This window comes from Pinus tabuliformis, chromosome 6 (genome assembly GCF_031772625.1).
Source record: "Pinus tabuliformis cultivar Carrire ecotype Pingquan chromosome 6, CPIR1, whole genome shotgun sequence".
Taxonomy (NCBI): Eukaryota; Viridiplantae; Streptophyta; class Pinopsida; order Pinales; family Pinaceae; genus Pinus; species Pinus tabuliformis.
In genome coordinates this window covers 670979350-671267707 of record NC_142292.1, presented here as the reverse complement: position 1 = coordinate 671267707, position 288358 = coordinate 670979350, and positions in this window count along the sequence as shown.

The window sequence follows — 288358 nt, the reverse complement described above, 5'->3', positions numbered from 1 at the left end:
CCTTCAGCACAACTTATCATCCACAGACAGATGGACAGACAGAGAGGGTCAATAGGATATTAGAGGACATGTTGAGGATGTATGTGATGCATCAACAATGGAACTGGGAAGAGTATCTCCCTTTGGTAGAGTTCGCATACAACAACTTTTATCAGGAATCATTGAGGATGAGTCCTTTTAAGGCACTGTATGGGTGGAGTTGTAAAACTCCCATCAGTTGGAGTGATCGGGTTAGCAGAGTATTGATTGGACCAAATATGTTGGCAGACATGGAATAGGAAATGCAGGTAATCAAGAAGAATCTAAAGGCAACAAAGGATAGGCATAAGAGTTATGTGGTTGATCAAGGAGTTCCAAGTTGGGGAACAGGTGTACTTGCGCATCAAACTGAAGAAGAGCTCCTTGCAGGTTGGATCATGTGCCAAGCTAGCACCACGGTTTTGTGGACCCTTCAACATTATTAATAGGATTGGGCTAGTAGCCCATTGACTTGCATTGCCTTCGACGGTGAAAGTCCATGATGTTTTCCATGTATCTTTGCTTAAGAAGTATGTTAAAGATGTTGATTATGTGATTGACTGGTCTATATTGCCAGTGGAACTAGATGGAGAATTCCAGCTAGAGCCTCAGTGTATATTGCAGAAAAAGGTGCTCATGCTTCGGAACCAAGCAATCGAGCAAGTTAAAGTGCAATGTAAGCACTTTGGGCCTGATGAAGCTACATGGGAGATGGAGGATCATATACGACTATGTATCCTTCCTTGTTAGCCAGTTGAGGCAAAGCAACTTTATATGGTGGTTTAGTATTTGCTTATGGTGGTTTGGTATTTGCTTATGGTGGTTTGAGATTTTCTTCATTATGGTTTGTATTTCCTTTATCGTGGTTGATATATGCTTTATGATGGTTCGATATATGCTATATGATGTTTTGATATATGCTTAGACATGGTGTTTAGTCTATGCTTTGATATATGCTTTGGTATATGATTTATGATGTTTTGATATATGCTTTGGTATACGATTTATGATGTTATGATATATGCTATATGATGTTTTGATATATGCTTAGACATGGTGTTTAGTATATGCTTTGATGAGGTTGCTATAAGTACACCTATATATGGATGTAAATAATCTAACGAGCTATGTTATAATGCTCCACTATGTGGTATGGGTGTCATGTTATTATGTTATAATGTGGTTATATTATCATGATGTTATGATGTCATGTGGATTGGCACTGAGCAAGATGGTCATTATAAATACCATAATGAGCTATGATATAAAGCTCCACTATGCGGTATGTTTTCATGATGTTTTTCTCCTAAGCAGATCTTTCATTGTAAATATTACATCGAGCTGTGTTATAAAGCTCTATGAGCAATATGTCTTCTTTCAGCAAGTTGTTGAGGTATATGTGTGATTGAACACCAAGGACGGTGTCCCCAAAGGGGGAGGGTTCTATAACATCCCTCGTGAAAATTCCATGTAATAAAAGTTAAAAAAATAACCACGGTCAATGCGAAACTTATTCCAAGACGAATGTTGGGCAAGGCAATGGCTAAGGCCTTGGAAAGGAAAAATAACAATTTTGGCACATTTATTTATGAAAGTAATGGAAATTAGGAGAAAATGGAGGTGAAAGGTCACAGGTTGCATGTGAGGAGGAAAATGAAGGAAAATAATGGAAAATGAAGAAAATAGAGGCCTCATTCATAAAAAGGCTTATGAGGATCAATTGGAAACCTTTTGTCAGTTCAATTTTGGAGCTCTCTAATTATTATCTCTCTCTCTCTCATACTCTTAGAGACTTAGAGTTTTTCTTGGAGCACTCTTGGAGGGTGTGGCATATTTGGTTTCTCTGGAGCAAGAAGGAAAAGAAAGAGTAGGGAAGCACAAGAAGGAATCAGGATCAACAACGACATCAGATTAGTTTGCAGGTACCGAGTTGCATGTATGTTTCCTTCACTAGTTTTGGCATGCATGGCATATGCATGTAGTTTATTGTTTGTGATATGTCATTAACATGGAGGATAACAAAGAATGATAGTGGATTGCCTAGCCTTGCCATTTCTTGGATAGCCATGGTGATTGTGGGTTTATTTCCTTGTTGTGTTTTTGGTTGGTTATCATGTTTCCTTAGCTTGGGTTGAGTTGTTAGTCCTGTACCCTTGGTTGGACAAACGATCTGGAGCCCTGGAACAACTTGGGTTGAGTTACTAGTCCCGTAGCCTGGGTTAGAAAAACACTCTGGAGCCCTTGGTGGATTGAGTTACTAGTCCCATAGCCTTGGTTGGACAAATGCTCTGGAGCCTAGTAAAAGCTGTGGGTTGAGTTACTAGTCCCGTAGCTGGGTTGGACAAATGCTTTGGAGCCCTGGATGGCTAGGATAGGGACTGATCTAATGATGGTTTTATGATGTTCGACTGCGAGGTGGAATCATTGTTTGATGGGTTGAGGTGGATAGCCTCTGAAATCCCTTGATGGTTTTTGATTGATGTGTTCTATGAGATCCCACATTCATGCTTGGAATATGGAACGAGTGTGAATGGCTAGAGAGAGATTTGGCTCAACCATTCTACGGTCGAGTGGAACGTGGAAGTCCCATCTCAGGTTTGGATTTTGTATCACTAATGAAAGGTTATTTCTCCTTGTATTTCTATGAGCATTTTGATGGATTCTACATGGACTATATGGTTTTAATTTCATGAGTATTTTTGTCCCTATTATGCTGGTTATGTATGTGTTTTATGATAGCATCCATGTATGGATTTCCTCACGTTTTTACTTGTAATTGAATGATCAATGTATCTATGACCTAATGGATGGAATGACAGTTGATGTGTTGAGGCATCAATGGTTCTGAGTGATTCTCAGCTAAGTATGAGACCCCTATGCTCAGAACTGTTAATTACACTTATAGATTACACATTTGCAATATGTTTGATGAAATGCCTATTGTGGCTAGTAGGGGTCCAATCAAGGTATTGAACAAGTATTTTTTTTAGAACTATCATTTCCATGTTAATTTGTTGATCTGAAGAGATGGTTCAATTCTAGGCAGTGACCTGGGCTCCGAGCCTGAAAAAGTGGCTCAAGTCTCGGAGTCGTTGGCATAGCACTTCCTGTTTTGGTCTCTGGTCACTGGCAGGCAAGTCTGTGAGAACGACTTTGAGTAGTTGGTCGCACTCATGCCTATAGCATGGGATCGACTGAGCCTCAAATTCTCCAAAAGCTCAGTGGGACCCCAAGGCAAGCTATCTAAAGTATTGGATTGGTTCCTGAGAGTCCTGTAGCTGATAATTAATGTTTGTATGGTGTGTTTCCGTCAATTCCACTTCCTTAATGTGACTTGGGAGGTCGAATCATATCATAGTGGCCTCTCATCGCATGTTTACCCCGACTGGCTGGTTGCTTGGGTAGATGTGGGAGGAGGGTGTTACATTACAGTTGAAGGAAATGTTGGACAAGGGACATATTAGGCCAAGTTTATCACCTTGGGGCATAACAGTCTTGTTTGTGAAGAATAAAGATGGAACTCTTAGATTATGCATTGACTACAGGTAATTGAACAAAGTGACTATCAAGAACAAGGACCCTTTATCAAGGTTTGATGACTTGTTCGACCAGTTGAAGGGAGCAACAGTGTTCTCAAATATCGACCTGAGATCCGGATACCATCAGGTACACATAAAAGAGGAGGAAATTTACAAGACAGATTTCTAGATTAGGTATGGGCATTATGAGTTTGTTGTAGTTCCATTTGGCTTAACTCATGCTCGAGCTACATTTAAGTGGTTGATTAATAATGTGTTGTGTCCATATTTGGATAAGTTTGTTATTGTGTTCATTGATGATATATTGGTATATTCTAAAAATAAGGAAGAACATGTTGAGCATTTAGCAGCAATGTTGAGGTTGTTGGGAGAGCATCAGTTGTATGTGAAGCTCAAAAAGTGTAGTTTCTTCCAGAGTGAGGTACATTACTTGGGGAATGTTGTCTCCAAGGAGGGCGTTGCAGTAGATCCTGAGAAGATAAGAGTAATCATGGAGTGGGTAGCTCTTAAGAGTGTGGATGAGGTGAGATCTTTCATGGGGTTGGCAGGCTATTATAGGAGGTTCATCAGGAACTTCTTGCAGATTGATTATCCTATTACATCATTACAGATGAAAGGTAAGAAGTTCGAATGGACATAGGAGTGTGAGGCTAGCTTTGAGCAGCTTAAGCAGTGGTTGGCACATGAACCAGTGCTACATATTGTGGATCCAGAAAAAGAGTTTGTAGTATGCACAAATGCTTGCAAGAGAGGACTTGGTGGAGTCATTATGCAGGATGGAGAGGTGATATGCTACGAGTCGTAGTAACTGAATGAGCACGAACTAAACTACCCACACATGATCTTGAGTTAGCAACAGTCTTACATACATTGAAGATGTGGAGACACTACCTTCTTGGTAGGAGGTTTGTACCTATGAGTGATCATATTGGGTTGAGGTATTTGTTTGACCACCTAAATTTGAACGCCAGGCAGGCTAGATGGTTGGCCACGATCAGTAAGTTTGATTTTGAGATCAGGTACATCAAAGGTAAAGAGAATAGGGTGGCAGATGCTCTCAACAGGCGGGTACAGGTAAATCACGTGGCAACTATGAGCTCCTATGGGACAAAATTACAGGATAGGATCTTGCAGGCAGGTCAGCAGGATGTCAGGCATATGGAGATTGTGCATAGGTTGTAGCAGGGTAGTGGTACAGATACAAGTGTTATTACATGTAAAGGTACATGTGCAGGTATAGGTAGTGGTATAGGTATATGTGGTAGTACAGGTACAGGTGCACAGGTTATGGATTTTTGTCTTACGACAGATGGATTGGTCAGATTCAGAGATAGGATATATGTGCCAAATATAAACAAGCTCAAGAAGGTGATCTTGAGAGATTTTAATGCGAGACCCGTAGAAATTCCCACTGTAGATGAATAGATTATGCAATATACTAAAGCAAAATACAAGATCTACTTCTACAACAAACTTTGCGGAAGCTTAATCAATTTGAGCACAATCAATTGGGAACACATATAACTGAGAATGAGAAATCAATCACACATAACACAGAAGAAATAGCCTGGGGAAAGCCTCAGCCTAAAACCCCTATCTCTGTATTATCATACAAGTGCAAATATGTTCATGTTACAAAAAGAATCAGCTCACAAGCTATCCTGCTCTCTCTGTAATCAAACAATGCTGCTCATAAACACTCAAAGGCTTCTCCAAGCCTTCTCCTCTGCCCTCCAAGCTTCCTATTTCCTTGCGCAATTTCCTTGGGGTCCAGTGCTGCCACTTGTGTGAATTGGCCTCCTCACACACTCACTAACCTCTGATCTAACTGCGCAATCCTGAAGGAGATGATTCCTTCTGCATGGATGAGTTTCCTATATAGGAAAAATCCTCCAACTGACAGTACACTGTCCCTTCGTATGATCTCAACTGGGTCTCTGACTGAACTGACATGCATGAATTATTTATGAGAGAATATTGAGTTATCTGAAGTGCAACAGTTACATGCATGCATGCATTAACTAACTGAACTCACAATTAATTCCACAAACTGTTGGAACTAATCCAACTGGACTTAACTCAGTTAACTGAGCTAACTAATTACAACTCAATATTACAACTCATCCTTATCTCTTTACCTGAGGGATAAATTCCTCAATCAATGGAGAAACTGTTGCATGTCCCCACATAGACTTCATGTTTGATTTTCTACAACTAATTAACTCAAGATGAATTAATTCATTATTTTACAAACAACTGCTAAGATCAAATTCGAATTTTAATTCTCAATTTTAGTTCAGGGACTAACTAAAATTGGAATCTATCCCGAAATGCTATTTATAACAATGCTATTTTTAGCACTTCCATTTTTCATTCCTTGTTGCTATGTCTAACACTGGTACCCGAACTGCTATTTATAACAGTGCTATTTTTAGCATTTCTTGTTGCTATTTTAAACACTCCCTCCCAACAAGAAATGCATTCAACTCGAACCCGATCCTGAACCTTTGGAATGTTCTGCATGCAACACTTCTCCCAAGTGTTGTTGCTCCAACAACTCTAGAAATAAAAAATCTCCCAACTGACCTCCCTGTTGGACTAGAAAACATCCTCTGATGCTGAAGCTCCATCTGCCACTGGCAAGTGCTCCCTCTCTGACCTCTGAGCTACTACAACACTCCATGCATCTCACACCGTTGCACACCTCTCTGTGCAATCCTGCACTGGTGCAACACTCTTGTGCCTCTCGCATTGTTACAGTCTGCTAGCTCTGCACTGTCTTGGGATTCCTGCACTATAGCTCTCTCTGCCGCTCCATCCGCATCTGCCTCTACCCACTCAGCCAGTCCTGTTACTCCTCATCGGGGCTCCTGTAGCAAGGTCTAATCAAAGAGGTTGGGTACCTCAATGATCCTGCCCCTATTCCAGCCTTCTTGGGACTGTCACTCCACATCGCCCCACCTTCGACCTGGAGGTATGGATGCATGTGATCCCTCTGCCCACTTGGCTCGAAATTTCCCCCTACTGGAGGTCTCTGCATGAGTAGATGTCTCTACTCGATCTCCTCTCGGCTTCTCTAGTTGTGGCTGCTCCACAACCTCCTGAAGCTGCTTCACCAATTGTGGCTCCTCCACAATTGTCTGAAACTTCTTCTGGCACTGCATGTTGAGAGGTAATATACTCTCCCTCTCAACCACCAAGTCTCCATCAGTTTCCTTGCTCCTCAAGGTTTTACATGCATCTTAAACCTCAAGAGCATACAGGTTCTTGACTCATGAACCAATCTGCTTCACCTGTCTCGTGGTGATGTGTCGAAGGAAAACCTTTCCCTTACTGAAGACTACATCATAGCCTTTGTCTTCTAGCATTGTGATCGACATCAAATTTTTCCTCAGTCTTGGTACATACTTGACATTGGTCAAGGTAATGCGAGCTCCATGCTCCGTCTGAAAAACAACCGTGCCTTGTTATGAAACCAACTCAAGAAAAGATAGAAAATATAGATCAACGCCTTAAAATTCAGCCTCTTCGAGGGGGCAACCTCCTTTACATTACATAAATGAACAATTCTTGGATGATACAAATGACAAAACCTCCTTTCTATATATAGGAGTCTAAGGAGTCACAATATAATCCAACCGACCTAACAATAATAATATAAAGCCACAAAAATAACAATAGAGGGATTCTATGGGCACAGAAATAACAATATGGGGGTAATAGGGGCACAACAATATAAATAAGGGGTATAACTACAATAGTAATGGGGTAATCACTAGTATTATAGGGACCCAACATGCCCCTCTCCTTCAAAAAAGTGTTGTCCTCAACGCTTGAGTAGTTCTGGATACTTCTGCATAAAATTCTCATCCTCCCATGTGGAATCTTCAGCGGATAAGTTCTTCCACTTGATAAGATACTCTGAAATTGATCGATTTCGTAGCTGTCGAGTTCTTGTTTCTGTGACTGCTTCCGGTTCCAATATAATTTTTCCTTCCTCGTCAAGTTTTGGCAATATTGTTTGAATTGGGAGCTTGTCACCTATAACCTTCTTTAAACATGAAACATGGAGAACTGGGTGCAATCGAGAAGCTGCAGGAAGCTCCAATTTGTATGCCATAGTACCAATCTTTTGCAACACCTTGTACGGACCATAATACTTTGGTGATAATTTATTATCCTTCTTAGCTTGCTTTAGGGACATTTGCTTATATGGTTGTAGCCGTAGGAATACCCAATCACCTACATCAAAACTTCTTTCACTGCGATGTTGATCTGCCTGTTGTTTCATTCTATTTTGTGCCAACACGAGGTTATCCTTTAAGAGTTGGAGGACTTGTTGTTGATGTTTGATGTGATGTTCCACTGCCTGAACCTTAGAATTTTCTCTTAAATATGATGTGATGGATGGTGGTTGATACCCATAAAGTGCCATAAATGGGGTCATTTTTGTTGATGTATGGAAGGAAGTGTTATACCACCATTCAGCCAGAGGCAACCATTTGACCCATTGTGTCTGTTTATCAGATACAAAGCAACGAAGATATCCTTCCAAACATTTGTTTACTATCTCAGTTTGCCCATCAGATTGAGGATGATAAGATGAGCTATGAGCTAACTGAGTACCAAGACAAGAAAATAATTCTGTCCAAAAATTTCCAGTGAAAATGGGATCTCTGTCACTTACAATAATCTTTGGGTTTCCATGTAGCTTTTGAACTGTTTCCATAAATGCAGTAGAAACTGTACTGGCTTTAAATGGATGTGATAATGCACAAAAGTGTGCATACTTGGTAAGTCTGTCAACTACCACCATGATGACACTCTTTCCCTCAGACTTGGGTAAACCTGTGATAAAATCCATTGAAACCTCCTCCCAACATTGGCTTGGAATGGATAAAGGTTGTAATAGACCCGGTGTCTTAATTGTTTCAACTTTATTTTGCTGGCAAACCAAACATTCCGCCACAAACTTTTGAATATCTGATTTAAGGCCATCCCAAAAAAATTCCTTCTTAACCCTGTGGTAAGTTTTTAAAAATCCTGAGTGCCCTCCTAAGGGAGAAGTGTGCAATTCCATAAGAATCTTTTGTTTTAGCTGGGAATTCTTACAGAGGTATAAGCGATCTTTGTACCATAATGAATCATTTTGCCAGCTAAATGTATCAGAAGTACTGGAATCTTGTTGTAGCTTTCGAATAAGTGCCCACACTTCTTCGTCATTCTTCCATTCCTCCCTTGCTTCGTTTATCCAATCTGGTTGGATAATAGAAATGGCACACAACAATGCTTCCACATCCTCATCCTTTCTTGAGAGTGCATCTGCCACCACATTTTGCTTCCCTTTTTTGTAGATGATTTCAAAGTCATAACCCAACATCTTTGTGACCCACTTTTGTTGCTCTTCAGAGGATAATCTTTGTTCTAAAAAGTATTTAAGGCTATCATGATCCGTTTTTACCTTGAAGTGTCTTCCCATTAGGTAGGGTCGCCATTTCTTAAGTGCATGGAGTATTGCCAACATTTCCTTCTCATAAATAGCTTTGCTTAAAAACTTTCCCTTGATTGGACGACTTTCAAAAGCAATGGGTCTTTCATCTTGCATTAGAACAACACCAATTCCATTTCCTGAAGCATCACATTCCACAATAAAGGTTTTTGTGAAGTCCGGTGTAGCTAAGACCGGTGCTTGGCACATTGCCTCTTTAAGATGTTCAAAGGCCTTTGTTGCTTCCGGAGTCCATGAAAATGAATCTTTCTTCAATAATGTTGTTAGAGGTGCTGCTATTCTCCCATAATTCTTAACAAACTTGCGATAATACCCTGTCAACCCAAGAATCCTCGCAGATGCTTTATGGATGTGGGGATTTTCCATTCCTTAATGGCTTTAATTTTGCTAGGGTCTACCTTAACTCCTTCATGAGATACAATATGACCCAAATATTCCACCTCCTGGACTCCAAAGAAACATTTGGATCTTTTTGCATATAATTGTTTCTCCTCCAATAGTTGTAGCACCCTGTCAACATGTTCAACATGATCCTTCCAAGACTTGCTGTAGATTAGTATATCATCAAAAATACTAACACAAATTTTCTAAGGAATGGTTTGAAAATTGAATTCATCAAACCTTGAAATGTTGAAGGTGCATTGGTAAGGCCAAAAGGCATGACCAAAAATTCATAATGACCCTCATGAGTTCTAAATGCCGTTTTCGGAATGTCTTCAATCTTCATTCTGATTTGATGATATCCCTAACGAAGATCCAACTTGGTGAAGTAAATTGATCCATGCAATTCATCCAGTAATTCATCAATAACAGGAATGGGGAACTTATCTTTAATAGTGAGCTTGTTGAGCTCCCTATAATCCGGACACATGCGCCATGATCCATCCTTCTTGTGCACCAATACTACTGGAGCTGAGAAAGAACTTTGACTTGGTTGAATTATACCAGCCTCTAGCATTTCTGCAACCATACGTTCAATTTCATTTTTTTGGACATAGGGATATCTGTACGGCCTGATGTTTGGAGGAACACTTCCTGGAATCAGATGAATAGCATGATCATGATCACGCATAGGTGGGAGACCCTTGGGAGTCTCAAATACCTTGGAATGATTGTCCAGGACTTTTTGGAGATCTGGAGAAATAGATGATTCCAATGTGGAAACATCTAGCGAGCATAATTGTGCAATTACACCTCTTTGCTCCTTTTTTAGAAGCTTTGTCATACCATGAGAGCTGATTATCTTTCCTGGTTTCCCTGCAATACCCCTTAATTCAACTTCCTTTCCTTCCGTAGAAAATTTGATGAAAAGTTCTTGAAAATTAAAAGCTATTGTACCCAAGGATTGTAGCCATTGGACTCCTAGTACAACATCAGCACCTCCCATTGGAATGGAAAGCATTGGGCTAGTCAATACATATTCTCCCATGGATAGCTTGATATTATGGCACTTTCCAGAGCAATTTATTGTTCCTCCATTTGCAATCATCACTTGACACTCTGGTGCTGGATATAGGAAGCAATTCAATTCTTTTGCTACCCTACAATGAATAAAATTGTGGGTGCTTCCTGAATCAATCAACACTATTACCTTTTTCTTCTTGATTTGTCCTTCTATCTTGATGGTTTGAGGAGTGGTAATTCCCGCCAATGCATTACAAGATATGGTTAGATTTATTTGTTCTTCATCTAGGCTTTGTTCCTGGAGTATATCTTCTTCTTTTGACCTTTCTTGCTCCTTTTCTTCTTCCTCTTCACAATCTATGTAGAATAATTTCTTCTCAGCACACTTATGACCTTTAGTGTATTTTCTATCACAACTGTAACAAAGCCCTTTTGCTCTTTTTTCTTCCAATTGTTGTGGTGTCAACCTTATAGGTTGTGGAAGACTAGGGGCAACAACACTTCCGTCTTTATAGTTGTGAGTGGTATGCTTCCTGGTTGCCATAATTTTGCTTTCCATTTTTCTTGCTAACCTGAATGCCTTCTCTAATGAATCAGGTTCCCAAAGGCGAACATCATGTTGGATATTATCCTTTAAAGACCCTATGAACACATCAATCCTATGCTCCTCTGGAATATCTTTTACCCTTATGTTCAATTTTTGGAACTCCTCAATGTGCTCCATTACTGAACCCTTTTGTTTGAGACTTATCAATTGGCTAAAAAAAGTGTTGCTTTTTGTATCTTCATAATGTGCTATCAATTCTTCCGTAAAAATTGCCCAAGTGATAAATTGTTTACGAGACCAAAGCCATTGATACCATACAAACTGATTTGGTTCCAAATATACAGTTGCCATACGTACCTTTTGTGCGTTTTGCACATTATTGAGATCGAAGAATTGCTCCATCTGTAATATCCATGTGGCAGGATCCTTGCCATCAAACTTCCTCATATCGATTTTTGGAATATGGTGATTCTTCGATCCAACATTAGCGTCTATGGAATCATGATTAACATTTCTTTTGTTCTCATCATGAGTTTCCTTTACTACCTTTTCACCATTAGTGACCCTTTCTTGTAGCAACTTCTTCAATTCTTCCATGTCTGTCTTCAAATCTATCTTCAAATCTGCCATGTCTCTCTTCAAATCCGTCTTCGAATCATCCATCTTAGCTTCCATGCCCTTTATCTTAGATTCCACGCCACTTATCTTAGTTTCTGTTAGCTTTTGTGAGCGTGACATTTGTTGCATTTGTTCTTGTAATTTTGATATATCATGTAGCATTTCTTCCTCTTCTTCATGAGTCATGCTAGAGCTTTCAGGTTCCTTACTAGGTGTTTGCATTTTCTTTCCTCGGGGCATCAGTTACCAATAATAATGCTTTACTATGCCCTTTGAATTTCGTTAAACCAAGCTTACACAAAAATTTAAAAAAAAAACTACACACCTTTTTTCACTTTATAGAAGCCTGATATTGAATCTGATGTATCTCTGTAATTTGGGATCATCCAGTTCTGAAATTGCTACCTGTAGTAGCCTTATGCGTCTTCTTTCCAATGCCACAAGTCTGAGCCAAATTGGATTCTCCAAGGAAGAGTTATGTGAAATCTCCCACAGTGACTTGCTTTTAGACTGGTTCAGTAGAGCGAACTTGTACGACGTGCCACGAGTCACTGATTCAACCTTTGAATCTAAAACACACACAAAAGAAACTACAGTCCGTCCTCTTTCTTTACCTTCTTATGAAATTTCAATCCGATCCCCAGAGAGAAAGTTATGATGATTTTCCCCAGGTCACCTGTTTTGAATGTAATTCAAGAGTCTGCAAAAAGACCAACTTCCTCAGATCATATCTCCGCAAATATCGCGTGAAAAGCTCTGAAATTTGGACCCAAGGTTCAGCACAATTTCTTCTCAAATGGGTTTTTTTTGCGACTTCTGAAACATTACAGAAAAAAAGTTATAGCGAAAATTCCACGATGACCTGTTTGGAGTAGCGAAAGCCTAGAATCCAAAGCTCTGATACCAAATGTTATGAAACCAGCTCAAGAAAAGATAGAAAAGATAGATCAACGCCTTAAAATTCAGCCTCTTCGAGGGGGCAACCTCCTTTACATTACATAAATGAACAATTCTTGGATGATACAAATGACAAAACCTCCTTTCTATATATAGGAGTCTAAGGAGTCACAATATAATCCAGCCGACCTAACAATAATAATATAAAGCCACAAAAATAACAATAGAGGGATTCTATGGGGCACAGAAATAACAATATGGGGGTAATAGGGGCACAACAATATAAATAAGGGGTATAACTACAATAGTAATGGGGTAATCACTAGTATTATAGGGACCCAACATGCCTACACTTGAGACACTATACTTTTCATCATTACCCATCACTATGAGTATTTGGAGATCTTTCTCGTCCAAGGTACTGAACAAACTCTTGTCACCGGTCATGTGGAAAGAAGCTCCATTTTCAAGAAACCAACCACTTCCCACCATGGATGAAACCATGCATGCGAAGAGGGTGCAATCCAACTCAAACTATGAGGCCAATGCCTCACCTTCAGATCCTTCCTTGGATCCCATCTTGGATTTCTTCAGTGGACAATTTGTAGCAAAATGGCCCACCTTATGACAATGAAAGCATCACACTTTCGATTTGTCAAACTTCTTCCCACCATAGGAAGAACTGGATTTGGGATGGGATGCCTTCCCTTTCCCTTTCCTCGCCTTACTCACTAAGGCTATATTTTCCTCATCGTCTTGCTTCGATGAGGTTCCATCTCTGGTGCTTCTTCTTATTTCCTCTTGCATCAGATCCGACCAAAGTCGTTCCCAATTTGGTAGTTTTTCTCTTCCATTAACCGAGTCTTGGTAGCTATGCCAGCTCTTAGGAAGATCGAGGAGTGCAAGACTTACCATGTCATCATTAGCGGTCGTGACCCCTACACTTCCAAGCTCATCCCTGCAGGTGGTGAGCTTGTTTAGATATGCAGAGATCGTGTCGCCCTTTTCACACTTGATTTTCCGAAGCTTGTCTTTTAACGCCAGCTTCCTCTGATCGCTGCTGCTCTGATATAGATCTTTCAATGATTTCCACATCAAAAATGGTGTCTCCTTCCCATGGAGACTCGAGACTATGTGGTCTTGAACTCCCTCCAAAAGGATTCTCCTTGCTCTAGCCACACATTTCTTCCATTTCGCCAATTCTCTAGCATCAATTGGCTTGGGGACTTCTTGATCAATGAAGTCCTTTAGATCGTTATCCTCTAATACTGCTTCCATGCGATCCTTCCAGGCTATATAATTCGAGCTGCCATCAAGGGCATACTCGAGTCTTAAACCGTTGAACGCCATTGGTGAAATTGAGATGTGATAAGAACTCGATTTCTATATTCAGGAACGTCAAAATTCGAACTTCTCCCTTCTCGTATACTGTTCTTCGCTTTGATCACCTTTGCTCTGATACCATGTAGAAATTCCCACTGTAGATCAACAAATTATGCAATATACTAAAGCAAAATACAAGATTTACTTCTACAACAAACTTTTCAGAAGCTTAATCAATTTGAGCACGATCAATTGAGAACACATATAACTAAGAATGAGGAATCAATCACACATAACGCAGAAGAAATAACCCAGTGAAAGCCTCAGCCTAACACCCCAATCTCTGTATTATCATACAAGTGGAAATATGTTCGAGTTACAAAAAGAATCAGCTCACAAGCTATCCCGCTCTCTCTGCAATCAAACAATGCTGCTCATAGACAGACAAAGGCTTCTCCAAGCCTTCTCCTCTGCCCTCCAAGCCTCCTATTTCCTTGTGTGGTTTTCCTTGGGGTCTAGTGCTGCCACCTGTGTGAATTGGCCTCTTCACACACTCACTAACCTTTGATCTAACTGCGCAATCCTGAAGGAGATTATTCCTTCTGCATGGATGAGTTTCCTATATAGGAAAAATCCTCCAAATGATAGTATATTGTCCCTTCCTCTGATCTCAACTGGGTCTATAACTGAACTGACATGCATGAGTTATTTAAGAGGGAATATTCAATTATCTGAAGTGCAACAGTTACATGCATGCATGCATTAACTAATTGAACTCACAATTAATTCCACAAACTGTTGAAACTTATCTAACTAGACTTAACTCAGTTAACTGAGCTAACTAATTACAACTCAATATTACAACTCATCCTTGTCTCTTTAACTAAGGGATAAATTCCTCAATCAATGGAGAAACTGTTGCATGTCCCCACATAGACTTCATGTTTGATTTTCTACAACTAATTAACTCAAGATGAATTAATTAATTATTTTACAAATAGTTGCTAAGATCAAATTCGAATTTAATTCTCAATTTTAGTTCAGGGACTAACTAAAATTGGAATCTATCCTGAAATGCTATTTATAGCAATGCTATTTTTAGCACTTCTATTTTTCATTCCTTGTTGCTATGTCCAACACTAGTACCCGAATTGTTATTTATAGCAGTGCTATTTTTAGCATTTCTCGCTGCTATTTTAAACAAGACCTTATTCAAGTCACCTGGGTTACTAGAACACATTGACTGTAGTGAATAAATTTTATTATTGATCGAATTTGAAGGGGGATTTAGCAGAGTTTGTGGCTAGGTGTTTTGGTTGTTAGTGAGTGAAGGCAGAGTGCAAACATCCAGTGGACTGCTACATTTGATCGCGATTCCAGAGTGGAAATGGGAGGTCATTTCGAGGGACTTCATCACAGGGTTGCTGAAGATAGTGAGACAACATGATTCCATCATGGTTGTTATGGACATGTTGACAAAGGTTGCACATTTCATTCCGGTGAAGTCTACATTCTCAACCAACGATGTAGCACAGGTATTCATCAGAGATGTGGTCAGGTTGCATGGTGTTCCAAAAAATATTATGTCAGACATTGATGCAAAGTTCACTTTCAAGTTTTGAAAGGAGTTATTTGCAGGTTTGGGCACAAGGTTGGCCTTTAGTACAACGTATCATCCGTAGACAAATGGACATACAGAGAGGGTCAACAGGATATTGGAGGACATGTTGAGGATGTATGTGATGCATCAGCAACCGAAGTGGGAAGAGTATCTCCCCTTGGTAGGGTTCACATGCAACAACAATTATCAGGAGTCATTGAGGATGAGTCCTTTTGGGGCATTGTATGGGTGGGGTTGCAATACTCCCATCAATTGGAGTGATCCGGTTAACAGGGTGTTGTTTGGACCAAAGATGTTGGCAGACATGGAACAAGAAATGCAGGTTATGAAGAATAATATAAAGGCAACATAGGATAGGAAGAAAAGCTATGCAGATCGGAACAGGTTGTTTAAGGAGTTCCAGGTTGGGAAACAAGTGTACTTGTGCATCAAGCCAAAGAAGAGCTCCTGGTGGATTGGATCATGTGCCAAGTTGGCACCATGGTTTTGTGGACCCTTCAGTATCATTGGGAGGATTGGGGTAGCAGCCTATCGACTTGCACTACCTCTGACAATGAAAGTCGATGATGTTTTCCATGTATCATTGCTTAAGAAGTATGTTAAGTATTCTGATAATGTGATTGATTGGTCTGTATAGCAGGTGGAACCAGATGGAGAATTTCAGCCAGAGCCTCAGTGTATATTGTGAAAAAAGGTGCTCATGCTCTGGAACCAAGTAATCAAGAAATTTAAAGTGTAGTGGAAGCACTTTGGGCCCGATGAAGCTACAAGGGAGATGGTAGATCAGATGCGGGCTATGTTTCCTTCCTTATTCTCCAGTTGAGGCAAAGCAGTTTTAAATTGGTGTTTTGGTGTGGTTTTCGTATATGTCTTGGTATATGTTTGATGATGTTGCTATGTGTACATATGTGTATGGATGTAAATACCGCCATGAGCTAAGCTATAAATCTCCAATAAGTGGTATGGGTGTCATGTCATTACTTTGTCATGTTGTTATGTTGTCATGATGGTTTGTTTTTGGCAGGGTGATCATTGTAAATACTGCATCGAGCTATGTGATAAAGCTCCATGGGAAATATGTTTGATTTTCAATGGTTTTGCTAAGGTCTTGGTGTGGTATAACACCGAGGATGGTGTTCCCTAAGGGCGAGGGTTTTGTAACAACCCTGGTGAAAATTCCATGTAATAAAAGTTAGTAAAGGCAAAAATAATAACCGCGGTTGATCGGATACTTATTCCAAGCTAAATGTTGGGCAAGACAGCCTAGGGGGTGTTCATTTGGTTTATTATGGCTAAGGAAAATGGCAAAGGAAATGGCTAAGGCTTTGGAAAGGAAAAATGGCATTTTTGGCACATTTATTTATAATAAAAAAATGGAAATTAGGAGAAAAGAGAGGTGAAAGGTCACAGTTTGCATGTGAGGAGGAAATTGAAGGAAAATAATGGAAAATCAAGAAAATAGATGCCTCATCCATAAAAAGGCTTATGAGCATCAGTTGGTAACATTTTGTTAGTTGAGTTTTGGAGTTATCTCATTATTCTCTTTCTCTCTCTCTCACTTTTGGACACTTAGAGTTTTCTTGGAGCATTTTGGCATTGTAGCAAGAAAGGCAAGGAAGGCAAGAGGAAGCAAAGTTCAAGCAGGGAAAGGCAGGATCAAGCAACTACAACATGATTCATTGTAGGTATCGATTTGCATGTGTATTTTCCTTGCTAGATTTGGCATGCATGATATTGCATGTGGTTCTTTTGCTGTTGTGGCATGGGTTTTACTAGGTGTAACAATGTTGTCAGCTTAACCTTGCCATTTCCAGATAGCCATGGTGTGATGGGGTTCTCATGTTTTCATTGAGCTGGATTGCCAGATGTATTTGAAGCTGAGTGGGGTGGACCTCTGAATGATAGAGCACATGGCCTAGTGGTCCCTGAACCAGACTGTGGATCATAATAAATCCACTAGCCTAGTGACCCCTAAGACAAACTGTGGGTTGCAGTAAAGCCAGGATTGTGTTGCCTTGGTGGGCCTGGGAATCCTTGCCGGTGAATGACATGATATACGGTAAAGCCAAGAGGTGGTTTGCTCTTTGTTGGTCCTTGTAATCCCGGGTTTGGGATATGCAGTAAAGCCTCGAGAGTGGGTCTCAGTTTAGGGCCTAGTGATCCGAGTTTTGATTGTGGTAAAGCCTGAGAGACTAGGATATAGGAAAATTCCTCGCGATGTAGGTGGATAAATTTAGTGGCATTCTTACTTGTTTGGCCTAGCGATCAGGTGTAGATCACGGTAAATCCTGTTATGATGTGTTCCTTGTGTTGGCCTAGTGATCCGGGATGGATTATGGAAAAGCCTGGTTTCTATTGATGAGGGTGAGGTGGTTTAGCCTCGATAGACCTGTTTTGCTATACAACAACCCCCCCATTTCAATTTTTTCTTGATTTTGTTCTTAGATGCTAAATAGGAAATAGGGTCCCTTTAATTTATAAAAAGAAATAAAATCTTTATATATAAATCAATTTCTTTGTTTCTCGCTTTTTAAATAAAAGTGCTTCAAAAGCCCTCTAAAAACAACACACATCGCATGCACTTAAGGCATTCAATCTAAATATTAGTGTAGAAATGCGAAGTTAGCGCACAATCCTAAATGTTAGGTTTCTTAAAACAATTCATCGGTGAACATGCGATTGCGATAAAACTATCGCATATCGCCAATTCCGACAAATAAGCTGTAATGGGCCATTGAAACTTTGTGATGCGATAAGATTCTCGCATCTCGCATACCACTAAAAAACCATATGAAGCCACACTTGAAAACTTGCGATGCGATATGTATTGATCGCATATCACAATCCCAGTAGAGATAGATAAGACTCACTTTAGGGGAATGTGATGCGATGTTAAATATAAATAAAGTGATAATAAAAAGAAAACATTATGCGGGCGGGTAAATAAGGATTTCCCCAACTCTTTGTGCCAAGTCATCATACATCGCAATCGCATAAATTCTAAAGGCTTTTAGAACATGGCACTTACACCTCCCGATTTGCGATATGCGATGGCTCTCAGAATATTAAAATAATATATATTGAAATCGCTCATTGCAAAATCGGAAGATTAATGGCATGCATTCTAATTAGACCTTGGGAAGACTGTGATGCGATCTATTTATTGAAGCATTTAAGTTTGACGTCGTTCAATACGGTGAGGCATTAAGAACAGTAATGACTTTGGTCCTTCAAAGATTTCGTCTTGCGTGTTAATATCAATTCATAATACGAAATCTTTCGCACCAAATGCTCCTGCCCTGATCTTCGACTGTACTATTATCACCACTATCCGTTCAAACATTAGCCGCTCTGAAGGTTTTAAGTTTATCACTCTTTTCTGTTTCATATAATTGTAGTTTGAATCTGGAAGTATGCAGCCAACTAAAATGACAAAGAAGGCCTGAAAGACGAAAGCTTCCCCTGCAGTAGCCGAAGGAACGGAAAAGGTTGTGTTAATCTCAGATACGACATGCCAAGACTGTGGGAAGATTTCATGGGAAGGAATATATGATATGTTGGAAAAGGAAAACCCAAAGGTAACAGAAGGACAGACAACGACTGATGGACCTGCAGAGTCAGGGAATACACTAAGTGATTTGGCTGATTCTTTCCTTACCTGAATAGCGTTCCGTGCAAAGATTTTGCCATACAATGACATGGTAAAATGGGTAGTTGAAGGTATCAACATAACAGATAGAACACTCTTCACATCTGATGGGAGAATATTTGGGTCCTTCAAGCCTGAGGATTTGAAGAAAATGTATCATCTGCCAAAGCCTCAAAAGTGCTACAACAAATCATTCCTTGAAGCTTTCGCGAAGGAAAATGAAGTAGAGTCCGACCCCATCAAACAATGGAGGCATTTCCCTAACAAACACAAGTAGGATTCGTCCGGTATGTATTTTGTGGACTCTCTAGCGTCTCCATATTGTTATGCTGCCGCAATGATGTGTAGATTATTTGGAAGCCCCAATTCCGCTAAGTTTTCCATTGAAATGGTTCCCTTAATAGAAGCGGCTCTGAATTCTTATGTGATGGATTAGGCAACCATTCTATTAGATAAATTGGCTATCCAAATACTTTTTTTTTTTTCGAAGAAAGAGAATTCATAATTTCTATTAAAAGGAATTACATGTTGTTGATGCCATTGGAATATGCTGTAGTGTGGTTTTCACCACTGCTCAGAAAAACAAAATTACATCAAAAGGACCCACAGAGATACGATGGTTCTGTATCCCTCATAGAAAGTACAATATCTCAAATAAAAACCAAAATAAACAGAGCTGTAGGAGTGTATCCGCTATACAGTAGCAAAAAAGGACGATCTGTACTGTGGCTGTTATATACAATAAATATCATAGCATAGCAAAAAATTTAGATGGGGGGATTGCCCCCCTGTAGGAGGCCGTCAATATATGGTCGATGAAAAAATCTGTGCATCCCATCTGGTTTGTATTCCTCAATCAGCCAATCTCCTAGAGGTCGATCCGCCGCTTCTTTCGAGAGCCGGTCAACAGTTGAATTTCTTTCCCTGTAGATGTGAGAAACAGTGATCTGGTCAAAATGTGTTTTAAGAAAAACAATTTCTTCCAAGATATGTTTCAAAGAATATGCATGACAGATAGATTTGTTATTTGCCCAATCAATCACAATCTTTGAGTCCCCAAAAATTTGAAGTTGCCGACAGTTTTTGGATAAAGCAAAATAGAGGAGATGTCTCAGAGTAATTAGTTCAGCATGGTTGTTGGTGCCCGGACCAAGTCCCATTCTCAGGTGAAAATAGTGTGAATCTGATAGATGAAATAGAATGCCCCCCCCACATCCTTGCCTCGGTGCAGCCCCATCAAAATATGCCCACGGCATATCCTTGTTAATAATTTCAGGCATAATGTTCTTGGGTGTGTTATGTTTATTTTCAAATGGGATCTCCGTGTATGCCGCGCATATGGACGGTGGGAGTAGGTGCCAATTGACCCTGCAGTCCTCAAAGATTATGGCATTACGCCTGTTCCAGATGTACCAGGACACCAAAAGCGGTAAGTTCCTAGACTTTTCTGAAGCCACCACAGACCACCACTGTTCCCAGGCCGTAGGTATATCTGCCCCCTGCCAAGCTGTGTTTATATTGAGGGCCTGTGTGACCTGGTTCCATAAATCCTTTGTGACCTCGCAGGTAAGAAATAGGTGTAGAGATGTTTCTTCCTCTTTTCTGCATAGGACGCACCATGTTGGTCCAGCAAATGCTCGTTTCCTGAGGATGGAGCCAGTTGGTAATTTGTCTGCAAGAATATTCCACATGAGAAGACGAGCTCTTGGCTGAGCTTGTAGGTGCCAGATAGCTGACCACCAGTTTTTATGCATGTCGGGATTCTTTGCCTCGATCAACTTGTAGTAGCCTATCTTCGGTGCATAATTACCAGATTTGGCAGGCGCCCAAATTAACTCATCCTCTTCCTCATGTAGCTTGATGTGCGATTCGGTTAGTGCCTGTATGTAGCCTTTCCAATTAGAGTTCCATTCATCTGTCAGTTGCCACTGACGGTCAGTAACCCATGCCTGTGTAAAGATGGTAGAGTGTTGCTGATCTCCAATCTGTGCAAGATATTTTATGCCCCTATTGTTAAGATAACGAACCAAACCCTCCGGCAATAGGTGCGCATTCCCAGAGCCAGGCCAAGGATCTAAGCCTATGCGGACTTGTGTACCATTACCAATTCGCCATAGCAGATTGTCTCTAATGAGAGGCATAGCATTTAGAGTGGCCTTCCAGATCGCAGATATGCCTTGTCGGTTCCAATGGGGTCTGCGAATCCAGTCAATGATGTTAGAGGGCCAAATATACTTTTGGTGTATAACTTCCGCCCATAAACTGTTCGGTTTGAGAAGTGACCAGCCCTGCTTAGCTGTCAACGCTTGTGCAAATTCCGAGAGAGATTTTAGTCCCCACCCTCCCCATCTCTTTGGTGTAGTGACCAATGACCATCTTGTCCAGGCAAAGATCTTCCCCTTTTTATTGCCATTCCACAGGAATCTGTTGCAAATTTGTTGAATTTTTTGAAGAATGCTCTTTGGTATCCATGTAAGGGACATCCAGTAAACTGGGGTAGCCTCAAGAACAGATTTGATCAGCAGTAGTCTACCTGCTTTAGACAGAAGACGATGATGCCAGCAATTTATCCTTTTTTCAATTTTGTTGATAAGCCAAGACCAGTGCTCAAATTTGTACCCATTCGGCCTTAGTCTGAAGCCAAGATATTTGATGCCATCCAACAAATTATTTTCCAAGAAGGGGAAATGCTGGGTCGCCAGCTGAGATTCCTGATATGTGCACCCCATCGTGGACCTGGTAGATTTCTCCCTGTTGATCACCATGCCCGTGGCTTTACAGAAGAGTTGAAGAATATCATTTAGTGCAATGGAATCCCGGACACTTCCATTCAAGAAGATTAAGATGTCGTCAACAAACAGTAGATGGGTAAGATAGTACTGTTCAGTAATTTTGAGTCCGCTGAAGTCTCCATTCCTTTTTGCTGTAGCTATGAGCCTACTAAGCCCTTCCATGACAATAAGGAAGAGTAGTGGGGAAAGAGGGCAGCCTTGCCTGATACCTCTGTTGATGTTGAAGCGAGCAGAGGCCGAACCATTAATAAGGATAGCAAAGGAGACAGTAGATATACAGCCCATTATCCAGTTTATGAGCATGTGGGGGAAGCCCAAATGGGTGAGAATCATCTTCAAATAGAGCCAGTTTACCTTGTCAAAAGCCTTTGCAAGGTCGATCTTTAGAGATATGCCTTTGAGGTTCTTCAGCTTTATGGAATGTAAGGCTTCCTGGGCAGTGCCAATAGCCTCTTGGATGTGGCGATTTTGGAGGAAGGCAAACTGTTCTGCAGATATATGTGAGGACAGAATGGGTTTAATGCGGTTGGCAATGATTTTGGCAATAATTTTGTAGAGGCAATTACATAATGATATAGGACGAAAATCATTGAAGGATGTGGGGTCATCTGTTTTGGGTATCAAGGCAATGAAAGTCTGGTTCATAGGTGGATGTATGTGCCCAGTGATCCGGCTCTCCTCAATGACTTCCAATAAGTCCTCGCCCAGCATATCATAGAAAGCAAGATAGAACTCCACTGGCCAGCCATCCGGCCCCAGACTTTTGTCTTTTTTAAACCATTTGAGAGTGCTTTCCAGCTCCTGAATTGTAACCGGTTGAATGATATCTTCAATGTCCTCCTGTCCCACAAAACGAGGAAAATGACCTGCAAGATTGATGATGTCTGGTAGGTTGATGACATTCGGTGCAGTGAATTGGTGCTTAAAGTGTAAAACCCCCAATTTGGCTAGTTGCTGATGCGTGGTAGCCCAACCATCTGGTTCACTTGGCAGCTTCCAAATGGTGTTTGATGCCTTTCTGCCATTAGCGAGATTATGGAAGTATTTAGTATTACTGTCTCCAGCTTTAAGCCAAATGGCTCTGCTTTTAAGCCTCCACAGCTCCTCCTTTTCTTGTAGTATCCTTGTTTTTTGCCCAAGCAACTGGTTCAGTAATGATTTCGAGTCATCAGTGAGGTAGCCAGCACCCTTCTCATCTGTCAATAGAGCTATCTGTTCTTCAGTGTCCTTCAGCAACTGTTCATCACTGTTCCGCTTTTTTCTCGCCCAGGTCTCAGTCATTTCCTTGAGCTTCTTTAGTCTATCACAGAAATCCATCGCTTTCCTCTGCTCCCTCAGGGGAGGTTGTGATGCCCAGAAATCCGAGACCATCTTGATGAAATCCGGCTCTTTGAGGAATCCAGCAAAGAATTTAAAAGGGGAGCGTGGCTTTAATTTTTTATCGCTGACCTGAAGTAGAATCGGATGATGATCTGATAGACCCCCAGTGCTGACCCATTGTCTATACAGGGGAAACAATTGAATCAGCTCCTCATGCATCATAAATCTGTCTAAACGCCGCCCCAGAGCTGCCTCACCAGTACGCTGATTGTGCCAAGTTGGGAGCTTCTTGTTCATAGGTATATCCACTAGTCTATGTGCATCAAATAACATATTCATTTGATCCGCAATAGGATCACTCTGAGCATGATGTCCCCAGGATTCTCCAACCCCTAAGGAGAAATTGAAGTCACCCCCCAGCACTGTATTCTGAGTGATATGATTGCCATTCAGAAAGTTTTGCCAGAAAGAAAGCCTATTCTGGTTGGGGCCATATATGTTAATAATCCTGATAGGGATGCCCAAATCGCCCATGAATATGTCCATGCCGAGGAAGCCTCTGCCCCCCCATATGGAGAGAGGCCTGCTTTTTCTGGGATTAATACCAATGAGTAGACCACCAGATCGGCCGCACGCATCCAATCCATGTAATATCCAGCCAGGGAGAAAAGCTTGTAGGCTTCGCACCGCCACCTCAGATGTGCATAAGGTTTCCTGAAGGAATATTATATCGCATCTTGATTCATACATAAGTCTTTTCAGAGCCAGACGTTTTTTGGGGTTGGCTAGTCCCCTGCAATTGTATGAGAGCCAGATCATGGGGAACCGCAGGTCAGGGGCTCAATAGCTCTAAGTGCCCGTTCAATGGTATACTGTCGCCCCTGGGCGACATCAGCAACAACATTTTGTATGGCCGAGTTGATTTTAGATGGTCTACCCCTCTTTGGCTTGCGGTAACGTCCAGGGGATGATCCCAGACCCAGTAATCTAGATCGAGCCCGGGGTCTAAGATGATAAGGGTGTGATCCGGATCCGACCGGAGAGGAGGAGGATTCAGGGAGACCCAGTTCCAATTTGTGAGAGGAGGGTGTGGTAGAGAAGGTGGGTGGAGGAGGAGCAATGGTGCAGGGGATGGAGGGAAGGGGTGCTTGATCTGTATGAGGGGACCGCAAAGAAGAGTGTATAACAGATTGCATAGCATCAGAAATATTGTGAGAACAGTTGGGAATAGAAACATTACCCGGATGAGCAGGAGCAGCCTCCGCAGTCTTGGAGCGGGTACGAGGCGGCCCAGGTGTAGATGAAGCCTTTCTTCTGGTGTTCTTTTTGGCGCCATCACTAGCCAGCTTAGATGGAGTCTCCTGTTGAGTCTGCTCCCCTTCCGTAGGAATATTAACTCCTATGTTTTGATCCACTGTAGGCTGCTGTCTAGGGCCTTTGGTATCCTCGGAAGTCACCCCCGAATTCAGTGGGCAATCCTTATAGAGATGACCAATTTTATGGCATCTTCGACATCGAAATGGTACACCTTCGTAGTCCAGCAGTTGCTTGCGTGAGACATGGCTGTGATGCAGGGTGATTTTCTCCTCCAGTCCCGGCCTGGTGTCAAGATGAACAAGTATACGGGCCATTGTCATGATTCCCGTTTTCTCATAGGATTTGTCATGCTCCAGGTAGGTGCCTAGAGTGTCCCCAATTCGCTTGAAAACATACGGGGTCCAAAATTGCATGGGCAGACCAGGAAGACGAACCCAGATGGGTCCAGCCCCCAATTGTTCACGTTCCGGGTCGAACAGAGGATCCCAGCGCTTGAGCATGACTGGTGCTAACTCGATATGCCAATATTGGGAGAGAATCCATTGAGTGTATTCAGGCCTATGGAAATGCAATGCGAACCAGCCCCTCGCGAGGACCTTGATATCAGGAAGTTCTTTGAGCAGAGTGCCCCATATCTCCTCCACCCAGAGCTTGAGTCTTTCCACTGAGTAGGTACGTCCCCTTACCCTACCGACCAGGACTTTACGGGCAGTTTCCATCACATCCGGCAACTGTGCTTCTTCCCCAAAGGTGATGTTGAAGTCTGAATCTATAGCTCGAAGGCACCTGCCTTTTTTCAATTTCTCTGTGCGCTTACCAAAGGGGAGGTCCTTTAGTAGTTTACGACACGGATCCGATGAACTGTGCTGTGCGGATCCCGCAGATCGAACCAGAAGCAGAGGAGTGTTAAAGCAGCCCGAGCGTATCGGGGAGCGAGGTCCAATACAGCTAGTGCCCGGGAGAAGAGAATGGGGGGGGCGAGGTGAGATCTGTTGGTTCTGCGGCATAAATGAGACGGAGGGTGAATGTGAATTCGATGGAGGCGGAGGCGGTGGGGGCTTTGGTAAGGCAGGGCGAGTGGGGTTCAGAAGCGGAGAGTCGAAAGAAGGCGAGGTTTGTAAGCAGGAGCCCAATAAATGAAGCGTAGCAGGGGAAAGGGGCGGGCATTCAAGGGCCGGAAAGTCGGCCAGGTTGAAATCTGTGGATTTCTTCTTCCCTGTGAGCGGCAGATGCGGTTGTAGAGAGGAGGCAGCTGTCTCAGAGGCCAGTTCAACACTCCGAGGTTTCATAGTAGGCCTCTTCGTATGCGCCCAGATGTCTTGGTGAGGCGTGGGGTCCGCCTCGTAGTCTACGAGGTCTTCATCGCCCATGCTGCCTGTCGATACAGAGTAGCCCCAGAGAGAACCGACCAGGGGACCGCCCAACGGAAAGGTAGGAGGGCCTGTGCGCCAAAGTGACCGGTGGGGGACCGCAGAGTAAAACAATGTGCCAAAAAACCCGTGAGCAGTTGTCGCGATGCAGCCAGTCAGAGATCCGTGAACCCAACGCTCAGGCCGATCATCGCCATGGTTAGAATCGTGCCTGCACAGAAACTAGGGTTAGGGTTCCGCCATTGTCACCGGAGCTCCATGCCAATCATCTTTTTCTCCAAATACTTGATTATAGGAAGAACAGGTTTGTTACCACCCGAGTGGTTCCCCCATTTTATATGAGCGCATATATAGTTGACACCATTTGTTTTAACTCTGATTTTCCTATCATGGGATGGAAATGGACTGTGCAAGACCCAACCCCTATCCATATTTACCATAAAGACCTGTGGCAAAAGCAATATAAGAAACATTTTTACAAAATTTTCCATGGCTTCATCCTACCCATTCATCAAGCCATCTTTAATAGACCAGCCCCTCGGCTGTCTGAGGAAGCCAACATTGATCTAACTTCAATTGGTAGTTGGTTTGGGGAAGAATTGTTTACATACGTTAGGGTTTATGGTAGTATCATTGATCCACATGTCCTGCCTCTATAAGTCCCGATAAACTACTGGCTAGGGAAATAGCCCGTCAGATGGTTGAAAAGGGCCTTATAAAAAATCTCAAAGACGCCAAGAAACAGTTATGGCCTACCTTTCTAATCCGATGTGGTATCTATTCGTTGCATGACTACAAACATGCACAAGCTGAAGTTGAGAAAATAAGGGGTCTGAACCTAGCTGTTATTCCCAGAAGACAATATGACCCAAATAAAGTGGCTTATAATTTTACTACTTAGGTAAAGGTTAAGTAATTCATCCATGAAAAAGATGAATTCGATGACTTCTTCAGATCAGCAGAGGTTTGCGCAAGTGAGCCATCTCGCAAAGATCAAGCTGGGACTGGGAAAAATGGACCAATTGATTTAGTACAGGGTACAAAGGCTTTAGTCAGTACCACTAGACTTATTGAACACTACACTGGTCATACATCAAACGGGGCAAATCATAGAGCAAATCGCAGAGCAGGACATAGAGAAAACTTCTAGGGAGGCCGAGACAAGCGAGAAAGCCATTGAACAGTTGGACAAAGATGTTCGCATTGATCTAGTGTTGATCAAAGAATGGGAACAGTTTGACCTTCAGATTAAGGGTCAAAGTGATACTCAAACTGTTATCACACTGCAATATCCCTTAAGACAACAACCCATAGTTCATGATCCTGTGGCTGAAAAGGCATCCAACAAGGATTCAACTGTGAGGGAAGTCGAGATAATCCTTGAGAATCCTTCATCAAAGATTAAATTGAGTATTAAGGAGATCTCACTGTTGGATGTGTTTTATAGCCCTAAACACAGGGCTGTAGTCAAAAGGCAGAGGAAGAAGATGAAAATAGACCAAGTATCGGAAACCGTCTCTCAAGATGAATACATGAATGTCATTTGGATGATTCAGAAGCTAATCCCTCCGAAGACTTGACTAAATTATCTCAGTTCGAAGGTGCATACAAAATTGCCACGATCAATAAAGCAACTGAAGTTATTCTATTGATCAAGGAAAAAGATCAAAAGATTAAACAACTTGAAGATCAGCTAAAGGCCGAGAAACAGAGGATTAATCAGCAGGCAATTGGAAGAAAACAAGAGCTATCCCAAGAGTTTGAACAACTAAAATTGGTGCATCATGAAGAGATTAAAGCTAAAGATGAGGAAATAAGTCAGCTACAACTCTCGATAGAGCAGTTCAAAGAAAATCCTAAAGTTGAAGAGTTTATAAAGGAAGCCCTAGCAATAAATAATTTTTTTATCTCAACAGCTAACCCAACTCTGCCAAAAGATATCCCTCATTCATCCATTTTCCATCAAAACCAACACGTTGGTAGACCAGGCGGTCAATTTCATATTGGAATTCGAGGAAGCAAATGACAAGATTACAGATTATATCTCTTGGCAAAACACAGAAAAGGGAAGGGCTACTAAATTACCAATGATTGAAGAATCTCATAAAGAGATATTGTTTTCAGAATGGGAGACATAGGTGATCAAAGCAGAAAGAGCAACTTCAAGGGCCAGGGCAGCAAGGAATAATGTCATTGAATTGATAAATGATAATTTACACAGCGCCAACTTAACTTTTAAGTGCACCCCTGAAAATCTTCCTAAGCATTGGAAAAACAATGGAATCAAGATTCGAACACCAGAGAAGAAAAACTCAAAAAATTAAAAGGCCTCAATTGGGATACACATTGGATCTATTTGGTCAAACCACATAGCCAATAAATGACAATCAAATGTCTTGCGGATGCAGTTGATCGCATGATACCCGAACTCTCAGATGTGGTGTACACAGGTCAACTGCATGCCAGGATGAGTCATCCACCGGAAGTCCAAACTATGCTCGAGATTTGTCAACTAAAGCCACAAGAGGAATGATAGATGCAATGCATCTTTTGAAGTTATTTGCAATTCTATTTTTGTCATGAAATCCCATATTTTTAGAGAGGCTATTCCAACCACTCCAAGCATCTTTTACGAACAATTTGTTTTTATTTTCACTATAAAGACCCTTTCATGTCATTTTAAAAAGGGTCCTGAATTTGTATTAAAATTGGATTGAAGAAGAGAGCACTTTTGCACTTCTTAATTTATTTTTGTAGAAAACAAGGATCAAGTTTCAAACTCTTTTTGTAAGCAGATTTCAAAAGGACTTGCATTTCTATATCTTTTTTGTAGTTTTCAGAAATAAAAAGGAACGAACCAGACTGTTACTTTAGTAGCACGTTCAAATACATATGGTACTTATATCTATGTCATTTTGTTTCATGTTAGGCAATTTAACAGTCTTTTGATTCAATATTGTTGTATATGTGACTATCCATTCAATTCCGCATTTATACCACTTTTGAGTAATTCTGGAATTGATATCTTGAACATGTATGCTGGCAATTAATGTTATTATGATATGCGATCTGTTTTATATTACTTTGTTTGAAGTAATCATCGTTCATGCTTCACTTCTGTAATTGATTGATTAATCTTTATTAGTGATTGATTACCTGAAGTCATCATAAATCACATAGATATTGAGTTACCCGGGTTATATATATATATATATATATATATATATATAGTTATATTAGTATATTTTCAGAAGTATTATCATTCAAACCATCTATCATCCTTTCACATATTTTAAACACCCACTCATCTTAAACACATCTTTATAGGGAAATTGGTCCCATATTATCCAGTCGGAGCCACCATACCAAACGGAAAAGGAACTGTATTAAGGGCCGGACCGGGTGGTTATCCCCCAATGTTGTTGCAGTGATTTTAGAGGCATCAACATTTTTGGTGCTAGAAGGAGGGCCTAACTGTGAATGGCGAGTAAATCTAAATCTACAAGCCATTCTAAGAGTAAAACTCCCTCACCATCACCTCCAACTTCTCCCTCGCATTCTAAATCTCCTATTCCAAAGCAATAAGTTGAAAAGAAAAATACAAAACCCAATGCTGAAACCCTAAACAAGCCAGATAGTCCTTCTTCTGAACCTCCTGAAGTACAATATTTGATTCACAAACTCCAGGGGATTTCAATATCCCAAGAAGAGTCTGAGTTATCCCAAGGCAGTGTTACTTCTCAATATATCCCATCGCAGCCACTAACTAGGGCGAAGAGTGAAAAGCTCGGTATCCCACCAGTTGAATTCCCTCTACCAAGTCGAAAAAGGGCTAGAAAGACACCATCAGAATCTAACAACGAGATTCTATCCTCATCATCATCCATTCCATCTATACCATTGAAAGGTCATAGATCCATTTCCCAACTTCATATCATAGTCCAAATAGGTACAAGAGCTTCAACATCCTCTACCCAATCACTTTCAACCGCTTCTTCACCCTCTTCTACTAATAGCTCAACAATGGCACATAATCAACCTCAACCGAGGCCATGGACCAACCTAGGAGTTGTCAGAATGCCTGCACCTTTGACCCAATTGCCAGCACATCCTAAAAATGGCTACCTAAATTTAATCTTGATAATGGCCTGTTAGCGGAAGAACATATAAACAATTTCATGTTATCGATTAACTTGAATGGAGTCACAGAAGAAGATGCTGTTGTAAGACTATTTCCATACACTCTACAAGGAGCAGCAGGATCATGGTACTTTTCGTTACCACCAAGTTCTATCAATGGCTGGGATGCTTTTCAAGAGAAATTTCTAACTAAGTTTGGAGATGATAGGTTTATAGAAAATTTGATTAATGACCTCTCCAACCTTAAAGCCGAATCAAAAGAACCCATTAAGGACTTTAACTCACGCTTAAATAAGTTATTGAATAAAATACTTGCGGCATCCAAGCCTAGTGAGGATGTCCGAGATGAATGGTACATTTATGCTTTGCCTTCAAACATAGCCATCTTCGTTGATAGAGCTGCCAAACCAACATTAGCAGAAAATATGAAGGAAGCAATAGCTGTTGAAAAATGTATCCTGGCTTTGGAAAAGAAAAATGCTCTAGAGGAAAGGAAATCCAAGAAAGTTACCTTTAGAGATGATTCAAAGAAGAAAGCAACCAAAGATCCATATGACATGGAAGGCCTACAAAAATTTCTTAAAACTATGTCCAATGAAATGGTAGAAATCAAAAAACAGGTGGTTGAAACTTCTACAAAAAGACCATTTAGGAATTTTAAAAGAAATCAGCCAATTGACCCTAAACCACCTAATGCCATATCTAATGCAGAATCTGATTTAGATGATGATGAAGAAGAAGATACAGTTTTATCAGCCGAAGAAATAGAGGAAGATGAAACAATTGAATGTCATGGAATGTGGGACTTTATTCTACCTAACTCCGATAATGAAAGTGAACAGGAAGCTCTACTAGTACTAGAAGTAAGAGTACCGTAGAGCCTAATCAGTCAAACGAAAAGAAGAAAAATTCAAATCCTGTTACTAAAGAGAAAGTTCTCGCAAAGAAAACTCCATCTTCATCTCCCCAAACTCAACCATCTTCATCCAATCCTCCCTCATCATCAAAAACGCTAGTAGTGTCGGATTCCATGGATTATAACATAGTTGAAGATATGAAGAAGACTCGAACAAACATTTCTTTGCATGAACTTGGCAAAATCAAGAATCAACAAAAGTTGTTGCTTAAAGAATTAAATGCAGTACCTTCTTCTCCTCTTCCAACTAGTGTTTTATCCAAGGCTGCCAGAGGATCGGGTAAACCACCATCTGATAAGGTGGATTCTACTGATGCCATTTTAATTGGGGATAGATCAAATTCTCATACTCCTCCTTTTCTCTTGACTTATGAGATCTACAATAGAAATTTTCATAACTGCTTGATTGATTCAGGGGCTTCATCAAATATAATGCCAGCATCAGTTTGCTCCAAATTAAATATTGAACCCTATAAGTCTGCAGTCCATATTGTCCAATTAGATCGAACTAAGGTTCAAGTTTTAGGAGAAATAAATTCAGTTACTATTAGACTATCTGCTGATCCAAGGGTTGTTCAAAGAATTGATATATTAATTGCTAACATCCTTGAGTTTTATGGTTTAATTCTTAGCAGAGATTGGTCTGAAAAACTTCATGGTTATATTTCAACTGATTGGTCTCACATGTGGCTTCCTTATAATGGAAAGCCAAATCAAATCAGAATTGACCGTGAAAAACACTTGACTCACATAGTAACTAAATTTGAAGAAGAAAATCAACCTGTAGCCTTCAATAATAACATTCTTGGAAACTATTCAGCTGAATCATTTTTTGGGAACTTCAATGCTCAACAATCTCCTTTTTCTGTTAATAGTGTCATATCACAAGTTGAAAATTTCTCCCGTACTGATACTTCTAAGTGTGTTAGTGTTGTAGATGAACTTGTAGATAAACCTATAAATAAGCCTTTATTTTGGTCTTTGTATTTTGATGGATCTAAATCCAATGAAGGTGCAGGAGCAGGATGTATTTTAGTCAGTCCTGAAGGAGAAAAGACGATGTTATCATGTAGATTAGAATTTGAGTGTACCAATAATACTATAGAATATGAAGCATTGATTCAAGGTCTTTATAAAGCAATAGGCCTGAATATCCAATATCTGAAAGTATTTGGTGATTCTGAAATTGTCATTAAACAAGTGAGAAATACTATCCATTGTCTTTCAGGGCATTTGAAACATTATCAATCACTTGTTCAAGATCTTATAACTCATTTTCTGGCATTTGATATTTCTCCTATTCCCAGATCACAGAATGCAACAGCAGATCTCCTGGCTAACGTTGCTTCTAAACTCCTTCCATCTGAGGATTATAGTCCAGATCAACCATCTGTCCCAGATAATGTCACCAATTCGCGTGTGTTTGATCATGATGAGGATATCCTAATTTTCTTGACATCTGAAGAATCTTATGATGATCAAATCGTTGATGAAAGCGATCATGATCTTCAATTAAAACATAAATTCAAAGAAAATCCTATTCCTAAATCTGTGGTTAAACTAGAAGATCTTTATGATATTAAGGATAGATTCAAAAAGGTCACTAATGCAAAACTTCAAAGTTCAACTTTAAGGTTTGAATTAGTAAACCTTGGTACAGATACCAAACCACAAAATGTTAATCTAGGGCTTGGACTTTCACCTGATGAAAGATTTGCTTTCATCCGATTATTGAAGAAATACAAAAATGTTTTTGCTTGGAATTATGAGGATCTGAAGACCTATGATACCTCTATTATTCAACATACAATTCCAATGATTTCTGACGAGAAACCGGTACAACAGAAATTAAGGAAAATTCACCCCAATCTTGAGAGTCAAATCAAAACAGAGTTGAATAAACTCCTTAAAGCCAAAATAATCTTTCCTATCAAACATTCGAAATGGGTCTCAAATTTGGTACCTGTCAGGAAAAAGAATGGCGATATTAGGATTTGCATATATTTTAGAAATCTCAACAAAGCATGTCAAAAAGATAATTTCCCATTACCAACAATGGAACAGATACTTTAATCAGTAGTTGGCTCCGAGTTAATGTCTTTCCTTGATGGTTTTTCAGGATATAATCAGATCCTAGTACATCCAGACGATAGATTAAAGACTACATTTAGAACCAAATGGGGAACATATGCTTATCATAAAATACCTTTTGGTTTGATAAATGCTAGAGCTACTTTCCAACGAGCCATGGATATAGCTTTCAAAGGTTTGATCAATAAAATGCTCATTGTTTACTTAGATGACATAACTGTTTACTATAAGAAAAAGAGAAACCATTTGCATGATTTAAAGCAGATCTTTGAACGTCGCAAAAAGTATGGGATTTCCTTAAATCCCAAGAAATCATTCTTTGCTCTTAAGGAAGGTAAACTTTTAGGGTTTATTGTATCCAAAAATGGCATATACATTGATCCGGACAGGATAAAAGAGATTTCTGATATCCCTTTGCCACATAATAAGAAATCTATGCAATCTTTCTTGGGACAGATAAATTTTGTGAAAAGATTCATTCCTGATTTTTCTCATATTGTTTTACCCGAAGTCGAAAAACAAGCCTTCACTGTGTTTAAGTCTGTTAAACATTTTAGACCTTTTCTCCTGAAAACACATACAAAAGTAATAGTCCCATTCTTTGCAGTAAGGCAATTGCTAAGTCAAAGAGAAGTAGGAGAGAAAAGAGCTAACTAGGTAACAACTTTACAAGAATATGATATTGAAATTAAACCAGCGAAAATTGTTAGAGGACAAGGTTTTTGCAGGTTGCTAGTAGGAGCTTCCAATATACCATATCATGAAGATTCAGGTAGTACTGCACAAGTAAATGAGATAAGTATAATTGATTCTGAATCTCAATATGCTGATCTAATTTTTTACTTAAGAAATGGATATGCTCCCCCTAAGTTCAACTACAAAAACAAACGTGCTTTAAGGTTAAAAGCCAAACACTATGAAATCGTTGATAATGTGTTATTCAAGAGAAATTATGATTTTGTTCTATTAAGATGCCTTGAAAAATCTGAAGTGCAAAAGGTTTTATAGGAATTGCATGATGGCCCAACTGGTGGACATTTTGGAGGAGACACTACAACACACAAAATACTGCATGCTGGGTATTATTGGCTGAATTTGGTCAAAGATGCCCATGACTATGGGAGGAAATGTAAAATATGCCAGACTGCTAGTGCGAGGCAAAGGAAACTAGCCTTTCCTTTACAACCAGTTAATATTGAGCAACCATTTGAGCAGTGGGGGCTTGATATAATAGGAGAAATTGTTCCTCATTCTTCCAAGCAACACAGATATATCCTTACAACCACCAAATACTTCACAAAGTGGGTAGAAGCAATTCCACTAAAGGTAGCAAATTCTGATGCGATTATTGAATTTATTGATCATTTCATCATCACCAGGTTTGGTTTACTTAATGCGCTTATTTTTGGTAATGCATCTTATTTTTCTAGAAATAGTATAGTCAAATTTGCTCTTAAGAGAGGTTTTAAGTTAAAATACTCTGCAAATTACTATCCACAAGGAAATGGCTTAGCAGAATCAACTAACAAAAATCTCGTTGAAGAGAGATTCCATACAGGTTGGAAGAGATTTTTAATTCAATGGAAAAACCTGTGAGCAATTTATGAAACCGACGTTTCGGACTAGCTAGGTGAGTCCATCATCAGGGTAATGAGATCTGTATTTTGAGAAGAGAGAGCCAAGAAAATTGTGAACCTATTAATAGAAGAATGGAGAGATAACTAAGGGGAGGTGAGGTCGGCTAGATTTCCATGAATTTATAGATAAATTAATTAAATTAATTTTAATTTTGTTTTTAAATTTACTTTAGCTAAAAACTAAAATAAAAAATAACATTAATCTGACCTAAATTAAAAATAAAACTAAAAATTAATTTTACCTAAGTTAATTTAACCGAAATTAATCTAAATTAAATTATTTATTTAACCTAAATTGATTTAATCTAAATTAATTAACCTAAATAATTGACTTTAACCTAAATTAAATTAATATACCTAAATTAAATTAAATTAATTTAATTTTTAACCTAAAAAATATAAATTAATTGAACCTAAAATACTTTACTTTAACCTAAATTACTATACCTAAATTAAATAAATTAATTCAATTTTTAACCTAAATAAAAATTAATTGAACCTAAATTAATTTTAATTAGGTTAATTTAATCTAACCTAATAAATTTTTGTTTTAATCTAAGATAAATTAGTTTACCTAAATTAAAAATAAAATTCAAATTAATTTAACCTGAATTAAATTAATTTAAACTAAATTAAATTACTTTGACCTAAGTAAGTTAAATTAATTTAACATAAGATAAAGGTAAATTAAAGTTAGAATAAATTTAAACTAAATTTAAGTTACAATTAATTTAATTAATTAATTAATTTTAAATTTTGTTTTAATTAGTTAATTAATTTATATATATATATATATAAATTAATTAACTAATTAAAACAAAATTTAAAATTAATTAATTAATTAAATTAATTTAATTGTAACTTAAATTTAGTTTAAATTTATTCTAACTTTAATTTAGCTTTATCTTATGTTAAATTAATTTAACTTACTTAGGTCAAAGTAATTTAATTTAGTTTAAATTAATTTAATTCAGGTTAAATTAATTTGAATTTTATTTTTAATTTAGGTAAACTAATTTATCTTAGATTAAAACAAAAATTTATTAGGTTAGATTAAATTAACCTAATTTAAATTAATTTAGGTTCAATTAATTTTTATTTAGGTTAAAAATTGAATTAATTTATTTAATTTAGGTATAGTAATTTAGGTTAAAGTAAAGTATTTTAGGTTCAATTAATTTTTTTTTAGGTTAAAAATTAAATTAATTTAATTTAATTTAGGTATATTAATTTAATTTAGGTTAAAGTCAATTATTTTAGGTTAATTAATTTAGATTAAATCAATTTAGGTTAAATAAATAATTTAATTTAGATTAATTTCGGTTAAATTAACTTAGGTTAAATTAATTTTTAGTTTTATTTTTAATTTAGGTCAGATTAATGTTATTTTTGATTTTAGTTTTTAGCTAAAATAAAATTTAAAAACAAAATTAAAATTAAAATTAATTTAATTAATTTATCTATAAATTCATGGAAATCTAGCCGACCTCACCTCCCCTTAGTTATCTCTCCATCCTTCTATTAATAGGTTCACAATTTTCTTGGCTCTCTCTTCTCAAAATACAGATCTCATTACCCTGATGATGGACTCACCTAGCTAGTCCGAAACGTCGGTTTCATAAATTGCTCATAGGTTTTTCCATTGAATTAAAAATCTCTTCCAACCTGTATGGAATCTCTCTTCAACAAAAATCTCATCACGATTATTAAAAGGATTGTTGATCAAAACCAAAAGAATTGGCATAAATCTTTAATATTTGCACTATGGGCAGATCATATAACCCAGAAGGCCTCAATTGGTACTTCTCATTTTAACTTAGTGTATGGGAAAGAAGCTATTATTCCACCAAATCTAGCCCTCCCATCACTGGCCCTAGTACAATTCATTGAAGAAACTCCTTCTTCCTCTATTCAATTAAGGTTTGATCAAATTCTTAAATTAGATGAGGAAAGAGAAAAAGCCAAGATTACTCATGCTAAACATCAGCAAGTCATTAAATCTTCTTTTGATGCAAGTTCAGCCGGCTCAAAAACATTACAGATTGGTGATCTCGTTTTGAAATGGGAGAAAGCACATGAAGACAAAGGTAAACATACCAAATTTCAGAAAATGTGGCTTGGGCCATTTCAGATCGTCGAAAAGGTAAGCTCATCAACGTTTTTACTGCAAAACTTATAAGGAAAGAGAGATTCTATTCCTGTGAATGGGCTTATCTTAAAGAAATTCTTTCCCTAAGGAGGTAACCCTTCTTATCTGTACATATTCTTTTTATGCAAATTTTGATTTCTTTCAATAATGTTGCAAATAGTCTACCATTGGTTTTCTACTATTGAAATATCTTTGAAAACATATTGTGAATATCCGCTTTTAGAAAGTAGAAACTTGTAAAGAAGTGATTATAGTTTTGGGAAATTAGATAAACATCATAAAACTCTGAGATGTTATTTGAAATTGTGAAATCTTTCAAACCAAGAAAGCATAGTAAATGATTGTAAGTTGTATCAGTTGAGAGAGGTTATTTTGTAAAAAGTAAAGCTTTCTATGACTAAGCATCTACATCTCTACAATTGTCATCCAATAACTCTTAAGGAGTCAAAGATTCACCCCATCCATTAGGATTATGGTTTTTTAGAGTGTAATTCTAAAATATATTTGATTTAAAAGATAAGAGGTCTCATTACGAGTCTGCTTGCCATAATCATAGGGAACTAATTAAACTGACATTACCAATACTGCATACCAAAACAGGGTAATGGCATATAATCAGAAGACGGGGGGTCTCATTACGAGCCAACTTGTTTAGTTCAATTACAACCAGGGAATGGCATTGTCATCTTCTGGCTCCCAAACCAGGACAATGGCTTTTATCCAGAAAAGAAAAAAGTAAAAAGAAAAAATGAAAATATATACAGATATATCTTTCTGAATTTATCTTTAAAAGATTACTTTCTTAGATGGATGGGATAATGAGTAATTGATGGTTAAAAGGTAACCTTGTCGAGACTATAGACGTTTGCTGGCAGCAATGGCTCTACCTATGACAAAAGAGTAATTCAAAAGCTAAGTTGCAGAAGCTCCCTACTTTATCTTTAACAACCAATCAAGGCTTGAAGAAACTATAAATGTTTTCATTAATAATAAGGGTTTGTACAAGAAAATGCAAAATTGATCAATTTTTTCTTATTCAGAGTAATTTTGTTTTTTCTAGCACATTTCAAAATAGTTTCCTTCTCCTCAATTGTTTATACTAAATAAAGTGTTAGAAATTTCATCTCTTTAATAAGAGATAACTAGTTCTTTCAGTGAATCGCCAATTATTGTGCTATACAACAACCCCCTCATTTCAAATTTTTCTCAATTTTATTCTTAGATGCTAAATAGGAAATAGGGTCCCTTTAATTTATAAAAAGCAATAAAATCTTTATATATAAATCAATTTCTTTGTTTCTCGCTTTTTAAATAAAAGTGCTTAAAAAAACTCTCTAAAAACAACACACATCGCATGCGCTTAAGGCCAAAAGCATTCAATCTAAATATTAGTGTATAAATGCAAAGTTACCGCACAATCCTAAACATTAGGTTTCTTAAAACAATTCATCGGTGAACATGCGGTTGCGATAAAACTATCACATATCGCCAATTCCGACAAAAAAACTATAATGGGCCATTGAAACTTTGCGATGCAATAATATTCTCCAATCTTACATACCACTAAAAAACCATATGAAGCCACACTTGAAAACTTGTGATGCGATTTGTATTGATCGCATATCGCAATCCCAACAAAAATAGATAAGACTCACTTTGGGGGAATGCGATGCGATGTTAAAAATAAATAAAGTGATAATAAAAAAAAACATTATGCGGGCGGGTAAATAAGGATTTCCCCAACTCTTTTGTGCCAAGTCATCATACATTGTATTCGCATAAATTACAAAGGATTTTAGAACATGGCGCTTACACCTCCCAATTTGCGATATGCGATGGCTCTCAGAATATTAAAATAAGATATATTGAAATCGCTCATGGAAAAATCAAAAGATTTTTGGCACACGTTCTAATTAGACCTTGGTAAGACTGCGATGCGATCTATTTATTGAAGCATTTAAGTTTGACGTTGTTCAATACGGTGAGGCATTAAGAACAGTAATGACTTCGGTCCTTCAAAGATTTCGTCTTGCGTGTTAATATCAATTCATAATACGAAAATCTTTCGCACCAAATGCTCCTTCCCTCATCTTCGACTATACTATTTTCACCACTATCCGTTCGAACATTCGCCGCTCTGAAGGTTTTAAGTTTATCACTCTTTTCTGTTTCATATAATTGCAGTTTGAATCTGGAAGTATGTAGCCAGACAAAATGACAAAGAAGCCCTGAAAGATGAAAGCTTCCCCTGCAGTAGCCGAAGGAACATAAAAGGTTGTGTTAATCTCAGATACGATATGCCAGGACTGTGGGAAGATTTCAGGGGAAGGAATATATGATATGTTGGAAAAGTAAAACCCAAAGGTAACAGAAGGACATGCAACGACTGATGGACCTGCAGAGTCAGAGAATACACTTAGTGATTTAGCCGATTCTTTCCTTCACTGAATAGCGGCCCGCACAAAGATTTTGCCATACAATGACATGGTAAAATGGGTAGTTGAAGGTATCAACATAATAGATAGAACACTCTTCACATCTGATGGGAGAATATTTGGGTCCTTCAAGCCTGAGAATTTGAAGAAAATGTATCATCTGCTAGAGCCCCAGAAGTGCTACAACAAATCATTCCTTGAAGCTTTCGCGAAGGAAAATGAAGTAGAGTCCAACCCCATCAAACAATGGAGGCATTTCCCTAACAAACACAAGCACGAGTCATCCGATATGTATTCTATGGACTCTCTAGCGTCTCCATATTGTTATGTTGCTGCAATGATGTGTAGATTATTTGGAAGCCCCAATTTCGCTAAGTTTTCCATTGAAATGGTTCCCTTAATAGAAGCGGCTCTGAATTCTTATGTGATGGATTGGGCAACCATTCTATCAGATAAAATGGCTATCCAAATACTTGATTATAGGAAGAACAAGTTTGTTACCACCTGAGTGGTTCCCCCATTTTATATGAGCGCATATATAGTTGACACCATTTGTTTTAACTCTGATTTTCCTATCATGGGATGGAAATGGACTGTGCAAGACCCAACCCCTATCCATATTTACCATAAATACCTGTGGCAAAAGCAATATAAGAAACATTTTTACAAAATTTTCCATGGCTTCATCCTACCCATTCATCAGGCCATCTTTAATAGACCAACCCCTCGGCTGTCTGAGGAAGCCAACATTGATCTAACTTCAATTAGCAGTTGGTTTGGGGAAGAATTGTTTACATACATTAGGGTTTATGATAGTATCACTGATCGGCATGTCCTTCCTCTATATGTCCTGGATAAAATACTGGCTAGGGAAGTAGCCTGTCAGACGGTTGAAAAGGGCCTTACAAAAACTCTCAAAGACGCCAAGAAACAGTTATGGCCTGCTTTTCCGATCTGATGTAGTATCTATTCTTTGCATGACTACAAACATGCACAAGCTGAAGTTGAGAAAATAAGGGGTCTGAACCTAGCTGTTATTCCCAGAAGACAATATGACCCAAATAAAGTGGCTTATAATTTTAGTACTCAAGTAAAGGTTAAGAAATTCATCCATGAAAAAGATGAATTCAATGACTTCTTTAGATCAGCAGAGACATTTGCGCAAGTTAGCCATCTCGCAAAGATCAAGCTGGGACCGAGAAAAGTGGACCAATTCATTTAGTATAGGGTACAAAGGCTTTAGTCATTACCACTAGACTTATTGAACACTGTGCTGGTCATACATCAAATAGGGAAAATCTCGGAGCAAATTACAGAGCAGGACATAGAGAAAACTTCTAGGGAAGCCGAGACAAGTGAAAAATCCAGTGAACAGTTGGACACAAATGTTCACATTGATTCGATGTTGATCAAAGAATGGGAACAATTTGACCTTTAGATTAAGGGTCAAAGTGATACTCAAAATGTTATCACACCGCAATCTCCCTTAAGACAACAACCCATAGTTCATGATCCTGTGGTTGAAATGGCATCCAACAAGGATTCAATTGTGAAGGAAGTCGAGATAATCCCTGAGAATCCTTCATCAGAGATTATATTGGGTATTGAGGAGATCCCACCGTTGGATGTGTTTTATAGCCCTAAACATAGGGCTGTAGTCAAAAGGCAGAGGAAGAAGAGGAAAATAGACCAAGTATTGGCAACTGTCTCTCAAGATGAATACATGAATGTCATTTGGAAAGATTCATAAGCTGATCCCTTTGAAGACTTGACTAAATTATCTCAGTTCGTAGGTGCATACACAACTGCCACGATTGGTAAAGCAACTGAAGTTAATATATTGATCAAGGAAAAAGATCAAAAGATTAAACAACTTGAAGATTAGCTAAAGGCCGAGAAACGAAGGATTAATCAACATGCAATTGAAAGACAACAACAACTATCCCAAGAGTTTGAACAACTAAAACTGGCGCATCATGAAGAGATTAAAGCTAAAGATGAGTAAATAAGGCAGCTACAACTCTCGATAGAGTAGTTCAAAAAAATCCTAAGGTTGAAGAGTTTATAAAGGAAGCCCTAGCAATAAATAATTTTTTATCTCAACAACTAACCCAACTTTGCCAAAAGATATCCCTCATTCATCCATTTTGCATCAAAACCAATACGTTGGTAGATCAAGCAATCAATTCCAGATTGGAACTCGAGGAAGCAAATGACAAGATTATAGATTATATCTCTTGGAAAAACACAGAAAAGGGAAGGGCTACTAAATTACCAGTGATTGAAGAATCTCATAAAGAGATATTGTTCTCAGAATGGGAGACACAACTGATCAAAGCAGAAAGAGCAACTTCAAGGGCTAGGGCAGCAAGGAATAATGTCATTGAATTGATAAATGATAATTTACACAACGCCAACTTAATTTTTGAGTGCACCCCTGAAAATATTCCTAAGGTAAAAGCATTGGAAAAACAATGGAAGCAAGATTCGAACACCAGAGAAGAAAAACTCAAAAAATTAAAAGGCCTCAATTGGGATACGCATTGGATCTATTTGGTCAAACCGCATAGCCAACAAATGACAGTCAAATGTCTTGCGGATGCAGTCGATCGCATGATACCCGAACTCTCAGATGCGGTGTACACAGGTCAATTGCATGCCAGGATGAGTCATCCACTGGAAGTCCAAACTATGCTCGAGATTTGTCAACTAAAGCCACAGGAGGAATGATAGATGCAATGCATCTTTTGAAGTTATTTGCAATTCTATTTTTGTCATGAAATCCCATATTTTTAGAGAGGCTGTTCCAACCACTCCAAGCATCTTTTATGAACAATTTGTTTTTATTTTCACTATAAAGACCCTTTCATGTAATTTTAGAAAGGGTCTTGAATTTGTATTAAAATTGGATTGAAGAAGAGAGCACTTTTGCACTTCTTAATTTATTTTTGTAGAAAGCAAGGATCAAGGTTCAAACTCTTTTTGTAAGCAGATTTCAAAAGGACTTGCATTTCTGTATCTTTTTTGGAGTTTTCAGAAATAAAAAGGAACGAACCAGACTGTTACTTCAGTAGCATGTTCAAATACATATGGTACTTATATCTATGTCATTTTGTTTCATGTTAGGAAATTTAATAGTCTTTTGATTCAATATTGTTGTATATGTGACTATCCATTCAATTCCGCATTTATATCACTTCTGAGTAATTCTGGAATTGATATCTTGAACATGTATGCTGGCAATTAATGTTATTATGATATGCGATCTGTTTTATATTACTTTGTTTGAAGTAATCATCGTTCATGCTTCACTTCTTGTTGATGTGGCGAATGTTTGTTATGCCAACAAGGGGAACTAACCTGATTACAGACCCCAATTAGATTTGCTTTCGTTTGGAATGGCTAGTTCTGACTGGTTTTAGAGGATCCCGTAAACTGCTATATGTGTTGAAAGATTGCTTCTTGGAGGAAGACTTCAATTAAATCAACGAATGAAACAACTAACCTATATGTATCAAATCCTATCTGCACTAATTCTAATTACTTATGCTAGTCCTAACTATTCTAATCTATCCTGCAGGAGTATAACAAAAGGAGGTTAAACATCATATATAAATTCCAAGTCCTAATGAATCAATTACTGGTTCATAGATGAACAAGGTTGTATTAAATCTTAATTGCAATCTAATTACTTATACAGGAATACACATTCATTTCCATACAAATAAAACTTGCAACTAATGTTTAAAAAGGTCTCGAATCAGAAATCACTCATGAATTAACCATGGTAACAAATCATATTTGGATAACCAAGATTAGTCACGAATGTCTGTTATCCATATGCACAAAACAAATCACATCTATATTTATGCCAGCGACAACATCCTGATTCTAAACACATGAAAGGAGAGGCAAATGAATCTGAAAAAGGTTCTTTCTCGACCCAAACAATCTTCTTTATTCACAATAAATCAAAGCTATTTTGCCCAAAAAAAAGTCCTCCTCTCCTATCCGGAGGTAATACTTATGCCACTGGAAATGATTCTCGGTCTCCCTTTCACTTTTCGCCTCCCACCTGTTCTTTTCAATATACAAATCAGAATACACAAACGTAGAACAGACAGCGTCACTGCTAACATGTAGAAGGCATATCTGCTGCGATGCTTCCTTTTTTGGGGAAATGAATGGATGTTGATTAAAAGAGAATGACTGTGTGTCATCCCTTCACACCTGTATTGAGTGGATGTTATTCCCTAACATTTCCTGAAGGAAACTGAAGACACCGCACTCATCATTCCCCATCTAGCATGATTGAAGGTTTGTTTGGAGGTAATGACATCTTGATGTATCGACGCTGTGCTTTCTCTTGACATGGAGCGTGCCTCCATTATGCACTATGGTAGTTCATATCCCTTTCTACAGAACATGCCTTTGCAATATCGACACCGGTGGTGCAGAGGTGTCATCTTGATATAATTTTCCTTTATCCGTTATCGGGTCCACTCAAACTTGCCTACAGAAATAATTCATATGAGAAATATGATAAACATGCTCACAAACAAACCTTGCATTCAGCCACAATTTCTATTTAATCTTACAACGCAGAGCAACTATGATTATCAACCCACCGAACCTGCTGTGACATGTATTTCCTTTGCCCATAATATTCATTTTACTCATGGATTACTTAATCAATGCATCAAAAGTGGACCATTCACTTTACGATATTTTCCTTTGAAAACCCGGACCACAACCTTTTATCGCAATACACAAGAAAACACGGGAAAACCCGCAGCTGAGCCATAAGGCCAGACTTCAAATAATATATACCTGGGCATATAATTATCGCCGGGTCCGCCATATCGCCCCTTCTCATATCACATGGGCTTCACTTTCGTCGATTGTCGATTGCGATTAGCGATAGGGGAAAGCGGACCCGACATATATATGTGTTGCGGTTCATAATCCCTTCGGATCCACCACATAAGATTTCCCTTTGAAAACCCCGACCACAACGTATTATCGCAATACATGGGAACACACGGGAAAACTCGCGGTCGACCATAAGGCCGAACTTGAAATATTATGCATCCAGGCCTAAAGTTATTGTCGGGTCCGCCACATCGCATCGTGCTTTATGTATATGCCATGGACTCTGCCGATTGTGATTGCGATAGGGGAAAGCAGACCTGAAATATATATATTATGCGCTTAATAATAAGCGGGTCCGCCATATCGTGGAATGCCTTGTGTATGGGCCTCGGGTTTCGCCGATTGCGACTTGCGATTGGGGAGCAAACCCGACATATATATGTGTCATGTTTAATAGTCCCGGCGGGTCCGGTATATCACAGTGTGCTTTATGTATAAGCCTTGGGCTCCGCCAATTGCGACTTGCAATGGGCTCCAGACTCGAAATAGATATGCGTTATGGTTAATGATGTCGGCGGGTCCAGTGCCTTATGGTACATGTTGTGTGTCAATGTTGATTGCGATAAGCGAAAAAAGGTATGTTATGCATGTTTTGCGAAGCATTTCCATTATAAAGAGTTATAATGGGAATAAAGGTGCAATAGAAGGTTTTGTGAGTTGAATCCAAATACAACCATAATAGAGAGTGGGGGTTGGTTATATGCATGAGCATAGAGCACCATGAAGGTTTACGGGGATTGAAAAGTCCCAATGAAGGAAATGAATGAAGGGCTGGGCTGGGTCATGAATGAACCATGCAACAGAGATTTATTCAAAGGGGGGTCTTGACCATTAAGAATTGAAGATTTGACTCAGCACAGAGTTAAAATCCCAGAGATAAAAACAGATCATTTGGAGAAGTGAAAGATCAAACTTCTAGGGGACCCATTCAAATTTTCTATCAGAGCATGTTTTAATAGGGTGGTGGTTGTGGCCACAACAAATGGCGAACCGCTGGGCGAACCAGTTATCTCTGTTTCCAAATAAACCTTGGATCAATAGAACATCAGGGTGTTAAGATAAACTTGAAATGAAAACTGTATAGATGGACAGGCATGGGTTCCACTTCAACATTAATTGCTTTAGGTGGGATAAAGACAAATAGCTTCTACTTACTGATAGGGTTTTGATAGGCATTCTCCAATGGTAGTATTATGGGATTTATTGACCCTCCTTTACCTGTTTCCTACTTTCAAAATCCTTTCGGGGCCATCACTGGTCTGCCAATACCTGTTTAGGTGTGTACCTCAGCTCTTTATCGCTCATCAAACTTGATGTAGATATGTTTATCTGCACTTTATATAAGAATTTCAGTGCTATATTTTCACATGATTGAATGGGGCGCAGTCATGGATCATGCCATATTTTTAAACTGCTTAAGCAAGGTTGGGCTTGCTGTGTCAATCGGTACTCTGAGCCCAACAACAATCCCTACTCCAACTGGCTTCCCAAACAACCTGTCCTTCCAGATTGGCACAAGGACTCGATATTTCATTTTCTTTTAAATAAGTCCTTCCAGTTTCAGGCACAAGGACTAGAGCACAATTGGATTTGCCACAGGGTATATGACAGTGAGCTTAGCCCGTGAAAGGAGGTCTACTTGTAGATGATAGGTATTGGAAAACTTAGTGTGGTGGATGGGACCAATGGAGAATAACTGCAAACCTTACGGGCAAGTATAGGCTAGGTTTGAGTGGGATTTTTTAAAAATGCAGCATTCGGCCATGCCAGTCCAGTTGTGGTTACACATTATTTTGTTTTATAAAGATGCCCTTACATGCTCCAAGTATCCAAGTTATCAACAGATCTTACCTAGTTGCCAACAGATGCTAATGAGTGGCTTTGATTTGAATTCCACAGCTGATTTTCAAGTTCTCATCGGCTCATTGAAAGTTTGTTTGATTTGCAAGGTAACGATGAATCTAGGATCCGCAGAATCATCAACAGGTTAATGAGGGAGGCAAAAGCTGAAGGTGGTGAATGAGGGCAACCTGAAGAGAGTTTATAAAAGTGAAAACGAGAGTGGAGGACCGAAATTCGCTGGCTGAAAAGCACTGAAATTCAAGATAGAGGGAAAATAAACTCTGCGGAAATAACAAGAACGAAAGGGATGAAAATATAACTAAGCTAACAGAAAAATAAAAATGAATCCTAACCTACTCAGGAGGTAACCACCATGTGGTGGTTACTGGAAGTGTCTCTTAAGATGTTGGCCATTAACAGGGAGTTTTTTAGGTTCTCCCTGTAAAGTTTTCAATCTGTAAGTTCCCTGAACATTTTTTTTCCTCAACTTGGAACGGGCCTAACCATAAGTGTTTGAATTTCGCGTGCTTACCCTTTGGGGTGACCCTATCAGCCCAAAGGGCATTTGTTAGAGCGTTGTGCCAATTCCTCGGGTTGTTGGTGGCAAATGTACGGGTTACGCGGACGAGGTTTTTATTTGAGGACTCTATAACTCCATTTCCCTGGGGGTAATGGCTTGATGCATATCTTATGCGAATTGATTTATCAATAGCAAATTCAGTCAACCTTAGTGATGAAAAATAAGAAGCGTTATCAAACATGAGAGCGTCAGGGATGCCAAACCTGTTGACAATAAATTTCTCCATGAAAGATATTACCTCGTCTTTACTCTCATTCATAAGCCTGTCATGCTCTTTTTCATCAATGAGTGCATTTTTGAATGTCTTCTCGCAATGCAGGAGCTCAAGGATCTGCTCGTCACCTTCGAATGCCTGCCAATTTGAGATGTTATCAGGTACAAATGGTCTGAAAATCAATTCAACATAATATTTATTCTTGTTTAATCTAAGATCAGGCGAAAGTTTTGCAGCCATACCAGTCATCAGATCGACATCTTGGTTTTGCCATCGAGGTATATGTATGATATTAAAAGAATCAAAACTTTCAATTAAGCTCCATACCTCATGCTGGTATCTTAGCAGGTGTGGTGAATTGCAATATATCCTTTTCCTTACCTGGTCCGCAATTATCTGTGAGTCACCAAAAGCTTTAAGATTTCTCACCCTCACATCAATGGCTTTTTTCAAACCCTGTAGCAAGCCTTTGTATTCTGTCGTGTTGTTGGTGCACGCGAAGTCCAATTGGCTAGCCATCAGATGTTGGTTCTCTTGCGGGTCAATGAGAATGCTCCTAGCACTTGCGCCTTCAAGGCAATTAAAGCCATCAAAGTAGAGTGTCCAAAATATAGAGTCTAATGTTACATTAAATGACCTGCTTCCTACGCAATTAGTTCTATCATCTACTATATTACAGGATGGTTCATTAGTTGGACTACGGGGAAGAGCTTCCAACCGTGTGTTTATTGCAGTTTCTTCAATTATCTCTACATGGACTTCCCCAAAACAAGTTCCCGTGGCACAAATATCGAAACTATAATTCCCAAGGATAGAGTTGGTAAACATTACAGGTTCATTGGGGCCATTTAGTTCTGTCACCACATACTTCATGTATCTTTCTCGGTCAACCCTCAACATATCACCTTTTCCCTTCTGAGGCAGCAAGAGATGGGACCAATCAGTTGAGAAATATCCATTCAGTTTTGCTGACCAGTCCCTACTAAGTAGCATTCCATAAGCCTCGGGTATGTCGACTACAACTATATCAATGACTTGTGTGTATTGTGGTTTAGTAGCCATCTGAATCAACACATCTTTCAATTCCCCAATTACTTTCACATTTGTCCTGTCCAATTGCATAATTCGAGTTCTAGTTTTCTCGGGTATCGCATGAAGTCTTTTAGCAATAGCGTAAGGCATCACAGTGGACGAGGCACCTGAGTCTACCAAGCAATTGTGGATGTTCATGTTGAAGATTTCAAATGTGATAAGGAAAGGGGGAGTCATGGATTTTGATTTCCTTCCTATCATGGCCGCACTGACATCTTGGGGGGTTCGATTCATTTTGGACAGAGTGGCTTCCATAGCTGATGGGGTTTGGGCTGTACTGGGGGTACTAACAGGTCTAGATGCTGACTTCTTGGTTTGGCTGCTCGGGATGGTGGGAGTTTTGCAATTCCATTCATTCATAGCTTTCAAAAGCAAGTCTCTTTGCTGCGTTAACTTTAACAAATCGAAGTATGTAATATTAGCTCGGGATTTCTTAAGATCATCCACAATATTGTAATCAATGTTATAAATAGGGTAGGGTAGAGTAAACATACCTATTTTGCCATTCTTAGATGGGAGTTTACCATTTTGAGTCGCCTTCGTTGCAGTTGGAGGTGTATTATCTTTATTTGGATAGTTTACAACTGGAGTACTCTTGGAATCACCACTAGGTCTACCCTTCTCAACAGGAACTTTGGGAGCGGATGCCTTCAAAGGGCGAACATCTTCCTTTGTCTGGTCTACAGGCTTCATCACGCCCACAAGTGGCCCCTTACCTCGTATGTGGATTTCATTAGTGTGGATTTCTTCCATACTATCTCCTTCATCATCATCGTTCTCATTTGTATAGAAATCCCACAATACATTGATTTGAGATTCTTCGTCCAAGGGCTCTTCTACTTGGTATTCTTCCTCATTTTCTTGTTCTAGATCGAGCTCCACTATAGGTTCTTTGTTGTTAAGGAGCGATCCGATAAGAGCCAACTCTTCCATATTTAAATTTCCTTCATTGGGTGGAGCAGGCAATGCAAGTGGACCATGACCACCTTCTGTCTTCTTACAATAGAAAGGTTTGAAAGGTTTTTGGTTGTTATAATCTCCTCCATTCCCACTTGTACTCTCTCCAGAATTCCTTTTCATATTGATGACTGTTTTTGTCAATTTCTTAATGATTCAATGCAAACCTTCCACATCTGTGGTGTCCCTTTCTTTACCTCAACCACTTTGTTATCACCCCCATTATTCTTCTTGGATGACTGAGAGGCTTTGTTTCCTTCGGTTGTATGATGACATGCTATGAGACTGATCATTTCATTCTCAACTTTTACTGCTTCATCGATAGCACCTTGTAAGGTTTGTGCATTACTCCTCTTGACCCACATCGCAGTAGGGATAGGGAGAGCAGTGATGTAGAATTCCATGAGCACCTCCTCAGTAGGTCTAGCATTAGCTGGGATTCTGTTGAACAAAGTGTTGAACCGGATGTTAAAATCCTTGACCTTTTCTTTGGCTTCCATTTTCAAATGGGATAGTTCTAAAACTAAGGCCGCAGGTGTTTTGTCATTGCCAAACTTGTCTAAAAAGGCCTCTTGAAAGGCGACCCATGAGGTGATCGATCCTATTCTCAAGCTAAAGTACCATGTGGAGGCCGCTCCAATCAAGGTAAAAGGGAACAAGCGACATACCACATCTTCATCGGCTACCCCCAACATGCGCATGACCAGGAAGAAAGAGTGAATATGGTTATCAGCCGTGTCTCCCCACCTAGGGTCGAATTTAGGCAATACTCTTTCTACATTCTTGGGTAAGGGATGCTGCTGCCCGGGTACCACTACGACATCCTGAGCGAGCCAGGGAGGGAGTGCTCTCGGAGGAGGTGGGAGTTGGTTCCCACCCGGTTGAAGCTGATTCCCACCTAGAAGAGGAACGTTAGCCATATTATGGATAGGGAGATTCTGGTCGAAGGTGTCTTTGAGGCGTTCTTTATTAGGATTTGCCAAATCGGGCCAGGGATTACCTTCAGAGAGTGGATCCTTTGGAATTTCTTCCCAAGGAGTGTTGATACTTTGTAAGGATTCTAGCACAATGTATTCAAGAGAAGGGGCTGCAGATGTCTCTTCATTTATGGAACAGATCCTTGGATTTCTTTTAGTTGTCGGAGGTAAAGAGTGAAAGATGGGGAGCTGAGAAAGGGAACGAGCATAAGCCCGAGTAAGTACTCTGACTAGTTGTTCCTAAGTGACAGGTGTTGGCATTATGATTCAAGTGTTGTCCTTGATGGCAACTCACTCAGAGGTTGGTACAGATGCTCAGAAGTTGGTACAGGAGATGGCAACTTAATCAGAAGACAGATCCTAGTACAGCTTGCCAAGGAAGTTCATACACGCAGGTTTGTTAAGACCAAGTCGCGTGTACACGCAGGTTGGCTTCAGAAAAAGCGCGTGTATGTGGAAAAGTACCTTTGGTCCATGGCGGTTAGTCCTTGGAAGTTGTGCCTATGGTTTCGGACCATTATGTCTCGACGGACGTGTTGATCCCTAGTTTCGAGGTTGATGGTATTGTGTTTCTATGGTTTTGGCTCTTGGTATTGAACAAGGCCTAAGGCTATATAAGGAGAAGATCACTAGGCAAAGGAGCATGGATTGTGGGTGTCTGACGCAGTGAGAAGATCTGGTATTGCTGGTTATCTGTTCGGGACGCTTGGCAAGGGTCGGATCTGACAGCAAAGGCAGAAGTAATCATTTCTAGATCTGCACGCGGGTTGCCTTTGGAGAAAGCGCGTATACACGCGGTTTTGGTACAGTGAAGTAGCGTATGCATGATAAGTGTTAATATTTCAGGTTGCTGCTGATTCTGGTGGTTGTTGCAGAGTTCTAGATTCTGGTTTGGGTTCTGTGTTCTTGATGACAGGGTTTCAGTGATTCGGTATTGGGTTGTTTAATGAATTATGATGCAAGTATAAGTTGATGATTGTATTGCGGTAATGTTTGCTTTGTACTCTTGGATCCAGTATGAAAATGTATGAAACGTGGTCCCTGAAGGTTGTAGGGTCAGCACCTACGTACTAGTAAATGGATCAGCTAGTACAAGAGCTGAGGGGGTTGTAGCTCCCTTCCAAAAGTAGTTGGAAAACGAGAGAGGGTTGTAGCCCTCTGCAGGTTGTAGCCTGCGTGCTGGTAAAGGACTGCACCAGTACATTGTAAAAGAAGTTTCTCATTAAAGAAGAAAGAGACAAATTGCAGCAGGTGGTTTTCACCCACATTGGGTTTCCACCTTATATCATGGTGTTCATGTGTGTGGCTTTTGTGTGATGATCTATTCTGTTATACTGCATCTGTTTACTGTTAATATGCTTAATAATATCCTGATGCATTTACTGAAGATAAGATTAACTGAATCATAAGATCTCTGCATATACGCTAGTTGCTTTAGACACAGTCGCGTGTACACGCGGGTTCACTTAACTGAAGTCGCGTATATGTTTCTGAGTATGAAATTGAAAAGTTTTATCTGATCTGATAATACTGATTCACCCCCCCCCCCCCCCTCTCAGTATTATTTCCAACAATTGGTATCGGAGCAGGTCCTTCAAAGAAAGCTTGATCGCTTGAAGGAAAAGATCCATCAAATGGCTAATCCAGAAAGAGAGGCACACATCAGGCCACCAGTCTTTGACGGGAACAATTTTACTCACTGGAAGATAAGAACCACTGCATATCTACAGTCGCTTGGAGCAGAAGTTTGGGGAATCGTAGAAGGAGGATACAAATTCCCATCAGCAACTCCTACAGATCCAGCAGAGAAAAAGCAATATGAGCTCAATGCCAAAGTAGTTACTGTCCTATTGAGTACTTTGACTCAATCAGAATTTATGAAGATCATGCATCTCAAATCAGCTAAGGAAATATGGGACAAAATCGTTACAAGCTATGAAGGAGATGATCAGGTAAAAATAGCAAAGCTTCAAACTCTCAGAATCCGATATGAAACTCTTAAGATGCGAAGTAATGAAAGCGTAGCTAATTATTTCCTGCGTATGGATGAGATTGTGAATTGTATGAGGGATCTGGGTGAAGAATTTGAGGAAGTTGTCTTAGTTCAAAAGGTTTTGAGATCTCTGTCTACTAAATTTGATTCTAAAGTATCTGCCATAGAAGAAAAGGAGAATGTGCGGAAAATTACCATGTCACAGCTTCACGGGATCTTAACTGCTTTTGAAATGCGACAAGAGGTACCACCAGAGGCCGCATTCGAAGTGTCAGAGGAAGAAGATGAGGTAAATTTTGTCAAGAATCTTGAACGGGGATCTGGACGGTTCAAAGATAAGCTACCTTTCAAATGTTTTCTATGTGGTAGAGTTGGTCACTATGCTGCTAGATGTCCTCATAACAAAGAAAAGATATATGAAGAAGATGGTAGAAGCTATTATACCCATATTAAAAGTTCATTAAATGATAGTGAGGATATTAGAAGTCTCATGGCACATAAGAAGAAGAATGCTTCATCCAATAATAGCGAGGATATTAAAAGTCTCATGGCACATGAAGAGACGAATGCAGAAACTGAAGAAGTTGCCAAACTAAAAGAACTATTGGAGACAGAAACCAGGGTAAGGGAGAAATTGCAGGATATAGCAAAAGATCAGAGCACAACTATTCAGAGACTTGAATCAAAGATCCTCTCTCTAAAAGAAGATCTTGAAGATCAAGAACATGAAGTGATCAAACTAAAGCGACAAGTGGAAGAAGGGAGAAAAGTTGAAGAAGACCTAAGGAAGAAGTATCTGAAAAAGGAAGAACAACATCAAGTTGAGGTAAATATCTTGAAAGGTAAACTAGAAGAAAAGGATAAGCTTTTACGATTTCAAGATAGTTCTAAAGTCTTGGATGATATTCTTAATAGTCAAAGATCTCCTGCTATCAAGACTGGTCTTGGTTTTCATGAATATGTTGAAGGTGAATCTAGTTCACAAGGTGAGACAAGAAACTCTAATGAGAAATCTGAAATGCTCAAGGAACAACCAAGGAAAGAAATTCCTCAAGGAAGATCCTTTACTCCTAACTATGGACGTGATAGACGATTATTTCCTCCGCTGAATAATGTTGAATGTTATGTATGTCATAATCTTGGACATGTTGCAGCCAGATGCAGAAGTAGAATGGTTCAAGAAAGATCATCGCATCCCAGGTACTTCAGAGGGTATTGCTTTGCCTGCAATGCATATGGACACAAAGCAATTGATTGTGATAGAAGGAACATGAAAAATATAAGGCGCTATACATGCAACAACTATGGGCATAAAGCAAGGGAATGCAGGAGCAGATTTCAAAATTCAAGACAAAAGGACCATACATCATCACAGTTGCAGGAATTGAAGAAGACAGAGACAGAAAGGTGTGGGATAACTCAGTCAGCTGACATAACAGACACAGGGGAATCTGAAAGTGAAATTCAGTATTCCATCCTGCATACGCTTATATAATGAAGACAAGTCGCGTATATACGCGAGTTACAGGCTGCAAAGTCGCGTATATGGAGAAAGGGCAGCAGAACAGACCCAGGTTCAGTCATGGTTGGCTCAGGCTCAGGGGGAGCAGAACAGACTCAGGAAATGGTTCAGACATGGTTGGCTTACACTCAGGGGGAGAATATTCTTCAAATAATGCATTGTTGGCATTATGGTTAGAAGGTGTTGATAAAGTCTATGAAGCTAAATGATACATCTTACTGTTTAGGAATGGTATTGCAGGCTGATGCTTATGGTACAGATCATGATGCTGTTGGTGGCTTTCATAAGTCTTGGTCTAGATATTTCATCACTATGTCATGTATCTCTTTTATGATGTCAAGGTCATGTAACGGCCTATGTTGGTTTCCCCACTATGCCTGGGATGAATGATGAAATGTTCATGTATTATCATGCATCTTCACATGGTTAGGTGGATGAGTCAATATTGGTATATCCCCACTAGGTTGGGTGATGAATGTATGTTGAGTCTTTTGGTGATAGGAAGGTCTTCTATGATGTATAAGTCTTTGTTCTTCTTGAAGAACATCTTTTGCAGATCTTGCCTACAGTCAAGGGGAGCATGAACAGCACAATTCAGCAAGAGCAGGATGGATAGATTGGTACACTTTGGCATACACAAAGGGGGAGCACATTTGGAGATTTCAGCATGTACTCAGGGGGAGTATGGACAGCAGTATGGACAGGAGAGGGTATACCAAAGAAGAGAATATCTTGGTCCACCCTTTGCCCTTGATGTCAAAGGGGGAGAGTGACTTGGTGTGGTGGTTGCCATCAAGTCCAAAGGGGGAGATTGTTGGCATTATGATTCAAGTGTTGTCCTTGATGGCAACTCACTCAGAGGTTGGTACAGATGCTCAGAAGTTGGTACAGGAGATGGCAACTTAATCAGAAGACAGATCCTAGTACAGCTTGCCAAGGAAGTTCATACACGCAGGTTTGTTAAGACCAAGTCGCGTGTACACGCAGGTTGGCTTCAGAAAAAGCGCGTGTATGTGGAAAAGTACCTTTGGTCCATGGCGGTTAGTCCTTGGAAGTTGTGCCTATGGTTTCGGACCATTATGTCTCGACGGACGTGTTGATCCCTAGTTTCGAGGTTGATGGTATTGTGTTTCTATGGTTTTGGCTCTTGGTATTGAACAAGGCCTAAGGCTATATAAGGAGAAGATCACTAGGCAAAGGAGCATGGATTGTGGGTGTCTGACGCAGTGAGAAGATCTGGTATTGCTGGTTATCTGTTCGGGACGCTTGGCAAGGGTCGGATCTGACAGCAAAGGCAGAAGTAATCATTTCTAGATCTGCACGCGGGTTGCCTTTGGAGAAAGCGCGTATACACGCGGTTTTGGTACAGTGAAGTAGCGTATGCATGATAAGTGTTAATATTTCAGGTTGCTGCTGATTCTGGTGGTTGTTGCAGAGTTCTAGATTCTGGTTTGGGTTCTGTGTTCTTGATGACAGGGTTTCAGTGATTCGGTATTGGGTTGTTTAATGAATTATGATGCAAGTATAAGTTGATGATTGTATTGCGGTAATGTTTGCTTTGTACTCTTGGATCCAGTATGAAAATGTATGAAACGTGGTCCCTGAAGGTTGTAGGGTCAGCACCTACGTACTAGTAAATGGATCAGCTAGTACAAGAGCTGAGGGGGTTGTAGCTCCCTTCCAAAAGTAGTTGGAAAACGAGAGAGGGTTGTAGCCCTCTGCAGGTTGTAGCCTGCGTGCTGGTAAAGGACTGCACCAGTACATTGTAAAAGAAGTTTCTCATTAAAGAAGAAAGAGACAAATTGCAGCAGGTGGTTTTCACCCACATTGGGTTTCCACCTTATATCATGGTGTTCATGTGTGTGGCTTTTGTGTGATGATCTATTCTGTTATACTGCATCTGTTTACTGTTAATATGCTTAATAATATCCTGATGCATTTACTGAAGATAAGATTAACTGAATCATAAGATCTCTGCATATACGCTAGTTGCTTTAGACACAGTCGCGTGTACACGCGGGTTCACTTAACTGAAGTCGCGTATATGTTTCTGAGTATGAAATTGAAAAGTTTTATCTGATCTGATAATACTGATTCACCCCCCCCCTCTCAGTATTATTTCCAACAACAGGATACTCCCACAATGTCTCTTCCTCGAGTGACCCAAGCATGGGACTTAGAGGGATCTCTGTTTCTTCGAAATGAGTTTTTTCCAAATGGGAGGAAGGATCTTTTTGACCTTTACGATCCATGCATTAATATTTTCAAATCCATGTGCGACATTTATAGATGAAATCATAAAAAGTTGTGGACGAAGGTTCAAGCCCTCCTTCTAGCGCCAATTTATTGATGCGGTGAATGTTCGCTATGCCAACAAGGGGAACTAACCCGATTGCCGACCCTAATTAGATCTGCTTTCGTTTGGAATGGCTAGTTCAGATGGGTTTTAGAGGATCCCGTAAACTGCTATATGTGTTGAAAGATTGCTTCTTGGAGGAAGAATTCAATTAAATCAATGAACGAAACAACTAACCTATATGTATCAAATCCTATCTGCACTAATTCTAACTACTTATGCTAGTCCTAACTATTCTAATCTATCCTGCATGAGCATAACAAAAGGAGGTTAAACATCATATATAAATTCCAAGTCCTAATGAATCAATTACTGGTTCACAGATGAACAAGGTTGTATTAAATCTTAATTGCAATCTAATTACTTATACAGGAATACACATTCCTTTCCATACAAATAAAACTTGCAACTGATGTTTAACAAGGTCTCGAATCAACAATCGCTCATGAATTAACCATGGTAACAAATCATATTTGAATAACCAAGATTAGTCACGAATGTCTACTATCCATATGCACAAAATAGATCACATTTATATTTATGCCAACAACAACATCCTGATTCTAAACACATGAAAGGAGAGGCAAATGAATCTGAAAAAGGCTCTTTCTTGACCCAAACAGTCTTCTTTATTCACAATAAATCAAATCTGTTCTGCCCAAAAAAAAGTCCTCCTCTCCTATCCGGAGGTAATACTTATGCTGTTGGAAATGACTCTCGGTCTCCCTTTCACTTTTCGCCTCCCCCTTGTTCTTTTCAATATACAAATTAGAATACACAGACATAGAAAAATCGGCGTCACATTTGACACGTAGAAGACATATCTGCTGCGATGCTTCCTTTTCTGGGGAAATGAATGGATGTTGATTAAAACAGAATGACAGCGTGTCATCCCTTTGCACCTGTATTGAGCGAACGTTATTCCCTATCATTTCCTGAAGGAAACTGAAGATACTGCACTCATCATTCCCCATCTGGCATGATTGAAGGTTTGTTTGGAGGTAATAACATCTTGATGTATCGACGTTGTGCTTCCTCTTGACATGGAGCGTGCCTCCATTATGCACTATGGTGGTTCATATCCCTTTCTGCAGAACATGCCTCTGTAATATCGACACAGGTGGTGCAGAGGGGTCATCTTGATATAATTCGTCTTTATCCGTTACCGGGTTCACTCGAACTCACCTGCAGAAATAATTCGTATGAGAAATATGATAAACATGCTCACAAACAAACCTTGCATTCAACCACAATTTCTATTTAATCTTACAACGCAAAGCAACTATGATTATCAACCCACTGAACCTGCTATGACATGTATTTCATTTGCCATAATATTCATTTTACTCATGGATTGCTTAATCAATGCATCAAAAGCGGACTATTCACTTTATGGGATTTTCCCTTGAAAACCCGGACCACAGCCTTTTATCACAATACACAGGAAAACACGGGAAAACCTGCGGCCGAGCCATAAGGCCGGACTTCAAATAATATATACCCGTGCGTATAATTATCGCCAGGTCCACCATATCGCCCCTTCGCATATCGCATGGGCTTCACTTTCACCGACTGCTGAATGCAATTAGCGATAGGGGAAAGCGAACCAGACATATATATGTGCCGCAGTTCATAATCCCTTCGGATCCTTCAAATAAGATTTCCCTTTGAAAACCTCGACCACAATGTATTATTGCAATACATGGGAATACACGGGAAAACCTGCGGCCGACCATAAGGCCGGACTTGAAATATTATGTACCCTGGCCTAAAGTTATCGTCGGGTCTGCCACATCGCATCGTGCTTTATGTATATGCCATGGACTCTGCCGATTGCGATTATGATAGGGGAAAGCGGACCCAAAATATCTATATATATATATTATGCGCTTAATAATATCAACGGGTCTGCCATATCGCGTAATGCCTTATGTATGGGCCTCAAGTTTCGCTGATTGTGACTTGCGATTGGGGAGCGGGCCTGACATTTATATGTGTCATGTTTAATAGTCCTGGCGGGTCCGATATATCGCAATGTGCTTTATGTATAAGCCTCGGGCTCCGCCAATTGCGACTTGCGATGGGCTCCGGACCGGAAATAGATATGCATTATGGTTAGTGATGCCGGGGGGTCTGGTGCTTTATGGTACGCGTTGTGTGTCAATGTTGATTGCAATAAGCGAAAAAGTGTATGTTATGCATGTTTTGCAAAGCATTTACATTATAAAGAGTTATAATGGGAATAAAGGTGCGATAGAAGGTTTTGTGAGTTGAATCCAAATACAACCATAATAGAGAGTGGGGGTTGGTTATATGTGCGAGCATAGAGCACCATGAAGGTTTACGGGGATTGAAAAGTCCCAATGAAGGAAATGAATGAAGGGTTAGGCTGGGCCATCAATGAACCATGGAACAGAGATTTATTTAAAGGGGTGTCTTGACCATTAAGAATTGAAGATTTGACTCGGCACAGAGTTAAAATCCTGGAGATAAAAACAGATCATTCAGAGAAGTGAAAGATCAAACTTCTAGGGGACCCATTCAAATTCGTTATCAGAGCATGTTTTAATAGGGTGGTGGTTGTGGCGAAAACACTTGTGTAATTGATTGATTAATCTTTATTAGTGATTGATTACCTGAAGTCATCATAAATCGCATAGATATTGAGTTACCCGGGTTAAATATATATATATATATATATATAGTTGTATTGGCATATTTTCAGAAGTATTATCATTCAAACCATCTATCATTCTTTCACATATTTTAAATACCCACTCATCTTAAACACATATTTATAAGGGAAACTGGTCCCATATTATCTAGTTGGAACCACCATACCAAACGGAAAAGGAACTGTATTAAGGGTCGGACGGGGTGGTTATTCCCCAATGTTGTTGTAGTGATTTTAAAGGCATCAACAATACCTTGGTTGGTTATTTTGGTTTGAGTCCCACATTCACGCTTGGAATATGGCACGGGGGTGAATGGATGAAGAGAGATTTGGCTCAACCATTCTATGCTCGGGTGGAACATGGTAGTCCTATCTTCGGCTGGTTTATTGCATTCATTAATGAGAAATTCATTCCCTTGATTTTCATGTGTAAATATACTAATGCATATGTGGATTTTATGGCTGATATGCTTATGATATTTTTGTCCCTATTATGTTGGTTATATGTATGTTTTATGACAATAGTTATGTATGGCTCTCAACATGCTTTTACTTGTAAATGAATGGATAATGTATCTATGGCCTAATAGATCATAATGCAACAAGTGACATGAGGGAACAATGGTTCATTGCAATTCTCAAATAGGTATGATATCCCTACACTTAATTTGGTTGTTTACACCTGTAGGTTACATGTTGATGATATGTTTGACGAAATGTCTGGCATGGCTAACAGGGGTCTGATTAAGGTCTTGTTCAACTTATTGTTTTTGCATAATTGCTTCCTTGTTCTTTTATTATTCCTGAGTTATCATTCCATTATGGGCAATGACCTGGGCTCTAGGCCTGAAAAAATGGCTAAAATCTCGGGGTCGCTTGCATAATACTGGCAAATTTAGTCTCTAGTCATTGACAGGCAAGCCCGTGAGAGCGACTTTGGGTTTTTGGACGCTCTCTTGTCTATAGCATGGGAGTGACTGAGGCCTAAGATGTCCAGAACATCAGTGGGACCCAGGGACAAGATGTCTGAGTGGCTGACATGTCTCCTGAGGGTTTTGTTGCTAATGTGGATAGGTTGGTTGATGTGTTCCATCGATTCCACTTCCTTAAGCTCACGTAGGAGGCTGAATCCAATCATAGTAGTCTGTCATCACATGTTTACCCAGTTTCCATTGTTAATTGGGTAGATGTGGGAGGAGGGTGTTACACTGTAGTAGTTGTAGCAGAGAGATAAAAAACCCTGCTGAAGAATACGACCCTCTCTAACACCCACTGAACCCCTATCCTAGAATTAGCATGCACAGACAATTTGTTAAACTAATGACAATTATGGTGAGCAAAGAAGTAAGGAACCTAGGAAAATTGGAAAATGACTTACTTGGAAGTTGGAGTCTTCTGGCCGGAAATTAGAAGCGTTGGAAAAGTCTTGCAATTGTCGGAGTTGTAGAGCTAGCCTCGAATAACCGGGGTGCAGAATAGTCCTCCGCAGTGCCAGAGCGGGAATTCAGTTACCTCAACCAACTCTCTGATTCTTTGACCATTGATCATGGTGGTGAGAGGAGAACCATCGATGGAGTTCCCAACCCTAGACCGTATCACCAAGTGGAACGTAGAAAACAGGGTTCCAAATAAATTTGGACTAATCCAAGTTAATCAGTGTCATGATATCTAATTTGTGGGTATGTACGAGTTACCAGGTGGGGTGTCATAGGTTAAGTCACCATTAAGGATTGGAACAATTAATTTACAGTTATATATGTATATTGTAATTAACTTTGATATAATATATATATATATATATATATATATATATATATATATATATATTTGTCTCCACAGAAATTAAACATAACATATTACACAGAGAGAGAGAGAGAGAGAGAGAGAGAGAGAGAGATTTAATACCCTCAGTGTAATATGTTGTGTTTAATTTATGTGGAGACATTAATTTTTATTTTTTTCATATGATTTATTTTTATTTTTTTTAATGGGAGATGTGATAGGTGGTATCAGAGCCAAGTTCCAATATTGTGACCTGTTTGGAAAAATAAGTGAATAACAGAATTTAATGTGTGAACGGAATGAAAGAAAGGAGGCACGATGAGGAGAGTTGGACATACACCAGTAAGACCACCCATAGGAGTTGGTCCAGTATCTTATACAAAAGCTTAAACTTGAGATTTGGGTATAGTTGCGCGAAGAGTCTAGAAATGCCAATGCTCCATTATTTGAGAAAGTACAGGAACTAAAGAATGAAATGGCAAGATTGAGAGCAAGCAATGAAAGGTTGGTGCAAGAATAGGAGAAAATCATGAAAATTTTGTTACATCGAAAAAATCATCGACATCTTATTCCCAGCCCAGAACAGGAGAACAAAACTGGAACTTTCAGACAAAGAGATGAGCACCTCAATTCCGAAGGATACCAATAAAATAATGAGAAAGAATTGTAGAATATTTTGAATCATAGGGGATCTAAGAGGTTGAAAGTGGAATTACATGTAGAGTTCAAAAAGATAAAACCTCTGACATTTGATGGTGAGCAAGAGGAGGTTGTTGAAGCATGGCTTATTAATATGAAAAATATTTTCAAATTGATGAAAACGATCATAATATGAAAGATTGGCTAGCGATTTATCAACTGCAAGGTAAATCCACCTTATGGAGGGAGGAAGTAAAAACAATACGGAGAATTGATGAACATGAAGTGACTTGGAAATATTTCCAGAAGCATTTTAAAGACAAATATCTAACTGAATGATTCTATGATGAAAAAAAATCCATGATTTGTGGTTAGGAAAACTTTCTATGGACAAGTTTATAACAAAATTCACATCCCTGCTATTATTGCTTCCAGAGACAACATCAAATTGCTTACAAGACCAGTGCCTGGAACATCTAGATTTTTGTGTGTCTCATAAAATTCTTAGGAGACTGGAGACATCACATATATTTTGAACACACACACACACACATATATATAAACAACATCATGGGTTGGTTCATTCATCCAAGGGCGTAATCCATGTATTTTTGGTACTCTTTCACATATACAACACACATAAATATATGTATAAACTAGTGGAGGCCGAGTAGTTCGAGGACCTACAATTTAATCAACTTTGGCAGAGTAATGAAAGAAGAGAAGGAGATAGAATAACTCATCATATAGAGCTTGAAACATAAAGAATTCTACACTTATCTGAGTTAAATATAGACAAAGAGGATGAAAGAGGATTGGGTGCGATGATTCATGGAGCACAATTTTAAAGATATAATCTCAAAGATCCATACAGGCATGTGCATTAACGAGTAAACAAAAATCAATATGTAAGAACATATGAAACATTTATAGCAACTACAATTACATGAAATCAGAGAGGAAACATGAACATAATGGAATTTGAACAGAGTGGTAACATATTGTAGTACTCAAAGGTAGGAATCACCACATTTCATTAATATTTTGAAAGATGCAAATCTTGAAGTCATACAGTCTCAAAGATAACATGTAGTTAATCTTTAGGATTCAGAACCAGTTCTAAGTGTTTCGTCCTCCCTTTTATAAGGAGAGGGAGAACATGGAAATTATTTACAAAACATCTCAGACCAGAGCTTCATGTGGTTGGCATGACTAGCTGTTTTAGCGTGTAGTCTATGTCGCCTCCAATTATTACAACAGAAAGGTACTTATATTGGAAATAAAACATAATAACAATAGCAATCAAAATCAACAAAACATAATTAACAAGTGACCTGAAATTATGCTCTTGTAAAAATATTTCCATGCCACTCTCTTTGCTGGCCTCTGTTCTAACCACGCTTCTCCTACATTATGCCTCATTCTCTCTCGTCCAGTTATCTGTCACTTTTGGTCTCAATAGTTTGACTTCTACACTTATTAGACTCCAAAAGTGGTTCTGCATAGTGGCCATGACATATCTTGAACACTGCTGCCAACTCATTTGTCCCTCTAGACTTCCTACATAACACTATTGGAGCCATACATTCATTGTGAAATAGTTATATAGTTGTATCGAAGCTCAGGTTGTTCGAGAACTTTAAACTGGGCAGGCTTTGTAAAACTGTGAATGCCGATCTATTTAAGCCCATTTTGATTTGATCCCTTTTGATATTTCTTCATCATATGACCGGAGGCTATGACCAGGTGCTTGGTCAAATATCGGAGGTCGGAAAATCAGCGGTTTCCTATCAATGTCCTTGGTGCATCCTCCTGAAACTTGCGATCGCCAATCATCCTTTGTGCTTATCCCTTGGTTCCTCGACTCTTTATGTGACCATAGGCTAACCCCTGTATCGGGGACCCTTTATTAGCAGACCGTAATCTGGGTTTAAATTTGATGTAACAACATGCCTCATCTTGCAAACGATGATCTCTGATTAGTGACGTCATCACTCCACCGCGTGTCACTTTCTCAGTAGTGACACATGTCACCCGAATATGCCCCCTTTGGACCCTTGAAAATGTCAGATCTGCATGCCACATGTCCTTTGTACTACCACATGATGATGACGTCATATGCGACATGGATTTATCGGGACCAATAGTATTCCACCACATGGCCTTCTAGAGGAGAGAGAAAAGGCCCACTTGCCCTTGGTTTTTCTCTGAAATCCTTTGTAAATCGTTTTCGGCCTTTCACGACCTTTTAATGCTAACACCGTTATTGTATATTGCACATTGCAATTCCATTAGGGTTGATAGTTTTGAAAATGTCGATCGCCGATATGCGATACGGCCTAGTCACCGAGTGCCGATTGCACTGTGTATAGGACTCTGTCGATTGTAGATTTGGGACATGCCCAATGCTGTTGCGATCGTCGATTTCATTGTACCTTTGGACCTTTGATATGTGATCGCTGATATCGGCGATCGCTGATCGCAAGTTTACTCTGACCTCGCCAATATGTGAGCCTGCCGATACAGGACCTTTGATATATCGGGCATCTGACATGCAATGGGCCGATTGAATGCTGCTATGAGTGCGATTGCCGATATACTATGTGCCATGGACCCCAATTGCCGATATGCCGATATTGCTCTAGACCTTCGATGTGTGGGACCTTCGATATGTCAGGACTTCCGGTTTGTGGGATCGTTAATATGCCAAGACCCAGGGTTTTACACTTAGGCATTTTCTCCTTGTTTTCTGATTTTCAAAGGTAACCTTCAATTTGCTCTAACTTTTGATTCTGGAGTCCATATGGGGAGTTATATATACCGTTGGAAAGTTGCTTCAGAGAAATTTCCAATGGAGAGGGTCTGATTTAGTTTTGAGTGCTTCTATGGCATTGGAGGCTAGCTCCAAACATCTTTGTTCTTTTTCCCTCTTTGTACAACTGGAACTCTTTTTGCAGAAGGTGACAACACTTGCTACGATATGTCCCCTATATGCACGAAGAAAAGGCAAAAGTTCAACGATTTATCAGTAGCCTTAAAAACTTCATGAAGGAGCGGCTGGAATTTGACAACCCCAAAACTATAGACAAGGCTATTAGGAAAGCTTGAATATGATACCAAAAAATGAAGCAGAAAGGAGATAGGAGCAAGAAGTGGACAAAAAATAAGGGGCACAAAACTTCACAAAATGTAAAAGGATCCAAAGCAATAAATTTCAAAAGTTCCTACAAAAATCAGTTCAATAGGAACTAAGGAAGAGCTCAACAAAAACCAAAATTACAGAATGAAATGAAATACTCAGTACAGACTAACAAATCTAATTTGGAATTGTCAGTGAGACATCCATTACAATGTTAGGGGTGTGGGGGACCACATTGTGTCAAAAATTGTCCTTACCAAAAAGGGGCAGAGCCATTAGCACAAATTCAAGAGGCATCTACTGTTGGGGAGGTAGCAAGGAGATTACCTCAAATTAATGTTGCACTAGAGGACCACCAGGCAGAGTATCAACCTCCTATGGTGGAGTTTGAAGGTAAAATATTCAACCAAGTTATGTCTATTTTAATCGATCCAGGGGCTAGTTTAAGTTACATAAGTCCTAAGATAGTAGAAAAGTGTCATTTGCAAGTTGATACATTTAAGAACCCATGGTTGGTACAACTAGCCATAAGGACTAAATGACGGGTAATAGCCAAGGTAGACAATTGTCTAATAGAACTGGATTACCAACCAATAATAACAAAATTAAATTTCCTTCCCCTAAGATCATATGCCATTTTAATTGATATGGACTAGTTGGAGAAGCATTGGTCTCTTATTAATTGTAAGGAGACCATTATCTATTTGAATGAGGAAGGTGTAAGATGTGAGGTGAAGGGGGGAAGGAGACCCCTAGGCCAATCACAACCTCCCATTTGGCGAAATATATGATGAAGGGATGCCAAATTTATGCAGTACAAGTAGGATATTCAAATTCTAAGGAAAAGGCTACCAATTTGAGAGACCTGCTTGTGGTATAGGATTTTGCTTATGTGTTTCCTGAAGACGTCCTCGGGCTACCACCTAAAAGGGATATATACTTTACTATTGAACTTGTTCCAGGGGTTGTTCTTGTATCGAGAACACCATATTGCATGAGTGTTCCATGACTGACATAACTCAAAATGAAACTACAAGAATTATTAGATAAGAAATGCATTCGCTCCAATGTCTCACCTTGGGGATCCCCATTGATTTTTGTTAGGAAGAAGGATGACACATTACAATTATGCATTGAATATAGGAAATTAAATAAGTTGATAATAAAAAACAAGTATCCCTTACCCCGCATTGACGATCTATTCGATCAAGTGAAGGGGGCTACAATGTTCTCTAAAATTGACCTACATTCTAGGTATAACCAAATAAGGATTAGGGAAGAGGATATACATAAAACAACTTTTAGAACTTGATATGGTCATTATGAATTTGTAGTTTTTTTCCTTTGGATTAACCAATGCTCTGACAACATTCATGTGTCTCATGAACAATATATTCCATAAATACTTGGATAAATTTGTGCTGATTTTTATTGATGATATATTAGTTTATTCCAGAAATAAGGAGGAGCATCAGAATCATCTGCAAATTGCTTTGAAAACTTTAAGGGAACACAAGTTGTATGAAAAATACAGTAAGTGCAAATTTTACAAAGAGAAAATTCAATATTTGGGACATGTTATTACTAAAGATGGAATAGCGGTTGATCCAAAAAAAATAAAAACTATAATGGATTGTCTTGTTCCTAATAACGTGGTCGATATATGATATTTCATGGGGCTGGCTAGATACTATAAGTGGTTTATTGAAGGATTTTCAAGGGTGGCTTATCCCATTACTACCTTACAAAATAAAGGAAGGACTTTCAAGTGGACAAATGAATGTAAAAACAATTTTGATCAATTGAAACACTTACTTACTACCGCCCATGTACTGAGAATTTCCAATCCAACTAAGAAGTTTATTATTTGTACAAATGCCTGTAAGGAGGGTGTAGGAGGATTATTAATGAAAGAAGGTTAGGTGGTAGCTTATGAGTCTTGGAAGTTTAAAGAACATGAAAAAAAATTACTCAGCTTACGATTCAGAATTAACTGCGGTGATCCACGCCTTGAATATGTGGCGACATTATTTGCTTGGAAAACAATTTACACTAATGACTGATCACAACAACTTAACTAATTATTTTAAATGACCTACTCTAAACACTCGTTAGGCACGTTGGACTACATTTTTGAGCGAATTTGAGTTTTAAATTAAACATTTGAAATGAAAGGAGAATCGCTTAGCAGACGCTTTGAGCAGGAAATTGGACTTTGTTTATGAAATTTCATTTAGTGAAGTGGAAATTGATTTTAGAGAACAAAATAAAGAGGCTTCTCGTAGGGATCCTGAATACCATTTTTTGTGGAAGCAAGCAAGAAACCCCAATAGTAGTGAACATCAAATTGGATATGAGATAAATAAGGAAAATATGTTGATTTATCGAAACATAATATATGTTCCTAATAAGATAAATCTTAAACAATTAATTCTCGATGAATATCATCAAATCCAATATGTTTCCCACCCCGGGTATAAAAAATTAATCACTACTCTGAAAAAGGAGTATTTCTAGTTGGGTATGAAGAAGGAGGTGGTTGCATATTTATCTAAGTGTTTGGAATGTCAACCGGTTAATATCGAACACCAACATCCAACCACACATCCAATCGTATTTCTTCACCCATTACCCATTCCCGAGTGGAAATGGGAGATTATTACGTGTTATCACTCCGTAATTTTTTAAGGATGTGAAAGAAACCTAGAGGTAACCATAGAACCGCTTTAAGCTTAGGATCTAGCCCTTATAAACTCAGAGAGGGATCTCTCTATTGGATTTAGATTTGTTGTTGTGGGATTTTAGGCTAGTTATTAGGTTCAAAGTTTGGTGTTTTGAAATGTTTGATTGAAATTGCAAGGAAAGGCCATTGGCCAATGGAGTCAAAGTCTTAGGGTGATAAGATACAAAAATATCATAATAGATTGAAATAGGGTAAGGTAGGTAGGCTATTGGATCTTTGAAGCTTTGTGGAGTGAAAGGGAGGAAAAGATTCAGATTCAATTAAACATAGAGCATTTTAACATGAATTCTATATTTAATCTCAGTTTGAAAACATATATATTGCTTATAAGCCAGGACAGAGTGTAATTAAACAAGTTCAACCCTTCATCTTCTTTTAAACAATACAAATAAGAAAGACATATGAAAAACAAAGATATAACAAGTTTACAAGAGAAAAAAACATCACCAATTTTCTTGACACATGAATCCTGGAATGATCTTCTGTATTAATGAAATGATCACTTTTAGCTCAGTGAACAACTTTACATCAAAGTATGCTTTCAGTGAACAACTTTACATCAAAGTATGCTTTCTTGATACAAGTCCCAACATTTGTACTTCGATTTATGAAGTAATTATATAAAACTTATGAAAATATATTGATTTGGAATATCAAGATTTTTTACAAAATATCTTAAAAATAACTTACAAAAATAGTACAGAAATGTAGGCAACTAAAACTGTTGTAGTCCTATAGCACTATCTTCGAGGATTGTTGGTGATGACTCGGCCTGAAAAAGTTTTGCTTTGCTGTTGAAGGTGAAAAATTATTTTAAGCAAGTAATTGGCACAATTTGTCCCATCTGTCTTCATCTAGAGTGGATAATTGAACTAGCTTCTTGTAGGTTTCATCCAGCTCGGTGTACTTTTCAAAAGTAGGTTTGACAATAAATAATTGCTTTATCTCATGTTTGATAAGCAAGTCAAAATTAAAATCTTCCATGAAGGCTTTTCCTGTGATGCTTCCTTTGATGGTGGAAAACTTTGACTTATCCATCGCTATGGTATATAACTTATGGTGATAATCTTCTATCTTGATCAAATTATCTCCAATTCCTATCAAACCTGGCAACCCGTTCTGATTCTGTACATTGAATTTCTTGTGAAACTTATGAATGTTGGCCTCCAAAATTATGTCACTTGTTCTCCAACTGTAGCATTAGGTTCCTTTTTGTAAGGACCCTCCTCACCTCTAAAATTTTCCCTGTCCTGTTTGCAATCTCAAACTTCTCCAATTGTTCTTTGGTATTCGAATTCAAAATCCTTATTAAAGTAGTGGCTTCACTTGGCTTATGTCCTAAATCTTCTTTCACCTCTTCAATGACTTCTTTACATCTCTGTACTAATTCCTCCTCTTCAAAAATAATCTCAATAGAGGGCCATATTTCAGTCATGGCCTCATTTATTTCTATCCAAATACTTTCATTTTCTTGTGCGGGTGGTTTTGCCATTGCAAACTCATTTTCCAATTATTTAATTTCCTGGATTGATCTATGAGTCTTTTTCAGCTCTGCTACGTACACATAGTCAATTTTCAACTTATGCTCCTAGAGATTATTTAGTTGAGCTTTCAGCTTCTCAATTTCCTATCCTTTGATAGAAATGTCCTCCATTGCTTTGACTAGTTCTCTTGAAGAATCTGTAGATTGTGCCTCAACTGTGATGGTTGCTGAAGTGGATGCCCCTGCTGTTGATGTAGATGCAATAGGAACTACTGTGAGTGGAATGGCTTCCAACTGTGTTGATTGTTCTCTCTCCTTCAACAATTTCTCCATCTCAATCTCCATTTCTTTGATATGTCCACTTTGTTCAATAATAATTCTGAACATGTCTTCCTTCTCTTTCTCTAACTTTCCAACTTCTTTTGTCTGTGGGTCTTCAGTGGATGGAAGCTTGAGCTACTTCTTGAGTGTTGCAATGTCAACATTCTTCCTTCTAATGATTTCTTCTGCAGCTTTCACATTGCTGGGATCATATCCCAGTTTAATTACTAGATCTTCTAAAGACTTGATTTTTGTGTCTTTAGCTAGAGAAGAGATCTTTTCTAATTTGAGTTGGGATTGAATGTTGTTGACTGAAGCTTGCAGCCTAGAAGCTGCCATTGCTGAAGTTGTCAAGGTCGAATACAACATTTCCCTTATTTGCTTATGCAAGTCTATCTGATCAATTAGATGAATTTGGTCAACATTGAAGGAAAATATGGATTTATTGTAATATTTTGGAGTTTTAGGGAAATGAACTTCAGCGTCGAGGAAGGCTATCTGAATTTTTCCTTTATTTGTGTCAAAGGCAGAGAGTAGCCTATGCTATGAGGATGTTGTTTGCTTCCAAAACTGTGTATAAGTTGTAGCTTTTAACATCTCATTTTTCTTCTTAATCTCTTTATACTTGGCAAATATATTTGGTTAAGCTTGGTCATGAACCAATTTCCCTAACTGAGAGGTATCCAGTGGCTATGGGGAGGCCAAAGAGGATGGAGATCCTATAAAGATATCTTCATTTCTACTTGAAGTATAGGGTCCTGCCAATACTATAGTGGATTGTACATTTTCCTCTTGAAAGGTTTCTTTTATTGGATTGGTTCTTTGCCTCTTCATGTAATTCTGAAACTCTTTCTCTTGGATTTCTGTGACTGCAGGGGAAACATATTCCCTTGGCCTCTTATCCTATTTCTGCTATGGTGTTGGAGTCTATGTTGTTGTTGTGGAGAGGACTTGTTCTTCTGCCTCCTGCAAAGTGTTTTCCAACCATTGATCCTAGTTCGTGTATCTTTCAATCTATAGCCTTGGAGTGTCAGTGTAGGGAGTAGTCTTCTGTTCTACTCTTAGTTTTGAAATTACTCCTAAGGGGTCATATGACCAGGTGAAGCTGAGTTTGAAGCTTATCTACTTGAGGAGGATGTCTACTTCTTTGGATGTTGTCTTGGTATTACAAATAAAAGGGCCAACCTGTGTTTTTATTTTAAATTGAGATTTCTTCTTGGCTGCCACAAAGCGCAGATCATCCATGTTAATCATCTGTCTGATATACTCTAGTGAGAAACTCTCATTGGGACAAACTTGGGCAACCTGTATGGTGGAAATTCACACCCGTACATTGATTTATGTATAATTCTAGTATAGGTACGAGTCACCTATTTTGATTTTCTCACTGAGATGAAGAAATATTGTTATCTCAGGTCCTATCCTTGGCTCAACATTACTATTCAATAGGCAAGAGACTGTATATAAGAATTGGTCAACATAGTCACTGAAGGTAAATTCATTGGAATGCTTCGTTACCGAGGAAGTTGAGTGAATTATAGGTTGGCCATTTCCTTGCTCATCCAATTTTAGCAATGGAAACTAAAACTTGTCTGCCTGATGGTAGAAAAATAAATAAACTACAGTTGAAGCATATTTAAAGGTTCCCTCTATAGAAAACTTTAGGAAGTGCTCATGGATGGCATTTGCTAGAAACTCACTATAGTTGACGATGATTCAGGGCTTCTCACATATTGAGAAGACTGACAAAAAACTTATGATGGCCTCATCAACCCACTGATCGGACTGATATCCTAGTAAACAAGAAAAAATGGATATAATCTATTTTGTCATCTCAGGGAACATGGAGGATGAATATGGGGGATTTTTCTTAGGCAATTGAGCATTCTCAAGGAGAAATGTTTCAAAGATCTTTGCTTTGTGTGGGAAAGTGAGGTTCTTGTAGAGTTCCATGAGGGAATCTACTGAAAAAGGTTTCAGAAGGGCAGAGTTTTGAATTTGGAGCATTTGGGAAATGAAATAAGAGGTAACAGTGAGAAGAATATCATTGTTTTGGGCCACAATTTCCCTCTGACTGGGAATGTATCGAAAGTGGCACCATGAAATGAATTTAGGGAAATGGTAGGTCTGAGGGAAAATGAATTGGGGTAGGGATAAGTCCCACAAACCCAATTCATCACTAAGATCAATAATTTTATGTTTTAACTAGTTGTGGAGTTCATAGAGGTTGAACTTGCAACTAGTTTCAAGGATTTTATACTCTTAGCCTACCAGGGGTTGTCGGTCCAAATCAAGTACAGGGGGAAGAAGGGAGTTTTCTTCTGTAGATTTAGGTTTTCCTTTAGGAGCCATGCTGGAAAGGAAAAAACAAGGAAATTTGGAATTACCTGGGAATTGACTGGATGAAAACTGGTGTCTAGGTACAGTGGTAATTTGCTTGCTGACTGGTCACTGTGATAGGATCTGGTTTGCTGACTCGGCGCTGTAACAGTTCTGGTCTCTTGGTGCCTTGGAACAACAAAGGAAAAGGCCAACAAAATGGTTTTTGGATTAATTTATAAGCGAACTTGCTTACTATTGTGATTAGGTTGTTTAACTGGAGCGGGTTCGTTGATCTTGGAACAGTTACATGACGGTGCAACGGAGGTACCACTTGACAGGGATGAGTTGACGTGGAGTGGGAAGGGATGTGACAATGATGGGAGAGGAGCAGATGGGGAGTGCCACATGGAATAATTATATTGGAGCGGAGTGGGGACCAGAGGCGCCAATTGGCAGAACAGGAGTGGAGCAGGAAGGGATGAGTCAACGATCATATTAAGTAGGAGGCAGAAAAGTGGCATTTGAATATTTTTTTTTAAGGAAGTGGAATTTGATTTTTCTCACTTATTGGGGGTATTTTCGTTTTTTTTTTTTTATATTTTTTATTTCTTTGATTTTTTCACATATATATTTTTTCTTTTGTATCCCCTTTGTTTCGTTTTCATTTTCTTTTTCTTTTTTATTTTTTTCTATTTTTTTTCTTGGAAATAATTTGTAGAATGAAACATTATTTACAATATCTCATATAAAAATCAACAGGTAATCATCAGTTGATCCTATAAATTATAGGACCCTAACAATGGCTCCAATGGGGATGGCATCCTCCTTGTGAGGTGTCAAGAACGTTGTAGATCAGTAGCCTTTATCCATTGGGCAAGTTATCCTTATTCTTGACTTGAACTGATTTAACTGCTGTTATTCTTAAATATGGGCAACAAATCACCAGAAACTTAGGGCATTCTCTTCGGACTTCAATTCTTGATGTTAGCCACCCTATCTCTTGTAGTAGAATAATAAAATGATATTTAGAATGATTCTAAATGAAAACTGATATATATTCCTGAGGAAAGTAGTGTTTGAGAAGTCTTCCATTGATAGGTCCACCTGGTAGTGCTTCTCCAGCCAAGTCTTCCAGTAAGAATGCATTGTTACCTCTGAAAGTCTCAATTTTGTAGGGCTCTTTCCATAGACTGTCAAATTTACCATGCTTACCTTTGTCTTCATTCCTCGAGTCCCATTTTAACACAAGATCATCTTGTTGGCATTATGATACATGTGTTGTACTTGATGGAAAATCACTTGTAGCAGAACAACTCACTTGTATATGGTAACTAGATGAATCTACAAGAGGGACATCAGATGTGACATAATGCATGGCAGTTGTGAGACAAAATGCAGGGCGGTTCAAAGGAATCAGTTCAAAAGTAATATACAATGGAAAATCACATTATAACAGGTCTATTCAGAGGGAACAAAGTAACGGTACAAAAGAATAGGATGAAGGAACAAAGGACTACAAATCAGAATTAAAAAGTTGAAGAAAAAGGACATTTTCAAGTATGTTAAGTTGTATATGCGGGTTCATTGTACAAAAAGAGTGTGTACATGCGGGTTCACTGTACAAAAAGAGTGTGTACATGTGGGTTCACTATACAAAAAGAGCATATACGTATGCATGCACCTTCATAGAAGAAAAGGTGCGTATGGGATGAAAAATTAAGGAAATTAAGGTGAAAGAATACCAAGGGTCAATACCATGGTATTCGCCCACAATATTGAGCGGAGTAATGGTTATTTGATCCCGTCTAAGAATACCACAGGCTCTAAGTGTTGTTTTGATCCGAGGTATTGAGAAATACTACAACTATATAAGGAGGAGAAGATCAAAGGGCTAAGAGCACAAGCAATGAATATCTTATGAAATGTTAGATCAAAAGCAAATATGCATGTTATGGGTTTTCTGATGCTTTGCTTGATCTAGACTAAGTATGCACTTGAGTGTTTGATGATGGATGAGATCTAATGATGGATCAGGATCATAATGACTTATCATTAAGTGATCTGATAATGGATAGGCTAGATTTAATGGCTAACACACATTTTATCCTTTATATGTGATGATTTGGGTATCTCTGAAGTCTGGAATTGCAGTGAAGTTATAAGTAAGTATTTGCAGATCTATACATTGGTTCACTTTGGTGAAGGTGCATATATACGCTTGTTTGTATCTTCCAAGTAGTGTATGCAAAAGAAAAGCTTGATGTTCAGGGATGACTGATCTATCAAATCAGTTCTACTGTTTTACTGTTATTTGTCAATGATGTCTTCATTAGATCTGAAAATAAAATTGATTGTATAAGGAGATTGAGTCTGGTTGATTGATTGACTGAGATACAAGGGTGATCCTTGTTGCTATCTGTTTAGAACTCTGTAATATGATAGTAGATCTTCATAATGTCACTGATTGGTATAGTTTGTGGTTTAGAGGTTCTATGATTCAGTATCTTTAGAGGTATACACAGGTTGGGCAAAAGGAAGTAGTGTATACACGCAAGTTTGCTTCATTGAAGAAGCGTATACATTCTGACACATGCCTTTTGAGGTTGCAGTTAGTTCTGGTTGTTGATGCAGTGTTCTGAGTTCAGATCTATGTACTGGTTACAATGATCTGTCTATTCCAGTTGATTGGTTGAATTTGATTAAGTTTGAATGAATGATTGATTTATTTGTGCCAGAGGTTTCAGTGATTGTTTGATTTAGTTGTGTCAGAGGTTCAGAGGTTTCAGTGATTGATTGTTTTAGTTATATCGGAGATTGATGATTGGGTTTCAGTTATATTAGATATTGATGATTGTTTGATGCAGATGTATTTGATGGTTGTATTGCAGTGGTGGTTGATTTTGAGCTTCAATGTTACTAATGGGTCCAATATGAAAACTTGATGAAATGTGGCCTTCATATTGTAGTATTGTGTGCCAGTAGTATCCAGTGTGAAAATTTATGAAACGTGGTCCTTGGAGGATACTGAGGGTTGGAGCCTTCAGTGAGGAAGTCGAAGCTTCTTGCCAATAGTGGCTGGTTTTTTGATCAGGGGTTTGGAGCTCCCTTCCAGTAGCAGCTGGAGAACGAGTGAAGGTTGTAGCCTTCTGTAGGTCAGAACCTACATACTAGTGAACACATCTACTAGTACAAGATATAGGGGGTTGTAGCTCCCTTCCAATAGAAGCTGGAGAATGAGAGAAGGTTGTAGCCTTCTGTAGGTGGGTGCCTGTGTACTGGTATAAGTTTGCACCAGTAAAATATTGTAAACATATTTTCTTATTATTAAAAGAAGACAGAGACGACAACAACAAGTGATTTTGACCCACATTGGGTTTCCACCTTAAATCTTGGTGTTCATGTGTGATGGTTTATTCTGTTATTAATGCACATGTTTATTGTTTAATGTTTAATAAAGTATTTATGCACTGATTAAAGATCAACATATAATGAATTAATTGAATCATAAGTTCACTGGATATATGCTGGTTGCCTTAATAACAATTGCGTGCACACATGAGTTCCCTTCACTGAAGTAGTGTATATAAATCTGATTATGGAAATGAAAAAGTTATTGATTTGTAAATACTAATTCACCCCCCCCTCCCTCTCAATATTATTTCCAACAATTGGTATCAAAGCAGGTCCTTTGGCAGAAGCTTGATCGCTTGAAGGAGATCCGTAGAAACATTGGGAAAGAAGCTAAAGAAGAAAGTACCTCAAAAGAAGAAGACATATCAAGGGAATTGTAATAGTGGAAGAGATGATTGGCCATTATGTAGAAGCAACTCCTCAGATTTAGAATCACCTCAGAATGAAGATGAATAAGAAAAAGAACTATCAGGTACAAATTTGTTGTCCTCTGGTGATACATTTCTCTGTTCATTTTAAGATAATGAATGTGACAGTGAAACAACTAAATTTTCTCTTATGGGTGAAAGAGAAAGAAATCAAATAGAGGAATAATTTAAAAAGCTCACATACACAATTAGAGATCAAAAGGATCTAATTGATAAAAGGGAATGTGCCTACAAAGAAGAAGTTACCAGATTAAAATCTTAGTTGGAGGAAGGAAACAAAGTAAGGAAGCAGTACAAGGAAAAGGAAGACCAATGTCAAAGGCTGCAGGATGAAGTGACATCATTGAGAATTGAAGTGAATGAAAAGGACACAACAACCAAGGAACTTTTAGAAAGAACCAACTACTGTGAAGGTCTTGAAGGTGTGATCATTTCTCTAAAAGAAGATCTCAAAAATTCAAATAAGTAGAATGAAGAACTACTCCAAGCATTTGAAGAATAAGAAAATTAAGTTCTCAAATTAAGGCAACAAGTGGAAGAAGGAAGAAAAACTGAAGAAATCATGAAGAAACAATATCTTGAAAAGGAAGAGCAATATCAGGTTGAGGTAAATATCCTTAAAGCTAAATTAGAAGAAAAGGATAAAATTTTACATTTTCAAGATAGTACTAAGATTTTAGATGATATTCTTAGTAGTCAAAGGTCTCTTACCATCAAATATGGTCTTGGTTTTGATGAAACTGTTAAAGGTGAATCTAGCTCACAAACTGAAGAAAATTACTCTAGTGCAAAATATGAAATGCTCAACAAGGAGATAAGAGGTCAACCCCATCAACAACCAAGGAAAGAAAGTCTTCAAAGAAAATCATTTACTCCTAAATATGGAAGTGATAATCGATTCTTTCCTTTAACGAACAATGTTGAATGTTTTATATGTCATAATTTTGGGCATGTTGCAGCCAAATGCAGAATAAGAATGATTCAAGCTAATAACCATCACACAAAAAGATCATCAGCTTCTAGGTACTTTAAGGGATATTGTTTTTCCAGCAATATGTTTGGTCACAAAGTCATTAACTGCTGTAGATGGAATATGAAACATATAATATGTTATGCTTGTAACAAGTTTAGGCATATAGCAAAAGAATGCAGGAGAAAATTTCGGCCAACATACCAAAAGGAGCAAACATCATCACACTCCAAGGTATGGAAGAAGAAGGAAGTACAACCAAAAATATGTGGCATAGCTCAGTATACAGACAGAACAGACTCAGGAGGAACTGAAAGTATGAAATTTCAGTGTTCTAATTCTCATACGCAATTATCATGAAGACAAGTTGCGTATATACGCGAGTTCGAAGCTACATAGTCGCGTATATGTTGGTTTGATGAAGAAGCAGTGGGACAGACTCAAAAAAATGATATGATATGGTTCATCTTTTCTGTCTTGATGATTGATGACTACAGTCTGTGGATGTTATTTAGAAGTGATTTTGACCCTCATAAGTTGTTGATGACTTGATGTATAACTAGTTGATGATGATGCCTTGATGACCCTTACTGATATATGCAATGATCAGATCTGACAGTGAACAGGTGGCACAGGTTCAGGGGGAGAATATGCTATGCTTCTAATAATGCATTGTTGGCATTATGTTTAGAAGTCTTTGGTACATAACAATTCTTATCAATGGTGAGGATGCTTATGTTGTTGAAGTGTTTAAATGATACATCATGCTATGCTGCAGTCATAAGTTGCCTATGATGAAATCTCAGATGATACTTATATTGCTTGAGCCACATAGTTATTATTCAGATCAAATTTATGGATGATTGTGGATGACTCTTTTTGATGATGCATATATGGTATGTTGCTTACATGATGATCTTCATAAGGACAAGGAGAAGAACAAATCTTGAGTACACAACTTCATTATTTGATAAGTGTCATTTCTTTTATGATGTTGTCATCATACCTTCAAAGATGCACAAACTTCATATGGTGCAGTTATGGATGAGGATTCCTATAGTTCTTAGCTCTCACATGGTTGAGGATTGCTATTGCTGATGGTATCAAGAAAGATTGACAAATGACTATGAGCTCATGTTTTTCTAAATACATATTGCTGGATACACATTATGTTGGATACATGGATGATTGCTTAAGTTGCATATTGATAAATATTATTGGTTAGCCAAGAGAATGGTGTTGTTACAGGTTCCATGAAGACATATCTATTTGGAGACATGGCTTACTTAGTCACATAATGATGATGACTTCTTACTTTATGCTGATAGGTTTGATACTCACATATGTTGATTATCATGGTTGATGCATATCAGATATGGGATGTTTCCTAGTGATGATACATGGTTGATATATTGAGTGTTCTTGTGGAAAGATCATGCAGTTCTTGGTGATGATTCTATGATCATAGATGATGATTATGGTGTTTTCACATACATATGATATGATTTTGTGTTACTGCTTGGAGATATGACATATGCTTAGTTAATTCATGGAAGGTTATGATAAGGCTCTTTCTACTAAGGACACAGAGCAAGTTGATCTTGATGATATCAAGAGGATGAGTTGATATCTATATGCGACATACTTTGTCATAGGTTGATGATATTTACATTGTCATATCTTGGGAACTGATGATGGACATATACAGGTTGCTGGTCTGGATGTTGCTGACATATGCTTATGGAGCAGATCATATATGGTGTATGATAGTTGCTGATGACTATCATGGTCTTGTTTAGATATTTGGTCTTTGTTATAAATGTCATGTATATCACTTGATGTAAAGGTCATATAAAGGCCCATAATATGTCTTTGTCTGTCATAGTCTTTTAATGAGTCCTTTTTGGTCATATGATGTAATTTGTACCCCCACTATGCATGGGAAGGATGATGTAATAATTGCTATATTTTAGTCATGTATAAACAATTGGTATATCCCCACTTGGTTGGGTAGATGAGTCAAATTTGGTATATCCCCACTTGGTTGGGAGATTGATGTATGTATGAGTCAAAGGTGATAGGAAGGTCATACTCACATAGTTGAGTTATAAAGTCATGTTATTCCTTTGGAAGATTTTTTTTGTAGACTCTGCATGTGCTTAGGGGGAGCATGGATGGTATAGTGCATCTCAGCATGTACAAAGGGGGAGTTTAATTAGAGAATTTAACATGTTCCTAGGGGGAGCATGATCAATATTCATATTCAGCTGTTCAGATATGAAAGTCTTCATTTTGGTCAGCTCTTTACCCTTGATATCAAAGGGGGAGAATAAATTAGTCTGCCCTTTTCCGTTGATGTCAAAGGGGGAGATTATTTTGGTGTTGTTTGTTATCTCTAACGGTTTCTACAGCTTGCAGTAATCAACACCAGCATGGTTTCCATCAAGTCCAAAGGGGGAGATTGTTGGCATTATGATACATGTTTTGTAATTGATGGAAACCCACTTGTAGCAGAACAACTCATTGGTATATGGTAACTAGATGAATCTACGTAACTACATGAATCTACAGGAGATATATTAGATGTGACAAAATGCATGGAAGTTGTGAGACAAAATGCAGGGCAGTTCAAAGGAATCCATTCAAAAGTAATGTACAATTGAAAATCACATTATAATAGGTCTATTTAGAGGGAACAAAGTAATGGTACAAAAGAATAGGATGAAGGAACAAAGGACTACAGATCAGAATCAAGAAGTTGAAGAAAAAGGACATTTTCAGGTATGTTAAGTTTTATATGCGGGTTCACTGTACAAAAAGAGCATGTACACGCGGGTTCATTGTACAAAAATAGCGTATACATATGCACACAACTTCATAGAAGAAAAAGCGCGTATGAGACGAAAAATTAAGGAAATTAAGGTGAAAGAATACCAAGGGTTAATACCATGGTATTAACCCACAATATTGAGTGGAGTAACGATTATTTGATCCCGTCTAAGAATACCACAAGCTCTAAGTGTTGTTTTTATCCGAGGTATTGAGAAAGGCTAAAAATATATAAGGAGGAGAAGATCAAAGGGCTAAGAGCACAAGCAATGAATATCTTATGAAGTGTTAGATAAAAAAAAATATGCATGTTATGGGTTTTCTGATGCTTTGCTTGATCTAGAATACGTATGCACCTGAGTGATTGATGATGTATGAAATCTAATGATGGATTAGGATCATAATGACTTATAATTAAGTGATATGATAACGGATAGGCTAGATTTGAGGGCTAACACACGTTTTATCCTTTATATGTGATGATTTGGGTATATCTAAAGTTTGGAATTGCAGTGAAGTTATAAGTAAGTATTTGCAGATCTATACGTTGGTTCGCTTTGGTGAAGGTGCATATAAATGCTTGTTCATCTCTTCCAAGTAGCGTATGCAATAGAAAAGCTTGATGTTCAGGGATGGCTTATCTATCAGATCAGTGCTGCTATTTTACTGCTATTTGTCAATGATGTCTTCATTAGATATGAAAATAAAATTTATTGTATAAGGAGATTGAGTCTGGTTGATTGATTGATTGAGACAGAGGGGTGATCCTTGTTGCTATCTGTTTAGAACTCTATAATATGATAATAGATCTTTAGAATGCCAATGATTAGTACATTTTGTGGTTCAGAGGTTTTATGATTCAGTATATTTAGAGGTATATGCAGGTTGAGAAAAAGGAAGTAGTGTATACACGCATGTTTGCTTCATTGAAGAAGCGTATACATTCTGACACATGCCTTTTGAGGTTTCAGTTACTTCTGGTTGTTGATGCAGTGTTTTGGGTTCAAATCTGTGTATTGGTTGCAATGATCTGTCTGTTCCAGTTGATTGGTTGAAATTTATTAAGTTTGAATGAATGGTTGATTTAGTTGTGTCAGAGTTTTCAATGATTGTTTGATTGAGTTGTGTTAGAGGTTCAAAGGTTTCAGTGATTGATTGTTTCAGTTACATCAGAGATTGATGATTGGGTTTCAATTATATCATAGATTGATGATTAGTTGATGCAGATGTATTTGATGGTTGTATTGCAATGGTGATTGATTTTGAGCTTCAATGTTACTAATGGGTCTAGTATGAAAACTTCATGAAACGTGGCATTCATATTGTAGTATTGTGTACGAGGAGTATCCAGTGTGAAAATTTATGAAACGTGGTCCCTGGAGGACACTGAGGGTTTGAGCCTTCAGTGAGGAAGTCGAAGCTTCCTGCCAGTAGTGGCTAGTGATTTGATCAGGGGGTTGGAGCTCCCTTCCAGTAGCAGCTGGAGAACTAGTGAAGGTTGTAGCCTTCTGTAGGTTGGAGCCTACATACTAGTAAACACATCGACTAGTACAAGATCTAGGGGGTTGTAGCTCCCTTCTAGTAGAAGCTGGAGAATAAGAGAAGGTTGTAGCCTTTTGCAGGTGGGTGCCTGCGTACTGGTATAAGTCTGCACTAGTACAAGGTTGTAAACATATTTTCTTATTATTAAAAGAAGACAGAGACGACAACATCAGGTGGTTTTCACCCACATTGGTTTTCCACCTTAAATCTTGGTGTTCATGTGTGATGGTTTATTATGTTATTACTACACATGGTTACTGTTTAGTGTTTAATAAAGTATTGATGCATTGATTAAAGATCAACATATGATGAATTAACTGAATCATAAGTTCACTGGATATACACTGGTTGCCTTAAGAACAGTTGCGTGCACACTCGAGTTCCTTTCACTGAAGTAGCGTATATAAATCTGGTTATGGAAATGAAAAAGTTATTGATTTGTAAATACTGATTCATGGAAATGAAAAAGTTATTGATTTGTAAATACTGATTCACCGCCCCCCCCCCCCCCCCCCCCCCCCCCCCCAGTATTATTTCCAACACATCTATTTGGAAGTCATCGAATTTTGTCCTTCTGCCATGGATCTTCTAAATTATATTCTGAATGAGTTGAGTTTCTTTGTAGACCTCTTCCCTCGACTGTTGCAACTGTATGGTATGATTGATCCTTCTCTGTAAATCATTTGTTTCCACTTGTGTTTCCTATAGTAATTTTAACATAAGGATTCCAAGGGAAGTAGGAAAAATTGTATCTACTTCATATACTAATTGAAATGGAAAAATCCCAATATATTTCTTATTGCTAATTCTATCAGCCGAGAGGGCATTAGTCAACTTCTTATGCCAATATTTTTTTATTTTCCTATAATAGTTTTTTAATGATGTTGACTAGACTCTTATTATAAGACTCATCTAACCCATTCCCTTATGGATAATAGGATGTAGAGTGTCCTAATTTTTATGGAAAAAATCAATCATTCTCTTTGATTTGAACGTAACAACATTATGTGTACATTCAAACCTAGAGAGAATATTACCTTCTAGAAATTGAATGATTACAATGTTTATTGTTTTTCTGGTTGGAATAGCCTCAGTCCACTTGGTGAAGTAGTCAATGGCTGTCAAGATCCATCTATGTTGACCTTAAGAGCTTGGATAAATTTCCCCAATAAAATCTAGACCCCACTAGTTAAAGGAAACCTCAATTGAAATGGGTTTCAAAGGTAAAGGCAAAAGCTTCCTCTTTCCTTCAAGGATTTGGCACTAGTGGCATGTGGTAACATTCTTATGCACATTTGTAAACAAGTTAGGTTAGTCAAAACCAACCCTCAGGATTTTGATGGTTGTGGTCTTCCAATATAAATGTTTTCCACACTCTCCTTGATGAAATTCTTTCATGACCCTGTCAGCTTCATCTTTCAACAAACAATTTAGCAAAATACCTCCAACATCTTTCCAATATGCAATCTGATATAAAATGCATAATTTCATAGTTTTCAACTTGAGAAATCTAGCTTTTGTCTTTGTTAAACCAGGAGGATCTTCTAAATTTTGTAATACAAAGATAATATATGCATGCATACCAAGGAGAGTTAGCAAAGGCCTCTGATACCCATGGAGTCGCCAACTCTACATGTTCATCAAGTGCAGCTATAAAATTAATATCTAGTACATGAAAATTGGACTTAGCCATTAGATTATCCAATCCCTGGCCTTTGATGAGCTTGGTAGGTCTTATCTCAATGTCAAATTCTAGGATAACTGCAATCCATTTGCCTCTTCTCCCATCTGGGTCAGTTTGTGTAATGATATCTTTTACCACAACACTCGGAACAAATGAAATGATATGGGAATGTAGGATGTACACTCTAAAGTATTTCAATGTCTTCACCAAAGCAAAGGATTCTTTCTCCATGATGTTATACTTTAATGAGCCATCCCTTAAAGCTTTGCCGAAGAAAACTATAGGTTGTTCATGTCATTCATTGTTTTTCTGTAACAAGACAATTGCAATAGTATATTCAGATGCAAAAGAAAAACCCATAAAATCCTTTGTAAAGTTAGGGTTAATTAAAACAAGAGTGGTGGTTAAAGGTAAATTTACTTCACTAAAAGATTTCTTGGCTTAAGTATTCCATTTTATTTCAATATATTTATTTAGAATGTTTGTAATGGCTCTTAAGATCTCGACCAAATTTGGAATAAATCTCTCGAGGAAATTTATCCTACCTATGAAGGATTGAATTTATTTCTTGTTTCTCGGAGGGTCAATTTTGAGTATGGCTTTGACTCTGTTAGGATCTATCCTTATACCTTCTTTTAAAATAATATGACCAAGAAGTTTTCCCTCCTCTAATCCAAAAAGAGTTTTCTTGGTGTTCAAGGAGATACCACATTTTCTGCATTTTTCAAAATCTTTTCTCAAGTGTAGCAAGTTCTCTTCATCTGTTTTTGAAAAGATAGTAATATCATCTAGGTAAATTACAATGAACCTATATGTCTCATCATAAAATGCAATGTCCATTTCTATTTGAAAAGTGGCTCCTGCATGCATAAGGCCAAAGGGAATTTTTACATACATAAAAGTTCCCCAAGGTGTAGTAAAAGTTGTTTTGTGTTGATCATCAAGATGAACCAGAATCTGGTTGTATCCTAAGAAACCATCCAACAAAGAAATTCTACTTGAACCAACTACTTTTTGCAAGATGTGATCCATTTTAGGTTGAGGGTAGTTGTCCTTGAGAGAGACTTTGTTTAGATTCCTAAAATCTACACAGAGCCTTATTTCTCCTGTTTTCTTTCTTGTAGGTACTAGATTAGAGACCCATTTTGAAAATCTTAGAGGTACAATGATTTTTGCATCAAAAAGTTTTTTGACTTCTTTTTCTATCAAAGGTAATAAGACTGGATTTACTCTTCTCAATTTCCGTTTGAAGGGTTTTTGATCTTCCCTAATGGGAATGGTATGTTGTATGATATTAGTATCATATGATTTTAAATCTTCATAGCTCCAAGCAAACACATCAGAAAAATCTTTAAAGAGTTCAATGTATTTTTGTTTTTCTTCAGGAGGTAAGGATTTTGACAAGTTAACAATTTTAGGACTCTCTTCAGTTCCTATATTATAGTCCTCTACCTTGGCTCCTATTGGTTCTATTTTTGGCTTCTTGGCTACATCGTTGAAATAAAAAATCTCTTCCAATGGCACCAATTCTCTTGGCAACACATTGTCTTCTAGTTGCAGAACCTCAAGTTCTTATGGATTTCCACCAATTTCATTTAACTTATTTACTTTTTATTCTCATGTACATCATTATCTATGTCAATATGTACACACTCAAATTCATCTTTTAATTGTAAAAAAATTTCTACTTATTTATCACTTCCAAAAACTTGCCAATATCTTACATTGTCTGGGACAACTGGCCTGTGTTTTATCTCGACCTCATATTTTCTGTTAGGATGGAATGGCACCTTACAAGTACTGGCTGAAGTATCTAAAGCATCAACTAAAATATTCTGGCCTCTAGGAATAAGAGACAACTGATATTCAGGAAAACATTGAAGAAAATCTAAAACTGCATTTATGTAGGCTCTTAATCTAGGGTGTTTGGCTAAGTACTCACCTTTAATCTGGTTAATGATGAGTTTTGAATCCCCGTGCACATAAATTATTTTTGCCACTAACCTCTTTAAAAGTTGCAGTCCTAAAATTAATGCTTCATATTCAGCTATATTGTTTGTACATTGAAAATTTAGCTTGTAAGAATGTCCCTTAGCTATCCCTGTTTGTGAGTTTAAAATCCAAACACCTGCCCCAACTTTTTCCTTGCTTACAACCCCATCAAATTCCATGTTCCATAGGGCTTCACCCTCTTCCTCTGGTTTTCCAGGTTCTAATTTCATTTCCTCTGTCTTGCTCAGTTTTTCTAAGTGTGAAACTTCCTCCTCTACATATTCATCATTATACAAAATAAAGGAGTCTAAATCTGAATGCACAGAGTACAGGGGGTAATTGTTTGGTTTTTCTTGGCTACTAACTATGTACTTGATTAATGTCTCCTTGTATAATCTTTTCTGCTGACCAAAAACATGAATGGTAGCATAGGTCATATCCATTTGCAAATTACCCTGTAGCTTTTCTCCCCAAGATCTTTTATAATAACATTCCATATTTAGGAGGTATGTCTGCGACTATAATGTCCATGACTAGACTCTTTGCCGGGATTTGTGCCAAAGTTACACACAGATCTTTGATAAGACCTACTCATCTTACCTTACTCGAATCAAAAGAATATAACTCTTTGTAAGGTATTGTGATGTCTAAACCTAATGTTTCCATCATGACTCTGGGCATCAGATTATGAGAAGCACCAGAGTCAAGCATTTCATTGGGTAGAATCTTGTCATGAATGTTTAAACTAATGTAGAAAGGTGGAACAATTCCATCCTGAGATTTTCCTTCAACTTTAGGTCCAAATAATAATTCAGGCTGGTCATTAGTCATGTTTACTGTGTCTGTTCCTTCTCCTATTTTCAGGGCCTTCATAAATTGGGATCTATATGCATTTTTATTGATTATTTATGTTAAAGGAATTGAAATTTTTTACTTTAGCCAACTCTTTCTCAATCATGAAAGAGGCTTGAGGTTTGTCCATTTCTTCGGTATTCAGATCCTGTTTTTTAGGAGCTTCCTTTTGAGAGTCATCCTTTGACTGCCTAGTGGAAGGGGCATCATTCTGAGTATTGCTGGGAGGATTTCCAACCGTATTTTTGCTTCTTAAATTTTATTGCTTATGTACTTCCATTATAGAATTTTGGTATCCTTGTTTATACTCATATGACTCTAAAGGGATAGCTTTTGGTAGTGAGAGAAACGACAAATCTTGCTCTTCTTTGGTCAAGCAAATATGATCTATTTCACTTTCTCCAAATAAATTTATCTGGTTTTCTTTAGGATCCTCTGTTAACTCAAACTATTCATCAACATAGTTTTCTTGGAAGGGAGGCCTAATTTGTTGTTGATCATTCCTAATTTGTTGTTGATAATTGGGGCCTCTTTATTCTCTTTGTTTGATTTGGGGTGGATTCCTCTTAAGGTTTAGATTTCTATTTTGAGGGCCACCTTGATTATCTATTGGAGGAGTTCTATTTGTCAAACTCATTCTCTCGACCATTCTTTCCATAGACCTAACTAAGCTATCCAACTGCATCAGATGAAGAAGAAGCAGGTTCCTCTTTAATAGAGACTCTCCTTTCGGCCTTTAGCCTAGCTCTTTTTGCTAACAAATTGGCTTCTACACTACTACATTTCTCTGCATTTCCTCAAGGGTAGAAGTATTTATTTCCCTAAGTTGGTAAGACATGTATGGATCAAATCCATCTGGGAATTTTATTAGGGCTAGTCATGGTGGGGGTTGTATGGTAGTTGGGATAGAGTTGTAAATTCTATTGAATCTAGCACAATAGTCCTAGACTGTTTCACCAGGGGCTCTTTTGATACTCTCATACTCAACTAATATTTGAAGAGCGTTTTTCTTTACTTCCCATCTTTCAAGGAAAGTGTGATGAAATTGTGTGAGATTAGGGATAGAGTTAGCTTGCAAAGATTTGAACCGTTTTTTAACTTCCCTAATTAAAATTTGGGCAAACAATCTCATGTTTACATCATCCTCATCAATTTCCTATAAATCCAAATAGTTATTCATCCTATCTACATGTTGTTGAGCAGTGATTGGCCTTGTGCTATCGAATTGAGGTATTTTACTATGGTAATCTTGTGGCATGGCATTGAGTTGCCGAGGTAAAACTAGGGGGCATACCGACCTGCCATGATGGGTATACGAGAGGAAGAGGTAACTACAATGGAGGTGGATGTGGAAGGTATTAAAGGAGGTAGGATTGCACTTTGTTGTGTTGGTGTAGAGGTGGTAGGGATAACAAATGAAATGGGTGTAGTAGTAATAGGGAGAATTACTAAAAGGGGTAGTAGAAATAGGAGGTATCTCTGGTGGGAGGGAAGAGAAAGGGGGAATCTCTAGAGGGGTAGTATAAACAAGGGGAATTTTAGGTATGATAGAAATACTAGGTTGAATTATTGGCGGGATTGGGGATGAAGCAGTAGAAGAAGAAGGTCAAGATTTCGGTGACTCAAGAGATTTTTGCACAACTTGATCTAATTCATATACCAATACTTCACTTATTAAATTGTTTGATGACATCTTCATCAGAGTCTGGATTAACAGTTTCATGATTTCAAATGTAAGGTTTTAAAATGTTTTCATCAAAAATAGTTTCAGGTATAAAAGCTGTCAAATTTATTACAGAAAAAGATTATGTTCAAAAGCCAAATCAAATTCTATATGTTCTACAGTCACAAAGCTTTCAGGCAGAGAATTAACTGTAGGGAGAGGATTATTACTGGCCTAACTCTCGGTTAAACTCTTATTTCTAATTTTTTTTTTTTTTAATTTTAAATTTTAATTAATTATTATTATTTATTTATTTTATTTTATTTATTTATTATTATTATTTATTATTTATTATTTTATTATTATGATTATTATGATTATTATTATTTTTTTTATAATTTATTTTATTTTATATATATATATATAGATATATATATATATTGGATTAGCTCTATTATATATCTTCTTAGGAGCCATATCTATAGTAGTATATTTACAAATATGAAGTATGTACAACTTATAAGTGGGAAACAACTTTAATAAGATCTATTTCTCAGCCACAAACCTATAAATAACTTTAAGCTCTGAAATAAAAATTTTGACTAGGGAAAATTGAATTCAAATAATATTTGTTCGAAGTCCCTAGTATGGTCACCACGATGTTATCACTTCGTAATTTATTAAGGTTGTGAAAGAAACTCAGAGGTAACCACAAAACCACTTTTAAGCTTAGGATATACTCCTTCTAAATGCAGAGAGGGATCTCTCTATTGGATTTAGATTTGTTGTTGTGGGATTTTAGGCTAGTTATTAGGTTCAGAGTTTGGTTGAAACTGAAAGGAAAGGCCATTGGGAAATGGAGTCAAAGTTTTAGGGTGATCAGATACAAAAATATCAGAACAGATTGAAACAAGGCAAGGTAGGCAGAGTATTGGATCTTTGAAGCTTTGTGGAGTGAAAGGGAGGAAAAGATTCAAATTCAATTAAACATAGAGCATTTTAACATGAATTCTATATTTAATCTCAGTTTAAAAAACATATATATTGCTTATAATCTAGGACAAAGTGTAGTGAAACAAGTTCAACCCTTCATCTTCTTTTAAACAATACAGATAATAAAGACATATGAAAAACAAAGATATAACAAGTTTACAAGAGAAAAAACATCACCAATTTGCTTGACACATGAATCCTGGAACGATCTTCTGTATTAATGAAATGATCACTTTTAGCTCAGTGAACAACTTTACATCAAAGTATGATTTCTTGATACAAGTCCCAACATTTGTACTTAGATTTATGAAGTACTTATACAAAACTTATCAAAATATCTTGATTTGGAATATCAAGATTTTTTACAAAATATCTAAAAAACAATTTACAAAATAAGTACAAAAATGTAGGCAACTAAAACTGTTGTAGTCCTCTAGGATTATCTTCGAGGATTGTTGGTGATGACTTAACCTGAAAAAGTGTTGATTTGATTTTGAAGGTGAAAAATTGTTTTACCCAAGTAATTGGGACAATTTGTCCCATCTATCTTCATCTGGAGTGGAGAATTTAACTAGCTTCCTGTAGGTTTCATCCACCTTGGTGTACTTTTGAAAAGTAGGTTTGACAATGAATAAATGCTTTATCTCATGTTTGATAAGCAAGTCGAAATCCAAAGCTTCCATGAAGGCTTTTCCTGTGATTCTTCCTTTGATGGTGGAAAACATTGACTTATCCCTTGCTATGGTATATAACTTATGGTGATAATATTCTATCTTGATCAATTTATCTCCAATTCCTATCAAACCTCGCAGCCCCTTCTGATTCAGTACATTGAATTTCCTGTGAAACTTCTGAATGTTGGCCTCTAAATTGTGGCACTTGTTCTCCAACTGTAGCATCAAGTTCCTTTTTGTAAGGACCCTCCTCACCTCCAAAATTGTCTCTGTCCTGTCTGCAATCTCAAACTCCTCCAATTCTTCTTTGGTCTTCGAATTCAAAATTCTGATTAAAGCAGTGGATTCACTTGGCTTCTATCCTAAATATTCTTTAACCTCTTCAATGACTTCTTTAGATATTTGTTCTAATTCCTCCTATTAAAAATTAATCTCAATAGAGGGCCATATTTTAGTCATAGTCTCATTTATTTCTATCCAAATACTTTCTTTTGCTTGTGCCAGTGTTTGTGCCATTGCAGACTCATTTTCCAAATGTTCAATTTTCTGGGTTAATCTATGAGTCTTTTGTAGCTCTGTTAGGTACACATTGTTAATTTTCAACTTATGCTCCTGGAGATTATTTAGCTGAGCTTTCAGCTTCTCAATTTCCTATCCTCTGATATAAAGGTCCTCCATTACTCTGACTAGTTCTCCTGAAAAATCTGTAGATTGTGCCTCAACTGTGATGGGTGCATAAGTGGATGCCCTTGCCGCTGATGTAGATGCAATAATAATTGTTCTGAGTGAAATGGTTGCCAACTGTGTTGACTGTTCTCTCTCCTTCAACAATCTCTCCATCTCCATCTCCATTTCTTTGATCCATCCACTTTGTTCAATAATAGTTTCGAACATGTCTTCCTTCTCTTTCTCTAACTATCCAACTCTTTTGTTTGTGGGTCTTCAGTGGATGGAAGATTGAGCTGCTTCTTGAGTGCTGCAATGTCAGCATTCTTTCTTCTAATGATTTCTTCTATAACTTTCAAATTGCTAGGATCATATCCTAGTTTAATTACTAGATCTTCTAAAGACTTGATTTTTGTCTCTTTAGCTAGATAAGATATCTTTTCTAATTTGAGTTGAGACTGAATGTTATTGATCGAAGCTTGCGACCTAGAAGATTCCATTGTTGAAGTTCTCAAGGTTGAGTACAACATTTCCCCTATTTTCTTATGTAAGTATATATGATCAATTAGATGAATTTGGTCAACATCGAAGGAAAAGATGGATTTCTTGTAACCTTTTGGAGTTTTAGGGAAAGGAACTTCAGCCTAGAGGAAGGCTATCTGCATTTTTCCTTTCTTTGTGTCAAAGGAAAAGAGTAGCCTATGCTATGAGGATGTTGTCTGCTTCCAAAACTATGTATAAGTTGTATCTTTTAACATCTCATTTTTCTTGCTAATCTCTTTATACTTGGAAAATATATTTGGTTCAGCTTGGTCATGAACCAATTCCCGTGATTGAGAGGTATCCAGTGGCTCTTGGGAGGCCGAAGAGGATGGAGATCCTTTAAAAATATCTTCGTTTCTGCTTGAAGTATGGGGTCTTGTCAATACTATAGTGGACTGTACATTTTCCTCTTGAAGGGTTTCTTCTATTGGATTGGTCTTTTGCATCTTCTTGTAAATTTGAAACTCTTTCTCATGGATTTATGTGACTGCAGGGGAAACATCTTCCCTTGGCCTCTTGTCCTGCTTCTCCTATGGTGTTGGAGTTTGTGCTGTTGTTGTAGAGATTACATGTTCTTCTGCCTCCTGCAAAGTATTTTCCAGCCATTGATCCTGGTTCATGTATCTTTCAATATCTGGCCTGGGAGTGTGAGTGTAGGGAGTAGTCTTATGTTCTACTCTTAGTTTTGAAATTACTCCCAAGGGGTCATATGACCAGGTGAAGCTGAGTTTGAAGTTTATTTGCTTGAGGAGGATGTCTGCTTCCTTGTTTTTTGTCTTGGTATTACAAATAAAAGGGCCAACCTGTGTTTTTATTTTAAATTGAGATTTATTCTTGGCTGCCACAAAGTGCAGCTCATCCATGTTAATCATCTGTCTGATATACTCTAGTGAGAAAATTCTCATTGGGACAAACTTGGGAAACCTGTATGGTGGAAATTCACACCCATACACTCTGATTTCTGTATAATTATGGTACAGGTACCAGTCACCTGTTTTGGTTTGCTCACTGAGATGAAGAAATATTTTTGTCTCAGGTCCTATCCTTGGCTCAACATTACTATTCAATAGGCAATATAATGTATATAAGAATTGGTAAACATACTCATTGAAGGTAAATTGATTGTAATGATTCCTTACCAAGGAAGTCCAGTGAATTACATATTGGGTATTTCCTTGCTCATCCAATTTCTACAATGGAAACTGAAACTTGCCTGTCTGATGGTATAAAAATAAATAAACTACAATTGAAGCATATTTAAAGGTTCCCTCTATAGAAAACTTTAAGAAGTGTGCATGGATGGAATATGCTAGAAACTCACTGTAGTTGAAGATGATTGACAGCTTCTCACATGTTGAGAAGACTGAAAAAAAACCTATGATGGCCTCATCAACCCACTGATCGGATTGACAGCCCAGTAAACATGAAACAATGAAGATAATCTGTTTTTTCATCTCAAGGAACATGGAGGATGAATATGGGGGATTTTTCTTAGGCAATTGAGAATCCTCAGGGAAAAATGTTTCAAAGATCTTTGCTTTGTGTGGGAAAGTGAGGTTCTTGTAGAGTTCCATGAGGGAATCTACTGAAAAGGGTTTCATAGGGGTAGAGTTTTGAATTTGGAGCATTTGGGAAATGGAATAAGAAGAAACAATGAGAAGGATATCATTATTTTGAGCCACAATTGCCCTCTGACTAGGAATGTACCGAAAGTGGCACCATGAAATGAATTTATGGAAATGGTAGGTCTGAGGGGAAATGAATTTGGGTAGGGAGGAGTCCCACAAACCCAATTCATCACTAAGATCAATAAATTTATGTTTTAACCAGTTGTGGAGTTCATAGAGGTCAAACTCACAACTAGCTTCAAGGATTTTATACTCTTGGTCTACCAGGGGTTGGTGGTTCAAAACAATGACAGGGGGTAGAAGGGGGTTTTCTTCTGTGGATTTGGGTTTTCCTTTAGGAGCCATGCTAGAAAGGAAATAATAGGTAAATTCAGAATTACCCGGGAATCTACTGGATGAAAAATGGTGTCTAGGCACAATGGTAATTTGCTTGCTGACTGGTCACTGTGACAGGTTCTGGTCTGTTGACTGGGCGCTGTAACAGTGCTGGTCTCTCGGTGTCTTGGAGCAACAAAGGAAAAGGCCAACAAAACGGGCTTTGGTTTAATTTATAATCGAGCTTGCTTACCATTGTGATTAGGCTATTTAACTAGAGCGGTTCTGTTGATCTGGGAACTGTTACATGACAGGTGCAACAGAGGTGCCACTTGGCAGGGATGAGTTGACGTGGAGTGGGAAGGGATGTGACAACGATGGGAGAGGAGTAGATGTGGAGTTCCATGTGGCGAAATTATATTGGAGTGGAGTGGGGACTGAAGGTGCCACTTGGCGGAAGAGGAGTGGAGCAGGAAGGGATGAGTCAACGGTCGTATTAAGTGAGAGGTGGAAAAGTGGATTTCAGGGTGGGGGCGTAAGTTGTTTTGAGGGTCTGAAATGGTCCTAGGGGCGACACGTTGCAAAAGTGGTAGGCGGAGAAACTGCTTTTTGGACCCCCCTCCCTTGGTTAACTGTCAGAGGGGCAGGGGGGTTCGAAGTCATCACCTTTCGTTGATCTGGGTGGGTGAGATCGCGACTGCATATTGGTGCCCAAACTTTATTACAAATGACAAATGTGTCGCATCACAAAAACTTTATTTAACTAGTATAATCACAATTTATATAATGTGATTACACTATTAAATTAACTTTATTAAACACTAATTTTGACCATGATTACACTGTGTTGTCAAATATTTAAACTTAACTAAACTTACTTTATTCACCAAGTCTAATCACACTTAAATGGTGTGATTAAACAATTAATCCTACTTTTTTATTTAACTCTAATGTCACATTTAGACTAGACGCACATTATTTTAACTTTCTAAATCTTTTTCTCATGCATAATTTTTTTTATTTTTTGAATGAAGTGGCATTTGAATTTTCTCATTTAGTGGGGGCATTTTCATTTTTTTATATTTTTTATTTCTTTGATTTTTTCACACACACGCACACACAGACACACAGACACACACACACACACACACATATATATATATATATATATATATATATATATATATATATATATATATATATATATATATATATATATATATATATATATATATATATATATATATATATATATTGGAAATAATTTGCAGAATGAAACATTATTTACAATATGTCATATAAAAATCAACAGATAATCATCAATTGATCCTATAAATTATAGTACCCTAACATTACGCTTTATTTTATCACCGGTTTAAGTAAGTCTAAAAGACAGAATGGCGCCATAATGGTGGTAATCGATAAACTAAGTTTGCTCATTTTATTCTAGTAAAATCTACCTACAAAACAATCCAAATTGCTAACATATTTATAAAAGAGATATTCAGGTTACATGGGATACCAAAAGTGGTAATTTCAGATAGAGATGTGAAATTTAAATATACCTTTTGGAAATATTTGTTTGATGGATTGGGTATTCAGGTACAGTTTAGTACCGCATACCACCCTCAAATGGATGGGAAAACCAAAAGGGTAAATCAAGTGATTGAGGATATGCTGAGAATGTATGTAATGCAACAACTAGCTAAGTGGGAGAACTACATTCACTTGGTAGAATTTGCTTACAATAATAATTATCACACCTCTCTAAAAATGAGTATGTTTGAAGTATTATATGGGCAAATATGTATAATACCTATTAATTGGAGTGGTCCAGAAGATAAAATGATGTTAGGACCTGATTTGTTGAAAGAAATGGAAGATGCAATAAGAAAAGTAAGGGGAAACCTAAAATTTGCCCAAGGTAGATAGGAGAACGTATGCGAATAAAAAGTGAAGTTACAAATAATTTCAAGTAGGGGATCACGTGTATTTATGAGTAAAGCTCAAAAGGAGCACTCTCCATTGGGAAGGTTGTACCAAATTAACCCCCTCGATTCTGTGGCATGTTCTAGATTCTAGCCCGAGTTGGGCCCGTAGTGTATCAACTAACATTGCCTAGTCACATACATGTTCATAACGTGTTTCATATTTCATTATTGAAAAAATATATATATGATCCTAGGCATATCATTGATTAGTAGAACATACAAGTAATGATTGTAAAAGTATATCTATATTTTATGGAATATGATAGATATGAAGACTAATAGAGATTTATTAATTGTGAATCTTGGTTGAACTAGACGGAGAGTTTCTGGTTGAACCCCTATGTATACTTGATCAGAGAGAAGTAACGTTACGAAAGGGAGCTATCATCCAGGTTAAATTGCACTAGAAGCATTTTGGCCCAAAAGAGGCTACCTGGGAGGATGAGAAATTTATGAAAGAGGCATACCCAAGCCTGTTTCGAGGTGGTGAAAAATACTGGGACGATGTTTTTCTCAAGGGGGGAAAGATGTCATATCCTCTGGTAAATCTGTAAATATTGTTTTACTATTGTTAAATACATCCATTACATTTCAGACCATTTAAAGGTCAAATAATAATTAGAAATTATTTAGTTATATTGTGGAATACATGAATGCTTACACAAGGGTATGAGGTAAACTACACGAGAGTAAAGTTGAAATGAGACTCACTTGTCATGGTAGCTGGACAATTATAGTTAGGAAGTTACCTGCCCAAACTTCTCTTGGGAAGAATAAAAGTTCTAGAGAAAGGAAACCGAGAGGGTATTATGAACCTAACGTGACCGGATGGAGACGGGCTGCAAAATTGAGAAGAATTGTTACACATAAAACAAATTTCCTATTGGTTGGCCAGAGGAAACTTCCTAAGTGGAAATTGTCCTTGACTAAGTCTAGTTGAGACGAGATAGTCATAGGAATTGATCCTGTGCAGTACTGTCCAATAGAGAAACCCTGCTAGTGAGGATAGCTCAAGGGGAGATGCAGTCTGGACGTTGATCTCGTTGGTAGGGAGGTACTTTCTATTTCATGTGGTTGCAACCATTTGTTTAATTTATATTCAGGAATATACATATAAGTACTACACTAGTCTGACTGATCACTGTTGTAATTAATATTTTAAATAGTGCTAGCGGAAAAATGGAATGAGTTAGTGTATGTTGTGAATGTTATTTGGTAAATGACAACAAAAATACTGAATGAGTGAATGTGTACCCTGAATTTACCACTAGTCGAAAATGTTAAATGCTTATGGCTTGGAAGTGTCAGTTTCTTGGTATTAAACCCCAATGGTTTTTTTTTTTAATAATATTTAGACTGAGAAGTAATCATATTTGATTGACGATACTAAGGGAAAACACATAAAATGCAGTGGAATGAGTTATTAATTATTGTTGCAGGGTTAAAAAAATAACCAGTGAGACTTACAGGAAGGGAAAAATCTTGACTAACAAAAAGGAAATTATAGGATAAACTCTTGACAAGAATAAGATGGAATGCGGTTAAAGGAGAGCAAACATGAACAAGATAGATAAGCATCTGTATGATTGGAAACCTGAGAAGAGGCATTATTTTTCTTTTTCCAGTATAACCTAGCTCAAAATGACAGTTCTATGTAAATAAAATAAAAAAAAAGAGAAAATTGCAGAGAGACAATAGGGCTAGTTCTTAGGCCCAGCCTTTCGGTAGCCAAAGAACAATCCCTTTATCTTTCTGCATCAACCGACTAAACCATCATGCTTTAATCAAATCGTAACTGTCGCTTTGAGGCAAATTCAATGATTACAGAGTTAAAGGAGAAAACATTTATTGGAATAACACAAGAGTAAGCGAATCAAAAACATATACTAAGCCATTATACAAATAAATTATCAAACCAATGTAGCTCATAATTTGAAATATTTACAAGATAAATGTACATAAGACAAAATAACATATGAAGCTCATGTCAGGGGCTATAGCATGAAGAATCAAACCAACATAACCTTAATAAACTGTAGAACCAGGTATAATCTTGGACAAAACTGTAAAAAAGTAAATATATACACAAATTTAATTTTATGCCCCAATCTTCAGAATTACAAACTTCCTCATATGTAATACAAGTAGTGTCATTGAAAAACCCTACTAAGAAAAATATAGAACCTCAATGGTAAGGAACGTGGCAGCGTGGTTGTGCCTTACATGTGCTAAATAATTCTTTTAATACATTTATATGAGTAGTTCGTAGCCAACAATGACAAGAGACACTTTAAACTCAGTTATGAGACTAGCTATTACACCCTTAACTGTATTTATGTTTTTGAAAGTCTTCCAGGAGATAAAGATGGCCGAGCTAGAGGCACCAGGTATAAACCCTATCCGAGAAGGGCCGAGATGCTAACCTGAAATAGAGGGAGTTGTTAGTCACTAAATTAGGACACTGAAACCCTAGCACAATCTTTACAACCCAAGCGCCAAACTTACCTGGAGACAATATTAATCAAATCACCGTGATTATTGCAGGGTTTTAAAACATTATAATGAGTATACGGAAACGATAATTGATTCTAAGAATAACCCTTTATCAATCCATACCTGAGATAAAAAGAAGTTGAGAAAATCCTGCATGTGAGACAAAACTGACATGAATTGAAGATTTTGGAAATCCCATTAACAAGAAATCTGGAACAAAAATATAAGGATCACCTAACTGTAGTAGCCATAGGAGAGAGGTGACAAATCATGTTGAAGAATACGACCCTCTCTGGCACCCAATGAACCCCTATCCTAGAATTAGCATGAACATGCAATTCGTTAAAATAATGACAATTATGGAGAGAAACTAAGTAAGGAATCCAGAAAAATTGGAAAACGACTTACTTGGAAGCAGGAGCCTTCTGGCCAGAAATTAGAAGCATCAGAAAAATCTTGCAATCACAGGAGCTGTAGAGCTAGCCTTGAAGAACCGGTGTCACGCCCCTACACCTGTGGTAGTGCGGCACCACCGAACGCTTTCTTTTCACCAATACTAACATTCGTGGACTACGCCTACTTTCGCATTAACATACTTAGCTTGTGTTTCGCAACTAAGTAAAAGAAATTATCCTTTATACTTAATGAAGCCCATACTCATTCATTATCATCATGCAATTAACCAAGAACATCAACAATTGCAACAAGTATAAAGGGGAGGGGCAACTCCCCGTAATGTGAGTCTGCCCGACAATTTTATTAAGAATATTAGATTATAATACAAGCATGTCTTGGCCGAACCAAGTCTCACACTTAACCAAATTTTACAATAGATAGGCAACCTGCCTTTTACAACCTCTTGTGCATCTCTTGCACAAAGGACGGTGCTCACCCGAGCCACCAAGAATCCTTGCCAAGTCTTGCACCAAGAACCGTATACCATAATTCACCCAATACATGGCACACCTTGCCAACCATCAACTAAGATACAAGTCTGCGCAATCTCCAAGACTAATGCGCATGAGATATGCACATTTCCTTCACCAAAACTGCACACTCCTCTTGTCCTTCTTGCGAAGATGTTATGAGCGAATGTCTTGTTGTTGAAATGAGCCTCCATGCTTACTTATATATATGCATATTACATGGGTTTTCATGTGGGGTGGCAGCCCCTTGGCCGACCCCCAAAACACCCACAACACATCCTTAAAATGCTTTTCCATAGGTTGGCCTGCCCTCACGCAAGCTCCCTTCCAATTCGCATATAAGTTATCCAAACGTTCCACGCACTTCTCCTAAGTGTCGCAAAACTATTCTTCATATTGTCGCACATAACGTCGCATTCCGTCGCACCTTGTCGCACATTTCCTCCGCGCGCCCGCCCGCGCGCTCGCTCTCGTGCACGACTCGCCGGTGCCCGTCGCGTTCATCTCCCAAAGGCCTTACATCCTCCACCTGAAATCGTTGTCGTCCTCGACAACATACCATCCCGGTAGCCATCCACCAAGATCATCACCAACCATGATGTTGACTCCTCTGCACAAAGCAAACATCCTTGCAACATGTGTAGAGCCTCATCTCCATCATGCTTCGACTTAGTGACCAACTACCACCAAGCTCACCATACCAAGGTATGTACCTCAATGGTATGCTCTCCATCAGATGTCATCTCGATCCATGATTACTGACCTCCTGTCCTCATCATGTGTCCTCATGCGAACCTCTGTCATGATACTCCAACACGATGCCAACACATCTCTGCCCACTGCATGCCCTCATGTCTTGAACTAGTCGGATGGCCAGTCCAACTGCCACGCTCAAACCATGAGAGTGAACATCCTCATGCCACCATCAGTCGTTTCTCAAAACATCCTGCCACATCCTTGACTCATCAAGAATCTATCTCCATAATCCATGCTCAGGTCCATGGAACTCCATCCACCTCATCTGCAACATGCTGTCCATGATGTTTGGTGTCAATGTGCTACATGAAATCAGCCACATCTATCCCAACATCATCATGTGTGTGTGTCTCCTCCATATGAAGAGATCATCTCATCAAACCGACTCTCGATGTGCCACATCTAGGTCCATGAAGCAATCCTTCATCATATCTACAATATGCCATCCCTCAAGTCTGTCATCAAAACAAGTATGCACTTGTCTCACTTGTCCATGTGCTGCTCAATCAGCTCCCATGTGCCAAAAGTAGTTGAGTCTCGGCTCAACCCATGCCCAAGTGCAGCCACCAAGGCATCATCATCATCATTGTAACTCCATCACCTCAAAGTGTCTCAGATCGATCCTCTACACCAAGTCACTCTTCCAAGCCACGCCCATACATGTACTTTGAAAGTATGCATCCCATACTGCATCAAAGTCTCTTGACCTCAGCTCCTCAATGCAACGAATCCTCTAAGTCCACCATGTATGAAGTCCCTAAAAGTCACAACAATCTCATGTCATCATGAGCTCCACGAGTCATCTCCAACCAACATCTCTATGTAGTAGGAATGCTCCATAATCTGCTCACAAATCCAACCAAGTCCATGGCCTTGTTGTACAAGAGTGAACAACCTCTCCATCAGCTCCATAAGTAGTAAGTCTCCATGTCACACTGGCAAATCCATCTGCACAACATCCTTGCCTTGGCACTCCTCATTGGATGTCCATGACACCTCTACAAGTGCTCCCACATTATGTCCCTGCATAATACTGCCATGCTTCATGCCTCCAACCTGATGTCCATGACTAAGTTTTCCATGTAGTCCAACCAAGTAGGCTCATCACAACAATCGGTCATCCTCATCCAAGTCTTAAATCTTCGGTTTAGTGAACTCGGTCACCCAACCATCGTGTCATGAGTCTCTTCCATCACAACTCCTCCACCAAAGTGTCCACCAAGACTATCTCTTGGTCTCGGCCATGAGAAGTCCACCCAAGAGTGTGCCCTCCATTCTGTCCATGAGTCATGCCGGGCACTTAGCCATGTGGCTAAAGCATGACCCATTCATCCACAATGATCATCATGTTCCTCCCTTGTCATGGGCCTTTGTACCTTCTACCATAAGGTCACAAACAACCCCAACAAGTCCTGCAACAGCCAACAATCCTGGCTTCTCCATACAAGGTCTCATCCTAGTCATCCATGGCAAGATCCTCCATCGCATAGGCAAACAGGCTTTGGCTCTCCCTGCATACGGTCCATCCACCAAATGCCCAAATGAAACACAAGTATCAATACTTACTTCATCTTCATCATGAGGCTCTCCCTCATTCATCCATGTCCGCAAACTGCACGATCCTGGTCCAACTTGATCATCCTCAAGTTCATCCTCCATCATGGTCATGTCTGCAACATCTTCAACTGTCACGGCTTCCTCTTCCTTGTTAGCACAATCTGCAACTTCATCTTGCTCCATTGTCCAACCAAGTTGAAGAAGCTCTTCTTCAACAGTCTTCTCCAAGACTTCAAGTTCCTTCCGAATTCGGGGCCTCTCTTCCTTCAACCTTTTCAACCTGTCCAAGGTAAGCAAGAGCTTCCTTCCACCTTCTCCCAAACTTGCCATCTTGTCGTTCAGCTTGGTCCAAGCACTAAGCTTCACCTCTGCTAGACCTGCTTCCACTGTCACGAGCAACCTTGCTCAAACCCGAGTCTTGAAACTACCTTCAAATGCTTCAACACCTGAACCTTGTTCAAGCCTCAATGTCACCTGTCATCAACTTCAAACCTTCACGAGCAAACCTTGCTCACCAGCTCTAGACCGAGCTCTGATACCAACTGTCACGCCCCTACACCTGCGGTAGTCTTCCAACCGCTTGTAGCAAGGTGCAGCACCACCGAACGCTTTCTTTTCACCAATACTAACATTCGTGGACTACGCCTACTTTCGCATTAACATACTTAGCTTGTGTTTCGCAACTAAGTAAAAGAAATTATCCTTTATACTTAATGAAGCCCATACTCATTCATTATCATCATGCAATTAACCAAGAACATCAACAATTGCAACAAGTATAAAGGGGAGGGGCAACTCCCCGTAATGTGAGTCTGCCCGACAATTTTATTAAGAATATCAGATTACAATACAAGTGTGTCTTGGCCGAACCAAGTCTCACACTTAACCAAATTTTACAATAGATAGGCAACCTGCCTTTTACAACATCTTGTGCATCTCTTGCACAAAGGACGGTGCTCACCCGAGCCACCAAGAATCCTTGCCAAGTCTTACACCAAGAACCGTACACCAGAATTCACCCAATACATGGCACACCTTGCCAACCATCAACTAAGATACAAGTCTGCGCAATCTCCAAGACTAATGCGCATGAGATATGCGCATTTCCTTCACCAAAACTGCGCACTCCTCTTGTCCTTCTTGCGAAGATGTTATGAGCGAATGTCTTGTTGTTGAAATGAGCCTCCATGCTCACTTATATATATGCATATTACATGGGTTTTCATGTGGGGTGGCAGCCCCTTGGCCGACCCCCAAAACACCCACAACGCATCCTTAAAATGCTTTTCCATAGGTCGGCCTGCCCTCACGCAAGCTCCCTTCCAATTCGCATATAAGTTATCCAAACGTTCCACACACTTCTCCTAAGTGTCGCAAACTGTTCTTCATATTGTCACACATAACGTCGCATTCCGTCGTATGTACCGTCGCACCTTGTCGCACATTTCCTCCGCCCGCCCGTGCGCCCGCTCTCGTGCACGACTCGCAGGTGCCCGTCGCGTTCATCTCCCAAAGGCCTTACAACCGGGGTGCAGAATGGTCCTCCGTGGCGCTAGAGAGGGAAGTCGGTTACCTCAATCAACTCTCTCATTCCTTGACTGTTGATCGTGGTTGTGAGACGAAAATTGTCGATGGAGTTCCCAACCGTAGACCGTATTGCCTAGTGGAACGCAAAAAAGAGGGTTCTAGATAATTATGAACTAATCCAAGTTAATCAATGTCATGATAACCTAACTTGTGGGTATGTGCAAGTTACCAGGTGGGATGTCATAGGTTAAGTCACCATTAAAGATTGGAATCAGTTAATCATGGTTATATATGTATATTGTAATCACCTTTGCGAAAATATATATATATACACCCTTAGTGTAATATGTTGTGTTAATTTTTTTTCTTATGATTTTCTGTTTGCTTGTTTATAATGGGAGACGTGACAAGGAAGAAGAAGAAAGAAGAGATTGACCAAAAATAATAAATGAACTATCAATTATGGAGTTAAATAGTAAAGGATGAGTTAAGTTATGAAAAATCTATCTTAACTCTGGATCTACCAAGCATACAAAGGAATTGAGTCTCTCAAGATGCAAATCTCTTTTTGAGTGCAAAACTTGAGAAAAGGTTTGCATCTTGAGAGATTTGATTCCTTTCATCTGTTGTTAGATTCAAAGTTAAGATGCATTTATGGTGGTTCTTTATATATTTATATATATAGATAAACACACACACTTTTTTTTTTTTTTGGGCAAAACCCAAGAAGAAACCTAGTGGTTACCACAATAATACTAGGAGATAATCCAACAACCCCTAAGCTAAATATACCATGAATTTATGACTTAGCAACAGTTGAGACTCCACAAGGGTGGGCGTGCCTACTCCTTGAGAATTATCACAACAGGTCAAAGAAGTGCCCGCATGGGATTTAAAACCAAGTCGAGGGGATAACATCCCATTGTACCAACCAATTGGTCATCCCATGAGGATACTTTTCTTATTTTTAATTTGAGTAAAGTTCTGATAATACATATAGTTACATAAATGTGTGGTTGACATTTTTATTTCACATGTTTAATAATTTTTATAATTTGTTTTTTGTTTTTTGTTTTTGTTTTGTTTTGTTTTTTGTATTTGTTTTTTTTTATTTTTTAATGTGATATGTATAACATTGATTATAAATAGATATATTGCTAGCTTAGGAAAAAAATGTTGTAAATATTACACTTTTTTACGCTTATTAACTAAATTTAAATATTAAGTTCTCAAATATAATAATTACCAATATGAATCATTATTTTAGTTTATATGGTAAAATGGATCTTAGTTCTAGCATTTTTTTATAACTTGGGTAGGTAGTATTATATCACATTAAAGAGATATATCAAAACAATACATAGTTGTTCTCACTAGTCTGCCACTAGGGAAACTAGACGAGTGAGATAGCTTTAGATTTCTTGGGTATTTCATAAAATATCCTCCATGCTATATGAGATTTAATTTAGCAAAAGTTTCTAGAAATTGTTTCTCATCTACTTCCCAACTATGGGTATACCATATAAGATAACTAGCTATATCTATAACACATTAAACAAATAATATACCAAAAAATCAAAAAATCCATGTACTAAGTTGTGGAGGAACCCACCTGAATGGTTTTAGGTGGATTGACTTTGTCCTCCGAGTCTATAAACTCAATGCTTGGTCCAATATATTGATTTTTTTGTCCAACTTACTTATCTTTCATTGTGCTTCATCTAATTGTAGAAGAATTTCATGTTGCTCTTCTAACCATTTCACAAGACTTTCCCCCTGATCGTTTTGACCCGCCAATATACATCTACCATTTGGAGGTATCTGGTTTGGGTGGTAAGGTATAAGCAATATCTCGAACCCAACATCCAACATGTTCAATGATGTTTGCGTATGATATATATCTTCTTCTTTATTAGGTGTCCTCCTAAGATACTACAATTTCACATATGATATGAAGAGGATTATGCATGCAATAACATTCAACAGAGTGCTCAAAAGCTAGTTTATCCCTTGAAGAGGCAACCTCCCTGGAATTTCGCCTACCTCTATGTCCACTTCATCCTCTTCCATGAAGTATATTCAAATTATCCACAATGCAAACTAAATTTATGTGAAAATTCCTTGAAATGCAGTAACTGAAATTTATTCTTCTAACTGATTAAATATGTAGTTTATTTTGTTACGACAAAATAACGAATAAATCACAATGCAATTTCTTCACAATAAAAATATTGTGGAAAATACACTGGAAACTAAGAAAATAGAGCACACACATACAATAAAATTGACACCATTATTTTTGGACACAAGTTCTTGAAAAAACAAAATGTAGGAAAACTAGTGTAGATGAGTATTTTATTACTATTCTTCAGCAGAAAAATCTGAGTACAATAAACTGGATGCCAAACTAGCAATACTCTCATGAGAAATCACTCGCAAAATTATTAAGGGAATTTCCCCTTCTCCATAAGCAATCCTGCAACAAACTAGCCACAAAAACTAGCTCTCCAAGACCCCTGCGCAGATGCTACATAGTCCCTCACACACACACCCTAGATCTGCCTTTGAATCAGACATCCTACCTATTTCTACCTTTAGCAACGGTTCTCGGGCTTGATGGAAAATTATCCCGACCTCTTGCACCTAAATCAAGCTACCCTTAAATTGAATTGAACTGCCTCTTTGACGCTCTGTGCAAGTCCCTGTGCAACCTCCTAGTGAAGAACTCAACCTCTCTTTATTGGATCTTCTGGTGCTAGAAACCTCCACCATAATCTATGTCGCTTCTCCTTTACCTCTGCTACTGATCTCTGGCTCGAATTCTCTTCCCGATTGAATCTCTGCTCTCTAGGAAATTTGATCTGCCAGATCACCCACTTACTCGGTGTGTCTTCTCCATCCCCATCGTCCTACTCTTATAATCTCTCATTGGTGAACCAAGGACCATGATTAGATCCCTATCAATAGTTAATATCATCTCAAACTCAATCTGTGCGAGTTTCTAGAGCATTCTCCCTTTTCTCACTTAATTCCCTCTAATTAATCGATTCCCCTAAGTTAGACTTAGGCATTTTTAATTATTGATCAATTGATTTAATTGAGTTGTCTGTAGGTGTTTTCTCCCGAAAATTTTTATGGGTTCAACAGAGATCTTGTGTTTCTTAGTCTCTCTGACCAAAGTCAAGGCTAGAACACTTGTATAATGATACAAAAAACCAACACTGCCTCTTATCGAGGAAGGTGTTCTCTCCCATAACATATTCCCTCACAGTGTTGATGTCTGACAGTTGTGAAAACCTGCTACTGCTCACCAAGCCACCACACATACTATGATTCATCAGCTACTTTGTAGTTGAACCACCCTGCCTTTCCGTTGTTTCTAACACTACACTGTGCCTATTATACTACTACCAACTTTGCTTTGCACTGCAAATAATCCCACGATGTTATTGTAGAAATTTTTCAAATTCTCTACAAATCTACCTTTAAGACCATGTAGAAAATTTGACTGTAGATTAACCCGATAATGCAATATACCAAAGCAAAATACTATAATCTACTTCTACTATCAATTTGCGGAAGCTTGAAGATCGAGTTGAACACATATAACCAGAAGAAGAAGAATCAATGCACATGAAACACAGAAAATACTCAGGGCAAAGACTTAGCTAAAAAGCCCACTATCTGTATTATCATACAAGGTGGAAATACACTAGAATTATAAAAAGCCTTAGCTCTGACAACTAGCCAGCTCTCAGTACAATCCTCCTGGATGCTCACAGGCAATCAAAGCTTCTCATAAGCCTTCTCCTCTGCCCTCCAAGCTCCTATTTCCTTGCACAATTCCTCTGGGATGATCTCCTTCACCCAATGGAACACTGCTCTAACACACTGTCAGAACTGCGCAATCCTCAAGGAACCTTACCTTGACTGCATGCAAGAGTTTCCTTTATAGGAAAACACATGCAACTGATAGTACACTATCCTTGACATTGAGCTCAACTGGGTCTTTCTCAGAATAGACATGCATGAGTTTCTGATGAGGGAATATTTAGCTATCTGGAGTACACTGGTTGAGTGCATGCATGCATCAACTGACTGATAACTCACAATTAGTTCCTCAAATAGTTTGGAACTAATTTAACTAGACTTAACTCAGTAAACTGATCTAACTAATTACAACTCAAATATAACTCAATCTTATCTCCTTAATTAAGGGATAGTCTCATTAATTTAAGGGACAACTGTTGCATGACTTCAGAAAGACTTCTAACTTGAATTTATCCAACTAATTAATCCATAATGAATTAATTAATTATTTCCAAGCAGCTGGTGAGACTAAATTCGATTTTAATTCACAATTTTAATTTAAGGACAAATTAAAATTGGCATTTCTGGATTCTATTTTTATCATTTCTTGGTGCTATTTTCAACACTCCCTCTCAACAAGAAAGGAATTCAACTCAATTATGATCGTGAACCTTTGGAATGTTATGCATGCAACACTTCTCTCTAGTGATGTTTCTCCAACAACTCCAGAAACAAAAAAAAACATCCAACCTGAATCAATATGATGCATTTGTCATCAAAGTCTCTGATTGCTATTGCCTCTATCAAATGAAAACTTTGCGCTTCTATTGACTTTGCCTTTCTGTATTGTTGTCAATCCTTCTTTGCGCTCTTCAGTATCTGACTACTTTAGCCTCCATCACTTTGATCTCTGACTTCATCAATCCCACTGATTCCTCCCGCTACTATGTACTTTGGGCTCCCATAGCAAGGTACGATCCATGAGATAAAACATCTCAATGGACCTTGCCCAATTTCAGCCTTCTTGAGACTATCACTTCACATCGCCCCACCTCACACCTGGAGGTATGGCTGCATGTGATCCCTCTTCCCACTTCTCCAATTGTGGCTCCTCCACAATTGTCTGAGACTTCTTCTAGGGCTGCATGTTGAGAGGTAATTTACTCTCCCTCTCAACCACCAAGTCTCTAACATTTTCCTTGCTCCTCAAGGCTTTGCATGCATCTTGAACCTCAAGAGCATACAGGTTCTTAACTCGTGAACCAATCTGTTTCACCTATCTCATGGTGATGTGTCTAAGAAACACCTTTCCTTTACTGAAGACAACATCGTAGCCTTTGTCCTCCAACATCGCGACTGATACCAAGTTCTTCTTCAGTCCAGGCACATAATTCACATCTATCAAGGTGATAGGAGCTCCATGCTCCCTCTGAAAAGTAACCATGCCCACTCCTGAAACACTATACCTTCCGTCGTCACCCATCTCTATGCGCATCTTGAGGTCTTTCTCCTCCAAGGTACTGAATAAACTTTTATCACCGACCATGTGGAATGAGGCTCCACTATCAAGATACCAACCACAACCCATCATCGATGACACCATGCATGCGATGAGGGTAATGTCCATTTCAAACTGAGAGGCTAATGCCTCACCTTCCGATCCTTTTGAGGATCCCTTCTTGGACTTCTTCGATGGGAAATTAGTCGCATAATGTCCCATCTCGTGAGAATTAAAGCATCTCACTTTAGACTTGTCACCCTTCTTCCCTCCATGAGAAGAATTCGATTTGGAATGGGAATCCTTCCCCTTCCCTTTCCTTTCCTTACTTGCTAAGGCCATATTTTCTTCATCATCATCCTTGGATGAAGAACCGTCTCGTGTGCTCCTCCAGATCTCCTCCTACATAAGATTCGACCACAGTCGTTCCCAATCCGACAATTTCTCCTTTCCATTCACAGAGTCCTGGTAGCTATTCCAGCTCTTTGGAAGACCAAGGAGAGTGAGGCTCACCATATCATCATTGACAGTAGTTATTCACAGACTACCAAGCTCATATTTGCAAGTGGTGAGCTTGTTCAGATATGTGGAAATAGTATCGCCGTTCTCCATCTTGATTCTTCGAAGCTTATCCTTGAGCACAAATTTCCTATGGTCGCTACTTTTCTGGTAGAGGTCCTTCAATGTCTTCCACATTGAATATGGAGTATCCTTCCCATGGAGACTTGAGACAATATGGTCTCGAACTCCCTCAAGGATGACCCGTCTCACCCTCGCCACACACTTCTTCCACTCAACCAACTCTTGTGCATTAGTTGAAGCTGCCTTTTGGATTTCTTGATCAATGAAACCCTTCAAGCCATTGTCTTCTAATATAGCCTCCATGCGATCTTTCCATGCAATGTAATTCAAGCTACCTTCCAAGGCATACTCGAGTCTCAAGCCATAGAATAAGAATTCGATTTGCACCTGCAACCCTGAACTTCAAACTTCGAATTCTCTTCTCCGAATACTGTTCACTGCTCCGATAAACTTAGCTCCGATACCATGTAGAAATTCTACAATTTCTCTACAAATCTACCTTTCAGACCATGTAGAAAATCTAACTATAGATTAACCCGATAATGCAATATACCAAAGCAAAATACTATAATCTACTTCTACTTTCAATTTACGGAAGCTTAAAGATCGAGCTGAACACATATAACCAGAAGAAGAAGAATCAATGCACATGAAACACATAAAATACTCAAGGGAAAGCCTCAGCTAAAAACCCCACTATCTATATTATCATACAAGGTGGAAATACATCATAATTATACAAAGCCTTAGCTCTCACAGCTAGCTGCTCTCAGTACAATCCTCCTAGATTCTCACATGCAATCAAAGCTACTCACAAGCCTTCTCCTCTGCCCTCCAAGCTCCTGTTTCCTTGCGCAGTTCCTCTGGGATGATCTCCTTCACCTAGTGGAACACTGCTCTCACACACTGCTCTAACACACTGTCAGAACTGTGCAATCCTCAAGGAACCTTACCTTGACTACATGCAAGAGTTTCTTTTATAGGAAAACACATGCAACTGATAGTACACTATCCTTGACATTTAGCTTAACTAGGTCTTTCTCAGAATAGACATGCATGAGTGTCTGATGAGGGAATCTTTAGTTATTTGGAGTACACTGGTTGAGTGCATGCATGCATCAACTGACTGATAACTCACAATTAGTTCCTCAAATAGTTTGGAACTAATTTAACTGGACTTAACTCAGTAAACTGAGCTAACTAATTACAACTCAAATACAACTCAATCTTATCTCCTTAATTAAGGGATAATCTCCTTAATTTAAGGGATAACTATTGCATGACTTTAGAAAGACTTCTAATTTGAATTTCTCCAATTAATTAATCCATAATGAATTAATTAATTATTTCCAAGCAGCTGGTGAGACTAAATTCGATTTTAATTCACAATTTTAATTCAAGGAAAAATTAAAATTGGAATTTCTGGATTCTATTTTTATCATTTCTTGTTTCTATTTTCAACAGTTACCGCTTCTCTGACTGTAACTAGCCTCTGCATTGTCTACTGAGTCTCTAGCTATGCCCCTCAAGTAACTAATTGTAACTAGTTCTGCAAGTGTCCCTCAAGATTTGACTATGCCATGCTAAAATTGATCCATCTGCTATTGAAAATTTTATGGGCCCCTGTAGATAAGGTAATAATCCATGAGGAAACATCTTTCTAATGTTTTCCTCCGTGGATCTTGCCCAAATATTTTCAACCCTAGGAACTATAGCTCAAGATCTCCCCACCTCTCTCCTGGAGTTATAGTTGCATACAAAGCGAATTCGTCCTCCAAACTATTGGACAAATTATTGATCTATGTTGAAGTTTTTGTCTGCTCCTGCTTCTGCTTCTTGTCCTTCTTCTTCTTGGGACATGTTGAGGCTCATAACTACCTCTCTTCTACATACTTTTCTAAACATTTTCTCTTCCATTTTCCCACACCAGTGCCTCATAAGCTATCAAATATTGTTACATATTGAATCTAGGAGTGCATTTAGGTGGTTTTCTAACTATATCCTTGTGTGTGCTATTTGATTTAGATTTTTTTCATCAGCTACGGAATGTAGCCACTTTCCTCAGCTAATTCGCAATTCTACAGCTCTTTCCATTGTTCTATAGGTTACAGGTGTCGGCAAGTGAAACGAGGCACGTGGGCAGCTCAGAAATGATCTACACATGGACAAGGTCCTATCTGTTTAGCCGAATTCATGAAGAAAGGCATCGGTCAAAGGACGGTCAAACAAAGAGTCCTACGTCAATTAGGTCTCTGTTCCAACATGTGAAAAGTCCAAGACCGTTCCTGAGTTCATGGATCCACTTTTGACAGCTGCAGGCCGTCTCCATGACGCAAATCCAACACCCACCTTTTGTAGATTTAATGTTTATGGCAACCAAGAGGCTGAACTTACGGGTTCTATCTTGTTTACATGTCCTCTGCTGAAGATTTTTCTCCAAAAGACAGTTATCTACTTTCCTCTATAAATAAAGCATTTGCAACACAAGTAGCTAGTACAGATATTAGGATTGACGCTGTTGTTTTAGCTTTAGTTTTGCTGTTGTAACGAGAAGACATACTCTTTATTTTGCAATATAAAAGCTCTGTTTTCTTATGACTGTGTAAAGCATGGTTTTGAGGTGACAGCGTATTAACGAAAGGCTGTGCAGAGGGCCCTTGCTGGTTGAGGTTTTGCTTTTCATTTTTGTAAAGTTTTCATGCGTATTTTCTCTTATTTCCACTGTATATTTCTCATAATTTTTTTATGGTATTAATCGTTTTTATTCCTGTACATGATTTTGCAGCATTGTTATATTTTTCACTAACACTGGTCAATGCATTTTAGGATAGGTTATGCTTGAACTTTTGAATATAATTTTTGCATCAAGTAGTGATCTAAGATTTGCTTCTCTGCTGACTTTAGCTTTTAAATTTCAGTTGTTATGCTTTGATTTCAGTGAGATTTGTTTGCTGCTATTAGCTAGTTTAGATATCAAGTTCTTCATGTTATTTGACGTTATCTCCGGTGCCATGGCTTAACTCGAGAAGTTAATTGGCGAGCTATCGGATTATAAGTGAAGTAATTTGATTTTGATTTTATTAATATGCAAGTAGGTAGTTTAGATATCAAGTTCTTCATGTTATTTGAAGTTATCTCCGGTGCCATGGATTAACCTGAGAAGTTAATTGGCGAGCTATCAGATTATAAGTGAAGTAATTTGATTTTGCTTTCATTAGTCTGCAATTTTGGGTTTTGAGTGCAGTAGTTTAGATTTTATTTCTGTAATTAGATGGGCAACAGAGACAGTAACCTCATGATCAACATTTCATCTTTTGCTTGATTTAAGTAGCTGCATACTTACACTTTTGTTCAAATAATGATTTTATCAATAGCATGCTTTGAGATCTTTTGAAGTGCTAAGTTTGGAAATTACCATAAGAGACATGAACCTTGTCTTAAAATCTACATCCATACTTGACCTTTAAAAGTATTCTTAAGACCTTAGAATAGGATTTCCATTTGCATTAGACACCTTAGGAGACCAACAAGAACAAAACCTCAAAAACAAGATAAAAACTGAAAACAATAAAGTAAGAAATAGGTTGTCTTGCACATACAGTGCACCACACTTCATCAGTTTACGACTCCCGGATTGATAATTAATGTAGCAATTCAGGACATACTAAATTGACTAAATAGGAAATTGGGTAATGTAGTGACCAAATTCACCACATTTGAAGAACTTGATCTTCGATAGATATTTCTTCTTCTTTTCTTCTCCCTTTGAGATTTGTCCTTGACTGAGACCTTTCTTTGCCTTCCCCATTGATGCAAGGGCTACATTCTCCTTGTCTTTTACACTCTTCAGTCCTTTGCTACTACTACTGCTGATATTACTCTCGACCAGAGCAAGCCTCATCTATTCCCAAGTGAAATTGCCACAATTGATCCCAAACTGGTAGATTATCTCATCCAGTGATACCTTGGACAAAAGTTTCCCACTCCTTGGTGAAATTGTTGAGAGTAATATGCACTAGCTCACTCTCGAGAGGTGTGTCTCCAACTGTTGCAATCTCATCTTAGAAATTCTGAATTCGAGTGAGATAAGGGGTGACTCCACCCTTATGCATCCTAGTGGTCCTCAACTTCTCTTTCAAGAACATCTTTCGGTTCTCGGAAGGATTCTGGAAAATTGTAGCGACTGCATCCCACATTTCTTTTGTTGTATTCTTCGCAGCTAAATGTGAGACTATATGATCTCAAACTCCATCAAGTATCAACCGCTTCACCTGGGCCATCTCCTTATTGTAATTCTCTAACTATTATGGGTTTGTAGGTATGGTTATAATTATTTCTACATACATCTTCTTACCATTCTCATCTAGATGGAAAGACATTCTGGCTTTCTAGATACAATAGTTAGAGGATCCATCTAGCCTATCCTAATATCAAAGTCCTATTGAGTCCATTTCTACAAAACTCAAACCTAGGAAAATAAATAAGAATCTCCTCCCTTTCTTGCTTGGTTGCCTACTCTGCTACTCACATTCCCTCCCGAAATGCACAGATCTGCCTACTACTACTGCCACGTGCAATGGAAATCTCATATTTCATCCAGAAAACTGAATCTAGAAACCCTCGAGGAAAATAAGGAAGTTCCTTCCTCTATGTGTGCTTTTCTATTCCACCTAGTGCTGATCTGCTACTGTAAACCCTACTGCAAAATCACTATTCCCATATCTACTCAACGACCTAGATGATATGCTTATCAGAACTGCTTTCCAACAACACCACTGCCTGTTAGAAATTCTACTAGGAAAATCAAAATTGTCTTCCTAAGTGGATCTGGAAATTTAATTTCCCACCCAACAATTCGAGTTGCTAGGATGGTCTTTGCATAGATCTGGAAAATTTTCCCAGAGACTCCCTCTGAAGCTATAAAATTTCTCCTTCGTTACCGAGCTATTAATGTGTCTTCAACATTGCTATAATACCATGTGAAAATTCCTTGAAATGCAGAAACTGAACTTTATTATTCTAATTGATTAATTATGGATTTTATTTTATTACGACAAAATAATGAATAAATCACACTGTAATTTCTTCACAATAAAAATAATGCGGAAAAGAAACCGAAAACTCCGAAAATAGAGCACACACACACAAAAAAATTAACATGGTTATTTTTAGACAAAAGTCCTAAGAAAAACCCAATGTGGGAAAACCGATGTAACAGATGAGGGTGTTATTATCATTCTTTAGCATCAAAATCTGAGTACAATAAAATGGATGCCAAACTGGTAATCCTCTCCTAAGAAATCACTGGTAAAACTATTAAGGGAAATTTTCCCTTCTCCACATGCAATCCTGCAAAAAATGGCCACTGAAACTGGCTCTCCAAGACCCCTACGCAAATGTTTCATAGTCCACATGCACACCTTGAATCTTCCTATGAATCAGACCTCCTAGTTGCTACCACTATAATTGATTCTCTGGCCCTCTGGAAAATTATCTCGGTCTTTGGCTCGTGAATCAACCTCCTCTTTAGCTTAATCGAATTGCCTCTTTGAGGTTCTGCACAAGCCCTTGCGCAACCTCCTACGAAATAACTTGACCTCTCTCTTTTGGCTCTTCCGACACTGAAAACCTCCACCATAATCTCTATTACTGCTCCTTTGACTCTACTACTGATCTTTGGATCAAATTCCCTTCCCGATTGAATCTCTGCTCTCTGGGAAATTTGATATGCCTATATCACCCACTTACTTGATGTGTCTTCTTCGTCCCCATAATATTGCTCTTATAATCTCTCATCGGTGAACCAACGACCATGATTAGATCCCCATAAATAGCTAAGATCATCTCAAACTCAGTCTGTGTGAGTTTCTAGAGAATTATCACTTTTCTCAACTAATTCCATTTAATTAATCAATTTCCCTAAGTTATACTTAGGCATTTTTAATTATTGATCAATTAATTCAATTGAATTGTCTCTGGGTATTTTCTCCGAAAACTTTTTTTATGAGTTTTGGATATCTTGTGTTTCTTAGCCTCTCTGTCCAATGTCGAGACTAGAACACATGTACAATGCTACAAAAAACTAACAACTTATTGTCAACCAATGTTCGAACACTTTATCAAATGCCCAACCCAAGCAAATCCTTTGAAGCTTACTGAAATCAAGACGTACCTCAACTTGACCGAATTTCATTAGTCCCTAAAATGCGTGACTCATCGAACTTGACTCCCAAGCCCAATTATGCCTTTTTGTTAGGGATTTAGATTCATCACAATTAACAACTAGAAACATCAACCAACTAATAGGGTCACTCGATACCAACCCATAAGCACCTCGAGTTAAGCCCCTGTACCTAACAAAAATTCCAACAAGAAAAGCAACAAGTGGTTTTCACCTAGTGTGTGGAAAAACACAATCCAACTAAACCTTTACTCATCACCCTCTCTTCGTAGAGATAGAAAGAACTAGCATAGGGAACCTGACCTTTCAAATATGGACCAAAGAAATGTGGGGGACCGAAATACATAGAACTGCCACAAATAATTAACCAAAGCAACCATAAAATATGAATCTCAAATGAGAGAGACTAACTAGAGAAAGTTTTCCACCCATAGGAGAATCTTAACCCTCCAGAATACAAGTCGAAGAACAAAATTACCAAGGATCGCTATGAAGAGACTCCTCAATCTCCAATTGAGAGATGGAGAGTCATCAAACCTAAAATTCCCCGAAATGAAATACTTAAACACAAAATAGAAAGCATTCTCCCTGGATAAAAACGAAGAAACCAAACACAAAGGAACATATATAAACTAGAATGGCATAAGTAAAAGAAGGGAGCTTGAGCGCCTTATCATGAAGCCATAGCCAAGTGAAAGTGCCATAAGGCTTGACCTAAGAGCATCCAAAGTAGCAGACAAACCGTCTTCCTCGATGAATCTACAAACCATTTCCTTATATCAACACAATTTTTCCTTCCTAGTATCGCTCTCATATTAAAGCAGTCACCATGCATGGACATTATAATAGTGATTAACATCTGATCACCATTTTGCATTTTCTGGCCATGAGTTTATGTTTGACAACCACCATATGTTTTATTGCCCACAAAAACCAACTTGTCTCTCATACCTTGAATCATATTTTCCCCACATGAGAAACTTATGGCTTGGATCCTCGATCTGAGGCCTTATTCCTTTATATTATTCTATATATATATATATATATATATATATATATATATATATATCACATATATATATATATATATATATATATATATATATTCTTAATTCTAAGCATATGTTTATTAATTACATGTTTTGAAATATCATGGTTATGAATATGAATCATTGCTATTTAAATTTATTTTAATGCGGTATGCATATTATGATTTTTTTTAATTGTTTGTAATTTTATTAATAAAAACAAAATTAAAAGATTTCAAAGGACAATAGCTTGAGTGGTAGCTAGCGGGTTTAATTCCCCCTCCATCTAGGTTCGATTCTCTGGAGACATGTTAGCGTGCATGGCGAAAAAATCGAACAAGTTGAAAATCATGACAAATAATTCCTATAAGCTCGAAGGGGCAAGTGTTACAGGGAAAAGTGTCTATTTAGAACTGCTCTATCCCACTAAGGTGTGACAGCTGCCTTAGAAACAAACAGAGAAAAACTACTTTTGTATTTCCTTTATGAACTATAGATAGAGAGGAATAGAAAGAACCAACATGTGTCTTGCGCTAATCCTTTGATCCAATCCCTCTCTTCTTTGATAGTCTCCAACTACCTGCTCCCTTACTTGCCCAACTTCACAAAGTACCTGTAAGATCACAGAAGAAGAACACTATACAAAGACATGGATCTATATTCATAAACAACTTAGGATCAGATTTAAGTTAACCATACAAATGTAACAAGCATCAATGATACAAAAGCATGGAGGAAAACTCAAATAGTTTTTATTGATAAACACGAAAAGATCCAAGAGGAGTTACAACCAGTGGTTCCTGACCCAGCATCAACCTCCCAGCAAAGAAGCTCCTCTTCACCTCAAACAAAGCATAGACCACCCAACAATCTGATGTTTGTCTCAAAAAAACAAACAACAATTCCTTACAATATGCAAAATTCCAGCCTCCGGATCTCTGGGATGAGGGATCCATATATAGATATCTGTAAGGAGGATGAGTCAGCTTGTGATTTGATTAGCGTCTTCTCTCTGTTAGTTCTTGCTTCCACTTGGAGACTGAAGGCCTCTTACTCATCCTTGGTCGAATTCAGTGAGGCAAGTGTCACAGAAGAAGATTCTGGAAGCTTCCATTGTCTCTCCACCTCGCGGAATGACACTGCCATTTGTCATTTCTCGCCCATCGCACCCCATAGAAGGGACTTTTGAAATGCAACGCACCCTCACAGTGTATTTAGGTGCAATGCAACGCACCTAGCCAGTGGAGTAGCTGAAATGATCCTGTTTTGACTTATTCTGAGCAGTTTCTGGTGGAGAACTTCTGGGAGAAGCTGTAATCTGTTGACCTTGTTCCTTTAGGGGTTAGAACAACACTTTTAGGGACTTAGGAGCCCTTGGTTTATGGACATTTCATGCTTGGAGTTGTAAGGCACAAAAATGTCTATAACAGTTGCCCCCTAAAGTATGAGGCCGTTAACCTTTTGGTGTCGGGTGAAATGCTTTATTATGAGGATCCGAAGTTCTTTCAATGTTGGGAGGAGACCTGTAATAAGATACAATACAATACATTATCTTCATACTGTTTTCATGATCTAGCTGAGGCGGGCATTCCCATGCTCAGCTTTATAAATTCATTTTCATGTACATAGGACAGACAATCGTCTGAGTGTAGACTGATGATTCTGGTAGAGCCATCATCCTTTTGAGTGGATGATTATCTGTGCAGCAATGATGTACATTTAATGTCTTTATTTTCCTGAATATATATCGCAGCCCGGATGGATGAAACTAGATCTAGGGTCTTCAATCTCGTCCGATCTTCACTCGAAGTACAAGTCGATCCATGTGAGAAATGTTCTGAAGTCGAACATGGAAAGACATCGCTTGATTACCAGTCAATGATGTAAACTGTTAACAAGCGCGAGAGGAATCACCGATAATGATAATGATCCTCAAGGTACTGCAGTACAATTCACGTGGTGTGAATAAAGGACTTGGCGTCGAACACCACGCAAAATCTTTCGGTCGAAGGCCATTGATGTAAACCTGTTGCCAGAAGTGAGAAACTTGCCATTGAGGCATGCAAGCTTCAAAGTACTGAATGGGGTGTTCCTAGATCAACTTCTTGGATAATGAGCTGATGTTGACAAGAAGTGATCCGTCACAGGAGGGCCTTAATGAATCCCACATCAATGACACGGAACGGAGCAAATGATTTTAATGGAGGTGAAAACGATCTGGTGATATAAGGTTCAGGGCGGCGGTCATGAAAGAATGGAGTATAATGTATGGTAGTGGGTGAGACACAAGTGACTTCTCTGGATGACTTTTCTTGAACATATCGACGACACTGATGTGATGGATTGGTAGCATTAACCCCAAATGTGGATGGTATGGCATGACCATGGTGATGTGACCGGTGAATGAAACAACCCAACCCGACTCGGACACGGAGTGGAAGTGTCATGTTCAAGAGCGACTTGCTACCAATAAATTTTCTTTGAGTTTTCTTCCCAATTTTCCCCAGTCATTGCTGAACAATACCTCTTTATTTTTGTCAAGCTTGAGGAGGATAACATATGCTTGTTCTATAATTTGCCCTTTGGGCAAACCCATCGCTATGTTTTAACGAGCCTAGCGATAGTGAAACTCGTTCTCGTCTATAGACAAGTTTGTCGCTATTAATCTTTTTAACGAGTCTAACGACAAAGATAACTCGGTCCTTTTCAATTTTAGAGAGTCTGAAAAGGAACGTAAAGGGAACTCCAAAATTCCTTTTTCGTCATCTAATCCCTTAAGTCCGAAAAAGTATAAAACAATACAGAAGGGATGAATTTTCGTCACTTGTAACGAGCTGAATAAAACAAGCGCTCGATCTTTTTGTGTAATAATCCCTCAGGTCCAAAAAGATTAAAATCTAGAGGAGGGATAGCACTTCCTGTCCCTTTAATGAGCTGGAAGGCCAAGGAGTTGGCAATCTTTTCATATTTTACGAGTCAATTGAAAAGAGCTTAAAGGAGACTCGTCTTTTGAGGAACGAGTGATAACATGGGTAGCAGCTGATTCCAGGTAAGGTTTGGAATTTTCCAATCACGGCAGTGTCACAAGGATGGATAGTGAGATCACTCTTCGCAGCTGTTCCTCAAAATGGGTAAACAATCAAATGGAGGTGAATGATCGGCCAATGAAAAAGTGGAGGTGACGGTGCAAACATGACCAAGGCTTTAATGGCTGAAGTACTACATTCACGATGGTTATTTACCAGGGAATAGTTCATTTTTTAACGAGCTTAAATGCGGGTAGAAACATTTGCTCATGTCTTATGTTTATTTTTTAACGAGCTTGAACTATGTGCTAAAACTACTCGATTAATCCAGTCGTGTGATAAGAATGTCTCATATAAAACGACAACTTTTAGAGTTTTGCCCCACATCCTTTCTTTATGCAAGTTAGGAAATGACCAATCCAAAAAACAGATAAATGATCACTCTTTGCTTGCACTCCAAAAGGTTTGCATGCCCCCAGGTATAAAACAGAGTTTCAAGGTTACCCCTTCTTTAGTCCGTTAAAACATTTGTTTTACCGAGAGAGGCCTACCTCTTACAGGTTACCCAAAGATTGTTCTATTCACGGTGCAAACAAAACACTTCTTTGGCGATGTCTACCGAAATAAACAACGGTGAGCGGATGGTATGGCGTGACCGTCCCTAACATAACTTTGACAAGAGGATCTTGTTCCAGTCCAACTCCCCCTTCCAATCATAGACGGGAGTACGGAGGTCATATTATCTCGCGGAAACCTACCTTATACCCGAAGTTTTCCTGCCGAAGCAGACCAGGATGCATGCCCCCTGGGTTTCAGTCATGTCCCCCCGAATCACTCACGCTCATCGGGTGGACGGACTGGAGATTGAGACATTTCTTGCATGAAAAGACCATTCAGGGATGGTATATGACTATTTTCTATGCGTGATCCGGGAAATGAAAGCTGGTCTACGAGCTTGACCACTCTTCCTTCGTGCGGAAAACACATTACTCTAAAGAGTGAGGAGACAATTGCTCCCATGCAATAAACATAGTCTCGTCCAAGGAGTAGATTGTAATCCAGGGGTCCTTGAACTACCATCACGTTCATGTGAACGATTTTCCCTCTCAATGTTATGGGCACATTGGGAAGGATCCCTAACGGTTGACTGGTTCCTTTATCAAAGCCTGTCAGATTTCTCATCTCAGGCAAAAGCGATGGCGAACCAAGTGCTTTCCAAGCAGTTGAGGAAAGGATACTCACAGAAGCCCCCTCATCTATGATGGTACCAACCATAACCATTCTATATATTTGAATAATAATTCAGAATGGTATACTAGCTGGTAAACGGGGTCTGCCTAGTTGATTCCAGTCGAAGGAGACAACTAGGTTGCTTGGAGGTGGGACCGAATAGACGGCCAGGTACGACTCTGAAGAACTTCCTTCCTGCGGTAAAGGAACAGGTAAATTGCCCCCATGTTCGTTGGAGTCTGTGTTTATGAAGAGAATTTGGACGATGTCATCCTTGTTCTCTTCATTGAGTGTATCATCTGAAGATGAAACCTCTGAAGGCAAGACCGGGTCAACTGCCGCCTCGACCTTTTGAATTTCGTCTGGTATGGATTCAGATGGTTTATCTTCAATGATAGGTGCTTCAGCCGACCACCTGAGCGGGCCAGCCGAGTTTTCAACTGGTGACGAACTCGGCAAGAGTTTTTTATATCCAGGAGGAAGTCGTGACGGTGAAATCGGACGATCGTCCAAAACTCTTTTAGCCTCGTCTAAGAAGGGACAGCGGTGTACGACATGATCGGCTTCGCATAGTTTACAAGGAAATCTATATTTTCTTTTTTGTCCTGGAGCTTCACTTTCACTAGTTGACAGTGTGTTCTCAACATGATCATCAGAGGTTGACGACACCGGGTTGTGCAAACGGGGAGACCAGTCCCTTAAGATCCGAGGGATGCAAGGACAATCTCTATGATAGTGGTCTCCCTTACGAATGACACATGGCGATTTAGGCCTGGTCGATGCAGTGTGTGGATTTTTGTTAGACAACACTCATTTGCCCCCATTCGCTTTTGGTTCCTTCTTCTTCTTCTCTTTCTTCTTCTTTTCCTTCTTCTCCTTAGGTACTTGACTTTTGGCTTTAGCAGCCCCATCAAGCGAAGAGGAAGGAGGAGAGGAAGAATTAGAGGAAGTAGAAGGTTGGTGGGTAACTCTGGACTCGTCTAATTGCTGATTCGATTGTTCAGGAATAGTGGTGTTCTGAATGACAGAGGTTGAGAAGAGCCATACAGGCAAACCAATTGTCAGTCCTGGAAGCGACAGTGTGGCCATATGGGGTGCTCCAACATCTCCCCAAGAGGAGAAGGGACTAGGATTTCCTCCAAGGGGAATTCCTTGGTTGGTGGACTCCATTTTCTCAACCCAAGATCAACGTAGGAAAGGGGTAATGAATATTCTGTTTAAAATAAATTTTAGACGCTTTGACACAACTTGTTTTTTCAGTTTTTAAGAGTCGAGAAAAAACAAAAGATGACTCTAGTCTCCTTCGATTTTTAATGAGCCTGAAGTGACAAGTGCTCAGATGGACCTTTTCCGTTAACGAGTCTGAAAAGGAACGAAAGGGACTGCTCTGGAAGTCTAGGTAGAGGGAGTACCAAACCAATCGCAAAACTGTAGAATACTTTTTACAGTACGACAGTCAATCTTCCCGAATGTTGTGTTCAGTGCATTGCGATCGATAGGGCGACAGACACGGCTTCCTATGGATAAAGGATTTAAGCCTATAGGGGTCTTCCAAAATATACTCGACGGTACGTGGGAGCACAAGTCCGTACTGGCACTTATCGTCTCAAAGTGGAGGAATTACCCAACCAACAGTGAGAACAACAGTTACCAGGCTTTACGACGCCGGAATACGTCTCTAGCCTAGACCTCTAAATGTTGTGCGTTAAGTTCCAAAGCGTTGTTAGATTCATTGAATTTATTTTAAGTTGATCTTGCTTATGAAGTTTGCCTTTTGGGTTCACCACAAGATGTAGATGTAATTCCTAAAATGCAATCTAAAGATGATAAACAAACTTTTTATCTCTTTTATGCAATGAAAATCCTAGCTACTAGGGAAAAGAAAGACAAAATCTTTTCACAAAGAGCAAAGAGCACACTGTAAATGCACTTTCCTAAATCAAACCAAACAGACTGTCTATATGCAAATGCACATGCATGTATTTGTTTTCGACTTTCTTAGTATATGGATGCTAAAAAGAAAGTTGATGCACAAATCTGAATTTGTTTCCAAGCGACAAACACAAACAAGCTTCTTTTCGAAATAAAAAATAGAGATGATTACGACACCTTACGATTTTGAAATGAATACTCGTTTTTTGACACTAGAAAATCACAAATTCAGACCAAAAGCAAAAGTAACAAGATAATTAACCATCAACAGTTATCAAATTCTTTCCTACGATTGAAATCGACACTTACGACAGATTCAAATCAAAGGACGACAGTTCGATTATGCTACTTTTTCTAAGGAGAACTGTAAATGACTCAACAAACACATAAAAACATCTACAGTTCTTTGTACAAAGGAGGCAGAATAACAGCAAGGAAAAGGGGTTTTAAACAGACATATACTGATCACAGGCAGCAAAATTCAGAGATAGAATTGGAAAGAATGAAGCACAAGAACCACAGCTGCATAGGGCTAGTCTGATCAGCGCACCTGTAACACAGAGAATCTAAAATGCAGCGCAGGTTGCCCTTTCGGGAAGTGCGCTGAAATTCAGGATCTCTTAACAGTACCTGCGCTGGGCCAGAAACGAGACTCTGTCCGGGTTCCGGGTCACAGTTTGCAGTTCAATCTTTGGTTTTTGGCCGAGTAAAAAGCAATCGGTAATTCAACAATCAGGGTAGATCTAAGGAGGATCTAAGAGCTATCACAAGGGAAATCAGATAGTTTGTGAATTAGTTGTTTAAATCATAAACAGATCCAGTGAATGGATTAAAGCAGCAGATGTCTACTTTGCATTTGTTATGGAAAATGCAGTTCGAATGCCACTTATAAGTTTATGAAACAAACAAACAAAGAATGATAAACAAACAAACTAATTAGCTCCCCAGCGGAGTCGCCATTTTGTTACAGGGAAAAGTGTCTATTTAGAACTGCTCTATCCCACTAAGGTGTGACAGCTGCCTTAGAAACAAACAGAGAAAAACTACTTTTGTATTTCCTTTATGAACTATAGATAGAGAGGAATATAAAGAACCAACCTGTGGCTTGCGCTAATCCTTTGATCCAATCGCTCTCTTTTTTGATAGTCTCCAGCTACCTGCTCCCTTACTTGCCCAACTTCACAAAGTACCTGTAAGATCACAGAAGAAGAACACTATACAAAGACATGGATCTATATTCATAAACAACTTAGGATCAGATTTAAGTTAACCATACAAATGTAACAAGCATCAATGATACAAAAGCATGGAGGAAAACTCAAATAGTTTTTATTGATAAACAAGAAAAGATCCAGGAGGAGTTACAACTAGTGGTTCCTGACCCAGCATCAACCTCCCAGCAAAGAAGCCCCTCTTCACCTCAAACAAAGCATAGACCACCCAACAATCTGATGTTTGTCTCAAAAAACAAACAACAATTCCTTACAATATGCAAAATTCCAGCCTCCGGATCTCTGGGATGAGGGATCCATATATAGATATCTGTAAGGAGGATGAGTCAGCTTGTGATTTGATTAGCGTCTTCTCTCTATCAGTTCTTGCTTTCACTTGGAGACTGAAGGCCTCTTACTCATCCTTGGTCGAATTCAGTGAGGCAAGTGTCACAGGAGAAGATTCTGGAAGCTTCCATTGTCTCTCCACCTCGTCGAATGACACTGCCATTTGTCATTTCTCGCCCATCGCACCCCACAGAAGGGACTTTTGAAATGCAACGCACCCTCACAGTGTATTTAGGTGAAAAGCAACGCACCTAGCCAGTGGAGCAACTGAAATGATCCTGTTTTGACTTATTCTGTGCAGTTTCTGGTGGAGAACTTCTGGGAGAAGCTGTAATCTGTTGACCTTGTTCCTTTAGGGGTTAGAACAACACTTTTAGGGACTTAGGAGCCCTTGGTTTATGGACATTTCATGCTTGGAGTTGTAAGCCACAAAAATGTCTATAACAGCAAGAAAATTTGAATATCTTGATACTGAGGTGAATAGTGGCAAACATTGTGATTTGATCCTATGCCTTGCCCATAATAGTCCTCTGAAGCTATCGATTCACCAATTACCGTTAATTTTTTTTTAAATTACAAGATAATAAATTGAATTAAATCAATCTATTACTTTTATTACTTTTTTAATTGAATTGACATAATGTTTTAATTTTTTTATGGTACAATGCTTCATTCTACACACGATTTCAACATCTCCCCAATAATGGGCTATAGAGCACCTCTTGGCCTAATTAAACAATAACAAAATAGTAATATATTTCAAAAATTTATTAAGAAGTATAATTTTGAATTAAAACCAACCTAGATGCGTCTTCACCCCAGATATATTAAGTTCCTAGAGGGATCAAATCTGTCAAGGTGCACACCTCTTTTTTGAGTGCAAAACTTGATGAAAGGTTTGCAACTCGAGAGATTTGATCCCTCTTAGCACTTAATATATCCAGATTTAATATGGATCTAGGTTGGTTTTAGTCATGCACGGTCACACAAAATTTGTTGAACATCTAATTATTTTGGTCATTTTAAATATGATAAATATGTTTAAAAATAATATGATCATTTTAATTTTAAATTTGCTTAGTTACCTGAGTTTGTTGAGATGATAGAGAATGTTAATAACTTGAATGATGAAATAAGAAATTTGAATGCAAAGTGACAATGTAATAGTGTTGAATGATCGAAAATGTGAATAATAAGAATGTAGTCAATTATAAATAGTCTTCATTGTGATCAATCTCAAACTATTTTCTTCCACTGTTCTTATTTTCACCCCTGCTAGTTTTTCCATCTTTTCATATCGATCATATGAAAATGGCAGCTGAAATCGTAGATCATTCAAATCTTTAAATACCTATTGTAGTAAACGCGATACGTTGTCTATCTTGCTCTCCAATATTAATATTAGCTTTCTCCAAAGTCAATCATTCCGACATAAGGAGCGTTAAACTCCTAGTAAGTTTCAAAGGTAGTTGTTTTCTATTACCTCGTTTGGATGAAAAGTGACTAACAATGTTGAATGGTGGAAAATGGGAATAATAAGAATGTAGTCAATTACAAATAGTTTACAGTTTTAAGAAGCAAACATTTCGGGTAAGTGAACATTTTATTTAACATGAAAATTCAAGTATTTTATTTATGGTTGAATTATTGTGACATAGAAATCAATGCACATTGTCAATAATTTTTTGTGTTTACTCTAAAATCCATGCACACTATTAATCTAATTACTTCGAAATTCAATTACATCATACATTTAGTTACATCAAATCGAAAACCAACATCTACACTATAACGCTTCCTCCCATATTTACCCAAATTCACAAGATCTCCAAGGTAAACATGAGACGAGTGTCACTATGACATGACCCGACCTCCAAGTTCTAGTTAAGGAAGTGGGGCCCAGAAACTGAACACTTACTGACATCATACAGGGACTACAATCACCTAGGAGTTGAACAACCACCCCAAGTGATCAAGCCCTGAGTTGAAACCTTTTTTCTCTAACCTAAGACCCCAGCTTCATGTACAACAAGGAAAGGGTGCAGTTATAGGCCTCCAGCCATATGCATAGGCCTACTTCCATGCAGTTATGACCTACAATCCCCAATTTAATGCTAGTAGTTCCGAGATTTGAGCCACTTTTTTAGGCTAGCCTCTAGACAACTACCCAGAACTACCTGTAACTTTCCAAAATCATAATTAAAATGACGATAATGCCAAACATTCAAACTGGAAGCAAGATATTGACCTAGACTACCTAATCCATAACGAACACTTCATCAAACATACGGAGAAAATGTACGCTACAGGTCATGAATCCATATCTAATCATAAACTGCTAGCCTTCATCTGAGAATCACCAAGAAGGCTCCAAGCCCTCTCTATCTAGTTGTAATATCACTTGTTAGTGCATGCATTTATCAACCAATTAATAACTTATCAAAACATGTCAAAAGCCATAAATAGATTGCATCATATAACCAACAAATACCCAACATAGAAACCATGGAAAATCAACCATAATATTAACAAAATAACTAGTGCAAGTATTCATAAATCACAATAAGAAAATAAATCTTATTCACATATGAAAATGCAGACCAATGTAGCGACTTCCACGTACCACTAGACCATAGATTGGTCTGAACCAATTCTCTCTTTCAACCAATCAGCCATGCACCATATTCTAAGCATGAATGTGGGATCTCATGGAATAAACTGAGACAAAACAAACTAGGGCTTCCAAAGTCCAAAACACCTCATTCCTCAACCACAATGATTCCACCTCTACAATTCAGAAATCATTAACATCAACTAGATCGATCTCTACCCAAGTTGTCTAGGGCTCCAGAAACTAGTAACTCAACCCACAACCTTACAGGGCTCCAAAGCGTTTGTTCCAACCACGAATCTAGGGACTTGTAACTCAACCCACCAAGGGATCTAGAGCGTTTTTCCCAACCAATGTCTCTAGGAACTAGTAACTCAACCCAAGTTATTCCAGGGCTTCTAAAGCATTTGTTCCAACCCACAATCATAAGGAACCTAAGCACAAATTAGAAAACAAGCGGAAAAAAACCCACAACACCATGGCTATCCCAGAAATGAAAAGGCAAGGCTAAAACCACTGTTAATCCAGGAAAATCTCCATGCCAATGACAACACATAACCAGAGAATCACATGCATATACCATGCATCCAAAAACCAGCAAGGAAATCACATATGCAACATGTTACCTGCAAAGCAATCGAATTGCAGATGTGTAGAAATTAGGTTGTAGATTTGCACCTACTCATGAAGTTTTAATCAAAACCATAAGACTAGATCTACACTACTGCCATGAGAACATTAATTCACAATTTAGAAAAAAAATTCAGACATGAAAGAAGAAATAACACACATGCAAAAAGTATTTTTATCTGGGGGAAGCAATCTTCTAAAAACCCCAATGCCTCTTGCATTAATAAAATTAAATAGAGATGTATTACAATTACTTTGTTCAACTGAGCTCACCTTGCAAGTGCACAACCAATCTCTCCACTAACTGAAGGTTTTTGACCCATACTTAGTCGAAATTTTCCTCATCTTAAGCTCCTATTTCCTTGTGTCATTCCTTGAGGAACTAGCCCCTATTATTTGGGAAATTACATCAATTTAATTGTGCAATTCCTTTATGTTGATCATATGACTGCATGCAACTCCTGTACACTCAAGACTTGTCTACAACTAATGTTAAAATGCTTTGGAATCTCCACCTCAACTCGGTAACTCGAATTATCTGCATGCACTAGATATTTTGGGTTGATTGATTAGGTAACTGGATGATCACTGAGTTTGACTGAAGTCCCACTGCTTAACTGACCTTCCACTAGTTCATCTAAAAGTTGGAACTAGTTTAGTTGAAAACAACTTGAGATAACTGACCTTGATTGCTACAAATTGGCAATAAATCATGCATAACTGAACTATAACTCCTCCACCTTGAATTTACTGAGTAAATTGTGTGACACAAGCCATGTCACACAAGTTAACATCATCCAAGTTGCCTGTTGATGTGGAAATTCGATTTTTCTCAATTTAGTCAAGGCACGATCAAATTGAGAATTTCTTGCTACAATTTTCAACACTCCCTCTCAGCAAGAAAGGGATTATCAACCACGCCTATCTTCCACTTGTGGAACTCAAACTTCCCTCTTGACAAGGAATCTGTCAAAATATCAACATCTTCTTCCTTTATTGGAATGTACTGCAACAACATTATCGCCTCTACACAATACCGTAAATGGTGATACCAAATATCTATATAATTGGATTGATCATGAAAAACAATATTTTCAGAGAGATTGATGCAACTCTAGTTATCACAGTAGATCACAGTTGGACCCGTCATTTGACTAAATAGTCCAACAAGTATCTTTCTCATCCAGATCGCTTCACATGCTGCTTGACTGACAACAATGTATTCTGTTTTTGCTGAGTTGAGTGCCACATATATTTCTTCATGTTGTACCAAGCAAATGTTGCAGACCCAACACTAAAAATCCAACTTGATGTACTCTTTCAGTATGATGGAATCCCCGCCCAATTTGCATTTGTGAAGCCTCACAACTTCACTCCCTCTGTCCATTTGTACCATAGTCCAAACTTGGTAGTTCCTCTGAGGTACCGTAGAACATGCTTAGATTCCCTCCAAAATATTTTTTTTGGCCTAACCATAGCTTGACTCAGCTATTTGACTGCATAGCACATATACGATTGTGTGTTCTCAAGATACATTAGTGAACCCACCAACTGTTGGTAAATAGTAACATCCACTTCCTCACCTAATAGCCATCCTCTTTCCTCCATTTGGTCGCTAGGTATCTCCATGGGTTTGAAACTGTCCACGTGGAACCTCTGAAGTATCTCATTTGCATACTTTCCCTGAGAGATAAACAGTTTCCCATCGCCTTGCCATACTTCCAATCCGAGGAAGTAGTGCATGAGACCCATGTCCTTCATTTCAAACTCTCTTGCAAAGTCCTCCTTGCAATATCTGCTCAACTGCTCATCATCAGTTAAAATCAAGTCATTAACATATAAGACAATAATCAACAATTTACCTTCTACCAAGATATGTTAGAGGTTTGCATCTGCTTCACTTTTGGTGAAGCCCAAATTGATGAGATAACTATCGATCCTGGTGTACCAAGTATGGGGGTGGTTGCTTGAGACCATGCAATTCTCACTTGATTTTTCACACATGAGACTCCCAATCAAAAGTCTCGAAGCCTTATGGTTGCTCGATATACACCTCCTCCTCAACAACTCCGTTGAGGAATGTTGTTTTCATATCCATTTAGTGGATCTTCCACCCCATATGTGTAGCTAAAGCAAGGATTGATATGATGGATGAGTACCTTGCTACAGGAGCAAAGGTATCCTCATAATTAATCCCCTCAACTTGAAAGTACCCCTTGGCCACAAATCTGGCCTTGTAATTTTCTATGCTTCCATCTGCTGCATGACTTACCGAAGATCCATATCGAACCCACAACTGATTTATCTGCTAGCCTTGGGACCACTTTTCAAACATTGTTCTATACAATGGATTCATATTCCTCCCCCATTACATCAACCCATACTGGATGCTCTACTGCTTCCTCAAAAGAGGATGGATCAGTCTATACAAGCTTAGTCATTAGATCCATGTAGCCACTGTACTGATCTGGTGGCCTTCTTTGCCTGTGCTGATTTGAAGGTGCACCCACATTCTCCCTTGCATCCTGCACAAGTTTCTTAGCTTACCTGGTCCTTTTCTTGCCTTCTCTTGATGGTTCTGCTTGAGTGGTTGTCTCCACTCTTTTCTCCTCAATTTGTGGTTGCTCCAAAGCTTCCCGAGGCTTCTCCTTTGGAGCTAAAAGATCCTCTTCTAGTGGGATTTGAAGCTCCCTCTCAAGAGAGCAATGCATAGCTTTGTCTTCATCAAATTTTACATCCCTTTGCACAACTGTCATTCTAAGGGATGACAAGTACACATGGTAGTTGTGGGGAGTTTCTATGTAACCCACAAATACCCCCAATTCTATTATTGGTTCTAGCTTCTTCCTTGATTCTTTGGAGACATGGTAGTAAACAGAAGCTCCAAAAATCTTGAAGTGTGACACATCCGTCTTTCTCCTCGAGAAAGCCTCCTCTAATGTAATCATGCCAAGAATCCAATGAGTACTCTAGTTCTGTAAATAGACTATTGTGTTGCATGACTCGACCCACAAATTCAGAGGTAGGCCTTGATCATGCAACATCCCCCTCGCTTCTCCCACAATGCTATAATTATTTCTCTCAGCCACGCCATTTTGCTGTGGGTTGTGGGGTGCTGTCAACTCTCATTGAATGCCTTCTTTTTCACACAAATTTTTAAATTCATTCGACATGTACCCACCTCCAGTATCACTCCTAAGAGCCTTCACCTTCTTGTTGGTTTCTTTCTCAACCAGTGTCTTGAATTCTATGAACTTGGAGAATGTATCATCCTTCTTCCGCATGAAGAAGCTTCAACACTTCCGTGAGAAGTCATCAATAAAAATGGCAAAATATTTGTGCTTGGTAGTGAAGGCTGTCAAGAAATTTCCACAGACATCGGAGTGGATCATTTCAAGGACTGCATGTGCTTTGTTGTCTTGGTCATGGAATGTGGATTTTGTGTAATTCCCTAAGGTACATCCTTTGCATACATCTTGCTGCTCAAGTGCTCCTTTACGGAGTCCTATGGTTATTTGTTGCATGATCTTCAAAGTGCCATGATGCAAATGGCCAAGTATTCTATGCCATATTTCACTGACATCCAGGCTCTACACCTTTTCTGTCTTTGTGCTCAATGCAACACCATCCTCCACATATATATTGTATAGGTTCTTCAAACGAACATCGATCTTCTTCACCCATCCCATGGCTATGTGTCTCATGAATGCCTTTCCTTTGTTTAAGATCACATCATAACCACGGTCTTCCAAAATTGCAACAAAGATGAGATTTTTCTTTTGGCCCGGAATGAACATGACATCCTTGAGCCTGAGGGGGGAGCTCAACTCCCTCTAAAAGGTGATTGTAACAATTCCAGTCATGCTATACCTTCCATCATCCCCCATCTCGATGTGCATCTATAAAAGAAATTCTTCCAGGTCACTGAAAAAAATCTCTATTACCCATCATGTGGAACAAGGCACCTGAGTCCAAGTGCTACATGCTCACCATCATTGTGTTGGCCATGCGTGCAATGAGGGTAAAGTCAAGCTCAAATTATGAAGCTACAAATTCACCTACTGCTCCTCCCGAGGTCTTCTTGCTTGTATTATTGTGTGGACACTTCATGGCATAGTGCTCGAATTCATGATAATGGAAGCATTTAATTTTTTATAAATCTTTCTTCTTGCCTCCTTGACTGTATTGTTATTTTTTCCCTTTTTCCTTCTTTTCCTTTCTATCAAATGCAATTTTTCTTCATCCTCACCCTTGGATGAAGTCCCATCTTTGATATTCTGCCTCATTTCCTCTTGTGCCAAATCGGACCATAAGCACTCCCAACTCAGTGGTTTCTCCCTCCCTTTCACCGAATCTTGATAGATATGCTAGCTCTTGGGAAGGCCTAGAAGGGATAAGGTTACCAAGTCTTCTCCATGGAAATTAACACCGACCTCGCTAAGTTCATCACGAGACTCTATAAACTTACTTAAATATTGCAGAATTGTGTCATTATTCTGCATCTTGATACTTCGAAGTTTATCCTTGAGTGTTGGCTTCCTGTGGTCACTATTATTCTCGAACAATTTTTCCAGTGCTTTCTACATCGCAAATGGAGTTTCTTTTCCATGGAGATTCGAGACAATATGATCCTGTACTCCCTCCAAGATGATTCTCCTCACCTTGGCTACATCTTTTCTTCAACTAAGCAAGGTTCTGAGCATCAAATGCTTGAGGTTTTGCAGTGTCTGTCTTGATGTATTCTAGCAACCCATTGTCATCCAATACTACCTCCATGCGGTCCTTCCATGCAAAAAAATTAGAGGTGCCTTCCAAGGCATACTATAGCCTAGTCAATTGAAGGCTATCTTCTCATTGCTAAATAAATCCCACTACACTGATCTTCAAATTTGAACCTTTGAGAAACAAATTCAAATTTCCTGCTTTAATGTGAATCCATATCTAATACCATGTAGAAATTAGGCTCTAGATTTGCAACTACTCATGAAGTTTTAATCAAAATTACAACACAAGAATCTACACTACTGCTCTGAGAACATTAATTCACAATTTAGAACAAAAAATTATAACATGCAAGAAGAAATAACACACATGCAATAAGTATTTTTATCTAGGGAAAGCAATTCGCTAAAAACCCCATTGCCTCTTGCATTAATAAAATGAAATAGAGATGTATTACAATTTCTTTGCTCAAATAAGCTCACCCTGCAAGTGCACAACCTATCTCTCTACTCATTGAAGGCTTATGATCCACACTTAGTCAAATTTTGCCTTGGCTTGAGCTCTTATTTCCTTGCGTTGTTCCTTGAGGAATTAGCCCCTATTATTTAGGAAACTCCCTCAATTGAATTGTGCAATTCCATTAGGCTGGTCATCTGACTTCACGCAACACATGTACACTCAATACTAGTCTACAATTGATGTTACACTGCCTTGGAATCTCCACCTCAACTGGGTAACTCGAATTCTCTGCATGCACTAGCTATTTTGGGATGATTGATCAGTTAAATAGATGATCACTAAGTTTTACTGAAGTCCCACTGCTTAACTGACCTTCCACTAGTTACTCCAAAAGCTGGAACTAGTTTAACTGAAAACAACCTGAGACAACTGATCTTGATTGCTACAATTAGCAATCACTCATGCGGATCTAAACTCTAACTCCTCCAACTCGAATTTACTGAGTAAACTGGGTGACACAAGCCATGTCACACAAGTTAACATCATCCAAGTTGTGTGCTAATGTGGAAATTCAATTTTTCTCAATTTAATCAAGGAAAAATCAAATTGAGAATTTCTTGCTGCAATTTTCAACAAGCTGATGATCCAATTGTTTACTTGCATTCCCTGCTTTCCTTTTCCTTCTTTCTCCAAATTATAGTGAATGCAAAAGTTCTCCAGGAATGCTCCAAGAATACCCTAAGTGTGCAAGAGTATGAGAGAATGAAATGAGAGATCCAAAACTGAATCGACAAAAGCTAAGCCAAAAAGCTATGAAATGATCCTTAGAAGCCTTTTTATCATTGAGGCATCTATTTTATTCATTTTCCCTCATTTTCCCTCTAATTTCTCTTGCACGCATATCTATGTCTCTTTGCCTTCGTTTTCTCCTATTTTCCTTTATTTTCATAAATAGTTGTCAATTATTGTCCCTTTGCCAATTTTCACAGCCATTAATTAATCACAAGTGATGCCCACTAAAGTGTTTTGCCCAACATTTAGCTTGGAAAACGTGTCCCATGACCTTGGCCTTATTTTATGATGAAAACGTAGTAAGAAAATCTCAGTTTGACTTTGCCTTGGTCAAACTAGAGAAAATTCAAATTTCCATTTCAACATAAGTCATGGAGGTAGTTAACTGAGGTGACATGGTACTTGTCACTCAGTTAATTCAAGTTGGGAAGCTTAAGTTCAGTTCAATATGATTGATTGCTAATTTGTAGCAATCTATTTCAGTTAATTGAGTTATGGTCAGTTAAATTAGGTCTGACCATTAGAGGAACTAACGGAGGTCAAGTTGTTGAAGTGGAACTTCAACCACACTCAACGATCAACCAATTAAGTAACCAAATATCCTAAAATAATTGATGCATGCATAGAACTGGAGTTACCTAGTTGAGATGGAGATTCCAAAGAAGTGTACTATTAGTTATAGACTATTCCCATGTGTACAGGTGGTGCATGCAGTCAGAGGAAGGACCTAGAGGAAGTGAACAATCCAATTGGGGGAATTTCCTAGATAATAGGGGCTAATTTCCTCAACGAACAACGCAAGGAGGTCAGAGCTTGGAGGGCTTGAAAATTGGATACGTTTTGGCTAGAGTCAGTGAGTCAGGCATAGAGATAGACTATACATTTGTAGGTTTTGCTCAAGCTTGAGCAATGATATGTATTCATCTTTATTCTTTGATTAATGCAATACGAATAGGAAGGGGTTTTGAGTAGTTTCTTTCCCCTAGATAAATCTCTGTGCATGTGTGACATTTCCTTTTGCATGTCTATGATTTGTGTTCTAGATTTTGAATTAATGTCCGCTGAGAAGTACAGTAGCTTTAAGTCTTGTGATTTAGTAAATTTCATGAGAATTTTTGAATCTACAACCTAATTTCTACATTTTATTTACATGGAAAATCAACTAGGGGATGTTACAAATTCCTCCCCCTTAGGGGAACACCGTCCTCGATGTTCAATGACTCTTATATCCAACAAAACATACTACCCATGGAGCTTTATAACACAACTCATTGTCATATTTACAATATACCAAACTATTGAAAACATGACCATCATACTGCTTATGGAGCTTTATAACCATCCCATTGCATAATTTACAACAACATCCATATACATATACATGCCAAAAAATCATTTGTTTGAAACAACAAATAATGAAGGATATAAAGCCCACATATGATCAACCATCTTCCATGTAGCTTCATTGGGCCCAAAGTGCTTCCACTGCACTTTAACTTGCTCGATTAATTTGTTCTGGAGCATGAGTTGCTTCCGCTGTAATATGCATTGAGGTTCTCACTAGAATTATCCCTTTGTTTCCACCTGCAATATAGACCAATCAATCACATAATCAACATCCTGCACATATCTCTTAAGCAATGAAACATGGAAAATATCATGGACTTTCTTTGTCGGAGGCAGTACAAGTCTATAAGACATTGGTCCAATCCTGTCAAGGATCTCAAATGACCACAATACTGATGTACCAGCTTGGCACATGATCTAATACTCAAGGAGCTCCTCTTGGGATAGATGCACAAGGACACATGGTCCCCAACCTGAAACTCGAATTCTTTGTGTTGATCTACATAACTCTGCTGCCTTAAGATTCCTTTTAATAACCTGAATCTCCTGTTCAATCTCTACCAACATGTCTAATCTAATCAACATCCTGTTCACTGGATCACTCTAGATGATGGGAGTGTTACAGCTCCGCCCATAAAGAGCCTCAAATGGACCCATCCTCAAAGACTCCTAATACCCATTGTTTATGCAAACTCTACCAGTGGAAGATACTCCTCTCACTTCTGCTACTTATGCATGACATACATCCTCAAAATGTCTTCAAGAATCCCATTGACCCTCTCTGTCTGTCCATATGTTTGTAGATCATAAGCTGTACTAAAAGCTAAATATGTTCCCAAGCCTGCAAACAACTCCATCCAAAATTTGGAATTGTGTTGATGGTGCTGGACCCGCCAACATTCAGGGAATCGCCCCGGTATGATGTCCCAAACAGACCAGACCTCATACCATTTGGTGTGGGAGTCCCATCCAATATGATGGCCCGGTTGCCATTGTCTTAAGGATTTGCCTCAAGTCTTTCTTGCCAGCACAGGAGAGTGGTCTGCTTTGTCTTCTAGAAGTGAGGTTCGTGTGCCTGGTGATTGCTAGTGTTACTTGTGTCAATGGTCTTTCACTATATAGGGAGAGGGTGAAAGTGAGTCCCAAGTCAGTTGGGAGAAATCTCCAACTCTGCTAGAACACACAACACAATAGGACATGCACAGCTTCCGGAGGAGCAGTCGACACGGATGTGACAGTCACAACACACAAGGGAAGATAACACATACAACACTCAGCAGATGAGTCCACATGAGTGCAATGGTTGTTACAACAAGTTTTATGTGAAAGGTCTGTCTGATGTCTGGGGAGATAGCCACCACGGGTGAGACATCGTTACCAACATATACAACACATTTTCATTAACATATTATGTATTGCAACAAGGAAATAAGTTCAAGTGTTCAACACAGGTTAATGCAACATGCATTACAAGTGTTCAAGATTAATCTTACGACAGTTACAATACATGTGTGAAAACGTGCTGGCCTGTTAGCACGCTTCTGAATTAAGAAAAATTTCCAAGACACATCATTAGAGCATACATCACTAACCCCATGCACAGGCCATTGGAGCCAATACTTAATCCTCAAAAAAAATATTACAGACTTTCTTGGCTATGTGGGAGGAGCTAAGGTGAAAGGTCCTTTGCATGTACAAATGAGGGGGTATTTATAGCCAAGGGTGAAACTGACCCTTGTGGCTGTTCGACTACCCTCATGACTATTTGACTTCCATGACTTTTCGACTTTACATGACTCTTTGTACAACAAGTGGGTCTCTTGGACTTCCAATTTACATTACATTGATTAACAAAATGGCCCACAATAGATATGTGGATGACATGATTCATGACATGACTCAACATGACAATGCTCATACATTCGTGTTGCTGCTAGAGTGCATGTCGAGCAGCAGTGCTACTGGGTGGTGGATGTCTTCGTGGTGTGTCACAACTTCACCTCCGCATGGCAAGGTACACAGAGTCTTCGATGGTCATTGGTTCGCTTGATGTTGCTTTGGCACGTTTCTCCTTACTTGTATAATGGAAGGATTGACAGGTTTGTCTATTCGCGAAAGGTGCATGTTCATCCATTCGTCCATCCGTGAGCACATCTTACATGTTTGCTCGTCTATCCATCCGCGAACATATCTTTGCATGATCATCCGTTCACAAGCGCATCTCTTCACATGCATCGTTCATTCATCCATTGGTGAACCTATCCTTCTGCATGTGCTCCCTTCGTTCATCCCATTCGTTGTCACACCATGTTTGTTGGTGTACCTATACCTGCAGTCACTCATGATGAGATGACATCAAATCTGAAATCCTCCTAGTCTACCATGACACATGATCGTTTTGGATGTAGGTGACTAGGAGAGGAAACAAGGTTGTGAGGCAGGATGATGGCTCCGGGCACTGCTGATGAAAACTAAGCAAGGGTCACTAGGTAATGAAGATGGATGATTTGGATTGACAGTGTCTGCCTGTGAGGTCTGGCTCGACTGGAGGGAAAAACTATGCAATTTTTGGGAGGAACAGCCCGGGCAGACAAAATTTTCGCATTTTCTAGAACGATTAGGCAATGGGGCTTGACATCAAAATTTGCACAATTTCTAGGAGGAATCGTCCGGGCTGCAGGGAGTAATGGCAGACAGGATTTGTGTAATTTTTTGGAGGAACTGGCCGGGAGCTTGGCAGCCAAAACTGTGCAATTCCTGGAGGGAACTAGCAGCTGGACGCTGGGTCACTGGTAGTAGAAATTGCACAATACCTAAGGGGAAAAGGCAGTCAACTGCTGGGAGCTTGACAATGGAAACTGCGCAACTCCTGGAGGGAACGAGTAGTCTGCTGCTGGGAGATTGTTATAGACATATTTGGGCATTGAAACCCCAATCAAATATGTCCATAAACCAAGGGCTCTCAAACCCCTAAAAGTGTTGTTTCATACCCTAAAGGATCAAGGTCAACTGATTACATCATTTCCCAAAAGTTCTCCCTGAAAAACTGTTTAGAACTGGTCAAAACTGGACCATACAGATTGCTCCATGTTGAGGGTGCGATGCATCTCACTTGTTACACATGGGGGGTGTGATGCATACTGAAAATCCCTTCTGTAGGATGCGATGAGCGAGAGCAGACAAATGGCAGAGGCAGTTTGCTAGGTGAAAACTCAAAGAATCTTCTAGAAACTGCTCATATGACACTTGCCTCTCTGAATTTGCCCAAGGATGAGTAAGAGATCATGAAATCTCCAAGTAGAACCAAGAACTATCAATGAAATGACACTAATCAAAATCCCAGAAGCTGACTCACTCGCCTACAAACATCTATATATGGATCCCTCATCCTAGAGATCCAGGGGCTAGAATTTTGTCATTTGTAAGGAAGTGCTGTTGGTTTCTCTTTGAGACATTGTATTGTTGGGTGATATTGCTTTGTATGAGGTGAAGAGGGCTTTCATGTTGGGAGTATGATGCTGGATCAGACAGCTTGGTTGTAACCCTCTCTTCTACTACTTCTATCAATAAAGCTATTTGAGCTTTCCTCCATATGTTTGTATATCTCTGAATCTTGTATTTGTATATGCATTTGTATGGTTAACATACATCTAATCCTATATTGTTTATGGTTATAGATCTCTATGCTTTGATGGTATTTTGCTGCTTTGACTCTATAGGTGTTCTTTGAAGCGGGACAAGTAAGAAAGGAGTGGCGAAAGCTCTATTAAAGGAGAGAGGAAACAAGCAAGGAGACTAGCGAAAGACTGAGGTTGGTACTCTCTACTTCTCTCTCATCTATCTCTCATAAAGGAAAACACAAGTAACTTTGGTTTGTTTGTTTCTAAGATAGCTACCCGTCTTAGTGGGACTAGCAGCTCTGAATGGACACTAGTTTTCCCGATAACAGAGCTGCTGGCGAGGGAATTTTCACTAATGTTGGGAGGCCAACCTACTGATCATCTCTATGCAATTTTTGAGCTGAGCAGCAGAGGGATTGCTCATGAAAACTACGCAATTTTTTGGATGAGTAGCTTGTCGACTATCGGGAGGACTGGCTGGAAAAACTACTCAATTTTTTGAAGGAGACAGGGACGGGCACTGGGTGTCTTTCCGGCTTGTCTGAAAAATTTCCTTAGTCAACATAGTAGATAAGGTCAACAATCTCTTTGTAATTTTTGAGGGAACTCAGTCCTGGGGTGGCTGCCGGGTCCAACTCTCTAGGTGTCCAGCATGAAGGTTGATTGAATTGCTTGCGGGCATCGCAACTCGAAATGATTTGCTTGGTGCTTATGCATTGTTTTGGGTGACATTTTATCTAGTCCATGGCGGGGTGATGGTCTGGGTGTCAAAGGGGAGTCTGGTCATCAGAACTTAAGCAAAATGACTAAGTGTGTGAATGAGCGAGAGATGCATATGTGATCCTGCAAATACATACTTACATGGTTCGACAATGAGACGAATCAAACCATCCAGACACACATGTTCAACATGACTGATCGACGGTGCAAGCGAAAAGCGCGAAACTTATGATTGACAATTGATCGACCATGATGACGCTTGCGTGATAGTGAATGGGACTCCGTCTGTGAGTGCGGCAGATGTCTTTGTAGCGAACATAACATGTACACATGAAGCAAAGACCTTGAACATGACCAAAACATGGTTGCAAGCAATGCATTGACATTAACATGCAAAAGCTTGGATGGAATGAACAAGCAAGGTGGGTGCGAAGTCTCACATGAGCTCACTGAGTGAACCCGAGTGTATGCAACGTCAAGTGAAACTCTCAAGGGAGGCTCCGAATTTGGGTGCAGGCCAAAATTTTGGAGGGTGGTTGTAGCCACTACAACAAAGTGAACTTGGCACCTTTGTCTCATATAATCTTCTCAGCAACACCAAGCAATCTTACTATATACCTAATAAAAATATGAGCTACCTTGCTAGCTGAATTAGAAGACTTCACTGCAATGAAGTGAGCTACCTTACTTAACCTATCAATCACAACCATTATGGAATCATGTTGCTTCGATTTCCTCGACAAACCTGTAATGAAGTCCATGGATATGACCTCCCATTTCCATTTTGGAATCGAAATTGACTATAACAAACCAAATGGATGCTTACACTCTGCTTTTACCTGTTGACAGTCAAAATATATCACAACAAACTCATCCACCTCTTTCTTCAAGTTCAACTAATCATAGAACTTCTTAACTGCTGTCAAAGTCTTCGTATATCTCGGGGGACCTGAATACGACTTGATATGAAACTCCCTCAAGATAAGCGTCTTAATCTCACTGCTATCTGACACACAAATAATGTTCCTAAATCTAACCAAACCATCTGCTATGAGGTGATACTCCTCATCCTTATCATCCTCACCCTGCTATTGTAACCTATGCTTCAACTGCTAGTACCTATCATCATGCTACCTTGAATGCAAGATCTTCTCCTGTAAGTATATCCCATAAGAACCCACTATTGAAATATGATTCACTTGCACTCTCTTGTTGAGAGAATCTGCAACCCGATTCTCCTTTCCTTTAATGTATCTGATCTCGAAGTCAACTTCACTGAGGGTAGCCAACCATCTAGTTTCATTGGAATTCAGATTGGGGGTGTCAAATAAGTACCTCAATCCACGATGATCACTCATCAAAACAAACCTCTTGCCAAGGAGATAATTTCTCTACATCTTCAAGGCATGAATGATAGCTTCCAACTTAAGATCACGAGTCACATAGTTATGCTCGTGCTCATTCAACTTCCTTGACTCATAGTATATCACCTATCCTTCCTGCATTAGGACTCCACCAAATTATCTCTTGCAAGCATCTATACATAGCATGAACTCTTTGTCAGGATCTGCAATATTCAAGACTAGAGAATTTGTAAGCAAATGCTTCAACTTCTCAAAACTAGTTTCACACCCCTCAGTCCATTTAAACTTATTTCCTTTCCTCTGCAATGATGTAATAGGATAGGGAATCCATGAGAAGTTACTAATGAACCTCCTGTAATAACCATCTAGCCCCATGAATGATATCACCTCATCCACATTCCTAGGAGTTGGCCACTCCATGATAGCTCTAATATTTTTCGGGTCCACTACTAGACCTTCCTTGGAAACAACATGCCCCAAGTAATGAACTTTAGTTTGAATTAAATTGCACTTCCTAAGCTTAGCATATAACTGAAGCTCTCTCAACAATATTAACACTGCTACCAGGTGCTCTGCATTCTCTTCCTCACTCTTAGAATATATCAATACATCATCAATGAATACTATCACAAACTTGTATAGATAAGGACGCAACACTATGTTCATCAAACACATGAAAGTATTTGGAGAATTAATAAGACCAAATAGAACCACCACAAACTCATATGACCATACCTGGTACAAAATGTGGTCTTGTAAATATCTTCTTCTTTGATGTACACCTGATGATGTCCTTACCTCAAGTCAATCTTTGAGAACATTGCTGCTCTCTTTAGCTATTCGAATAGGTCATCAATCCTCGACAATGATTACCTATTCTTAATAGTCACCTTGGTTAGCTTCCTGTAATCAATGCACAATCTGAGAGTACCATCCTTCTTTCTCACAAACAACACTGGTGCACCCTAAGGCGACACAATTGACCTTATTTATCCCTTGTCAAGCATTTCCTTAAGCTTCCACTTCAATTCCACCAACTCTGGAGTGCTCATCTTGTAAGTTACCTTTTTCTCCTGGTACCAACTCAATAGAAAATTCCACTTCTCTATGAGGCGATAACTGTAGAATCTACGCAGGAAACACATCTTGAAATTACTGCAAAAGATGGTACCTCTTTAGGACTTCATCATCCTCTTCATCCTTCCCCTTTTCAATGGAAATATGAACTTCAATCAATACACATTCCTTTCTACAACTATGCTTTGCCTGCATAGCTATAAGCATTCTCACTTATGTAGGATTCTTTTTTCCCTACAAGATTCTCCTCTCTCCCTCATCATCCAGGCACTCAATCGCCTTGTCATATCAATCTACCATAGTCTTGTGGATGTAAAACCAATCCATGCCCAAAAGCATACTATATGAACCCAAAGAAAGTACATTTAGATGTGTTAATGTATGCATACCATTCAATTCAAATGCACAAAATCTCACCTAATTATGAACTCTTTTCTTGGTCCCTGTAGCCAATTGCACCAACCAAGTCTATACATGCACTTCTTTATTCAATCCACACTTATCCATTGGGTTAGGACTAACATAACTATAATTAGATCCATGATCAATCAAAATGGAAACATCTTGATCACATATCTTACCCCCCATCTCAATAATGGATGCTTGATGGTCCACCTGCCTATTATCAAGTGCTACATAAATATGAGGAATGCTCTGACCAACATCCCCAAATGTTTATGCCTCATGAGCATTGTAATATGAGGTCTTCCACCCTGATGTTGCGAATAAGCTCTCCTGCGATGATCTCCACCACAAATCCAACACTACAAAGGCTTCCTACGATCACCTTTGTTCCGCTCCTCAGGCTAAGACCCATGCCCTCTGTCCATTGCATCAAAATTCTTATAATGTGCCACATTCTACTTGTCACTCACATCTTGAGGCATTCCTCACTTCTTAATCCACTTTCTTCTAGTCTTGTCATTACCTTTACAATCACGCTTAGGCTCAGCCTTACGCTTAAACTACTCATAACAATGCTTCAAATTTCAAATGACTTCCTCCAATGACTGAGGCTCATCATTCTCAATCTGATATTTGAATGCTAAAGGAAATCCATTGATGAATCTTTGAACCTTCTTCTTCTCATCCTTAAGATATGGTAGATACCTCAACAACTCAAGAAAATTATTCATATACTCTTCATCTGTGATATATCCCATCTTCATCTCATACAATTCCTTGTCCTTTCCGTCATAATACCTCTCAGACAAGTACTTCTTTCGGAAGAGTTTTTTAAACTCATGTCAATTCAAGTCCTTTATCTTTATGCCTCTAACATGCTTCATGTCTTCCCACCAAATATTTATTTTTCCTTTGACACTGAAAATAAATATTCTGGATTTCATATTATCTGAATAATCATGTTGCTCGAAACTTCTTCATCCCAAGTAGCCATGCTTCTGCATCTTCTAGTTTCTTCACATCCCCATCAAAAGTAGGAGTCTTGGCTTTCTCGAAATCATCTGGAAAGTACTACTTCTCACTCCTCCTATAATGATGATAACGGTGATTACCATGATGTCTCTTTGATCCCAAACTATAATAGAACCCATAACCACCACCTCTCCTATCAAGTGTATCCAACCATCTGCCACCTGTGATTATGTCATCCATGTCTAACCTGTGCCCTACATGAGACTTGCTACCATATGCCCCATTAGTTTCTTCTTGTTGTTTATGACTGATCCATGGCTGTCCCTGTCTTTGCAAATATGGTAAGCTCCGAAGGATCATTGCATTGAACTCTGATTTCTTTTCCTGAGCTTTGACAAGCGTTTTATGTGACAATTATCCTGTCATTATTTGCCTTGCAACTTCTGATTTCTGCCTTCATAATTCTCAATGTATCTGCTATGTTAGGAGAGCACTCTTCTCCTTGCTTCTCAACAGAACTATAAGGAGAGTCATGTGAACTATAATCCACCATTCTTCTCTTCATCTCCGACCTTCTATATCCTGCAACATGCCATGTTAGATAAATAAAATATAGACATAATCAAAATCATACCTTAGTGTGTAGATCATGGGAGGCTATCTTGTCTACACAATCAATCCAGATTAGCACAATATGTTTACATATAATTAAATCAACTTATAAATCATATCAACATCATCATGAGAAAAAAAGACTGCAACAATGACCATCACAATGCATGCATAACAACCATATCGACAACTAACATGCATGCATAACAATCACATCTAGCCCATCCAATCCAAGTGTTTGAACTTGGGAGATCTGAGACCACCATGTAACGCCTCCTCCCATATTTGCCCAAATTCACAAGCTCACCAGGGTAAACATGAGACGGGTTCCATTATGACATGAACCGACCTCCAAGTTCCAGTTAACGAAGTGGGGCCAACACACTGAACACTTACTGGCATCCTACAGGGACTACATAACACTCAAGAGTTGAACAACCACCCCAGGTGATCAATCCCTGAGATTGAACCTTTTTTCTCTGACCTAGAACCCCAACTGCACACACAGTAAGGAAAGAGTGTGATTATAGGCCTCCAATCGCACACATAGGTCTACTTCCATGTGGTTATGACCTAAAATCCCTAGTTCAGTCCCAATGGTTCCGAGATCTGAGCCACTTTTTCAGGCAAGCCTCTAGACCACTGGCAAAAACTGGCAGTAACTTTCTAGAATCATAATTAACATGACGACAATGCCAAACATTCAAATTAGAAGCAAGAACTTGACCTAGACTGCTTAATCCATAACATACATTTCGTTAAACATATGGAGAACATGTAAGCTACAGGTCATGAATGCATATTTGATCACAATCTCATAGTCTTCATATGAGAATCACCAAGAAGGCTCTAAGTCCTCACTAACTAGCTACAATAGCACATGTTAGCCTGTGCATTCATCAACCAATCAATAACTCATCAAAAACATGTTAGGAGCCATAGATATATCACATCATATAACAAACATATAACCAACAAATACCCAATATAGAAACCATGACAAATCAACCATAATATCAACATCATAATCAGTGCAAGTATTCATAAATCACAGTAGGAAAATAACTCGTATTCACATATGAAAATGCCAACCAAGTCAGTGACTTCCACGTACACCCAACCATAGATTGGGATGAACCAAATCTCTCTTTTAGCCAATCACCCCAGCCCCATATTCCAATCATGAATGTGGGATCTCATGGAATAAACCAAGACAAAACCAACCAGTGCTTCCAGAGGCCAAACCACCTCAACCCTCAACCATAGCGATTCCACCTCTATGGTATGGAAATCACTAACATCAACCAAATCAATCTCTACCCAATTTGTCCAAGGCTCCAAGAACTAGTAACTCAACCGATAACCTTCTAGCGCTTCAGAGCGTTTGTTCCAACCGTGGATCCAAGGACTAGTAACTCAACCCACAAGGGCTCCATAACGTTTGTCCCAACCAACAACTCCATGAAATAGTAACTCAATCCAAGCTATTCCAGGGCTTCCAAAGCATTTGTTCCAATCCATAGTCATAAGGAACCTGAGAACCAATCAGAAAACAAGTGGAAAAAAACCCACAACACCATGGCTATCCCGGAAATGGCAAGGCAAGGCTAAAACCATTATCAATCCAGGAAAATATCCATGTGAATGAAAACACATAACCAAAGAATCACATGCATATTCCATACATCCAAAAATTAGCAGGAAATCACACATACAACATGTTACCTACAAAACAATCCAACTGTAGTTGTTGATCCAACTGCTTCCTTGCATCCCCTGCTTACCTTTTCCTTCTTTCTTCAAATCCAAGTGAATGCCAAAGCTCTCCAAGAATACTCTAAGTGTGCAAGAGTATGATAGAATGAGAGAGCCAAAAATTAACTGACAAAAGCTAAGCCAAAAAGTTGTGAACTGATCCTTAGAATCCTTTTTATCATTAAGTCCTCTATTTTCTTCATTTTCCTTCATTTTTCCTCTAATTTCCCTTGCATGCATATATGTGTCTCTTCACATTCCTTTTCTCCTACTTTTCTTTTTTTCATAAATAAATGCCAATTATTGCCACTTTGCCTTTGCCAATTTCCATATCCATTAAATAATCACAAGCGACGCCCTCTAAAGTGTTTTTCCCAACATTCAACTTGGAATACGTGTCCCATGACCTTGGTCTTATTTTATTTACATGGAAAATCAACCAGAGGCTGTTACATAGACTGAAACCGATACATCGGGTGCAAGAAATCAAATAGGATTAGAAGTCAACATGTACATTGAAATCAATGCATCTATTGAAATCAATCAAATAGGATTAGGAATCAACATCTACACTTAAATCAATGCATCTATTTAAGTGAAAACCTAAAATTTTCGTGGTTTTCTAAATCCAACTTCTTTTACCTTTTGTAAAACCCTCTCTCTCTCTCTCTCTCTCTCTCTCTATCTATCTATATATATATATATATATATATGCCTCCATCTCTCCTTATTTATCTCTCTAACCTACCCCCCAAAACACACACACACTCTCTCTCCATATCTAGAGTCTTCAACCCTCCCTCCCTCTCTTTATCTCTCTCTTCATCCCTCTCTCCCCCCTCCATCTATATCTATATCTCCCTCCATCTCTTCTTCTTTGTCTCTCTATCTCACCCCCCAAACATACACACACTCTCTCCATATCTATCTATTTCTTGTTGAATTTTGTAGCTATGGTCGGTCTTCATAATTAATATTTTATTCCTTCAAATGTGTAATGATAAATACAAGACATGTTCTTCATGCTAGCTTCAAGAAACATAATTTCAATTTTTGAAATTTATTTTTTATGTCCCTCCAAATGTCAAGTCGACTTGACCCTATGGATACACCTTTTCGGGTTCATTTAATCACTATATATACCCATTAGAATTGATCACTTAGGCAAGCAATTTAGATTGGCTATATACCTTCTATTCACATGTGTGAAGCAGTGGAACAAGATTTATCTATGTCAAACCAAAGTCATTCAAGGAAGATTTCTAATCTATGGGAAAACCAAATTTGGGCAGGTTGAATCTCCGAGGCAAGCAGAAGAACAAGTTTATGGGCAGATGTATCTCCAGACAGAAGGTTGAGTTTATGTGAAGATCTATATCTAGGAAGAAGGCCAAGTTTATGGGCAGATCTATCTCTAGGAAAAAGGTCGAGTTTATGGGAAGACCTATCTCTGGGTAGAGGGTCGAGTTTCTAGGCGTAATTATTTATGGGCAGAAGGTCAAATTCTAGATAGACCAAATCCCTTGGTAGGAGGATGAAGTCCTGATTAGATTAACCACAATTGACTAAGCATATTTTTAATCAGTTTGACCAGGTTTGACTTGGGTTTTTCTATTGGTTTGTTTGACTTCATTTTGACTATAAGGATCAAATTGTATCTCTGATTAAATTGAATGTTTTCTCTAAGAAAAAGGTTGTTGGGTTTTTCCTGGGTAAATATATGTGTCTCTTGTTTAGTTATATTTTTATGATCCTACTGTCATTAATGTTTATACTATTGAGATCTTTTGTGTAATTTCTTAATGATGAAAATGAATATAAGAAGGATGTAATTAAGAAATCATTAGAATCAATTATCATATTAGAAGACCATGAAAAAATCAACATTTCTCTCTCCTTCCCTCTTCCTCTCCTTCTCTTCCCCTTCTCTCCCTCTTTCTCCTTCTCTCTCTTTTCCTTCCCGCTCTCCTCTCTCCCTCACTCTCTCTCCATCTCTCCCTTTTCCCTCCCCCCCCCTCTCTCTTCATCTTTCTCTCTTTTTGTCTTTCTTCTTCCCTCCCTCTCTCTCCCCCTCCAACTTGATCTCTATCCCTCATGGATCACACTCATCAAAAGGGTCAAACAACCATGAACCACATGTATCTTTACGCTATTCATTGATCTTTCTGAGCTTCATAGCTTTGTGTTGGTTACATACATATGTGCAATGTATTGTGCTTCTACAAAAGTTGTTTGATACGTACTAGAGAGTGTAATAAGGTCTGTTTTGTCCAAGGATTTGTTACGAAAATTGTAGGGTGGTGATATTGGATGTGGGAGAAGGAAAATTGGCAATGGTTACATTTGTGGAGGCAAAACTTAGCCCATATCTGTGGCCCAATGGCACTCCATAGTTGGGTTCTCTAACCTTATTAATATTTGTCACAACATCAGTCTAACCATCATTAGATTCCCCTGTTTACTATTCAAAACCATAAAAATACTACAATCCCCCAACCATAAAAAAAGCTTGGACGGACTAGCTCTTCAATACTTTGTGGTTATGTGCATATGTGATATAAATGAAAAATTATAAATATAACCCAATGAATATAAAAGGGCAATGAATTTCATCATTTAATAAATATGATTCATTTAAATTTTTGAGTTATTAAACTTACCTTTGGTATGATTCAATTTGTTGAAGTTCGAAAAAGTGTTTATTTATCAAAATTTATTAAATTGAAAGAGTAATCAAATTTGGAAAGTTTAGTTTTATGGAAAATTTATATTCTAATAGAGGTTTAATTGTCAGTTCAATTTTAATAATTTGGATTAATCATCTCGTGAATAAAGTTTTTGGTCTAATTATCATATTAGGAATATTGAATTAACTATTCATTTAAAATGATGTGTTTTTTTGAAAGTTCAAAATATCTATATTATATGAAATTTATAATAATTACATTTCCTTGGCTAGTGAGCCAAAATCCCTCAAAATAAGCTTTAGATTTGCAAAGGGTGTAAGTCCAGAGTGCACTGAGAATTTGCATGAAAAAGGCGTTGGTGGACTAGTTCTAGAACACAAGATTGCCAAAAGAGATATGGCATGGCCTGCTTCATTGAGAGCCAAAAAAGAAAAAATAAAGGAAAACACCTGGTCATGGTGACTTCAGCAGGACAAGTGTCTCTTTCTCGATAGGTGTTGGGTTGGAATACTTGTCATCAACAAAACTGGGGATCATAGTGGTATGTAGGTCATCCTAGATGTGTTGACAATTGACAAGAGGTTCATACGTGGAGGGAACATTTGATGCATGATTAATACACGTAGGTGGCATGTCAACCCCATGAGGAGCTGACTGTGAATGATTGTCAACATCGATTCCAGACGACCTAGACCGAGAAGAGGAAATCAAGCTGCTGCCGAGAGAGCCTGCTATGTCGCTGAGAGTCGCTTTGAGATTCCTCCAGAAGTGGTTAAGGTCCAAGATTTGAGCCTCCATCACCAGTGAGCTTTCTTCTTGGTCTCTGAGAAGGTGGCCTAGGAAATTTATAAGAGCCCATGCATTGTGGTCCACGAATTGAAGCTTAGCTGCTTCAAGGTCTGCTAGTTAGCGTCAATGTCTTCATGGGATGCTTGGATCGAATTGCTCCGCGCCCAATCCATACCAGGGTGGGTGTGGAGGCCTGCCTCTTCCATGCCCACCATGATGGGGTCAACCTCACTCTCAAACCATTGAATCAAAGTGAGATAGACAAAGGGGTGGCGCAGAGGAGTAATCGACATGGGGATAGATGTTAAAGTTGCAGAGGACCCCTAAAGGAAGGATTGCGACATAAATGGATTGCACAAGAAGTGAAGGTCACAGAGTGCACCTAAAGGGAGGATTGCAATAGAGTACACCTGAAGGGAGTAGGAGCAAACGACCAAGGGTGATGGCTTGAGGATAGAGGCAGGCTCAACACTGGAGTGGGGAATATATTTTCCCACTAGGGTGGATCAAATGATTGACAGAGGGGAACAAAGGTTGAGTTATATCCTTGGGAGGGATCAATCATGAAACCATGTGGAGGGTGGTAGTTAATGCTCTACGGAGCCAAGGTGGTTGCCATGATTGTTGGAGTGATGATCTGGCAGGGCTATTAAGACCCGCCTCAAGGGAGCTCTGTCGGATGCCGAGATCAAGACTTATTGGAAGGGGAGCCATAAGAATTCGGGAAAGCAGTGAATGAGATTATATCACTTACATATGAGGTCATTTAAAATGATGTTATCCATTTGATAATATTATATATATTTAAAATTTTCCTTACATTTAAATTTGATTTCCACACATTACATATGATTTCCACACATTACATAGGAAACAATGTTAAATTCTTAACCATACTTTTAAGAATCATTCTCTTAAATTGCCACTCAAAATAATATTATTCATTTAAATTTACTTATAAACTTTGATATAATAACAAAACTTTACAAATTAATTTAACTCTATAATAAATTTAAAATAGTTTTTTAAATTCAACCAAAGTACATTTCAACTTACCCCATGATATATAGACGTACAATCTCCCAAAATGGGAAGACTTACATTCTTCCACATAATATGTGCATCTCTTCGTAAAAATGTTAAAAAACATATATCCCTCTATACCTCGTCTGGAAAGATTCATCCATCCATTTATTTAATTATATAATATAATCAAAGGGGTTTTATACTTTGAAGCATTGAATTCAATGAAATAAAGTTATTCTTATTGTGAATATAAATGAGATAAACATTCACTAGTGAGGGAAAAAATAATTGATCTATGAATTATTCTTGAATTTATAATCAAATTAAGTTTAATAAATAAATTTAATTTTGTTTTAAATTTACAGAAGATAGAAGTAGAGTCAAAATAATTGATTTCTAATTTATTTAGTTTTGTTTTTATTGAAATTTATAATTAAATTAAATTTAGACATTAAAAATTTGATCTTTCCTTTATTAAATTTTAATATATTTTCAAAGTTTATAATCAAATTAAATTCAATAAGAAAAAACTCAATTTTTTATTTCTCACTGTGAAGTAAACTTTCATAAAATCATATTTACCTTTTCAGAAAAGAAAGTGAAGTAAATTTTCATAAAATCATTCTTATTAACATTGGATAAAAAATAACAAAGTTCACATTTATAGTATTTCCATCTCTCTCCATTAATGTTGGTATATAACATATTGATTAGTGCTTACCTTTTTAGACGCTCTTGCTTCTAATGTAGTGATGTTTGCATAGGAAACAATGTTGAGGCACATGGCCTCCATATTTTCCTTTATGTTTATGATGTTGAAGGCCTAAGCTCTCAGACTCAGATTTGGAGGAACAAATTTCTTGCTCGGTCCACTGGCCAATCCATCAAGAAAGATCGAAGCATCACATCCCCGCAAATAAATGCTCCAGTATGTACACGACCTTAGGAGGTGTAGTATGGTTAAGATGAACTAGATGGAACACATTAATATTCAATACCTGCACAAAACAATCATGGAAATGGAGTTGCAGTAGTCTCGCAGCTTGTGGGATGTCTTTGCCGAGAAGCAAATCGATGTGTTTCTTGACAAGAGACTCCAAATCAAGGTTAAACAACTATGCATCACACGTATCATGCTTATTGAAATGGTGTTGGAGGGAGGGAGAGAGCCGACATTTAAAAAACTTAATCAATATAACCTAAGCATTTAAAAATTGTTTACATCAAACATCTAATGTCTAATGCCTACACATCTCCCTTATATTTAAAATTGTTTACATCTAATGTCTAACACCTACACATCTCCCCTATACTGGGTTGTAGAGCGCATCTTAGCACAAAACAAAAAAATATATCTGTTAATTAGATTTACTTTGAATGGTTTAATGGAATAATTGCTCTTCTCGATGAAGTTCAGATCCAACTTGTAACATATTTGTTCTCAGCAAGTCAATTATTAATTTGAACACTTCCTAAATCAATTATTAATTGAAAATGAGTGAACTTAATAAAAGTTATAGATAAAAGGAATGGAGAATAGGGATAGAATAATACACTTTAAGAGGGGGTTTGAGATTCTAAAAATAGATTCAATTACAAATATTTAACAATAATAATTTAAGAACACAATTTCAATAAAAGAGAGAAATTGAAAGGAAAGGGAAAGGATAGGAATCCTAATTAGGGATGAAAGCAAATGGAAAGTGGAGGATAGAATTTTGATTTTTTGCAAATATGGTTAATGATAAGCTATTGTGAGTGGCTAACCATCTTTATAATTAAAGTTGTTGGGTTGCTTTTTAATTTGTAGGACTTTTGTAATGATGTGAGATAAGTGATGGGGAGATAATATTGAGACTTTGATTTGATAAAAGCAGTTGAAGTCTTTGGCATTATGAGAACATTTTGTCAGGGAATATTTGGTAAAGTGGGTGTGAAAGGTATCAAAATATGTCCTTTAAGGCAAGTTTCGATGTATCATTCAATTTGGTCAATGTATAACTACTTAAGAAAAAAGGTTACGTCTAATACAATATTTTACTCTTTGCCATGTATCATCACAAAAACATCATATCATCACCAACAATTGGCTCTCCATGATCTTTAAATAGAGATCACAAATCAAGGAGGTGAAAGGTCATGGATCAAGGATCATGAATTCCATGAATAGGATGAACATTAAATCGTTCATGCATAAGATATAGTGGTGACCATTGTATACAAGAGTATAGAAGAACAATAAGATATAAATACATTAGAAGCATTGATCTCTAAATTTACAATATGAATAACTATGCAAATCTCCACTCTTAGATTTCATGGATATTCCACTAGAAGAGTTGATCATAACAAATCTAATAAAATATTGAAATATTTATTGTGAAGGTTAATTTTATTTATATCTCATATTGTTTAATTACTATTTTCCTACTTAAATGTATGAAATAGCTAAAATGTGAAAATAAATAAGAAAAAAACATTCACACGCCATCCACAAATAAGCACAATATTTACCCTACGAAACTCGTTATGGGCGAAGATCTAGATAGAAGGTGAGGCCGCTCTGCTCTCTTTTCTCTAGTATGGATATATGCAAATACAAAGAAAGAAGTACTCTTTGTAAAGTTATCCAAGACATTGTCGCCTGTAAGGTTGCTATAGATTCTTATCTGATTCTATGTACTTTCTAACTTAACACTTCTGGATGTTGTGCTAAACTATGGAACAAATGTAATGACATAGAATGGATCCCCTTCTCCTCATGGCAACATGCCATTTAACATTGCATGATATCCATCTACAAGTACGTTTTCAACTTCCTCAATCCTCAATTGTGACAAGGTTTTGAACCTTCTAGAATATTCTTGAATAGCCACATGTGGTTAGCCCCACATGTGTGAGTACTGGGGGATGAAATGGAATCCAATTGTATCATTGTGGTTAGCAAGGTAGGTCAACTTTCGAGAGGAATAACTTTCACATACAAGCTCTAATTGAGGTTATTTTCACATTGTTAGAAAGTTTGAGTGTGTAGATTAATCTCAGGTGTGTGTGCATAAGTTTTAAACCCTACAACCCCAAGAAACATTGTTTAATGCCTGAAAATGACATTGAAAGGTTCTAAACCCAAAATTTCCAAATTGGGACATGCCACTAAAATGGTCCTACAAGATGATTCCTATGATTTTTTCCACCCAGAAAACATTGAGATAGATAATAAATAGTTTAATGATCCAATATAGATTATACCTCCTCATTTAGGGAAGCTTTTGGTCCCCAATATCTTTACTAAATGAGTAGAGGAATTTTTTCCTCTACCTTCTCCTTGGAGTACCATTTTGCTTTGCCAAAAAGTTTTCCTTTCAACCTAATCTACGAAAGCTCATATTTCCCTTATCTTGTAGTTTTGGACTTCTTTTACAAAACCATTTCTTCTTCCAACTATTTCTAAGCATTTGGTGCTAAGCCTTCTGTGATAGGTTGGACCTCACCCTCCTCTTGATCCAACATGGAAGGCTCATAAAATTTCAAAATTTCCACATTCACTATTGAGTAAATTTTCCTGTATGGGGGTATATTGAGTATGTAGGTGTTATCTCCCACCTTTTCCAATATCTCAAAAGGACCATACCCCAAAGCCTTGATATTCTTACCAAGATCCTATAGTCTTCCCTTGTTAAATTATAACCAAAATCTGTTTACCACTCTAAATGACTTATATATTTAAGTTGATAATGTCCAAGTATATATTTCTCCTATGACTTCTTTAGTGTATCGTAGACTTGCAAATGGATTTGCTTTATCTTCTTAATAATTTTGTTTTCTCTTGGTGCATTTCATATGAGGTCCTCCCTCACTCCTCCTTGTTATCCATATACAACATCCAAGGGTGAAGGTGGAAAATATCCAAAGAAAGTTTCAAAAGGTGACTTACTAATAGAAGTGTGGACTACTCTGTTATAAGAGTGTTGTATATAAATCATATTTTTATCCTAGCTCTTCAAATGCTTCTCATCGCAATCTCTCAAAAGTTGCACCAAAGTCCTATTAAGTACTTTGCTATATCCATCTATCTATGGATGGAATGTTGTATATCTCCTCAACTTAGTGCCCATTTTTCTCCCACATTGTAGTCCAAAATGCATTTAGAAATATGGTATCCCTACCTAAGATTATTCTCCTTTCTATCCCAAAGTGCACCTAGACTTGTTCAAAGAACATGTTTGTTGCTTCTTGTCCTTTAATGGTCTTTTACAGGGCATGAGAATTAACCTTACTAAACCTTCCACAAATAGATAGTCATGTCCCTTCTTGTTTGTTAGTAAACCTCCCATAAAATCCATGGAAATTATTTCCCAAGGTCAAGTGGGTATAGGAAAGGGATGGTATACACCTTGCTTCATGTTACTGGGATTTCTGGTACAACAAAGTATACATCTTATAATATATCATGTGACATATTCTTACATTATGGGCTAGTAAACATACCTCTGTAAGTGGGAAACTATCTTTTAAACACTAAATGTCTTGCAACCTTGGAGGTGTGAGGATCACTGATAAGTTGCAATCATGCACCTTTAGAAACACAGAGCTTGTCAATCTTGTAGTGGAAATGATAGTTAGCCTAGTTGTCATCTTCTTCGATATGAGTTTGGCCCTATGGCTACTAAAAAACCTCCTTGAAGTCATCATATTCTATGTATTCCTCTCTATATGCATCATGGGTAAAAGTTTCCATGCGCACTAGAGTTCGCAAAACTACAATATAGGATGTGAGTGGCCTTGAAAACATGTATGCTAACCTATTTGTGTTGTTCCTTCTTATATTGGATGACTAGATGAAATTGTTGTAAAATACCCATATACTTGTAATGTTTGATTTGTTATGGCTTATTTTGGGCCCACAAATATTTTAGTGGCTAGTAATCTATGTGGATTATGGTCTCCTAGCCCATTAGATAGTGTTTCCACTTCTTGAAAACTTGAACCAAGGCATAGAGTTGCTTTTCATGGAAGGTTATTTGATAATTTCCCCATGAAATATTTCATAATGATAGCATACATGCCTTCCTCATTGCATCAAAACTTCTCCCATGACATACTCACTTGCATCAGTTTCCACTTTGAAAGGCTTCCAAAATTTTGGTAATGTAAGAACTAGTGCTTAATTGATGTTTATTTTTAGCTCATTGAAATCCTTCTGTTGATTCTCCCCCCATTGGAAACTTTTATAGTTCAATGTCATGGTGTGGAGTGGTGCAACTATTGCTAAAAATGAAGCTACGAACTTCTGTAAGTATTGCGTTGCCCCAAGAAATCTCCCAACTTCAATGACATTTACAGGAACCAACCATTTAATGATGGCATCCATATTTGTGAGATCTATCTTGACCTCCCCTCAATCGATCACATACCCCAAATACACCAAAGACTACTGAGAAAACTCACATTTATTGAGGTTATCCAATAATTTGTGTTTATTTAAAGTCTAACATCCACATGAGATGTGAGATGTGGTCTTCTCGGGTAGCACTATAAACTAGTATATCACCCAAATATACTATAACAAATGAATCTAGATATGGGTGCAATACATCATCCATCAATCTCATATATTTCCTTGGTACATTACATAAATAATTTTACATGACCAACCATTCATACAAATATTACCTTGTATTGGAGGAAATGTTCCAAGTTCCTTCTTCCTTAATGCATACCTGGTGGTATCCCAATTTGAGATCCAACTTGGTTAAGTATTTTACATGCCATAATTGATTAAATATATCATCGATCATGGGTAGAGGGTATTGATTCTTGAGTATAATCTTGTTCAATGCTCTATGGTCAGTTCACATTCACCAAGTCCCATCCTTCTTTGGTACAATTATGATAGGTGACCCACAAGGTGAGGTGCTTGATCAAATCACACTCTACTTTAGTAGTTGTTGCAATTGATTCTTCACTTCATTTGTTTCCAAAATGAGCAATCTATACAACCCAATATTCGACAATGGGGAGTTTGACAATAACTATATTTCGTACTTCACTTCCATTTTGGGTTGTATCCCTTTACACTTCTAGAACAATCCTCTATATGCCTTTAGAAAATTATCAAACCTATGTTTTTGCTTTTTAGTACACCCATCTAGGGATGCCTTTCTTACGAATTCATCGTTAGAATTATTTTATATTAAGAAAAGTAAAACATATTTATTACAAAAACTAATCAATTTCTTGTCTTGGTTGGCACTTGCCAATGATTTCCCTTATCTTTATGCACATTGATGATGTGGGATTTTCCATCCTTGATTAGGTGGTATTGGTTGGTTTTTCATATGAATATTGCATCCCTCATATACATGTAGGGGCTTCCAAACACTATTTCACATACATCATGTCACCACCCCATCCCACATTTACCCACTTTTACAAGCTCTCCAGGTAAACATGAGTTGAGAGTTTCTATGACATGAACCAAACTCCAAGTTCTAATTATTGTAGTGGGGTCTACTAACTATAAATATATTTCTTCTCCTCAGGGACATCAAATCACCTAGATGTCTGACAACAACCAATGATAATCAATCCTAGAGGTGGAACTTTCACTTCTCAAGCTTTACACCCCAACTGTAGTTTTGACACAATGTGCATGTGATTGGAAGGATCCAACCACACTCATGATCCTTCCTACACGCAGCTATGACTGAAATTCTTTAGTTCAAAGGGTGCAATTGCAAGATTAGTGCCACTTTTTCAGGGTTGGCCTACATGCCACTACCCAGAACAACCCAAAACTTTCCAGAATCAAATATAGGATAATCATAGGCCTAAGCAATCAATATGAAAGCTAGATATTGTCCAAGACATGCCTAATACATGATAGACATTTTTTCAAACACATGGTAAACATACTAGCTACATGCCATGAATACATATATGATTAAGGTCTCTTTAACTTCATCAAAGAATCATCAAGAAGGCTCAATTCCCTCTCAAACTAGTTTCAATAATAGTTGTTAGCTCATACATACATTAACCATTCCATAACTAATCAAATCATGAACAAGGTCCATAGTAAGTGCACATCATTCAACTATGCCTATAACCAACATATAACCATAATAAAATCCATGTAAAACCAACCATAAGATCAACACAATAACCATTACATGTGCTCATAGATCACAATAGGAAATTAAATAATATTAATCATATACAAAGGCCAACCAATTAAGGAACTTCCATGTACCACCCAACCATAGATTGGGTTGAACCAAATATCTCTTTCAACCAATCACCCCCATGCCATATTCCAAGCATGAATATGGGATCATATGGGTTAAAACAAAAATGGAACCAACCAGGGCTTCTAGAGGCAAAACCACCTCAATCATCAACCACAGTGATTTGACCTAAACTAGTCTAGAAATCACTAACATCAAAATAAGCTTGGATTCCTTTGACTTCCTTCACCAACTCTAGAGGTATTTTCCTATATCCACCCATCCATCAAGAGTAAAAGGAGAACGCGCATCTCCACCCTTGACCCTTGGGAATTTTCCTGAGACCACCTCAACTGGGATCCAAGCCTATTGACCATCCAAAGCTTAACCAAAATAGAGAATCCACCACATCACGGATATCTAGAAAATGGCAAGGGAAGGCTGGAACCACTGTCAATCCAGAAAAATCCCATGCCAATTACAACAAAATAACCAAAGAATCACATGCATGTGCCATGCATCCAAATCTCAGCAAGGAAATCACACATGCAACTTGTTACTTGTAATGAACTCTAGCTGTAGCTGTTGATCCAACCTTCTTTTTGCTGCCCACAATTCCTTTGCTTGTCCTTTGCTTGCTTCTCTCCAAGTCCAAGTGAATGCTAGGATGCTCTAAGCTTGGAAGCGTGTAAGAGATCTAGAATGAACAAGAGTTGAGCCAAATATTGTCAAAATATGTGAACTGATCAAAAGTTGTGAATCGTTTCTCTGATGCCTTTTTATCATTGATGTCTAATATCTTCCTTTCCTTTTTTCTTTTTCTTTCTTTTTCCTTCATTTTCTCTCTAATTTACCTTGCATGCATATTTGTGTTTCTTCATCTTCCTTTTCTCCTATTTTCCCTTATTTTCTTATTTAAATTCCATTTATTGCCTCTTTTCCTTTTCCAATTCCTTTGCCAATTTCCATAGCCATTAATAAACAACAAGTGATGCCCACTATAGTGTTTACCTACTATTCAACTTGGAATATGTGTCCCATGATCTTCGTTTTATTTTTTTACATGAAAAATCAACTAGGGGCTATTACAAACCCCTCCCCCTTGGGGGAACACCGTCCTCAGTGTTCTATGACGCTTATGACCAACAAAACATATTGCCTATGGATATTTTTAACACAACCCATTGCAATATTTACAACACACACACACACACATTCATATGTAACCAAAACACATATACCAAACACATCTACTCAATCAACAAACAAGGAAGGATACAAAGCCCGCATCTAATCAACCATCTCCCATGTAGCTTCATCGGGCCCAAAGTGCTTCCGCTACACTTTAACCTGCTCTATTGCTTTATTTCGAAGCATGAGCTATTTCCATTGCAATATGCATTGTGGCTCTAGTTGGAACTCTCCCTCTGGTTCCACATGTAATATAGACCAATCAATCACATTATCAACATCTTGGAAATATCTCTTAAGCAATGAAACATGGAAAACATCTTGGAATTTCACTGTTGGAGGCAGTGCAAGTATGTAGGCCACTGGTTCAATCCTCTCCAGGATCTCAAAAGTCCCACAATATTGACATGCCAGCTTGGCACATGACTGAATCCTCAAGGAGCTCATCTTGGGCTTGATACAAAAATACACATGCTCCCCAACCTGAAAATCCTTGAATGCTCTATGTTGATTTGCATAACTCTTATGCTTGGCCCGTGTTTCCTTCAAATTCCTTCTAATAACTTACATCTCCTGCTCCATCTCAACTAACATATTTGGTCCAATCAACACCCTGTTCACTAGATCACTCCAACTAATAGGAATATTACAACTCCGCCTATAGAGAGCCTCAAATGAAATCATTTTAAAGAATTTATGACACCCATTATTATAAGCAAACTCCACCAGTGGAAGATATGCCTCCCACCTCCTTTGTTAATGCAAAACATACATCATCAACACATCCTCAAGAATCCTATTAACCCTCTATGTTTATCTGATCGAGGAGGATCTCGTCAGATCAGTTGCACAGGTCATCATCAGTGTTCAGTGTCGTCGTCAGCGTTCATTTCAATGTTGTTCAATTTCGACAGTGTTGTTCATGTTTTTTTCATGGTGTTCAGGTTGATTCAAGTGATATTAATGGTTTTCATGGTAATGGGTTTGTATCTGGTTGTCAACAAGTGTTCATTGACAGTTCCGCCAGGGTTGATCACTGACATGAGTGTGTCGTCCATTGCAAGGGTTCGATAAGGGTCGTCGTCGTATGATTGGGTGAATGTCACATTGTGGCAATTATTTTAAAATGTTTTTTTTTAAGAACAAAGTGTGTGAAAGACCTAAAACCCTAATACACATAAAAACCTAATCCTAAAAACCTAACCTAAATACCTAAACACTAGTCCTAAACCCATTAAAAATGGTATATTCCAACTCTATGTATTAAAACAAATAAAAAAATACATAAAAACGTATTTTCCTAAGTTTAAAACCCTTTGTATTAGCTCTCGGGATATGAAACTATGTTATACTTTGAAAAACATGATAAAATTATAACACAGTCCTAAGCCGCTGACTGTAACCATGTTGGAACCCCGATTACATGTGATCAGATGTGAGTTAACAACGGGTCTTTAACCGCGTGGGGAGACGACTGTGGTAGTCAACATGTGAGTGGAAAGTGTAAAGTCGTTGGGGGTTAGCATAGATCGCAGTCCCTAACCGCCACCTCTCACCGCAGCAGAGTAACACCACATGTGAATAGATTTCAGTTATGTAAACCGGAACTGCCAGAGCACTGTCAGTTGGCAGCGAAATCGTCACCGAGTTAACCATGGTTATAACTCCTGTGCACATGTGCTGTTAGCGCGCCTCCGCCCGGTTAGCTAACGAATAACAACTTTCAGGCTATTATAAGGTTTCAGGTGGGTTGTTAATGCAGTTTTGATAGAACAATTAAATCCTATGTGATGAATGTCACATTTGACATTAAACCATTAACCAAAAAACCCTAAATTAACCCTAAGGAACAACTGATGCATTCCTAAACTCTTTGAAGGAAGTTCGAGTGCACCTGGTGGGTTTTAAAAGGAGGTTTTGCACATTGAAGGAGATTAGTGGTTTTGGTTTTTGTATGCAAATTCTTGAGGTCATAGACAGTTTTGTTTTCAGTGTAACAGGAGCATCCAGAGTCGGAATTGGGAACCGTGATAAGCGTTGGAAAGCTGGTTCAGAGAGCTTCCTTTTGAAAGTGATCAGAAGTGCCTGCGTGCACATTCAATCTGGTCTATTCTCTGTGTAATCGAACTCCTTGGTTTCAATCCTAATAAAGTGGTCGCCCATCTTGAAAGCGGACCCGAAGACGTAGTCCATCAGGGACGAACTCCGTAATCAACTTTGCTGTCTGGTATCGCTGTGTTTTTACTGTTTTCACTTCTTTTATGCATCTTAATTATGTTTAATTAGCTGTCGTAAAGTCTTCTTCACAAGCAGTTTTCTCTCGATTTCTGCACTTTCAGCTAACATTCAATTCATTAATGGCTAATCAAGTCTACATCAATTTTAACATATGATCATTTCAGAACATATAATTTGGTATCAGAGCAGGTTGCGTTTGTAGAATTTTCGATTGAATGTTAACCAGGTCAAAGTCACAATGAGGAGAAGGAATCCTTGAGCAAATCGATCTAGAGATTGGAAAGCGACGAGTTGTTCATAAGTCGACCATGACAGGATCTGATGTAGGTTAAAACACTGAAACTAAGATGAGTGATGAACAATTTCAACAAGAATTATTGACAATGCAGCAGATGTTGGGAGAACTGTATGAAGACAAGAAGGTGAGAGATGCAACTTCTTCTTCAAAGACATCGAAGAAGGACAAAGGTAAAGGCAAGGCTGATAAACCACCTTCACCTCCATCATCTCCATCATCATCATCTTCTTCTTCTTCTTCTTCCAGTACATAATCTGAAATAGAAAAGAAACCTAAGAAAACATCTACTTTGAAACTTGATGTAAAATTTGAGTTACCTATTTATGATGGCGAAATGAATCCTAAAAAGTTAGATAACTGGATTAAGCAGTTAGAAGTGTATTGTTGCATTCAGAACATTTCTGATGATAAAACTAAAATTTAGTTAGCTACACTCATCATGGGGGGAACAACTTTAATCTGGTTGGAAAGTAAAACTTAGATAGATGTAAAGCGTAAAGGAAAAGTCATCTCTTCATGGTCTAAGTTTTTAAAATCTCTTAGGAAACAATTCTATCCTTTAGGATACATGCAACAAGTTGTTATTGATTGGCAGCATCTGAGGCAAGGTAAAGGACAAAGTGTTCAGGATTTTATTCAGGAGTTCAAAAAGAAAGCATTGGAGCTTGGTATTTCATTGGATACACGTGAAACTTTATTAAAATACATCGACAATTTACATTCATATTTGCAACATACATTATTGATGTTTAATCCTGATGATTTTGATGAAGTGTCTATTCAGGCCATACATATTGAATAAGGTGGCAGACCATTCAAGTTTTCATCGCAGTCATCCAAAAAGTTGGATTCCAATGACAGTAAGGGGAAGAACAATTCGAAGAGAAATAAATCAGCGATAGCTCAAAAGGAAAGACCTACTTGTTCTCATTGCCAGAGAATCGGTCATGATGAATCGAAGTGTTGGAAACTTCATCCATAACTTAAGCCCAAAAAGTTCCTTTAGGAGAAGGATGAAAAGAAGGCAATTGTAACAGTCCAACAAGATCTAGGTTCAGATTCAGGTGATGAAAGGAGGATAACCGCTATGGTTACGACAGATAAAACTTCTGACACTGGTTCAAGTTTGAATACTATTGCATCTTCATCAAACATAAATCCTTCAAATGAGGATAAAAGAGTTGAATTTTTTAACATAAGGATAAATTCTAAGCACACAAAGATAGATACAATGTTTGACAGTGGATCATAGGCGAATTTAATCTCTGAATATTTAGTTAAAAGTTTGGGTTTGGAAACACGGAATCAACCAAGCCCTGACCCATTAGGATGGCTAAATAAATCAACTCAGATAAAAGTCACCAAAGAGTGTCGATTAAGATTTTCCATTACAACTAATTACATTGATGAAGTGGAATTAGATGTGGTTCCAGTAGACATATGTGGAGTTGTTTTAGGAAGTACTTATATTTATGATCATGATGCAGTATTTTACAGGAGAGAGCATAAATATCACCTTAAGAAAGATGGGGTTGAATTTATTGTTAGGGCACATCAAAACAAAAATCACTTGAATTTAGTTGTTGCTAATCCGATGAAGCGATTAATAAGTTCAATTAAAAGATTTGTAATCATGTGTGTAAAGAAACAACATAACACTCAACATGATTTGTGTTCAGATTCTGAGACTCAGCTTAAAGACGGTTTGATTAAAGAGATAAAAACTATTCCAGTTATATATAAAACCAAAAATCTTACTCATAAGCAGGGAATACAACATGACTTACAGTTTGTGCCTAAAGATTCTCTTCCTAATGTCAGAATGAATCAATTCAGTCCAAGTTTGGAAATTAACAGTTACAAGGATACAAGTCAGTATTGGGGAAAGTCAGTGTTAAATTTCTCTTGTATTGCGTCACCATTTCATGTTTCGAACAGTTTGGAAACCTCTTTTCAAATGGAGAGGAAGCCCATTTGTTTTCATATCAAAGCCTTTTCTAAAGTAGTGTCAAAGTGTCTAAAGGAAACTTATGAATCAGGGGAAAGTGCTAATCAATGGAAACATAATTTAATAAATGAAGGAAAAGTGATTCAAACAAATCAACAACTAATTCAATACTTTCAAAGGCAAACTAAGTTGCAACAATTTCCATGTTACAATTTGATGGGTTTATGGCAGCAAATTCACTTAGTAATCAGGAAGCAGGAAAGTATGTCAAGTCAAGTAGCTAGTTTGATGTCAAAAACATCTTTGATTGTCTATGTTATTCCGCAAAATAGATTGTTAATACATGTTTATGGTATTGAACAATATCCTGTAGAGACTTTTTTCAAAGATGATTATGAATCACTAAATCATGGTTCTTCGTGGAAAGAATTCAATTGCCATGTTCATAACATGTTGTTTGACCATCGTCGCAAGTTGTTCATACTGCAGATGGATGGAACAGGTCACTGACTCAAAATGTACCATGGTCAGCATCATCAGGGTCATCACTTGCAGGTGATTGATCAAATGTATTGGTACATCATCAGGTCAAGGTGGAAAGTGAGGGAGCTCTACGCTCATCGAATATTTGTTTAGTCAAACTTTCGTGGTGAAAAAGCTTTCAAGTGGAGAGGATTGTGTTAGAGTCGGTCTAGTTATCCCTCCGTCAGAGATCAAAGCTCTTTTGCATTTCATGATTAGGTGTCCCATCAGTTTTGATCAGTTGCATTTCGTTAGGCATGCCATAACTCTGATGGAGCGGGTTGTGTCACTCATTCCCCTCGTGCTTGGCACTGCTGGTTCAGGTTTGTTTATTAAAATAAGTCTTCAAAGGTCATTTACAATCATGTTTTAAATTTTGAGGTCTTAGGTCTAGGTTTGAGTCAATTTTGTCTTGAAAAGTCTTAGAAGACCAGCAGGCCAGAGGGATGTCTTTGATAGATCATCACTTCAATAATTTTCATCATTCTACAGCTGAATTAGGACTTCTCTTCAAAAATATGTTTTGAAGATAAGTCGTCATCTCATTTTTGTAAAAATCTTCAAAAATTTCAGTTCTTGAATCGTCCAAGCGCAGCCTTGGTCTCCTTTGCCAGATCATATCACAGCTATCCTTGCAAAGAATTGCAAAGAAAATCATTATTTCAACCAAATTTAAGGAGGAAACCAAAAAGGTCAGAAGTCTATTAATCCTGAAAAAGTGTCAACGACAAAACATTACAAAATGGGTCATGGACCAAGCAAAAATCAAAGGGAGTCTTTATAAAGATATTTCATGACATTTTCAACTCATTTTGCATGCCAAGAGTGAAGAACATCATTCCAAAGCGAAATTGTGAGTTTGTGAGGAAGTTGGAGCAGTTTCAGGGGTGCGCGACGCATTGGACTAGGCGCGCGGCGCATCAGGGTTTTTTGGCACAATTTTCATCTTCAGCTGAGGAAACGTAGCCAGTTTGACCAGTTTTGACTTGTGATGGATTTTTTCACTCCTCTTGATGTAATTAATGAAACATGATGTAATTTTGGCACTTTATTACTTGTTCTAGAAGATTCATTCACTAAAAAGTGAAAATTAAATGAATGAATCAGTTTCCTACCTTATAGAGGCAAGTTGTTTTGACTGCCTAAATTGTAGTGCTTTGTTTAGAATTGGTTGAAACAACTCCTAGGATGATGAGCTCGACCCCTAGAGGCAAGGGAATGGGTTGGCTTGCCTATATTATGTATTTTCTTAGTCATTTTCATGGTTGGACTCTTGGGAATAGCAGGATACACTATTGTACATATTTTATCTGCATTTTTGGCAAAGGATAGACCAGGGTTTTGCAGCACTATTTGGGATTCATGTGGCCTTATGTGTTGATGGTGTGTTTCTCTCAGTACTTGTAAGTTGTGTATGTGTACCACTTTCCTTATTTAATCTTCTGCAATTAAACAAATGAAGTGTTAAGGTAGAATCCATAAATTTGCTATGCTCTGCCTTTAAATTTGTTTAATTTTCCATGTTTTCTTCAGTTTAAGGAGAATCCTTGAGACTACCTTGCTCTCCTTAGCTCCTCACATGTCAGGTCTATTCATTCAATCACTTTAAAGGCATCAAAACAATCGCCTATCTTGCCCCAAGTAGACCTCTGCAAAAGCTGTGCCTCATCCCTGCACCCAAAATTGCCTTTCCCTTGAATTCAACAAAACTTCAAAAAATAAATTCCATAGTCCTTGTACTTCATACCTAGCCTAAAATTAGTCATCAATTCAGTCATATCAAGCCTCTTTGATTACCTTTTGCCGAGATTGACCGGAGAGAGCCCTCTCCTGTCCTCGTAGGGCTAGCTACGAGGCTGAGCGTGGTTTGATGTAGCCTTGAGTCTTACCTTATTTCAACCTGAGGCAAATTCGAGTTAACATAGTGGCGACCATACTGGGGAAGAAAATGGTTTGCTTGTTGATGTCATCTGTTTTATAGTTACAGACGGAGCCTGAAGTTATGCCAGGTAGCCTTCGAAACGCTTTTGCTTTGCATTAGCAGAAGTAGATAAACGCTGCTTCAGTCAATCTCCGGTCTAGCTTGTAAATGTGACATCTAACTTGTTGATTGCCCCAGTACATGTATCAAGTTCAGATCTGATTGTTGATGGTGGACAACGATCAGACACTTGCAAGGCTGAAATCATTCACCTGGCGACTTCATTCACTGACAAATTCAGAAATCAATGCTTCATGGTGACTTCACTGCAGGGAGATCAGTAGCTGTGAGATTTTCAAGATGGACCGAATCACAAGAAGATATGCTCCCATGAGCCGAGATCACATTCCAGGTTTTCCGAATAAGATGCCCAAGGTAGATTGGTCAAGGAATCTGCCTACATTTAACGATGATGGTAAGAAGGATGCTGCTCTACATCTTGTTAGATTTCACATGCATATTCGCAAGTTGAAGGTTGATTTTCCTGAAGATTGCTTGATGAAGATATTCTTGGTCACTCTAGAAGGTAAAGCCCAATCTTGGTATGAAAGTTTGCCGCCTGCTTGTATTTACTGTTTAAAGGATTTTCATGCTATGTTCATTGAAAGATATAAGGACTCTTATCCATCATTAAATTTAGTTCAAGACTGTTGCAAGCATGCTTATTGTTTTATTCAAAGCCTTGAGAAGTTTTATGAAGATGATAATTTCATGGATGAAGAGATCATGGAAGCCCTGTATGAAAATCCGTTTCAGCAGCACACAGAAATCTTAGAGGATACTTGTCAAGATCAGCAGGCTGAAGATTTCCATATGGTTGAAAATGATGAAAGAGAAAATGTTGTTTCAGATCTGTCCATAGAAGAAGACAGCATGCAAGTAACACAGGAAAGTAATGTTCCAATCTCAGAAAGTGATGATGATAAATCAGATCGAGAGATAAATTATGATGAGGCAAAACATGTTGTTCCGGATCTCATAAAAGAGAGTTGTATTGTAGCGGCTGCCTCAAATGAAGAAAACGGAGTAGCAGACCTAAATGCTCTCATCTCACCAGCACTAGATCTTCATGAGGAGGTAGTTCATTTCCTCTGTGAAAAACAAGACAAGATCTTTGTTCAAGTAAGTGAAAAGGTTTCTCTGGATGAATCTATGGTAGCTGATAGAAATGTTAGTGTTGGGTTTCACGAAACATCTGAAATTTATTTTCTCATGATTGATGAATGTAATGAGAATCTAGCTGTCATATCATATGAGGATGACCTACCATATATTCAAACTACAAAAGATCAGACCATTCAGGATTCCATTTCAGATTCTTCCTCATATGTCTCATGTTTTGAAATGTTATTTCAAGAGGAGATCTACTCATCTACTTGTTCAGAATTTTTTGAGGACCAGGAACATACTCTTTCTGGAGTACATGATGAAGGAAGATCAGAATCAGGAGAAAATGACACCTTTCTCTTTCAACAGGAGGAAAGACTTCATGTTTTTCAGGATCCAATGGCAGATCTGTTGCAGTCAGCAGTGAAGGTGATTATTGCAGTATTCAGTGATGAAGGAGATTATGGTCGACTATATTTTTGGATGCCTAGTTACCAGTATTCATTGTTGACCAGAAGATCTGATCAGGAGAATCAATAAAGAAGGCATCTGCTTGATTGGTTGCATTGGCATTTTGATATAGTTTGATGGTATATTGTCTTGTAAGAAACAATGGTGGTTGTCATCATGATTTCAAATCTTGATGGACTGATGCCCTTCAATAAGCTTTGTAAGTTCTTGTTTTAGTTAAGTCAGTCATGAGTCATTTGTGAGTCAGTTTTCAGTCATGTTGGTTTCATAATTGAGTCGGTTTGAATCAAGTTTCAGTCAATAAATAAGTAAAAGTCTTGTATTGTTTGTCAAATAATGACTCCATAGCCCAATGGACGAAGGCACTGTCTAGCTCTCCCAAAGATCTGCGGTTCTTGGCATCTCCAAGGAGCTACCATCCCCATTGGAGCAAATGTTAGAGTCGGTCTAGTTATCCCTCCGTCAGAGATCAAAGCTCTTTTGCATTTCATGATTAGGTGTCCCATCAGTTTTGATCAGTTGCATTTCATTAGGCATGCCATAACTCTGATGGAGCGGGTTGTGTCACTCATTCCCCTCGTGCTTGGCACTGCTAGTTCAGGCCTGTTTATTAAAATAAGTCTTCAAAGGTCATTTACAATCATGTTTTAAATTTTGAGGTCTAGGTCTAGGGTTGAGTCAATTTTGTCTTGAAAAGTCTTAGAAGACCAGCAAGCCAGAGGGATGTCTTTGATAGATCATCACTTCAATAATTTTCATCATTCTACAGCTGAATTAGGACTTCTCTTCAAAACTCTGTTTTGAAGATAAGTCGTCATCTCATTTTTGTAAAAATATTCAAAAATTTTAGTTCTTGAATCGTCCAAGCACAGCCTTGGTCTCCTTTGCTAGATCATATCACAACTATCCCTGCAAAGAAAATCATTATTTCAACCAAATTTAAGGAGGAAACCAAAAAGGTCAGAAGTCTATTAATCCTGAAACAGTGTCAATGACAAAACATTACAAAATGGGTCATGGACCAAGCAAAAATCAAAGGGAGTCTTTATAAAGATATTTCATGACATTTTCAACTCATTTTTCATGCCAAGAGTGAAGAACATCATTCCAAAGCGAAATTGTGAGTTTGTGACGTGTTGGAGCAGTTTCAGGGGTGCGCGACGCATTGGACTAGGCGCGCGGCGCATCAGGGGCGCGCGGCGCATTAGGCATAAAACCGCAGTGTAAAAATACACGCGCGCGGTGCATCAGAGGCACGCGACGCACTGGGGTTTAAGCCCAAAATTTGCTTGGAAACGCATGAACTCGCCTCTTCTCCGCACAAAATTGCAGGTAGGCTCAAATCCACCACTTGTGCTTGGTTTTTGAAAGATAAATGTAATGGGCTCATGATATGTTTGCCTTAGAAATCCAAGTGGAAAGCCCTCCTTGTCAAAGAAATTGTTGTAGGGTTTGAATGCAAAAAATTGCTGTAAGGGTTTCAAAAACAGAGTGTAACCAAGGTTGTCATTATTTCTCCATTTCCCTTTGTTTCCCATTCCCAAATTCACCCTTATTTTTCCCCATTAATTCCCTCTTTCATCCTACACTATAATCCCTCAAATTCTAGTCCCTCACCTCTATTACAAAACACATCATACAACCGAGACAGTGATTCTACCACAGAACTGCATGTACCAGAAGGGCACTAAAATGTCGAAAAAGGGAGGATAGACTTCGAATCTTGGCCGAAGCCTCTTTGGCTGAGCATGGTACTTGATTGGGGACCCCCAGCCCAAATTTCAACAAGTTTGGGGAAAATTTTGTCAATTTTGAAATTTTTTGTTTAAAAAACAGGTTTTTTAGCTCAACGCGTAGCGCGCAGCGCGCGACCCATAAGATTGGGAGGTCCAAATCACAAATGGTTTGCATTTTTGGATTTTTCATGATGAAATATACATGCTCAGCTATTGCCAAGGCATTTCATCAAGGTTTGGGTCCCCAAAAGGTCAAAAAACATGCAAAAAATGACCTCACTGCCCCATTTTGGACACACAGGAAGAAGCCTTGGGAGAATGCACTTTTGGAGGGGCAAATGGACATCAAATTGGAAAATTTCACTTGGGTTGGAAAGTAGACATCCAGGGCTTTCCAACAAGCCAACCTAAGGTCAATTTGGATGCCGGGAAGTGCCCCAAATGCAGGTGGAAAGGCGTGCAGCGCATAGGGCTCAGGCGCGCGGCGCATCAGGGTTTTTTGGCACAATTTTCATCTTCAGCTGAGGAAACGTAGCCAGTTTGACCAGTTTTGACTTGTGATGGATTTTTTCACTCCTCTTGATGTAATTAATGAAACATGATGTAATTTCGACACTTTATTACTTGTTCTAGAAGATTCATTCACTAAAAAGTGAAAATTAAATGAATGAATCAGTTTCCTACCTTATAGAGGCAAGTTGTTTTGACTGCCTAGATTGTAGTGCTTTGTTTAGAATTGGTTGAAACAGCTCCTAGGATGATGAGCTCGACCCCTAGAGGCAAGGGAATGGGTTGGCTTGCCTATATTATGTATTTTCTTAGTCATTTTCATGGTTGGACTCTTGGGAATAGCAGGATACACTATTGTACATATTTTATCTGCATTTTTGGCAAATGATAGACCAGGGTTTTGCAGCACTATTTGGGATTCATGTGGCCTTATGTGTTGATGGTGTGTTTCTCTCAGTACTTGTAAGTTGTGTATGTGTACCACTTTCCTTATTTAATCTTTTGCAATTAAACAAATGAAGTGTTAAGGTAGAATCCATAAATTTGCTATGCTCTGCCTTTAAATTTGTTTAATTTTCCATGTTTTCTTCAGTTTAAGGAGAATCCTTGAGACTACCTTGCTCTCCTTAGCTCCTCACCTGTCAGGTCTATTCATTCAATCACTTTAAAGGCATCAAAACAATCGCCTATCTTGCCCCAAGTAGACCTCTGCAAAAGCTGTGCCTCATCCTTGCACCCAAAATTGCCTTTCCCTTGAATTCAACAAAACTTCAAAAAATAAATTCCATAGTCCTTATACTTCATACCTAGCCTAAAATCAGTCATCAATTCAGTCATCTCGAGCCTCTTTGATTACCTTTTGCCGAGATTGACCGGAGAGAGCCCTCTCCTATCCTCGTAGGGATAGCTATAAGGTTGAGCTTGGTTTGATGTAGCCTTGAGTCTTACCTTATTTCAGCCTAAGGTAGATTCGAGCGCTAACAGATTGATCCAAGAAGATCTCGTTAGATCAGTTGCACTAACCATCGTCAGTGTTCAGTGTTGTCATCAACGTTTATTTCAGTGCTGTTCAGTTTCGACAGTGTTGTTCATGGTTTTTTCATGGTGTTCAGGTTGATTCAGGTGATATTAATGGTTTTCATGGTAATGGGTTTGTATCTGGTTGTCGACAAGTGTTCATTGATAGTTCCGCCAAGGTTTATCATCGACATGAGTTTGTCGTCCATTGCAAGGGTTCGATAAGGGTTGTTGTCGTATGATTGGATGAATGTCACATTATGACAATTATTGTAAAAGGTTTTTTTTTTTAGAACAAAGTGTGTGAAAGACCTAAAACCCTAATACACATAAAAAACCTAATCCTAAAAACCTAACCTAAATACCTAAAAACTAGTCCTAAACCCATTAAACATGGTATATTCCAACTCTATGTATTAAAAGAAATAAAAAAAATACATAAAAACCTATTTTCCCAAGTCTAAAACCCTTTATATTAGCTCTCGGGCTATGAAACTATGTTATACATTGAAAAACATTATAAAACTATAACACAGCCCTAAGCCACTGACCGTAACTGCATCAGAACCTTGATTACATGTGATCAGATGTGAGTTAATTGCGGGCCTTTAACTGCACGAGGAGATGACTGCGGCAGTCAACATTTGAGTGGAAAGTGTAAATCCGCCGGGGGTTAGCATAGACTGCAGTCCCTAACCGCCACCTCTCACCGCAGTGGAGTAACACCACATCTGATTAGATTTCAGTTATGTAAATCGGAATCGCCGGAGCACTATCAGTTGGCAGTGAAACCGTTGGCGAGTTAACCGCGGTTATAACTCCTGTGCACATGCGCTATTAGCGCACCTCCACCAGGTTAGCTAATGGCTAACGACTTTCAATCTATTATAAGGTTTTAGGTGGGTTGTTAATGAAGTTTTGATAAAACAATTAAATCCTATGTGATGAATGTCACATTTGACATTAAACCATTAACCAAACAACCCCTTCCAAAACTTGGAAGTGAAATTCGCATCTTTGTTTGACATAACTTGGGAACTCCATGCAAACCTCACTATCTCCCCAATGAAGATCTGAGCTACCTCACTAGCTAAATTAGTAGACTTCACTGCAATGAAGTGAGCTACCTTTCTCAACCTATAAACCACAACCATGATGGAATCATGATGCCTCAATGTCCTTGGAAATCCTGTAATGAAGTCCATGGAAATGACCTCCCATTTCCATTCTGGAATCGAAATAGGCTGCAATAGACCAACTGGATGCTTGCATTCAGCTTTCACTTGCTGACAATCCAAACACTTTGCAACAAACTCAACCACCTCTTTCTTCAAATTCATCCAATAGTAGAACTTCTTAACAACTGTCAAAGTATTTTGGTATCGTGGGTGGCTTGAATATGGATTGAAATGAATCTCTCTCAAGATAAGCTTCTTCAACTCACCACTGTCAGGCACATAAATCCTGCTCCTAAACTTGACTAAGCCATATGCTGTGAGGTGATTCTTCTAATCCCTATCACCTCCACCCTGTCTTCTTCAACTGTTGATACCTCTCATCACGCTGCCCTTCCTGCAATATCTGTTGTTGCAAATCTATCCCATAAGAGCTCACATTTGAAATTACATTCACATGCACTCTCCTAATGAGAGAATCTGCAACCTTGTTCTATTTTCCCTTGATGTACCTAATCTCAATGTCAAAATAACCGAGGGTAGCCAACCATATAGCTTGCATGACATTCAGATTGGGTTGTTCAAACATATACATCAGTCCACTGTGATCACTCATCAGAACAAACCTCTTGCCAAGGAGATAATGTCTCCACATATTCAATGCATGAATGATGGCTGCCAACTCAAGATCATGAGTCACATAGTTCTGCTTGTTCTCATTCATCTTCCTTGATTCATTGAAAACCACCTGTCCTTCCTGCATCAGGACTGCACCAAGACTTTCCTTACAAGCATCTATGAAAACCACAAACTCCTTATTAGGATTTTCAATCTTCAAAACCAGAGCATTTGTAAGCAACTTCTTCAACTGCTCAAAACTAGCTGCACACTCAACAGTCCATTTAAACTTCTTTCCTTTCCTTTACAAAGATGTGATAGGATAGCCAATATTAGAGAAGTTCTTGATGAACCACATAAAATAACCTACTAGTCCCATGAATGATCTGATCTCATCCACATTCCTCGGAGCTGGCCACTCCATGATAATTTTAATCTTTTCTGGATCCATCGCTATCCCTTCCTTGGAAACAACATGTCCTATGTAATGAATCTGATTCTGAAAGAAACTACACTTGCTAAGCTTGACATACAATTAATGCTCCCTCAACAACCCCAATACCGTTGCTAAGTGATCTGCATGCTCCTCCTCATTCTTTAAATATACCAGTATGTCATCAACAAAGACTATCACAAACTTATCCAGGTAAGGGTGCAACACACTATTCATCAAACACATGAAGGTGGTTGGAACATTGGTAAGACCAAAAGGAACCACCACAAACTCATATTGCCCATACCTTGTACGAAATGTAGTCTTGTAGATGTATTCTTCTTTGATGTGCACTTGATGATATCCTAATCTCAAATAAATCTTTGAGAACACTACTTCTCCCTTCACCTGATTAAATAAGTCATTAATATAAGGTAATGGATACCTATTCTTGATAGTCAACTTGTTAAGTTGCTTGTAATCAATGCATAATCTAAGTGTACCATCCTTCTTCTTTACAGACAACACTGGTGCACCCCAAGGAGATACACTTGGCCTAATGTATCCCTTATCAATCATCTCCATAACCTACAACTTTAGTTCCACCAATTCTAGAGTACTAATCCTGTATGGTGCCTTAAAATAAACACAATAGAAAATTCCACCTCTATATGAGAAGGAAACTCTAGAATCTCTGTAGGAAACACATCCTGAAACTATTGTAAGACATGATACCTCCTTAGGACTTCATCATCCTCATCCTCTTTCCTTTGTCACTGGAAATATGAACTATAAACAACACACATCCCTTCCTACAACTGCATCTTGCCTGCATAGCTATAACCATTCTCACTGATGTAGGCTTCTTCTTTCCTTATAGGATTCTCCTTTCCCATCATCATCTAGACACTCAATGGCTTTTTCATAGGATTCTAACTTGTTCATGTGAAAGAACAACTAGTGCATGCCCAAAAGCATGCTATATGATCCCAAAGGAAGCACATTTATATGTGCTAATGTAGGCATACCATTAAGATCAAATGCATAAGATATCACCCAATGATGAAATCTTCTCTTGGTTCCTGTAGCCAACTGCACCAACCAAGATTCCGCATGCACTTCTTACCCAACCAAAAATTATCCACTGGTTTATGACTAATATAGATATAATTAGATCCAAGATCAATCAAAATAGAAACAATTTGATCACAAATTTTACCTTCCATCTCGATAATGGATGCCTGATGATCTGCTTTCCTATTATCCACTGCTGCATAGATCCGAGAAATATGTTGGCCTACATCTCCAACTGTCTATGCCTCCTGAACATTGTAAATCTGAGTCCTGCCACCCTGATGTGATGGAAAATCCCTCTTGCAATGCTCTCCACCACAAGTCCAACACCCCAAAGGTTTCTTGCCATCACCTTTATTTTTCTACTCCTCAGGCTGAGACCCATGTCCTCTCTCAACTGCTTTGAACTTCCTATGAGGTCCCACATTGTCTTTGTCACCTGCATCCTGAGATCATCCTCGCTTCTTAGGCCATTTTCCTTTTGTCTTTTGATTACCTTTCCAATCACGCTTGAACTCAGGCTTGCACTTAGACTGCTCATAACAATGCTTCAAATTTTCAATGACTTCCTCTAATGACCAAGGCTCATCATGCTTAATCCGATATTTGAATGCTAAAGGAAATTCATTGATGAACCTTCTAACCTTTGTCTTCTCATCCTTGAGGTAGGGAACATACCTCGAAAACTCTAGAAGCTTGGTCATGTACAATTCATATATCATGGAACCATATTTAGCTCATATAATTCCGTGGACTTCCTATAACAATATCTCTCAGATAGGTACTTCTTCCTGAAGAGTCTTTTAAAATCATGCCAACTCAGCTCCTCTTCCTTGATGCCTTTGACACACTTAACATCTTCCCACCATATATTTTCTTTTTCCTTGAGATTGAAGGTAGCTACTTTCATGTTCTCTGAATAATCATGAAATCTGAAGAACTTCTTCTTCCCAAGAAGCCCTGCTTCTGCATCTTCTAATTTATTCACTTCCCCATCAAAAGTAAGAGCCTTGTCTTTCCTGAACTTATATGGAAATTGCCCCCTCTCACTCCTATAAGGATGTTGGCAGTAATGAAGATGATGTCTCTTGGAACCATAGCTAGAATGGAACCCATGAGTGCTAGCCCTCCTATTAGATGTATCCAAGGATCTGCCACCTCCAAGTTTATCATCCTTGTCCAACCTGTACCCCTTCCGAGACCTACTTCCATCTGCACCATTTGTATTTTCCTCTTTCCCATAACTGATCCCCAATTGTCCCTGCTTATGTAAATTTGAAAGTCTCTAAAGAATGATTACATTGACCTCGACTTGTTTTTCTAGAGCTCTTCCAATTCTTTCCCGTGCCTCAATCAACTTGTTATTATTTGCCTTGCAACTTTGAATATCTGCCCTTTCGCTCCTCAGCGTATCTGATAGATCAGGAGAACACTCTTCTCCTTGCTACTCAACTGGATTTTCCCATTACATTGATTTCACTTCAAGCCTATAAGGGGAGTCATGTGAACTGTAGTCCACCATTCTACTCTTCATCTTCGATCTTCTATTTCCTGCAATCATACCATGTTAGATAAACCAAATGGAAGACATAATCAAAATCATACCTTAGTGCATCTCAGGGGAGGCTATCACATCTGCACAAATCAGTCCATATTAGCATGATATATATAATAATAGCAACACGGTTATGAAACCAGCTCACAAAAAGATAAAAAAAGATAGATCAACGCCTTAGAATTCAGCCTCTTCGAGGGGGCAACCTCCTTTACATTACACAAATGAACGATTCTTAGATGATTCAAATGAAAAAACCTCCTTTCTATATATAGGAGTCTAAGGGGTCACAATATAACCAAGCCGACCTAACAATAATAATATAAAGGCACAAAAATAACAATGGAGGGATTCTATGGGGCACAATAATAACAATATGAGGACAAATGGGGCACAATAATATTAATAAGGGATATAACTACAATAGTAATGGGGGAATCACTAGTATTATAGGGACCCAACATGCCCATCTCCTTCAAAAAAATGTTGTCCTCAATGGTTGAGTAGTTCTAGATGCTTATGTATAAAATTCTCATCCTCCCATGTGGAATCTTCAACGGATAAGTTCTTCCACTTATGAGATACTCCGAAATTGATCGATTTCGTAGCTGTCGAGTTCTTCTTTCTATGACTACTTCCGGTTCCAATATAATTTTTCCTTCATCGTCAAGTTCTAGCAATATTGTTTGAACTAGGTATTGTTGCCTATAACCTTGTTTAAACATGAAACATGGAAAACTGGGTGTACTCGAGAAGTTGCAGGAAGCTCCAATTTGTATGCCATAGTACCAATCTTTTGCAACACCTTGTATGGACCGTAATACTTTGGTGATAATTTATTATCCTTCTTAGCTTGCTTGAGGGACATTTGTTTATATGGTTGTAGCTGTAGGAATACCCATTCACCTACATCAAAACTTCTATCACTGTGATGTTGATCTGCCTGTTGTTTCATTCTATTCTGTGCCAACACGAGGTTATCCTTTAAGAGTTGGAGAACTTGTTGTTGATGCTCGATGTGATGTTCCACTGCTTGAACCTTAGAATTTTCTCTTAAATATGATGTGATGGATGGTGGTTGATATCCATAAAGTGCCATAAATGGGGTCACTTTTGCTGCAGTATGGAAGGAAGTGTTATACCACCATTCAACCAGAGGCAATCATTTGACCCATTGTGTCTGTTTATCAGATACAAAGCAACGAAGATATCCTTACAAACATTTGTTTACTATCTCAGTTTTCCCATCAGATTGAGGATGATAAGATGAGCTATGAGCTAACTGAGTACCAAGGCAAGAAAATAATTCTATCCAAAAATTTCCAGTGAAAATGGGATCTCTGTCACTTACAATAATCTTTGGGTTTCCATGTAGCTTTTGAATTGTTTCCATAAATGCAGTAGAAACTGTACTGGCTTTAAATGGATGTGATAATGCACAAAAGTGTGCATACTTGGTAAGTCTGTCAACTACCACCATGATGACACTCTTTCCTTCAGACTTGGGTAAACCTGTGATAAAATCCATTGAAGCCTCCTCCCAACGTTGGCTCAGAATGGATTAAGGTTGTAATAGACCTGGGGTCTTAATTGTTTCAAATTTATTTTGTTGGCAAACCAAACATTCCACCACAAACTTTTGAATATCCGATTTAAGGCCATCCCAAAAAAATTCCTTCTTAACCCTGTGGTAAGTTTTTAAAATTCTCGAGTGCCCTCCTAAGGGAGAAGTGTGCAATTCCATAAGAATATTTTGCTTGAGTTGGGAATTCTTACAGAGGTATAAGCGATATTTGTACCATAACGAATCATTTTTCCAGCTAAATGTATCAGATGTACTGGAATCTTGTTGTATATTTCGAATAAGTGCCCACACTTCTTCGTCATTCTTCCATTCCTCCCTTGCTTCGTTTATCCAATCTGGTTGGATAATAGAAATGGCGCACAACAATGCTTCCACATCCTCATCCTTTCTTGAGAGTGCATCTGCCACATAGATGATTTCAAAGTCATAACCCAACATCTTTGTGACCCATTTTTGTTTCTCTTTAGAGGATAATCTTTGTTCTAAAAAGTATTTAAGGCTATCATGATCCGTTTTTACCTTGAAGTGTCTTCCCATTAGGTAGGGTCGCCATTTCTTAAGTGCATGTAGTATTGCCAACATTTCCTTCTCATAAATAACTTTGTGTAAATACTTTCCCTTGATTGGACGACTTTCGAAAGCAATGGGTCTTTCATATTGCACTAAAACAACACCAATTCCATTTCCTGAAGCATCACATTCCACAATAAAGGTTTTTGTGAAGTCCGGTGTAGCTAAGACTGGTGCTTGGCACATTGCCTCTTTAAGATGTTCAAAGGCCTTTGTTGCTTATGGAGTCCATGAAAATGCATCTTTCTTCAATAATGTTGTTAGAGGTGCTGCTATTCTCCCATAATTCTTAACAAACTTGCGATAATACCCTGTCAAGCCGAGAAATCCTCGTAGATGCTTTATGGAAGTGGGGATTTTCCATTTCTTAATGGCTTTAATTTTGCTAGGGTCTACCTTAACACCTTCATGAGATACAATATGACCTAGATATTCCACCTCTTGTACTCCAAAGAAACATTTGGAGCTTTTTGCATATAATTGTTTCTCCTCTAATATTTGTAGCACCCTGTCAACATGTTCAACATGATCCTTCCAAGACTTGTTGTAGATTAGTATATCATCAAAAAATACTAACACAAATTTTCTAAGGGTGGGTTTGAAAATGGAATTCATCAAACCTTGAAATGTAGATGGTGCATTGGTAAGGCCAAAAGGCATGACCAAAAATGCATAATGACCCTCATGAGTTCTAAATGATGTTTTCAGAATGTCTTTAGTCTTCATTCTGATTTGATGATATCCTGAACGAAGATCCAACTTGGTGAAGTAAATTGATCCATGCAATTCATCCAATAATTCATCAATGACAGGAATGGGAAATTTATCTTTAATAGTGAGCTTGTTGAGCTCCCTATAATCCGGACACATGTGCCATGATCCATCCTTCTTGTGCACCAATACTACTGGAGCAGAGAAAGAACTTTGACTAGGTTGAATTATACCATCCTCTAGCATTTCTGCAACCATACATTGAATTTCACTCTTTTGGGCATAGGGATATCTGTACGGCCTGATGTTTGGAGGAACACTTCCTGGAATCAAATGAATAGCATGATAATGATCACGAATAGGTGGGAGACCTTTGGGAGTCTCAAATACCTTGGAATGATTATCCAAGACTTTTTGGAGATCTGGAGAAATAGGTGATTTCGATGTGGAAACATCTAGCGAACATAATTGTGCAATTACACCTCGTTGTTCCTTTTTTAGAAGCTTTGTCATACCATTAGAGATAATTATCTTTCCTGGTTTCCATGCAATACCCCTTAATTCAACTTCCTTTCCTTCTGCAGAAAATTTCATGAAAAGTTCTTGAAAATTAAAAGCTATTGTACCTAAGGATTGTAGCCATTGGACTCCTAGTACAACATTAACACCTTCCATTGGAATGGAAAGCATTGGGCTATTAAATACATATTCTCCCATGGATATCTTGATATTATGGCACTTTGCAGAGCAATTTATGGTTCCTCCACTTGCAACCATCACTTGACACTCTGGTGCTGGATATAGGAAGCAATTCAATTCTTTTGCTATCTTACAATGAATAAAATTGTGGATAATTCCTGAATCAATCAACAATATTACCTTTTTCTTCTTGATATGTCCTTCTATATTGATAGTTTGAGGAGTGGTAATTCTAGCCAATGCATTACAAGATATGGTCGGATTCATTTCTTCTTTATCTAGGGTTTGTTTTTGGAGTATATCCTCTTCTTTTGACATTTCTTGTTCCTTTTCTTCCTCCTCTTCACAATCTATGTAGAATAATTTCTTCTCAGCACACTTATGACCTTTAGTGTATTTGCTATCACAACTGTAACAAAGCCCTTTTGCTCTTTTTTCTTCCAATTGTTGTGGTGTCAGGTTCCCAAAGGCGAACCTCATGTTGGATATTATCCTTTAAAGTCCCTATGAACACATCAATCCTATGCTCCTTTGGAATATCTTTTACCATTATGTTTAATTTTTGGAAGTCCTCAATGTGCTCCATCATTGAACCCTTTTGCTTGAGACTTATCAATTGGCTAAAAAAGGTGTTGCTTTTTGTATCCTCATAATGTGCTGTCATTTCTTCCGTAAAAATTTCCCAAGTGACAATTTGTTTATGAGAGCAAAGCCATCTATACCATACAAACTGATTTGGTTCCAAATATAAAGTTGCAATACGTACCTTTTGTGTGTTTTTCACATTACGGAGATCAAAAAATTGCTCCATATGTAGTATCCATGTTGCGGGATCCTTGCCATCAAACTTCCTCATATCGATTTTTGGAATATGGTGGGTCTTCAAACCAACATTAGAGTCTATGAAATCATGATTAACATTTCTTTTGTTCACATCATGAGTTTCCCTTACTACCCTTTCACCATTAGTGACCATTTCTTGTAGCAACTTATTCAAATTTATCTTCAATTCTTCCATCTTATCATCCATGACATTCATCTTAGATTCGATTTTAGCATTCATGCCATTCATCTTAGCTTCCATTCAATTCATCTTAGATTCCATGCCATCCATCTTAGCTTCCATTCAATTCATCTTAGATTCCATGCCATCCATCTTAGCTTCCACGCCATTCATCTTGGCTTCATTTACCTTTAGTGAGAGTGAAATTTGTTGTACTTGGTCTTGTAATTTTGATATATCATGTTGCATTTCTTCCTCTTCTTCACGAGTCATGCTAGATCTTGCAGGTTGCTTACTAGGTGTTTCCATTTTCTTTCTTCGGGGCATTAATAATGCTAATAATTCTTCGCTATTCCCTTTGAATTCCTTCAAACTAATTTTTCAAACCAATCTTATGCAAAATTAAAAAAAATTACACAACTTTTTTCACTTTGTAGGGGCTCGATATTAAATCTGATGTATCTCTGTATTCGAATCATCCGATTCTGAAATTGCGACCTGCAATAGACCTCTATGTCCTCTTTCCAATGGCACTAGTCTGATCGAGTTTATATTCTCCAAGAAAGCGTTATGCACAATCTTCCAAGATGACCTGATTATATACCTTTTCAAAAAATCAAACTTGTATGAAGTGCCACGTATCACTGTTTTGACCTTCTAGTCTAAAAAATATAAAAAGGAAACTAAAGTCCATCCTTTTTCTGTAACTTCTTACGAAATTTCAATCTGATTCTCAAAACAAAATTTATGACGATTTTCCCCAGGTCACCTGTTTGGAATGTAATTCGGGAGTCTGCAAAAAGGCAAACTTCCTCAGGTCATATCTCTGCAAATATAGCTCAAATAGCTTTGAAGTTTGGACCTGAGGTTCAGAACGATTCGTCCCAAATGGGTTTTTTTTTTAGTGTCTGAAATGTCACAGAAAAAAAGTTATAGTGTAAATGCCACGATGACCTGTTTGGAGTAGCGAAACCCTAGAATCCAAAGCTCTGATACCAAATGTTATGAAACTAGCTCACAAAAAGATAGAAAAGATAGATCAACGCCTTAGAATTTAGCCTCTTCGAGGGGGAAACCTTCATTACATTACACAAATGAACAATTCTTGGATAATTCAAATGACAAAACCTCCTTTATATATATAGAAGTCTAAGGGGTCACAATATAACCAAGTCGACTTAATAATAATAATATAAAGGCACAACAATAACAATAGAGGGATTCTATGGGGCATAGTAATAAGAATATGGGGACAATAAGGGCACAACAATATTAATAAGGGATACAACTACAATAGTAATGGGGGAATCACTAGTATTATAGGGACCCAACAAACACATATCAACATCATGATGCTTGCATGATAATAATACAAAACTATAACAATACATGCATAGATAACCATAATCATTGGCATGTACCTTGAGGTCCAGTGTTGCAACCTCACTCTGATACCACATTGTAACCAACCCATCCCACATTTACCTGCTTTTACAAGAACTCCAAGTAAACATGAGGTGATACTTACTATGACATGACTCGACCTCCAAGTTCTAGTTATGGAAGTGGGGTCTACTAATTGGAAACATACTGCCTCTCCTTAGGGACATTAGATCATCCAGGTGTCTGAAAAAAACCATTGGTGATAAATCCCTGAGATGGAACTTTCACTTCTTAGGCTTTACACCCCAACCACAAGATTGACACATTTTGAATATTGTTTAAAGGCTCCAAACGCACTCATGAGCCTTCCTATATGCGGTTATACCTGAAATTTTTCAGCTCAGAGGGTGTGATTGTGAGATCAATGCCTCTTTTTCAGGGATGGCATACAAGCCACTGCCCAGAACAACCCAAAACTTTCCAGAATCAGATCTAGGATAATCATAGGTCTAAGTAATCAATATTAAAGATATATCTTGTCCAAGACATGGCTAATACATGATATACATTTTGTCAAACACATGGTTAACATAGTAGCTACATGTCATGAATGCATATCTGATCAAGGTATCTTTAAATTCATCAAACAATCATCAAGGAGGCTCAATTCCCTCTCAAAATAGCTGCATTAACGCTTGTTCACCCATGTATACATTATCCATTCCATAACTTATCAAATCATGAACAAGATCCATAGTAAAAGCACATCATTCAACCCTGCCTGTAACCCACATATAACCATAATAAAATCCATGAAAAACGAACCATAATATCAACACAATAACCATTACATGTGCTTATAGATCACAATAGGAAATTAGATAATATTAATCATATGAAAAAGCCAGCCAAGTTAGAGACTTCCACGTACCACCCGACCATAGATTTGGTTGAACCAAATCCATCTTTAAGCCAATCACCCCTGTGCCATATTTCAAGAATGAATGTGGGATCATATGGGCTAAAGAAAAATAGAAACAACTAGGTATTACAAAGGCCAAACCACCTCAACCCTCAACCACAGTGATTTCACCTAAACTAGTCCAAAAATCACTAACATCAAAACAAGCTTGGATGCCTCTGATTTCCTTCACCAACTCTAGAGGAATTTTCCTGTCTCCATACATCCGTTAAGAGTTCCAATAGAAATCCCATCTCCAACCTTGACCCTTGGGAGTTTTCTTGAGACCACCTCAATTGGGATCCAATCCTACCAACCTTCCAAAGCTTAACCAAAATAGAGAACCACTATATCATGGCTATCTAGGAAATGAAAAGGTAATGATTAAACCATTGTCAATCCAGTAAAATCGCATGCCAATGACAACAAAATAGCTAAAGAACCACATGCATGTACGATGCATCCAAATCTCAGCAAGGAAATCACACATGTAACCTGCTACCTACAATGAACTCCAGCTATGGCTGCTAATCCAACCTTCTTTTCCACTACCCACAATTCCTTTGCTTTCTTCTCTCCAAGTCCAAGTGAATGCTAGGATGCTCCAATAATGCTCTATATGTGCAAGAGTGTAAGAGAGCTAGAATGAACGAGAGATGAGTGAAAAATTGTCAAAAGTTATGAACTGATCAAAAGTTGTGAACCGTTTCTCTGATGCCTTTTTATCATTGATGTCTAGTCTCTTCATTTCATTTTTTATTTTTCTTTATTTTTCCTTCATTTTCTCTCTAATTGCCCTTGCATACATATCTGTGTCTCTTCATCTTCCTTTTCTCCTATTTTCTTAATCAAATGTCGTTTATCGCTTCTTTGCCTTTGCCAATTTCCATAGCCCTTAATAAACCAAAAGTGATTCCCACTAAAATGTCTACCCACCATTCAACTTGGAATATGTGTCCCATGACCTTGGTTTTATTCTATTTAAATGAAAAATCAACTAGGGGTTGTTACACATCAATGGGTACTACGTCCAATTCCACTTTATCTATAAATTTAATAGTTACAACAAAATTTAATCTTCCACTATTTTGTTGTATTCATTTATGCATCCTTGTTTACCCATCCCAATAGATATAGGCTAGGATGATCATGAGTCCAATCCAAGTTTGTTGACTAGAAATGTTGCTAGGAGACTAGCCTATGAACCAAAGTTTAATAGATAATCTATATTGATATTTCTACCATAGATCTTGATGTAGAAGAGTTTGTTCTTCTCCTTCTCTTCCTGGTGATGAAGGCTAATTAGAATCACCTCCTTCTACTTTCGTACTGAGGTGCAAATAATCTTCCCATCCACATTGGACTTGTTTTTGACCTGATTACTTGAATATGTGGCTAGAAGATTCTTTTTCTTTACATCATTCTTGCAGTTCTTCTAGTTAATCTCTTTATGTAGTTTCCTCAGTGTGACCATCAATATTTTAATGGTGGCAATGGTTGTTGGGATCCTTACAACGATGCACAATGATTTTCCTCTTCTTATGCTTCCCCCCTTTCCACTTCTTCTTCCTATCCTTACAAGCTTCCTAGTGCTCTTATGACTTGAAACCACTTGAATACCCTTTTATTATGACCTATGTTTTCCTGATATTTTGCTTGTACACATTCCTCACCCACTATATTGGCATGAAAAGTGTGACTTGCTTTTGTAGATAACTATGTAGACCCCCTAGATATTCAAGGAGTACACCTGGGTTTTTGGGAGAGATATCCAGCATGATGGCGATGATTTTGAACTTGGTCATGTACTCTTGCACACTCTACCCTTTCCTTTGCTTGAAGTAGTGCTACCAGATTAATCAATCCCCTGCATACCCAATAGGGTAGAACTGGGACTTAATGAGGGCTTTTAAGTCCTGCCACGTAGTTATTCACATATCACCCTCTAGACTAATTGTTTCTATATAACTTTCCCACTAGGTTAAAGCATGGCCCTTTCACTTCAATCTAGCGAATGATATCTTGTATCTTCATCTATGTGGTGAATGATGAAATGAACTTCTAGTTGTTGCAACCAATGATTCAAATTTAATGCATTCATCTCACTTTGGTATGGATTTATGTCCACTTTTCCTTCCATCTTGGATAGGGGGTGTGAAGGGCTAATGGCACTCTAACTGGGTTACTTTTTCTTAGGATATTTTTACGACTCCTTTTCTAGGTCTTCTTGATCTCCTGGTTTCCCTTTTGATCTAATATTTGAGTTAGAGCCTCCATTCTCTCCAAATGGTCTAAGCTCCTTTACTAGAGCCTCCATTAAGAGGTTCATATTGTGACCAATTTCGGTGACTTGCACTTCCAACCCCATAAATATCTCTTCTACTGGATCTTGAGGTCTATTTTGAATAGACTCGTTGACCATGGCTAGGGTTTTTCGACTTTCTTATTAAACAGATTCTAGGATCCCTGAAAATTCCCCCAGATACCCTTAAAAAGCCTACTCTTAAACCAATATGATCTGTAAATTGTCATAGATATTCCATTGAAATATTTTGTCACAATAGATATAATAAAAGTCTAAATATTAACTATGAATGTTAATTTCCTTTATATTTCGTATTATTTAATTATTGGTTTTCTATTTAAAGGTATGAAATTATTGAATTGAAAAAAAATAGAGAACAAAAAAATTCTTAGACACCATCCACAAATAAACATAATATTTACTCTAGGAAACCCATTATGCGAGAAATTCTATCTAAAATGTGAGGCTTCTCTACTCCCTTTGTCTGGTATGGAAATATGCAAATACAAAGAAAGAGGTACTCTCTATGGAGTTATCCAAGACACTTTGGATTGTAAGGTTGCTATAGAATCTTATCCTCCTTTGTTTTGTTCTCTAACATACCACTCTTAGTTGCTTTTCTCAACTATGGAACAAACACAATGACATAAAATGGAAACCCTTCTGCTCCTAGCAGCCCAATATATAATATTTCCTAATAACCATCTAGTGGTAGGTTTTTTACTTCCTCAACCCTCAATTGTAATAAGGTTTTGGACCTTCTAAAATATTCTCCAAAGTCCTCACATGGATAGCCCCACACATGTGAGTAATTGGGGCTAGCGTGGCATCTACTTGTACAATGGTGGCTAACCAGGTGGGTAAAATTTTGAGAGGCATAATTTTCACATATGAGCTTCAAATGTGGTGATTTTCACACTGTTGGAAAGATCTTGGTGCGTAGATAAATCTCAAGGGTGTGCATACAAGTACCAGGCCCTATTGACCAAAAATATCATTTAATGTCTCAAAATTACCTTAGAATATTATGAACCCAAATTTTCCAAATTGGGACATGTCACTAAAATGGCCTTGCAAGCTGATTCCTCTATTTTTTTCCACCCATAAAGTATCGAGACATACGAAACATAGTATGATGATCTAATCCAAATTAGGAACACTTGACTATATGATTAGATTAAACCTTTAGCAATATCCTAACACTCCCCAAGAATAACTTGAGATAATAAGAAGGATTTATAAAGCAACAAAAAGAGAAGGAAGGATAGATTGAGAACATACCTCCTAATGAGAACTTCCTTCACACCTAACATTAAATTGAATATGTAAAAGGATGTTGCCAAGGGATTATTATGTAACATGTTGATGTACATCTTGAGGTTAAGCAAGTTGGAGAAGAATCATCTCCAAAAGATGGTAATATTGACATTGAAAGTGATTAAACAAAGTGGTTGTACGTGTCAAAGATCAAGGCTACTTCAACAATCAAAATTCAATACTTTGAATAACATATGCTAAGATGGAATGCTGTGATAAATTCCATATACATCCAAATGAATAAAAATAGATTTCCATCATAAATGTTAAAAGAACTACAAGTGTTGAAGTTGCAAAGATCAAATTATTTGCTTTAAAAACCAAAAACATGTTAATGATCAACGATAATGATTCAAGCAAATCTAGAATCTTGCAAAAGCTAAAGGTGATCTAATAAGGCTTCAACAAAAATATCAAATAAAATGCATCAAAGAATCAAAGAGAGGTATCCTTGATTTGTGGAAAAAGAGTAAGAAAACTCCTGAAGTTCTCCAAATAATACATGATCCAAAATGCTTGCATACAGGGAACAGATAAAAACTTGTCATCATAATACTCTGGAGTTGTAATGTTAAAGAGGATCCATCACAGAGGAAGAGAAAAGGCAAAAAAAATGATAACAATAAATATAAGTGTTTTTCCAAATAATTACAACAAGATATATTGAATTCCTTAGATTTACTTTAATTATAAATCTAAGGATCATGCAAAATTTTGAGGTGATCTGCACTATGTATCCAAATCACAGAAGTCAAATGTGAACTAAATTTTTTAATGAAAACTATGGAAAAGAAAATGATAAACTTTGATATCTTATTTTAATTTACTTCTCATGCACTTGGGTTCATAATTTTCATTCCTATGTTATCTGACAATATGCAAAATATAAATGAATGTCTAAGATCATTGCCTCTTGGATGAAAAATTAATTAAACGAGAAGGTGTCTTTGAATAAATGACCCTTGTGTTGTTGCTATATTAATCAATGGTTACTACACTAGTAATTTACTTCTCATGCACTTGGGTTCATAATTTTCATTCCTATATTATCTAACAATACACAGAAGATAGATGCAGGTCTAAGTTCATTGCCTCTTGCATGAAAAATTATTTAAATGAGAAGGTGTCTTTGAATTAATGACCCTTGTGTTGTTGCTAGGTTAATCAATGGTTGTTACATAGTGGTAATGTACTAGATACATAGGATCAACTTCTAAGCACTTAATATCACATTTCTAGAGAAATTTTAAAATTACGTGAAATGAGAGGGTTGTTAAAATAAATATTGGAAATGAAAGTATTGTTGTAAAATAAAATGATATAAACTAATACATTTTTGTATAGGAGTTTGTGTACTATAAAAAAATTGCAAGACATGAAATGAAAAGATGAGAGGATTGTTATATCCTTTCCTTTATTGGTCCCTACCTAAGGAAAATTTTGGAACCCTTGGAAACATTCAAAGACTCAAAACTTCAATAAACACAACTTCCTTTAGTAAGAAATGTCATGAAATTTGAGGATAAAATCCTATATCTCTAATAAAATTTGAACGAGATTCAACAATAAGAAGAAAAATGGAATAGCAATATTGAATATACTGTTTTATCAACTAAGCTCCTACTTATGTTTGAAAATATTCCTAAATAGCCCATCCAATCAAGCCATTAATTGGTGGGAATTGTCCCTAAATTGCATAATTTCTTGCATGTTGTTTCAAGGGGATTATTTGTTGAAATATGGCAACAAGAATATTCCAATTTAATTTGTCCTTGAATTAAATTGTGAATTAAAATCGAATTTAGTCTTAACAACTACTTGGAATTAATTAATTAATTTATTTTAAATTAGCTAGTTGGAGAAATTCAAGTTAGAAGTTTTCTTGAAGTCATGCAAGAGTTATCCCTTACATTAAGGAGATAAGATTGAGTTATATTTGAGTTGTAATTAATTAACTCAGTTTACTGAGTTAAGTCCAGTTAATTTAGTTCCAAATTGTTTGAGGAACTAATGGTGAGTTAACAGTCAATTGATGCATGCATGCACTTAACTAGTGCTACTCTAGTTAACTGAAGATTCCCTCATCAGAAACTCATGCATGTCTATTCTAAGAAAGACCCAGTTGAGATTAATGTCAAGGACAATGTACTCTCAGTTGCATGTGTTTTCTTATAAAGAAAACTCATGCATGCAGTCAAGGAAGCATCCTTGAGGATTGCGCAGTTTTGGAGGAGGTCATCCACTTGGTAACAGGAGAATCATCCACAAGAAACAACACAAGGAAATAGGAGCTTGGAGGGCAGAGAGGAAGGCTGGAGAGAATCAAAGATTTCCTGTGAGCATATGCGAGGATTGTATTGAGAGCTGGCTAGCTGTGAGAGCTAAGGCTTTGTATGATTCCTATGTATTTCCACCTGTATGATAATACAATAGTGTGAGGTTTTGTGAGTTCAAAGCTTTGGTCGAGAAAGAGTCAGGGAAGAAGATCAAGGCCTCGAGAAGCGACAACGGTGGAGAATATGTTTCTCAAGAGTTTAAGGACTTCTATGCAGCGGAAGGAATTAAACACGAGTTGACGACACCTCATAACCCACAACAGAATGGGGTGGCCGAGAGGAAGAACTGAACTATTGTAGGGGTAGCATGGGCAATGCTGCATGAACAAGGCCTACCACTTCACTTGTGGGATAAGGCATGCAACACAATGGTCTATTGTAGAATAAAAGCCCGCATCGCATACTTGGGATGAAGACACCAGAGGAAGCTTTCTCTGGTAAGAGACCAGATGTGGGTCACTTCAGGATCTTTGGCTCAGCAGTATATTTCCTTGTAACAAAGGATGCACGGAAGAAGCTTGAGCCGAAAATAGAGTTGAGGATACTTGTGGGGTACACTGATACACCTCACAACTATTGGGTGTACTTTCCTACCAGTCGGAGGACAGTGGTTCGCAAAGATCTCTAGTTTGATGAGTAGAAGGCCATGCGCGTTTCCCTTGAGAGGGAGCTTGAACTACAAGCTGTGGAGGAATTGTTGGTTCCTAAGGAGGAGGAGCCTCAGACTGATGTGGAGCAACTACATGAAGAGGTTCCAGGAGTGGAGACATCCACTCAAGTAGAGTCTTCCAGAGATGGACGAAAGCACACACGAGAAGCAGACAGATTGTTGAAGTATGTGAGAGAGAATGTGGGAGCACCATCTTCTCAGCGCAGACAGAGGAGATTACGTGAGAGGTACACTGGATACATGGCCCTTGCTGGGGAATGTGTCGAGTAGAACCAAGCCATCTTCCTTTGAAGAAGCAGTGCAGCAACTGATTAGGGTTGATGCTATGGTGGAGGAGTATGATTCCATAGTTCGTAACAGTGTTTGGGACATGGTTCCGAGACTTGAGAACAAGTCAGTTGTGAGTTCCCATTGGATTTACAAGGTAAAGTGAGCTGCTAATGTTAGTGTGGAGAAGCATAAGGCAAGATTTGTTGCCCATGGCTTTTCATAGATCGAGGAGGATCATGTTGCTGCAATGTATATTTGACAGAGGAGCAAGATGCTGACATTTTGACAAAGGCATTGTCAAAGTGTAAATTCGAGTTGCATAGAGACAGGATCGGGGTGGCAGATAATCCCTTTCTTGTTGAGAGGGAGTGTTGAAATATGGCAACAAGAATATTCCAATTTAATTTGTCCTTGAATTAAATTTCGAATTAAAATCGAATTTAGTCTTAACAGCTACTTGGAATTAATTAATTAATTAATTTTAAATTAATTAGTTGGAGAAATTCAAATTAGAAGTCTTTCTGAAGTCATGCAAGAGTTATACCTTAAATTAAGGAGATAAGATTGAGTTATATTTGAGTTGTAATTAGTTAACTCAGTTTACTGAGTTAAGTCCAGTTAAATTAGTTGCAAACTATTTGAGGAACTAATGGTGAGTTAACAGTCAGTTGATACATGCATGCACTCAACTAGTGCTACTCCAGTTAACTGAAGATTCCCTCATTAGAAACTCATGCATGTCTATTCTAAGAAAGACCCAGTTGAGATTAATGTCAAGGATAGTGTACTATCAGTTGCATGTGTTTTCTTATAAAGAAAACTCATGCATGCATTCAAGGCAAAATCCTTGAGGATTGCGCAGTTTTGGAGGAGGTCATCCACTTGGTAATAGGAGAATCATCCACAAGGAACAACGCAAGGAAATAGGAGCTTGGAGGCTAGAGAGGAAGGATGGAGAGAAGCCAAGATTGCCTGTGAGCATCTGTGAGGATTGTACTAAGAGCTGGCTAGCTGTGAGAGCTAAGGATTTGTACGATTCCTATGTATTTCCACCTATATGATAATACAATAGTGTGGGGTTTTTAGCTGAGGCTTTCCCTAAAGTATTTTCATGTGTATTGTGTGATTGATTCTTCTTCTTCCGGTTATATTGTTCAGCTCGATCTTTAAGCTTCTGCAAAATTGATAATAGAAGTAGGTTATAGTATTTTGCTTTGATTTATATTGCATTATCGGGTTACCCTACATCAAATTTTCTACATTGTTTCCCTCCTTCACCAATTCAAATCCAAAGACCATAAGAAGGTTGAATTATCTAGGTAATCATTGATGACTTCAAGTGTTGGTAGTTTTAAAGGCTATCGGGGGACAAGATCCCTTAAATTTCTCAACCATTCAATCAATTGGCCGATGAAAATGATTAAAGAGGATTAATTGTCATGTAGGTCAAATCCTTTTACCATGGATTTTTTGTCTCCTAATTGTAAATCACATTATATCAAGGATGAAAATTGTTAAATAACCATAAAAAACACTCAATACCAAGTACATATCACATCTTGCTTGAGATTAAGTAAATTATATTTGATCAAATAAGCATGAATCAATATATATAGATTGGTCATTAAAAGTACTAATGTTTTTAGGAATGTCTTGAGCTTGGGAGGAAAAATGCATGGAAATTAAGCACAAGATGGGTAACGAAAGTGAAAAATTGAGGGACAATTATCACCCTAAAACTGGAGATTTGCATGCCCCAATGCAATAAAAAGGTAATTCCCAACAAGTAACATTGAGTTGCTAAACTTTTCTTATTCATATGCTTCTCTTTACATGATTTTCTAAAGTCACATGCCATTATCTGAGTGATGGAATCCTTGGTATGGTACTCCACCTCCTACTCTATTTGTCACTTTCTCTTATTCCCACCCTCCTATTGAGGCCTCAACAACTCTCCTTAATTTTCGAATAAATTTTGAGGATATCAACTTGGTTTGATTTTGGTTTCCTATTTTAGGTGATTTTTGGATTTCATAATTTTCCATTTTCAAGATTTTCATCATCTTCCTCTCACCGAGACCTTTTCAATGATATAAAATTTGCCTCATTTTGACTCCCGGATCAAAAGTTATGACCCTCAGTTTTTTTTTTTTTTTAAACTTGTTTTATTGAATTGGCATGATGATGTGGCAACCCACATATCACACTGACATGGCACTATTTAATGGGATTACACATGGCACTTCCATGCCACCAACACATTTCGCTTCATCTTGGCCAGATCAATACCCTAAAATTCCATTTCTACCTTCCACTTGACACCTCCACATAGATGACGTGACAACATTGTTTGCCATGGCAATAAGTGTGCCACATCATCCTGGGTCTCACCAAATTATGGTCCAAATATCAACTTGAAGACGATCAGTGTGATGACATGGAAATCCTGGGCTAAGGTAGCCAGGAACCTTAACCTAGGGAGTCATATAGATAGGGAAAAGAATTGGTTTGATTTTTGTTTTTAGTTATTTATTTATTTAATTATTGTAATGCATCACGGGTACCTATCCCCATCCCTGGTCCTTTTTCATTTTTTAACTCAAAACCCATTTTAGGTCAAGGGGCCAGGGCACGATGACATGTGAGTATGAGTTATGGTTTTTGTTGTTAATTGTTTTATTTAATTTGTTATTTTATTATTTAACCATGGGTCCTAGGGAATATTCCATTAAACTCCAACTCCATACAATCTCAAGGGGTCAGGTCATGATGATGTGGAAGGGTTTGTTAATGTTTAATCCACCTTACACTCCATGTAAGCTCTATGAATTCACTCACACAAAGGCTCCATGAATTATCTCACACAAAGTCTCCCTGATTCAATCACATGAGGGTTGAATTGACTTATCACTGGGCACACAGTTCGATTATGTTTCATATTTTATGGCCTTATGTTCATTGTGATATATATTTTGATTTAAGGTTAGAATTTGTTTAATATATTTTCTAACTTTAATACTTTGTGCATAGTAAAAATATATATCACACATGCCTCCACTATACCTACCACTCTACCTTTACACAAACCATAATGGAGACAAAAAAAACAATATAAAAACTTGAAAATTACTTTCCCCCCATGAATGTGGTACAAATATTTTTGGAGTTTAAATCAACGGACTAAAATCACCCACGAAATCGACGAATAGTTGTTGAATCACGACTTCCATAGGCCATATCTCGAGTTCTAGGGCACCAAATCAGGCTTACGAGAGCTCATTGGAAAGCTAAGATCGAGGAGAAGAATACAAGAGTGATTTTTTGGTCAAATTTGCAATCTAAATGCCCAAAAAATTGAGCATAAAAAATGCTATGAAATTGTGACAAACCGTGATCACTAGATTTATTTTAGAAATAAAATTGGCTGCCAAAACATTTTGTTGTTAGAATATCATCAAAATTCTATCGATTTGTTAGAAATCTATTAGTTAATGAAACCTGTGACAACATAAAACGATTTGGATTAGATTTAGGAATTTTGGCTTTAATTAGATTTGGTTTTTTCTAGATGATTGGATTTGAATAATTTTTTATTTTGATTTCAAAATAGTTTATAGTTTTTTTTTGTAAGCTTGGTAGATCCTTCCATTTTCATTAATATATAAGCAAGTTACAACCACATTAAACTGGTTAGGTGGCCTCAACTTTCCCAATGGGAAACCAAGTCTGTTGGCCACCTAACCGCATGATAAGCCATCCAGTAGAAAAAAGTGATAAGTCTTTCTACCCAAACTATATAAGTTTGTATATCATGTCCTTGTCCATACTCTATTTTCCTATAAACATATACAACTTCAAACTAAAAATTAAAAGCTATCCGCATATGAACTAGTCAAAAATTAAAAACCAATTATCATCCTATTCATCTTGCTCAGCAGAAGTGAATTCGACCAGAGTTAGGTCCTTATCATTAGAGCCAGGTAGCACTGTCTATGAGAGAAGACAAGGGAAGTGACTATTGATGTGGTAGGGGTGTCCATCCTATTTTTTCATTTGGAATTGCAGTTTCTGGAAGTCCTGAACTGCTGTCGCCATACTCACTGAAATTTGCTCCAGGGCCTTGCCCAGGAGGCTTTTCATGATCCAATACAGGTACAAGGTCTATTTGAACTGGGTCACCTACACGCGAGTATGCCCAGGGTCTGACACCATCACTCGCTAGTCCTCCATCTCTATATCTATCGCGCTTGTTTGGCGACTCAGGTCAGATTCCCGTTCCTCGATCAGTCTCCTAATTTATTCATTGGTCCCTTCGCGATATGCATTGACAAATTCATTAATGAGGCTGGTGACCAGATTATGACACCTTCTTCCACCTGAGGAGCTGGATTGTTCCTCTTGCTTAGCCACCCGAGGCCTCCTACCAAGACCCCTTTCCTTCGCTGCCCTTGCCATCACAATTTGACCCCGCTACTTGGTTAGATAATGGGCATTTCCAGACCCCTGTGTAGGTGGGGGTTCGAGCATAGAAGCCCTTCGATCCTAGGTGAGACTACCTTCCCGCACAATTTCCATGGGAGAAAGAAACTGTAATTTCCTTAATATTAAACTTTGGTTCTCCGACACTCGCATTCCCTGCATCCCATTGAAGTCCTCCAACCCACCCAGGAATTTAATTTATTTACCGCAGGCCCATTTGCATAGCAACCATAAACAAAATTTAAGAGCTCATCACATCCATCTCCAAACATATTATAATAATTCCCAAAACCCGGGGCGATGCAGCGCCACAATTGCGACCCCAAAGAATTTTTTACACAGGCCATAGGTGTGAAGCCAAGCAAGCTAGCCAACCGAGTCGTTACCATGTTGATTCCACCAGTTATACATGGATGTAGGCTTCCTTTCAACCCCGTAAACAATAGTAAAGAAAAACCTATATGTAGAGCTGAAGGTGACCAAACCCCAGACCTCAGGGTCTTCAAACCAAGCTAGACAACAACATTCCCCATGGTTGACACCATTGTTTCATATCAAAAATAGCCCCATTCAAGAGAAAATAATTTCATAGAAAACTGACATAGAGGTTATACCTGTTAGGATAACATACTGCTGCTAGATTACCGGCTCTAGAGGCTTCCACCATCCTAGTTTACTCCCACCTACAGACAATTCAACCCCATGCAAAACCCAATCCCAAAACCAGACACTTGGATGCATGGAGGAGGGGGAGAAGAAATAATTTACATACCAGGTTACCCTTTCCTGTAGCTGAAGAGTCCACTGCCTCTTCTAGATCTGCCATGCTTCTCTTTCCATGGAGTCCCTCGTCCACACTACAATCTCTTGGGCATTGAAACAACCTACAAACCTCGCGAAACACTTGCCACCAAACTCAAACCTTAACATACTAACTCTGCCACCTTCCATAACGGTATTATCCTTATGCATGCAGGGAGCCACCACACCCATTGCCTCGAGCGTGTGGGGGGTGGTGGGTGTGTACCCCGATGTACTTTGCATTAATTCAGACTTGATGGGAATATAGTTTATAGTTTTAATATGTTTTTAATGACAAATTTTATGGATATTTTTGCAGATAATTTTAAGGTTCAAGATTAGAAGAAACCCTTTATGTTTTGAAGGCAATTACCAAGTGGTTCCCAAGGATTCAAGATGGGAATTCTAGGCCTCTAAAATTGGATCCTCTAGCCATTAAGGATTGATATTTGGGATTTTCAAAATTATTATGTTGAGAAGACCTCTATTTTTTATTAATTTGTAATATTATTTAAAAGGCACCAATATTGCTGAGTGGGGGGGTTCAATTTCCAAAAGGAGGAACTTTTTCATTATTGTAGAGTGATTTCTTAAAGGAACTGACAACCTGCTAGAAAAAACCAGAGAGGAGACACTACAGATTGAAGAAGCTCTTATTGTCATGAACTTTCTTTAAATATTTTTTTACTCTGAATCTCATGATGAGATCTTCACTTTTGTACAATGTTGTTTGAATTCAAAGGCTGGTTGATGGCCTTAAACTTATCCAATTTTGATTTATCTTATGTTTTAGATGAGTGTTTATTGTATGATTTTGGCAATACTATTAATTTCATGTAAATTTATGCTTGTTTAAAATCAATGAAAAGTTTCCTTACCATGGTCGATCAAACTTAGATCATAATGGAATGATGAATTCAAATGAACTTGTGTGTGTTCACTGATAACTTTTTACTAGTATAATTACATGCTTGGTTTTGCCCCAATTGTTGTTGCATCATATGAACTATTTCTGTGATTTGATAGTATGATTTAAATTGAATTCAATTGTTGTGATTTGAATCTAAGTATGTGTTTATGTGATTATGGTAACTATTTATTCAGATAATCATACATGCATGTGTCTTCAATTGTTAGAGTCATATGAACTGCTTTTATGATTTGTTGGCTCATCTTAATCTTATATTTAATTTTGGTCCTTTCACCTTGCTCTTGATTAAGATTGGGATTGATCCTTCTCTTAATCTAGATAAGATAGATTGAGTTATTTTCAGGGTTTTGGGGGAGCTTCTGCCCACAATAACTCCCAAAGTGCACTTCGAATGGAAGCACTCAGGGAGTGCACTCCCAAATCACCCCAGTTTGGGAGAGATATTTAGGAGTGTGCTCCTGAAAAAAAATAATTCGTTCCTTGGTTTCTCTGGGAGTGATTAGGGAGCATCACTCCTAGAGTTATTTTGATGCCCAAGGAGTGATACAAGAGTGATCGCGCCCTTAAAAAAATGATCTCGCCCTTTAACACTCGTGCATGGCTAGGAAAGGCAATTTTTTTTTTGGAGGGAAATTTGAGAGGCCAAAAAGAATAAAAGGCCTCCTCCCCTCCCACTTAGCATAATTTTATGTTTGAGAGAGATTGAGAGGATTTGAGCCTTGAGGAGCTTGTGGGAGATTATGGGAGCTTCCAATGGAGATTGGAGGTTGAGATTTGCGAGAGCTTGGGAGATTGAAGGTTACCACTACGATTGGAGAGCCAAAGAGGTAGGGTCTAATCCAATTCTTTTTTTCCATGTAAAATTTATGTTTTTTGTATGTTGAATGAATATAGAATCTAGATTTTCTCTTCTCCTACTCTTTCCCATTCCTCCCTCATTTTATTGCAGGAAGGAATCTCAAGCTTCAACAAAGATGGTGGGTATATGGATTAGCCTTATATTTTTGGTTCCATTTTTTTCTCTATGAAGACGGTGTTGGGAAATAGAATAAGAAAAAGTGATGAATATGATGGAGAAGTGGGTAGTGATGGATTATGATACCCTAGAGAAGAGGAGGAGGAGTACCAAGAGGAAGAGGAGGAAGAGGATAATGGAAGTGAAGATGATGATGGAAAGAAGACCAGGGTAGATCAAATACCCTTATGAAAAATGTTACAAGGTTTGGAGGAGGGAAAGGGGGTGGAACCACTAAATTTAGCCCCATTTGCAAATCTACTTACATAGGTTCCATGCCAGAAAGAATCTGTGGGAAAAGGCCATGGGATGCAAATACGAAAATAAGAATTAAAACATGTGCAAATGTGCCAACACAATAGAAAGCCAAATATATAAGGGAAGAGGAGGAAGCACAATACAAATAAAAAATATCAAAGGGTGAACATGACACTAGTGTAGAAATTATGATGTATATTTTCAACTACTTATGAAATTTTAACCAAAATCACAAGATGCAAACCTACTCTACTGATTTGCAGAATTCAATTCAAAATTTAGAACATCAATCACAAACATGCAATGATAAATAAAACACATACACACAATATTTTTTCTGGGGAAATCAATCAACTAAAAACCCCAATGCCTGCTTGCATTAATCTGATGAATAGAGATGTATTACAATTGATTTTCTCAACTGAGCATAACCTGCAAGTGCATAAGATATCACTCTGCTCACTGATAATCTCTGACCCAGACTTAGTCAATTTCTGCCTCTGCTTGAGCCCCTATTTCCTTGCACAATTTCTTGAGAAATTAGGCCCCTATTATTTAGGAAATTTCTCAAATTGATTGCGCAATTCCCAAGGTTGATCATCTGACTACATGCAACACTTGTACACTCAAGACTAGTCTACAATTGATGTTACATTGCCTTGGAATCTACACAACAGTTGGGGAACTCAAATTCTTTGCATGCACTAGCTATTTGGGTTGATTAATCCGTTAACTAGATGATCACTAAGTTTCACTGAGGTCCCATTACACAAATGACCTTCCAATAGTTCCTCCAACAGTTAGAACTAGTTTAACTGAAAATAACCTGAGGTAAAGGACCATGATTGCTACAAACTAGAAATCACGCATGCGTAACTGAACTCTAACTCCCCCAACTTGAATTTACCGATCTAATTGAGTGACAAGAGCCATGTCACCTCAGTTAACTACATCCAAGTTGTTTGTCGATGTGGAAATTTGAACTTTCTCAATTTAACCAAGGAAAACTCAAATTGAAAATTTATTGTTGTAGTTTTCAACACTCCCTCTCAGCAAGAAAGGGATTATCAACCATCCCTATCTTGCACCGGTGGAACTTGAACTTCCCTCTTGAAAAGTCCTTTTTCAAAATGTCAGCATCTTAATCCTTTATCGGAATGTACTAAAGCAACATTATCTACATCTGCACACAGTCCCGTAAATAGGGATACCATATATCAATATGCTTGGATCGATTGTGAAATACATTATTCTTAGAGAGCTTGATGCAACTCTGATGATCATAATAGATCATATTTGGATCCATCATCTAACCAAACAGTCCCACAAGTATATTTCTCATCTAGATCGCCTCACATGTTGCTTGACTTCTAACCATGTATTCTACTTCTGTAGAGCTGAGTGCCATAGATCTTTGCTTCCTGCTGTATCAGGAAACCGTTGTGGATCCAACACTGAAAATTCCACCTGATGTACTCTTTCGGTCTGGTGGAGTCCACACCCAATCTGCATTTGTGAAGCCACATAAATTCAATCCCTATATCTGTATGTACTATAGTCCAAAGTGGGTAGTGCCTCTAAGATACCATAAAACATACTTAGTTGCCTTCCAAAATAATTTGGCTGGCCTAAACATAGCTTGGCTCAGCTGGTTGAGTTCATAGGACATATCTGTGTAACAACATTGACAAAAATTCCATGTAATAAAAGTAATAAAGGCAAAAATAATAACCACGATTGATGGGACACTTATTCCAAGCTAAATGTTGGGCAAGGCATCCTAGTGTGGGTGGTCATTTGGTTTATTATGGCTAAGGAAATTGGCAAAAGAAATGGCTAAGGCTTTGGAAAGGAAAAAAGGCATTTTGGCACATTTATTTATGAAAATAATGGAAATTAAGAGAAAAGGGAGGTGAAAGGTCAGAAGTTGCATGTGAGGAGGAAAATGAAGGAAAATAATGGAAAATGAAGAAAATAGAGGCCTCATTCATAAAAAGGATTTTGAGGATCAATTGGTAACCTTTTGTCAGTTCAGTTTTGGAGATCTCTCATTATTCTCTCTCTCTCATACTCTTGGATACTTAGAGTTTTCTTGTAGCACTCTTGGAGGGTGTGGCATACTTGGATTGTTGGAGAAAGAAGGAAAAGGAAGAGCAGGAAAGCATAAGAGGACATTGGGATGAACAACTACATTGGGATTTGCTTGAAGGTACCGAGTTTCTTGTATGTTTTCCTTACTAGTTTTGGCATGCATGGCATATGCATGTGGTTTGATGATTGTGTTCTGTCATGGGCATGGAGGATGGTTGAGATTGAAAGTGGATTGCGTAGCCTTGCCATTTCTTGGATAACCATAGTGATTGTGGATTTGTTTTCCTTGTTTTGGTTCTCATGTTTCCTTAGCCTGGTTTGTGTTATTAGTCCTAAAATCCCTGGTTGGACAAACGCTTTGGAATCCCTGTAATAGGTTGGGTTGAATCACTAGTCCTGGAAGCCTTGGTTGGAAAAACACTCTATAAGCCCTTGGTGGGTTGAGTTACTAGTCCTAGAAACCTTGGTTGGACAAACGCTAAGGAAGCCCGGTAAAAGCTGTGGGTTGAGTTACTAGTCTTGGAAGCCTTGGTTGGACAAATGTTCTAGAAGCCCTAGAAGGCTTGGATATAGACCAATCTGATAATGGTTTTGTGATGTCTGACTGTGAGGTGGAATCACTGTTTGATGGGTTGAGGTGGATGGCCTTTGGAGGCCTTGGATGGTTTTGGATTGATGTGTTTTACGAGATCCCAAATTCATGCCTGGAATATGGCACGAGGGTGAATGGATGAAGAGAGATTTGGCTCAGCCATTCTATGGTCAGGTGAAACATGGAACTCCCATCCTAGGTTTGGATTTTGGATCATCAATGAGAGGTTATTTCTCCTTGTATTTCTATGAGTATTATACTGGATTATATGTGGTTTATATGGTTGTGATTTCATTGGTATTTTTCCTACTATTATGATGGTTAATTATGTGTTTTATGCAGAAGTTATGTATGGCTCTCAACATGTTTTTACTTATAAATGAATGATCAATGTATCTATGACCTAATAGATGAAATGGAAGTTTATGTGTTGACGCATCAATGCTACTTAGTGATTCTTAGCAAAGTATAAGACCCCTATGTTCAAATTCGTTATTTACACTTGTAGATTACATTTACATGATATGTTTGGCGAAATCCCTGTCATGGCTAGTAGGGGTCCAGTAAAGTGATTGCTTTTGCACTGTCATTTCCCTGTTATTTTAGTGTTATGAAGATGTGATTCAATTTTGGGCAATGACCTGGGATCTAGGCCTGAAAAAGTGGCTCAAATCCTGGGGATGCTGGCACAACATTGGAAAAAAGAGTTCCTATATGTTGGCTTGTAGGCCTATGAGAGCGTTTAGAGGTCCCTGGATGCTGGCATGCCCATAACATGAGACTGTCTAGAGGTCAAGTGGTCCAAAATCTCAGTGGGACCTAGGGGTTGGTTAGCAGAAAGGTTGGATTGGTTCTTGAGGGTCCTAATGCTGACGTTGAATGTCTGTACAGTGTGTTTCCATTAGTTCCACTTCCTTAACATGAATTAGGAGGTTGAATCATATCATAGTGGCCTTTCATTGTATGTTTACCCCGGATGGCCGGTTGCTTGGATAGATGTGGGAAGAGGGTGTTACAAAGTGGTATCAGAGCATGGTTCACCCCTCGGACTGGATGGGTTGTGTGTTGGTCATGCATGCATGTCAGTTGCATGTGTGTCTCTTACCTTTGCATTCCATGTGCTTGTTGCATTTGCATAATGTCGATCATGGTTGTAGTGATGTCGTCATGATGAACTTGGTGTTGTTATTGTGGAGTGCATCATCATGAGTTGATGACTGGTTACATGTTGTTATATGTCGCTTACATGTTGTTATATGTTGCTTGGTTACATTCTTATATGTTTGTTTACATGTATCATTCTTGTAGGTTTGGTTTCAAGTATCGTTCATTCATGCTTGATCATATGTGTTTATGCATGTGTGTGGTTGGTTATGCATTGCTTATGCATGTTCATGTTTGCATGTGGTCAAGTGTGCAGTGATGTAGTGATTTTTTTCATGCATGAGGCCTTGGTATGAGTTGTTGATAAGGTCATGCATTATGATGCATGTGTGTGGTTGGTTACACATTGCTTATATATGTTAATGTTTTCATGTGGTCAAGTGTGCAGTGATGTAGTGGTTGTTGTCATGCATGAGGTTGTGGTATGAGTTGTTGATAAGGTCATGCATTGATGACTGGACCCTAACTAGAATGATGGTTGCATGGTTATATGATTATGTGTTATGTTTCTATATGCTGTCATGATTATGTTATACATGTATCATGCTAATTTGTTGATCTTGTAGACAAGGTATCCTCCCCGAGCTATACTAAGGTACGTTTGTTTATTGTGATTTGGTTTAGATGACATGATATACCTTGTAGGAAGAAATATCAAATGGCTAGCAAGATGGTAGACTACAAAGACTCTCCCTATGAATCAAGAGTAGTATGGTGTTGGGAACTCTTTCGATTTGGCAGATACACTAAGAAGCTTAAAGGAAGAAATAAGGAGTTGTAAGGCAAACAATGACAAAATCATACATGCACAAGAGAAGCTAGCAAAGGGAAATGCAATGATATTTAAGAGTTTGTCAAATTTGTAGTGACAGGGACCAATTCAGATCGTCCATGAGCAGGAGGACAAAGGCATATGGTAGTAGGTGACATGTCACATGGTGGTGACATGGCCAATGATGGAATATTGTTGGACACTCTGGATAGGAGGAGGGATAGACACAGGTACCATTCTAGTTCTGGTTCTGACATGCATGGTGATTGGTATTGTTATTATCCTTACAGAAGGAGTGGTAGGGGATACTTGCTAGATGAGTTTAAGAAAGCAAAGCCACCTACTTTTGATGGAGAGATGAAGAAATCATAGGATACAGAGGCATGGTTACTTGGTATGAAGAAATTATTCAGGTTGCATGATTACTTGGAGAACATGAAAGCTAGATTTGATACATTCAGTTTCAAAGGTAAAGCAGACATTTGTGGGAAGATGTGAAGAATGTCAAAGGCATACATGAGGAAGATTTGATCCTGAGTGAGTTTGAGCGACTATTCAAGAAGAAGTATTTGTTAGAGAGATACTTTGATGACATGGAAAAATATTCTATGAGCTAAAGATGGGATCTATGGTAGATGATGAGTACGCTAGTAGGTTCTTGGAGCTACAGAGGTATGTGCCTTACCTCAAGGAAGAGAAGGCAAAGATTCAAAGATTCACTAGTGGGTTACCAATTGCATTCAAAAATAGGATTGAGTTTGATGAGCCTAGATCATTGGAGGAGGCCATATGGAAGCTAAAGCATTGCTATGAACGATCGGAAAGCACATCTGAGACTAATCCAGACTAAAAGGGAAATGAAAAGAATGAAGGCAAATGGGACAAGAAGCAAATAAGACCACATGATTAAGGTAATAAAGAGAATGTTGCACCACCTAAGAGGTTCAATGCATCAAATAGAGGACAGGGACATCGTTGAGAAAAATAAGGAGCCCATGAGGTGTTGGACTTGTGGAGGAGATCATCGTAGGGTGGTAACCCTTAGATATATAGTGCACAAGATGCACAAACTATTGGGGATGTTGGTCCAAGCGTTCCTCGTATCTATGTAGCATTGGATAAAAAATAGGCAGACCATCATGCATCGATCATTGAGACGGACGGTAAGCTTTGTGATAAAGTTATTTCTATTTTGATTGACCTTGGATCTAATTATAGCTATGTTAGTCCCAACTTGGTGGATACGTGTGGTTTGAGTAAGGAATTGCATGCAAAATCTTGGTTAGTGAAGTTGGCTACATGTACAAAGAAGCGATTTCATCATTAGGTAAGATCTTGTGCATTTGATTTGAATGGTATGCCTACCACAAAACATTTGGATGTATTACCATTGGGATCATACAATATGTTGTTGGGCATGAATTGGTTGTATCTTCATAGAGCCAAGGTGGATTGTTATGAAAAAGCTATTGAGTGCTTGGATGATAATAGGGAACCAAGAGTCTTGCAAGGAAATAAGAAAGCCACATTAGTTAGGATGGTGACAACTATGCAAGCAAATCATAATCGTAGAAAAGGGTGTGTTTTATTTGCAATACACATTTCTAGCGACAAGGGTAAGGAAGTTGAGGATGCAGATGTTTTGAGCAGGTACTCAGTGCTAAAATAGTTCCAGGACATATTTCTCAAGGACATTACAGAGTTTCCACCTCACAGGGAGGTAGAATTTTCTATTGAGTTGGTGTTAGGGGCAACTCTGACATCAAAAGCACCTTACAGGATGAGCACACCTGAGTTGGTGGAGTTGAAGCTATAGTTGAAGGAAATGCTGGATAAGGGGTACATTAGGCCAAGTGTATCACCATGGGGCGCACTGGTATTGTTTGTGAATAAGAAAGATGGTACTCTCAAATTATGCATTGACTACAGGTAGTTAAACAAAGTGACAATCAATAACAGGTATCTGTTACAAAGGATTGATGCTTGTTCAATCAGTTGAAGGGAGAAAAAATGTTCTCGAAGATTGATCTGAGATTCAGATATCACCAAGTACGCATCAAAGAGGAGGACATTTACAAGACAACTTTTTGAACCAGGTATGGGCATTATGAGTTTGTTGTAGTTCCATTTGTCTTAACTAATGCTCCAACTACATTTATGTGCTTGATGAATAGTGTGTTGCATACGTACTTGGATAAAATGTTGTTATTGTGTTCATTAATGACATATTGGTATATTCTAAAAATGAGGAAGAGCATGGTGAGCATTTAGCAACATTGTTGAGGTTGCTGAGAGAGCATTAGTTGTATGCTAAGCTCAACAAGTGTAGTTTCTTTTGGACTGAGGTACACTACTTGGGGCATGTTGTCTCCAAGGAGGGAATTGCAGTAGATCCAGAAAAGATAAGGGCCATCATGGAGTGGGTAGCTCCTAAAAATGTGGATGAGGTGAGATATTTTATGGGGTTGGCAGACTATTATAGGAGGTTCATCGGGAACTTCTCACTGATTTCTTATCCTATCACATCATTATAGAGGAAAGGTAAGAAGTTCGAATGGACAGAGGAGTGTGAGTATAGTTTTGAGCAGCTCAACCAGTTGTTCACAAATGCACCAGTGTTAAAGATTGCAGATCTGGACAAAGAGTTTTTAGTATGCACATATGCTTGTAAGAAAGGACTTGGTGGAGTCCTTATGCAGGTTGGACAGGTGGTATGTTATGAGCCACGAAAACTGAATGAGCATAAACATAACTACCCCACATATGATCTTGAGTTGGAAGTGATCATACATGCATTGAAGATGTGGAGACACTATATTTTGGGCAGGAGGTTCGTGTTGATGAGTGACTACAATGGTTTTCAGTATCTATTTAACCAACCGAATATGAATGGTAGGCAAGCTCAGTTGTTGGCTACGATCAGTGAGTTTGATTCCTAGATCAGGTACATCAAAGGAAAAGAGAACAAAGTGGTAGATGCTCTTATTAGGCGGATACAAGTAAATCACTTAGTAGCTATGAGCTCTTATGGGAAAAACTTACAAGATATGATCTTGCAGGCAGGTTAGTAGGATGTCAGACATATGGAGATTATGCACAGGTTGCAGCAAAGTACAGGTACAGGTACATGTGGTAGTACAAGTACATGTATAGGTATAGGTGCAGGTGCATAGGATGTCGACTATTGCCTTACAATAGACGCATTGGTCAGATTCAAAGACAAGATATATGTGCCAGACAGTTGTGAGCTCAAGAAGGTGATCTTGAGAGAGTTTCATGAGAAACCATATTCAGGTCACCCAAGTTATCAGAATTCACTGACAGTAGTGAAGAGATTTTATTATTGGCCGAACCTAAAGAGGATGTAACATAGTTTGTGGCTAGGTGTTTTGATTGTCAGCGTGTGAAGGCAGAGTGTAAACATCTAGGTGGATTGCTACAACCGATTGCGATTCTAGAGTGGAAGTGGGAAGTCATTTCCATGGACTTCATCACAGGGTTTCCAAGGACAGTGAGACAACATGATTCCATCATGGTTGTTGTGGACAGGTTGACAAAGGTTGCACACTTCATTCCAGTGAAGTCTACATTATCAGCTAGCAATGTAGCATAGGTAGTCATCAGAGATGTGGTGAGATTGCATGGTGTTCCAAAGAAGATCATGTCAGACAAGGATGTGAAGTTCAATTCCAAATTTTGGAAGGAGTTATTTGCAGGTTTGGGCATAGAGTTGGCCTCCTGTACAACTTATCATCAACAAATAGATAGACAGATAGAGAGGGTCAACATGATATTGGAGGAAATGTTGAGGATGTATGTGATGCATCAACATCGAAAGTGGGAAGAGTATCTTCCACTGGTAGAGTTCTCTTACAATAAAGGGTATTAGAAATATTTGAAGATGAGTCCGTTTGAGGCATTGTATGGGAAGAGCTGCAATACTCCTGTCAGTTGGAGTGATCCAATTAAAATGGTGTTGATTGGACCAGACATGTTGGCTAACATGGAACAAGAAATGTAGGTTATAACGAAGAATCTAAAGGAAGCACAAGATAGGCAGAAGAGCTATGCAGATCGGAACAGGTTGTTCAAGGAGTTCCAAGTTGGGGAACATGTGTACTTGCACATCAAACCAAAGAAGAGTGCCTTAAGGATTGGATCATGTGCCAAGCTGACACCACGATTTTTTGGACCCTTCAGTATCATTGAGAGGATTGGGCTAGTAGCATCTCGACTTGCACTACCTCCGACAATGAAATTAAATGATATTTTCCATGTGTCATTGTTTAAGAAGCATGTTAGAGATGTTAATCATGTGATTGACTGGTATGTATTGCAGGTCAAACCAGATGGAGAATTCCAATCAGAGCCTCAATGTATATCGCTGAAAAAGGTGCTCAAGCTCCGAAACCGAGAAATCGAGTAGGTTAAAGTGCAGTGGAAGCAATTTGGGCCTGATGAAGCTACATGGGAGATGGCGGATTAGATGTGGGCTATGTATCCTTCCTTGTTTTCCAGTTGAGGCAAAGAAGTTTTGGCATGGTGTTTTGGTATGGTGTTTTGGTAAATGTCTTGGTATATGCTTTGTTTATGTTTTGATGATGTTTTGGTATATGTACATATATGTATGAATGTAAATACCACCACGAGCTATGTTATAAAGCTCCAATAAGTAATATGGGTGTCATGTCACTATGATGTTATGTTTGTTATGTTTTCAATTTGGTTTGCTTCTGAATAGGTTGATCATTATAAATACTGCATCGAGCTAAGTATAAAGCTCCATCGACATTATCTTTTTCTTACAATAGTTTTGTGGTTATAGGTGTTGTTGAACACCGAGGAAAGTGTTCCCCCAAGGGGGATGGTTATGTAACATCCCTGATGAAATTCCATGTAATAAAAGTAATAAAGGAAAAAATAATAACCATGGTTGATGGGACACTTATTCCAAGCCAAATGTTGGGAAAGACATCCTAGCGTGGGCGTTCATTTGGTTTATTATGGCTAAGGAAATAGGCAAAGGCAATGACTGAGGATTTGGAAAGGCAAAAAGAAATTTTGGCACATTTATTTATGAAAATAATGGAAATTAGGAGAAAAGGGAGGTGAAAGGTCACATGTTGCATGTGAGGAGGAAAATGAAGGAAAATAATGGAAAATGAAGAAAATAGAGGCCTCATTCATAAAAAAGGCTTCAGAGGATTAGTTGGTAACCTTTTTTCAGTTCAGTTTTGGAGCTCTCTCATTATTCTCTCTCTCTCATACTCTTGGATACTTAGAGTTTTCTTGGAGCACTCTTGGAGGGTGTGGCATACTTGGATTCTTGGAGCAAGAAGGCAAAGGAAGAGCAGGAAAGTGTAAGAGGACATCGATATCAGCAACTACATCGGGATTTGCTTGCAAGTACCGAGTTGCATGTATGTTTTCCTCACTAGTTTTTGCATGCATGGCATATGCATGTGGTTTGTTGATTGTGATCTGTCATGGGCATGGAGGATGACTGAGATTGAAAGTGGATTGCCTAGCCTTGCCATTTCCTGGATAGCCATGGTGATTGTGGATTTGCTTTCCTTGTTTTTTTTTGGTTGGTTCTCATGTTTCCTTAGCTTGGGTTGAGTTATTAGTCCTGGAAGCCATGGTTGGACAAACGCTTTAGAAGACTTGGCTAGACAAACACTATGAATCCTTGTAACAACTTGGGCTGGGTTACTAGTCTTGGAAGCCTTGGTTGGACAAACGCTCTGGAAGCCCTTGGTGGGTTGAGTTACTAGTCCTGGAAGCCATGGTTGGACAAACGCTCTAGAAGCTTGGTAAAAGTTGTGGGTTGAGTTACTAGTCATGGAATCCTTTGTTGGAAAAATGCTCTAGAAGCCCTAGAAGGCTTGGATAGAGACCAATCTGATGATGGTTTTGTGATGTCCGACCGTGACGTGGAATCACTATTTGATGGGTTGAGGTGGATGGCCTTTGGGAGCACTGGATGGTTTTGGATTGATGTGTTCTATGAGATCCCACATTCATGCTTGGAATATGGCATGGGGGTGAATGGATGAAGAGAGATTTGGCTCAACCATTCTACGGTCGGGTGGAGCTTGGAAGTCCCTTCCAAGGTTTGGATTTTTCATCATCAATAAGAGCTTATTTCTCCTTGTATTTCTATGAGTATTATACTGGATTATATGTGGTTTATATGGTTGTGATTTTATTGGTATTTCTGTTTCTATTATGTTGGTTATTTATGTGTTTTATGACAGAAGCTATGTATGGCTCTCAACATGTTTCTACTTATAAATTAATGATCAATGCATCTATGACCTAATGGATGAAATGGAAGTTGATGTGTTGAGGCACCAATGCTACTTAGTGATTCTCAACTAAGTATAAGACCCCTATGCTCATATATGTTATTTACACTTGTAGATTACATTTTTGTGATATGTTTGATGAAATGTTTGACATGGCTAGTAGGGGTCCAATCAAGGTCTCAATTAAGTGATTTATTTTGCACTGTCATTTCCTTGTTATTTTACTTTTCTGAAGATGTGATTCAATTATGGGCAGTGACCCGGGCTTTGGGCCTGAAAATGTGGCTCAAATCTAGGGGACGCTGGCACAACACTGGAAAAAAGAGTCCCTGGATGTTGGCTTGCGGGACTATGAGAGCATCTAGAGGTCCTTGGACGCTGACATGCCCATAGCATGAGAGCGTCCAGAGGTCCAGTGGTTCAAAATATCAGTGGGACCCAGGGGCTGGTTGGCAAAAAGGTTGGATTGGTTCCTGAGGGTCCTAATGCTGATTTTGAATGTCTGTATGGTGTGTTTCTATTAGTTCCACTTCCTTAACATGACTTAGGAGGTCAAATATGCAGGTTTTAACCCTGTACAGAAATTACTTGCATACGAATTCTAAAACACAGAAAATAAACAATGCGAGAGCATAACACATAAAACACATATACAGAAAGATTTTCCCCTGGATCCCAAAGCCGGGATGACCAGCTTGATTTTTCATTATTTTCCTTTCAATGTTATAATACATATTTATACATGCCGAAGCATCCAATACCATGGACCGAAAACCATCGCGTCCAAAAACATGTGCGAAAATCATGCACAAAACCATAGGTGGGTCCGCCCATCCTAACATAGGGTCCAAAACCAAAATTTTGCGGGGCGTTGCCCTAGACCCCATAAAGTGGGGTTATGGGTACGCCTCAAACCCCCTGTGACCTCCCCCCCTCTAACCCCCAGTTAACTACGTGGGCTAGTTGTGGAAAGAATATAACACAACCCAACATTCTCCCACTTGTTGTTTTCTTTCCACAGGGGGCCACAAGATAGCTTAGTCAATTATCCAGCCTTGCAACGCCCATTGTTTCTCTACACCAAGAGAACTTCTCAGAGCTCACAGATTTTGTCAATGCATCTGCAGTATTCGTCAAAGTGTCCACCTTTACCAGAAACACCTTTTTGTCTTCTATCATATCCCTCACAAAGTGATACTGAACATCAATGTGCTTTGTATTTGAATGATAAGCACGGTTCTTTGCCAAGAAAATTGCACTTTGGCTGTCATAGTCTATCCTTATAGCTCCCTGTACTAACCCCATACTTGAACACAATCTCTGCAACCAAAATGCTTCCTTGCTTGCATGAGTGGCTACCATGTATTCTGCCTCTATAGTTGATAGTGCCACTACAGATTGTTTCTTACTCATCCAACTGACTACACCTTCAAATAGGTTAAACACATACCCACTTGTAGATCTTCTTTGATCCAAATCTCCAGCCCAGTCTGCATCAACAAAGCCACAGATATCCAAAACTTTGTCCAATCCTAGTCTTCCTTGATAGCACAACCCATAATCACTAGTGCCACAAAAATACATGAAAACCCGCTTCACTGTTGTCCAGTGCTCCTTCCTTGGTTTTGACATAAAACTGCTCAATACTCCCATTGCAGGTGCAATATTTGGTCTAGTACAGACCATTGCATACATTAGGCTACCGACTGCACTTGCATATGGAACATGGGACATATCCTCTTCCTCTTCTTGTGTCTTGGGACACTGTTCAATAGATAACTTTACACCTACAGGAATAGGAACCTTCACCAGTTTACTATCCTGCATATTAAACCTCTGCAGTATTGTCTTGACATACTTCCTCTGTTTTAACCAGAGCTTCCTCTTTGCCCGATCTCTTTTAATTTCCATGCCCAAAATATAGTTTGCAGCACCAAGATCTTTCATGTTGAATTTGGAGGACAATTGGGTCTTCAAATCCTGGATAATTTCTTTGTAATTTCCAACCAGCAACATATCATCCACATACAAGACCAGATAAATAACACCGTCACCAGTTAATTTAAAATACAAACAGTGATCTGTTTTGCTTCTAGTGAAGCGAAGTCCCCGTATAAATGTATCAAATTTCTGATAACACATCCTTGGTGATTGTTTTAACCCATACAAAGACTTCTTTAACTTGCATACCAGTTCTTTCTTACCCTTCACCGCAAAGCTTTCAGGTTGCTTCATGTATATTTCCTCTTCTAGATCCCCGGGAAGAAATGTTGTCTTCACATCCATCTGTTCTACCTTAAAATCAAAAGCAATAGCAACATATAAAAGTAATATAATAGAAGTTACCTTGGCAATAGGAGAAAAAATATCACCAAAATCAATTCACGGCACCTGGGAATAACCTTTTGCTACCAATCGAGCTTTGTATTTCTCCACTTTTCCTTTTGCATTTGTCTTCTTTTTGAACACCCATTTGCTGCCAATGGGTTTCCTTCCAGCCGGCAACTCCACCAGATCCCAAGCCTCATTTTCATGCAAAGATGCCATTTCATCAACCATAGCCTCTTTCTAGAGTTTTCCATCCTTTGAATCCACTGCTTCCTTCACAGTTCTGGGATCATCATCAGTAACAGACAAAGCAAAATTTGAATAGAAGGCAGATGGACTATACCTTTCTGGCTGCCTTCTTTCTCGAACTGATCTTCTTACACCTGGAGTTTGTGGCTCTTCATCTTCTGATTCCTCCTCTACTGTAGAGTCTGATTCTTCCTCCTCTAGCTCAAACTCTATCTTCTCAGGTTCCTTTGGTTGTACTTCATGTTTAATAACATATTTCACCTCTATGAACACCACATTTCGGTTGTACACAACCTTCCTTGTTGTTGGGTTCCAAAGCTTATAACCCTTTAAACCATCCTTATACCCAATAAAGATTCACTTTTAAGATTTACTATCCAACTTGGTTCGTTTCTCCTTTGGAACATGTACATATGCATCACATCCAAATACCCTTAGATGTGAAAGAGAGGGTTTCTTACCAGTCCATACCTCTTGTGGAGTCTTATCCTCCAACGCTGATGACGGTGACCTATTGACTAGGTAGCATGCAGTATCCACCGCCTTTGTCCAGAATTCCTGTCATAACCTGGCACCACTGAGCATGCTTCTTGCCCTTTCCATCAACGTCTTGTTCATTCTTTCTGCAAATCCATTTTGCTGAGGTGTATATGGAGTAGCCTTCTACCGTGATATACCACACTTCTTACAGAATTCTTCAAATTCCTTGCTGCAAAACTCTCCACCATTATCTATCCTCAACACCTTTATCTTCTTCTCTGTTTTATTTTCCACGAGAGCCTTAAATTCTTTAAACCGGTCAAAGACTTCAGATTTCTTCTTAAGGAAATATCAAATATATCCATCTATTCCTTGAGAAGTCATCTATAAATGATACATAGTACACAAACTTACCCAATGATGGAACCTTCACAGGTCCAAACACATCACTGTGCACAAGCTCTAATATTTGTTTCACCCTCTTACTACCAGAGGGGAAACTCACTCGATTCTGCTTCCCATATACACAATTTTTACAGAAATCAAAATCCAGAGAGCTATTACTCATACCTTCTACCATACCTTTACCATGAAGTATTCAAAGGCCCTTCTCTCCAATATGTCCAAGACTTTGATGCCACAGCATGGTCTTTTCTCCAGAGACCACTAGATTTTCAGCTCCACTTTCAGGAACCACAGAACTGTTGCACCCATCAACAACAATGCTACCTTGCAGCTTGTATAGAGTTCCAGTCCGAACTCCCCGCGTCAATACCAGTGCTCCCCGAACCATCTTGTAGGTATCTTTCTCGAACACTGTCTTTACACCTACATCATCCAGCTTGCTTATAGAAATCTGATTTCTAGCCAATGCAGGAATATGTAGAACACCTGTAAGTGTTCTAACCCTTCCACCTTGCAACTTCAACTTTACTTTTCCGCGACCAATGATTCTAGCCTTCCTATCATCCCCCAAGAAGACATCACCACCATCGTATTTCTCATACTCGCAGAACCACTCTCTATGGGGAGTGAAGTGAAAGGATGCACCTGAGTCAATTAACCATGCCTCATGATCTACATGTGTACTTGAAGAATCCAAGTACACATCCCCACCTTCATCTGAGGTGGTTTTCGCCTGTGTAGAAGAAGCATCATCAGATCCCTTTCCTTTATTAGGAGATTTAGATTTACAATCCTTTTTGTAGTGCCCTTCCTTTCCGCATTTCCAGCACACCACCTTTATAGGTTTTCCTGGAGATTTAGATCTCCCTCTAGATTTAGATCTCCCACTCGATGACTTATTTTTATTTATGTTCTGGGACCGTCCTTGTACAGACAAGGCATCACCATTCTGGCTCTCCATATTTTTCCGTCTCATCTCCTCCGTTAGAAAGGCTGAGAATATTTCATTGAACTGCAAAGCAGTTGCATTGCTACCTATTGCAATAACTAGAATATCCCACGAATCTGGTAGAGAACACAACAAACTAATGCACTTATCTTCATCTGAAATTTTAATATCAACAGATGCTAACTGACTTACCACAGTATTAAATGTGTTCAGATGCTCTGTCACCGAGTCTCCATCTTTCATCCTCAGGTTATACAGCTTTTTCCGCAAGAACAATTTATTCACCAGAGACTTAGATTGGTACAAAGTCCCTAACTTGTCCCACAAAGCCTTCGCTGTAACTTCCCCTGATACATTTAGTAATACTGAATTTGAGACACACAATCATATCGTGCTTTTTGCCTTCCGATCCAACTTCTTCCATTCTTCATCAGACACTCCCATTGGTTTAGTACCCGGATCTACTGCGATCCACTAATCTTTATCCACCAACAAATCCTCCATCTTGAGTTCCACAACTCAAAACTCCGACCATTAAATTTCTCGATCTCTATTTTTCCACTACCTGCCATCTTCTTTTACCACCAGAATTGATCTTGCAGATCTTTCACTGAAAAGGGTCTACCACAGGCCTGAGCGAAACCCCTCAGCAACAAAGGTGTCCCCTTGAAGCCAAAATAGTTCTGATACCAAATGTAGGTTTTCACCCCGTACAGAAATTACCTGCATACGAATTCTAAAACACAAAAAGTAAACAATGCGAGAGCATAACACATAAAACACATATACACAGAGATTTTCCCCTGGATCCAAAAACCGGGACTACCAGCTTGATTTTTCATTATTTTCCTTTCAATGTTATAATACATATTTATACATGCTGAAGCATCCAATACCTTGGACCAAAAACCATCGCATCCAATACCATGGACTGAAAACCATCGCATACAAAAACATGTGCGAAAATCATGCACAGAACCATAGGTGGGTCCGCCCATCCTAACATAGGGTCCAAAACCAAAATTTTCCAGGGTGCTACCCCAGACCCCATAAAGTCGGTTACGGGTATGCCTCAAACCCCCTGTGACCTCCCCCCCTCTAACCCCTAGTTAACTACTTGGGCTAGTCGCGGAAAGAATATAACACAACCCAACAGAATCATATCACAGTGTCCTTTCGTTGCATGTTTACCCCCGCTGGTTGGTTTCTTGGGTAGATGTGGGAGGAGGGTATTACAATATGGTCATGTGTCCACAAGATACGTCATTGAACCCACTAGCTACTGATAAATGATAGCATCCACTTCGTCACCTAAAGTGACATCCTCCTTCCTCTAGTTGGTCTCTAGAGGTGTCTCCATGGGTTTACAACTCTCCTTGTGGAATCTCTGCAATATCTCATTTGTATAATTTCCTTGAGAGAAAAACAGTTCCCCATCATGTTGCCATACTTCCAACACGAAGAAGTAGTGCATGAGACCCATGTCCTTCATTTCAAATTCCCTTGCAAGGTCCAATCAGTTGTTCATCACCAGTTAAAATCAAATCGTCAATATATAAGACAATAATAAGAAATTTACCTTCTACCAAGATATGATAGAGGTTGGCATCCACTTAACTTTTGGTGAGTCCTAAACCAATGATATAACTATCAATCTTAGTGTACCAAGCACGAGCTGCTAGTTTGAGATTGTACAATTCTCGATTGAGTATGCACATATGAGACTCCTGATCAAAAGTCTCAAAACCTTCTGGTTGCTTGATGTACACATCCTCCTCAATAACCCCATAGAGAAATGTTGTTTTTACACCCATTTGGTGGATCTTCCACCCCATCTGCGTAGCCAGAGCAAGAATTGATCTAATGGATGAGTACCTTTCTAGAGGAGCAAAGGTCTTCTCATAGTCAATTCCCTCAATTTGAGAGTACCCCTTGGCCACAAATATGGCCTTATACTTCTCTATTCTTCCATATGCTCCTTGCTTAACCTTGAATATCCATCTCAAACCCACAATTGATTTATCTACTAGTCTTGGGACCAGTTCCCAAACACTCTTCTTTACAATGGATTCATGTTCATCCACCATTGCATCAACCCACAAAGGTTGCTCTACTGCTTCCTCGAAAGAGGATGGCTCAGTGTCTACAATCTTTTTCATTAGAGCCATGTAACAAGTGTACCGATCATGTGACCTTCTTTTCGTGTGAAAATTTGAAGGATCTCCCACATTCTCCCTTGCATCCTGCACAAGTCTATCAACTTCCCTGATCCTTTTTTTTCCTTACCTAGATGGTTCTGCTCGATTGGCTGTCTCCACTCTCTTCTCCTCAATTTGTGGCTGCTCCACAACTTGTTAAGGCTCCTCCTTTGGAGCTAAAAACTCCTCTTCTCGTGGGATATGAAGCTCCCTCTCAACAGAGAACCACATTTCTTTCTCCTCATCAAAATTTACATCCCTTCGCACAACTGTCATTATGATGGATGGAAAGTACACATGGTAGTTGCCGAGAGTTTTTGTGTAACCCAAAAATACCCCCGACTCTATTGTCGGCTCAAGATTCTTCCTTGATTCTTTGGAGGCATGGTTGTAAACAAAGGCTCCAAAAATACTGAAGTTCGACACATCCACATTTCTCCTCGAGAAAGCCTCCTCAAGTGTAATGATTCCCAAAACTTGATGAGGACTCTGGTTTGAAAATATACTACTGTGTTTCATGCCTCTTCCCACAAGTGCATTGGTAGGCCCTGGTCATGCAACATTGCCTTCGCTGCTCCCACAATGCTACGATTCTTTCTCTTAACCACCCCATTCTGTTGTGGTTTGGGGGAGCTGTCAACTCTTGTCAAATGCATTCTTTCGCACATAAATTTTTTAATTCATTCAACACATACTGACCTCCATTATCACTCCTGAGATCCTTCACCTTCTTGTTGGTTTCTTTCTCAACTAGTGCCTTGAATTCTATGAACTTGGAGAATGCCTCATCTTTCTTCTGCATAAAGAAGATCCAACACATCCTTGAGAAGTCATTAATAAAAATGACAAAATGTGTGTCTGGTAATGGAGGATGTTGAGAAAGGTCCACATACATCATAGTGAATCCTTTCTAGGACTACATGTGATTCGTTTTCCTGACCTTGGAATGTGGATTTTGTCTACTTCCCCAAGGTACATCCTTTGCATACATCATGCTGCTCAAGTGCTCCTTTGGGGAGGTATGTGGTTATTTTCTACATAATCTTCAGGGTGCCATGATGCAAATGGCCAATTATAATATACCAAATTTCACCAACATTGTGGCTCTGCACCTTCTCTTCCTTAGTTCTTAATGCAGTACAATCATCCACATCTAGCTTATACAAGTTCTTCACACGATTCTCGATCTGCTTCACCTGTCCCGTGGCTACGTGTCTCAGGAATGACTTTCCTTTGCTGAAGATCACATCATAACCACCATCTTCCAAAATTGCAACAAAGATGAGATTTTTCTTTAGGTCCAAAATGGACATGACATCCTTGAGCCTGAGAGGGGAGATCAACCCCCTCTGAAAGGTGATTGTACCAATCTTTGTTATGCTGTACCTTTCATCGTCTCCCAAACTAATGTGCATCTGCAAATATTTATCCCCTAGGTCATTGAAAAACTCTCTACACCCCGTCATCTAGCATGATGCACTTGAGTCCAAGTACCACACGCTCCCCATCACTGTGTTGGACATGCATGCGATAAGCGTAAAGTTAAGCTCGAAATATGAAGCCAAGGCTTCACCTACTCTTCCTCCTAAGGTCTTCTTGCTTTCCTTTTTGGGTGGACACTTCTTGGCATAGTGCCTGGATTCATGACAATCAAAGCATTTAATTTTGGATAAATCTTTCTTCTTGACCCCTTAGCTGGACTCTAGTTTCGATTGAGATTTCTTCCGTTTTCCCTTCTTTTCCCTTTCCAACCAATGCAATTTTTTTGTCATCCTTTCCCTTTGATGAAGTCCCATCTCTGGTATTCTGCCTTATTTTCTCCTGTACTAAATCAGACCATAAGCATTCCCAATTCAGTGGTAGCTATGCCAGCTCTTGAGAAGGAGTAGAAGGGCTAGGCTGACCAAGTCATCTTCTGCAACATTAACACCAACCCCACCAAGTTCATCACGAACTTGTGTGAACCTACTCAGATACTGTGGAATAATGTCATTCTTTTGCATCTTGATATTTCAAAGTTTATCCTTGAGCACCGGCTTCCTGTGGTCACTACTATTCTTGAATAATTATGTCAATTCTTTCCACATTGCAAATGAAGTTTCTTTTCCATGGATATTTGAGACAATGTGATCCCGTACTCCATCCATGATTATTATCCTCACCTTGGCTACATATTTCTTCCACTGAGCAAGGTTCTTGGCATCATATGCCTATGGTTTTGCAACATCTGTCTTGATGTATTCTAGTAATCTATTTTCATCCAATACTGTCTCCATGCGATCCTTCCATGAGATGAAATTAGAGTTGCCTTCCAAGGCATACTCTAGCCTTAGCGCATTGAAGGTAATATTCTTAGCTGTGAAGAGATCCTGCTACACTGAACTTCAAAATCGAACCTCTTGGGAAACAACATCAAAATTCTGGATCTAATGTGAATCTTGTTTTGATACCATGTAGAAATTATGATGTAGATTTGAAATTGCTTATGAAATTTTAACCAAATCACAAGACACAAACCTACTAAACTGCTATGCCAAATTCAATTCAAAATTTAGAACGTCAATCACAAACATGCAATGAGAAATAACACACATGCACACAATATTTTTTCGGGGAAAGCAATATGCTAAAAACCCCAATGCCTACTTGCATTAATTTTATGAATATATATGTATTACAATTGCTTTGATCAACTGAGCACAACCTGCAAGTGAATAACCTATCTCTCTACTCATTGAGAAGCTCTGACCCAAACTTAGTCAATTTCTGCCTCTGCTTGAGCCCCTATTTCCTTGTGCAATTCCTTGAGAAATTAGGCCCCTATTATTTAGGAAATTCCTCAAATTGATTGCGCAATTCCCAAGGTTGATCATCTGTCTGAATGCAAAACCTATACACTCAAGATTAGTCTACAAATGATGTTACACTTCTTTGGATTCTCGACCACAACTGGGGAACTTTAATTCTCTTCCTGAACGAACTATTTTGGGTTGATTGATTAGTTAAATGGATGATCACTAAGTTTGACTGAAGTCCCACTTCACAACTGAGATTCCACTAGTTCCTCTAGTAGTCAGAACTAGTTTAAATGAAAACAACCTGAGATTATTGACATTGATTGCTACAAATTAGTAATCACACATGCTTAACTGAACTCTAACTCCTCCAACTCGAATTTATTGAGCTAACTGAGTGACAAGAGCCATGTCACCTCAGTTAACTGCATCCAAGTTGTCTACTGATGTAGAAATCTGAATTTTCTCAATTTAATCAATGAAAAATCAAATTGAGGATTTCTTGCTGCATTTTTCAATAGCAACACACATAAAGAAATAACTCCATCAATACCCTTTTATAAATACTAAGAGAGGGGGAGGGTGAATTAGTATTTCATTCCAAATCAAAATTTACTTAGTTTATGTTTTCATTCTCAAAGTTGTTTGAACCATCATTTCATTAGTAGCACAATATGCAGTAGATTTAGGCCTATTGAGTAAACCATGAGACACATTACACATAAGAGCATGTAAACCATAATAATTCAACACATCATCACCACAGAGGGACACTGGGTTTTTAGGTGGAAAACCCAATTGGGAAAAACCACCACTGTTGTTGTCTCTGTCTTCTTCTTATTATAATGCAAATATTTCATTACATCTTGCACTAACTCAAACTCTCACTAGTGCACAGGCTCCTACCCGTTGGAGGCTACCACCTCCTCTTGTTTCTCCAGCTACCACTAGAAGGAAGCTACTATTTCCTGATCAAATTTACCATCCAATACCAGAAGGAAGCTACCACTCCCTCACTAATTGCTCCAACCCTCAGGCTCATTGTCGACCACATTTAAAAATCCTTCACACTGTATCTACTTGATTCAAACACAACTCAAAATTTCAGTCCATGTCTCATCCAATTTTCAAATTGGACCCACATAAATCAATATGGTCAATCTGGACAGTTGAATACCAAAAATTTCTGTAATAACTTACTAATTTGGTTGAATCCCTAGCTTATCAATATTGTCAAATAACAAGCCAAACTCTTTTCTCATCATTACTGTCAAATTCCAAGCCAAAATATTTCCTCAAAACAAATCTCATACTCATCAAAACATTCCTTGACACTTAACAACTCTCAACATTGCCAAAAATTCTCTTTGCAACAAGTACAATAATTTCCATCATAAACCATCCATTAACTCAATACAACCATGAATCATCAAATTGGACCAAGCCTCTCTTCAATAACCAATCTCAACGAAACAACTCGAAACCCTTTATGCAACAGGAACATCAAACCCTAGTTAGGTTGAACTGTCAAGCACTATTATCCTCATAATGCATCATATCACTACTTTAACTAAGACTCAATACATCAAATGCCTCAAAACTGGTATATCTATAACTCTTCAAACCATATCTTTTCTCATACCAAGAGTATCATGATAGGCATTAATAAACATAAAGTGTCAAAATTGTCAAAAAAATATGTGCATTGTAAATAAGCAACAAAAGTCCCACATTCTAGCATCAAATGACAAAAAAATAACATAATCAATTCATAGGCAACTGTCAGAATGCTAATCTCTGCAAAAGCCCCTATGCATTCACTGACTCTTAAATAAATATCTCAAGCATTCAATGATCAATCTCTGCAAGATGGGAAAAAGACAAACAAAAACATCATATGAATAACATAGGATATGCCCCTGTAACCATCACAATTAGCCTCAACAACTTATGGATTGCCATAGAATAACCTATGATTTGTGCACTCATTTAAACCCTGCATATAATTTTTACCATATACATGACCATACTTCAAAGGAAAAGTAAGAGTTTCAACTTGATCAATCCCACATACACTTTGTCCAAACAATACTGTAAATAAGCCTCTGTCCAGTGCACATAACCTTTCAACAATAGATAAACATCCAAGCATAGATCTATCTACAATTGTTTTTGCAAAGGATTCTCTGTAACTCCATTCCTTTAGACATACAAGATCATATGAGAGTCAATTAAATGCAAGGGAAAACCTTGTCAAAAGAAATTCTATCACTGATTTCTGCACACACCATATTCAATCAACAATTCTACATTTAACTTCTACAAACGATAGCATCCTAAAGATCCCAATGAAATAGAAACTAAGAAATTCATTTTTTTTTTCTCCATGATCATCCTATGTAACAAGTTAATGGAAATATACTAATATATTGAAAACAAGAGTTATTCTAATAAACCCTTACACTCTTATAGATTTTAAACAACAAATCAAGTCATAAGGTATAACCACCCCTCCCAAATTCACCTAGTTTTAAAGGGCATGCCAGGATAAACATGAGATGGAGAGCTACTATGACATGAAATTACCTCCTAGATTCAATTAAGGAAGTGGGGTTGACAACTAGAACTTACCAACCACAAACTGGCATCCTATAGGCTTACAAGACACTCTAAGGCAGAAAAATCACTCCCAGTGCCCAAACCCTGAGCTAAATTGCCTTTTTAGTGATCTAGGCCCATAAACGCATGCATGAAAAGGCCTCCATGCAATTATAGGTCTCCAACTGTACACATAACCCTATAGGGGTGCAGTTATGGCCCAAAACTTATAGTTCAAAGGGTGCGGTCCCAGATTCTAAGCCACGATTTTAGGCTAGGCTCCAGACCACAGCCCAAAAATCATTGAGATTTTCCATAATGATAAATAACATTGAGACAAAACCATTCATACAAAACTTGATCAAAGACTTGACCTAACCAGTCCTAACCATGACAATCATTTCGTCAAACATATGGTGAACATGTAATCTACAGGTCATGAATGCATATCTGACCATAAAAGTCTGAGACTCATATGAGAATCACTAAGAAGGACCTATGCCCTCTCGACATAGCTGCAATAACACTCATTTGTCAATACATTCATCAACCAATCAATATCTAAGCAATTCACAACAATATCCATATATGGTACACATCATATAAACAACATATAACCAGAAAACAACCAGCATATAAACCATGGCAACCCAACCATAATATCACCAACATATTTCCACAAATATAAATGAATCATAATAGAAGAATAAATCTCATTAACTTATGAAAATTCCAACCAAGTTAAGGACTTCCATGTACCACCCGCCCATAGATTGGGTTGAACCAAATCTCTCTTTAAGCGAATCACCCCCGCGCAATATTCAAAGCATGCATGTGGGATCTCATGGAATAAACCAATACAAACAAAACCAGGGCTTCCAGAGGCCAAACCACCTCAACCATCAACCAATGGTTCCACCTCATGGGGAAACATCACTAACACCAACCAGAACGGTCTCTACCCAAGCTGTCTAGGGCTCTAGGAACTAGTAACTCGACCCACAACCTTCCAGGGATCCAGATCATTTGTCCAACCCGACTTCAGGACCAATAAGTCAAACCATCAAGGGATCCATAGCGTTTGTCCATCCTAGGCTCTAGGACTATTTGTTATTCTACTATGCCCTTTGAATTCCTTCAAAATAAATTTCAAACCAATCCTAAGAAAAAATTTAAAAGAATCTACACACCTTTTTTTCACTTTGTAGGAGCTCGATATTGCCTCTGATGTATCTCTGTACATTCAAATCATTCAGTTATGAAATTGTGATCTGCAGTAGCCCTCTGTGTCGTCTTTCCAATGCCACCAGTCTGATCCAAATTGGATTCTCCAAGGAAGAGTTATGCGAAATCTCCCACAGTGACCTGATTATAGACTAGTTCAGTAGAGCAAACTTGTACGATGTGCCACGAGTCACTGTTTCGACCTTTGGCTCTGCAAAATATATACAAGAAACTATAATCTGTCCTCTTTCTATAACTTCTTACGAAATTTCAATCTGATGCTCACAGAGAAAGTTATGACGATTTTCCCCAGGTCACCTGTTTGGAATGTAATTCAGAAGTCTGCAAAAAGACCAACTTCCTCAGATCATATATCCGAAAATATAGCGCGAAAAGCTCTGAAATTCGGATCCGTGCTTCAGCGCAATGACTTCTCAAATGGGTTTTTTTTTTAGCTTCTGAAACATCGCAGAAACAAAATTATAGTGAAAATTCCACGATGACCTATTTGGAGCAGCGAAACCCTAGAATCCAAAGCTATGAAACTAAATGTTATGAAACCAGCTCAAGAAAAGATAGAAAAGATAGATCAACGCCTTATAATTCAGCCTCTTCGATGGGGAAACCTCCTTTACATTACATAAATGAACAATTCTTCCATGATTCAAATGACAAAACCTCCTTTCTATATATAGGAGTCTAAGGAGTCACAATATAACCCAGCCGACCTAACAATAATAATATAAAGCCACAAAAATAACAATAGAGGGATTCTATGGGGCACAGTAATAACAATATGGGTACAATAGGGGCACAAAAATATTAATAAGGGATGTGGTATCAGAGCATGTTGGGTCCCTATAATACTAGTGATTACCCCATTACTATTGTAGTTGCATCCCTTATTAATAATGTTGTGCCCCTATTGTACCCATATTGTTATTACTGTGCCCCATAGAATCCCTCTATTGTTATTTTTGTGGCTTTATATTATTATTGTTAGGTCGGCTGGGTTATATTGTGACTCCTTAGACTCCTATATATATAAAGGAGGTTTTGTCAATTGAATCATGGAAGAATTGTTCATTTACGTAATGTAAAGGAGGTTGCCCCCTCGAAGAGGCTGAATTCTAAGGCGTTGATCTATCTTTTCTATCTTTTCTTGAGCTGGTTTCATAACACTAGTAACTCAACCCTATAGAAATTAATGTGTATATTCTAAACTGCTCTTGAAATTTTCATGGGGGCTTCACTGAATGCACAAAAGTGTGCATACTTGGTAAGTCTGTCAACTACCACCATGATGACACTCTTTCCCTCAGACCTGGGTAAACCTGTGATAAAATCCATTGAAACCTCCTCCCAACGTTGGCTTGGAATGGATAAAGGTTGTAATAGACCCGATGTCTTAATTTTTTCAACTTTATTTTGTTGGCAAACCAAACATTCCGCCACAAACTTTTGAATATATGATTTAAGTCCATCCCAAAAAAAAGCCTTCTTAACCCTATGGTAAGTTTTTAAAAATCCAGAGTCAATCAACACTATTACCTTTTTCTTCTTGATTTGTCCTTCTATCTTGATGGTTTGTGGAGTGGTAATTCCCGCCAATGCATTACAAGATATGGTCGGATTCATTTCTTCTTTATCTAGGCTTTTTTCTTGGAGTATATCCTCTTCTTTTGACCCTTCTTGCTCCTTTTCTTCTTCCTCTTCACAATCTATGTAGAATAATTTCTTCTCAGCACACTTATGACCTTTAGTGTATTTTCTATCACAACTGTAACAAAGCCCTTTTGCTCTTTTTTCTTCCAATTTTTGTGGTGTCAACCTTATAGTTTGTGGAAGACTAGGAGCAACAACACTTCCGTCTTTATAGTTGTGAGTGGTATGCTTCCTGGTTGCCATAATTTTGCTTTCCATTTTCTTGCTAACCTGAATGCCTTCTCTAATGAATCAGGTTCCCAAATGCGAACATCATGTTGGATATTATCCTTTAAAGACCCTATGAACACATCAATCCTATGCTCCTCTGGAATATTTTTTACCCTTATGTTCAATTTTTGGAACTCCTCAATGTGCTCCATTATTGAACCCTTTTGTTTGAGACTTATCAATTGGCTAAAAAAAGTGTTGCTTTTTGTATCCTCATAATGTGCTATCAATTCTTCCATAAAAATCGCCCAAGTGATAAATTTTTTACGAGAGCAAAGCCATTGATACCATACAAACTGATTTGGTTCCAAATATAAAGTTGCAATACGTACCTTTTGTGTGTTTTGCACATTATTGAGATTGAAAAATTGCTCCATCTGTAATATCCATGTTGCTGGATCCTTGCCATCAAACTTCCTCATATCGATTTTTGGAATATGGTGGGTCTTCGATCCAACATTAGAGTCTATGAAATCATGATTAACATTTCTTTTGTTCTCATCATGAGTTTCCTTTACTACCCTTTCACCATTAGTAAGCATTTCTTGTAGAAACTTTGTTAAATCTGTCTTCAAATCTTCCATGTCTGTCTTCAAATCTTCCATGTTTGTCTTCAAATCTATCTTCAAATCATCCATCTTAGCTTCCACGTCAATCATCTTAGCTTCTATGCCTTTCTTTAAACAGTCCATCTTAGCTTCTACGCCTTTATTTAAACCATCCATCTTAGCTTCTACATCTTTCTTTAAACCATCCATCTTAGATTCTGTTCCTTTTTGTGCAAGGGACAGTTGTTGCACTTGGTCTTGTAATTTTGATATATCATGTTGCATTTCTTCCTCTTCTTCATGAGTCATGCTAGAGCTTTCAGGTTCCTTACTAGGTGTTTGCATTATCTTTCCTCGGGGCATCAGTTACTATAATAATGCTCTACTATGCCCTTTGAATTCCTTCAAAATAAATTTCAAACCAATCTTAAGCAAAAATTTAAAAGAATCTACACACCTTTTTTCACTTTGTAGGAGCTCGATATTGCCTCTGATGTATCTATGTACATTCAAATCATTTAGTTTTGAAATTTTGACCTACAGTAGCCCTCTGTTTCGTCTTTCCAATGCCACCAGTCTGATCCAAATTGGATTCTCCAAGGAAGAGTTATGCAAAATCTCCCACAGTGACCTGATTATAGACTAGTTCAGTAGAGAGAACTTGTACGATGTGCCACGAGCCACTGTTTCAACCTTTGGCTCTGCAAAATATATAAAAGAAACTACAGTCCGTCCTCTTTCTATACCTTCTTACGAAATTTCAATCCGATGCTCAGAGAGAAAGTTATGGCGATTTTCCCCAGGTCACCTGTTTGGAATGTAATTCAGAAGTTTGCAAAAAGACCAACTTCCTCAGATCATATCTCTGCAAATATAGCGTGAAAAGCTCTGAAATTCGGATCCGAGCTTTAGTGCGATGTCTTCTCAAATGGGTTTTTTTTTAGCTTATGAAACGTTGCAGAAAAAAAATTATAGCAAAAATTCCACGATGACCTGTTTGGAGCAGCGAAACCCTAGAATCCAAAACTTTGATACCAAATGTTATCATCCCTTATTAATATTGTTGTGCCCCTATTGTACCCATATTGTTATTACTGTGCCCCATAGAATCCCTCTATTGTTATTTTTGTGGCTTTATATTATTATTGTTAGGTCGGCTGGGTTATATTGTGACTCCTTAGACTCCTATATATAGAAAGGAGGTTTTGCCATTTGAATCATGGAAGAATTGTTCATTTATGTAATGTAAAGGAGGTTGCCCCCTCGAAGAGGCTGAATTCTAAGGCGTTGATCTATCTTTTCTATATTTTCTTGAGCTGGTTTCATAACACTAGTAACTCAACCCTATAGAAATTAATGTGTATATTCTAAACTGCTCTTGAAATTTTCATGGGGGCTTCACTGGGGGGGGGCAATACCATACCACGTGCATTCATATTAGAGGATATATATTGAGGGAAAAATGGCATAATATATTAGAGGATATATAGGGGGTAACGGATTTTTATATTGGCAGGTATAAAAAATGGAACTCAAAGTTAATGAAAAAATATAAAGGGGTATAAAGAATATTAATGAAAAAATGGATACTACAATATCTAGTGAAAGTAGGGGTTTTTTAAATTGGGAAGGTGTATTGGTTTCATATTGGAAGGGGGTTAGATAATGTGATTTTTAGAGGTATTTTCCAATATGTAGTCAAATTAGGGGTATTGTTTAGTATGCCACGAACGAATGTAATATGCTAGAGTTTCATTGAGTGAAGCCCACATGGAAATTTTGTAAATCACAAGACCAGAAGCTACTTTATAGATCTGCAGAAGTAAATTCACAATCAAGAACACAAATCATTAACATGCATCAATATTCAAAACACATAAACAAATATTTATCTAGGGGAAAGGAACTACTCGAAACCCCTTACTATCTGTATTGCATATCAAAGAATTTGGATGAATACAATATGCTCTGCTCAAGCTTGAGCTCAACCTACACCTGCATCCTCTATCCTTTGACTGATTGACTAACCTTGGCCAATACTTACCAAAATTTTGAGCCTTCAAGCCCTTATTTCCTTGCGTTGTTCCCCAAGGAATTAACCCCCTATTATTTAGAAAATTCCTCAATTTGGATTGCGTAATTCCTATAGGTCCTTCTCTGACTGTATGCACCACCTGTACAACTTGAACTAATTTACAACTAATAGTACACTGCCCTTGAACTTCAATCTCAACTAGGTAACTCCAATTCTCTGCATGCATATGTTAATTTAGGTTGATTGATCAGTTAACTGGATGATCACTCAATGCAAAAAAAGTTATTCACCCTTGATTGAACCTCCGCTAGTTCTACTAATAGTGAGAATTGGTTACACTAACAATAACTCATATTAACTGAAATAGATTGCTACAAATTAGCAATTAATCATGTAGAACTGAAATCAATTGTCTCCAACTCGAATTTAATGAGTTAACTGAGTGACAAGAGCCATGTCACCTCAGTTAACTACCTCCAAGTATTCAGCTAAAATTGAAATTGAAATTTCTCCTAATTTAATTAAGGGAAAATTAAATTAGGAATTTCTTTATGCATTTTCAACACGCCCTCTAAAAAGAAAGGGATTATCAGATACGCCAATCCTCCTTCTATCGAACTCAATTTTTCCTCTTGACAAAGCCTTTGTCAAAATATCTACATCTTGTTCCTCTATTGGAATGTATTGCAACAACATAATCCACCTTTGCACACAATCTCATAGATGGTGATACTGGATGTTGATATGCTTGGATTGATCATGAAACACTAGATTCTTAGAGAGTTTGATACAACTATGATTGTCATAGTAAATCACCGTAGGATCCATGTTCTAACCAAATAACCCAACTAGAATATTTCTCATCAAGATATCCTCAGATGTTGCTTGACTTGCATCCATGTATTCTGCTTATACTAAGCTGAGTGCCACAGATCTCTGCTTCCTTTTGTACCAAGAAACTATTGTTGACCCAACACTGAAAATTCCTCCTGAAGTGCTCTTCCTGTTTGGACTCCCCCTGCCCAATCTGCATTTGTGAATCATTGCAGCTTCACTCCCTCTGTTCGCCTATACCAAGGACCAAAGTAAGTAGCGCCTATGAGGTATCTCAACACATGCTTTGCTTCCTTCCAATATAGTTTGGTTGGCTTAACCATGGCTTGCATAAGCTAGTTAAATACATAACACATGTTTGATTGTGTGTTCACCAAATACATGAGTGAACCCAAAAGCTGCCTGTAAATGGTAGCCTCCACTTCATCACTTGAAGTAACATCTTTTTTCCTCCAGTTTCCTGCTAGAGGTGTGTCCATGGGATTGCTACTCTCCATGCAAAACTTCTTTAGTATCTCTGTTGGCTTGTTGGGGCCTGACCCAGGTTCAGAGGTGATTTAGTCGAACAAATACCGGTACTATTGGCCCTTTCGGCAACAGTTCGCGGAACGCGGATTGAGGTCTCACCCGAAGTAGTAATGGAGGGTGCTAGAACCAGGTTTCTGCACCCTGGAGAGGTCTGATGGTTTCAAGTGGTTCGCGATTCGACCTTGTGCGGACATCGCTACGTGTACTTACCCTTTCCTCGTAGCCTGAGATGCTGCCTTCGTGCAACCCTACTCGGGGGCCACACAGTGTTATTACCCAAGTCTTTACTAGTAATCCAATATTAGTTGATTAACTTAGCTTATTTGTATGCTTTAAGTTATACTTAATAATATTCACAATTCGTACAAGTGCGTGCAGTAAAGAAACATTATATTCGAAAATGACATCAAACATATAATAACTCAGAACATATACACATAATTGGTAACAAAACCTTTCTTTATTAATCTCTTCTTTGATTACAGACTCGATTCCACCCTGTGCACTCAACTGCAGGGGTCCGCGCACTAAGCTGCGGACTCTACTAGGCCTTTGCACACTTAGCTGCCGAGCCTTCTCCTACTCTACAACCCAAAGACACACTTCACACTGTGACTCAATCACTTAAATTTTTTCATTCTTTTCTTCTATCCTCTATCTCCTTTCTACACTTAGAGCCTCGCTCTATTTATGCAATCCCATGGTCCGCGGACCATGGGTAGGTCTATCTAGCTGAAATTACATTACAAAACTAGGGCAGATGACCCTATGGCTCTATTATACTTTCGCACCCCGCGCCCATAATTTGCGGAGCTTTACAACAAGATTAACTCAAAACTTGGGCTTTGAGCCCAAAAACATGCCGTGGGGGGATTCCATGCCTAACAAGCCCCCAACACAAACATTGTGACCCGCCCTTGAGTCAATTTGTCGGCACGACGATCTTGGTGTGGAGTCCCTCCAACTATTCTTGAACGGTACTGATATCCGCAGCACACTGAGTTGCTGCTTGCTGAACTTGATGCATCTGTTCTTTTGAGATCTCTATGTCGGCGTGCTTCCCTGCATCTACGCGTGCATCCTCTGTATGTGTGCGAGCTTTCCTTCGATATGCGCCGTGATCATGAAGGCCTCGCCAATCTATGGCTGAACTCGCGCTTTGAGAACTGCTACCTTATGTCACGTCGCGTCTACCTTGTCTTTTATTGCCTTAGCTTGCTGCATCCTCGCAAGTCGCTGAGTGAGGATGACTGCCTGCGGAGTTCCTCGGATACTATCGTATTGCTGTTGGAGTTCTCATGCCTCTATCTCTAGGCGCTGGATGTTGCGGTCCTCCTGTAAAGTCATAAGGACCTCAAGTGCCTGTTCCAACATGCCGGTATAGTCTCACACTGCACCCCCAATTTCTCCATCCCTGTTGCGATAGCGCTAGCGCGTTGTTCTCTGACTTTTGGAGGAGTGGAAGGCTACGCCTTCAACCGCAACTCGATGATCTGAATATTCAGCTCCAACTGAACCTTTGTTATTTCTTCCCTAGCCTCGTGGACTTTGGTTTCCAATCTATAGATCAGCACCTCTACCGATAGATCTACCGGGATGGCCAGCTTCGGGACGCGTCGGCAGGCATCATCTACCACCTGCGCCAATTGTTGGTTCTGCGACACCAATTCGTCGCATTGCAGAATGAGCTGTTCCGTGTTGATCTTTTGTTCGCTGAGAACTTGGATCATGTGGCTCTCCCTGGCCCGCAGCTCTGCCGTTATCTCATATTGTAGCTAATATAGTGTCTCTCGTAGAAGGGTAGCCAAATTAAGGCCAAGGCCTTTCAACATGTTAACCAAAAACCTATCGGTCACATTCGCTGTGACTAGGGCCCCTTCCGGTAACACTATCGTGTTTTCCATCCATGCGTGCAACATCTGATCTGTAGCCGAGGATTCGGCTGTGAGGTGGGTAGAAAGGGCACCCACTTGAGGGAGCCGCACCTGTAACTCCTGTAGCTGTGCCCTGAGGGCCCCCAACACAGTCTGGTGCTCTTGCATAAAATCCTGAAGCGCTTCACTTGTGACATCGTGGACCGTCTCACTGATGTCATGGAGATCACCTTCAGTTAAGGTGATTGGGTCAATGGCCAACTTCGAGGCCTTGACCTTCTTCCTTGGTCCTGCTTGTTCGGCGATGTGTGGCCACTTCAACTATGTGGATGCGGTCCCTAGGTCCATGCTCCCTTCTACTATTTCTGTTTCCTCGACGTCCTGCCCTTGCAGGGTCGTTACCTGGCCCTCATCCGCCTTCGCGATTTCTACCTCTTTCGCTTATGCTACTATTGCTGCTTTTGTCGCTTCTTCCGTTGCCTTTTCCTTAACTGTTGTTGCTTCTTGTTGCATTTTTTCAGCTAATTGGGTGACGTGTAGCTTGGAAACATCCTTTTTCTTATGTTCTGGCACCTTCTCCAGTTCTGCCAGATTTGGGGCATGCTATTTCGGAGGCCATGTCTCCAAGACAATGAAGATGGCATCGTCGGTGGCTATAAACGGGAGCTTCGTCCACTACTTTGTTGTATCCTTGCGCACCCTAATGTAGACATTATGCATGTCGGCTTTAAACTCTGCAAAACTATTCAGACTATTGTACATCGTAGGTGACAGGGGCAGCTTCCGATTGATCCACATCTAGATGCTCATCTCCATGAGCATCCATAAGATTTTGGTGTCGCGTATTCTTTTCGAGTCCTTTGTGGCCTAGAGCGAAGCGTACTTCGTGGCCTCTGGTAAATCTCTATCAATATGGGGGAATTGACTATCTTCTAGTAGTTTCCCCACTACGAGCATGATGGATAACAACAACCATGCATAGTGGAAGGTTTTACCCTGCTCCTGGGCTTCACGATAGTTCTCCAAGAATTCTGTGCAGAGGAATTCAACCCAGTTAAACTGGACTCCTTTCACGCACTGCTCGCCCAATGCGATCACTGGTGCAGGTACCTCTTCCGCGCGACACTTTCCCATGACTTTGCCAGCCAGGATTTGGGCAGCTACATGTACCACTTTGTCCTTGATAGTGGAGATAGCATAGCCCCTCTTCTTCTTCCCCAACTTCTATTTTGTCTTCATGGCTTTCGTGAGGGCCAAATCACTACCTTTCCCTTCTGATATGGTTGTGGGGTCCTTTCCTTTGTAGGGGAGCCGAGAAATGTGGTGAATTAGGTCGACCGTAATGGGGATAGGCTCCTCCAACCATAGGTACCCATCATGCACCAAGCAAAGTAGCTGCCTGATGACGAAAATAGTTATGGGCGTGTGGTGGAAATGTAGCACCCATAATAAGTTCAGCAGCCCAACCTTTTCCACTCCGCGCAGCCACTTTCGCGGCTCTAATGTTGTCACCACCCTTACGTTGTTCTGCTTCATGAGATTCCCCATCTCCAGATGAGGGAATTTCTCGCCATTAGCGAGGTCCCAATATTCAAACTTCATGCTCGGCACACGGCCCAAGTGCGGGCCCTTAAACGTTATGTCATCTGGGAGGAGTGGGGTTTGGAGTGAACTCTTGGTTTCGTCCATGTCCTTTGGCACTTTGGTTTCCCTTTCTGCGGAGGGACATACACTGGCAGTTTTTTCGCAGAGCGTATCGGTTGAATGTCTTCCTCCGTGTCTTCTTCTTCTTCGGCTGCAATGATAAGAGCCTACAAATCTTCTTCCTCCACATCTGTGTCAATCATGATAGCTTTCCCCTTTTCGGCCATTGATAGCTTACTGCGTAGCGAGTTCCTCAGGGACACGCGTACGGGAGCCATTTCCTATTTATCTTTCTTAGACCTCAACGTTCATAGTGATTTAGGGATCTCTGCCAAAACCTCAGCACCTTCTAGGATGTCCTCCACCATTAGGGTCTGCTCAGCCTCGTCGTCAGTTACCTCTTCGATTCCCAAACCGTCTTTAGTGGTTGTCATCGTATCTAGGCTATATTCTGTCACTCACGAACTTAGGGGCTCACTTACCGCTTGGCTCTCAATGCTCAATGCTCTGCTCAAACGCTCAACTCTCAAATGACCAAGTGTTGTTCACTAGCCATCCCTTTTTGTTTTATAGCACCTTTTGAATTCGAATTTGACCGTTCCCCCTAATTTTGGGCCATTAATGCTTTCTTGGCAGTAGATTTTCCCAAATATTTCCCATAAATCGCGTCTTAAATGCTGGCCGCCTGCTCCATTTGGCCTCAGATCGCACATCCCATCATGAATAGTGACCTCAATAGTCACTTCCTAGCCAACCTACGAGGCAGCGTAACCCTCTGTGCGTGGTCATGAACCTTGTGACATTTTTCTTTTGCACGCATCTCCTAGGAAGAATAGTTTATAATCCCGTGCTCCCTTTCAACTGCCTAGAGTGCTAAGATTGTTCTTCCTACAGATAGTTAGGTGGTCGCACCTATGTGGGGCTCCATCCTGTCCTCCAACATGGTTCACGGAGAATCCCCACCTTCGATTTTTGTGATTGGCATCACACACTTTATTAATTACAATGTACTACCCTGGTCACTACTTTTGGCAATATGCAGTCCAAGCCAAGGCAACAAACTACCTAGTTCATGGCAATAGTCCTTCAACTTGTCAATATGATCGTATGCATCTTGCTTTACCATCCTTGGTTTTTCGGCGATAAATTCTTCCTTTATTTCGTCTTCCATCTTCTTGACCTCCGAGTCCGTCAAAGTGTTTTTCTTCCTCAGCCATACCCGGTCTTTTTCAAGTTTGCGAAGTCTAAGGTTTCCCTGTCAGATTTCTTCCTCGATTCTTATGTGTTTTGTTTCTCGCGGCTGTGTGATTCTTTCGTTGTGGAACTTCATATCTACAGGTGTTGCTATGCGCGGACTAGGCTTCTCCTGCTTCGTAGGGATCACAGCCCCTGCTTCATACTTCAGCTTCAAAAGTGCTTGCGTGGTCAGGTTTTTGCACATGGTCCTATAAGCCCATTGAACTGTTGGTACGCGTAGGTCCCAATCAGTGCGTCTCACATGGTGGACCGTGTTCAACACTTCACACACCTTGTCAAAGGCTTCCCTACGTATAATATTCGATGCGCTTGGTCGTATCATACTTCGTCGTTCGCGCCTTCGTCGTGCCCGCTCGAGCTTGTTGTTCCTGTTTTCTATCATGAGGACGGTGTGCATTCGTGTAAGCTGCGTACCATATTCCTGTACCCATCTGAAGAGTTGGGCGTGTAGGTTATTTCATCCATAATAACCAGTTTCCATCCGTAGCTAAGGCTTTCCAAACCATATAAGCATCACCATTCTGCAGTTGCGCCAGTTCTCAAAGCTTCTCTGATGCCTACCCCACCACCTTGTGGGCATAGCGCGTAGTGCCCATTTCAGAGCGTCAAAGCGCTGCTGTTCTGGCACCTCTCTTTCAAATTTGTTTAGGAATTCATCCACCACTGTCAACCCGTCATACATAGGCAGATCCCTTACCTCTGTTGTCACGCAGCGCAATGATCTTACCATCATGTTGCAATTGAGCGTGGTTACCTCGTGTAACCGGTTCTGCCATCGTTCTATTTCCTCATCCAAATTCGATGTGCAGGAGCTTTTGCACTCCCACGAAATCTTGCCATCTGTAGTTGGATTCACCCAATTCTGTTCTCGGGTGGTTATCTTGTAGATACAGTCTAGATCGTCGTCGCGCACTGGCTTCGTGTAGCATGATCCTTTTGCAGGGTCTAAAGGTACCACTACACACAATGACTTTTTCTCAAAAATCATTTTGCGCTTCTTTATATTTATCACTCCGTTCATGTCAGTGGCCCAATCTATTCCCAGTAGTGTAGGATAGGGATTGCTATCATCGACAATTTCTATCACTTTGAAATCTACAAGCGTGCTCTCACCTTCAATATCCACCATTACTCCATGCAATATTCCCATTGGTAGGATCTTCTGCTAGTTCACCATTCATAATTGAATAGGGGACCACTGCAACGTGGGCCTGCCCATTCGCTCCCATGTCCGCTTTGATAGTACATTCACGTCCAATCCTAGATCCAAAATTACTTGATCCATTTCATACTCCTCGATTTGTGCAGTCAATTTCATTTCCCTTCTTGTTCGCGATGTGTGTTTTTTGAGCTTCCGGACTACGTGCGGTTCCCCTGATCCAGCACATCTAGTGATGAGCTCTTGCAGTCCTTTCACTACTTTGCTGTCGCACAGAAACTTCATGCATGTCTCCAGAAAGGTAGTGAGCATTGAAGGATCCATCTCCGGTTCTAGTTGATCCTTACTACCTGAAGTGGAGGCCTTCGTGAAGCTCTTCTTAGCTTCCATGAACGTCTCCTTCGCGCGCTCCAAATCAAATTTAGGTTCCTTTGTGGGAGCCTTGCGAACCCATGCACTTTCTTCAGGCTACTTGCCCTTGTCCTCTCCTATTGTGATACCACTTTGGAGCACGATGTTTACGTTCGGGTCCTCTTCACGCGGCTCAGACCTCATCATTTGTAGGTTCTGAGTTGGGTAGGCTAGAGTGTTCCTTTATCGCACAACCTCGCTATCAATGTAGGGCAGTCCTCCATCTCATGATCAAACTGGGTACAATATAAACATGATGCCCTCGTCGGATTTGTACAATCACGGGAATAATGCCCAGGTCCTCTATAATTGTAACAAATCAGCTGTCCACGACCCCTTCCTGGTCCCATTCCGCCTCTACCTCGTCCGTGCCCTTGGAATCTAGTGCGCACCATTCCTATATTTTGATCAAGGGCTCGCGTTTCGGTCTGAACTTTGTAGGCAGGAGTTTGATCCATCATCAGTGCGTAACTTCTACAGGTGCGTTCGTCATGGTCTACTGATCTGCATAAATTACAAAACCACTGCTGGGACTATACTTCTGTAATAGATGACAATTATCTGTATCATGTTTTCCTTCTATCTGACAAATTGTGCACCATAATGCAGGTGTTGTGCTTGGTCCTGCTTGTGCTTCTGGTCTTAATGGCATTGGCCCTCCTCCTTCCAAGTAGTTCACGAAGATTGGACAATGGCCCTTGTCGTGTCCCTGTCCCTTGCACTTTATGCACCATACCTCCTTGCGCGCCTTTGGGCGATTTGTCCTGTCCTATTTCAAACTCTGCATTTCTAGACACAATTTTTTTTAGTTGCGCATGGATTTGTTGGACTCCCAAGCCAAGATCTTGTATCGGGGTCTCATGCAGTCTCATTGCAATCTCCAAAGCTTCGGCCTGGGTGGATAACTTCTATTGCGACAGCGTAGTCCTTAGATGCGGCGTTAGTGATGCTACAAACCATGCACGGTGCTGTCCATCCGTCAAGGTCATGCTGGCTTCACAAATGATACTCTTCAGTATTTGATCCAGCTCCCAAGGGGTCTCACCTAGAAGCATCGTGATTTCCTTGAACCCGATAGTCGACTGTGTCTCCAATTTTGGCCTGCTAAATTCCCTGTTCAGTGTAGCCTAGATATCTGCGATCCCCATGTCTCGATGGTCATTAGAATGTTTGATATACCATGTCAGTGTGCGATCCTACAATGCACTTACCAGTGTTGCCTTCTTTATATTGTCATCCACAACTCCTTGTGCTTCCCATACCGCTTTTACTACGAATCAGAATTGGTCTGGATCTTCGTTCCCTACTCCTTTGAACACTGGAAATTTAATCATGCTCGCCATATTGAACTGTGATGGTGGCGGAGGTGGTGTGGGCGGAGACGAGGGTGAAGGTGGTGAGATTGGTTGTGGTGTAGGTGGAGGTGGTATGCACGGAATTCGTTGCCTTATCAGACTGATTACACTTCTTGGTGAAACTTTCGTGAGCTCTTACTCGCTTTCTCACTGAGGCGAAATCAAGGGGCTATTCTCTATCTCTTCGCTACCGTCGTTTCTATAGATCCTCCCACTCTGTGTAGCCCCAAACATCAATTTCTTTGCATAACCTGCTTTTCACACGATAGCATTTAAATCCAAGTGTTCAAATATTTAATGTACTTACCTCACCGTCCTTTGAGGAAGCGTTGTTCTGCCTCACTGTAGCTGACTGTCGTGTCTACCATGGATTCGATGATAAACCCCCCTATGTTTTGATCGAGTGAATGGTCCACAACGCGCGCGATTTTATCTTTCGATGCTTCTAGTCTGTGCACCAATTCTGGAGTCCACACAATCAGTTTGTTGAGCCAACACCTTCCCTGACTGTCCGCTAGCTTCGCGATCCACTCATACAACTCAGAGGGGAAGGGTGCAAAGAAAATTTCATGGATTTCCATATATAAGTAGCGCTCCAACCACTATTCCTTTGATACTCGCAGGTTCCTGTTTTCCTGCATTGCGAACTCGTGAACATTTCTGTCAAACCACCCTTCAATTTCTTTCTTCGTCAGATTCCAATGACACGACATCAGACATCCCTCATATAGATCTTGGTCCCAACAACGGAACCATTTGTTGGCTTGTTGGGGCCTGACCCAGGTTCAGAGGTGATTTAACCAAACAAATCCCGGTACTACTGGCCCTTTCGGCAACAGTCCGCGGAGCGCGGACTAAGGTCTCACCCAAAGTAGCAAGGGAGGGTGCTAGAACTAGGTTTCCGCACCCTAGAGATGTCTGATGGTTTCAAGTGGTCTACGGTTCGACCCTATGTAGACATCTCTACGTGCACTTACCCGTTCCTCGCAGCTTGAGATGCTGCCTTCGAACAACCGTACTCGGGGGCCGCACAATGTTATTACCCAAGTCCTTACTAGTAATCCAATATTAGTTGATTAACTTATCTTATTGGTATGCTTTCAGTGTTGGGTTGTGTTATATTCTTTCCACGTAGTTAACAGGGGGTTTGAAGGGCACCCGTAACCCCACTTTATGGGGTTCGGGGCAGCGCCTCGGAAAATATTGGTTTTGGACCCTATGTTAGGTTGGGCGGACCCACCTATGGTTTTGTGCATGATTTTCGCACATGTTTTTTTTGGACGCAATGGTTTTTCGGTCCATGGTATTGGACGTGATGGTTTTTGGTCCATGGTATTGGATGATTCGACATGTATAAATATGTATTGTAACATTGAAAGGAACATAATGAAAAATCAAGCTGGTAGTCCCAGTTTTGGGATCCAGTGGAAAATCTCTGTGTATATGTGTTTTATGTGTTTTGCTCTCACATTATTTGTTTTCTGTGTTTTAGAATTCATATGCAGGTAATTTCTGTACAGGGTTAAAACCTACATTTGGTATCAGAGCAGTTTTGGCTTCAAGGGGACACCTTTGTTGCTGAGGGGTTTCGCTCGGGCTTGTGGTAGACCCAGTTCAGTGGGAGATTGATTCTGGTGGTGAAAGAAGATGGTGAGCAGTGGAAAGATAGAGATCGTGAAATTTATTGGTCAAAGTTTTGAGTTGTGGAAACTCAAGATGGAGGATCTATTGGTTGATAAAGATCAGTGGATTGCGGTAGATCCGGGTTCTAAACCAACGGGAGTGTCCGATGAAGAATGCAAGAAGTTGGATCAAAAGGCAAAGAGCACAATACGATTGTGTGTCTCAGATTCAGTATTGCTGAATGTATTAGGGGAAGCTATGACAAAGGCTTTGTGGGGCAAGTTAGGGACTTTGTACCAATCTAAGTCTCTTGTGAATAAACTGTTCTTGCGGAAAAAGCTGTATAACTTGAGGATGAAAGATGGAGACTCGGTGACAGAGCATCTGAACGCATTTAATACTGCAGTAAGTCAGTTAGCATCTGTTGATATTAAAATTTCAGATGAAGATATGTGCATCAGTTTGTTGTGTTCTCTACCAGATTCGTGGGATAATCTGGTTATTGCAATAGGTAGCAATGCAACTGCCTTACAGTTTGATGAAATAGTCTCAGCATTGCTGACGAAGGAGATGAGATGGAAAAATATGGAGAGCCAGAACGGTGATGCCTTGTCTGTATGAGGACGGTCCTAGAACAGAAACAAAAATAAGTCATCGAGTGGGAGATCTAAATCTAGAGGGAGATCTAAATCTCCAGGAAAACCTGTAAAGGTGGTGTGCTGGAAATGCGGAAAGGAAGGACACTTTAAAAGAGACTGTAAATCTAAAGCTCCTGACAAAGGAAAGGGATCTGATGAGGCTCCTTCTGCAGAGGCGAAAACCACCTCAGATGAAGGTGGGGATGTGTACTTGGCTTCTTCAAGTACACATGTAGATCATGAGGCATGGTTGATTGACTCAGATGCATCCTTTCACTTCACTCCCCATAGAGAGTGGTTCTGTGAGTATGAGAAATATGATGGTGGTGATGTCTTCTTGGGGGATGAAAAGAAGGTTAGAATCATTGGTTGCAGAAAATTAAAGTTGAAGTTTCAAGGTGGAAGGGTTAGAATCCTTCCAGGTGTTCTACATATTCCTGCATTAGCCAAAAATATAATTTCTGTAAGCAAGCTGGATGATGCAGGTGTAAAAATAGTGTTTGAGAAGGATACCTACAAAATGGTTCAAGGAGCATTGCTATTGATGCGGGGAGTTCGGATTGGAACTCTGTACAAGCTACAAGGTAGCACTGTTATTGATGGGTGCAATAGTTCTATGGTTCCTGAAAGTGGAGTAGAAAATCTAGTGGTCTCTGGAGAGAAGACCATGTTGTGGCGTCAAAGGCTTGGACATATTGGAGATAAGGGCCTTCGAATACTTCGTGGTAAAGGTATGGTAGAAGGTATGAGTAATAGCTCTCTGGATTTTGATTTCTGTGAAAATTGTGTATATGGGAAGTAGAATCGGGTGAATTTCCCCTCTGGTAGTAAGAGGGCAAAACATATATTAGAACTTGTGCACAGTGATGTGCTTGGACCTGTGAAGGTTCCATCACTGGGCAAGTTTGTGTACTATGTAGCATTTATAGATGACTTCTCAAGGAATACATGGATATATTTCCTTAAGAAGAAATCTGAAGTCTTTGATAGGTTTAGAGAATTTAAGGCTCTAGTGGAAAACCAGATAGAGAAGAAGATAAAGGTGTTGTGGACAGATAATGGTGGAGAGTTCTGTAGTAATGAATTTGAAGAATTCTGCAAGAAGTGTAGTATAGCATGACAGAAGACTACTCCATATACACCTCAGCAAAATGGAGTTGCAGAAAGAATGAACAAGACATTGATGGAAAGGGCAAGAAGCATGCTCAGTGGTGCCGGGTTAGGACTTGAATTCTGGATAGAGGTAGTGGACACTGCATGTTACCTGGTCAATAGGTCACCTTCATCAACGTTGGAGGATAAGACTCCACAAGAGGTATGGATTGGTAAGAAACCCTCTCTTTCACATCTGAGGGTATTTGGATGTGATGCATATCTACATGTTCCAAAGGAGAAAATAACAAAGTTGGATAGTAAATATGAAAAGTGCATCTTTATTGGGTATAAGGATGGTTTAAAGGGTTATAAGCTTTGGAACCCAGTAACAAGGAAGGTTACATACAACCGAGATGTGGCGTTCAGAGAGGTGAAAGATGTTATTAAACATGAAGTCCAACCAAAGGAACCTAAGAAGATAGAGTTTGAGCTAAAGGAGGAAGAATCAGATTCTACAACAAAGGAGGAATCAGAAGAAGAAGAGCCACAAACTTCAGCTATGAGAAGATCGATTCGAGAAAGAAGGCAGCCAGAAAGGTATAGTCCATCTGCTTTCTGTTCAAATTTTGCTTTGTCTGTTACTGATGATGATCCCAGAACTGTGAAGGATGCAGTGGATTCATAGGATGGAAAACCCTGAAAAGAGGCCATGGTTGATGAAATGGCATCTTTGCACAAAAATGAGGCTTGGGATCTAGTGGAGTTGTCGGCTGGAAGGAAACCCATTGGTAGAAAATGGGTGTTCAAAAAGAAGACAAATGCAGAAGGAAAAGTGGAGAAATACAAAGCTCGGTTGGTAGCAAAAGGTTATTCCCTGGTGCCGGGAATTTATTTTGGTGATATTTTTTCTCCTGTTGCCAAGGTATCTTCTATTAGATTAATTTTATCTATTGCTGGTGCTTTTGATTTTGAGGTAGAACAGATGGATGTGAAGACAAAATTTCTTCATGGGGATCTGGAAGAGGAGATCTAGATGAAGCAACCTGAAGGCTTTGCAGTAAAGGGTAAGAAAGAATTGGTATGTAAGTTAAAGAAGTCTCTATATGGGTTAAAACAGTCACAAAGGATGTGGTATCAAAAATTTGATACATTTATACAGGGAATTGGCTTCACCAGAAGCAAAGCAGATCACTGTGTGTATTTTAAATTAATTGGTGACCGTGTTATTTATCTGGTCTTGTATGTGGATGATATGTTGTTGGTTGGAAATGACAAAGAAATTATCCAGGATTTGAAGACCCAATTGTCCTCCAAATTCGACATGAAAGATCTTGGTGCTGCAAACTATATTTTGGGCATGGAAATTAAAAGAGATTGGGCAAAGAGGAAGCTCTGGTTAAACCAAAGGAAGTATGTCGAGACAATATTGTATAGGTTTAATATGCAGGATAGTAAACCGGTGAAGGTTCCTATTCCTGTAAGTGTGAGGTTATCTACTGAACAGTGTCCCAAGACACAAGAAGAGGAAGAGGACACGTCCCATGTTCCATATGCAAGTGCAGTCGGTAGCCTGATGTATGCAATGGTATGCACTAGACTAGACATTGCACATGCAGTGGGAGTATTGAGTAGGTTTATGTCAAAACCAGGGAAGGAGCACTGGACAGCGGTGAAGTGGGTTTTCAGGTATTTGCGTGGCACTAGTGATTATGGTTTGTGCTACCAAGGAAGACCAGGATTGGACAAAGTGTTGGATATTCATGGCTTTGTTGATGCAGACTGGGCTGAAGATCTGTATTAGAGAAGATCTACAAGTGGGTATGTGTTTAACCTGTTTGGAGGTGCAGTCAGTTGGATGAGTAAGAAATAATCTGTAGTGGCACTATCAACTACAGAGGCAGAATACATGGCAACCACTCATGCAAGCAAGGAAGCAGTTTGGTTGCAGAGATTGTGTTCAAGTATGGGGTTAGTACAGGAAGCTATAAGGATAGACTGTGATAGCCAAAGTGCAATTTTCGTGGCAAAGAACCCCACATATCATTCAAAGACAAAGCACATTGATGTTCAGTATCACTTTGTGAGGGATATGATAGAAGACAAAAAGGTGTTGCTGGTAAAGGTGGACACTTTGAAGAATATTGTAGATGCATTGACAAAATCTGTGAGCTCTGAGAAGTTCTCTTAGTGTAGAGAGACAATGGGCATTTCAGGGCTGGAAAAATGACTAAGCTCTCTTGTGGCCCCCTGTGGAAAGAAGACAACAAGTGGGAGAATGTTGGGTTGTGTTATATTCTTTCCACGTAGTTAACAGGGGGTTTTAAGGGCACCCGTAACCCCACTTTATGGGGTTCGGGGCAGCGCCCAGGAAAATTTTGGTTTTGGACCCTATGTTAGGTTGGGCGGACCCACCTATGGTTTTGTGCTGATTTTCGCACATGTTTTTTTTTGGACGCGATGGTTTTTCGGTCCATGGTATTGGACGTGATGGTTTTCAGTCCATGGTATTAGACGCGATGGTTTTCGGTCCATGGTATTGGATGCTTCGGCATGTATAAATATGTATTGTAACATTGAAAGGAACATAATGAAAAATCAAGCTAGTAGTCCCGGTTTTGGGATCCAGTGGAAAATCTCTGTGTATATGTGTTTTATGTGTTCTGCTCTCGCATTGTTTATTTTCTGTGTTTTAGAATTTATATGAAGGTAATTTCTGTGGGGTTAAAACCTACATTCAATTATACTTAATAATATTCACAATTCATACAAGTGCACGTAGTAAAGAAACATTATATTCACAAATGACATCAAACATATAATAACTCAGAACATATACATAGAATTGGTAACAAAACCTTTCTTTATTAATCTCTTCTTTGATTACAGACTCGACTGCACCCTGCGCACTCAGCTGCAGGGGATTGCGCACTTAGCTGCGGACTCTACTAGGCCTCTACGCACTCAGCTGCAGAGCCTTCTTCTACTCTACGACCCAAAGACACACTTCACACTGTGACTCAATCACTTAGACTTTTTCATTATTTTCTTCTATCCTCTATCTCCTTTCTACACTTAGAGCCTTGCTCTACTTATACAATCCCATGGTCCGCGGACCATGGGTAGGTCTATCTAGCTGACATTACATTACAAAACTAGGGTGGACAACCCTATGTCTCTATTATACTTTCGTGCCCCGCGCTCGCAATTCACGGAGCTGTACAACAAGATTAACTCAAAACTTGGGCTTTGAGCCCCAAAACATGCTGTGGGGGGATTCCATGCCCAAAAATCTCGTTTGCATACTTTCTCTGACAGACAAATAGTTTCCCATATCCTTGCAATACTTCCAAACTAAGGAAATAATGCACGAGTCCCATGTCCTTCATCTCAAACTGTCTTGCAAGGTCTTTCTTGCAAGATTTGATCAACTTCTCATCAATAGTAAGGATCAAGTCATTGACATATAACACAATAATCAATAATTTAGCTTCCACCACAATGTGATAAAGGTTTGCATCCAAAATGGTGAGAAAACTATCAATCCTGGTATACCAAGCACAAGGTGCTTTCTTGAGTCGATACAACGTTCGCTTGAGTCTGCACACATGCGACTCTCTGTCAAAAGTATCAAACCCCTTCGATTGCTCAATATACACCTCTTCCTCAATAAATTCATTAAGGAATGTTGTCTTCATGTTAGGGTCCCACCCTAACCCCCTTATTTATGTCTTGGGATCACGTCATAGTCAAGAGTCAATAAAGCCCATATTAATATTTGTAAGTGGTTAACCCGCAATTAATAACGGGACCACAGTTAGTTGCAAATGGGCGGAAGTATTAGATAGATGGTAAATAGGCGGTAGTATTAGATAGATGGTATTAATAAAACTCACGATATTGGCTCGTGGTATTGCATGTATGAGTCATATATAAAGGATAGAGACTCCCTGCGAGGAGCATTGTGTCTTGTTTTGCAATCGAGCTCTGCTCTATTGGAGGTTGCCCCCTCGAAGAGGCCTGTGAACATTTCTCTCTGAATAATAAAATCATTGCTATTCTATGTTCTGGGTATATTTTCTGCGCATATTTTGTGTTCTCGGTATCTTTTCTTCGCTTGGGTATTGATTTGCAGGTTAAGAGCATAACAAGTGGTATCAGAGCACTTTCCAGGGCTCGGTGGGATCTCCAAATTTTAGCAAATTTTTTTTAGGCTAGAGACATGTTCCGGCGTCTTTAAACCACGGGATCTGTCGTTAAGCGCATAAACCTGCGGATTTGGGGAGGCATGCACGCAGGAAATACAAGAGGTGGTCACGTCTGTTGGACTCCCTTGTAACCCCTGTGGGTACCCCTTCGAGTAGTAGCGCATTAGACAGAACCGCGCACGGACTGTCTTCCACGTACCCTCTGGGTATATAGGAAGCCCCCTAGCTCCCTTGAAACCTCACCATAGATAAACCTTCGGCCGTCTTGTTGCTACAGTACACCGAGAACAGCACTCGGAGAGATTACTCGCCCGTACGATAGGGTAGTCGGGTTGTACGGCTAAGGGTACGGTCGATCCTCCTTAGTTAGAGCCCTGAAACATTGGGCCGAGTACTACTGTCAGACCCTTATGTATATTGCGATCTGTAGCACCTGACACTCCCCAAGACCATAGTTCCCTTTCTATCGGGGGATCACACATCATCTATTCGAGATCAGCAGCAGCAGTTGTTCCACCATTCAGATCTCTCAGATCCACCAGAGCGGATATTCCAGATCAGCAGCAGCAGTTGTTCCACCATTCAGATATCTCAGATCCACCAGATCGGAGTAGTTGCGAAGGGTTCCTGTACCTGGATATGATTTTCGCAGGACTTTTGGCGGCATTGACAGTTTGAGGATTTGGCGACTGCAGTATTGATCAGGAAGGAGTAAAACTCCGTTAGGAGTTTTCCAAAAAAAAAAAAAAAAACGATTCTGAGATCTTCCGGGGCGCTTATTGGTGACCTAGCCCATCAGTATCAGGACGACAACCTGAGCAAGGTGGTACCATTCAATTTCTTAGTAAAAATTTTTAGGCGGTCCCAATTTTTCATCAGGTTGGTGTATGGTAGAAACTCACGCTCAAGCGATGGCCAATGAAAGGATCGACAAAATTGAAAACTATGTCAACTCCCTTCAAACTGCGGTGGACAAGATAGCACTTAACCTTCAAGGAATGAGTGACCACATAGAACTTGAGCTTAAAGGAATGAGTAACCAGATACAGGAAGCATTCTCAAAGGGCAAGAAGCCAGCCCACGAGGAGGCGTATAATGGCCATGAATACCATGAGGGTGAGTCTAGCCACTCTCCTCACGTTTGGCACTCCCATTCACCACCCAGTCAGCGACCTCCCAAGTTGGATATGCAGAAATTTGACGGTTCTCACACGTCCGCATGGCTAGCACAAATGGAGCAGTACTTCCAATTGAATCATATCACAGATGAGGGGACTAAGCTTATGGTTGGCACCATGTACTTGGACAATGAACGATGGCAATGGAAGGAATGGCATCAGCGTTGCAATGGACATTTTCAGAATTGGGCCCAATTTGCCAAAACTCTTCGCAGTCGCTTTGAACAGGAAGACTCTTTTTTGGGGCGTCTCACTAAGCTCCGACAGACGGGTACAGTGGAGGAATATATTACTGCTTTTGAAGCCTTAGCCTTCCGCACTCAGGGTCTCACAGATGAGTTCTACATGGAATGCTTTATCAGCGGTCTTAAAGAAGCCATCAAAGCTCAGGTTCTACTCCACCACCCTCCCACATGGACAGAGGCTTGCCAGGTAGCCTGTAAGGTGGAGCGTGCATTAACAGCCCAATCCAGCCGCCCCAACTTCCCCGCTAAAGGTCGTCCCTCACAGGCTCCCAATATGACTCAGACACTTAAAATTCAAAAGGTGTCACCTGCGGAAATGGCTGAAAGAAGGAAGCAAGGACTATGTTACTACTGTGATGAAAAATATTCCCCTGGTCATAAATGCAAAGAGCACAAGTTTTTTCAAATAGATGCCACTAACTACAGCTCCACAGAGAAAGATCCACCACTTGAGGAACCGGAGGCGATAGAAGAAGATAACCAACAAGAGATTGTATCTGATGAACCAATTATTTCGCTGAATGCATTGGCAGGAATTTCCTCCCCTCAAACTCTCAAAATCAGGGGTTTTCTTAAACATCGCCCAGTAATAGTCTTGATTGATAGTGGAAGTACCCATAATTTCATCCACCAAAAGATCGCTGAAGCAGCACATTGTTTCGTCTGGGCAGTTTCTAACTTCCAAGTCCAGATTGCAGATGGGGGCACAATGAAATGTGAAGGTCGCTGTGAAAATGTCAAAATTCAAATGGGGGATTATCAATTGAAAACCCACATGTTTGCAATACACATGGGGGGTTGCGACATTGTCCTCGGCGCGGAATGGCTCCGCACTCTTGGGCCAATCACAATGGATTTCCAGGAGTTATATATGAGTTTTAAGCAGAACAACTCCACACATACCCTCCGTGGACTACAGGCGGGAGCCCCCTCTATCATCAACTCGCATAGGATGGAAAAATTGTTAAAAAAGGGCCATCATGGAGTGGTAGCTCAATTTAATGCCATCCAGGTAGTCGACACCATGCCCCCGCCAATTCATCCTGAGATGCAATAGATTTTAAATAAACATCAGACTGTCTTTGACAAGCCTCATGAGCTTCCACCCTCGCGAGGGGAACATGATCATAGCATCACATTGGTTCCAGGGGCCCAACCCCCAAATGTGAGGCCATACAGATATCCGTTCACCCAAAAGAATGAAATAGAAAAAATCATCAAGGAATTGTTGGAAGCAGGTGTCATTCGTCTCAGCATTAGTCCTTATTCATCTCCAGTGGTCATGGTCCTCAAGAAAGATGGGGAGTGGCGGATGTGTCCAGACTTCAGGGCCCTCAATAAGTTAACAGTCAAAGATAAATTTTCCATCCCAGTGGTTGACGATTTGCTGGACGAACTCAATGGGGCTCAATTCTTCACTAAGTTGGATCTTCGCTCAGGCTACCACCAAATTCGCATGAAGGAAGTCGACATTCCCAAGACAGCTTTCAGAACTCACGAAGGCTATTATGAGTTCCTGGTCATGCCATTTGGTCTCTGTAATGCCCCCTCTACTTTTCAGAGCCTTATGAATCACCTCCTCAAACCATATCTCAGAAAATTTGTCCTTGTCTTCTTCGATGACATCCTCATCTATAGTGGCACTTGGGCGGCACATCTTCAGCATGTAGATCTACTCTTGCAACTGCTCCGCACGCATAAATTATTTGTCAAGATGTCTAAGTGTGCGTTTGGCATGGAAGAAGTTGAGTATTTGGGCCACATTGTGGGGCGTGAGGGTGTCAAGGTGGACCCAAAAAAGATCCAGGCAATGCAAGAATGGCCTCAACCTAAGACCTTGAAAAGCTTGAGAGGATTTTTGGGTCTCACAGGCTATTATCGTAAATTTGTCCGCAACTATGGCCGCATAGCGAAGCCCCTAACACAACTCCTAAAGAAAAATTCCTTCTTCTGGAATGAGGAAGCACAACAGGGATTTACCGCTCTAAAAACCGCCATGTGTTCCACTCTTGTCTTAGCACTACCAGACTTCACCAAATCATTTTTCATTGAATGTGATGCTTCGGGAACAGGTATTGGAGCGGTCTTAATGCAGGAAGGGCGACCATTGGCCTTCACCAGCCAACAACTAAGTGGGAAGAATCTGGGCCAATCTACCTACGAGAAGGAAATGATGGCCATCTTACATGCAGTCGAGACCTGGAGACCTTACTTGTTGGGGCGACGTTTCCAAATCCGCACAGATCATCACAGTCTTAAATATTTTTTGGAGCAACGCCTCTCTTCCCCTCAACAAAATAAATGGTTAGCCAAAATGCTGGGATATGATTATGAGATCATTTACAAGAAAGGGAAAGACAACAGGGTAGCAGATGCATTGTCGCGCCAATTTGAGGAGGAAAGTACTCTGCTCGCAATTTCCCTCCCCATTCCAGACTGGATTGAAGAGGCTCGCAGGGAATGGTTTTCACATCCAGGGCTCTCCCAACTCATTTCTCAATTGCAGGCAAATCCTAATTCCAGCAAGGGCTACTCGTGGCAGAATGATATTCTTCGCTACAAGGACAGAGTCGTAATATCACCAACATCCACCCTCAAAAGTCGCATTTTGGCAGAATTGCACTCATCTCCCATTGCAGGACATTCGGGCTTTCAGAAGACGTATGCTCGCACCAGAAGATCATTTTTTTGGACCGGCATGAAACAGGACATCCTTACTTTCGTAGCAGAATGTGACGTCTGTCAACGCCACAAAGGGGAAACCGTCAACACACCAGGCACATTACAACCATTGCCCATTCCGGCGTCAATTTGGACAGAGGTTTCCATGGATTTCATTACAGGTCTTCCAAAGTCTGGGAACAAGTCAGTCATCATGGTGGTTGTGGACCGACTATCGGAGTATGCTCATTTCTGTGCCCTACCCCACCCATTTACACCAACCTTGGTTGCTCAAACTTTCATGGATCAGATCTTCAAATTGCATGGAATGCCCACTTCTATTTTATCCGACCATGACCCAATCTTCACCAGTAATTTTTGGCAGGAGCTCTTCAGAATACAAGGCACTCAACTCAAACTCAGTACTTCATATCATCCGCAAACAGATGGTCAAACCGAAGCTGTCAACAAATGTCTAGAAACCTACCTTAGGTGTTTCACTTCAGAAAAGCAACACCTTTGGGTACAGTGGTTACCTCTGGCGGAGTGGTGGTATAACACCAACTATCATGCCACCACCAAAATGACTCCCTATGAAGCAGTCTATGGACAACTTCCGCCTTCCCCTACTTCTTATCTCTCGGGGTGCTCCAAAGTACAAGCCGTGGATCAACTCCTACAACACCGCGCAACCATGCTTGCCCATCTGCGCGAGAATCTTCATCAAGCTCAGAACCGTATGAAGCAACAGGCTGACCAACATCGCTCGGAGCGCCAATTTCAAGAAGGGGATCAGGTCTTTTTGAGGCTGCAACCATATAAGCAAACATCACTCAAAGACAAGGGTTGTCAAAAGCTCTCCCCAAAATTCTATGGACCATACCAAGTACTTCAGCGCATTGGAGAAGTGGCTTACAAGTTGGCTTTGCCACCTACAGCAAAAATCCACCCAGTTTTCCATGTATCGTGCCTCAAGAAAGTGATTGGGAACAATTGCCGAGTTCAAACCAGTCTACCTGAATTGGACGAAGAAGGGTCAATCTGGCTTCAACCTGAACAGGTTCTAGACACAAGAGACAAGCACCTGCGCGGCCGCATGATTAAGGAGGTCCTCGTTAAATGGAAAGACACCTCTCCGGAAGATGAAACTTGGGAACCAGCCACTATTCTTCAGCAGTTTCCGCAGCTTCAGCCTTGAGGACAAGGCTAGTCTTAAGGGGGAGGGCATGTTAGGGTCCCACCCTAACCCCCTTATTTATGTCTTGGGATCACGTCATAGTCAAGAGTCAATAAAGCCCATATTAATATTTGTAAGTGGTTAACCCGCAATTAATAACGGGACCACAGTTAGTTGCAAATGGGCGGAAGTATTAGATAGATGGTAAATAGGCAGTAGTATTAGATAGATGGTATTAATAAAACCCACGATATTGGCTCGTGGTATTGCATGTATGAGTCATATATAAAGGATAGAGACTCCCTGCGAGGAGCATTGTGTCTTGTTTTGTAATCGAGCTCTGCTCTATTGGAGGTTGCCCCCTCGAAGAGGCCTGTGAACATTTCTCTTTGAATAATAAAATCATTGCTATTCTGTGTTCTGGGTATATTTTCTTCGCATATTTTGTGTTCTCGGTATATTTTCTTCGCTTGGGTATTGATTTGCAGGTTAAGAGCATAACACTTCACATCCATCTGGTGGATCTTCCACCCCATCTGCATTGAAAATGCTAGAATTGACCTGATGAATGAGTACCTTACTATTGGAGAAAATGTCTCCTCTGAGTCAATTCCCTCCACATGAGAGACCCCCTTGGCCATAAATCTAGCCTTGTGTTTCTCTATGCTCCCATTGCTGCATGATTTACCTTGTAAATCCATCTCGAACCAACCATTAATTTGTCTGCTAGTCTTTGGACCACTTCCCAAACACTCTTTCTGACAATAGAATCATATACCTCTACCATAACATCAACCCATACTGGTTGTTTCACTGCTTCCTCGAATGGGGATGGTTCTGTCTCAACTAGCTCACTCATCAGAGCCATGTACCCAATGTACTGATCCAATGACCTCCTCTGCCTGTGCTATGATGTGGGTGCTCCCACATTCTCTCTAACATGCTGCAATAATATGTCATCTTCCTTGGTACACTTCCTTCCTTCTCTAGATGTCTCTACTTGAGTGGATGTCTCCACACTCTCATCCTTTGCTTGTGGCGTCTCCACAAATTCCTAAGGTTATTCCTTTGGAGCCAAAAGCTCCAGATCAAGTTGCAACTGAAGCTCCCTCTCAAGAGAACACCTCATTTCCTTATCCTCATCAAAATTCACATCCTGTCTAACCACTGTCATCTTGAGGGATAGCAAGTACACCCGATAATTATGAGGTATATCTATGTACCCCACAAATATGTCCAACTCTATTATTGGCTCTAGATTTTTCCTTGCTTTCTTGGAAACATGAAAATAAACTGATGATGCAAAGATCCTAAAGTGTGACACATCTTGTTTCTTCCCTGAAAAATCTTCCTCTGGTGTACTCATGCCAATGATCCTGTTAGGACTCCTTTTTTGCAAATAGACCGTTGTGTTACATGCTTCATCCCACAAGTGTAGAGGTAGGCTTTGGTCATGCAAAGATTGCCCGTGCTTCTCCCACAATACTTCTGTTCTTCCTCTCATCCACCCCATTCTGTTGTCGGTTATGAGGTGCTATCAAATTCATTCGAATGCCTTCCTTTGCACATAAATTTTTAAATTGATTCAACACGTACTTACCACCATTATCGCTCCTGAGAGCCTTCACTTTCTTGATGGTATATTTCTCAACAAGTGCTTTAAACTCAACAAATTTGGAGAATGTATGGTATTTCTTCTGCATGAAGTAGATCCAACACTTCCATGAGAAATAATCTACAAATATAAAATAATACCCGTGCTTGGAAGTAGAAGCTATCGAGAAAGGTCTACAAACATCAGATTGAATCCTTTCAAGGATTTCATGTGCCCTGCTATCTCGATTATTGAAGGTGGATTTGTGTACTTCCCCAAGGTACACCCTTTGAATGTATCTCGATACTCTAGTTCTCCATTGGGGAGGCCTGTAGAAATTTACTGCATGATCTTCAAAGCGCCATGATGAAAATGAACAAGCATTCTATGCCATAATTCACCAACATCTCGACTCTGCACCTTATCTGCTTTTGTGCTCAATGTTGCACAATATTCCACATCTAATTTGTAGAGGTTTGTTACACTAAAATTTGTCACCATGACTATTTGCAGTCAGTATGGCTCCATCAATTGTCATACTGTCCTCCTTGGCAAGTCTTATACCTCTGCTCCTCATGTCAAACTCCAAGAAAGAGAGAAAGTCTTCAAAAAGTCAATATAACTTTGGTTACGCAGTTTCTCTTACCCTTACCTGCGTGTACGCACCTCAAGTTCAAAATACCTGTGTACTTGTATGCTCTGTCTGTAAAGGGGTGGGTGCGTACTCCTGTAAAGGTCAAAAGGCGCAAGTTTTACTTCAAAAAAGTTACTTGTGGTCGAATCTAGAGCATTCTAGAAGATGGTTTGACGTGGATTGAGTGCCTCCAGATGGTTCATGCATCCCAATGAAAGAGGAACTTATCCCATGAATAGGGGAGCTATCCCATTGAAAGAGGGGCTTATCCCATTGATGGTGGACCTGATTAACTTCCTCCAAAGCATTATAAATACAGGCATTGGGCCAGAGGGAGGGGAGGTTGAAAGCTGAACATTCCTAAGGGTAGATGCTGCTGAAATTAGGACTCCCTTATAGAGCTTGAGAGGAGAGATTCCAATCCTTTCCTAGCTTCATTTGGAAGTGGGTGAGCTGATCAAAGTAGAGGAGAACTCTTGCTGGACCCTGGAAGGGACCTGCACAACACTAAGGCACTGGTTGTAAGGTTTATTTTGTTTCCAATTAATACAATTAAGTTCATTTTTCTCAACAAGTTGTTATATATAATTTGTTTCATAAACTCCTTGGTCTTTATGATGAATATGTTTTATTATATGAGTTATTCAGGTGCTATGTAATCGTTTGCTTGTTAGTGAATGCAGGCTTCAAGGAGAAGGAGCTCATCTGGATCGGAGAGGCTTGGCTGCTACAAACAGCGTTGGAATAGAGGTAAGCCTTAAACACCTGGTTGCTTTTATTTTAAATGCATATTTAGGGAAAGATAGTGCTTGATTGTTTTGTTTGTCACTAGAAAAACCTTGTTTTCTAGGGAGGTCAGTTTTGTCCGCAAAATTGACTCTTTCCGCATGACAAGGTTCTTCACTCAAACCCCGATCTGCTTCACTTGTGCCATGGCGATGTGTCTCAAGAAATCCTTCATTTTGCTGAATATCACATCGTAGCCATGATCTTCCAACACTGCGACAAAAACTAGATTCTTCTTCACACTCGATACATACATCACATCCTTGAGCCTGAGAGGGGAGCCAGTCTCCCTCTGAAAAGTAACTATACCAATTTCATCTGTGCTATACATTCCATCATCTCCCATCTCAATGTGCATATGGAGATCCTTCTCCTCCAAGTCATTAAAAAATTATTTGTTTCTCGTCATGCGGAATGAGGCACCGCTGTCGAGATATCACATACTACTCATCACTGTGCTTTCCATTCATGCAATGAGGGTAAAATCAATTTAGAAGTGTGAAGCCAAGGATTCACCTGTTGTTCCTCCTGCGATCTTCTTGATTTCCTTCTTGTGTGGACATTTCGTGGCATAGTGTCCCAGTTCATGACAATGAAAGCACTTGATTTTGGACAAGTCTTTCTTCTTTCCCCATTGACTAGATTCTACTTTGGGTTGGGATTTATTCACTTTCCCTTTCTTTACCTTTCCATCCAAGGAAAAATTCTCTTCATCCTCGCCCTTGGAGGAAGTCTCATCTCTCTTGCTCTGCCTTATTTCTTCATGCACTAGATCAGACCATAACCACTCCCAACTTGGAAGTTTCTCTCTACCATTTACCGAATCTTGACAACTATGCTAGCTCTTGGGAAGGCCCAAGAGGGCTAGAGGTACTAGATCTTCTTCAGGGATAGTAATACCGACCCCACCAAGTTCATCATGACACTATGTAAACCTTATCAGATACTATGGAATTATGTTGTTCTTTTGCATCTTGATACTTCAAATCTTATCCTTGAGTGTCAGCTTCCTATGGTCACTATTGTTCTCAAATAAATCTATCATTTTTTTTCCACATCGCGAACAAAGTCTCTTTCCCATGGACGTTCGAGACAATATGATCCTAAATCCCTCCAATATGATCCTTCTTGCTTTAACCACATCCTTCTTCGACTGAGAAAGATCCCGGGAATCAAATGCTGGGGGTTTTTCTACATCTGTCTTGATGTATTCTAGCAGTCCATTATCATCCAATACTTCCTCCATTCAGATCTTCCATGCCACAAAATTTGTGGTTCCTTCCAAAGCATACTCGAGCTTGAGTCCATTGAAAGCCATCTTCTCAGTCCTGGAGAAAACCTGTAACACTGATCTTCAAATTTGAACCTCCTGCAATGAAAACTTCAAAATCTCCTCTAATGTGAATCTAGATCTGATACCATGTAGAAATTAATGTGTAGATTCTAAACTGCTCATGAAATTTTCTAAATCACAAGACTAGAAGCTACTCTACTGATCTGCGGAAGTAAATTCATGATTGAGAACAAAAATCATTAACACACATCAATATTGAACACACATACATAAAGATTTATCTAGGGGAAAGGAATTGCTCAAAACCCCTTACTATCTGTATTTCATTAATCAAATAATCTGTATGAATACATTATGATTGGCTCAAGATTTAGCTCAACCTTCACCTATTTCTTCTATCCTATGCCTGGCTGATTGACCTTGGACAATACATAGCCAAAATTTCAAATATCCAAGCCCCTATTTCCTTACGTTTTTCCTCAAGGAATTAGCCCCCTATTATTTAGCAAATTCCTCAATTTGGATTGCACAATTCCTAGGCCCTTCTCTAACTACATGCACCACATATACAACTTGAACTAGTTTACAACTGATAGTACACTACAGTTGAACTCCAATCTCAAATCGGTAACTCAAATTATTTGCATGCATGAGTTAATTTAGGTTGATTGATCATATTACTGGATGATCACTCAGTGTGAAAAAATTTACAATCACTTGATTGAACCTCCACTAGTTCTACTAATATTGAGAACTAGTTACACTTACAATAAATCAAATTAATTGAAATAGATTCTTACAAAAGCCATGTTACCTCAGTTAACTACCTCCAAGTATTCTTCTAAAATTGAAATTCAATTTCTCCTAATTTAATTAAGGGAAAATTAAATTAGGAATTTCTTGTTGCGTTTTCAACAAACCCAGGCTTTTCCAGAGTGTTGTTTCCAACCCACAACCATAAGGAATTATGAGCACCAACTAGAAAACAATCAAGTGGAAAAACCCACAACACCATGGCTATCCAAGAAATGGAAAGGCAAGGCTAAAATCACTATCAATCTAGTTAATCTTCCATGCCAATGACATAACATAACCAGATAATCACATGCATATATCATGCATCCATAAATTAGCAAGGAAATTATGCATGCAACCTATTACCTACAAAGAAATCCATCTGTCGATGTTGATCCACCTATTCCCTTGTGCTTTCTTGCTTTTCTTTGCCTTCTTTCTCCAAATCCAAAGTATTCGAAAGTTCTCCAATATGCTCCAAGAATACTCTAGGTGTGCAAGAGTATGAGAGAGCCAAAGACTAAACTGAAAAAAAATTTCAACTGATCTTCAAAAGACTTTTTATCATTGAGGCCTCTATTTTCTTCATTTTCCTTCAATTTCCTCCTCATGCAAATCTGTGACCCTTCATTTCCCTTTTCTCCTATTTTCCATTATTTTCATAAATAAAATGACAATTATTGTCACTTTACCTTTGCCAATTTCCATAGCCATTAATTAATCATAACTAATCCTCATCACTATATTTTTCCTAACATTCAACTTGGAATATGTGTCCCATGACATTGGTTTTATTTTTATTTACATAGGAAATAAACCAGGGGCTATTACGAAAGGAAACTATGATAATTTTTAGCAGCTACACGCATTAACCTTTGTCCAACCATCAAGATCTCTGCCCTATAAACTTATGAAAAGATATTCAGTTTATATAAACTCAGAAACCAGTGCACGCATATGGATCTATGATTAAATGCCAATGAAGAATACTCAAAGCTATAAAATTATTTAATAGTTAGCCATCAAACATCCATACTCATTTACATAATACCTCTACATCATATCTCTCATTCATTAATTCTATCTGGGCCTCCTCCTTGCACCACGGTGCACACCTATTCCCGAACGAATCACAAAATAACTCATCAAATTCACACTCAACTGATCCAATTCATTTCCATTTTATAGCCACTTTGTCTTTCCAATACCATAGGAAAATCCATAGGACTTGTTGATGGTAATCTTTGATGGCATCAGATAGACGTTACTCGACCTTTCACATATGAATACTTTGGGAAATTCCATGGTTTCTCCCCGATTTTTATATTTTTCTACACTTATAGGGAGTAATTCTCCCTAGCCTTTCAGGAAGAGCATTATAATGTTCCTCTTAAACTAAAAACTTGTGTTACCCTAGTGTATAATGTTCCTTGTGCACAACAAACTTGCGTTACCCTACTTTCAAGCCCTAAATTATTTCAACCCTCAGCCAAAACTACCTCCAACTTTTGTCATGCCTTCTTCAACACCTATAGGACCTGGTCAAGCCTTAACAAGTCTTTTTGACAACTCAAAAATCTCTGTACACATCAATAATCCTTCCTCAATCAATCACCTGTGTTACCTCAAATTTCTTCATTGTCAAGCAACTGTAGACATTTCCCATCTTCCTGCAATTTTCCAGACCCTATGCAAAAACTTCTATGCAATCATCAAGAGTCTTACAACTCCTTTCAAACCATAAAGAGTCATCATCCATCCATAACCTAGATAGGCACATCAGTTCTACACACTTACCAACAATGTTATAGTGTGACCAGATCATGATTGCATACTGTCACTAGAGTGTCATAGTGTGAAAATATCATAATGTGACAAGATCACGATCCAAGTAATGCCAACAATATTCCCCTTTGGACTTGATGTCAAACTCCTGCGAAACTCCAAGTCCTTCTCCCCCCTTTGCCTCTTCTTTATCTGAAATTTAGCTAATGTCTTTAGGATCTTGATTTTTTTTTGCCTTTGCATGTATCTTTGAAGGAAACTTCTCTAATTTATGATGTATGCTCTTTTGTCCTCATTTTGTAGGATGCCAAAATCCCATGGAGTCTTTCTATAGATAGCTAAATCAAATCATGCATTTCCTTAATAACTGAAACTTTAGCATTAAACTTAGGATTTAGAAATCTCAATATCTTCTCAACAATCATAGAATCCTAAGTCTTATCACCAAGGCCCTTCATAGTGCTGACTACTTTGTCTACTCTAAGGAAAAATTTCGCAATACTTTCATATTCATGCATATAAGGGACACATATTACATTTTTATACAATTGTAACTCAACACCTTTTACCTTTGTATCACCTTCATAACTATTGACCAATTTGTCCCACATAACTTTTGCGGTGTTGGGCTACATTACCTTCACAAATTCAGATTCTGCAAGTCTTCCTAGTATGGAATTGATTGCATTGGCATTAGTTTTATATTGTTTCTTTCTTTCCTCATTTATAGGTATGGATCCAGGATATTGATATCCTATCTCGACTGCTTCCCAAAAAACAACTCCAAGAGATTGTAAATAAGGCCTCATTCCGATATTCCAAAATACGAAGTTTGTTCCATTAAAAAAATGTGGCTTGGATGAGAAAACTTTGTCTTGCTTGCCAATCTTGTTGGATATTCCTTCTAGTGATCAAGCTACTTCTTGAAGGACCTATTCTTTGATTCCAACTATTAAAAATACTGAAAGGGGGGGGGGGGGTGAATCAATATTTCATGCCAAATTAATTTTTACTTAGTTTATGTTTTCATTCTCAAAGTTATCTAAACCATCATTTCATTGGTAGCACATTATGCAATAGATCTAGGAATATTTAGTAAACCATAAGCAACATTACACATAAGAGCATGCAAACCATAAGAATGCAACACGTCAGCAACACATCAACACATAAGGACACCAAGATTTTAGGTGGAAAACTCAACTGGGAAAAACTACCATTGTTGTTATCTTTGTCTTATACTTATTATAAATAAAACATTTCATTACATCTTTCACTGGTGTAGACTCTTACCAATGCGTAGGTTCCTACCTACTGGAGGCTACCACCTCCTTTTGTTTCTCTAGATACCATTGGAAGGAAGATACTACTCCCTCATCAAATTTACTGGCCACTACTGTAAGGAAGCTACCACTCCCTCACTGAAGGATCCAATCGTTAGGATCCTTATGGACCATGTTTCAAAATATTTCACACTAAATCCACTTGATTCAAACACAACTCAAAACCTGCAGGCCACGTTTCATCCAATTTTCAAATTGGACCCACGTAAACCAATATGCTCAATATAAATAAATGAATACCAAAACCTTTTTGCAATAAGTTATCGATCTTCTCAAAACCTTATCTCATCAATACTGTCAAATACTAAGCCAAACTCTTTCCTCAAAAAAATCTCATACTCATCAAAACATTCCTTGACACTCAACAACTCTCAACAATGCCAAAATCCCTCTTTACAACAAGTACAATAAGTTCCCTCATAAGCCATTCATTAACTCAATATAACCATAACTCATAAAACTGAACCAAGCATCTATTCAATAATCAATGTCAACAAAACAACTCAAAACCCTTTATGCATCAATAACATCAAACCCTAACTGAAACCCAATGGTCAAGTACTATTCTCCTCATAATGCATCATATCATTACTTTAACCAAGACTCAGTAAATCAATTTCCTCACAACTGGTATGTCTATAACTCTTCAAATCACATCTTTGCTCAATACCAACAGTAACATCATCATAGGCACTTGTAAACATATAGTGTCAAAACTGTCAAAAACATTTGTCCAATGTAAACAAGCAACAAAAGTCTTGCATTTTAGAATCAAATGATAACAACAACATTATCAATTCATAGGAAATTGTCACAATATTGATCTCTACAAAATCCCCTGTCCATTCACTGAATGTTAAATAAATATCTCAAGCATCCAATGCTCAATCTGTGTAAGATGGGAAAAAGACAAACAACAACATCATATGAATACCATAGGATATGTACTTGCAACCATAACAATTAGTCTCAAAAACTCGATATTTCCATGGAAGAACCTATGATCTGTGCACTCATTTAATCCCTGCATATAATATTTACCATATACATGACCATATTTCAAAGGACAATTAAGAGTTTCAACTTCATCAATCTTGCATACACTATGTCCAAACAATACTGTAAATAAGACTCTACCCAATGCACACAAAATTTCAGCAAAAGATAAATATCCAAGCATAGATCTAACAACAATTGTCTCTGCAAAGGATTCTCCGTAACTACATTCCTTTAGACATACAATATCATATGAGAGTCAATTAGATGCAAGAGCAAACTTTGTCAAACATAAGTATTATAACTGGTTTTTTCACACACCATATTTAGTAAAAAACTATGCATTTAACCTCTACAAACAATAGCATCCCAGAGATTCCAATCAAATAGAAACCGAGCAACTCAAAAAATTTATTCTCCATGTTCACCCTTTACAACAAGTTAATGGCAATCTATCCATCTATTGAAAACAAGAGTCATTCTACTGAACCCTTACACACTCTTGTAGATTTTAAACAACAAATCAGGTCACAAGGAAACTGTGACAATGTTCAAAAATTACACACATTAAACTTTGTCCAACCATCTAGATCTCTGCCCTATAAACTTATGAAAATATATTCAGTGTATACAAACTCATAAACCAGTGTGCACATATGGATCTATGAGTAACCCTAGTGAAGAATAACCTCTACAAAAAAATGTTATTGACAACTATAAAAACATTCAATAATCAACCATTATATGCACACAAACATCCATACTCATTTATATAATACCTCTACATCAGATTTCTCATTCAATAATTAGATTTGGGCCTCCTCCTTGTGCCCTGGTGCACACCCGTTCAAGAACAAATCACAAAATAAATCATTGAATTCACACTCAACTAATCCAATTCATTTACCTTTTATAACCACTTTATCTTGCCAATATCATAGGGAAATCCATGGGATTTATTGTTGGTAATATTTAATGGTATCAAATAGACATTACTCGTCCTTCCACACAAGAATACTTTGGGCAATTCCATGGTTTTGCCCTATGTTTTTTTTTTATTTTTCTACACTTACAGGGAGTAAGGATCCCTAGCCTATTGGGAAGAGCATTATAACTCTCCTCTTGAACTAGAACCTTCATTACCCAGGTGTATAATTCTCGTTGTGCAGAATAAACTTGCATTACCTTGCTTTCAAGCCCTAAATTCAGTCAACCCTCAGTCAAAACTACCTACAACTTCTGTCATTCCTTTTTTCAACACATGTTGGACCTATTAAATCCTTAACAAGTCTTTGTGACATCTCAATAACCTCTTTACACATTAGTAAACCTTCCTCAATCAGTCACCTATGTTACCTCAGTTTTTTTCACTATCAAGCAATTGCAGACCTTGTCCATCTACCTGCAACTGTTCCAGACCTAATCATTAGGGGAATTTTGAGGTCTAAAATGGGTCTCCTAAGAAAATTGTACAACCAAAATAAACTTTATAACAACCAATAGGATTGAAGATGATTATGTCAACCATGGGGGATGATTCACCTTTTTTGGAGTAAAAAGTAAAAAGATTTAAAAATAATAAAATAATAAAACTACTTTTTCAACTCGTATTTTCAACTTATCTCCCTAAGGTTTTACTCAAATTTCGATAGGGAGTACTCATTGATGCAAAATTTAATTCCTCATCCAAAGAGTACCCATGTTGCATATTTTCGATGGACTCTGCTACACGAAAAATGAGAAATACATGAAAAAACATGATTGCAATCGCGTTTTTCATGTATTTCTCATTTTTCGTGTAGTAGGCTCCATCAAAAGTATGCAAAATGGGTACTCCTTGGATGAGGAATCAAATTATGCATCCAAAGGGTGTTTCCGCTCGAAATTTGAGTAAACCCATAGGGAGATAAGTTGAAAATACGAGTTGAAAAAATAGTTTTTTCTTTTTTCCCTCTAAAATTTGCTGATGTCATCTAATCTTATTTTATTATTTCCACTATTATTTTATAATTTCCTTAGGAGGCCCATTTTAGACTACAAAAATCCCCTAATGGCAACCTTTTACAACTCCTATGTAATCATTAAGAGTCCTGCAACTCCTTTGCAATCATCAAGATTCATCATCCATCCATAACCTAACTAGGCACATTAGTTATGCACACTTACCAATAGTGTCATAATGTGACAAGATCATGATGACATACTGTGACTAGAGTGTCAAAACGTGACAAAATCAAGGTCCAAGTTGACATCAAGGCCAACACATTAGCCATAATGCCAACACATCCACCCATGGTATTGGATTCATAGCCACATTCACAAACATCCTTTTAAGGCATATAACAATAACATAACTCCTTGATCAAAGTTGTAGGGATAATATGGATGCAATTTTTTTTTGGTTTCTCTTTTCATGTGGCATACCATTCAATGTTCTTCGCTTACCTTATTGGCATGGAATGGTTGCCACCATCAACGATGCCCCTAAATGGTACAAGAGCCCTATGTATGACAAAGCTAGAATTGTGGGACTTGATCGGGAAAAAGCCAAAATAAAAAATTCTTTTGGTAAATTCACAAATGCTTGGAATGAATATGGGGTATCCATTGTATCTAATGGTTGGACAAATGTAAAAGGCAAGCCATTGATAAGTGTTCTTGGTGTGTTTTCTACTAGTGTAGTCTTCCTTTCATCTCATGACTACTCAAATAAGTTCAAGACCGACATCAACATTGTAGAACCATTAATTCAAACAATTGAAACTATTGGGCCATACAATGTCATCCAAGTCATTATTGATAATGCTTATAATTGTAAGGAAATGGGAGCAATCATTGAGGATAGCTACCCCAACATATTTTGGTCTAGGTGTTTGGTTCACACAATGAACCTTTTGATGTATGAAATTATTAAGATAAAGGAACCTGAATACAAATGGATTGGTTTATTGTACAAGAAAGGCAAGTACATGGTAAGATTTATTACCAATCATAGCAATTCCCATGGCATTTTCCGTAGTCACTCAGGGTTGGAGCTATTGAATACTAGATTTGCTAGCTATTATCTCACCTCTAGGCGCCTTTTGAATAAAATGACTAGCACGGTATCAAGTGAATCATGGAAGCTATTAAATAAAATGGCTACAACCACATCTAACAGGGAAGATTTTCAAGAGGCGGAGGATACTGTTATTGATGGTCAGTTTTGGGCAAGTGTGAAGAATCTTTTGCAGTTCACCAAGCCCATTCATAACATGATTTGTTTTGCAGATAAAGATGTGTTGGTGATTGGGGAACTGTATGAGCAGATGGGTAGATTGCTAGGGCAAACAAAAAATATTGTTCAGTCAAAAGATCTCGTCTTGTATGATCATATTCACAAATATGTGGTCAAAATGTGGGATAATATTAATGTTCCACTCCATGCTTTGCATATGTCCTTACACCAAAATACTACTCTCCATCTTTATTTTCCAAACCTACACCTAGGGGTGGGGTTAGGAGAAAACCCCTTATAGATTAGAGGTACAACATGGATACATGTGACCATTAGACAATTTGGTCCCTGATAGTGAGGAGCGTGCTAGATTGTGTGAATAATTAAGCAAATACTTTAGTAAAACTGGAATTTTTGGTTCTTTGAATGCAATCAATGATAGAGATAGATTGGGTCCTCTTGAATGGCAGAACATGTATGGATCAATGGGACCTTTGGCAAAATTGGTAGTTAAAGTTCGTTCACAGGTGGTTGATACTTCTTATACAAAGAGGTGTTGGAGCACCTATAGATTCATCCATAATGTCAAAAGAAACTACCTCAATGAAAACCAAGAAGAAAGCTTGGTTTATGTACACTACATCTTGAGGTTGTTGACACATTATTTTGAGGGGATCGATTTGATATATCACATATCACTTGAGACAATCACTCGGAGGAGGATAATTTGTAGGATGAAGCCTTACATTTAGAACAATTGTAAGAATAACCTTTGGACGATGAGGATGAATCAACAACAACATAAACAACAATGCCACCCCCATCATCCACTAGCAGGTCTCAAGTTGCACCGACTTTGCCACCACCTCCATCTACAACATTGCGTGGAGGTCATATGCCTTCTAGTTCTGGACATGGTTCACGACCACTGCAGAGTCAGACTATGCGGGAGGAGACTCCCATTGTTCATAAAGCACGATAAAAGAAATTAGAAGTTTCTCTTGGCAAGAATAAATTTTAGTAGATAATATATTTACTTGTGTTTTCTAGTTTCTACTTTCTAGGACTTTTTATAACTATTGACTCTTTCATATTTATTATGGTAATTTTTGTAACAATATATGACAATTGAAGTTTGAAGTTTGAAGTTGGCATTTATAATTCATTGGTAATGAATTACGAATATGATGCTTCATGAGATGTTTCATTTCATGTTTAATATTCTTTGTTATAGTTTGGTAATGGTTACAAGTACAACTTTAGTGATGACAAAGGTTATGTACTGAATTTTGAAACTTTGAAACTTTAAGGTTGATGAGAATCGAGACATTGTAACTTGTGGACGTGTGGTTGATGAAGATTATAACTACTATATAATTGAAGTTAAATGGGTTAATCCATGTTTTTACTTTTTTTTTAACAATTATTTCATCATTATACATGCTTTTGTTGACATATATGCATAAAAATAATGAAAATATATATTATATAAAAAATTCTCCCAAAAACACTCATGATCTGGAAGTTTCTAAAAATTGTCACTCTCACTCCTGCTTTCTAATTTCACTCTCATTTCCAAGAAACCTTGGTTAGTTTTAGATTAGCGATAGATAACTCTTTGTGTTATATACATATTAGTTTAGGTTGCATTTAGATTTAGTAGATCATATTAGAAATTATCCTTTCGAGGAGCAATTTATTTAGTGGTAATTGGGCCCACATACTTGTCAGAATCACCATCCCAAATAGATGAGAGGTCTAATTGGGGCTTTGACCACGTGATCTCCCTAAGGTTGGCTTGGTCATTTCTAGGCATTAACATTTTTGGTTCTAGAAGGAGGGTTGATTGAAAAGTTGGCCTTTTGGAGCCTTGTATTTTAAAGTTTTTAGTTTTAATTTCTTCTTCACAAATCCCTATTTGGAGATGTGTTTTTGGACAAGTATCATGCAACACTACATTGAAGATAGTAAAATCCTTGTCAAAGAGTAAGTTTTAAGGTGAGAGTGAAATTATTTCATCTCAACATGTTTCTCAATTTATTAGCAATTGTACTTATTATAGCATGGTTCATGAAGGTGTCATATGTAGGTTATTCTCTCAATTTATTGACAATTGTATTTCTCATAACATTTTTCATGAAGGGTCATACGCAGGTTAGTCTCTCAATTTATTGACAATTTTATTTCTCTTAACATGCTTCATGAAGGTGTCATATGCGGGTTATTCACTCTTACTTTCGAAATTCAAACAAATACTTGGTGTGAGACATTTCCGACCACATCAATTCATTCATTGAAACAACTTATATATGAGTTTTTGTTTGATTTTGAGAATTATGATTGCAACAAATTGTTGTTGAAGTTTGGAATTGTTTCTTTTTTACTATCCTTTTTTCCCTCTTATTTCATCTTCTTTCACCTTCTTATCACCATTTTGTAGCAAACTCAACATGTTTAAGGTCAAGGTCAACTCTCAAAAAGGTATTCATCATCCATAATTAGAATATATGCTTCTTAATGAATTATAATGAAATTATTTTTACAATTATGGAATTACAAATATTCTACAGCTAATATTTGTTTCCACAGTAGAATCCATTGTTAGACAGGTTTCAACACTCCAGTGAAGGGAAAAAGACTACTAAAAGGTGACAAATGGCTCCCAAATGGATAACCATCTATTGGCATCACTTGAAAAGCTATGCAAGTTAAGAAATCGTGAAGTCAATGGCAAAGTCAAAGCTGGGAACTGTGTGTAGCAATCAAACATAGGTAGCAGAGAAATAACAAACATCAAGCGAGTGAGACTGAAGATTGGATTAGCTGTCAAGATTATAGATCGAGATAAAATCTCCTATGACTTGCTTTTTCAATAGAAAGTCATAAAGAGATTGAACTCTAAGTTAAATCAATCTCGTAGGTGTCAAAATGGTTAATAGCATATCGGCTTAAAACTCTTTCAAGTCGTTCTATAATTTGTATAAATGCCATGAGCGAGATGAGAAACATAACGTTTTTTTATTGCTAAATTTATAACTCTTTTATGGAGAATGATGATGACACTCTGTTTCATAATATAAATGAAGGTTATTTCCAAAGTGTGTGTAAAGATCCCATGATCACTAATCAACCTGGACTCATAGGAGGCCCCCCTGTGAGTTGTGAGGTCTTATTCATAGTTTTTGTTTTGTTTCTAGCATTATCATTTCTTTCAAGAATTTGTTTCCATTATAGTTACATTTTTTATTATTTTCATTTGGTTGTAGAGTACTCATAAACATAAAATCAATAAAAATATTTCAGTTATTGAATGCATCTTCTTTCCAACACTTGATCATTTCATAGTTTAATTTGATTTCTTAATTGCTAATGAAACACTCTTTAGAGGATAAATACACACACAAGTAATCATTCTCAAGTTGTAAAGATTTTCATTTCGTTTTCTATAAGTAGATACTTTTATGGCAATTTCTGTTTCATGCAATTAATATAGAATTTATTTACTGCAATTTAGCATAAGGGTTTCTTTCTACAAGACAGTGTAGAATGCTTTCAATTCTGGAAAATAGAGTTAGATTGTTTCTTTCTTGAAATTGGGCTTTTCAACATTTTATTTTCATAGAGGAAAGTTTTGAATTCTGCAACTTAAGATAGATTTTTAATTTCTGCAAAGAAGAGGTTTTCAATTCCATTAAGTAGGATTTAATATAACTTTAGATTGAAAGAACATGTGCACAATTACTCTCCAATTTGTGTCTATACTTAGAATTAATTTTATTTCTAAAATCAATTAGTTCACAAGAAGTATCCTAGCATATATAGTGCACATACATTTCACAAGTACACGAATCCTGGTTGTTTAATGAAGGAAATTAAGAACAATCAATTTACCAAACATTTTGGCGCCATTTTTGGGGAAGTGTATATAGGATTCCATTCTTGCATATCATTTTTAGGAATTTTTAATAAATTTAAAAATGATAAAAAGAATTTATGCATAAAGAAAGGGATTCTAAAGGTATATTTACAAGTAGAGGTAGAAGATTAATTCCAACATCACCACTCACTCCGCCTAGACCTGGTAGTGCCACACCATCCAACCATACTCACATACCATCATTGGTAGGTAGTAATAGACTTCCTAAGGTGCATAGATATGAAATCCAACCTAGGAATTCACCAACTTATTCTATCGAAGCTATAGCTGATGAACATACATCCCTAACAGAAGGATTAATATTCCTCTCTTCAATAGGAGAACAACTTCTAGGACATGAACTATAGGTTCCTAGTGAAAAAGAAGAAGAACAAACTTATTTTAACATACAATTAGTAGAGGAACCACAAGAATAACTAGATAATCCTATTATAGAACCTTATATTAGCTCTGAAGAATCTACAATGGCAGGAGAAGGAGAAGTGCATAATGTATATGGTGGTGAACTTAGGATTAGAGGTGGAAGAGGTAGAGGAGGAAATAGAGGAGGAGGTGGAGGATGAGGTGGTAGATGTGGCATGGGAGAACCAGATCCTTATGGATTTCCAATCTTTGATGAAGACACCACAAGCATAATGAAGAACATCTCACCCTCCATCCTCCCTAATTTCCATGGTTTAAGACATGAGGACATTGAAACATTTCTTTTTGAGTTTGAAGTTCTATGTAGAACTTATGATTATTTACTTGATCCTCAAAAGTTGAAATTGTTTCCAACAACTCTTAAATATGGAGCACTTAAATGGTTTATGGGATTAGGAACACATACAATTAGAACATGGGATGAAATGAAAAATGTGTTCTTAGAAAAATACAAGGATTACTGTATGCCCCATAAACTCAAGGATGAAGTCTTTAAGATGATGCAAAAAGAGGACAAAAGCCTTGAAGATCTAGTTGAAAGATTTGCTTACAACATCAAAAGAGCTAAGATGTATAATTTGGATAATGAAACACTAAAAACTCTTTTGTTAAAATCCATCAAAGATGAATGGATTGATCTTATTAATTTAATTGGCAAGGGAGATATTTCACAACTTTCATTTGGAGAAATATGTGACTTATGTAAACATATCTCTAGGGGTAAGGCTAGAACTGGCAAAAATCCGAGAGATCCTGTGATGTCTAGAATTAATAAATTTGCAACTGGAACAGTAAGTATAGCTGAAATAGGAAACTTTCTTGATAATTTAAAAATAGATATCCTATGAAGTCTTAGTGAAAAACTAGATACCCTTAAGATACAAAATGAGCAAAAAGCCAAGAATGATGCATTATCTATTTATGTCCCAAGTATAGAAAGAAATATGACTTAAGAGAATGTCCCCTTGATAGTATAGAAATTTGTGTCATATGTGCTGAAAATCATAACATGAAGGAATTCCCTTCAATACCTAGTCTTAAAGCTGTTTTTCAAGATGAAGCTGGGACAAGCAATGTTGAATCTCTTTTTTTAATTGCTAAAAGACCATGGAAAAATCAACAATCAAATATGACTCAAGGTTTCAATACTCAATCATATGAACAACCACAGAACAATTGGATTGCACCAATGCCATGGAAACCTTGGCCCCCACAATCTCAAAATATATCTTAGGCTCAAGCTTGGCAAAATCCTTATGGAAAATATCCTCAATATCCTCAATTCTAACAACCATATCCTTCTTTTCCACCATAATATTATCCTCCTCAACCAACTCAACTTTCTCAATTTCAAAATCCAAATCAACAACTTTCATTAGGATTTCCTCAAAAAGCCAATCAATTACCTGCCCAACCACTTCCAAATCCAAACAATAAAAATCAACAAGCTATTTACAATGTCAAAGGATAAATTGTTTTACGAGATTATGATATGCTATATGAACTTAAGAATATTTTCATTAAAATTCCTTTAATATAGGCTATAAAGGAAATACCAATATTTGCAAAAACTATCAAGGATCCATGCATTAGAAAACCAGGAAGAAAAATAAATTATATTAAAAAGATTCAATTGGTAGGAAAAATTGCTGATATCATGATGGGAAAACCTATTTTTCAAAAATATCTAGATCATGGCAGTCCCATTGTGAAAATTCATATCAATGGTGTTGAGATTCCAAACACTTTAATTGAATTAGGAGCATCCATTAACATCATGCGTAAACAAGCAATGGAGCAACTTAAGCTTCCTAATCTTCAATACACTCTTACATTATTACAATTAGCAAATATATCTGTTATCAAACCAGATGGAGTATTAGAAGATGTGTCTATTTCTCTAGGTTCTTGGGAATATCTTGTAGATTTCATGATTTTAACTCCCAAGAATGATTAGGAGGCCATGCATTGATCCTTGGTAGAACATGGCTAGCTACAACTGATGCGTTCATAAGTTGCAGATCTGGTGATATGTATATCTCTGATGGGAATTCCACTAAGAATTTTACCTTGTATCCTCCTGCAAAAAAAATAATTGTAAGTAGAAAGTGAGTTTTGGATAGATGACTATAATGAAGACTTTCATGATTTGCAACTAGTTTATACTTTTTTACAATTAGACGAAGAAGATCAATAGGTAAATTTAATGAATAATAATGATTCTTCTTCATATTGTAAGCAAGACAAAGTTCTTAGGAATGATGCATTATTTAATATTTATCGTCTCACCAAATGGATTTACATTCTATGGAAAAATATGGCAATTCTCAAGTGGAAATTTTTCCAGATAAAACATTGAATATTAACAATAATTTGGAAGAATTTCAAAAGAGAAAATTGATACAGATGCTACAAAAACACTCTTTTCCTTATGCATGGGAGTAAACTGACATGAAATTTTATGCATCACATTTATATTCAAGAAGATTTCAAACCAGTTAGACAACCGTAGATGAGGATGAATCCTAATATGAGAGAAATTGTTAAGGAGCAATTACAAAAAATACTTAATGTGAATTTTATCTATCCAATATCAGATAGCCAATGGGAGTCACCTTTAGTGATTGTTCCTAAGAAAAATGGAAAATGGAGAGTGTGTATCGGTTACAAGGAATTAAACAAAGCTAATTTAAAAGATAATTTTCCACTACCTTTTATAGATAAAGTATTAGATACCTTGGCAGGAAAGAAGTATTTTTCATTTTAGATGGTTTTAGTGGATATAATCAAATCCAACTAGCACTAGAAGATCAAGATAAAACTACTTTTACATGTCCATGAGGAACATATGCCTATAGGGTTCTTCCCTTTAGATTATGTAATGCACTTGCCACATTTCAGAGAGCAGTCTTAGGTATTTTTTCTGATCTAATTCATGATTGTGTGGAAGTGTACATGGATGATTTTATTGTGTATGGTGATACTTTTGAAGAAGCTATGGAAAATCTGGAAAAAGTTCTTGTTAGATGTAAAGAGGCAAACCTTTCATTAAGCCATGAGAAATGTTTTATGATGTTCAATGAAGGGATTGTTTTAGGCCACCATATTTTGAGTGATGGAATTAAAGTGGATACATCTAAGGTAAAAATAATTTCTAAAATTTCAATTCCTGTTTTTCAAAGAGATGTAAGAAGTTTTCTTGGATTTACTGGATATTATAGGAGATTCATAGAAAATTTCACAAAAATATCCTCTCCACTTTTCAAACTCACAAAAGATTGTGAATTTGCTTGGAATTCTAACTGTCAGAGAGCATTTGAGACATTGGAAAAAAACATTACTGAAGCACCAATTTTAAGAGGACATAATTGGGCTCTTCCTTTCCATATTTCTACTGATGCTTTATATCTCTCGGAGATGTCTTGGGACAAAAATATTTAGCTCCTTATGCCGTCTACTATACAAGTAAAAATTTTACTCCCGCAGAGTTAATTACACTGTAACAGAAAAGGAGTTTCTATCGGTTGTTCATGTCATTAACAAATTTCATCATTACATTATCGATTATGAAACTTTCATTCATACAGATCATTCTGCCATTAAATATCTAATGAAAAAACCGATCACTAATGGTAGAATTACAAAATGGTTGTTATTACTACAAGAATTAAACATTACTATTCTTGATAGACCAGGAAAAGAAAATACAATTGTTGACTTTCTTTCTAGAATGCATAACAATATTGAGGATGTTCTTGTAAACTATAATTTTCATGATGAATATATTTTTGCATTATCTACTTAAACACTTTGGTTTGTAAATATTGCTAATTATTTGGCTACAAGAAAGTTACCTCCACAACTATTATCTAGATAAAAGAAAAAAGTGATCAAAACCAATGCACCTTATTCCTGGATAAATGGAGAATTGTAAAAAACTGGACCTGATTTGATTATTCGAAGATATGTTCGAGAAGATGAAGCACCTAAAATCGTGAAAGCTTGTCATGATGAGACATGTGGAAGACATTTTGTTGGTAAAATAACTTTTTACAAAATCATTCTTTTCGGATATTATTGGCCATCCATTTTCAAGGATGCCAAAGAATATGTTAAAAGATGTGATAGTTGTCAAATAATGGGGAAACCCATCCCATTAGATGATATGCCTCTACAACCACAGGTACTTGTTGAACCCTTTGAAAAATGGGCTCTATATTTTGTTGGACCAATAAATCCTCCATCTAAATAGAAAAAGTACATACTTGTTTGCACTGATTATGTTACAAAATGGGTAGAAGCTAAACGTATTTTATTTGCAATTGAAAATGTTGTAGTTACATTTCTTTTTTATGATATCTTTACTTGTTTTGGTGTTCCAAGAGAAATTGTAACAGATCAAGGTATCCAATTCACATCAAAATTGGTGCAAAAGATCATGGAGCAATAAAAAATCAAGCATCATAAGTATACTCCATATCATCCACAAGCCAATGGGAAAGTGGAATCTACCAACAAAGTTCTTGAAGCAATTCTTACCAAAACTGTGCATTTGCATAGAAAGGATTGGGTAGAAAAGCTTCCAGAAGCATTATGGGCATACCAAACTACATGGAGGAATACAACTGGACATACTCCTTATGAGCTTGTCTATGGAAAGAAAGTATTGCTTCCAATTGAATTCCAAGTGGAGACCTTAAGAACAACAACCAAATTAGGCCTTGATCTATGAGAAGCTTAGAAATAAAGATTGACACAATTGAATGAGCTAGATGAGATCCGACAAGATGCTATTCAAAGAACCAACATAGTTCAGCAACAAAGATCTAAGTGGCATGAAAAATTCATCAAAGCTAAAAAGTTCAAGCAAGGTGATTGGGCTCTTCTTTTTTATTCCAAGTTCAAATATTTTCAAGGAAAATTTCAAACTCATTGGCTTGGTCCTTATGAGATTGACACTATTTTTGATAATGGAGCAGTCAAAATCAAAACTATTGATGATGAAAAAATTACTTTCCTTGTTAATGGTCATAGATTAAGGTTGTATCATAAACCACTAACAAAGGAAGAATTTGTCAAATATTTGCAAGAGAATTTTGAATTCAAGTTGGTCAAAGAAGGGGATTCCTCTCCTCACTCTCCAACTTCATTGTAATTTTTTGTATATATATATATATATATATATATATATATATATATATATATATATATATATATATATATATATATATATATATATAGTATAAATATGAAAACCAACTATGTTGGCATATTTATACATAAAATATTAACTGAAAACCAAGATCTCTTGGCAATTTAGATTTAAAAAAAAACCCCTTTTTCTTGTCCCTATTTATTTTTGTCCTTCTCTTTCTTTTCAGGTGCCAAGCTACATTCATTAGGATCAATACTTTTACTGATCATCATCATCAACAACAACATCAATAAATAATCCTTATTTTAATATAATAAATAAAGTCTGAGATAAAGAGCAGAAACAAAATTTCTATCATTCTACATCCAATCTTCAATTCTGCAACTAAATCCAATTTCTACAGAAAATATCAAGGAACACAGGAATAAAGGTATGTAGGAATGTTTGAATTATATTTCATATAAGAGCTTAGGTTTTGATTCATGGATGATTATAAGTTTAAGACCTTATATGTTTTCCATCACATTCATAACCGTTATACCATAGCTATTCATCATTACATCACTAGTCACATCAAGTCTGAGTGGAATTAAAACACGAAACTGGTCCTTTGAAATTGTATATGGAAAATTGTGAAGTAAAAATCCAGATGAAACACTACCTCTCCCATTAGCGCCTTACATCGTCGTCATTTAACCTTGGCCCATATCCATTCTGCTCACTCCTAATTCACATTTCATTCATTCTCTCTCAAAAATTCCATTCGAAAGAAACAGTCAAGGCTGAGACTTCTTCGCACCATGGGGACGCTTGTTCGTTCTGAACCAAATGGGGTAAAATTCCTCTAGGCATATCCAAGGGTTAAAGAGAAACTACAATAGTTGGGATGGTTCCAGTTCTTCAAAAAGTTCAATGGTTATGAAGCAAAAGTTACCAAAGCCTTTGCTCGAGCATTTGATGGAGTGGAAGCAGAAATAAGAGACATTAAACTCATCCTCACATAATCAATTGTAGCAGAAGTAATAGGACTACCAAGGAACGGAGAAAGATGGTTCAAAAACAGGAAAATAAAAGAGAATGATTGGATTCACTTCTTGAAAGAACCAGGTATGGACTTGTCCATTTTTAAGAAAGGTATTCCAGTTACAACATTAAAAGGAAAATGGTGAAATCTCTTGTTAGTCATTCAGAAATTTGTAACATGTGAAGGGAGATTTGGGACAATGTTTTTCTACCATGTCAGGCTTATGATGCATTTTTTTGATGGATTTGAAATTAATTTGCCTTACTTCCTACTTCACAGTTTAAAGAAAATGGCATTTAGCATACAAAGAGAATCTAGGTCCATCGATAACTCTTTATACCATCATGGACTCATTAAGATTATGATAGAAGCACATTTGCAAACTAGAGGAGATAATTGGTAGGATTTCTTAGTGAGAAATCACTTTATAGAAGCTCTAGAGAAGAAACCAAACAATAGGGTTAGAAGAAGTAGAATAAATCAAACCCTAACCCTGAAAAAGAAAGAGTCGAAGAGGAAATTCAAGAGCAAGGTGTGACTGAAACTCCAGAGGAACCATTCAAAAACAATAATCCACTGTTCCAATATCTTGAAAAATTTAAACAAAAGAATGATATAAAAAACCTTAGAAGAAAGAAAGCTAGCCCAAGGCAACAAATATTTGAAGAAAAGAAGAAAACAAAGGATAGTATAGAAAAAAGGTAAGACATTGGAAGCTCAACATTAAAATTAAGGAGAAGAAAAAGGATTTCGAAAATGTCCACTATTCAGCCACTGGAGATGATCGATCATTAAGAAGAAGGGTATAATATGCCACCTCACGCAGTCAGTCCAACAAGAAAAACTCTAGAAATTGATCCAGTGCAGCAAGAAATTTATGACTATGTGGAATCTCTGGAGCAAAGAGCACAACAAAAGATGTATGAAATGGGAGAAACTTCAACAACAAAACAAAATGCGGAACAAGAACACAAAATTGAAGAAAATTTAAAGCAAGACATATATGAGTTGAAGGTTCTTAACAAATATTTAATTCAAGAAAGGGAAGCAACAAAGGTTTAGAATGAGATACTAAGAACTAAAAATGACAATATACTTCTACACCTCTGTCATTGGTACAAAAAGAATAAGAAACTTAACATTCAAAACAAGTTTCTTAAAAACAGAGTCAAAGGATTACAAGGCAGAATTTTAATGAAGAAACCAAGGACCATGTTCAACATTAAAAATAAGAAAGAGAGTACTAGCTTGGATGTACTTGCACATGCAACAGAGATCATTCACTAGAGAAGGAAGGAATAACCGGTTTTTGAAATTTTGGTGCATGAGGACATGCAAAACCTTTGGTGTGGGGGAATGTTGAAGTCTGGAATTGTTTCTTTTTTACTGTCCCCTTTTCCCTCTTATATCATCTTCTTTCACCTTATTATCACCATTTTGTAGCAAACTCAGTATGTTTAAGGTCAAGATCAACTCTCGAAAAGGTATTCTACATCCATAATTAGAATATCTACTTATTAACGAATTATAATGAAAATATTCTTACAATTACAAAATTACAGATATTCTGCAGCTAATATTTGTTTCCACAACAGAATCCATTGTTAGACAGGTTGCAAGACTCTAGTAAAGGGAAAAATACTATCGAAAGGTGACAAATGGATCCTAGATGGATAACCACCTACTAACATCACTAGGTAAGATACGCAGGTTAAGAAATATTGAAGTCAGAGGCAAAGTCAAACCTGGGAACCGTGTGTAGCAATCAAACAGAGGTAGTAGATAAATAACAAACGTCAAGTGAGTGATACTGAAGATTGGATAAACTATCAAGATTATAGATTGAGATAAAATCTCCTATGACTTGATTTTTTAATAGCAAGTCATAAATAGATTGAACTCTAAATTAAATTAGTCTCGTAGGTGTCGAAATGATTCATAGCATATCAGCTTAAAACTCTTTCAAGTCGTTTTATAATTTGTATAAATGTTGTAAGTGAGATGAGAAACATAAGTTTTTTATTGCTAAGTTTATAACTCTTTTGTGGAGAAGACTGATGACACTCTATTTCATAATATAAATCACTGTTATTTCCAATGCATGTGTAAAGATCTTGTGATCACTAATCAACCTGCACTCATGGGAGGCCCCCCTTTGAGCCGTGAGGTCTTATTGATAGTTTTTGTTTTGTTTTTAGCATTATCATTTCTTTCAAGAATTTATTTCCATCATAGTTACATTTTTTATTATTCTCATTTGGTTGCAGAGTACTCATAAACAGAAAAGCATTAAAAAGGTTTCATTTATTGAATGCATCTTCTTTCCAACACTTGATCATTTCATAGTTTAATTTTATTTCTTAATTGTTAATGAAACACTCTTTAGAGGATAAGTACACACACAAGTAATCATTCTCAAGTTGTAAATATTTTCATTTCATTTTCTGTAAGTAGATCCTTTTATAGCAATTTTTCTTTTATGCAATTAATCTAGAATTTCTTTACTACAATTTAGCATAAGAGTTTCTTTCTACAAGACAATGTAGAAGGCTTTGAATTTTGCAAAATAGAGTTAGATTGTTTCTTTCTTGAAATTTGGATTTTCAACATTTTACTTTCATAGAGGAAAGTTTTGAATTCTGCAACTTAAGATAGATTTTCAATTTCTGCAAATAAGAGGTTTTCAATTCAGTTAATTAGGATTTAATATAATTTTATATTGAAAGAACATGTGTGTAATTGCTCTTCAATTTGTGTCCATACTTAGAATTAATTTTATTTCTAGAATCAATTAATTCACAAGAAGAATCCTAGCATATATAGTGCACATACATTTCACAAGTACACAAATCCTGGTTGACAATTAATGAAGGAAATTAAGAACAATTAATTTACCAAACAATTGTATTATGAATTAAATAAGCTTAGGATAACACTTGATGAGTCATTAGAAGATTTTTCTACAAGGTTGTTTAATCTTTGCTATAGATTTCCTTTTAATGATATGCCTTCTATTAGTGAATGTTTTAAACATCTTAATTCTCTTTCCGATATTTAAATCAATTAATCATTAACAAATATAGATCTTAAATTAATACTCACTTAGATAATGATTTACATTTACATAAAAAAATTGAAGATCCGAGAGCTATAAGTAAATATTTTATGCCATTTTTTCTCTCTCTTCAAGATGTGAATAAGGAGGAACAAGATACTTTGAAGGAAGAACATGTGATCTATGATATTTCTCATCTTCCTCCATCTTCATTACTTAATGAATAGATATCTTGTGTAAACAATGAGGTCACAATTCCCCTTAATGAATAGATATCTTGTGTAAACAATGAGGTCACAATTCCCCTTGAGCAAAGCAATGAAGCAATTTTGAATAGAATTGAAAAAAGTTGTCCCATTTCATTAATTATGACAAGTACTGTGTTCATGACATAAAAAAATCTTCTCATAGAACAATTAATCGGATTTGAAACCAATTTCTTGAGAGTCCTATTATTATCCATTATGTTAATTCCTCATTAAAAAAATCCTCTTGTTTTGAGAAGCCTTGTAATTTGCTCCCCTCTTTATCGGATCACAATAGACATGATCATGTTTTAGATAACATTTTTTTTTGTTCATATTTCCAAAAGGATTATACCAAGGATGTTGATAAGTTATTTAGAAGATAAGAAGAAATGAAATCAGACGTGAAGGATACCTTTTACGAGATGCTTTTTTATTTCATTTCTTCTTACACTTATTTTTAATTGTATATTAGTTTATTTGAAGGTTCTAATTCTCAAGATGTTATTTAAGATAATGTGAGTTTTCATTTTGTGATATAATCTATTAAATGCAAGATGATATCAACTTACATTAAGTCATCTCTTCTTGTGCATTTGATTCTTATCACCTTCTATACGGGAGAAAGGAATTTCTACAACAAATGTATTTCACATGGAACCTTTTATTGATTCATTCTTATTTAAGATTAGTGAAGAGTATTATTTTTTAAGTAATCATCCAGGAGAAATTAAATATTTTAATCAATCAAATAATGTTAATAGTTGTTACTTTATTAGTAACAATTTATCTTATACACTTAAGGAGGATAGCTTATGCATATCATTTGATCCTATTGATTCACCACGCGTTAGTTGCTCAACATTTCAATTTTAGAGACTTGTCTAGAGGATGAGACACTTTGTTTGTAACCAACGATTGTTTCAGGTTCTCATACTCTTGTTATGAACTTTGAAATAAATCATGTCAAGATTCTTTCACAAGAGATTCTTCATAATAATTTTACTCATGATCCACACTCATCTATGGATTCATTTTAATCCTTTTACATTACTATATGTACATATCATGATAGAATAGAATATTGGTTAGAAGAATATTTTCATGCAAGATCTCATGTAAGTATTAACACCCTTTTCTTGCACATGTAAGATTCATCTCTAGATATATATAATTTTTATTGTTTATTATTAATTCATTTTTTGTTTCTAATTTCTAATGTATATATGACTATAATCTTTCTTTTTTGTAACAACCTATGATGGTATTTCAGTGTTGATATTTTAGTGGAGAAATATGCACTAATTGATTTGACTAATTTTCTTCAAGTTGATGGAACAACATTAAAATTTCAAATCACGGTTATGTCTCATTATCTTGTTGTTTATCTCATAATGAACTTTCATGATTTCACACAAACTCTAGTTCTTGATACCACTTCAAATTATTCCTACCAGCCAAACTATTCATTCAAAATTTCTCCCTAATCTCTAGCATTTTTTCAACCTAATTTTAGGAACTCATCTGAATTTTGATTGGAAAAATTCTTGATGAAGGAATACTTGCTACATAATGATTCTTGTGATATAATCAAAGCATGGTTGGAGGAATATTTTCAAGCAAAGTTTCTTGTAAATAATGCTGTTATTATATCGTTCACAATGCATGGAATGCTAGGTAGTGAAATTCTTTCATTCCCTCTTACTAGATTAATTCCTCTTTTGTTACTGATTTTTGATGTACTTATGTTTGTAAGTTTGACGCAAAATGAATGGCTCCATTGAAATTCGATTTTACTTAGTTTTTGTTGCTAATACAATGTAGATTAGATATATTGTGTAGTTTAGTTTGTTTGTATTACATTTCTTTCATTTCATTCAAATAAAATCAATTATGAAATAATATGTCAATCTCAAGTTGGGGACAAATCATCACCAAGATGAATTCAAGGAAGTTTATTTTACCTAATTTCCCTCCTGGTTATTTTTGCTCATCATCATATGTATTAAACATTTCTTTTAAGTTCTATATTTTACTAGCTAATCATTATGAGGACTTTGACGTAAAAAGTTTAGTTTCGTAAAGTGTGAAGCAAGAAATATTCTAAGAGAGTAAAATGGGAAAGAGTCCAATCTCTGGTTACAAATCACTCCTATTACTTTAATATTCTGACATATGGATTCCCTATATTGAATTTAACGTCATAATTGTACTTTTAATTAGCATGTATCTTTCTCTATCTTAGATATTTTAAATGTTATTTTCTTTGAATAAAAGACCTAGACAATGACATCTCTTATTAAAATAAATATATCACAATCTAAAAGAAAGGATGTATTCACATGTTAAATTATTAATTAGATTTAATAAGGCTAAAATACCCGATTTAAAGCTTATGATCTAATTATTCCTTTCAATTTTGAATTATGATATGATGAGATATGTGTTGATTGAGATATTGTCATATTCAGGGCTTGGTTTAATACACTAGATTTTAATAGACTTTAAGACTTATTTTTTTCATTTTCCCTTTTCTACATGTCAGGGCCTAAATCTACCTGAGGCTGAGAAAGGCAGGTCTAGGGTAACATCAAACCACACTTAACTTGGTAGCTAGCCCTACTAGGTCGGGAGAAGGCTCTCTCCTTGTCAATCTCAAAGAAAATATGGCAAATAAGGCCTGAGATGACTGGAATAAATATTAATTTTAGGCTAGGTATATGCTCAGAGGAATTTGATTGATTTTAATGGTTGATTGTTGGATCAGATGAGGAAGGCAGCTTTGGGTCTAGGAAATCAACTCAGATTTGCAGAGGTTTCTGTGGGGCGAGGTAGGCAAGTGTTTTAGCACTTTGAAATGAATGTGATGGTGAGTCTAAAGACGGGTGAGGAGTTGGAGAGGGCATGCAAGGTTCATGAGTCCTCTTCAAATAGTGGAAAATATTAAAAACTAAATGTATTATCTCAGTAGAGCACTGACTATCAATGGATTCTACCTAATTCTCTTGATTCATTTAGTTATGAAGAAAGAAATAGATGCTGGAACACATACACATAAGAGAAACTAAACTACAGAAGAAAAACAATGCCAAGACACATTACCACAAGAATCCCACAAAATGTTGCAAAAACCTGGTTTATTTCCTTGCCAAATTGCAGAAGTGATTTACAATAGTGCTCAATGCATCCGCAAGAGTCCAACCTTGAAAAATGACTAAAAAAGTACAAGATATAGGCATCAAACCACCTATGCTAGCCATTAGGGGTCGAATCCATGAGTCAAGGAGCTGTTTCAACAATATCTAAACTAGGAACTGAAAAATAGGCAGTGGAACAACTTGCCTCTAAAACTATGGAAACTGATTCATTCATCCTCAAACCAACTCTAACTGATGTATCTACCTCCTCAAGTCACTTTTCATCATATTTTACATCATAGTACATCAAGTTACATCATATTACATCATTAATTGACCAAGAGAGAAGAAAAAGTCAATTGACAGCTAAACTGGGTGAAATTCTGAACAAACAGGCAAAATTTCTCCTATGCGTAGCGCCACTGATGCTATGCGTAGCGCTTTTTCCAGGCCACTTTTGGATGGCTTCTTGAAGTCCAAATCAGGTGTAAGATAGCTCGTTGGAAAGCTTGGTGAGTCTAATTTCTGGAACAACTTGAATTTTTGAATTTGGAGTTCATTTTCGCCTCCAAAAATAGATTCTCCCAAGGCTGCTTCCCGTGTGGCAAAAAAGTGGCAAAGAGGGCACTTTTTGAGTGGTTTTTGCCCTTTTGGAGACCTAGAACTTGTCCAAAATTCTCAGCCATTTCTGAGCATACATATTTTTTCATGATGATTCCAAATATATAAGCCATTTTTCAAGAATATTCCTCCATCAAAAGCATAGCACTAGTGGCGCTATGCACTTGTTGGAAAACCCTGTGTTAAAAATTTCTATGCGTAGCGCCACTGATTTTGTGTGTAGTGCCATTTTCAAATCACGCTTTGGAGGCCTTCTCGGTGTCAAAATTGGTTGCACGATAGCTAGTTGGAAAGCTTATTGAGTCTGTTTTCTAACACAATTTTAATTTTTCAATTTTGAGTTCATTTTCCCTACCAAAAGTCAAATCTCCCAAGACTGGTCAAAATGTGCAAAATGAGGCTGCCTAAAGGCAGAGTGCTGTTGAAGTCAACTTTTGAAGGTCTTCCTCAACTCAAAATTGAGTTAATGATAGCTCATTGGAAATATCTTTGTGTCTAGTTAACATTTGAATCATCAAGAAAGTCATTTGGCCAACCAAGCTAGGAGAAATATTGATTTTCCCAAGGTCACTTCAGAGGTGCATCAATTCTCCTGAGGCAACTATATTTTTGACATTTCTCTAAAACCATGACAACTATGTAAAAAGTGAAGGAGGTTTTTTTTCTTTGGCCTATTATGGACAATAACCTCTCTCACTTTATCCAAATTCATTTTTTCATGCTCAGAAAAATCATTTGGGTAAAACCTATCCCGATGTGTGGAACAGGGGATTTGTCGAAATGAAGTGAAATGAAGGGGATAAGGGGCTTCTAAATTCTTAAGAAAATTTTGGGAAGTAGGGAGGGATGTTATGAAATAAGGGAAAGTGGAATTTCAAATACTGACTGAGGGGAAGGGGTCCAAAAGGGCTAAACACAGGCCTAGCCTAGAAAATTGTCAAATTGTAGCAAGAAACTAGGGTTTGTGCGAAAATGAGGAATTTGAGGGAAATCATTGATGGGAAGTGTTTAATAAGGTACATTAAGGATAGGGGAAGGTGTATGAACATCAGGATACAAGTTTTGTTGATGATTTGACCATCCAAGAGAAATTACATTCAAAACCCTAGGAGAGGGATATGAACCTTACCTAGGCACAACTGAAGCATGAACAAGGTGTAAAATGACCCATTGGAACCTGCCATGATGATGAAAACCCTCTGAATGATGGTAAACTCAGCTGAATGGTGACATGGACCGACATTTGGACAACTTTGAAAGGAGTGAAAACAAACCCTAGACCTAATACCTAGTGACCAAATTTTACTTGAAGACTCACTGAAATGACAAAATTTGACCTTGAAACCTTAAAATCACTTTGTAAGAGCATGTTTGATCACTGGAGGAAGGTTTCAAAGACTGACACTAACACTACACTTTCAAGCTTTGCAAACATGATTGTAATTTCTTCCATTATAAATTTGGCATCCGGAAGCTTTCCCATGGGTTTGGTTTTCATAGTCCTTCAAGCTTATGTCAATACTTTTATACATTTTCTTTTGTTTGTTTTTTCTTTCATTTTAGATTTTGATTTGATGATGTTTTCAAAGTGTTATATGGGAGATATCTTCAAGGAAATGCAAATTGGTGGCCCTTCGAATCTATACTATATCATTGCAATGATGTTTTATTTATCTAAAATCATTTTTATCAGGTTTCCATTCTCCTACACTGGCTAGTGATTATGGAGAAACACTAAGATATGTTTCAAATATTATGGTTCTGTTTTAATAGAGAAATAATCCACCTCAGTATTTCTCATTAAATCCCAACCCTTATCCCGCCACATTTAAGTCCTCCACATTGGTAGATTAGGGGAAATATTTTGGAATCAAACTCATAAAGTACTACATCTCCTTTTAATATATATAAGAACATCTCTTGTGCCACCCACTCTCTTCACCCAATTGCATGTTGCAATTCTCTACCAAACAAATTTAAAAGGTGGAATTTAAATACAAGAGAGTTCAAATCACTGCAAAGTGTGGGCAGTACAGGTAAAATGGTTGGGGCTATGGATGCTCACTAATAGTGGGGCTACGCTTGCGTGGTACCTAGGCATATTTTTCAAGGCTATGGACATTCATGGGCAATAAAGAAATATCAAGAAAATAGATAAATTATGCATATAATAGATGTTTATTGATCATTAAACTCCACAAGTCATACCTCTTCTAATCAAAAATATGAGAAAAACATAAAACATATCTCCCTATTTTTGGACTCATTGATTAAAGATTGGGTGGATATTGAGTACTCAAACATTTTGAATTTATATTATTTGACTTGTCTTATGTGGGACCCATGAAGTCGGGTGCAATGTTTAGGAATTTTGTGAAACTTATCATTTGATTTTTAATAAATTTAAGCCCCATTACAATAACAAAGGAGATAAACACTTCATGTTTTCCCAAAGGTCACACTAGGAGGGGAGCGTGAAATAGTGTGAAAGCAATTTTATCATTCCCTAAATTTTCATAATCAATCAATCATGTAGCATTGACTCATAACCATAACCATCAAATCATCATAAAGAGTAATTCATCATAAAGTTACCATCACATTAATAACACATCATCGCATCACAAGAGACACAAGATTTTTATGTGGAAACCCATACAAGAGAAAACCAAAAACCTTCTTCTTCTTTATCTTAAATTTATTACATAGATTTGTAGGCTATTAACTATAGGAGGAAACTACCCCCGAGATATGCAAGCTACCACTTGTGGTAGGCTAAAACTTGATTAAGGCAATAATATTGAAAGAATGCAGGAAACTTCTCACTGTAGGCTACAACATGATTGGGGCAACAACCTTGATAATTAGTGGGATCCAACCTACTTTAGGATCCAATTTCATTGATGATCAGGCTCCAACATACTCTAGGCTCCAACCTGAATGAGGCTCCAACATCCTTCTTCAACTCCTTGTGGACGTCTATTTCATATCATTGAATTCGATCCACTATCAACATAAATATTGTTTATCTATAAATAAAATTAATCACAACCTGTAATCACTTCTATCACCATCACAACCTATACATGTTGTCACCAACATCTCAACCTGCACACACTATCTATGCTATCACTGCCACTGCAATCTCCATATATTTTCACCACAACAATCACTATTATACCTTGCAAATACTTCTACCACAACGAGTATAGTCATATAAACCTTTGTCTCTAATTATCAATTTGCTGTCCATACTTTTCTCCAAGTCATTCATCAATCTAGGCATTCAAACTTCTTCTTCGTCCAAGTTCTAGCCTTACTTCCAAAACCACTGCATATAGATCATGGACCATAAAATCACATAAAGGGAGATTTTGATCGTAAAATATATGTTATCCAAGCTTTCAAGTCTTAAGAAGCATCCACCATTAAACCTTGATCACCATGCTTCTTCTATAATTGAATTTGGACCAATAATGGCCTCAAAAACCCAAAATAACCATATAAAAATATATATATATTAAATTAAATATGTTATAGTTTTCCCCTTTCTAGCATCCTAGACAGAATCCCCAAATCCGACGTCGGTGCTAAAAATTATACACCACTAGTGTGTTATTTGTGTGAAAAAATTGACTTGTCACCTCACAAGGGTCGAGCCTGTGACTTACAGTTTATAGTGCAAATTTCTTACCAACTCAGTCGCCTCTATGTTACTTGTAATGCGATGCTTCAACAATCCTTTTATTGTGAGTTTATTGACTCCAAATCGAGCGATACCATTACTATGTCAAACCTTGCCCACGGGTTATATACTCCATGTTGGTCCATACATTTATTTGAACATGGGAACACATGGTCCAACCTAGCAATATGTAATCATTGTGGAAAAAAACCTTTGTGGCTAGTTGTGACAAGGTCGACATATATAAATGATAGATGAGACAAAGGAATTGTGGCTTGACCCAACGTTATGGCTATAAGTTCTACCAATGACCTTTAAGGAGTATCACCACCGTGAACAATCAAACCTCCACTAGATTTGTCAGACTTGCGACCTCACTTCTCAACATATGAACCAAAACACAAAAACCATAACCAAAAATGAAACTCCTTTACAATGATACAATTAGAACAATATCAAACTCTTGCATATCCACATAATATATCTTTGTATCTCCTTGTTCAAATGTTTGTGTATGTTTGATTAATGGATGACCCCTTATATTTATACTACCTGAGTGATCTTGCGGGTTAGGAAAAAATAACCATGGGTAATGTCATTTTGGGATTAAAAGCCAGAGGTTTACTCATTGCAAATAGATCGGGTTGACCATGTGACCCTTATCAACATTCCATGTGACCAAGAATTGGACCAATATTCACACCTTTTGAACTTGGCCCCATATAATCACATGAGCACCCCATGTGACATGGGGATCACTGGTCATCCACATGGAATCATGTGAGGGGTGCCATGTATCACCTAATTTCATAATTTCCACTAACCAATCTGTGCCAAATCACCATGCCATGTGGCAACCCCTGGTAGTGCTAAATCACCATAATGACATCATTTGCTGATGTGTTGTGCTGACTATGTGAATGAGTCATGTGTCACTCGTCTAGAGGGCGCACATCATCATCATATGAGATGCTTCCATGTTTCATGTGTTGGTTGGGCTAATAGGTGAGGTTAAACATCATGCAACTCTGAATCGCATATACCAATTCAATCATTTCATTCTGCTATAAGATCCATTCGATTTGCAAGAGTTGCATGTCATTTAACAATGTTAACTATCAAGAAATTTTGTCGAAGATCCATAGTGGATAAAATGCCGAACATTGAATCCACTCGAAAGATGCACACTTTTTAACAAATTTGGTGTCAAGGTTCTTTACACTATAGTTTAGGTCCCTTGCTTGGTACTAAATTTAGAATGGATATAACTCATCGGTGAGGAGTTTTCCAGAGTAGGATATACCATTGGAAAGGTATCAACAAGATCTTTGAAACCATGTAGTTTATAAGATAATTAGGGCATTATAACTACATAAAAAACTCAAATAACTTCAAGCACCTTAAACTTCTCTTGATGATAACCTGTAAGCGATCCAACTATCATACTACTTCATAAACAATCCTGCTTCTTCCTTGGTCATCATGAGTGGTACTGTTGTTTCCTTAGCCATCTACTTTGACACCAATGACATCTTGTTTTCATCAATGACAACACTATGTGCAACACTTCATCTTAGTGTGTTTCCATTAGTTGAGGCCTCAACAACTCTCCTTATTTTTTCTCGAAAATTAAGGACCCCCCATATAAATTTTGAGGATATCACCTTGGTTTGATTTTGGTTTCCTTTTTGGGAGATTTTGGGGTTTAATATTTTTCTACATTTGATATTTTTATCATCTTCCTTGCAATGATACCTTTCTGATGATATAAAAATTTCATCATTTCGACTCTCAGACCAAAACTTATGACACATTGAAGTTTTATAGTTTTTGCACATTTTGTTGAGTGGCATGATGACATGGTAGCCCACATGACACACTAATGTGGAAGTGACGATTGGGCTTACACATGTAACTTCCATGCCACTGCACGTGTCACTTCATCTTGGCCATATCAACACCCCTAAAGCTCCATTTCTACCTACCACGTGGCACCTCCACGTAGACAACACATTAACACTATTTTCCACCTTAGCAAGTGTCCAAATCTCGGAGTGAAGATGATTGGCATGATGGAAAGGAAATTCTTGGCTAGGGGAGCCTTCAACTAGGGGAGTCAAGAACCTTAACCAGGGGGGCTACAAAGCTAGGGAGAGGAAATGGTTTAGTTTTTGTTTTTTATTTAATTATTTTAATGCATTTTGGTTGCCTTCCTTCAGAACTTTCATTTTGTAACTCTTTTCTAACTCAAAACCCATCTGAGGTCAAGGGCCGGGGTGCAATGATGTGTGAGTTTGAGTTATGGTTTTTGTTGTTAATTGTTTTATTTTATTATCTAAACAAGAATTTGGATTATGTTTCATATTCTATGGGCTTAGGTTCATTATGATAGATATATTGATCTAATGATTGACTTTGTTTATTATATTTCCTAACTTTAATACATTTTTCTACGTCAAAATGTATATCATACGTGCCTCCACTATACATACCACTCTACGAATATATGTTTACACAAACCATAATGGAGACACAAAACAATATAAACACTTGAAATTACTCTCCCCCATGAATGTGGTACAAATATATTTGAATGTTAAATCAACATATGAAAATTACCCACAAAATTGATGAATGGTTGCTGAGTCATGACTTTTGGAAGCCATATCTCAAGTTCCAGGGCACCAAATCAGGCTCAGGGGGGCTCTCATTGGAAATATAAGATCGAGGAGAAGAATATGGAAGATTTAGTTTAGTCACATCTAAAAGCTAAAGGCTCAAAAAATTGAACTGAAACAAGGGCTACGTAATTGTAAAAAACTGGGATCACTAGATTTATTTTGGAAATAAAATTGGTTGCCAAAATGTTTTGTTGTTGGGGTCTCATCAAAATGCTATCTATTTGTTATAAATTCGTTATTTAATGAAACATGTGACAACATAAAATGATTTGGCTCAGATTTATGAATTTAGCTTTTAATTAAATTTGGATTTTCCGGATGATTGGATTTTAGGAATTTAGCTTTTAATCAACACTTTTTAAAGGAGAGGGGCATGTTAGGTCCCTTTACTACTAGTGTAACCCCTTATTATTATTAGTGCAACCCCCTTATTATATTGTTGTGCCCATATAGTACCTATATTGTTATTATTGTGCCCCATAAGAAGCCCAATATTGTTATTGTTGTGCCCTTACATTATTATTGTTATGTCGACTTTGATTATATTATGACCCTTAGACTCCTATATATAGAAAGAAGGTCTTGTCATTTGTATCATCCAAGAATTGTTCATTTGTGTAATGTAAGGGAGGTTTCCCCCTCGAAGAGGCTTATTTCTAAGGCGTTGATCTATCTTTTCTATCTTTTGATGAGCTGGTTTCATAACATTTGGTATCAGAGCTTTGGATTCTAGGGTTTCGCTGTTCCAAACAGGTCATTGTGGAATTTTCGCTATAACATTTTTTCTGTGACCTTTTAGAACCTTAAAAAACAACCAATTTGAGAAGAAATCTCGCTAAACCTTGGGTCCAAATTTCAGATCTTTTTTCACTATATTCTCGGTGATATGATATAAGGAAATTAGGGTTTTTGCAAGCTCCAGAATTCCATCTCAAACAGGTCATCGTGGCATTTTTGCTATAATTGTTTTTCTACAAAGTTTTAGATTCTGAACTTAAAAACCATTTGAGCCGAAGTCTTGGTGAAGCTTGGGTCTGAATCTTAGATCTTGTCTCATTATATGTTTGGAGATATAATCTGAGGCAGTTAGGGTTTTTGCAGACTCTCAAATTACATTCTAAATAGGTGACCTTGGGAAAATCGTCATAACATTCTCTATGAGCACTAAATTGAAATTTCGTAAGAAGTTTCAGAAAGAGGACAGACTGTAGTTTTCTATGTATATTTTTCAGATCCGAAGGTCGAAACAGTGACACATGGCATGTCGTACAAGTTCACTCCACTGAAACATTATATAATCAGGACATCTTAGGAGATTGGGCATAACTCTTTCTTGGAAAATCAAATTCTGATTAGACTTGTAGGGTTAGAAAGAGGAATAAGAAGGCTACTACAGAAGACAATTTTAGAACTTGGAGATCTGAAAGTACAAAGTTACAGTTGTTTCAAGATTGAGCTCCTAAAATCAAGAAAATGCGATATGGGAAAGTTTGATGGAAAGGATTCGGTAAATTGGATACTACAGATGGAGCAGTATTTTGATCTACATGAAGTGCAACTATTACAAAAGGTACCTATTGCATCTTCATATTTAGAACCAGATCAATTTTTATGGTATAAATGGCTTTGTTCTCGTAAACCACTTGTTACGTGGTCAATTTTCATGGAGGAAATGATAACACATTATGAGGATACAAAGAGAAACACCTTCTTTAGCCAATTGATAAATCTCAAACAAAAGTGTTCAATGGAAGATCACATTGAGGACTTTCAAAAATTGAATATAAGGGAAAATGATATTCTAGAGAAGCAGAGGATTGATGTCTCCATAGGGACTTTAAAGGATAACATTCAACATAAGGTTCATCTTTGGGAACCTGATTCATTGGAGAATGCATTCAGGTTGGAAATAAAAATTGAAAGTGAAATTATGGAAACAAGGAATCCCACCAGTCACGACTATAATTATGGAAGTGTTTTTTCTCCTAGCCTTCCACAACCGACAAGGTTTGCACCACAATAATTGTAAGAAAAAAGAGAAAAAGGGCTTTGTTATAATTGTGATAGCAAATACACTAAAGGTCATAAGTGTGCTGAGAATAAATTATTTTACATAGATTATGAAGAGGAGGAAGAAAAGGATCAAGAATCATCAAAATAAGAGGATATACACCAGGAAACAACCCCAGAGAAACAAGAAATGAATCCGACCATATCTTGTAAAGCATTGGCAAGAATTACCACTCCTCAAACTCTCAAGATAGAAGGACATATCAAGAAGAAAAAGGTTCAAGAAGTGAAAGATCACATCGAGAATGAAGAAATGAATCCGGCCATATCTTGTAGTGCATTGGCTAGAATTACCACTCCTCAAACTATCAATATAGAAGGACATATCAAGAAGAAAAATGTTCAAGAAGTGAAAGATCACATCGAGCATCAAGAAATGAATCCGACGATATCTTGTAATGCATTGGAAGAAATTAACACTCCTCAAACTCTCAAGATATAAGGACATATCAAGAAGAAAAAGATTCAAGCAATGAAAGATCACATCGAGCATCAACAACAAGTTCTCCAACTTTTAAAGGATAATGACACTTTGGTGTATAATTGAATGAAACAACAGGCATATCAACATCGCAGTGAAAGAAGTTTTGATGTAGGCGATTGGTTATTTTTACGACTACATCTCAAGCAAGCTATTTATGAGAAGGAAATGTTGGCAATACTACATGCACTTAAGAAATGGCGACCTTACCTAATGGGAAGACACTTCAAGGTAAAAATGGATCATGATATTCTTAAATACTTTTTAGAACAAATATTATCTTTAGAAGAAAAAAAAAAGGTCACAAATATGTTGGGTTATGACTTTGAAATCATCTACAAAAAAGGGAAGCAAAATGTTTTTGTAGATGCACTCTCAAGAAAGGATGAGTATGTGGAAGAATTGTTTTGTGCTATTTCTATTATCCAACCAGATTGGATAAATGAAACAAGGGATGAATGGAAGAAGGACGAAGAAGTGTGGACACTCATTCAAAAGTTGTTGGAGCAGTCACAGAAACAAGAACCCGATAGCTACGAAATCGATCAATTTTAGAGTATCTCATCAAGTGGAAGAACTTACCCACTAAAGAGTCCACATGGGAGGACAAGAATTTTATACAGAAGCATTAAGAACTACTCAAGCGTTGAGGACAACACTTTTTGAAGGAGAGGGGAATGTTAGGTCCCTATACTACTATCGTAACCCCTTATTGTTATTAGTACAACCCCCTTATTATATTGTTGTGCCCATGTAGTACCCATATTGTTATTATTGTGCCCCATAGAAGCCCACTATTGTTATTATTGTGCCCTTAAATTATTATTGTTATGTCGGCTCTGATTATATTATGACCCCTTAGACTCCTATACATAGAAAGGAGGTCTTGTCATTTGTATCATCCAATAATTGTTCATTTGTGTAAGGTAAAGGAGGTTTCCCCCTCGAAGAGGCTAATTTCTAAGTTGTTGATCTATTTTTCTATCTTTTTGTGAGCTGGTTTCATAACATATATGCACACATGTCTTCAATTGTTGCGAGTCATATGAACTGTTTCTGTGATTTGTTGGCTCATCTTAATCTTAGATTCAATTCCCATCCTTTCACATTTCTCTTGGCTGATATTGGGACTGATCCCTCTCTTAATCAAGATAGGATATATTGGGTTAGTTTTAGGTTAGTGATAAATAATTCTTTCTATTTTTTGCATATTAGCTTAGGTTGCATTTATATTTAAGAGATCATATTAGAAAGTCTCCTTTCGAGGATAAATTCATCTAGTGCTAATTGGGCCCACATACTGGTCGGAATCACCATCCTAAACAAATAAAGGTATAATTAGGGCCTTGATTGGGTGATCCCCCTAATGTTGGCTTGGTCATTTCTAGGCATCAAAACTTTGTCATTTACTTCCCCTATGGATTTCCATGAGGGAATATAATGGAGGAGTAGTGGATATCTGAATCTTAATCCAATCCATATGAGTTGCATCTTTTTCAATGTTTTTATATATAACCATGATTTGGACAAGGCAATTTTCAATCTCTATAGTGAATGTGGATATATATTTTTTAGTGAAAGTGTAATTTCTCCTCCCTACTTTAGCAAAGTCGTAGGATATTCTTTGAGTTATTCTTCAAAAAATAATACTAAACTATGGAACCTTTTTGTTGATGTACTTAAATAGTTGGTGGCTTTGCCATAAAAAAGGACATCCAAGTGGTTCCAGATAGAAATAGCACCAAGATGCTTCCAAGGACGGAAAGAAGAAGTGGAAATGGAATGAAAAGAAGATGAAAACCAATACACATTAGTGCAAGGATCCAAGTAGCCACTACAATCATTGCAATATCGATGGTCACATTGAGGAAAACTTTTGGAAACTAGATCCAAAGCTAAACCTTGAGAACTATAATAAGGAAGACAATAAGAATAACCTTCTAGCCGAATACTTAAGAAATCAGGTAGACAAAAACTCATATGTGGATGAAGAGATTGCATATAATTAATTATAGATGGAGGTGAATATGAGTAGCCTTTATCATAAGGAAGATAAGGAGATGAAAAAACTCTTCATTATCAAGATCGAGGTCAAGAAGACCAAGATATATGCTCTATTTGATTCCATTTCATAGGCCTATCTTATAGAAATTGATCTATTAAGTAAGCTTGGCTTGGAAGTTCATGATCCTCCAAGCCCATACTTATTGGGATGAATAATGATGCATAAACCAAGGTCACAAAACAATGTAATATCATGGTTTTTTTAAGTGTAGAGTTCATTGATGAAGTGGACTTAAATGTGGTACCCCTTGACATGTGTGGTGTAGTGCTTGGAAGTGCCTACATGTATATGGGGGATGAAATATTCATGTATAGAGCTAATCAATCCTACTTGATCGAGGATGGTAAGTCCTACATCATAAATTCACACAAAGGTAAATCAAAATCATACTAGTAAGTGGCAACCAAAATAATAAGTTGATTAGTTCCAGTAAGAAATCCGTGTTACTTTTCTTAAGAGAGAATCAATTAGGTGATGAATTAGTAAGGGAAATGCATTCTTGGAGGGATGTACCACAAAGAAAACAAATACTTGGATTTTCTAAATGCACATACATGAGTGTTCTAGGATCCTAAATGCATACCACCTAAAAGGGAAGTGGAGCATGAGGTACATTCATTGCTTGACTCCCCATTATGAAATATTGGGCTATATATACAGTCTATTTTGGAAGAAAATGAAGTGAAGACGTAGTTGCAACATTTGTTAGTGTAGGGAGTGATTTGATTTAAGAACCACAACTTATGGGTCACTTATCATCATTGTACCCAAGAAAAATGGGAATTGGCATATGTGCATAAATTACAAATCTTTGCATAAGATTACACTCAAGAGTTGGTACCATCTACCAAGGATCAACAACTTTATAACCATTTGTATCATGCTAGGTACTTCATCATGTTGGATCGCAAATTGGGATAACATTAGGTATATGTAAAAGAAGAAGACATTTGGAATACTACCTTCAAGATAAGGTAAGGTTTGTGTGAATGGTTGGTCATGCTATTTGGTTTGTGTAATGCACTAGCTACATTTTATGAGATTGATGGGAGATGTATTACACCCATATTTAAACTATTTTTTATAGTATATTTTGATGATATATTACTTGACATGAGCACATATAACATCTAATGTAGGTGTTAGAGACTCTAAAAAAGCACCAGTTACTTGCTAAACTCAAGAATGCAAGTTTTCTCATCATCCATTGGTGTATTTGGGGTATGTAATCAATTGAATGATGACCATCATGAAATGTCTAGTTCCTACTAATGGAAAGGAAGTTATGAGTTTTTATGAGGAAATATAGTACCTAGAAAAGTTCATAGAACCATTATCAATGGTTGTTGCACCAATCCATGCCATAACAACAAGTAGTAATAGTTTCCACTGGAGGAGGAACTGATAGAAGACTTTAGAATAGCCAAGCACCAGTTCTCACATTATCAAACTTGCCAAATCCTTTTGAAGTGGAGGTAGATGCAAGTCGGTATTCCATGGGAATAGTCTTGATGCTAGGAGGTAGGCTGGTATGTTATCGTTTGAAAATGTTTCATGGGTGAGTCACTAAACTACCTATGATAAGGAACTATATGCCCTCGTGTAGCTATTAAGATTGTAACCACTATTTGATGGGTAAGGAGACCATCAACCACACATATCACCAACATTATAGTATTTGTAGGTCTATGGTAAGATTCAATAAACCGAAAATTACAAGTGTATGGGGTTTTTACAAAAATTTCATTTAGTCATCAAGTATAAGAAGGGAATCATTAATAGATTGTCAAATATGCTATCAAGGCCTCCCACATCTCAAATTAAAACTTTGGTAACTCTTATACACATGGATCCTTTCACCCACAATGCATACAAAAATGCATACATAGAAGATGAGGACTTGAAGGAGGTGTTTCAACAACTATAAGGCCAAATTAATGTAGAAGCTTGATGATGATAAGATTGACTATAATCTCTATAATGGGTTACTCTATAAGCTAGATAAGCTTTGTGTTCCTAAAGGTGAAAGGTTACACCTTATTAGAGAGTCTCACACCTCCAAGGTTGCAAGACATTTGGCATCCAGAAGACAATTGCTAATTTACAATGTGTATTGTCCCATAATGCTAGAATATGTAACATAATTTATTAAAGGATGCATACTTTTTTGTAGTAGTAAGCTCATGCAAAATAATAGAAAACAAGACATATACCATCACCTACTTGTACCCATTCAACCTTGGGAAATCAATTCCATGGATTTTTTGGGTGGTTCACCAACAATTCAGAAGGGAAATGACTATTTATTTGTGGTTGTTGACAGGTTTAGACAAATGTGCATTCTTATGCCTTGTAGAAAAAACATCAAAGGATAGGAAGTAGCAAACACGTTTTATGAATAGGTTTGGGTGCACTTTGGGATACAAGGAGCATCATCTCCGACATGGATACTAAATTTCTAATGCCTTTTGGAGTACACTTTTAGAGAAGATGGACATTAAGTTGAATAGATCTACTACATACCATCCACAGACAATTGGGTAGAGATAAGTAGTCAACGGGTCTTTGGTACAACTTTTTATGGGTTACAACACGAAACATTTAAATATTTGGGATGAAAATATGATATTTATTCAACACTCTTATAATAGAGTAGTCCACACTTCTATCAGTAAGTACCATTTTGAATATCATTTTGGGTGCTTATCACTTTCACCCTTTGATGTTGTGTATGGAAAATAAGGAGGAGTGAGGGAAGAAATCATAGGATAAGCATAGAGAGTAGAGAAGTTTGTTGAAAATATTAGGTAGATCTATTTTCAAGTACAAGAGACACTAAATAATTCATGGGAAAAGTATAAGGCTAGACATGATCAACACAAAACCAAGAAGTCATTCAAAGTGGGAGACAAACTTTAGTTGCAGCTAAATAAAGAAAGTCTACATGGTCCTTGTCAGAACATTAAGGCTCTATAGTATGTTCCTTTTGAGGTATTGGATAAGGTGGGAGATAAGGCCTAAAAACTTATTCTACCCCCATACATGCATATTTACTCAGTAGTGAATGTAAAGAATTTGAAACTTTATGAGCCTTCCATGTTGTATTATGAGGAGGGGCGGGTCTTACCTACCATAGAGGACATAACACCAAATGCTCAAGTAGAATTGACAAAAGACATGGTTTTGCAGAAGAAGTCAAGAACTATAAGATATGGGCAACTTGACCTTTAGTATATTGGGTTGAAAGGACAACTTCCAGGCAAAGGAAAATGGTACCCTAAGGATAATGTACAAGAAAAAAATCTTCACTTTGTTATCACTTAGAAAATTTCTCAAGGTTAAAGAAATAAATCACTGAGGTAACCACAAACCTAATTTGGAGATTAGGATCTAGCCTTCCTAATCTCATAGAGGGCTCTCTCTTTATGATTTAAATTTGTTTTAGTTAATTAATTTTAGGCTAGTTATGGTTGTGCTTTGGTTTTGATTTGAATTTGGGTGGTAGAATCACTTACTTAGATGAAAAGAGGGTTGCTTTTAACATTGGGCTATGGAGTCAAATGTGAGACAAACAAGACAGGATCAATATTTTAAAAGACAGTGTCTACAGGGCAAGATAGGTGAGTTCTTCCAGATCTCAAAGGCTGGATGG